Below are 240,510 nucleotides of genomic sequence, written 5' to 3'. Positions count from 1 at the left end.
AATTCACGGTTAAGCGGCTCGAACGTAGCACTACCCTCGAGGGGTGCTTTCTTCGAAGGGTTGTCGCTCGATGTATCGTCATATTTTTCGTGAAATTCCTTCTATTATTTCTCTGATAAAGATATCTTAACATCTCGGTAAAAAATATATATGTATATAATTAGTAGAACAAATGAAAATTGAATATCTGAAACTTTTAATTTTCCATCCATTCCCCTCGTAAATAATTTTAACGCCGCGTAATATACAGAGTGAGAAGAATTATTATTGACACTTTATCGTCGGGATGGTATCCTGGCCGAATACCTTTACGATTCAGAAATATATAGAAAAAGGAAAGAAGAGAAGAAACAAGGTCGAAATCGCAAATAAAGCAAAGTGGAAACGTTGGTGGGAATCGTAGGAGATCGAAGCGGAAAGGGTTGTTAGGCCACGATCGGGATACAAATCCCGAGCTATCCGCACGCTCTCCTCCTCCTCTCTATTACTTCCTCCTCTTCATCGCTCCTATTTCCTCCCTCTCTCTTTATCTTTTAATTAACCAACTGCGCCGGGGCGGAGCAGCTAAAGAGGATCCGCGATTTTCGAACGGGCTTTCACTACCGGCCGGAATAATCCATTTGGCCGAGCGAAAGGTTAAATAAGATTATCGCGTCAGGTTCTAACGGTGGCTGGGGACAAAAGAGAGACGGAAAGATCTCGTATTCCGCAATCCCTTTTCCAGTTTCAGGAGTAATTGATCGCGATCTCGCTTCCAATGTTCCCTTCTTTTCTCTCTATTCCCATTTTCTCGCCAGCAGAGGGACGTACGTTTGAAAATTGTATTATTCCCTTTTAACGACAAATTTTCCCTTCCGATTTTGGACAAGAGAAATTTTTGGTTGGACGAAAAGTTTCGGTCGAAACAAATTTTCGTTGATGGAAGAGTATTTCGTATTTATTCGACTAGAAAAGCTTTTTGGCGGAATTTGGAGGAGCTAAAATGGACGAGAGAGAGAGAGAGAGAAAGGGAAGATGGCCGATAGGGCGATTAATCTGTGCGTAAAGCGAAATTATCCTTTCCAGCCTCTTTCTTCCAGCCAAGAAGAAGGAACTTATGAACGTTCTCCCGGGGGATTATGGGGAAAACAATGAAGGCTGACTCGCCGTCTCCTCGTTTTCACGGAGTGACACCTTGTTCGCCGGGACTAATTACTTTCGGCTTAAAATCCTTAATTTGTTGCTGAAAGGCCGTCGACGGAGCCATCCCCGATAAAATCTTTCCACGGAGTTTCCTTCCGTCCCGATGAAAGACGTTTAAAAAGATCATTCTTTCGAGGGGGAAAATAGGCGGACGTCGCGTTTCAATTCCGACCAGCCGCCATTTTAAAATTAACCCACCGAGGAATAATTATTATTTTTTTCTTTTTTTTTTTCTTTTGAACCTCATCAACGATAGAATTTTCCCTTTGGAGTTTGCGTTTCGTTGTTTGACGTCAAAAATGATCGTTATTTCCTCGAAGCAGCTGAGATTATATTTTTTGTAATAGTTTGCAGTCTCGCTTTAAATGCATGAGAATTGGAATTATAAAGGCAATTATTTGCATAAACTCGGTTTGTGTATCGAGGAAGACAAAATTGCCTCCTTCCTCCGAAGAAGGAAGCATATAAAAGATGGGGCGCATTCGAACCCCTTTACGCGTAACCCCATCACGATTTTATTCATCGAAATGACTTAATTAAATTGCATGAATCGCTCGTTCGGTCTATATATCTCGTATAATTGTGCGATAAATTGTAATTAAATTAGGATTTTACAAATCGTAATTTACAAATGTTCATTCGAAATAATTCGTTACGCCATAATTCATTGCCGAATTTCGCGATTTTTGAAAATTCATTCTACGGGATTCTGTAATAAACAATTTTTTCTGCACCGATAATTCTCTTTCTAATATATATTTATATATTATATCGATGAAATAAATTATTTTTTTGCGTATTTAATTGATATTTTTAATTGCTCGCTTATTGCGTGGAATCAAACGTTGTAATTAAATGATTTGCTACAGCGTTACTCGAAATTATCTTCTTTCTTATCTTCCTTTCCCTTTCTTTCCTAACAGCAGAGCAACATTGATCTCTTTCCCATCTGTCAACTAACCAGAAAATTCTTTATGCGAATTATACGACGACTCCGGATTTATATTTCCAAAAGAAATAGGACGATCGTATGTATATCTATATATAAAACAGTGCGGTGATAATTCGATAAATGCAAATTATTTTGATTCATATCGTTTTTCTAACAAGCGTGATGAGACTTATGGATACGATGCTCGAGGAAGCTCGAGGAGGAGGTCACGAGGAGACGGGAGAAAAATACGGGTGGTGGAATTAGCCCCGAGTTGGCAACTTCTGGCGAGGAAGGTGGACTCGATATTGAATCACCGTCTGCACCCTTTCTCGTCTCATAACGGCGAAAAGGTCTACGAGGCAACAGATGTACCTGATACATATTCATATCGAAGCGGTCCACGATTCCGTGTTATTGTTACTGTTATTATTGTCAGGGATGGAGCCAGCCCGTCGTAATAGCTCGAAAAAGAACGTACGAGCTAAAGAGCTTGGGGTATTTGACCTCCGCTTAATTTCACCTCCTCCTCCGCCGATTATGGCTTGCCCGTAATGTTTCCTAACCTTCCAAGATCTCTTTTTAAAATTTTAAAAAGTTTGGAACAATTTTGAAATCTAGAATCTAACTTCTCCCCGAAACTGTTTCTGTTCATCAAAATTTGAGTAGCAGGACCGTTGAATTATTATTTTTTGACAGAATCGAGAATAATTAAAAACCCGAAAGAATAACAAAAACGGATTAGAAATTTCAGTTCGAGTAGTAATTGGAAAAATTCTGAAATCTATTCTTTTATGAATGGAACAAATGAGAAAACTTCTATTGAAGATCGAAATTAACTTCAAAAAAAAAAGAAAATCAAGAAGGAATCAATCTCAATCAATCTCTATCAAAAAAAAAAAAAAAGGAAAGGAAAATTTAAAAAAAAGTTTGCAAAATTCGGGGGACGAATCACAGTTCAAGACGGCCGTTTAACAAACTTGAGGTTAGCGAAATCAATCTAAGCGGACCGAGAAGGGTACGAAAGGGAAGCGAGGGATCGAAAGTTTGAATTTTCGAAGATGAAGGCAGACAGGCAGGTGGGCAGGCAGGGTTCGTGGAAACTTCTCTATAACGCGGTTGAATTAATGGCAATTAATGGCATCCGTGTTTACCGGCCGGCTGTACACAAGGGCCTGTTTGCATAGTCGCGACCGGAAGCACGTGTAAATTTCTCGTTTTCGGCCGAGATGAAGAGAGAGAGAGAGGGAGAAAAGGAAGAAAGGTCGATCGAGGGTTCTTCAAGCTCACCGCGCAAACATACCCCTAATGAATTGGTCGGTGTTCAAAAGCAGGAAAAAATCCAATTACCACGAGGCTGTCGCCTCCCTCCCATCCTTCGGATTCCTTCTGTAATCGACGCCTCTCTGACTTTTTCCACCCCATCTCAGAATCAGATCACTTTGCTTATTTGTCTACGTCCACGATCAATTTCTCGAGTGTCTCTTCTTCTTTCAGAACAATGAAACATTCTTTGGATTCTGTCCGAACACAGAATTCCCTTCTCCGTTCTCTTCTTTCTTCCTATCTCGAGTTCCATTCTTCCTGCCCTTGATAATTCATAAGGAACAAAAATATTGCGACTTATTATTAATAATTATCGTTAATGAGAAATACCTTCTTTCGCGGATCTCCTCTTTCCTTTCTTCTTTTCTTCTTCCTTCTCTTTCCTCCCCGAGAACGAGAAAAACATTTAACACGGATTTAACACGAACAATAACATCATTTGTAAATCTTTCCGTCCATCCAGATCGAAAGCGACACTCGATTAATCCGGATTAATGATAAACATAAAGATCGATACCGCCCACCCCGTTTTCGATCCGTTTAATCCTTTGATCTGCGCGATCTATTGCTCCCTCTCCTCTTCGTGCATGGACCTGCAATCGAGAATTAACGTTTCCCTCGTTCCCTCCTCTGAATTATTGCCACCGGTATCAGAAACCATCCTCCCCGGTAATGCGATTCCATCGAGAGAAATTACGCGGCGTGACGGCGAGAGGAGGGGATTCCCTTCTTCATAGAAACTCTTCATAGAGAGGGAAACGAAGAAGAAAGAATGGTGGATGACGGGCGGAGAGAAGACGAGTTATCTCGAGCGTGTCGCGCGGAGCCGAAAAGGCGAAAAACTCGGCGGCGTCCTCGCGATATCTATGAATTATGTATGGGGGTTGGTGAAAGTTTACCAGAGAATGTACACGAGATACTTCGTCGAAATCTATAGGATTCCATTGTATGGATTTTAATTAAACGCCATTCAATCTCTCGAGAATTAAAATTTAAAATAACAGGATATCGTTGCGAGAGAAATATTTTTTTTCGTGGAAATCTGAACAATTAATCTAACAATTAATCTTCTTTTTCAAAGGTAATAATCCTTGGAATGGAATCCGATTATTTACCTCATCTCTTTCGAGAGTGAAATATTTTTCATCGTATCGTTACTCGAGTCTCTTTTCGAGGAGACTGGTTAATCGTACGTTTTCGTGTTGAGAAGAATTGGATAAGGGACGATTTCACTTTCGATTTGGGAAAAGGGTCGACAAGTGGCGCCACGAGGGACTTTCACCGGTGTCAGTGTTACGCGGAGCAGGTGTCCAGGGCGGACACTCATTGCGAACGGAAAACCAGTGGAGCAGTGGGGGTGAGTGTATTTTGCGAAATGGGTGAAGTTGGAAAAACTCGGGTAAAAAATTGGGCGAGAGGCGGGGGACTGTTCTCGTCGAACACGGGCTCGAGCTTCCTCGTTATGGTTTATGAAACGTAAACAACACGGGGTGAAACGAGTGTTGTTGGAACGAGGGAGAAAGTGGGTTGGAATCGGTCGTTTTACAGCTCGAGCCTGTATTTATTACCGAGATACGAATACGAATACTCTCGATTCTTATTTTCTTTTTCCCGACTCGTCCAGGCTATTTCTGATAAATGTTTGTATGTCGTCACACCAGCCAACACCTGGTTGCTAGGAGTTGTTTGTCCAGACAACGATCTCGCTGATGATTCGTCGAACGATTAAACGAATTGGAGGAAAATCAATTCCATTACAGAGAGAATATTTGAAAAATTACGTTAAAGTAAATTATTATCGTGGTATTAATTAATACTAGAAGAATCGACGAAAAAACTTAACGCGACTGAATGCAAACTAGTAGAACCCAAACTTTTGGCCAGTAGTGTACGTGTATTAAAGTAGATCGAACGGATTTAAGCCCGGTTCGCACTTATTATAAATAACAATACCAGCTGGAATATAACTTTTAACGTATTACGTATCGAAGAAACAAGCCCGATTCATTCGCCTACAAAATTCCACCACGTTCGTTCCTTTTATAAGAAGCCACTTTTCAAGTTTACAAGCTCTGTCTGCCTAGGAAAAAAAAGAAAAAAAAAAAGGAAAAAGAAGAAAAAGAAAATAAAACTACGTTCGCAGACAGAATAAAACTTTCGCTTTTCGATCTATCGACACCTCTCCATCCAACCAGCTTGAACACCAACTGCAAAGTTCCATCAACGGGGAATCTTCTATCCGGTGTGCGCGCCTTGTTTTTTTTCCCTCCACGATTCCCGGGCGAGGAGGAATCGTCGTGACACGCGATAAGGGGACGTCGTCGTAGGCAAAGTGTTTCCCCGAGTCGAAGGGGAAGGAAAAGGGAGCGAGGAAGCGGGGAGGAGAGATTCGACGTCAGCAGATCGAAGCCTCGGTTTTTACGCGACGGGTGCACGAGTGTTGGAGGAGGGAAGGAGAGAGTGCTCGGCTGCATACAAGCCTCGAATAATATCCGAATATCGAAGGCGGAACACCGAAGGCGCGGTCGTAAACCGACGCGGATATGAATGCGGATGGCTCAATTTTCCGCGGCTGTCGCGCTAACATCCGAGACGTGACGGGCTTTGTCGGCGAATCTTTTTCGCCTCTGTCTCCTCCTGTATAAGCTCTCGGGTGCCATCGTGGAAACGGGGTGAAAATTATTGCCAGACGCTGGAACAGCGTCTAAGGATATTATTGGAGTTTGATGCGAGTTTACGAGAGCATCGTTTGAAACGAAACGATCGAGGGGGAAGAAGATTGCGACGATAATAAATTTTGCAATGTTTAAATTTAAGATTAGCGTTGGTCGATCGTTAATTTTTCTTTTCTTTTCTTTCCTCTATCGGAAAACAAAATATAATCCTCCATAATCTCATCCCATTATTATCGTCTCTCAACGATGGTTCGAATCACCTGGCGAGTCAAAATTCACCGTAAAACTTCCCTCTTTCCTTAGAAATAAAAACAGATCAACAAAAAAGAGAAGATCCTTTTCGAGGCAGTCCTGGCGGATATGGCTGAACCGAACCGGATGTTTTTTTCCAGGGGTGTTGCCGCGTCGTGAGACTTGGAGCAACTGTCCTCGCGACCGGGGGAGGATGTCGGATTCCGAGGATAGCGCGGAGAGTGTCCACGAGCTGGAAAACTCGGGGGCGCGCGAGGAAACGGTCGTCGCGCTGCCAAATCGGGAGGACACGAGCGGGGACAAGCTCGAGGAATTCGAGAAGCTGCTTCGAGCGATGCTACCTTCTCGCGCGGGCTCGCAGGAGGAGGAGGAAGAGGAGGAGGAGGAGCAGGAAGAGAACGAGAGCGAAAAGAAAATAGGTGCGTTCTTACTCAGAGAACACGTATTTCCCGCATTCCTCCTCTTTTTGCAGGTCGTTTGATGAAATACATTTGGACGAGAGATACGTTTACTTATTTTTTTTTTTTGTTCGAGAGAGAAAAGGCTGAGAAAAGGCATTAATGTACAAAGGACTCTCCCAAGGGCTAGCTCTCTGATCCCTTAACTCTCGTAAGGGCTGAAACAAAGCTGTGCCGCTCCAATTATCGTTCCATTTTTTCTTTTTCTTTTTTTTTTTTTCCTTCTCGGCTGAATAGCGGTAGTAAGCCGCGAAAAAGCATCCTCGAAAACGGAGGGCTACTTCAGAGTGATTCGACCTAAATTTATTTTACATATTTACCCTTTTTTGGGTTAAAATGTACGGGTGTTTAGATTTAGATATCTCAGATACAAAATCAACATTTATCTACTTTATTGAAAGTTACGTTTACACAAGTTTAACCTTTTTCGAGATGAATAAAACGAAGGAGTCAATAAAATCGGAAAAAGGATTCGATACATCATTTCCCTCCTAATTTATCGTTACCACGATTAAAAGGAGTAAAAAGAAAAATTCCTCTTCCATCGCGCGCATTATTTTTCGAAAAAATAAATCCCCTCCACCTTGAAAATCTCTCTATTTCCAGGGATATTTAGCCTTTTAGATAGGTAGATATACACGCGAGTTGGCGTTAAGAGGAGGACTCTTCGCATAGCTCAGCACATAGTCGACAGAGAGAGAGAGAGAGAGAGAAGGCTCGTCGAATCCCCCTGGCTCGGCGAAACACGTTCTCGCTCTTCTCTCGAACGAAGAGATGCAGTTTCGTTGTGGAAAAACTCAGGTAACCTGTTGAGAGTAGGCGAAAATGGAGGAGCTTGGGTTGCAGCTTAACGGAGAAATTTCCAGACGCTCGCCAACGGCGATTTCCAGGGAAAGTGGCTTGGCTGGCTCAGGGGGGTTTGTTGGTTGTTTGGTTGGTTTTTCGAGAGAAGAAAATTTCTCTGGCCCCGGGGATTAAGTTCCGCCTCGCGGATCGAGAAACGTCTCTCTCACCTCGCCTCCCCTTTCCCCCGCTTTCTATTCTTATTCGGCCGCTTTCACGGGTGCTGCTAGCAGCATGGCAACCAGATGGCGAAGCGCGAACTTTAATGATCTTTTTCGTGGCCAGGCGCAGCCTCCGGAAATTAGGCAGAGCCCTCCAGAGCTTTTGTATTCCTTCCTCGTCCCGGTCGTTGTCGTTGGTCGTGAAATTCGACGACTTGGGAACGGAGGGAGGGAAGATTTTTTTCTTTCTCTTCGAGAGCATATTTCCCTCCTCCTCTTTTTCCCTTGCTCTCAGAGAATAGTTTCTTCAGATAGTGTTCCGCCCTCGGGTTGGGAACTGATTAAAGAACCTTCAAGTTCATCGGATGCTCGCGTTTTTCAGGGTGGATCTCGAAAAGTCTCGAGTCTAAAATTGAGAACGATCCCTAGTTTAGTCTCGAAACTACTAATCGATCTCGAAACGCAACGGCAAATTCGAGAGTGAAAATCCGTTGTCTTCCGTTTTTCTTTCCCGTTTAATCGTGCTCGCTGGATCGTCGATTTGGGGAGAGAGCAAAGGTTCGATCCCTGGAGATCTCGAAGCGGCCGGACGAACATTAACTCCATCAAGGGAGGAGAAAAATTATTCGCCGGAAGAAGGCCGCGGGCGAAGTGTCTGGCTGCGGTGTACGCGGGCGGAATTAACGATCATCGCGAAAATCGAAAATATTAACTGGACGTGACAGCGTAGTAGCCTCCGGCCTCCGCAGTGGAATAGAACCTGATTCATCGGACACCCCTTCGCGTGCCAAAACAAAAAATAATTTTCTCTCCCCCTATCTAATCTAAAACGTCTTCGACGTCTTGGAAAGATAACCGGTCTGATTACGATACATCGAGCGGATTCAGGAGGAAACTGGGGGATGCGAACCGCAGCTGTTGCCAAATTCGCGGCGAGTTTCTCGACCCGATCCTAAATTTTCCCGGCGAGTTTCCCGTTGGAAAAGCGAAGCGCCGGTGTCCCACGCGTTCCAAATTAAACTCATAAAACGTGGGGGAGGGAGCGACAAACAAGCGTGTTCGTAGCTGGAAATTATACCTCGCGATATCAACCGTAAATTGTGGGAACACGATTCTGTGGATTCTTGATAACGAGCCGGAATACTCCCGCTGCTTTAATTACGGGCCGAGTCACCGTCAAGTTATTCTTCTTCCCGAAAGTTGGAAAGGAGCTCTCGACCTCGGCCGACAATCTTCCTCGGCTTGGAATGTTTTCAATACCGTTACAGGATTGATATACTCGCGTTTCGGGGTCGGTCGAAAGCTTCTTAAACCGTTGGAATCCGGTTTAGAGAGCAGGGGACAACCGTGGCCACCGTGGATCGGCCGATGAGAACTTTAATTAAACGTCCCCGCCGGAAACGTTTCCCTTCGCCGACGAGCGTGCTCGAGCGTGCATACCGCGCAATTTCCGCCGCGACGGTGTCAGGCCCCGCGCTCATGATTAAAATAATAAATTGCGGGGGGGGCCGCGTTTTCGGTGGGAATTAGCGGCGACGAGGCGCAGGCCTCGTACCTCGACGACCCGCAAACGGCGATACTTTGAATTATAAATGGCGACGAGGGCGTTGCCGTTTTGCTTGGTTCGATGTAAGGAAATTCTTGGGAGGGTGGGAGGGAAGATTTCGTTAGCTACGTTCCTTGGCCACGGGCCAATTCGATCTCACGGTCCGCCTCGTTCTCGACTGGAATTGCGCTATTAGATTTGCGAAAAAATCGTCATCCCTGCGACGACGCTCGGATTTCGAAGGAAGGGAGGGACAATCGAAAGTTATCTCGATCGAAAGCAACTTCTCTCTAAAATTATCTTTACGTTCCTTTTATGCGCTCGAATTTAGAATTCGATCTAGATAATAAACCGTGCATTATCGTCGAAGCTTCCAAGATCCTCTTTTTAACTTTCGATTCCTATGGGAAGATCGTTCGAACGTTATTTGATGAAGATTACGTTAGTGAAGAGTGGTATATCAGATAGAGAGTGACATCGTAATGTTCTCCAACTGCTGGAGAAAATTTCCTTCTTTAGATATTCGCCAGATGCGCTTCGCGATCTTCGAACCCCTTTTCTTCCTCGAAACTGTTCGATTAGAGTTCAATTGATAAGGAGGAAGGGAAAGAGGGAGACAGGATCGTTCTCGACTTTCACTCGTGTCTCTCGCTCCACGAAACTCCTCTCAATACCTTTCCTCGAGAAAAAATAACTTTATGCAGAACAAACTCTCCTCTTTTCTTCTCTTCTCATTCCTCCTTCTCTTCCCCCTCCTCCCTTCTTCAAGAATAGACTCGAGCCGGCGAAGGAAAACGCGTGGGAAGAGCGGAAAAACGGAAAGTTTCGCGGAGATGGATATCCGGCCGTTTCGGATACGCGGATCGTTTATCTCGATGTATAGCGAGCCAACTTCAGATAAGGATGACGAACGATCGTTGCCTCGTGGAACCGACAGGATTATCAATTTTTCCGAGTCAAAAGTTCATCGAATCTCCCCCTTCCCTCTTTCCTCCTCCAAATCGATCCTCCTCCTCCTCCTCCTCCTCGAGGATCGTTTTACACGATTTCCACGCGTGTTAGAAAACGCCGTTATATTCAAAGGGGAAGGGGATCGTATGCGACTCGGTGCGGCCGTCTTCTATCGTGAAACGAGGCACGCGTGAAAAATGACATCGGGTTGCGAAAAGCGGGCTAAATAAGAAATCCCGTTCCCTCCAGGAATAGCCGCGAGGCTCGCGGCGATCATCAATTTCGAGCGTGTCAGCGCGGAGGAAAAAAAAAAAAGAAGAAGAAGAAAGGGGAAAAAAAGGGACGAGGCGCGTCTCGAGAGCGTTCGACTTCCGTTCTCGCGAATCCGACAAACGGTCGCGATAAAGGAGGAAGCCGTGGATGACGAATGGCGAGGGGCCGGGACAAATTTCGCCTTGGGAAGGGAGTAGATAACATTCGAAATCATTAGCGGAGCTCGGTGCAAATTGTTTGGCCAGACTACCGCTCCAAGGCGGTAGTCCCTCTTTTTTCCGGCCTCGATAGGCCGTTTCGATCCGGGAGAGGCTCGAAGGAGAGGTGATTGATGATGAACCTACGGCTATGGGAGGAGGAGGGAGTAACCTCGCCCTCTCGAGCCGAGCATGAATTGATTAAGAGAATACTGTTGATTCTCGTTCGCCGCGCCGGGTTGGGGTGGATTGATCGGTCGGAAGGAGGATGACACAGTTTGATCGCGTATTAAGAGCTTCTTGGATCACCTGTTGAGGGATTATTCGATTCGAATAGAAGGGGTTTCAAATAGACTCGAAAACTATTAAAACTATCGATCCTGCTCCGCTCTCTTTCAACGTTTGAAAGCGCGTCACATCCGTCAAACGCAATTCCTTTTCGATGATACAACAATTCGATGATAGAGATAGATTCCAAATATCCCATTCATGTCTCGCCGACAAATGTTTGAATCAGAATAATTCGCACCAACGATATTGCACGAAGACGTAGATGAAATTCCGCGAGATCGTTGCCTCTTTTTCTCGTCGGTTGCTCCAACGGAGGAGAACAGTTGCGAAACGAAACGCGCACAGCCGTCCTCATCTCGCGCCAAATTTCTCAAAGTTATACGCGATGTATCCGAACCCAGGTTCAAATACGCTCGGAGTAGCGGAAAATCCGTCGGCTTTTGGGAAAACGGCTAATCCGTCGAGAGAAATTGGCTCTGACGTTCCGATCGGGAACACGAGCCTCTTCTCCACCTCCCCCTTGCCTTTTGTTCGGACAGATGTTCTCGCAAGCGTGCCCCATTTTCCCGATTTTAACGCAAGTTTTTTGTTGTTGTTGTTGTCGTAGTATCGTGCAGGGTGCAGGCGAATAATGGCTCGCCGATCGATAAGCTGATCAGAGGATTGAAACGAGCATCCCCCTCTTTTCCCAGACATTTTCGTTATCAAATCCCTGCGAGCGATTTCACTGGTCGGAATCCAAGGACAAACAGCTGCCGCATCGTCCTTCCTTTCCTATTTTTACATCGGCGCAATTTCCACGTTTTTTACGGGCGATCGATCGAACCGATCGACTGCTTGTCGCAACCGAGGCGAACGATCGAAAACAGCCTCGCACATCTTGCTGTTGTCTCGAACTATTTCGTTGGCAATTCTAATTCTAATTCACGATTTCACTCGCGATTCACTTCAAATTTTCTTGTTTCACGACTAAATAAATCGAGAGAGAAAGGAATCGTTCGTTTGACCGTTTGAAATAACGTCGAACGTTACGAACGACGAAGTTCGCGACGAATAACGTCCGTGGACGCGAAATTAAGACTAACCCATCCGGGTAAAAGTAAAATGGTACCTGCCAGTACGCGGGATCGCGTGCTATGTCAATAGTCTCCGCTAATATTCCGTGCACATCCCGTGACAATAGGAGGGCAAGGAGTGTAGGGGTCGTCGAAAAGACACAATCAGTTAATGCCAGGACGTCGTCGTTCGGTTGGGTTCAGTCGGTGCCTGGTCTCTTGACCTGCTTGCACAACGACGGCCACCACCGATGGAACGGTTGGCATTTTTACCCCGCCTCCCCCTTTTCACGTGGTCACGCCATTCTTTTGCATATTTATATTACGATCCTTCCCTGAATTATGCCAGAATCGCGCCATCCTCGCTCGGTCGCGTCGCCAGAGTTACGAGATCATAAACACTTGGTCGAAGAGAGGATATTGTACGCGTTTCGCTCCAAAGTTCGTATAATACACATCGTATTTCATTTTTCAAAGCAGAAATGGCCAGTCCCGACGGATCGTCGGATTTTCGATTGGAGTACATCGGCGCTTTCGTGCAGAAATCGTTGAAACTGAAACCGGAAAAATGGGGGAGATTACTGCTCACGGAGGAGTACAGGAACGCTGTGCACGATTTCCTCGATAATCCTCTTCCGGCCGCGCTTTTCGTCGCTTTGACGCCGAACGCGCAATTGGTGGCTTGCACCTCGTTTCCTGTGCCGTGTCAAAGGACCAAAGGTGAGAACGAAAAAAATTTTATATCTTGCCGAACGAGTAAATTATCGAAGATATTGATTCTAAATTACCATTTACCAGGCATTTACGCGGTGAAGGTAGAGCAGATGCCATTGCCCAAGGACGAGGAAGCTTGTTCGTCGATGCTGATTCTAGGCGACCTGTCCTCTCGGATCGTCGATCAATTAGCCACTTTGGTCGACAATGTCTTCGCTCCTCTGTTGAGCAAAGAGGAGAATCACAAGGATCTGCCTGACGTCGCGATCCAGGATATTTGTAGACACGTTCACTCCCTTCGCGGTACCTTGTACCAAGTCAATTTTCATTTTTTCCCCCTTCTTCGAAAGAGAATCTGCAGGGTGTTAATATATTCGCAGCTTTGGATTCTCGTAGGTCAAAGATCAAAGATTTACCATGCAAGATTGCAAAGGATCACGATATAAGATTCGAGAGTGAAATAATAAATATGTTAACGCTCTGTACGGTACGATGAGTTTCGAACGAGCGCGAATTTTTCATCTTCAAATACAGGTGAAAGGTCAGGTGAACGGTAGGACCGTCCTCCCAATGCCAGCCGGGATGGAGAAGGTGACGGAAGTGGAGAAGCTGGTGCGAGCGGATGGTCCCCAAGCCGTCGATCTGTATTTGAAGAGCGCGATCGAGGGTGTGGTGATAAAGTGGGCCTATTTGGTGAACGACGTTGTCACTCAGGAATCCAGCGCCGCCTTCGAGAATGGTCAAAATCCAACACCCGATGTCGAACTCGATTACTGGTCCACCAGACTGGCTAATTTAAGGTAGATATTAATTTTTAACGTTCACGTTAAAAGAAAAGAAAAAGAATATATATATAAAACAAGTTTCGAGTATTTGAAAGAAAATAACAAATATATTTGGACATACAATTGGCGTAGTTAATGGTCGTGTGGCGCTAGTGTCGCCTCATCGATACGTCAACGTTATAACGTTGTGAAAAGTAAAAGGAAATGCACACTCGTCAGGTACATTTACGACCAATTACAAGAGGATCGGGTAAAGAAAATGGCGAGCATTCTTGAAACAACGGACAGCGCTTATTTCCCATGTTTCCGCACCCTGTTCGACAACGTTGTGTCCTCGATGGCCGAGGCGAAGGAGATATCCCTGTATCTGTCTCCGTTGGCCAAATGTTTCAAAGCTGTGGAGGAGGTCGACTTCTCCGAGGCCAAGTCGTTAATGGCCACGCTGATACACTCGATCGGATTAGCCTGGTCGAAATCCACCTATTATCAAAGCTCCTCCAAGGTGATCATCATGCTTCGACAGATTTGCAACCTGTTGATACAAGAGGCACGCCGTTTCCTCGACCCGACCTCCATCTTCCAGAGTGACGTGGACGAGGCTGTTCAACGTGTGCAGATATGTCGAGGTTCGATCCCTTCATCTGTTTCTCTTTAGGACAAACGAAAGAAAATTATTTCTCGCAGATGTGTTGGAAGAATTTCGAAGGCAGTTCGAGTCGAGGAAAGACATGCCAGCGATGAAACCGCACGCGCCACCTTGGAGCTTCAATCCGAGCGCGGTTTTCACCCGTTTCGACGCCTTTCTCAGACGATTGAACGACATCGAGTGGTTGTTCAACACCGTGATGGAATTCTCCAAGTTGGAAAAAATAGAAATAGGCGGAATTCAAGGCGGTTCTCTAAGCGCGAGGATCACGAGCGTGTACAAGGAGTTCCAGAATCTGTTCGTCTCTTTCACGGTGCGCGCCAACGATGCCCTCGAGCCAGACGACCAATCGTTCACGGAGAATTGTGCCAAGTTCAACGAGTCGATCACGGACCTCGACAGCAAATTGGCGACCATACTTTGCCAAGCCTTCGACGATTGTGGAAATCTCGAGAGCATCTTCAAGGTATCCTCTTGTCGCGTGCGCGCGTCTGAGATGCTCGCGATTTTTCTTTCCTTTGTTCTTGCAGTTGATAAGTATCGCGGGAACGGTTCTGGACAGGCCGGTGATAAGCAAACAATTCACGAATCGTTACTCGAGGATCTTGGAGCTGTTGAACGTCGAGCTGACCGTGGTCGAGGTGCTGTTCAATCGCGGGACCAGGGGCGCTCTGATTAATCTTCCGCCCCTGGCCGCGGCCTTGACGTTCATCAACATGCTCAGGCAACGCATCGATCTCCCCGTTCAATCTTTCAAGGCCGTTCAACACCCGTGAGTTCGCGTCAACGAGATTCAGATATTCGGACCGATACAATTATTGCCCCGAATTGCAGAATAGTGTGGAGCGAGGAGGGTCTGCGTATAGAGAAACGTTACGAAAGATTGATCAAGATCTTCGACGACAAGGAGGCCGAATTGTTCGATGAATGGGCAGCGACCGTACCCGAAACGGTCGATATCGGCCTGAATCGCAATATTCTGTTCCGCGAGCCCGATTCCACGAACACGTTGGCGCTCAACTTCGATCCCGAGCTCCTAGGCGTGTTGAAGGAGGTGAACTACTTGAAGCAAATGTCCCGATCGGACATTCCAGAACATGCGATAAAGGTATCTCTCTTTAGTTATTCTGTATCCGCATTCACTTTTCGCATTCACGATTCGAAAGTGAAATTTTTGCTCACCTCTTTTCTCCTCAACCTATATCAAGGTGTCGGAAAACGTAGAAACGTTCCGCAAGTTCCGCGCGCTGTTGTGCGCGACGGTGTCCTCGTACAACAACATCCGCAAGACGAGCAGGCAGGTCGAGTTTCAGCTGATCGAGGAGGAGATAAATAGTATCGATTCGTTGGTGTCTCGCGGGGAGATGGAGCTGAGATGGAACTCGGACGGCGTCCTCGAGTACATGGTCGAGTTGGGCGAGTTGGTGGAGGGGTTGTGGGGGAGGATCAAATCGACCCAGACGAACGTGGAGAAGATGAAAGCTGCGCTGGACGCCTGGACGAGGACGCCTCTGATCGAGAGGAAGGAGCGTCGTAAGGACGCTTTATTGTCGTTCGAGGAGCGGCCGGAGAAAGTGTCGAGACGTTACGCCGAGGTGGAGAGGGCCGGCGAGCAGATTCGTTCGTTGCTCGAGGAGAATAGGCTGCTTTTTCAAGTTTCCGAGGAAATGGAGGAAGCCTGGCAGAGATACGTGGCCTACGTCGATGGGATCGTGATCGAGTCCCTTCGAAAGGCCGTGGGATGCTCGTTAGGTGAATGTTAGATGCCCTCGATACTCTCCTCGTTTGTTTTCTACTTCTTTCCAAAGATATTTAGAATTTAATTATGAAAATGACAAAATGCAAAAGTATAAATAAAATATTCGATTTTTTTTTAAAACAGACATTATCCTTTTATTAAAATTATATTTTTAAAATAAAATCAGAAATGAGGTAATACAATTATGTATATAGGATACTTGGTGGACAATATGGAGACGAATGGGCACACCGAGCCTTTGTTAGAGGCAAAATTGGAGCTCAGAGAACCGGATCTCTATTACGTGCCCTCGTTGGAGCCGGATGATCCGGATGGGCTCGATCAATTGGTATCGGCCCTATTGAACGACATCATCGGTATGGCCGCACTGGTGCCAAGATTGAAAAATAATTCTGTAGGATACGCCGAGGAATTGGAGGAGGATCTGGACATAAGAGGGATGAAAAATGAGATTATGAGCAACGTTGTAACAGCGATCGAGGAAGCCACGGAATTCTGTAACAATTTCGAAGGTACGACTTCTCATGAAACGAAATTGAACCGAAAGTTTCCACGTTTTCATGATTCTTTCGCCGTGTTATTTCATCAGGATACGCCTATCTCTGGTTGGACGATAGGGACACGGTGATGCAACAGTTCCTCGAGTACAGCCGACAATTGACGATGGAGGAAATGGAGATGGTGGCCGTGCAGGATCCCAAGGGGCCGACACGGTCACTGCCGAAAATGGAGCAATTCCGCGAGCAAATCGACCTTTACGAGGGCCTCTATCTCGAGATCGAGGAAATGGAACCGTCCAAAGTGTTTTGCGGCTGGTTCAGGGTAGACCTCAGACCCTTCAGACACTCGGTGCTGAACATGGTCTGCAAATGGTCGAGCATGTTCAAGAGACATCTGGTCGATCGCGTCACGACCAGCCTCTCGGATTTGGGATCGTTTATAAGGTGTTTCTTCTTTATTAAATTATAATAATAATCGAAGGGTGACGAGTTTACAAATTAACGAGTGGAAATGATGCTTTTTATTCGGTTCAGACGAGCGGACGAGGGTTTGCTTCAATCGATTCACCCAGGAGATTATGCCAGACTCGTCAGCGTGATGGGTTACCTTTTGCAAGTGAAGGAGAGGCAACCGACCACGGACGAGATGTTCCAGCCTCTGGAAGAGACGATCGAGTTGCTCAAATTTTACGATCAAGATATCCCCGAAGAGGTGAACGTTCTGCTCCAAGAATTGCCCGAGCAATGGGCCAATACGAAAAAATTGGCGCTTATGGTTAAACAACAAGTGGCTCCGTTACAAGCGGGTATGGACATTCGCATGATTACTTACCATTGTGCGTAAATTACATTTGACAATTTAAGAAAGGTAAGATGGTATCCAGGCGAGGTATCCAGGATACGAGGGCGAATCTCGGCCTTCGACACAACGATAACTCACTACAGAGAGGCGTTTCGACGTTACAATTTCTTCAGATACGAGTGTCAAAATCCTTACGAATTAATGGACGAAAGTCACAAGGAGATTTTAATGTTGGAACGGCAAATGAAGGATATCCAAGACTCTGCTTCCCTGTTCGAGGTGATGGTGTCAGAGTTCAAGGTGTTGAAACAATGCAGAAAAGAGTTGAAGATGTTGAAACAGCTCTGGGATTACGTGAACATAGTGAGAAGCTGCATAGAAGGATGGAAGACCACACCTTGGAGGAAAATCGATGTGGAGAACATGGACATCGAGTGCAAAAAGTTCGCCAAGGAAATACGAGGTAATTGGGGGATGGAGGATTTTTAACAGGGAGGATTAAAATTAAAGCGGGTTGAAATAATTAGCTCTGGACAAGGAAATGAGATCGTGGGACACTTTCGTTTCGTTGGAGGCAACTGTGAAGAATATGCTGACGTCCTTGAGAGCCGTGGCTGAACTGCAGAACCCGGCCATAAGGGAAAGGCATTGGAGACAATTGATGAACAGCACCAAGGTACCTGCAAGGTTGAAAGAAAGAAAGAAGAATAGAATTTTACGCGATTTTGAAAACGATTTAATAACATAATAACTTTTTGTACAACAAAATTGTCCATTTTTTCCATAAAGATCGTTATATTTTTTTTTGCGAGAATATTTTTATTAATTTTTTTTTAAAAAATTTGAACGAAATTTTTTAATTAGTCAAAGATTAAGATATTTCGATGGAAATGATCACCAACATGTTAGTTAATTAGTTGCACCGCTGTATATACGCTATCGGTGTTACAGAAATTGGGCAACATGACTCCAGAAATGACCGTAAGTCCACTGTAAATAACGTGCACTTAATTCTAAAATTAATTCGAGCACGAATTAGAACGATAAATTATCAATTAATATGCAATGCATGCGTCACGTACATCGTCCAATAATAATTTTCTATTATATTCTCATTGTATCGTTTCATCGCTGTATTCCATTCGTCAATAATAAATTCGATCTTGTGATTCGAGAAATGTTTAATTCTTCGCTTACACCTTGCTTCGTTTCTTTTTTTTTTTTTTTCAAACTCATTCATTCAACACTTCGAGCTTTCGAACGATAAAAGAAACGTGAATAGTCAACGAAGAGTGTGCTTAAGGTAAAATTCGTCATGGACGAGTCTACCACATTGGCCGATCTTCTCGAGCTGAATCTGCACGACTGCGAGGAAGAAGTGAAGAACATCGTTGATAAAGCCGTGAAGGAGATGTCAATGGAGAGATACATGAAGGAATTGAACGCCATCTGGTCGAAAATGGAGTTCGAAAAAGAAATTCACGCTCGAACCGGCGCCACCTTAATAAGAGCCAGCGAGGAACTGATCGAAACTCTGGAAGAAAACCAGGTAAAAACTTTCCAAATCCAAACGACAGACCCAATCCATATCGATACTCTTCTTCCACCATCTCCTCCGTACAGGTCCAGTTGCAAAATCTCATCACCTCCAAGTTCATAGCCCATTTTCTGGAAGAGGTGTCCAGTTGGCAGCGGAAGTTGAGCATCGCGGACCAAGTGACCACGATCTGGTTCGAGGTGCAACGAACTTGGACGCATCTGGAAAGTATCTTCACCTCGTCCGAGGATATACGCAGACAATTGCCCACGGATGCCGAGAGGTTCGACAGGATCGACAAGGAGTTCAAGCAAATGACGGAGGAACTAGGGAGGACGTTGAACGTAGTTGAAGCGACGAATAAAGATGGGCTTGCGGCCTCCCTGGACATCCTCGAAAAGGAATTGGTCCTCTGCGAGAAAGCGTTGGCCGAATACTTGGAGACGAAACGTTTGGCGTTCCCGAGGTTCTATTTCGTTTCGTCCAGCGATCTGTTGGACATCCTGTCGAATGGAAATCAGCCCGAGGTGGTGGCCAAGCATCTGACGAAACTGTTCGATTCCATGGCCCGATTGAAATTCGATGACGCGGCTGCTCCTTCGCCGAGACGCGTATCGGGTGAGTCGAAGAGATTCTTGGAAGAAAAAAAGAAATAGAATTGCTTTCTCGAAAAATTCCTCGCGTTCGTAATTTAAATTCGTGTTTTAGAACTTCCAGAGAATGGACTTTTACTTCTTTTTTCTTTTTTTTAATTAAACGATCCCGGAATTCCCGATCTTTACTCTCTTCCTTCACTCACACTGTTCTTGTTCGCGAAGGGATGTACGCGAAAGACGGGGAATACGTGGAATTCGCGAACTGCGAGATGAGCTGCGAAGGGGCGGTGGAAGCATGGTTGAACCGTTTGCAACGAGTGATGAGGATCACAATGAGGCACTACTTCGGCGAGGCGGTGGTAACGTACGAGGAAAAGGCTCGAGAGCAATGGTTGTTCGACTATCCGGCCCAAGTCTCCCTGTGCAGCACCCAAATATGGTGGACCACCGAGGTGAACATCGCGTTTTCGAGATTGGAGGAGGGGTACGACAATTCCTTGAAGGATTATCTGAAGAAACAGATCTCTCAATTGAGCATACTGATCACGCTGCTGATCGGAGAGCTGACGAAACAGGAGAGGCAGAAAGTGATGACCATCTGCACGATAGACGTGCATTCTAGAGACGTGGTGGCCAAGCTGGTGCAGTCCAAGGTGGAGACGTCGCAGGCGTTCCAATGGCAGAGTCAACTCCGCCACCGTTGGGACGAGAAGGAGAAGGATTGCTTCGCCAATATTTGCGACGCACAGTTTAAATACTCTCACGAATATCTGGGGAATACACCCAGGTTCGATGGTTTTCTTTCTCCTTTTGATAAATAAATCTTAATACACGCGTTAAGCCCATTCCACTAATTGCCTTCGACAATTTATTAAATTATGTTCATGGATACTTTTACTTAAATGTAGATCCATCATTATAGACTGAACATTGAATACTTAAATAAATTCTTAAATTATTGTAAATCGAATTCGAGAAGATCAGATTATACGTTTGTTCCTTACGCAGGTTGGTCATAACTCCACTGACAGACAGATGTTACATAACCCTGACTCAGTCCCTTCATTTGATCATGGGTGGCGGGCCGGCGGGTCCCGCCGGAACCGGAAAAACGGAGACTACCAAGGATCTGGGCAGAGCTCTGGGCATAATGGTGTACGTGTTCAACTGTTCGGAACAGATGGACTACAAATCGTGCGGCAATATATACAAAGGACTGGCGCAGACCGGCGCCTGGGGTTGTTTCGACGAGTTTAATCGGATCACGGTCGAGGTATTGTCGGTGGTCGCGGTGCAGGTGAAATCGATTCAGGATGCAATCAGACACAAGAAGGAGAGATTTAACTTCATGGGTGAGATTATCGGTTTGGAGGCAACGGTTGGTATATTTATCACGATGAATCCAGGGTACGCGGGGCGGACGGAATTGCCCGAGAATTTAAAAGCTCTGTTCCGGCCCTGCGCAATGGTGGTGCCCGATTTCGAGCTGATCTGCGAGATCATGCTCGTCGCGGAGGGATTCCAGGATGCGAAAATCCTCGCGAGAAAGTTCATCACCTTGTACACGTTGTGCAAAGAGCTGTTGTCGAAGCAGGACCACTACGATTGGGGATTGCGCGCGATAAAATCCGTTCTTGTGGTCGCCGGAAGTCTGAAGAGGGGAGATCCGGGAAGGCCAGAGGAGCAAGTGCTGATGAGAGCCCTTCGAGATTTCAATATTCCCAAAGTGATATCCGACGATCTGCCCGTGTTCATGGGCCTGATAGCCGATTTGTTCCCCGCGTTGGATGTCCCGCGGAAACGAGACGCCGAGTTCGAGAAGATGGTGAAGCAGGCCGCGGCGGATCTCTCGCTGCAGCCGGAGGATGGCTTCATTCTGAAAGTGGTCCAATTGGAGGAGCTGCTGGAGGTGAGGCATTCGGTTTTCATCGTGGGTATCGCGGGATCCGGCAAGACCCAGGTGTGGAAATCGTTGTTCAGAACGTATCAGAACATGAAGAGGAAGCCGGTGTACAACGACCTGAATCCGAAGGCAGTGACCAACGACGAATTGTTCGGGATAATCAATCCGGCGACCAGGGAGTGGAAGGACGGCCTGTTCTCGGTGATAATGAGAGAGCAGGCCAATCTGGGCGGTGAGAATCCAAAGTGGATCGTCCTGGACGGCGACATCGATCCTATGTGGATCGAGTCATTGAACACCGTAATGGACGACAACAAAGTTTTGACTTTGGCGAGCAACGAGAGGATAGCCCTGACCCCCGTTATGAGGCTGCTCTTTGAGATATCCAATTTGAGGACGGCCACGCCTGCCACCGTGTCCAGGGCGGGCATCCTCTACATAAATCCTCAAGATCTAGGCTGGAATCCTTACGTGACCAGCTGGGTCGAGAAAAGAACGTCCCCCATAGAGAGATCTAATTTGGTGATACTGTTCGACAAGTACATACCTCCCTGTTTGGAGACGTTGAGAAGCAGGTTTAAAAAGATTACCCCGATCGCGGATATGGCACACGTGGAGATGCTCTGCCATCTTCTTCACTGCCTCCTAAAACCGGAATTAACTTCCACCGACTTTTCGAAAGAGCACTACGAACTTTACTTCGTCTTTGCCGCCGTTTGGGCGTTCGGATCTTCCATGTTTCAAGATCAGTTGATCGACTACCGGCTAGAATTTAGCAAATGGTGGGTGAACGAGTTCAAGCAGATTAAATTCCCCTCCCAGGGGACCGTGTTCGATTATTACGTCGATTCCGAGACGAAGAGCTTCGTTTCGTGGATGCAACGTTTGCCGAAGTTCGAGTTGGATCCAGAAATGCCGCTCCAAGCTGTTCTCGTCTACACAGCGGAATCTATCAGAATCAGATACCTCTTGGACTTGCTGACGGCCGAGAAACATCCGGTGATGTTGGTCGGAACGGCCGGTTGCGGGAAAACCGTCCTCGTAGCCGAGAAACTCTCGCAATTGCCCGATAATTACTCGGTGTCTAATATTCCATTCAATTTCTACACCTCATCGGAGATGTTGCAAAAGATTTTGGAGAAATCGTTGGAGAAGAAGGCTGGCCGAAATTACGGCCCCCCCGGGAACAAGACTCTGGTTTACTTCATCGATGACATGAATATGCCCGAGGTGGACCTCTACGGGACCGTCCAACCGCACACTTTGATCCGCCAACATCTCGATTACGGCCACTGGTACGACAGAACGAAGCTCACCCTCAAGGATATTCACAATTGTCAATATATCGCTTGCATGAATCCCACGGCTGGATCGTTCACAATTAATCCCAGGTTGCAGAGACATTTCTCCGTATTCGCGGTCAGTTTTCCAAATATCGAGTCTCTAACAATTATTTATTCGTCCATTTTGAGGCAACATTTGTCCAACATCGAACACAGGTGAGATTTTCTATATTTATTTCCTATGTAACATTAAATTTAAAATCGACGCGAAAAAGATTAAATATCCTGCGATTAACAATCGCACACGTTTCAATTAGATTTCCCATTTGCGTGACCGAATTGTGCAACAACATCGTGCAAGCATCGATCCAGCTGCATCATCGCTGCGCTCAAATGTTCCTTCCGACGGCGGTCAAGTTCCACTACATCTTCAATCTTCGCGACTTATCGAACTGCTTCCAAGGATTATTGTTCAGCGGAAACGAGTGCCTCCAATCTTCTACGGACTTGATGAGACTCTGGTTTCACGAGACGCAAAGAGTTTACGGCGACAAGCTGATAGACGAGAAAGATATAGAGAGCTTCTCCAAACTGCAACTGGACATCCTGAAGAAGAACGTGGAGGAGATAGACGAGAGCGCCATTTTGGAGAAGCCCAACATCTACTGTCACTTCGCAGGCAAATATTTTCTCCATATTCGTTTATGATCGCTTCAAAATATTAATTAACTCGGTTAAAATGGCACATATCGGCACGCAATTTTTGACGATTACGTTTCCTTATTGAATAATTGCTTCATAACGCGATCGTGAAAAATCAATCGAGGAAACGATTTGAAGGCGGAGTCGGGGAGCCGAAGTACATGGCGGTGAAGGATTGGTCGACCCTGCACCGATTGTTATCAGAGGCGATGGTCAGTTACAACGATCTTGTGGCGGCGATGAAGCTGGTGCTGTTCGAGGACGCGATGATGCACGTGTGCCGGATAAACAGGATCCTGGAGTCGCCTAGGGGCAGCGCTCTCCTCGTCGGCGTAGGTGGTTCCGGCAAACAGAGTTTATCGCGATTGGCCGCGTTCATAAGCTCGCTGGAGGTGTTCCAAATCCAGTTGAAGAAGGGTTATGGGATCGCCGATATGAAGTCGGAGCTCGCCGCCCTATACAACAAGTCGGGATTGAAGAATCTCGGCATCGTGTTCCTGATGACCGACGCCCAAGTGGCGAACGAACAGTTCCTCGTCCTGATCAACGACATGCTCGCTTCTGGCGAGGTTCCAGACCTCTTTGCCGAGGACGAGATCGAGAATATAATAGCAGGTTGTTGGAAAAATACATCTCTTTATTGGATGCATATTTCATTCGCTTCTCCCCAAGGATCGAAACGTCCTATCTTTCTTATTCCTCGATCGATTCCTCGAGATGGAGGCGCGAAAGGCGATCGTATCCTCGAAGAATGCTCCGATTTCGATCCAAATTTATTTTCTTCCTCCCCCGCGAAGAGAAGAGTATTACGCGCAATTTTGCAGGGGTGCGTAACGAGGTGAAGGGCGCCGGTATGCTAGACACCCGCGAGAATTGTTGGAAGTTCTTCATCGACCGTGTTCGCCGCCAGCTTCGTACAGTTCTCTGCTTCTCCCCGGTCGGATCCACTTTAAGGATACGCTCGAGGAAATTCCCCGCCATAATAAATTGCACGGCGATAAACTGGTTCCACGAATGGCCGCAAGAAGCTTTGATGTCTGTGTCGAAGAGGTTTCTGCAGGAGTTGGACGAACTTCCGGAGACTTACAGGTAAGGAGAGTAGTAACATCGATCGATTTGCACCCACCCGAAACACGCATACCGGTTTGAATAGAGGGGTTGGTTCGGGGCTGAGCAATAAATAGAGGGATGGGTTGGACGCAGGGAGCCGGCAGCGAAATTTATGGCCCACGCTCACACGAGCGTGAACGCGGCGAGCAGGCATTATTTGGCCAGCGAGAGGAGATACAACTACACGACGCCGAAATCGTTCCTCGAGCAGATCAGTTTGTACACGAGGCTGTTGAAAACGAAGGCGAGCGAGCTTCGCGGCCGGGTGGCGAGGCTCGAGAATGGATTGGAGAAGCTTCGCTCGACGGCCGTGCAGGTGGATAAATTGAAGGAGAAGTTGGCGATGCAGGAGTTGGAGTTGCAGCAGAAGAACGAGGCGGCCGATACTCTGATCGCGATCGTCGGCGTCGAGACGGAGAAAGTGCAGAAGGAGAAGGCTATAGGTAAGAAGAAGAAGAAAAAAGAAATCTCTTTTCCAACGTATCGAGTCTTACTCCTCCTCGCGTTGTTGCCTCTCTTTCGTTCAGCCGACGAGGAGGAATCGAAGGTCGCCATAATAGCGGAGGAGGTATCGAAAAAGCAGAAGGACTGCGAGGTGGATTTGATGAAGGCAGAGCCTGCCCTGTTGGCCGCCCAAGAGGCCCTGAACACTCTGAACAAGGCGAATTTGACGGAATTGAAGTCGTTCGGCTCGCCACCGGGGGCAGTAACGAACGTAACTGCCGCCGTGATGGTCCTTCTGGCTCCGGCTGGCAAGATACCCAAGGACAGAAGCTGGAAATCCGCCAAGGTACTCGAAACAGGGTCACCATCACCCCCCTCTCCTCTATCTCCTCCCTTCTTTTATCGACCACTCGTCTCGTCCAGATCATGATGGCCAAGGTCGACACGTTCCTCGACTCTCTGATCAATTACGACAAGGAAAATATCCATCCGGAAGTGATCAAGGCGATCCAGCCTTATCTAAAGGACTCCGAATTCGAGCCGGAGTTCGTGAGATCGAAATCGGCGGCGGCTGCCGGCCTCTGCGCATGGGTGATCAACATCATCAAGTTCTACGAGGTGTTCTGCGACGTGGAGCCGAAGAGGAAGGCGTTGGCGCAGGCGAACGCGGAATTGGCCGCCGCGCAAGAGAAGCTGGCCGTGATCAAACGGAAAGTTGCGGTACGTGAATAATTAAATAACGCGCGGAGAGCGTTTCAGAGCGAGTAATGGTAGATGTGGTGGAAAACAGTCGTTGGAGGAGCAATTGGGGAAGTTGACGGCTGATTTCGAGCAAGCCACGTCCGAGAAGGTGAAGTGTCAAGAAGAAGCAGACGCGACGAACGCCACTATAGTTCTCGCCAACAGGCTGGTCGGTGGTTTGGCATCGGAGAATGTACGATGGGCGGACTCCGTGGCCACGTACGTTTCCAACTTATTTGAAAAGGATCGTTATCGGATCGTAGGATTCATTTAGATCAAAATAATAATAATAATATAATTACTATAACGAAAAAAGTTTCATGCAACAAGCGTCCACGTTGCCGGGCGACGTTCTTCTGGTCACGGCGTTCATATCCTACGTCGGTTGCTTCACCAAACAATTTCGCAACGATCTGTTGCACAAGCAATGGCTACCGTTCTTGCGCTGCGTAGAGCCTACCATTCCTATCACCGAGGGGTTGGATCCTTTGTCGTTATTGACGAACGACACTCGGATAGCCAAGTGGAATAACGAAGGATTGCCGAACGATAGAATGTCGACGGAAAACGCCACCATATTGACGAACTCCGATCGATGGCCCCTGATGATCGATCCTCAGGTACGGATCAACTGAGGAGGAAACGCGCGACATCGACATCGTTGTTCTTGTCTCTCTATCTCTCTCTCTCTCTTCCCAGCTCCAGGGTATCAAATGGATCAAACAGAGATACGGGGAGGAGCTTCGCGTGATCAGGTTGGGGCAGAAGGGCTACTTGGACGTGATCGAGCAATGCCTTGCGACCGGGTCGACCGTCCTCGTGGAGAACATCGGCGAAACGGTGGATCCCGTGTTGGATCCGCTGTTGGGCAGGAACTTGATCAAGAAAGGGCGGGCGATCAAGATCGGCGACAAGGAGGTCGAGTACAATCCTCTGTTCAGATTATTATTGCACACGAAGCTGGCTAATCCCCATTACAAGCCCGAGATGCAGGCCCAAACTACCCTGATTAATTTCACGGTAACGAGGGACGGCCTCGAGGATCAATTACTCGCCGAGGTGGTGAAGGCCGAGCGGCCGGATCTCGAGGAGTCGAAGGCCGAGCTCACCAGACAGCAGAACGATTTCAAGATCACGCTCAACAGTTTGGAAGATTCCCTGTTGTCGAGGTAACTCCCGACGCTTCTCCTTTTTTTCCCTATCGTCGAACGGGGGGGAAGATGGAGAAGAGACGTTCGAACGAAACAACGTGTGCGCACAGATTGTCGTCGGCTGGCAGCAACGTGTTGGAGGACACGTCGTTGGTGGAGAATCTCGAGACGACGAAGAGGACAGCGGCGGAAATCGAGTCGAAGGTGACGGAAGCCCGTGGCACGAGCCGTGAGATCGACGCAGCCAGGGAATTGTATCGACCGGCGGCGGCCAGGGCGTCTCTCCTCTATTTTATCTTGAACGATCTGAACACCATCAATCCAATCTATCAATTTTCCCTGAAAGCTTTCAGCGTGGTGTTTCAAAAAGCCATCTCGAGGGCGGACCCGGCCCCCGACGTGTCCGGGAGAGTGAAGAATCTGATCGAGTGCATCACCTACTCCGTGTTCATGTACACGAGCAGGGGCTTGTTCGAGTGCGACAAACTTATCTTCGCCTCGCAGATGGCGTTTCAGATACTGCTCGCGAGGAACGAGGTGACCGCCACCGAGTTGGATTTCCTCCTACGATTCCCCATCACCCCCCACCTCACCTCCCCCGTGGATTTCCTTTCCAACACCAGTTGGGGTGGAATCAGGAGTCTCGCCAATAGAGAAGAATTTCGGTAATCACAAAATATCTCTAGATAGAAAAATCGAAACGAAGGTTTCGTTATTTCGTGCGTGCATTCCTTTTCTTCCTTTTTCCACTCTCTCTTTCTCTTTCTCTTTGGCAAACAGCAATTTGGACAGAGACATAGAGACCTCGGCGAAGAGATGGAAAAAGTTGGTGGAATGCGAGTGCCCGGAGAGGGAGAAATTCCCGCAGGAATGGAAGAACAAGACGATTATACAACGTCTGTGCATGCTGAGGGCGTTGAGGCCCGATAGAATGACCTACGCGATCGCGGCGTTTATCGAGGAAAAGCTCGGCTCGAGATACGTGGAAGGCAGAACCGTCGAGTTCGCCAAATCTTTCGAGGAAACTAGCCCCTCCACCCCTATCTTCTTCATCCTTTCGCCCGGCGTGAATCCTCTCAAGGTAAATCAAGAAGCATCGTATCTTGTGACGCAGCAAGAAATTCTCATGAGCTGCAGGTGAATTTTTCAAATGGTTTTTTCTAAATCAGGACGTGGAGGATCTGGGACGTCGGATGGGTTACACGTTGGACAATCAAAATTTCCACAACGTGTCCCTGGGCCAGGGGCAGGAAACGGTCGCGGAGCAAGCCATGGACGTGGCCGCGAAAAATGGGCATTGGGTAATTTTGCAGAATATCCATCTCGTGAAGAAGTGGTTACCTTTATTGGAGAAAAAGTTGGAGGTAGCGGCGGACGGTTCCCACGAGAATTACAGGGTGTTTATGAGCGCCGAACCAGCCGGTACACCGGCAGGACACATCATCCCCCAAGTAATCGATTAATCGTTATTTCTCGTTCGTATGTGATAAAACAGATTAAGAGATTAGTGGAAAAATATATATATATATATATATAAACGAGAATGATACCTCAGGGGATCCTCGAGTCGTCCATCAAGATCACGAACGAGCCGCCCACGGGGATGCAGGCGAATCTTCACAAAGCTCTGGACAATTTCACCCAGGAAACGTTGGAGATGTGCAGCAAGGAGGCGGAGTTCAAGGTGATTCTATTTTCCCTTTGCTACTTCCACGCGGTGGTCGCGGAGCGGAGGAAATTCGGTCCTCAGGGTTGGAATAAGATCTACCCTTTCAACGTGGGCGATCTGCACATAAGCGTCAGCGTGCTGTACAATTATCTGGAGGCAACGTCCAAGGTGCCTTGGGAGGATTTGAGGTACGATGACCAAATTTTATTATTATAATAGGCGAGATTTGATTTGCAATTCGAATAAAATTCGAAGGTATCTTTTTGGAGAGATTATGTACGGAGGGCACATAACCGACGATTGGGACAGAAGGCTCTGCGTTTCTTACCTCGAAGAATTGATGCAGCCCGAATTGATCGATGGAGAATTGATGTTGGCACCAGGTAAGCGATTCATCTGCTCGTTCATCCTAATACAATACAATCCGAATGTAACACGAGTTGAAAATCATCGAAGGTTTCCCAGCGCCGCCCAACACGGATTTAGCCGGGTATCACGCGTACATAGACGAGGCGATGCCCCCAGAATCACCTTACCTGTACGGGTTGCATCCAAACGCGGAAATAGGCTTCTTGACCATGACCGCGGAAAATTTGTTCAGAACGGTGTTCGAGATGCAACCGAGGGACGCGGCCAGCTCCGGCAGTCAAACGGTGACCAGAGAGGAAAAGGTAATTTCGATCGTACGAGTGAGAGGAGAGGAGAGAAGAGATTATTTCGGATGGATGTTTGGGAAAAGGTGAAGCAAATGTTGGACGAAATAATGGAGAAACTTCCGGAGGAGTTCAACATGGTCGAGATAATGGGTAAAGTGGAAGAGAGGACGCCGTACGTGATCGTGGCTTTCCAAGAGTGCGAACGAATGAATCACTTGACCACAGAGATAAAACGATCGTTGCGCGAACTGGATTTAGGTCTGAAGGGTGAATTGACCATCACCTCGGACATGGAGGATCTGGAGAACGCCCTGTTCCTCGACCAAGTGCCCCTCGTATGGGCCAACAGGGCTTATCCATCTTTGTTGGGGCTCGCCGCTTGGTTCGTCGACCTGTTGTTAAGAATCCGAGAATTGGATACTTGGTCCACGGATTTCGTGGTAAGACGAGATAAGATTACGATTCTTATCTTCGATAATAATTTTGTTAGCTCAATCTTATCATTGCGACGATTCCAATTACGAAGAATTATATTTCACAATGATTATGTGCGACGATATAATTTATAAAAAAAAATTACTTGAGAATAATCTTATTTACAGACGATCGTGATATTATATACGATACCAAGTTATCGAATTTAGATATGGATACATATAATCAATTGAAAATATTCGTCGCGTTACGAATTGATTAAACTTATAAACTTAATATATAAAAAAAATATCGTTCCAGTTGCCACCATCGGTATGGTTAGCTGGATTCTTCAATCCTCAATCGTTACTTACGGCTATCATGCAGTCGACAGCGAGAAGACACGAACTTCCTCTCGATAAAATGTGTTTGCAATGCGACGTGACGAAGAAAAACAAAGAAGAGTTCACGTACGTGACTTTGAATCCCAGTACATTTACAGTGCAAATATTGATCGCCTTTTGTTTTTTTCTCTTTTTTTCCTCTTTTCTTTCCTTTTTCCCCGATAACTTAGAGCTGCACCCAGAGACGGCGCGTACATCCACGGGATCTTCATGGAAGGGGCACGATGGGAGGTGCAGTCGGGTATCATCGTCGATTCGAAGTCGAAGGAATTGTTTCCCCCCATGCCTGTGATCAACGTGAGGGCGATCACGCAGGACAAACAGGATCTGCGTAACATGTACGAGTGCCCCGTTTACAAAACGAGGACTCGAGGGCCCACTTACGTGTGGACGTTCAATCTGAAGACCAAAGACAAGCCCGCGAAATGGACATTGGCAGGCGTGGCTCTGCTCCTTCAAACTTAACGAAAACGTATCACCAAGGTATATATCGAGTATAAATCGAAAATAAATGTAATAAGGAACCAATTCTATTCCCATAATTATAAATCATTATTAAATCCTCGTCCATGATTCCAACGATGTCAATGAAATTTTACGTAGCGACAAATCGTGGATCGAACAGTTTTCTCAGAAACGTTGAATTAAAAAAAGATAAACGATCTGTAGATAGATAGATAGAGAAAAAAAGAAAAAGAAAAAATAGGTAATCGCGGGCGAGGAAGAGAAGAATAATTCGAGCGTAAATCTCGAAGGACCCATCGAACGGATATCACGGGGTTGGCTAATCGACCAGGAGTTAATAAACCGTAAGACGATGGAGAATCGAGATCCTCCTTCGTTCTTTCCTCCCTGTTCGAGAGAAAGAGAGAGAGAGAGAGGGAAATCCCGAAAGAGGAAGAAATTATCCGTCATTTGGACGGAAAACAAAAGCGATTTCCTTCTATCTCTTAAGGATCGATACCGAACGACCGAGAAACGTAACCGAACGTTGGTCAATTTAATATATAAACAGGGGAGGGAGGAGAGAGAAAGGGAGGGAGAAAAGAGGAAGAGAAGGGTCGAAGAGGAGAAGCGAGGTGAAAACGCATAGTGGATTTGGCCGCGCCTCGGGGACACGAAAGCTTTCAGATTGCGGCGCGGGGATCAAAATTGTATCGTGTTAGCGAAAGAAATTAGATTTCCCTCTCCGCGGGCGGGGCCGTAAAGAACACGATCTTTCAATGGAGAATGGAATCCTATCAAATATGCAGACGTTATTAGCCCTCGAAGGAGTAAGGAAAAATGTTTGCCCTCCAACTTTCGGGGTCGAGTTCTCCATCCCCCCGCCGCCCCTCCTCCTCCTCCCCTGTTTTTCGACAGGATTTCATCAGGATTTTTCTTCCAGGGCTCCCTTTAAGACAGAGGGACGAAACAAACTCTTGTTGATCAACCTCTGTTAAGTGACGCAGGCTCCCTTCGTCAAAATCGTGAATTCTTTAACGCGGCAAGTTCGCTTCGAAAGAGATTCTTCTTCCGAGATTAAAAGGATCAAAGTTTTGTTTTTCAAATAGGAAAGATTATCCATACGTTCATACTCGAGATTTATTATCGTTTATCACTTCATTTTCATTATATAAAAATATCTCTCGTTTAATCGCAATAATAAATATTTTTTATAATATATTTCTGTCATATTATATATCTGATATAGAAAAAAAAAATAAAATTTAATTAAAAGGTAGATAATAATTAGAATTAATTAAAAGGAATTGAATAGATATATCCGTTGAATTATATTTGTCACGATTATTATTTTAATTCGATAAGAGGAATTAGCCAGCTAAGAATAAAAAAGAAAATAAATCTTTCATGATGCACATAAGAGATCGATTAATACGGAAAGGATAAAAGTTGAACAATCGAGTTTCGTGCAAAGTCAACTCATGAATCGAAGGGAGATAGGAAAAAAGTGTCGGTCCCTTCGAGGGAGGCCGATGATTGGCTGCCAAACACCCTCCACGTGATTCTTGCCGATCGATTGGCCCCTTGTGCACCGGCTTCAATCACGGTTTTCATTAAGTCTCGCCGGGCAACGAGGGGGTGAAAGAGAAAGAGCGGATCGGATGTTTCATGCGTTAACCAAAGGAAATCCTTTCTAATATTTTCACTTTCTTTTCTTCTTTTTTTTTGGACTCGATCAATTGAAAAACTCGAAAATAATAATTAAATTCTTTTAGAAGGATTATAATTATAATTGTGCGTGTTAAAGTTTATTTACAATTAATAGATTCTGAGATTCTAGATTCTAGATTATTTACAAACAATTGATATCGATAGCAGTGCACGTTTGTTCACTTATCTATCTATCCTTTATCTTTTTTCATATATTCGAATTATTTTTTCACAAATATAACGAAAATAAACAAACAACTTCTCGTTACATTTACGACAAAAAGTGACGAGATTTTAAAGAAAGATGGACGAATCGAAAATTTGAGAATAAGAGAAACGATATATTGCAATGATTTCTTTTCTTTTTTTTTTTTGCAACGATTTTAAAACGGAATATCGTTGGAAATTGATTAGCTCGATGGGTTATTGCTCTCGCTACAAAACCGCAATTAATTTCCGGTTGAAACGTTTCCCGACGACAGCTTAACGAGGCAATTTAACATCGAGGCGAAACGATTACGCTACACACGAGCATCGAAGCGCATTTCGAAGGGTACATCTCGTGTATAATGAGGGATCGATACACGCTCGAATATAATAAGGAAGCAGAACTCGAGAAGAGTCCTCGAGAAGAGGACTCGGAGAAGAGGTCCTCTTTGTCAAAAAATTTTTGCCAACCGGTAATCCTCTAATTCCCTCGGAATGCTAATTTGGATCGAGCCTTTCGACTTTCAAATTTGATTGAAAATTCCGAATTTCAACCGTGCATGTAATCGATTCGTGTACACGTATCACTTATTGACGATCGGATCGTGTATATAAAACATTTTTCAAAATGATGTATCGTACCATTTCTTATCATATATTATCTTCTCTACGCATGTTTTTGTTTGATTGACAATGATTTTATAAGTTATTTTAGATAAAATAATAACAACAAAAAATTTTATTATTAATTGATATTGAAAGAAATTGCTAAATTAATGATTGATATCGAAAGTTTTTTCAGATATAAAAAAATATTGTAATGATTAAAGAACGAAGAGAATTTTTTATATAAATACAGTTACACGTGGATATTCGATAAATCATAAGAAACGTATATAACGTATATATTGTAATAAAATGATCTCGGGGAACAGGGATCCTAATTTACCATACTTAGGACAACGCAACGACACTGCTTACGTATGTACCCCACACAGTTTTGTCCAAGAAGGGTAATTCTTGCCACGGGTGAAATCATTAAATATGAGGCCGGTAGGAAGAGTTAACGACGCCTTTCGCCGTTCTAAAACGACGGCCCGGATTCATTTTTCATCGAGGACGTTGGAGCGGGCTCCTTCCCTTTAACCAGGTTAATCATTTTTAAAGAGGCGACCGCAGGTGTCCCCCTTGCTCGCGCGACCATTATATTAACCGGGGGGAGAAAGAGGGAGGAAGAGGGGAATAAGAGGAACGGAAGGAGAAAAGGTTTTCTCGCAGGCTGAGAATTAAATTTTCGGCGGGAGGGCGGCGGGGCAACGAAATAATGAAACGGTACGTGGCGGACGGGCTGGCACAATTTGCTTTGCATACGAGTGACATTTTTCACGTCTGTCAACAATCTGGCGCGATCTTGCTGCTTCTCCCCTCCCCTCCTCGAAATTATTAAAGAATCGCGTCTCTCTTCCGATTACCATCATCCTTCTTCCTCCGTGAAAAACGCGACCCTTTTTCCCCCCCTTCTCCTCGTCTTTCTTCCTTCGATGGAAAAAAGGGAGCGTTTCAGGGTCCGTTTGACAAATCGACGAAATCTTCCTCGAGTTCGTGGTTCGAAACGCTTCTTCGAAAGATCTTTTTTTCTTTAAACGTACACGTTTTATCGCTATTTAAATTTATTCGATACTCCCTCTTTAATCGCTTCCGCTTCTTTAGATTTATTTTTTTATTTCCGAATCCGTTATTTCTTTATTTCTTGAATTGAATTGGAAAAAGATCGAATGCTCGATCGTTTCATACTTAACAAAAGAGAAGAGAAGAATACAATATATTCGAAACAATATGGCATCTTTGATCTCCAGAGATAATACTTCGAAAGAAATGTGCAAGCAACTTTTCCTCGCATCCCCTACGAATTTCCTCGCTAATGTTGTGCCAACGGCAACCTTTTTTTCTTTCTTTCTTTCTTTTTCTTTCCTTTTTTTTTCTTCCCCTGTCGCATCTCGTCGCCACCATCCGCCACCGATAAATTCATCCCCCTTCGTCACCGCCTATCCCACGTTTCCCACCCCCGTGGCGCATATTAATCGTCGCGGGTGCACGCTTTCCACGCTTCCACAACTTTTTTGTCCGAATTTGCCGCATTGCAGATCGTCAAAGATCGCTTCCCTTTACGTTTCGATGGGATCGAATTACAAAAGACGGAAGATTGAAAAAGATCTCGACGACGGGACGAAATCTTGGCGATTAAGCGTAACTTATTTATAGGGTGTCGGCTGGGGGCTTTGCGAAATCAAAGGTGCGAAGCGGCTTGGCAGACGAGGCGGAATCGGAGGAAAATTAACGAAACATCCCCGAGAAAGGGGATGGAAGGGAAAAAGATGGATCCTCGTTCCGGGGGAGATAACTAGAGAGGCGGAGGGCCTTTGAGCGTCTCCGAGCTTCGGCTCAGCAGATCTGTAAACCAATCAGTGACGCCTCGCCGATACGGAAGGTTAAATCCACGTAACCGGATCGCCCGACTAAACTGCTTACTTGATTATGGCGTTAGTTAGCGCCCCGTGGCCTCTCTCCTCTCCTCCCTGCCCCTGTCGCGCACCAATCCCCCCTCCCCCGCTTTATTCCAATCACGTAGATCGATCCATTCAACGTGGACCGCTCACATTTGGGACACGTTCGCGCGGGGATGCTGATTTTTCCCGTTTCTACCAATCGATCAATTGCTTCGGATTCTTTGCATTTCTCCTTCCTTACCTGTTTAAGTAAGTAATTTTTGTCTCTTTCTCCATCTTTCATTCATCTTAAATTTCAAGCTTCTAGTTTAAGATAGAAGGGAAAAAAGATAAAAGGGAAGAAAATAAATCTATCGATGATCGTAGATAGCTGTTCATCGCATTTCTTCTTCTATTTCGTTCACAGAATTTTTTCTCATTAGAAATTTAAGGAGACTTGGAACGAGATGATAATGTTAAAGAGCGAAGGAAACGCAAGAGAAATTCGATTCGAATCTTAAGTTAATGATTAATAACAATTATTTGTAAACGTTCTGGATATTTCTTTCTAAATTTTTAAATTTTATATCATTTTTGATAAAGATAATATATTTTTTTATCAAGTATTAAGAATTAAGTATTTATACATTACAGTTTAGATATATAAGTAAAAATGATTTATTAATTTATGATTTATTATTGAGAGTATTAAGAACTTAACAAGCATTAAGAAGCAATTATTAAATTGAATATTAATAGATATATATATATTTATTAGAGATATTGGTAGAGATAAGCGAGAAATTATTTTTACTCGGTAAAAACGTAATATAATCGGAAAGAATACTTAATATTATAATTTCCTGCGTACGGTTGAAAATTATTTACGCTAATGGCAAACTCAAACATCGTAAAATGGGACGAGGATTTTCCCTGGAAAACAACGTACAGTTTCGATCGTAAAACTCACCGATCTCGGAGTTTCGGTTGGAAATAACCAATGACGCAACATTCTCCAACCGATTCGCTCGCTAATGTGCCACTGTTCTTTTTTTGCGAGGCGAGTTGAAGAGAGAGAGAGAGAGAGAGAGCTCGAAAAGAAGCGGCGTAAACACGAGATCTTGCCCGCCAGAGTCCAACATTCGAAGGGAAAAATATCGTTGGCTAATATTTGCGCTCAGACAGCGTCGTACCCGTGAAAGACTCATCTTTACGGAGAAACGTTAATGCGATTAAGTAGACACGTGTTTCATTTCCAAGCAGTCGTTAATAACTCAAGGGAACGTGACTAGAAAATTATATTAGGATTTTTTTTTACAGGCAAATCGTTCTTTTTTTCCTCTCGTCTCTCATTTATGAAAATTCTCTGTTGAAATTCTCTGTGAAAATTATTTTTAGTATTCTCTGGTATTCTCTGCTATTCTCTTTTATTGATTTTATTTTTTATCTAATCTTTTCTAAAAGATTTTTCAATACATTATTGATTTTTTATTAGATAATAATAAGATAATCTCTTATCTTAAAAAAAAAACAAGATAAGACGGAGAAAAATTAAGAAATTTTTAACATAACTGAATATAACTGCAAATAACTGGATATAAAATTATATTTTTATCTATTCACCCATTTATAGCTTTTGTTTCATATCGAGAGTCTTTTAAAATTTGACGGATCGAAAAGCGGCGAGGCAACCCTTCGCCTGGCCATTCTCTCTTCGTTTCAGGACGTTATCGCGACTCCCGCAGGGAACACATCCAGTCTCCCGAGATTATCCGTATTGGGGAGTGTCGAGACAATGGCTGGATTTTCGGCTCGCTTCTCTTTGTTCCTCCCTGGTCGGCGGGATGCGCGGATTCCGCGGCCGGATCGCAAGCGGCCCAAGGCACAAGTCCGATCGATCGTATGAATTTCTCACGGATGAAATATATAAATTCAATCTTTTCCAATTTTCTCGTTAAAAATAACATCTTTTTCTTTTCTTCGCATTATCGAAACATCATCATTAAGAAAAATTGTAATCGAAATTATAATTCATATCCAAAACAATACGTGTCTCATTTTCCCCGTTATTTATCTTAACGATAACCTAGTTACACAGATTTTAATCGAAAATTATCTCGGTGACTAGGTTACGAGAAGAGTCCAATCCGGGTTTAAACGAGAAGAGATTCGGTTATCTATCGATCGGAAGGTACTTCTTCTGTCCTTTCTCTCCCTTTTTCTTTTTTTTCCTTTTTTTTTTTTTCTAAGAGGATTCAGAGAACGTTAAGAGAATATTCACCCTCTGTAAAGTGGACCTCGTCCGCGCTGACGCGGGCGTTTGTTTGCAAGTGTGCGAATGATATCGATAGCCCGGACCGACTCAAAGGTCTAACCCGTGAGAAAAATGACATTCGTCGGCCAGAAGGAAGCACTCCTCCACTCGGCCCGATGGAGCGATTCCGTGGTGAAAAATTCGGAAAGCGCGGGCCGTGGCGCGTAAGTGGAGATACATCATGGACGGTGAAAAAAAGAAGAAAAAAAAAATTCGAAATGGAAATGAGGATGGAGGCTGGGTTCTCTCCGTCGATCAGCGAAACTGTGAGAAGAATTCACGATGTGCGGTGTTTGTTACGACAGGTATTTTTCACCGCTTCTCGTCTCGCTGTTTGCGACTCCTTTTTATGTCCGTTGCGTAAATTATTACTCTTACGTGTACGTAACTTATTAACTCTTCGTTTCTCTCTCTCGATTGTTTGTTATTCCTTGGAGGAAATTTGAAACAATTCGAGGCAAAATATTAAAAATACTGTTATTTTAACAAGCAAATATTATGTAAATATAATCGTTTCAAAAATCGACGAGATAATCTTTTGGAAATTCGAGTGATGAAAATTCGAGCGAAGTAAGACGAAATGTAAATTGCAATATAATGTCCAATTTTTCAAATTTTGATTCGCTCGCTCAAGGTTCATTTAAGCTCTGGAAAGCTCGTTCTTTCGAGTTTCGTTGAGATATTTTGATCGTAAAATGGATGGAAAGTATTTTCGAAAAAGTGGAAAAAAAGAAAAAGTTAAAAAATAGAAACTCGTCGTTCGATAAAATATACACACGTATGAATATTGATACAACGATATGCGGGAGATATGCAGGATGCAGGGAGTACAGTAGTCTGCTGCGTTTACAACTTTAGCCATCAGGGAGCCATCAGGCTGTTCATTATTATCCGACACAATCGAGGACAAGGAACACGTAGGATCGATCGTTTCTCGATTTCTCTGCAAGCTTGTTACACTAATTGCGAAATGAAAACCGAGAAGCTCGTTGAAGAGGGAACGGATCCTCGTCAGCGTTAATAGAAATCTCTGTCGCTTCTTTACCATCTCCTCCCCCTCTCTCTCCCTGCCAGAAACGTATTTATCTTACTCACGGCCGTTATTTCGTCCGAGATCCGACCATTCTGTCCGACAAGCCACCCAATCATTTTTCCGATCGATTTGCCGATCATTCGTACGAACGGACGCCCATTTCGTGAAATAGTCGGCGAGGGATCTTTCAGGGGAATAAAGGGAAGGAGGGAGGGAGGGAGGGAGGGGGAAAGGCCCGTGTAACGAGCCACTTGTGGGCTCAATGAAAATTTCCCTCCTCTCCATCATCGTGCGAATGATTCTTAAATCCCGCTTTAATTTTAAACGAGAATCAAATGTATGTTTAATTTAAAAAAAAGATAAAAGATTTTATTCGTTTATTCGATTCAATATTTTTTTTAATCTTTATTATAAATATTCGTGAATCGCATATTCCCGATGAAATATCTTATGATGTGATATCATAAGATAAAAATAATATCTTATTTATATTCGTCAATGCTTGGAATATGAAATATTTGAAAATATTTTATATATTTATATCACGTATAACACGCGACTGATCGATGATAATCGTGTTCCTAGCGAACCAGGATTAATTATAATTCAAAAAATATCAAACAGTTGAATATTAAATTATCCGTCGAGTTCTTCGAGACGATTAAAATTTGAAAAATTGAACATGTGTATATCGCAATCTGTCTCTTACTTTCCTTTCTCATCGCGAGAATTTCCATTTACCGGAACTGAATTCCACTTTCGATCATCCAAGAAAATTCTCTGGAATTACGGGAGAGAAAGAGTATCTCTCCCTCTCTCCTTGCGAGACGAAATGGTATTGGATCGAATAGCGAGAGTTTGCTCGCGAATGTTTATCCGCTCTTTTTCCCCTCCCTTTCCTCTCTTTCATTAATTAGTCCAGGATAAATACGAGCCGATTGAATGGCCTACTCTCCTTTACGCGAGACCCAGACCTTTCTCCCCTAGCCAAAAAGCGACGGGAAAAGCCCTTCAACCGGTATTTTCTAATCCATCGGAACAACCGCGGACTATTTGACTAGAAAGTATCCCCGTGAGCTTGATAATACCCGGGCTAACATTAAGGGCGAAGTTTCTTTTTCCTTTTTCTTTTTAGGCGAGGGCGTATTCTACATCCCCCGTATTCAGCGTTAAGCAAGCAAAACACACGCTTCAGATTTCTTTATGCTGTTCCATAAAGGAAAAAATCTTGTCTCGATTTCTTCTCGCTTCAGAACTGTCAACGTTGAGAGAAAATAACAACTTTATTATTCGAAAGTTGTACAGTTTCTTCACTTCAATCAAGCATCTACTTATCATCACAATTGTCAAAATATTCTTATTATTTAACAGAGCGATCAGAATTCATCGACAAAAGAAGCGGCAATGTAGTATAGAAACTGTATTCAGATTTATAAATTTCTCGGTTACATTTCCTCTTTCAGCATCTCTCTCATTCTCTCTTCTCGCTAACAAAATCATCACAATTAAGTAATTGATCACGTCACAATTAAATTTAACCCCGTGACATTCTCGCGTAACAAAACTAATAACAGACACGCAATGGAAAATCGCAGCAGCATCTGATCTTTGCCCATATGGCACCCCGAACAGTGTACACGTTTTACGACAAAGCCTTGTCCCCCGAGTAGGAAATCCTCCGCAAAGAGCGAATTATAGGTGGTGGAATTTCAGTGACATAATGTCACTTTGATCCACCAAAGTTGGTTCGACTGAATGGAATGGCCGAACAGAGGCGGAGAATGAACTCGACGATAATGTACGCAGTGCGTAAAACGGAATACGGCCCCCATTCTACCCTCTCGCTTCATCTCTCTATCCAGCGGAACAGAGACGCGGAAAACTTGACGCGGAGGGGTTGATCCGGCCGCGGCCATGTTGCTCGCCGCGGAAATTTCACAGTCGGACCCCTCGCCGATAACAGCTTGCACGACAAGTGAACTAACAAAGGGGAGTAATCTGCGTCGTTACAGCGCCGTGGAAACTCGCCCGCGGAATTTCTGCCACGGGATCCCTCCGTAAGCTCCGCTTCCTGTTCAAAGTTTTTTCCAGCTTTGCGGGATAAGAAGTTGGCGGAATGTATATGTGTGTATGTACGAGAGAAAGAGTAAAGTAGTAGAGAGAGCGAAAATTGCGCACAAAGTTGCGTGAAGAAGCGGAGAATTGTTCCTGTGCAAAGATCTATCGCTCGAAATTTTGGCAAAAACTTTCGAGTTTCGTGTTTTTTCAATCACCCTTAGAGATCAATCTAGACATCAGAGAAAAGTGAGAGGTACTTTAATCAATGAGCGCAGCTCGATCCTTTTATATATATATTCTCATCCCATCCCAAAAGGCTTCCTCTTTTCAAAAATCGGAAGAGACGATGAATCGAAGACTCAGACGCGTCCATCATCGATTCCTTTGACGGATGCAGCGAGAGAATCAAGGTCACACGAAAAACCGACGTGCACGTGGCAAGGGACGCATTTCCACGAGGATGTGATCGTGCAGATGGGGCGGTCGGATGCAGGGGTGAGCTCCGGCGGCCATGTCGGTTCCCAATTAAACAAATGCCCGCTGGAAACTCGAGCAACCCCTCGAGCCAACCTCCCTCCCTCCCTCTCTCTCTCTCCCTTCGCTCAACCGCAGAAGGGGAATCGGCGGAGCGCACGTGTCGAGCAGCATGCGAAATTCGAATCGAGGCTGGTCTGCTGCTGATGTGTACGGTTTACGTTCGAGCTATCTTCCGTCTTTCGACGAAGTGTGTATGTATATGTGTTGCTTGCTTATATGTGTTGCACGTTATATCGCTGCCACGATCTTTCGACACACGCGTATAATCGCGAGAGTGCGGTTGGAATTTTTGATTAACCGGTCTGTATCGATAGAGTTTCGCATTTACGACGGATCATTTCGTATTTTGCCCGAGGTTTGTAATAAAATTGGCCAATTAGCCTTCTTGATTTATGGTGAGAAAACGTAGAGTTATAAAGCTATATGCAGTTATAAATTTTCTTTTATAATTGTTCCTTCGTCTCTTGCAGAATCGAGTGTTTTCGATCACGCGAGGTGAATTCTTTAAATTTAGTTCAATCAAAGAAGAATCTTATTTTTATCTTTAAATTCAATAGGAAGAAGATTAAAGTATGTATCGTTTCTCGTTTGATTTTTATTGAGAAGCTTATTTGAAAGATTGTCACAAGATGAAAGAAAATAGTCGGAATTTTCATTTAAACATCTCGTGCAGATTGTCTCGGTCGGATCGATACAAGCGATGTTTGCGCAATATCTGCTGGCACAACAAAGATTGCTAATCGATTTGAAAGAATGCGAATAAACGATGATCTCTCCGCAAACAAATCGTGGCATAGTGGCATTTGATGAACAGTTGTTTCGCCAAATCCGAGAAAGCGAAACGCAAACATCGATCTATGACGCAGATAACCATCCTTCTTGCGGCGCATTCGAATCAAGGCTGGAAAACGAGAGATGCGATAAACTTTTACCTTTGATCTTGCACGGTAAAAATTAGATAATTCTTCGAAAATCGTGTCCGAATCCCGATTAAAACTCGTATGCCGACCAAAAGAGAATTAAAATAAACTGAATTTCCACTGAATTCCCTACTCTCGTCGAAAGAAATCCTCTTCTGAGAATATCGCGTCAGAAATTTTTGTTCAATTCACGAATATCGATATACCTCGGATTTCGACAAACGGAATCGTTTCGAAATAGATAATAAATTTGTTATTAGTTACAGAGAATGTTTACAAAGGATCGAATGAATATTTAATTGAGATCTAACCTATATATAATTTACATCGTAAATCTTTTGCAATCGAAATTCCACCGCGTCTAGAAATCTGATTTTTGATTTTCATCTCGTGTCTCGTTTTCCAGGGAAAAGGCGAATATAAATAGAAGGAAAACGAGAGGTTTCAGCACTTTCGACTTGCGAATTACATTACGAATCCAAATATTGGAGCGTCTCTAGCATGCTCGAGGCGAGTCAAACTGTTTGACTTTCCGATTGTTCTTGCGTTCGGTTTCGTGGTGCAAAGTCTGGCTAGTCAGCAGCCGGACAACGACTGCCTCCGCTAATCCAGAAAGCGGCTTAAGCAAACGCGAGGATCCCTTTGGGAATCTGGGCGCTGATCAGGAAACCCCGTCGAGAAGAAACGTCCATCGAAAATCCCTTATCTGAAAATACGTTATAGTTATATGGAATTACGTTCGATTGCGATATTCTACTGAAAACAATATTTTTAGAAGAATGAATAAAAAAAAAAAGATAATAATAAAATTAAAATTGTTATTGAATGCATCTATATGATTTTATTTATGATCGAATTGCATACAATGTTGATGAATGTTAAAAAAATATACGAATGCGTTAGCACGGTATTATCTACATTTTTTACAAGATATAATGGCAATGATGATTATGCGTCAAATTTTGTTTTCTCATCTTTCTATTAATTTATTAACAATTAATGAGAAAGAATTAGTTTCCAATCCAACTTTTAATTCGAATTCTTAAATTTTAAATAATTTTAAATTTTAGTTTGAAATATATGATATAATCATAAAGTTTTGGTGGTATGCGTGTCCATTTGCAGAGTTATTTATAATGCTAATAGTGAAAGCTAATAAATTCGAATGTACTTGGATCTGTTCAGTTTTAACGTTTCAATCTTTTATGGGAATGCAGACATGATTCGTGTTTCTGGCGTAGCCATCTTCGCAGTAACACCCAATAGTTGCATCTCTAAAAACAAAGAATCTCGTAATAACGCTTATTTTTTTTTTTTTTTGATTTTATATCGATCATGATCAAAACTCGCGATACTCTGGATAGAGGAAGATTGACTTAGAGTTGCGCAAGTGCGTTGACACATTGATTCACATGTCTTCGTAATTTGGAGCATTATTTTCCATTCAACTTTTGTCTTAATATATAAAGATACAATATTAAAAGTGTTTCCATTTGAAGAACCATTGAAAGGTAACATTAGATAATAAGACGATAAGCAAATAGGAGAATCTAAAAATAAAATTTTCTGTATTGTACGATTCAAAATTGTAAACGCGAATCAGCTGTTTTTTCTTTCCTAAACTGAAACTTTTTGAAACTTTAATTAAATTTTCCATTTTATACTTTTTTAAATTTGATATTATAATTCGTTTGAATGGTATTTCAAAATGAATTGCTATTGTTATATCGTATTAATATAATATTTTGTACGATGAGTTTGATCATGATGGATATTATTTTAAGAAACATTATTATTTCAAACTTCATTTCATTTTCAATTTATCATTTTTAAAAAGCTAAATTTCAATTGTACATTTTGAGAATAAAATTTAGAATTTTTCACCAAGCGAAATTAATCATTTTCAACGATTCAATTTATAAATTGACAAAATAAACCAATTACAGCAAAAACAAATAATAAAAAAAAACTCAAAAAAGTGAAAAGACGAAATATCAATCATTGTATCGATCAATATCACCATTTAATTATTTTCAATCAATACAAAAATCAATTACACTTCAAAATCTCATCTACCATCGATAAAAAAAATTTTTTAAGATCAAAGAATACAAAGATATATAAAATTTTAATTTTATTATAATGTTTTATCAACATATTAATCATATTTTTTTTTAATTTTATTGAGACCCTATTCTATTATCCTATATATTATCTTGCAATTATTATCCTCTCTATTATCTATTATCTTGCAAACAATGCTAATAATTCAGAATTATTGTTAATTATCTTGTTACTATAATCTTTTTTTCATACTTTTTCTATCGATGACTTAAAAATATTAATAATAATTAATGAAAATTAAGAATCATTCCATGAAACTGATATCATTTGGTAATGATAATCTATATAGTGACAAATGCTTAAAAATCTTCAATAAAAGAAATTTAAATCAAAAAACAGATATTACGATTTCTATTCCTTTGAATGCTTTTACGTTCTTACCCGTAATCTGCAAAAAAGTTGAATGTCATCCAACAACAAAATTCCTCTTTTAATAAAAACAATACGTTAGCAATTAATAAGCAATAAGATCTGTGATAAGGCAATTCGTACGATTTAAATTATTATATCGTAACTAGCGGAATCTAATTATCGTAATTTTTCGTAGGAAAATATTATAATCTTATTTAAATTGGACACGTATGATGCACGAAATTATTATTAATTTAGAAACACATAAATATAAGCAATAAATAAAAGGAAAAACAGATCTGAAAATAATTATTATTATAAATTATCTAGAAGAGCTAAGAAAAACTGATGCTTCTATTAATATAATTATTAACTTAACACGCACAACTTTGCGTCGGTGTCAAAGATTATCTCTGGACCGGAGGCCATTTCCTTCGCGGGAAATGGATCTATCCCGATATCGAGATCTCGTGGCGCGAGAAAAACTTGTTTAGAAAAATAAGTTGGCAGAATAGAGCAAGAATAGAGAACCGGCATTGTTCGAAATGAGAGGGACGGTGATTGGACGCGTTAATATCGGGTCAGTGTGTCAGAACGGGTCGTTCCGTGGGGGTAAAATGGTGGGCACAAAGGAGCCACGGCTTGCCTCCTCCTGCGATGTGACGTTGCACAGGGAGGGAGAGGGGAGAGGGGGTGAAGAGTGGGGTAAAGGACGAAGGGTGGCAAGGAAGAAGGGTAACTCGAGCACTTCCAATCGAGTTTCCCGCTGTCAGTGGCTGGTGGTCCCCGTTGACGTGGAACCGGCCTCTCTGCCCGTTTGCCAGCATCTCATGAAAACGCTAAATAGACGCCGGGAAGAAGCAGTATCGCCGGATAATGGCGAATTCATCGATTAAGTTAAATTGATACTTGCAACTTCTACGCCGATACCAATATCTCTTTATTTAGGATCGAGATAATGGATGTAAAACTAAAATTTTCAAATTTCAAGTTTTATCGTAGCATAAGATTTACGATAAATATATTTGGTTATGGTATATCGCTTGTGTTAAAGAAAATTAGGGATTACAATATTTCCGAAACGATAGAAAATCAAAGCGGGGAATGAAAAATTACGGAGATTGCATCAACGAAGAAACGTAGAAGCGAAAGATTAAAATTTTTACGTGTTTCACGACGTGATGAAATGAAATGGCATTTTTAAATCGGTACTTGAAGTATACTTGAAGATTGCGTTATCAGAGAATTATCGAGATTGAATGATTGTAGAAAATTACAAATGGTATTCCTAAGCTTTCGTCAATTTTCAGAGAAATGAGGTAGAAAGAAAAATAGAGAAGTAAGGTGGAACGAGGTAATAAATTTCATAAAGGGGGCGTTCGACTGCAGAAACGAATTATTATTCGAGAGGAGGGGTTGAACGTTATTCGAGGGAGGGAAGGAAACGTAGAAAGTCGATGCTGAGTGCTCAATAATAAATAGCATTTTGACTGTCGGATATTCGATTGTCGGGGAGGTCTCGTTGAATAAAACGTGGAAGAAAGAGGGATCCACGTAGCGCGACGAGGAGGAAAATTTTTGAACTCGTTGTCGGTCGAGACAATGAAATGGCATTTAAGGTAAAAGCAAACGCCGATACGAGAGAAAGAGAGAGAGAGAGAGAGAGAGACCCAGGATGCTGGATTGATCGCTGCGCTGACAAAGTGGAGACCCACGACTCTAAAATTTCCCAATCGAATCAGTCTTCGACCATCCACCTTTTCACCCCTTTCGAACCGCGCTAATTGCACAGCCTTGACAATGCCGTGCACGATTGATGGATCGATGCGAGAAGAATCGAATTGATCCTCTCGTCGAAATCGAGATAGTGAAAAAAATTCCTTTCAACGCTTATCTTGCGGAACAATTTTTTTTTCTTCGATCATTTCTTTTTTTCTTTTTATTCGTTTCTATTATTTATAGGTATTTGACGTTTCTTTTTGATTTTATAAATAATTATAATTATACACCTGTAAATTGACTATGATTGGTATAATTTAAGAAAATTGAAAACTTGTATTTTGTATAGGAAAACTTGAATTTCTCGATTTTTTCGTTTTCTTTTATTCTTCTAACGATGTTAATAATATCAATAATATTTTTTTTTACAATTATCAATTATAAAAAAAAATAATGTAATTAAGATGTGGAATTAATCTTGATTGATTCTATTTAATCATATCAATAATGCAATAATAGTAGAACAAAAAATCTTGTATTCGCTACAAGAAATTAAAAAGTGTTTATTCGTCTATTGAAATCAGATATTATAAATAAGGATAGAATAATAATGGATATTATTCTTATTTTGGAAAATATTATTTTATACGATTGTATTGTATATTGTAAATATTTTTCGATCTTAAATATTTATCTCTTGGATTACGTAATTTTAAGAAAAACGACCGTTTTCAGATAGCGTAACGATTTTTAACGAGTCTACAATCTAGACGGAAAGGTCGCGATCTCTGCCACAAGGCAAGATTTGTTGAAATTCGATTAATCGTGTTTGACGCTGTTAAAAATAACGAATAATAGGGTTACCTAGATAAATATTAAATAATTTACTTGATAGCTAAACACACAGTATAATTTTATTTCGATTATTTTCAATTTATAATATAAATAATGTTATCTGTTTTAATGTGAATATACATTTTAAATGTTCACCGATCATAATATCAAGATTAAAACAGGCACGATAATGAAACAACAATAAATATATTTCTTCAAATCGAATAATCATGAATTTTTGAATGAAGGATATCACTCATTCGAAACTCAACTCATTCTAATCTTGAATGTTTCACAATTATTTGATAATTAATTTCTCAATAACAATTATTTGACATAAATTACTAAAAACAAGAAAAATGATGTTAGAGTTTTAGTTTCATTGGTTATTTTGAGAAATGTCGGTTAACATTCCATATCAGATAGTTAATCATTCTTTTATGTTAATATATCACAACCTCAAGTAAACAATTCATGAGTTATTTTTTTAACTGGTAAAGATAAACGAACGAAAATAAATTTAAAAATTTGAAATTAACTTTCTCTTTACAATTATTTATTTACAATTACAATTCACAATTGTTATTCGATATTCGATAAATAACGACATTTATCTATCGATTGCAAGAATTATACAAATCCAATGCATTTGTTGACAATATTTAATTCAATTTCAATTTTTTTTAACAATTTTAAAAAATCTAAATTCGTTTTACACTTCAAGGTTTTACGTTTTATCGATTGTGATCCTTCAACGATCATTCCTTAAATTTTTTATAAAAAAAATCGGATAAGGCTAACTATTGATCATATGAGTAATACTCGTGTTACACTTAAAATATTCCTTAAATATTGCACGTGTATTTTAAGTCGATATCATTAGCGCGATACGAAATGGACAAGTAAAAATGATAAAGTAATAATAAATAAAAGCAACAATTTTCACAAGGCCGAACAAATCGAATATAAAGACCGGCCGTTTTTCACAAATTTCAAAAAGTAGTACTTTTATTATTTTCGCTCGAAAATTTTGACAGAAAATCCTGTTTCAAAAATGTCCCGTGCCGTACTCTTTGTTCTCCTTGTCGTTGCTTATATCTGTAGTAAGTACTTGCTTAACATCCAACGGAATATTCTGCATCTTTCAGATTTATCATCCGTTTCGTATCAATTTTTATTCTTTTTATTGTCCTTCATTTATTGCTCAATCGCAAACTTTGTGTTGTCTCGATGTATTTAGTAAGCAACGTGAACGCTTGTGGACAAAACGAACAATTTAAAGCATGCGGAGGTTGCGATCAAAGGTGTGGAGGTGAAAGAATCGAATGTCCCGAGGTTGGTGTCGCTCTATCTGTACACGTGCCGTGAAAATTCCGAAACCCGATTTCGTTCGATTTTTAAATATAAAAATGATCGTTTGTCAGGTATGTCAACCTAGCTGCGCTTGTATCAAAGGATTCGTAAGGAATGCCGCAAACAAATGCGTCTCACCTAAGCATTGTTAAGATCCTTTGCTACGAATTAATTAAAATAAATGCTATTCTTCAAATATAGGAGTGTTCGAAAAAAATAAAATGTAATTATTAAATGTGTAAATATGTTTTTATTTATTTCTTTTCTTTTCTTTTCTTTTTTTTTTTTATTCGCGTAATATTTTATTTGTCAGGCGAGGATGATATGTAAATTTGCAGTGATCCTCTTCGAAGATTTTTACGCGTACTCGCGACTTATCTTCAAAAGATATTAACTCGCGTTTATCGTGTTAAACGTGTATCGAGTACACGATAATATAACGTGTTGATTTCTTTCAATTCGTACGTACCTCGTACGATGAATAACAAATGAATTAACAAAGTGAATAAAGGCTTTGAAACGACAGTTTATTATTTATTTATATATATATATATATACATGTTTGTTTTGAATTAAAAAAGATAATACAGCAAAGCGAACGAATACAAAAAACAAAGAAAGCGAAAGAAAGCGAAGAGTGAATTCCAATTAAATGGGAATTTTAACAATTTTGTGGAAGGACACATGCCCCTTCACCATTTCTCAAGAATCCTTCCTGACACTGACAACCGATACGACATTGCTAAAAGAATAAAAGAAATAAAACGTAATCATTAATTAATTAAAAATTTTTACAAAGAAAAAAATGCGGTATTTTACAAACCATGGTACAAATACGCGTTTTTGGCTCGGCACATGTGGGTGCGCACGCCGATCCGCATGTATTGAACACTTCATTTGGACCACACTCCTCGCCAAATGAACCTTCAAAAACGCAAAGTCATCACGTTATTTATTATATATCACAATATATTCAATAAATCTGCACGGGATTATTTTTTCGTGAGTAAGAATTCTTCTTGACGGTCGATAAGATTTTTTCCCCTCCATTTATTTTTCTCGCACAAAAGAATTAAATTACTCGAATCTATCTCTAAAGATATATTTAGAGAATAAAAGTTATCTTTGAAAGTATTTTTATACAAATTGAGAGTTGATTATCCGAGAGATTATTGTCGATGCTATATTCAAATATTCATTTTTAAATATTAACTCGTTGAAATTATTCGATAAATTCATTGATCATTGCATCCAAAAACATCTAATTCTGTACTTTTATCGATAAGTGTAGAACGTATATAGCTACATGTATGAAGAACATTCAATAAAAAAAAAAAAATCGTAACTTTCAGAAAATTTGCAAAAATTTTCACTCTCAACTCGATATCAAAAACGTTACTTACTGGAGAAAATCGCCATAGCGACGAGCAAAATGAAGATGATTCGAGACATATTTGATTCGAGACTTTTTCGAACGACCAACGACTGAAACTACTTAACGTATCGAACTTCTCAGCTTTATATAGTGACCTTACGCCACGCTTGCACCAAGACAAATTTTTCTCCAACAACCGAATCGATCATCTTTTTTTTTTCTCATTCGCGGTGAGAAACCTAAAAATACTTAAAATAAATAAACCTAAATAAAATGTCAAAATAAATTAAAATAATTCGTCTATTCTCAATTCGATCGTTCGAATGAAAATTTACTCGATGTGAACGCCCCTTTACGAAACCTCGACCTCAGCTTCCTCCTCTCGTTGATCTACTACGTTTATCCTTTCCTACATATCTCCGTTTGTTATTACGTCATTCTCCGTTTCTTGATATCTGACTAGACGATGAAATATCGTTCGTAATGTTTTCATTTGCAAACGATCGATAGATTATCTTTGTATTTTCTCTTCTCGTTTCGACTCGATTACAATAATTATTTATCGTTTATTACGTGAAAATTTTAATTATGAAAATATTATTTATCATGAAAAAATATTGTTAACGTTTCAAAGGAATATCTTCTTTATGTTATAGTCTTTATGTCATTTTCGTCCGTTTAAATCAGTTTTCTTTACGATCGTCTTTTCTTCTTTTTGTTTTTGGAAAAAATTGTATGGAATAGAGTCGAAGAGAATAAAGTAAACGTTTACTCGATAGCTTCGATAAATATTAATAAAATTGATAAAGTCATACAAATTTGATGAAATATAAAATAAAAGATCAAAAAGATAAATTAAAAATCGTATTTATATTTTATCTAAATTTACACATACTTATATACTTAGTGATAATAAACTGATTAATTGATTAATTGATTAATCATCACAGATATTTAATCGATATATTTCGAATTGTATTTGAAAAATTTTCTAGATATTAAATTACGCACAAAGTAAAATTACACATCTAGTAACAATTGTCGATATTTGCGGAATATAAACACACTTTCCGTTATCAAAGGCCAACCTCTATGTACATCGTCTATTCTTCTTCTTCTGTAAACCTATCATAGTGGTTTCAATATTTTGAATTAATGTCGATTAAATTAGTCGAAAGATATAAATCAATGATTCTCAAGCGATATTCTATTGCGAATTCGTCTTGTATAGAAATAACTTGTTATTAATCTGTGATTACATTGGTATTAGATGATGCGATTTTTTTTTAATCTCTACAAATTCACGAGAAACAAAAGTTACGAATCGAAAAAGAGGAATTTGTTAAAAGAGAAAGAAAAAAATGTATGATATAGACATTGTTTATTTTTAATATTTAACAATATTGAATATTGAACTTTCTTGGACATATATTGCTTATTTCTATTCGGTTGGCGGTAATTATAATAATTATAATAATTCGATTAGATTATTTTGATAATTTTTTTATTAATTTGTTTAAAAGAAAATTGTTTAATTTTAAAATTAAAGAATTATATTAAATATTTTAAATGATAATATATTGAGATTAGAACAAAGAAATAAATGATAAAAATAAAATAATAATAATCTTACTTACCACCACATCTATCATATGATATATATATATATACCACTTATATAATGTGTGTGTACACATATCTTATATACATTTATATCGTACATTTTATATCTTTTATCTATCTTATATCCTTTCCTAAATAATAATCTAAAGAAAGAACAACGAATTAATATAAAAGCAAACTGCAACGACAAACTGCAACGATTAATATTTCATTAAGAACAGTTAGGTTCATTAAGAATAGTTACGTTCTTTTGACTGTTTAATTATAAAAATATATTTTTAATTAAATATTTTAAATTAATTGTTTAATTATAAAAATATATTATAAAAATATATTAATTATAAAAATAATAAAAATATATTTCTCGTTATTATGATTCGAATAATAACTATTTTTCTTTTATTAACAGTAATTAGTTACTGTAGTAAGTAGTATAACGTCTCTTATTTAAAATATTTTATTTCTTTTTTTATTTACTTTTTATTGAAGTACATTAGAATTTTAAATAATTTTATTATAATTAACTTTTAAGTAAAATTATAAATTCCCATGCCTTTTTCTTTTCAATATTTTCTTCCAAACGATTAATCTGCAGTTATTATTATTAGTGAATGGACAGTGTGTTTTTTCAAATTTTTAAAATATCGTTTCATTTTAATTTGTATCTCTTTTCGCGATAGTTTAAATAATATTTGATATTCTCTGTGATCGATAGGTGCATATCCTGATGGAAACGTGCAAAATGAAAAAGTGAAGTGTGGTCCCAATGAAGAATTCACAAATTGTGGTTCAGAATGTGTGGATACTTGTGAGAAACCGGCATCACCTGTTTGTAATCTGGTTAGTCTAAATTAAATCTAAATTAAGATTTTGACATTCTTAGATTTGTCACATGGGCTAATAATTAACATTTGTATCAACTTTTTTTGTTACAGAAATGTGTTATTGGGTGCCAATGTAAACCAGGTTTCGTAAGAAACAGAGAAAGCAAGTGTGTTTTGACACGTGATTGTTGAATTGACAAATGGCCAAGTATCATTAGATTATTTATATATATTTCTGTAATACTATAAAAAAAATTATAAAAAAAATGTACATATATGAATTGTATATATTTATAGATACATATAATCAAATAATTAATTAATTAATAATTTATTAATTAATTATAATTATATCAACTTTTGCCTTCGTTAATGATAATTAATGATCAGATTGAATGATAATTAGAAGATAGATTGCACAAGATCAATTTAAAAAAAAAAATCTTTAAAAAAAATATTATTTTATTAATATTAATAATAATATTAATAAAAACAGAATATTATTGTATTTTATTTTTGATATAAAATACGTAACACGTAAATATTTATCTCTATTTATTATATTATTAATTTATTATTTATTTATTACATATGAACGAGAAAAATAATTTTTTCTTTACATTATTTTTTTTATACTATATTACAGAAATATACTATAAGATAAAATGCTTATGAAAAAACTAAAAAAATTTTGTAACATTCAATTTTTGTTTAATTATTTATCAACGAATTTTTTGAGTATAAACACGTAAAAATAGAGAAAAAATAATTATATACAATTTTTAAAAAAAATTGCAATTTATTAACAATATTTTGTTAATTTGTACAGTTATTTTTTATATGCAAAAATTTATTATATATATCAAATAATTCATCAAATTATTAGAACTCGAAAAATTAAGAAAATCGTTAATTTCTTCGCAAATATCAACGATCACGCTATGTAAATATATAAGAACGCGCAAGGTTAATACACGCCAGTTTCCATCGAACCGTCGACGAGGTAACATCGAACGTAGAGTTTCGATACGATATATTATTAATTTTAATTATTGTAATTATTGTTTATTGTTTTATTGTTTTATTGCGCATTATTGTTTACGTTATACGTTAATACGTTATACGTTAATAAATATCAAAGAAATTTTATAAATCTTATCTCAAATCCGATTAAAACGTTTTCGCAACATTGCGAAATTAAATATTGACCTTTAAATCGATCGATCATTTTTGGGCAATATTTTTCGCTTATCTCATATTTCCAATAATTGTCAAAATTATCAAAATTACGAAACACGCGCAGTTGAATTATCAATTTTACAATTTGAAATGAATTACTGACTTGTTGTTTCATTTGTACACTTTCGATCAATAAGATAAATCTATTCTCGAAGAAACAAAATCTATTCTCGAAGAAAAGAAAGAAACAATCGCGAGATTTAAACGACATGTATATATAAATAAAATTAAATAAAGAGAATGTTTATTTTTTTCAAGAAGCAAAAGTTTACTTTTCACTAAAAATAACTACCAACGAAATTAAATAAATGCGATATCATCGAGGCTGTCAAAAATCTCATCGATAACAAGATTATATTCGAAATCGAACGGTTAATTTAACCAATCGTTCGACGGAACGAGACAAGGAACGATGGACGATAACAAGCAAGTTCGTTCGAATGCAGTCGCATTTATCAAGGTGGGGAGGCGGGTTAACATCGGATGGCGATTCTGTGAAACAGAAGTTATCTATTTGCCATGTGCAAAGGGTAAACAGTGTTTAATCGAAATCGCGTTGAATCTGTCCGCAAATGTGACTTTTCTCGCGTAACTAACGCCTCCGCAAACAAGCACATCGATCGAACAAGCCTCGATTACCGATTCCCCAAGAAACCTGTGAAAACACGTCGGTCCAATTAAAACTTACTACTACTCCCTATGGAACAAGGGATTCTCGATCGAGCCAAAAACGAACGTTACAACTTTTTAACAATCCTTGAAAATCATGTGGATAACATGCGCATAAATAATCGCGCTGTGATGTATACAAAAAAATCTCATCCCGTTATTTCTTCAGATTCTTTTCATCTTTTCCAATTATACACATAAACTGGATCTGCAAGAATTTAAAAGAATGCTTTTCCCTTTCAAAATTAACGCGTTCTCGATTTTTCGGGACACGTAAAGAATTATAGAGGAATGATCATAAAGAGATGCGACGAAATTTAAAACGGCAGGTGTATACTATGAAACGATATCGATATTTTATTAACACATAATATATATATATATATATATATAAGGCATCAACAGTGTTGACAGTATTCTCGATTCCTTGACCCAATAAATATTTATATATCATAGAAAAGAGGAAAATTGTTATCGAATTTTTTTCACGGAAATACGATCGATTCCAGACTTGTATGATCGATTTCATGAACAAGGGTTGTCGAAAAGTCTTTGGAGAGAGCCTTTGAGAGAAGCGAATCGTCGATGGGAGGAGGAGGCGAGGGTGAATCGAACCTAAATTCGTGGCATATTTCGATGGAAACCGAGTTTCCTTCCGGCTGGTTGATTCAATATGTTCCATCCGCGTAAAACGGAGCCCAGACGGAGCTATGGACAATACACTTTTCCCGAACGAATCCCGTGAACGCGAATGGAATATCGATTGTATCCGCGGAATGGAAGAGATATCAAAGGCAAAATTTTGTTTTCCTTGTTCGATAGACGTTCGATATCGGGATTAAGGTCGGACGATTATCGTCCCTTTTCCGCTTCTTCTTCTTCGATGGTATTAAGGAAGATGCGATATTGGAGGGGATCCTCGATGCGTTTCTCGAAGATATGTTTTGTTTTCCTCGCGAGAATCGGCCGATGATGGACACGGATAGATCAGGACGATTTTCAAATTAGAGCGCGTTTGAGGATATGCAGTTTTTTCACAGTTTGCCAATTATAATTACAAATAATTATCGATTAAGTTTTTTCTTTAAAAATAAGCGACGAAGCAATTATTAACGCATATTTGCCGAGTTGACAAAGGATCATCGTTGCGACGGATGAAAAATATTTGAAAGCACGTGCGAAGGGAAGGATGATAAAAATTTGGAAAATATCGATGGTGTTCCCTGTTTTGCGAGATACGGTGTCGCGATATAAAATATCTTTGGCCGAACGGTCCATTTACGGTCGAAAATTTAGTCGAACGGCGGTACATAAAATCTGAACGAACGGGACCCGTCGTGGGAAGCGATTTATGGAAATCGAAAGCCTCTTTAATGGAGACGTTACTAAATCTTTCCCTGGATGCTCTTCTATTCCGCATTCTCTTCTAAAAACGTATTAACATTTTTGAAATATTGGATCGATAAGCTTCGTTCAAAATTACGAGTCCTATCGATAATTCCGATTCATAATAAGTTCAGATCAGAGGGAAATAATTCGTTTGAAAAAAAGTAATAATAAGAGGATTCTGCGAAAAATGACGACAAACGATCAAATAAAAAAAGAGATTTGTCATCATCGGTAATCAAGAAGCATGAAATCATCACTTTTAATTTAATTATCCGCATTATCGTTCCCCAAACTTGACTCATTATTTACCATTTCAAGTTGGTTGACGAAAACGCCTAAGTAAAATCGATCCGGCGTACACGCGAGTCAAGCGGTTTACCGTCAAAAAATCGGTAAAGGAGATATCTTTAAGTATTGATCGAGAATTAAAATAGCAAAGAAAAATTTAAGAGAAACGTGAAAGAAACGTAGTCGTATGATATAAATAATTATTAAATTCTACAAATATATTATCTATGGGAATAATAATAAAGAGTTAAAGAAACAAGAAAAAAAAAAACAATGTAAAATTACTTCAAATGCACTTTCGCGTACGTATCACTCCGAATATGATACATATTATGATCGATAAGTCAATAAATCAATAAATTTTGTAATAAACAAGATAAAATAATATCTTAAATTAATATTTCCTAGAAAATAAGATTAGAAAATAATCTTTCCAGTACATTCATTAAAAATTATCCATATATCTAGAATCTTTAAAACAAACACGGATAAGTAATCGCATCGTGGATAAGTTGGTTGAAAACAAAGCGTACATATAAAAAACCGTGTGCAGAAAGGAATTTCGCGAAGCCCATTCCCTCTAATTCGTTGGAAGCCCCCGGCTAATACCAAAAATTGCTACTCCACCCTCGACTTCTCCTTCATTTTCCTCACGTGGATCGTCGTTTAATCGTCTCCTCCCTCGTGATCGATCCCCCCTCCCGACTCGAGGAAAGAATTCTCCGAACACGGTCGCCGGTTGGACAGATTCCTCTCCATTACGAAAATTACGGCTCGATACGAAATGCCATTTCGACATTTTCCTTTCGATCCTCGATACCCGCAAATTCATTTCTCGGGTGTAAAATTAATCCAGATACACCGAGATGGTCGGGAGAGAGGTTGGATTACCTGGATATGCACGGTGTAGAATATCAGGCACGCCTGTTTACGGTTGCCAGGGAAACACCGGTGTGCACCGGATCGACAAGGGGATTCTCTCTCGCGTGTCCATCCGTGAAGCTTGGATTCGCGCCACTCCTCCGCGTCGCCGTCGTGTGCAGCCTTTGAACGAATTAAAGCATTTGGGAAATTGGATTCCTGGCCGGCGCGGGAATGCCGGGTGTAGATTTGCCGATTGGCTTTCGCTTTTAGCGCTGCCCGTCCGAAAACTTCGCCCTTTCCGTCTTTCTTCCAATACGACGAAATTAATTGATAAAATTTTCTCTCCTCCTCCTCCTCTTTTCTTTTTCCTTTCTTTCGAGAGCAATCTCACGGTTGTAAAGATCATTTGTATTGGACGATTCTGGAGAATGAAAGTTCCACACCTGAAAGCGACGCGGGAATACCAAGAGAGCCAAATTTCAAGGCGCCTATTTATGGTTGCCTTGGAAACGTATGCGAGCACGAACCCCTTTCGCGAGTCCGGCAACCGCGATAACTGTCACCGTATTTTCGTGACGATACAAGGTAGAACGAGGGTCGTTAAGGATAATACGCGTGTACTAAATTTCACGACACGACGGACCGGAGATCGATTAAGCGGATATTTATTGAAGAAGATGGTGGAAGATGGGCGATATACGATGGGCGATAATTTTTAAAAACCGATTCTGCGAACACACAGATTTTTCAGAGAATCGATGAAGCGTTTAAATCAGTCCCATTTCTACTTTGGTCTTTGAATTTAAATCGAGAGACTCATCGAGACTCGGCGTAATAATTTGAATTAAATTCGAAAAGGAAGAAAAAAAGGAAAAAGCCTCGTGGAACGAGGAGATTGGCGTTTCAACTCGAAACGACGCATAGGAGGAGCGTTAAATGGTCGCAAAAGCGTGAAAATTGTGTTGGCTCCGCGGCCAAACTTTCGTCCTCCTCGAGGCGGACGATCTGGAACGTCGCGCCGATTAGATCCGGCCAATAAAGCCGGGACAGTTACGTCTCTAATAGCGCGCAATTTCGCTTTCGTTTAATTTCCAAAAACTGTTTCTACTAACTGTCGCACGATCGCCCGACGAGACCACGTTAATCCACGTTAATTATCCGTCAATCAGTCGATTACTTAGCTTCCGTTCTATTTATAAAACGAGAAAAATAACTGTTTTCCGCCAAAAATTTTAAAGTAATCAGAGTATATTCGTTTGCTCGTCGATTAATTTTGAGCGACTACTTTCAATTCAATCTCGAACTTAAAAATTTCAAAGTCTCTGCGACGCGCTTACATTAAAAAAAAAAAAAAGAAATACTGTTCAAATCAACATCGTTCGAATCCCTCGAATTCGGAGTTCGGTTTCGAATTTTACATGGAATCGTTGGCGCTCGAGAAGTTGGAACGAAAGAGAAAAAAAAAAGAAAAAGGCGGATGATAAATGGATAAAGATGGTATCGCGTCGCAGCAGAGCTCGTGACGCTGATCGATCGTAAAAATTGGCGATTCCGCTTAGGTTGTCGTTTCCTCTCCATGCGCATTACCCTTCTCGTTCGCATGCAACGCTCGAGTTCAAGCTCGTTCCACTTGGCATAAAATATCGGAATAGAGAAGTGTAGTGTTTACACCGTCGATCCTCTCCTCGACGAGATGCAATCGCGCGAGCACGTACCAGCACGTATTTCCACGCGACGCGAACCACGTGCATCCTTGAGCCGCTTCGAGGTTCGTGAACCTGCCTCTCCTGCGTGCGGATGGACGCGAGAGGATCGAGCGCGGGATCGAGCGGCCAAGCCTTTTTAAGAGAGTTATTCGTGAAAAAAGGAAAAGGAAAAAAAGTGTTACGCGAGATAAAGAAGGGTTGCTCTGTTATTCGGAGGGGAGGGTGAAAAAAAATGGGAGGATATCTATTTTCCAGCGGGGAAAAAAATGGGGAGAGATAAGGCGAGAAGATTTTGCCATAAGCTATAAATATAATTTGTTTATACGGGTCGAGGATGAAAATATGTCGGCGATGGAGACCGACGTACCTTGGGAAAATGATTCAAGATTTTATCGTTTCGGGTGAACGTACGATATGGATCTTTAATTGTTCGATATCGATATCGCGATAAACGCGATTCGTAATGGTTCTCGAACGATGGATCGTTTGGAGCAGCGAGTGAAACGCTAATTACTGGAAATTCACGAGCGCAAATTCGTGTTCGATCGAATCGTCCGTGTCTTGGATCCATCGGAGGATCGACGTTCGTCTCGAAGCCATTCGGTCGATTTATCGCTAAACAAGGAAGTCGACTCGGATCGCCGATCTGACATTTTCACAGCCTTTCACCGGGTCGCTACCGTCCAACGAGCGTTTGAAACGTTTCCATCCAGAATGGAGTCCAAGGACCGCCACGGTTCAACATCTCGTTGCGCAACGATACGCGTGTATCTACAGCGTCGTATTACCGTACCGGTCAATAATCCATCGCCTCTTCTCCCCGAGTTTATCGAGTTGGGGCAGAGCGAGGGAAGAGAAGAAGCTCGTGAAAGGAGAACGATCTTTTTTTCTTTCCTTTTCCTCTTCTCTTTCGCCCTCTTTTTTCCTCTCCTCTCGAGAACGCGTTCGCGAGTACGCCGTATGTATCCTTATTTGTAGCTCGTAGAACTCGACAGATCACGGATGCAAAACGCGAAATACGAGCGAGCGAATTTCATGCGCTCGTGATCACGAAGGCGGCGAGGAGTCGTGAGACCGGCAAGTCGTGAGAGGAGGAATTTCGCAAGCGGGAAAAGAAAAAGATTTTGGAGAGTTTCGAGAGGAGGGGGGAAAGGAAGAGCGCAATTTTGGGCAACGATTCGGGCCGGAAACCGCAGACAGCTGCGTGGGTACGCGACGGCAGAAGCGCGCGTACGAATCCGGCGACAGCCACTCACTTACTTGCGAAACAATGGACAACGATCGGAGGACGAGGAGGCGCGGTTCGCTGCCGGATTAAAGGTTCCTCGATGCGTCACGCGCCTCTTGGGCGCCGAGTTAATGCCGCCTTCCGAGTAAATTAATCAAGAGATCGTGCCTCGAGTCGGCCATTCGCTCTCCTTGCGGGCAAATTAGATATGTATAGGTTGGCGAAGATCTCGAGGCGAGAGAAGGCTTCGTAACTTGAATTAAAAAAAAAAAAGAATTCGAAATATTCACTATTTTCATCCTGCGTTATCCTATACGCCACTGTATCCTTACTTTTCTCTCTCTACTATCTTCCTTATTTATTCCACGTTGCACGCGTTGCGACTTAATAGGTATTTTGAGAATCGCGTCAAAGCCAAGAATCGACGCAACACTGGGGAAACGCGAGAAACTGGGAAACACGGTGGGCACCACGCTCGTAAATCCAACGATTTAACTTGGTCCGACGCTAGTTCCCTCGAGAGGCCCACCTCTTCCAACCCCTCGTCGTCCTTACTCTCTTCCAGTTTCATCCAGTGTTGGCCCGCTCTCTTCCTCTCTCTCTCTCTCTCCCGACTGTCCCGATGAACCAGTGAATCCGCGAGGAGGAGAGGGAGAATCGTCCCCCGTTAATGCCGAAGTAATGACTGGGGTGGCAACGTTGAAGAACCCTCCTGACGAGTCGCCATTGCCGCTGCTCGCTCACCTCCCGTCCCAGCCACCCCAATAGAGCTCTCGTGGGGTTGGACGACACACGCGTGTTCCAGGAACCCCGTGTCAATCATGGCCAGCGGGATCTGGGAGTAGGGGTAGGCTTGCTTGCTCTTGAAAAATAAAATCACCGCCCCGAAACTCGCGTCGAGCCATTCGCATGGAAATTTCGCCAACAGACCACGTTTCTTCCATCTTCGAATCGTAGATTCTTTCTTTTGCGATCGGTTAATCCAGATAACTCGATTTAATTTTTTTTTTTTTTTTTGGAGAAAAGGAAGAAGGAGCGGAATGGTAGAGTGGAAAGATTGCTTTTCACGGAATTTCGTTCGATGAATGAAAATAAAAATGGGAGGGTGTCGTTTCCACGTGTTGCTACTATTAGATCCGTAAATCGGATGGAACGGAATCGGGCGGAGCTATCGCGGTTTCGTCCTAACGGCGTATAATAACCGACCGAATGGACGATAACGAAATCCATAAAACGGGTTACGCCCGGTATCCTAGATTCCGGGAAGCGTTCCACCTGCTCCTCCCTTCCCTGCTCCTCTGTCCTCAACCCGGTATCCTATCTGTCTCGGCTAGCAGTTACGATCCTAATCGTAAACAACGGTATGGCCGATCGGTCGCCATTAAGTCGGCGCCCGAAGGGAGCGAAAGGGCCGGCCCTTTCGTTTCTCCTCTCCATTTCCTGTCGCTGGAAACTTTCGCCCTTGGGCGGCCACGTGATCGGCCGAAAACGAGGAACCGTTTACGCAGGTGGCCCGGTGGAAACGGCTCGTGCCCTCGCGTCCAAACGAACGGAACGATCGAATGGAAAATTACGACCGTGTTTCGACCAGTAGTCTTCCTCGAATCGAAACACATCTTCGCTTTCTTCGCGCGCTTCGTTCTTTGCTTGTCCAACAAGAATCGAAGAATTCGAAAAGTCGAATTTACGAAAGTAAAGTAAACGAAAGACGAAGCTGCGGCAACCTGTGGAATCGCCATGGTGGGTAAATAAATAAGGAGACGAGTCGAGAAATGGATCGACAAACGTGAGTAACGACGATTTGTATTCCGCGAGCGAAATGGGATAAAAATTTATCCTGTAATAAACGGAGAAGCCAGGTTTTCGTTAATAACACGGGAATTATAAGGATAATAGAAGAATTAATGGTCGGAAAGCGGCCCATCCAAGAAATCGGGAAGCAACGATGAGTCACCGACCTTCGTAAGAGACCATCTGGCCCGGAAATCGATTCCATCGATGCGATTGCTTCTACGCACTACCCTCTTTCTTCCTGGGTAGAAGTGATTCTCGATAATCCGCGTATGGAGAGACCTGAGGTACGCGACGGTCGATCGAACAAGTTAACGAATTGAACGGAGAAGTAACCTTCGTTACTCGCCGCCATCGTAATTTGTGGTCGGCTCTCTTTCCGGTCGGCGGCGCGAGCGCCACCTCGTCGAATCGTCCGCCAAAGATAAATGAAGGCTCGAATCGCGGAGGATCGAGACGATTTGTCCGTCCGGTTGATGAACTCCAGTCGATTACGCCAGGTTCGTTTGTTTAAATCTTCCATCCCTTCCATATTCGCGCCATCTTCTCTCTTCATCTTCCCTCCGCTGATCCAACCCCGGCCATCAATCTCGCGAGACGTTGACGACGTTTTCTCCCGCCTTTCGCCACACGGATCGCTCTATCTCGAATCCTCTCGCGAAAGGAGAGCTTATGACTTGTTCCTCGTCTCGTAACTCCTGCATCCAAACTTTTCCTTATAATATTCGAAAAGTTATACCCAACTTTGGGTATTTTTCTTTATAGTATAATGGATTCGTCAGTTTCACTCTTTCACATTTTCGTTCCACGTTTTCGACTTACCTCTTTTTAACTCTCGCGCTTATCTTTGATACAGAATCGATTCAGAAATATATATCATCACTCAGAGATTTCTTAACCTCGGCATTCTTCGGGTTCAAATCGGTGGAAAAATTGAAATAATACGGAGAGGCGCGTGCGTCTCGGAACTCGCGGCGTGCTGGGATCGCAATTCGGAACGCGGCGGGGAATAAATTCTCTTTGAACTCTCGCATCAGTCACTCGCGTCCCCCTTTCGTTCTCCTCTAATCCGCCTTTGCGAGATCGTTACATCCGTGGACGACTTTCAGCGAGCCGTGAGCCACGCTTTCGATTTCTAAGATTAATATCGTCGGAGAGACGCGAGTCGAGTTTTCCATTCGCGCCTCTTTTCAACGCAGGGCCCGAGAAGCCAGATGTCGTGCGTTCGTTTGAGAATTTCCTCACGGCGTTTTCCTTTCATCCGTACAGGATCGTTGAATCGGACGCGAGAAAGAAAGGGGATCGAAACGAGGGGAAGGGTTTTCTCCAAGCATTGATTCGAGGAGAATCGATCCGTGTTTCCGGATTGTTGTTCCTTCTTCCATAGGTAATCCTATTCGGATATAGAACGAGTGGATGGAATTAATTATTGATTATGGGAATGATAGAATCAATTAGAACGATTTCAATCGAAAAGATATCGCCTTTTATCCAAACTTATGCTTATTAAAATGCTCGAGTAATTTACTTGTTACAATTGATCCGCTGGTTGAACTACAATTATTTGAGATTATGTTTTGAATATTCTTAATTTCAACTATTAAATTTTGCAGTCTTCTTACGTATGAAAATTCGATTGAAAAGGAAGACAGGTTAAATTTCACTCTCTTCCTCTCCGATATTCCTATATTAAAAATCCGCTCGATTGATTACCTCCACCAAAAAGCAATATCAGATCGAAGATTCCCCGTATCCAAATTGATTGGCGCGTGATGCAGCTTGATCCGGGAGCGTGGAAAACGAGTTGTGAAAGGGAAGTGGACAGAAGAGAAAGAGGCTCGTTCCCAGATGACGGGATGGCTTTTCAATCTCGCCGGACTATATTTTTTTTTGTCCCGGGAATCCCGATGAAAAATCGCGAGCGCAACGATGATCGATGCGCTCGCTGATACACGGAGGAGAGAACAGAGGAGAAAAGGGAGAATCCGTGTGTGTATATGTATATATATTTTTTATATATATATTCTTGATGCGTTATCGGCTCGAAACGCAGCGACAGATCCACATCAAGATAATCACGACGATACGTCATACGGGAAAAGCTCACACACGGGAATGAGACACGGATATACAGGGATTTGGTTGGTATATACACCATACGGGTTCCATACGACTAGCTTCTCCATATTCCGTCGCCCTCCATCGCGATGGGTTTCTCATGGGGTGCAACAAAAATCAGGACTGGTTAAATTAGGCATCTGCCCGCGTTACACGAATCCTAGGACATTTGTCAAGGAGAGAAACCGGTTCTGCCTTGTGAAATTTATCAGAGGGAAACTAATGGACGTGATGGAAAATGAAAGGAAATTTGCGAACCCGTGAAAATATTCGAGGAGAGGATATCCAAGTGGATGGAAATAATAAATTTTAGATATATATATTCGAAAACGAAGAGATTAAAATTTCCACGTGTGTTTCGTAATTCAGCTCGATAGAATCGAATATTCCACATATATATATACTATACAATTTTCGACCATAATTTTACCCACGGCCACTAACGATCCTCGAGATAATAATCGGACCAAGCCAATCGTAAAGTAGCATCTGTTCCGCTTTGAAATATTTCCGCGGTTCCAACTTTTTTACGATCTTTTACGATCTTTCACCAAAAGGAGAGAGACGGTACACGTGCTCCGCCGAATTCGGCGCCACGTTTCCTCCCGGCTTTCGGAGGAACCGTGAAACAACCAAGGACGAGTGCAAAAGAGTAAGGGCAAAAAGAGAGAGAGGAAAAAAGAAGAAAAAGAAACGACCTGTTCCACGCCTTCGATTCCGGCTGCCGAACAAGCGGACTAGTTTCCGCCTAGCGCGAGGTTTGACCCACATACAGGAGCACGTGTGCGAATCCGCGTCTTCCCTTTTTATCCGGCCAGGAACGAATGTAAATCGTCGCTGGTGCACGCGCGTGTACGCGCGCGTGTTGGAGCGGCTTAACACGTAATAGGGGCCCTTTGGACGGAGAGAAGGAGAGAGACCTTGGGGCCCCGCATAGCGCGGCTAACTGGCTCTGCCTTCCAGCTGCCGCATAACACGCACCGCAACTTCGCCTCTCCCTTGCAAATTATCGCGACCTTGGATTCTTCACGGCCGACCAGGAACTGCACATGCGATCTTCTCCTATATATTCCACGGCCAACTTCGCTCCCTGGAATTTTAAATCCCCAGCTTTTTCTTCCGCCATTCCGATTTAAACCGACTTTTCGTGGGCTGCTATATTTTTTTCCACGTCATTTTATATCTCACAACTTCCCTACAAATTTGTTCTTTCGTGATTCATTCTCAAAAAAAGAAATAAGTAAAAGTAAAAATATGGTAAAGTTTCTTGGATTTCGTCGAGTCAATACAGATCAATATTCCATCGATGGTTGGCAATTTTTGCTTCTTCTCTCGAGGAATTAATTAAAACGAAAGTACAAAGGGGTGGCGACGAGCCGGGCCGAGCAAAGTGTTTTCGATGCGTCTTAGAGGCCCCTCGGGCTAGACGATGGGCCGAGATAGGCCGAGATATCGAGGGTACGGGAATTACGGGGCGACGAACGGTCCTCGAAAGGACCCCGGGGGCGTTGGATCGTTATTTTCACGGGAGCCGGTTGCTCAATGGCCGCGGTCCACGATATTACGAATCTGCTCTTAATCGGGATTCTGTCGACAAATCGGCGGACAACTTGGAGAAAAGCTCGGAGAAAAGTTAGAATAATAAGAATTCGATCGATCGAATATCGCGAAAAATCAAAGCCTTGGAGGAGCGTTTCTCGGATCGACAAAGCGAAATTTTAAACGAGGGAACTTCAAAGGAAATTACAGGGGAATAAGTTTAATAATAAGTGAGCAACACCCTTCTCCTTTCACCTTCGACATCCGAGATCATCAGCCGCAAGATGAATCTAAGAATCCTGGCGAGCGAGTAGCTCGATAGAGAGAGAGAAAGGTAAGGAGAAAGGTAGGTGTTGAAATGAGATCTCGCGAGACAGATGTTTCCCAGTGGAAATTGCTCGATTCCGGGTTGGCAGAAGGGTGCGAATCGTTCCGCGAGCTAATTCGCGACCGTCTGTCGCAGGTCATCCGATGGAAGAAGATGACGCGCGGTGCCGTGGCAATATTTGAAATTCAGATGCTCGGATTGTTTCGCTAAATCAAGAGAAATGTGGCCCCCGGTGAGTCTCAACGGCGAAATATCGCGTTTCTCAACCCAGCCCCGTCACCGCCCCTCTCGCGCCGAGTGCCACGTATGTTTACGGCTAAATCACTTTCGTCCTTCTTTCCCCGACACCTTTCATATCTTCCCCCCTTCCTCCTCCCCCTGTATCCTCGAACGACGCCATACACAGCCCAATGAAGTATAGAGAGGAAGAAAATTTCCGGCTCGAGTGGAACGTTCCCGATCGATTCGCCGATACGTTCGTTTTGGCACCGCGCGTGTAGTGCTATCCTTTTCGTTGCCAGCTCTCTCTCTCTCCGCTCTCACGACCGAGAGATACACTTTCTTGGAGGAAAAAAGTTTTTCTATTACGATAACAATGCTCGCTACGTAGATCCGCGTACCAGATAGCGATATTCACGGAACAGAAACCGAGAGAACGGGGGACCCGGAGTGAAGAATCGCCGATTTTAATGGCCCTTTATTACACCCGGCTGGCTCGTGCCCCGAGAAAGGAAAAATCAATACCAGAGACGTGCCGTTTAATCCGCCACTCGGTTTATCCGTGCACGTTTTACTCTCCCTGTTTTCGGACGATTCCGAATCTTTCGAATCATTAATACGTTCAACTACTCGTCGCGCTATTCGTCTGGAGATAGGTAAACGAATGCTCGAATCGTTAGAGATATCAGGTTTTTAGGACGAAATTTTTCAGGGATGATTCGAAGCGAGGAGCGTTCTCACAATCGGCGCAGCGTCCTCGTTTCGACTCGAGGACACGGCAATAATTCAGGCCCCGTTTTAGACGCGATCGGGGATGATTTAACGCGCATTGTACCACTGTTCGCACGTTGGATTTATGAGGATCGCTGTCCTGCAACCGGAACACCGGTAGCGGTCCCTGCCAAGCGTCGCAACTCCCATTATGCCATAACAATTTTTACGGGCGCATCTTTTTACAACTGACGAACGAAGGAAGAGAGAGAGAGAGAGAGAGAGGGGAGCAGCAGAGGGATAAGATTCTAGGGTCTACCTGCGCCCTATTGTACAGAAGTGGAGCAGTTCTCGAGTTCCTCCACTTTATTTCTTCCTCGTTCAATGGAGTACCGCAAAGGTCGTTCTATAGCGTTTTTGTCACGGCCCTCCGATCCTGAGTTGCTTCTGTCGAGAAATACGCAGTTGAAGAAATAATCAAATGGTCTCATCTCCGCGCCACAAATTCGAACTCATCTTTCGGAGATAAGTCGCTCCAGGGACGAGAGCAAGATATTTTTTTTCTCTTTCCAAATCCTTTCGTTTCCTGTTCGTTTCCAATCGCGCGCACGATATGGACGTTTATCGTACACGCGCTCTTTCACCACACTTCTGGTGCCCCATTTGCGGTCTCCCCTCCCCCTCTTCTCTCCCCCCGTCCGCTTTCTTTATAAGCTCGTACCACGGTTTTCGGCCATAAATATGCTACGCGCATTTCCAGGGGTGGGAGAGTTCCTCTTTGTTTGCTCCTGCTGGCAAACTTGGAAGCGGAGGGTGTTCCACGGGAGAGGAAACGAGCGGAGGAAATGGAGGACGACACCGGAGAGGGAGAGAGGGAGAGAGAAGGAAAGGAAACGGTCCGGGACAAAAGTGGGTCGTGAGAGGGCGAAGAGGACGTGGAGGAGCGGCGTCGTGGAGAAGGGAGAGGAGCGACTGTTGGAGAGGAAGGGAGGAAGATTCTTTTTCTAGCGCGACTCCCGGCCAAAATAGGCGGTCCTTGGAATCTAATTATTAGTACGTCGGTTGGAAACTCGGGATTATTTATGTCCGTTCTTTGTTCGACCGCGGCACGTCTCTGTTGGCTCGCGTACCTTGGAAGGAAAGAAGGGAATTTCGGGATGGGGGAAAAAAAGAAAATAAGAGTGGAAGAGGTGGAAGGCGCCGACGTCGAAACGATCGCGGTTGATCGTAAGTAACGACGGATGAAATTCCCAATCGACGTGGATCGTGAGTAAGAAGATCCCTCGGGACGGCTTTTTTCGCCGCATTCCATCGCGACGAGTTTGGCCTCTCCGACGATGTTTGGCCCCGGGAACGACGTTGGCTGCCGTTTTTGCCGTTCCATTAAAGCCGAAATTATGACGGCAACCGAGTTTACCGGGGCGTAACGCTTTCGTGAATTGGGAACAAAACAACCGAGCAGGGGACAACTGAGCGAACGGCTTAATAAAATACAAGCCTTTTAAAATTTAAATCAGCCGAACTAGCCCGAGATACCGGGGGATACCGCGCATCTGTGCCCTAGTATGTGGGTCAGGATCTCGATTTCCTGCTTTTACAGCTTGTTTACGTATATATATATATATGGTCGATTCGATTACCAAGAATGTTTCCGATTCAAAGTAAAATTTAAATTACTCGATCGTGATCGCGTAATCTTGCGATCATCATAAGCGATTTACATAAACCGCGTTACGTAAAGCCGTTATATAAAGAGTTCGTCGTTTTATATTTCGTCCCTCTTATCTAATCCACGAAACGAAATTTGTCGAACATTTACGGCTAAAGTACCGGTACAAGTATCATCCCCTGTAATCCACATAACGAGGGTACAGATGTGCCCTCGACCTTGTCGAATTTCGCTTACAAGGTTCATTCGCTTTCCTTCGCTTTCGCTGCTTATAAAGCAGTATTCGGTATTATAAATTCAGTGTTATAAAATCGTGGCATCGGTGGGTCGGCGTGCATTACGTGTTTAACGTATCCATCGAATCCCTGAGCCATCGAGCGCGATGACTATCAACGACATCTCACCGATCTTATTCGAATCCTTCGAAGGCAACGTACGAAATTTACGAAAGAAATGGTGTGAAATAATTGCAGGAAACAAGGATCCTCATTAGCGAGAATTCCAGATGGGGTGGTTGGCGAAAGTTTAAATCGAGCGAGGTATCCTGGGAATGGGTTCTCGGGCGTATTCACAGTGGATGCAGCCGGGGGCTGCACTTGGACCTGCACACGGTGCACACGCGGTGTATATCTGCCGTGTTCCGTACCGGTTTCCCCTGCACGGCCGTGTCACGGTGATGCGCAACGGGCCCCACGGAAAGGAGGCCGAGGAACCGGTAGCTGGCAAACAGCTAGTCCAGAAAACCGAGACCAGTGGCGTGCACGCATAAAGGCCCCGCTGAATTTCAATGGGTTTTGCGCGATGCCTTTATACTTGCCCCATTATTTCCTGGCCATAAAAAGCGCACATTCCGCTCTCCCGTATGCAACGCGGCTTAAAACACACGCGTCCCGTCGTAAATCACCCCTCTTGCGCGCAAACTCGCCTCTCTCTACCGCGCGCGCGCACACAAGCTGCCAGCCTTCGTTAGAACCCTCTCTTTCCTTCCCTTCCAACCGATTTCATTCGATAATTAGTAATCGCGAGTAGGTAGCAATTTATGATGGAATATGTTGCGTGAATAGAAGTACGAGCGCGGAAGGAAAGTGTAACGTTGCGAAGGAATAAGAAATTTTTCTATATTCTTTTTATTCGTTCGCGCACAGTGTCGCTTTCGTGGATTAGAAACGGAGCGGTCGAGAGTCTCTTGTCGAAAATGAAAAGAAAGAAGGAGAGAGAACGTTTTCGACAATCGAGGTGTAAAAATTTTCGGTACACATCCGGCAATTTATTCACCGATTCGTGAACCGTGTGGGAATCACGGGCGTGCAGTTAATGGGGAAACGGTTTTCGAGGGAAGTCGATCGGGGCGCTATTTGAGTTACCGTGGGAGGAACCTGCCGAGTCCCAAGTGGCTGACTAGGGAACGTATAAATAACGATGGCGGAAAGGTGGTGGCGTTTGAAATATCGTTGACGGTATAATTTCCCTCAGGGAAGCGACTTAAATCACAATGAGCGGGCCGATCATCTACATTTTATTAAAACCAGCTGACTCGACCCCCTCTGTCCACGACGCCGTGGAAATCGGGGAAGACACGCCACGCGTTCTTCGCACTGCGTTTCAAATATAAAACGACTCGGCGTCGCAGGATGGGCTCCCGTTCGGTGGCGCCTCCGCGCGATTACTCGACGAACCTTCACCGTCGTACTCGTTATCACGGCGCGCGCGCGTTATCGCGCGACTCGAAGCGCCGATCCTTTCGACCCAGCCAGCATTCTCACACCGACGAGATGAATATAACGACGAAATCACCGTTGCGAAAAGAAAGAGAATACGTGGAAAAGGACAAGCGCACCCTCGGCCATCCGATATTCGAAAATTCACGAACCGTGAAATCCGTGACGGCTGAAAGGCCAGGTTATCATTATGGGTAATAAAATTTAAAAGGAACATAGGCGAGTGTACTCGCGATCGATTTAACAAAGTACTGGTGGAAGGAAGGAAGAGAGGGAGAGGGGCGCAAAACCGAGTGGAGCCGAGCGGACTCGAGCGGCGAACGTGGTGGCGAGAGGGATGGAGGGTGGAGATGGTAGCGCTGCAGAAGGGGTAGCCTCTGCAGCGACGGAGGGTCGAGGGTGGGCGATGACGTCACGCAAGATGCAGCAGGGTGCAGCGATGCAAGGGGATGAAGCGAACTGGGTGGAACTGGGCCAGTGGGTCTCCGGCAGCCATCTGCGATTCGCTCACAGCTACTCGGTATCCCGCGACGGTATTTCGCACTTATCCGCGATCTCGCGATTCCCTCGTTTCGCGAAAATCGTGTTTCGCGTATCCGTTCCCTGCCACGTATCCACGAGTCCACGATCGTCGTTGTGAGTCAAAATTTTCTAAACGTAATCGTAACGTGATTGATCTTGGTGGCCGAACGATGCAACGCGAATACCTACGGTGCTGCGTGTACATACATAGAGGAATACAGTTTGGTGGATGTGTAACGCGTATATAACGATACGCGTATACGCACGTTAAAATTCAGTTTGAAAGAATGGATGACTAATGTTTGTTATGTAAACCGTGATTTCAACTTGTAACCAGCATCGCGGCCCAACTGCGCAGTAACCTCTCCCTTATTGAACGTTTCCACCACGGCTTCGTCACCGAGCTTTCACGTTTTTTTTCTTCCTTTTTTATCCCGATTTTATCGCCCACTACTCCTCTACCCCCTCCCTCCTTCTCTTGATTAAATTCTCCTAAGCGATTCGTCCCGAACGTTTAATAAAGCCTCCCCGCCTTCTCTTTTCTTTTTTCTTCTTTTTTTGTTTTTTTCCTCCCTTCTTTCTTTCCTCTTTTTCGTACCCGCACGTATACCACTTCTTTCTTTCTTTCTTTCTTTCTTTCTTCGCGTCTGCGGTATTTCTCGCATGCTAAGCGCAATTGCAACTCCCCCTTTTTATACATTCCACCTGCGATCCCTTTTGTTTGCCCGCCAGCCAACGCAAACTACCGATTATATCCTCGCTGCACAACCTGCCGGATTTACCGATTTACCGATTAACGCAACGATCAAAGTGATTAAATTCCTTTGAAACAAGTGAATCGATCCCGGCCCCTTGGATAACCTTTGGAATTATGGAAAATTTCACCGTGGGGAGAGACAGAGAGATAGAGAGGGAGAGGCGAGAAACATCTGCCCTCAACCAAGATAAGTCTCGCCAAGCACAGAGAATCATTTCACCCTTTCCGCGCGCCCTGTCGTTGCACCTGCGTGTACAAACGTTCGACGAGCCGTCGATGAAACCCGTTCGTTGTCGTTTCGCCGTTGAACAATCCACCCGTGAAATCCTCGCTTTCCCACCCCTGCATCCCTGCACTTTTAATCCCCTGCAATTCGCTCCGATTCGATCCAACTCCATCGAATTTCTACGCTTCCGATCGCGTTTCTGAATCTGCATCCTCGCTTTCGTTCGCTCGGATTAAAAAGGAGGGAGAGAAAGATACGCTGTTCCTCGAACAACACGGTTCGATGCGCGTGTTGGCTGCACTTTTCGGCGGTAGTCGCTAAAATCGGGTATAATTAACACGGGCGGGCTACCGGATGAATGTTAATCGAAGAGACCGGATCCTGAAGCCTCTCGCCTCTTTTGTTCTTCGTCCCGTGACCGGGAATTCTTCTTTTTTTTTTCGAGAGAGAGAGAGAAAGAGAGAGGGGAGGAAAGGTGGGGGGAAGCCAGGGATATCTGGCATCTGAGAACGGAAATTTTTGGCCAGGGTTGCTCGTTAATTTTTTTTCAACACCGCTCTAAATGACTCCTCCACCTGTGTTTTGAAACCACTCGTCCAAACTTCGTAACAAAGGCGAGTTATTATATATATATATACATATATATATATATATATATATATATATATATATACATATATATAAGATGTATATAAAGCTTGATAAAAATATCGTTTCATCGGTGATTTTTTTATTTGCTGAAAACTGCAAACACTATTTCTTCAACTTTCCATTATATCTGAAACGCAAGACGCGTCAAAGAGTTTTTCCCTTACTTATTTTTATTTTATCTATCTCCGATATCGCGAGATAACGGTTGATTTCGCGCGACGGTGATTGCATCCGTCGCTGGCCAACTTTTCCGCTCGTAAATAATTATCAGATCCGCGCCGCATGTAAATCATCTCTTTTCTTTTTTATTCCCGCAATCGCCGACCCGGTCGACCTTTGTTCTCTCGCTCCACCGGCTATTAATTCAACGGGGTAAAAGATAGATGGCCGGGAGGCATGTAATGGCGTGTCGACCTGGAATCTCTTCGATTCCGCGTAAACGGCCGCTCGTGTTTTCCGAAAAGACGCCGCAAAGCCGGTTTCCTCTCGCCGTTGTACATTTAGCCGGCCCGTGAATCACGATCGTCTCGAGTGAAAAAGAGGAAAAGTAAGCGGAGGATCAGAGTAGCTATCTCCCCTTTGAGACGAGGCTGTCTCACATGGACACGCCTATTCCGGATTTAGAATCATTTTAGTCACTCGGTATGCGAGAAACGCGACGAATGATTCACGCGCGTCTCATTTGCAATTCTCTCTCTCTCTCTTTTTTTCCTTTTTAACTCGTTCTGTTTCCGAGTATCGTTGCGACATTCGATGAAATGTTGCCCCGTGCATCTCGTTATGACGCAATGGAAATCGAGCAATAGGACGCGACACGTCATGGTCGATGGAGAGAATTTTATATTTCTCGATATTTCTCCAACAATTAACCTATCAAAAAAATAAACGTTTGCTTCCTTCGATATAATTTGGAGACCAGGTTTGTTTCGAAGAAATCGAATCGCAAATAATAATTAAGTTGATGTTAATTTAAAGCCAAGTGCAGATTGTTTGCGCGATGTTGTTCCACGGGGGGAAAAATTCTGACAAAACAGAGTACGATCGACGATCCTCCCATGCAACTTCGCGCCAATCTAATCGCTCTTTCCGCTGCCTCCTCGAGTTTATCGTCGTTGAATAGGTATTTATAAACGCGTACAACAAAAAAGAAAGGAGAAGAAAGAGAAAAAGAAGAAGATACACGAATAGGCGGTCGATATCGGCGCAAGGAAAACACGTTGTCGCCCCTTTGACGAACCTACCCGATCAAAATGATGAATGTCCGAGAGAGGCTTGTTTATTTTTCGCGGCGAGGCGCCTTCGCGCCGTCCAAGGCATGTGTTTTCTGCTCGAAGATAAGCAAATTAGCGATCGGAGAGAACTTTCTATTTATATGCGAGGAATGTTGTTAGAGAAACAGGCGGAAGAGCGTCGAATTCCTTCTTCCAATCGGTTTAAAATTAAAAGTGAAAATTCACGACTGATATTGTTATCGTCGAATATAATTTAATTCGACGTGTTCGTACTTTTCAACGACGATTACGCAAGGGATCTCGTAATCGTCTTCGCCAAATTCGCGCCTAACGTAAGAATAGAAATTACGTCCCTCTTCAAACTTTTTCTTCTTTTTTAATCTCAAATACCGCGAACAATCGTGACGTTGAATTTCTAAGATATATTCAAACGAATATTTCAAGGAGATCCTTTTCCCGCCTTCATTTTCAATCTCTCCCCATTAAAAACTCTCCTTCTTGACGCAAGATGAAAATTTCGTCTCCCTTTTTCTTTTTTTCTGCAAAGAAAGTTGTAAAAATTCGCACGGTTCAAGGATTAAGCCTGGTCAAAGCCATTACTCTCCGCGAAACGAGTTTGCTCTAGACGCCATTAACGTTGCATACCTCCTCGGGGCGACCTTGAGCCAATACATCGAGTCACATTTAACCGCGACACGGCCCGATGATAGTTGGCGGAATCTCGTTGGCGAACCATTGGTAATCGAGCCGACGGAAAATACCATCTCCGGATTTTCGACGACACTTTCGTCGGAGATTGTATCCCCTTTTACATTCTCGAGATATCGCGCGACATCAAAGAAACGCTGTTAAAGGCGTAGCCTTCCCCGATGTATCGGGGAATGTATTGTGAAATGGCGCGAAGGGCGTCCACGTGTATCGAGCGGCCTTTATAATCACCCTTCTATTGTGTGGGTGCGGTCACGGCAAGGAGGACAAAGCGAAGGTCAAACTCGTATACGTATACCGACGGGATGATGCAGTCCGTTGCTGCAGCAGCACCGTTGGCGAGCCGAAGGGAACCGAAAGTAGAGGGGGAGAGGGGGGGAGAGAGAGAAGGACAGAGCGAAGGAAAAGAAAAAAGAGGAGAGAGAGAGAAGAGAGGGGGGCGTGGAGGGAGGATTTGCACAGTTGGAACAAGCTACAACGCACAATGGAGGGAGACAGGCACGTGGAAGGGATTCAAATAAAAGAGGTGGAGGATGTAAAAAAGAGCATGCGTTGGAGCGAGTTGTTGCGCCCCAGTGGCGTAACATTCGATCCAGCTCGTGCTACAGTTACGATTATATCGAGAGATATCGATAATATCAAGATGCGTTAATATTAGATTTTTACATTGGAATCGTATGCAAAAGTCTCTTTCCCGCACGGCATCCGACACGCGCCAATGCTTCCGAATATAAATATCGCGTGAAATTCTAGAGAGAGTCAGAGAAAGAGAGGGGGAGACGGTAAATGGCAGGTGGAAATTATTGGCGCGTATGGAAAAAGGGAGGACGACGCTTTACGATCCCATCGGTCGTTCGAATTAGGTACTAAAAGGTTACGAGATGCCTCGGCTTTTCTTACGTGGAACGTATCTCGTGGAAGGTCGATAGGGCTCGAATAAGGGCTTTCTAATCGCGAATGACAGAATCTGTCGGTGTCGGTATGACGTCACGTCCGGCCGCGCGACACGGTATCCGCGATAAGAACGTGCTCGGAAGAAATTACAGTGTTTGCTCAACGTATCGTACACCATTTCGTCGGGGAGGAAAAAGGGAAAAAGATCATATGTTGACGATTGCACGAGACTTTTCCCGCTCGATCGATAAAGGAAACGTGGTTTATCGCGATTTTGGAAAATATTTTGTATCGCCTCCCTGCGAGATCATCGAGGGGAACAATATACGAGGATAATCGTATATCTCTTTTAACGTAACGCTAGGTTGCGTGTTTCAGCATTCAATAGATAAAATTTTGGGAATTTCGAACGGATATTTTCCATTCTGCATATTGCGTTAAAAAGAAATCACGTATAACAAATTTCAATGAGTGCACGCGCAAAAGATCCTCTTTGAAATTGAATGTCGATACTACTTTTTGATATAAATATTTTATAATGCAATTTCGCAACTTCGGAATTCTTTTTGATTTCTCGTTAAAATCAGAGTTATCAGGTTAATTGAATTTTTTTTCCAACTCGTAACGTAACGAGATACGATCAATTTCACGAATCAGTTTCATTTAACAAATACGTAGAATCTATATGTAATATATCTTACGTCATCTCCATAGTAACGAATTTCCAGATTTTCAGATCGCGATCGAAGTATAATAATAATCGTAACGTAAAATGTTGCAAGATTATTCTTCGTTTCGCATATATTTTGCATATTTTGTAATATATCCGCGATCAAACAGATCTTTGAATTAGACATTTGAAAATATATACGTATATATATATCCGCTTTCTCGTTGATATAAATAGCTCATAATATCTCCTTTGTATTTTTGTATCGCGTCAAAAGGCTGGTTCACCGATCGTGATAGGGATCGCAATAGCAGCTAGCATCGGGCGTAATAAATGATGCAAAAGTATGTAATACCGGCGGTATGAAACGAAAGTCATCGTTTCGTGTCGGATCGTTAATCATTACGTAATTAAGATAATATCGCGGGATTCCAGTAATATAACGCGTCTGTTTAATGTCTCTTAATTCCCCGTAACGATACGGGGATTCGATGAAAAGATTCGGAGGATGGAAAACAAATGGATCCGTGTCTGGCCGATTGTTCGTTCCGTTTCGGCATATGGCACGGAGAAACTCTTCTCACGAAAACACGGACTTTTTTTTTTGAATTGGTCGGCGCATGTGGCCGATGGAACTCTTCCGTGACGAGAAAAGATGCTACTTCCTTTCTTGTCTCCCTTAACGCCACTAACATCGTCACGTTATAAAAATGTGAGACGATGTTGTAAGATCTGAGAAGGCTCTGAATGCTTCGACAATTTTGTGTTGATAAATGGGGTAATTCGAGAGCTAAAACTCGAGGAAATCGAAGTTAAATTGGGGTTAGATATATATTTTTTAAATATCCGTATATGAGCACGAATCTATTTAAATCCACGTTAATAATGATCCAGAATCATTCTGTACATCGAATCTTCAAGATATACATAGGCATAACTATTTGACAAAATTAAACGAAACAAAAGGGTTTCGAATTCGAGAGGATTAAATTCGATGTAATCGAACGACGCTTTCGAAATTCGATTTACGAGCAACTTGAAAGCGATTCGTTTCCGTGCACGAAACGATCCGAAACCTGGAGCAACGGTAATGGCCCCGTGGTTTTATTCCAGCGGCGAATTGGCGGAGCGGAGACCATGAAAGAGAAAAGAAGACGACGACGACGAAGAAGAAGAAGAAGAAGAAGAAGAAGAAGAAGAAGGGAGAAGAGCAAAAAAAAGGCGCGTGATCGTTCGATATATTCGAAACGGCGTTTTCGTGATCCCCTTCTCCTCTCCTCAGCGACATGTTCGCCGATCCGCTCGCGCAACACACGATTCCGCTTTCGTGGCGCGGAGTTGCGCAACCACCCCTCGTGTTCCGTACAAGGAAATGACGAGATGGGATCGAGCGGCCAAGATTCACCGAATTTGGGATGTATAAATGGATCGTGTCCTTTCCTATGCGGGATCGCTCTATCCGATGACCCACTCTACGCCGGCGGATCGTTAGTCACGCCGACATTTCGAGCGATCAGCCTTCTTTTCTTCGTCCGCTTTCTCCCTCGACGAACGGCCCTCGATTGAGCCGTCTTTGTTCCATCGGTTTGCGCAACAGCCCGTGTGTAACATGGTCGAAAGGAACCATTCGATGTCTAATTATCTTTCGAGCGAAGGGAAAAATGTATAATCACTTCCTCTATATAATTTTCATAACGGATCGCTGTTTTATCGGTGTTTTTTTTTTCTTTTTTTTCAAATCTCAAGTTCGAGCCCGAAGAAGGAATTCTTTCACCGTTCGCACGTTGTACGACTATGATTTTCCTTTCGATACGATCAAGAATCAAAATTCTCGAACGAGTTGTTGAGATTGGAGAATTAGCAAGAATCGCGTGTAACAAACTGGATGAAAAGATTTATCATCGGATCGACGAGCTCTCATCTACATGGAACGAATAAGGCGACTTAAGAAGTGGTTATTCATTAGGGCGCAAGTAAGGAAGGTGGTTGAAAACTCGTTTTGGTCGCGAGCCGGAGTCTGGACATTGGCTAATGGTAAAGGCGGGTCTAACACGTTTCGAATCTTTTTCTTTCTTTTCGTTTGGTCGCGAACCGTCGGAGGCGTCGGAGGAGCGCATCTGTTGGAATCGAGTTTGAGCGATGAGACTAGATCTTGGCTTCGATTCAACGTCAATGACTGGTTTTCATGGTGCTTGAACTGGATTCTGTAGCCGACTGGGAGGCACTTCGAGCGGCTAGATCACGATCGATATCGCCGAAACTGGTAGCACTACGAGCAAAACGTGACCCCCCGAGAATAATCCTATTGATCAATTAAAACCGACTCGCTGCTAATTACCCGGCCCCCCGTTACGACTTTTCGTTTCGGTATGAATCATTGATGCCGACAACTGTATATCCTTTCATCCATGCCTCGATTAATTAGTACCCTTAATTCGAGCTAATTGATCTGCGAGAATGACTCTTAATTCCTTTCCAGACTCCGCCAATCAGACTCTTGAAATTTCGATCGTGAAAAACCATTTAACCATTTCAATTATAACGAGCGAAACAAACCGTAACTTTCTCTCCTCGATCGTTTCCTCGAAATAATCCGTCGGAATCGGAATAAAAGTTTTGGAGACCGTCTCGAAAATCCTCTGAAGACAAAGATAGTCGAGATCGTGGAAGAACGGCGGGGAAAAAGCGCGTGGTCGAAGAGGACGCGGATGGGAGCAGCGAGCGTTTGTCGCGCGCAGCCGCATCTGTCGCACCCTTTGCCACGTTAAAACGCGAGAGGAGGCGAGGAAGGGTCGTCTCTGTTGGTAGGTGGGCCAACCGTTATTTACATTCCACGTACGATGACGTCAATGCCGAAAAAAGGGTCCACGAGGAAGGGCCTGCGCATCAACGGTCCCCACAAAAGCGTTTCGCCTCCAAGGAGACTCTTTTCTCTCTCGAGGAGCCTCTCGAGAACGTTTCTCAAGGACGAAGACGAGACAGAGAAAGAGAGAGAGAGAGAAAGAGACGCCTCGGTTCGATGTACGCCTCGTAGTCGCTAATGCGATTAGCGTGCTTTTATCGTCGCGCTGGTGAGAGCACGCGAGCCCAACCGTTGTACAGAGAACGTGTACTCGTTGTGTCCGAGGACAAAAGGAACGACAAACCTTCTCCTTCCACGGTTTTTCATCCCCTGTTACGAATATATAGTGTCACAGTCAGCAGATGTTTCTATGAAAAACGATTCGAGAGTCGTTGGTAACTTGTCGCGATCGTAAAGCTTCCCAGAAAGCGGGCCCAACAGCCAGCACTCGTTGCTTTCGAGCTGGCCCGATAAAACAGGCGAATGGACGGTGATATCGAGATTTTCAGATGCTGCTCTTTCGAGAACAACTTCCGTGCGCGGAATTGGATCGTTTACGAGGAGGATAAAAATACCATCGAACAAATTTTATGCAAATCGGATAACAAAGGGGAATGTCTTTGCGTATAATTGTTGCTTACGTCGTTCAAATATCGCGTAACATTTCTTAATCTATTTCTTTGATATTTAATAATATGACTCATCGCGTAAAATTCTTCCTTGCTAATAATTAAGATATTCATTTTCGTTGGTGGTCGTTATGATCACACAATTGTTGTTGCAAAGAATATAGGAATTGTCCGATCTTCCTTCGAATATCGAAGTGTAAAGTTTGAAAGTATATCTAAAAGATTACTCTAAATCTGAGATACTATGCCATACATCGAATTATCGATAACGATATCGATAGTCACATTTCCTACTGCAGAGTCGAATGTGCGAATAAGAAGAGTATCGTCGCTCGTTATTTCAAGCTTCAAACTCGTTCAGACGTCTCGAGAAGGAACTAGACGTGATTTTTTCTCTGTTTTTTACGACTCGTTCACGAGAAATGTACGCATCCGATTTCGCAAGCCGGTTCTTCGATAAGTCGTGTAATCAGAGCCAAGCTGAATGGATGATTCTGTGTACATACCTCGGCATGGTATGCTGTTTATAAATGTCAGTTTTAAGCCTGTCGATGCGTGTCACGCGTGATGGTAAATCAGCGCGATAGGAGAGCCCCACATCAGGGGGTCTCATGAACGTTCTTTGTTGGAGCAACAAAAACGCGTGCCCTCGAATCGGTCGAAATCGGTTGTTTCGTTAAATCGGCGACACGCGTTCCGATTCATTGATCGAACCTATGTTTCGTACACGCGCGTGTATGTGTATGCGTGTCGTCGATATTTGACAATGCGGTTCGACGAATATTGGTTAATTTACATAATCAGACCACCGGTTCCATTTCTCTATTCCACGGTGAACAATGAAATCGTATTATCATTCATAAATAAATTGTAGGTCGTTCTCTGAATCATTGGTTACACTCTGGAATCGAATCTTGTTGAAAATTTAGATTCTATCGATAAACTCGCTAGAATAAATATTGATCCATCTGCCACATGGTGTCAGTTTTAGTGTGTAACAAAGTTTATATTGTTCGAGAATGACGATAATGTTACTGAATTCTGTTGCGAGAGATATTCTTCCGAGACCGAAAAATGATCACTGGTAAATCATTGTTCGTGAAATCTAAGTAGAATAACTAATAACATTTATAAAAATGTTTCGCGAAAAATACTACGTTAATACGTAACCTGGTTGTTTTTCAATAATATACAGGTACGTTTATTAAGTAACCGCAAAAATATCGAAACGTATCGTTTCCTCGAAAAAGGGCAATGAGACAATAAAACGATAAATTAACCAGGTACGAGTCGATACCTGAATGAGCGCAAGTAGTATAAGTTATCCGGCCTAGGTTCGCGGTAACTTAACCTAAGAAAAGAAATAGAGGGGCCGGAGAAAAAGGAAGGGGGAGCGAACGCAGAAAGGATTTGTTGGACGAGGGCAACGACCCATCGGCCTAGTTTTAAAATCCAAAACAAACCCGGTGGCCGGCGTCAATGGTCCTCTGCGAGCTCGGTTTTCGTGCGAACCGTACCACGCGTGCGCACCAGCGAACGACAAAGTTTCTCAACGAGGGAACCCCGCTGCGCTCCCCCACCCACTTCCACTCGATACGAAATGCGCGCGCACGCTTTTTACGAGCTCGTAAAACTTTGCGTTTTCTTTATCTACGCGGGACCGAAGCGTCGCTCAAACGATACGCGACCGATTGAAAAATTGCCGCGCGATTTAACGAGCGCAGCTGGAACACAAGCGTACAAGCTGTGCCGATGATCTTTGTTCTTCTTTTTCCCTCCCTTCTACTCTTCCATTTCGTGGAAAGAGGAAGGAACACGGTTACGTCTTGCCTTCTGTTTCGGAAAATTTATAACTGGCCTTTTACGACGAGCGTAAAAATACACCGGCCCGATATATAACTGTAACGCACTCGTACTAGATAATTTCTGGCAAGATTTTTTTTTACAGTTTCGAGGTAAAGGGATACGTTGCACGCGTTGTTTTCTCGCGATTCGTCCACGATTTCTCCCGATCGTACCGTTTAATAACGGTACTAACCGTCGTCCAAACACAACCAGCGAGATTATCCATATATTCCTCCTTTTGTTTTCAATTCGCGATTCTCGGCCGTAATAGCTCGGATATCGGCGGAGCAGCCGGTATCCATAAACTGAAAATAACGTAACTTTGTAAGTTATGACGTCACTGTTTTCATCGAACGCGCAAAGAAGCGAACCGACCACGTAGCCACGTGCTATATGAGAATCTCGAGGAAATCGTGTCGAGAACGATAAAACTCGTCGCACAATTCTCCAAAAATTAACGGCTTGATCGAAATAATACCCTCCGATACTTTCCACTGTTTCGGTGGAGCGTAATCGCGTTCCTGGAATAGCAATATGAAATCGTTGGCCAACCTGGAATCATTCCTGCCTCCGAAGAATTTCCTTTTCATAATTTATAGAAGGAAGAAAGCCATAGCGTGACGGCCGATACGCAACTTTCGCAAGCCGCTCGAATTTCAACGGCGCCCAAATATAAGGTTTCGGTTCAATCGATGTCCAATACGAAATTATATTTTCATACTACATACTCTACCCGATATAGAATATTCTCGTGCCACGCGTCGTCGGTTTCTTTGTGTCCTTCGCTGGCCAATCGCTATTCCAAAATCGTCGAGCGAGAAATCGATCGTCGAAGACGCGTCAAATCGCGATGGTGAGGGGAAAAAATCGATTCCGCCGGCTAGTAACATTGATTAGCTTCACCATCGAACCCCCTATCGGCTCCCGTAATGCTCATTATTGGCCGAAAGCTCGGTTCTCTGCGGTCAGTCATTAACGTAACGACTGTTACGTACGCCGATACCACCGTGTGTACCTGTCTGCTTCGCCTTTCAATCCGTTCCCTGAAGCCTGGTCGATACCGACCGAATACCGTCTGTTCTCTGCACGAACCGAACTGTTTCCACAGGTTGAAAACTTCGTATTTCTTTATACCCGTGTCTCTGCCACTTTGTTTCATATAAATTACGCTTCGGTATTGCCCCCTAATTGAATTAAAATTAAAACCGAAACTGCGATTGCTAAGAAATAACGAATAAAAAGTTGAAATTATCGAGAAAATATATCCAAAGAAATGAGATACAGGCAAATATCTGCTGAAGCTTAATTTTCTTTCAATCAATGTTCGTCAACATTTGATTTTGCGCAAACGATGGAACGAGCATCGACAACGAGCGCAACAAATAAAGAAGCGAGAAATATTCGTCGGGTACAAAAAAGTACGAAATGAAATCAGTCTGACGGTGCAAATTTTCCCGGCCAAACCCGGCGGAATATTGTGCATACAACGCTTTGTTTGCCGCATAATTGGTGTTTGCCCGACGTGGAAATTATCGAGGCCTGGCTGGGCCGAACCTTGGTATCGATTCGCAACGTGTCGATGGTAACGGCCTCACGGTCGGTCATTGTTCCGCAATTATTGTCCCTATCTAATCGGCGCTGGTAGCTAGAAATGGTCGTCGAGCGATTTCCGATATCTAATCGCGAAAGCTCGCGGCGTGATACGTGGGAGAGAAAGCGATTGCAGTGATTCGAGACGCGGCTCGACGCCGCCGTTCCTCCTTCCAGAAACTCTCCTGCCATCCTGCCTCCCGTCTGACACGTTAATTAGGCCTTAATGGTATCTTCTCGTTCTCGCAGAGCGAGCGGTTTAACGCGAACGAGCTCTATCAGCCGTGGCGAACACCACGTGGCTTATGTAAGCTTGGAAACCGTTCGAGAAAATGTTTCAACGCGATGCCGGCCAATATTCCTCGAACGTCGAATTACCTAGCAGGTTGGATAAGGACGATAGACGATAGAAGCTTCGAATGGAACGCGCGTTATTCGTTCGTTGATATGTACAGGGCGATACGAAAGTAGTACGAAATTGAAGGCTTGGTTCTTTGGGAAAATAGATATACATTTTTTTCGTAAGTAACCACGATTTTTTTTTTTTTAATATATAAATTGGACCAGAGAACTTTACTTGGTTCGTGAAAAGTCGATGAGATTTCGTGGAAGATTAAAATAATAATTTGTTATACGAAAGATCGGAACAAATTGTTCATGAAAAGTAAAAATTCGTTCGACGGATTTTTCTTTTTCTTTTTTCTTTTTTTTTCGCGATGACACAAAAGTGGGGAGGATCGAAAACTCCACGCCGAGAGACGAATAACTCTATCAATAATAAGCGTCGTAAATCGTCGCTGGCCCCACTTCTGACCCCTCAGAGAGATCTTAGAAAGTACTACTTCGATGACCGGTGTTATCGGTGATCGGCTGACACTTGGCTCTCTTTCACTCGTTGCACGAGAAGAATTGGCGTAGCCAGTTATCGGTCGAATTGTGTATAAGACCGTATCGTAAATCATCGTACCGCTAGATAAGATGGCAGATCACGTTTTTGGATTTTGCGGAGATCGAATATAGGCTTTGCCTCGTACATCGACCCGATTGCTTCGAGCTACGATACACCGGCCAGTGACTCTTTGAGTGGAGTTTTATCGAGACCATATACATTACAAGGTGTATTTAAAAATTAACGAGATCTTTCGAAATAGGTTTCTCCTTTTTTCAGAAACTTCATAAATAGGCGTTGCTTCTAATTTTGCCGGCGCAAAAAGGGAAAAAAGTCGCGTGGATTTAAATTAATTGGAATAATTTAAGCTAATGTGTAATCATATATCGAAGCAAATTTAATTGGTGGTAATAGCATACAATTTTATAAAAGTCAAGTGTTTTGTTATCGAATGAAAAATTGTGGAATAGAATACGTTTCGAATGGCAAAACGTTGGTATAACGTTGGATCGGTCTCATTACCTTTTAGACACGCCTCGTACACATCTGATCTCGTAAGTTGACACTAGGGCTTATCTATGTTTGTCGATGAAATTAAAGTATATCTGTTGATCCTAGAGATCGATAAGATACACGCGATCCAGAAAGTAGGTCCGACTGAATCCTCTGAAAAATAGTTTTCCGCTCCAGAGGAGGAAATCTTCTTTCTTTTTCTCTTTTTCTTTTTCTTCCTTCTTTTTTTTCTCTCGTAACCACGTAAGAGGCTCGTTTCCAAAGAAGCGACCGCGCGTTACGAGCGAATATTTTAATTAGCACTGGCTCACGGTGTCTGGATATGAGTGTAATTAAATTTACGCGGCGAGGCAAGGTGCACGGACGTTAGCATAAATCCGTTCGCTTAGCAATTAAGGCGACCGTTTTCTTCGGACTGGCGAAACAAATGTGTGCCGTGAATCACCGTTGTGCAATTAGCGTGTACGCGATGCGGTTATTGCTGGCGGCGCGCACGTGCACGCGAACGTATCCGATAAACGACTAAAGATGCGATTCCGTGCATCAAACACGCGATTACGTCGATCTGTTCGTGATCGTATCGTCAATCTGCGAGATTGATGATATAAAAAAAGGAAAACGCGCATTTTATCTATGTATAACGTATTTCTGTGTAACATTCCTACGATCACTCAATTATCGGGTTTCTATGGAAAATGGAATTTTTATGAGCACCGTTTGAAATCATCGTGTCGAGTGAAAGAGTGATTGGAATAAGAATTGGATAAAACTGCTTTTGTTACGTATTTCCTTTGTCTTTTTTCAATCTAATTATTCGGAATTCTATCTGTGCATTCGCAGGGAAAAGAAACACGTACAAGGAGAATAAAATATTGGACGCGCGAATAAAGGAGAAATTAAAAGGGGACGAATTTTATTCGCTATTATTCGTTCCACGGTGCATCACACCGGATTTTTAACGAGGAGGCACGCGTCCCTTTCTCGAACACGAATTCGAATCACGAAAAATACACAGGCAGACCCCCGAAGAAAACGTGCACGCGAACCGGTCAGAGTGAGTCGTCCCCGTTTCAATCGGATTTTATCCGAAGAGATTTAATCCCTGAAAGGAGGTTCGCGGTCAGAGATATCCCGGTTCAACTGGTTGAATAGCGGCAACGTGTCAGCCTGCAGATGCGCACAAAAGGATCCAGATTGGACACGTATCTTTTCGTCCGACCAGTTTTCGAATATAAAACCCGTGCACCGTTTTATATTATATAGAAGAGAACCAGAATCGGTAACAACAACAACAACAACAACAACAACAGTGTCTGGTCGGCCATGGCTTCGTCGATTGTCGATCTTGCCAACTACATTTATTTATTTCGAATCGATAATGCGTAACCCAGTTTCGATCTTTGGCTAAGCTCGTCGTCCAAGCTTCGCAGAAAACTTTGCACTAACTTAACTACACCGTATTTCGCTTCGGGCGGCGATGCATCGCCAAGAACCGTGCGTATGAAAATCGCGATTGCGGAGGGGGAGAAGTTGCCCAGATATCTCTTTTCACGAGCTAAAAATGACGATTCCCTGCGGAGAGAGAGAGGGATACCGCCTCTCGCCTATATTTAGACGATGATTACACCCCGCGAAATTTATATCATCGTTGTAACGTCACGATTCATAAAAATAAGCGAAAAAATATTTTCGATCCTACGCGTTGGCCTTATCGCGAAATTCGCATCGGGATTCTAATGCATCTCCTCCGCTTAAAGATTTTTTACTTGGCACGGATATTCACGGTATCTATTTAGATCGAAGACGATCCATTATTATCGATATCCTCTCGTAACGTTTCCCACGTGCACGTTTGGAAGATAGGAGGAAAAAACTTGCGATCGTTGGCTGGTAAACGGGATATGAACGAATGGAACGGTTGTTTCGAAAGTCTGGAGAGATAAGGCGGGGATAGATCGCGAATAATACAACGATCCAGGCAGAAATGCTCTCATAGATATACGACGGCATACCGACCGCGTATCGAGCCGCTGTGTTATCGTTCCGCTGATAGCTGGCACTAGACGCGAGTTACGTAACACTTAGGGTCAACGTATCCACTAGCTTTATGCAATTGCATGTCGCTACGCTATGAATAGCTCTTTGCCTAGTGATCGAAGCGAGCCGGCTTCGATCTGAACAAATTGCAACTGCCAAACTGCACTCTTCCTATTTTCGAAACGTCTTTAAACAGGATTCTTAAAGATCCGGATCTCGAAAGAATTTACAATGTTGTTAAAAAAGTCGGTGGTGCTTGATTTATCGTGTTAGTTTCTAAATGTCCGTGAACGAATACGACGAAACGAGTTACGAGCGTCTTTTTACTTATGGAATTTATGGATTTTTTTATAAAAAAAAAAAAAAAGAAAAGAGACTGTCGCGGTCAAAATCAAGATAAAGATTCTTTTCATTTTCTCATTCTTTCAACGATCAATTATCGCGTAACGTCGTCTATTGACAAGAACGGCTCTCAATTTAATTTTACTCGAATAATAATACGTCAATTTTCGTTCGTAGCATCGGATCCATCTCGACGAAAAATTGAATTTCGCGAAAAAAATCAAACTGGATATATTTATTACCGTTATTCTCGGACATAGAGTATCGCGAAACGTTAGAGCGGTTCGAAATTTCGAGTTTAATTTTACGATTTCGTGCACACGCGCCAGAATTCGTATAAATGAAACAAAGCAAATTCTGTGCTAACTTCATTATCATTCCTCTCTCGTGCGGTGCGCGCGGCAATTGCAAAAATCGGGAGGAAAGGGGAGAAGGTCGGGACGAGCAAGATTACGTAATAGCGGCTTTTACCGGGCCATTGTGAATCGCGTTTAACAGAAATTGAATGCGCCGTGGAAAGATTTCGTCTTTCGCCGGGCGAACAATGGCGCGAGGTGCACACAACGATCCCCGTTTCCCTTTGCACGCGGAATTCATAAATCATGAACATCGTATTTTTCCTACGATTCATCGTTTCGAGTACACGAGCCCTCGATTTCCCGTTCAGTGGTCAACGAGATTACAAATCGCGCTACACATGCATCGTGTTGCACAATGCGAATTCACATTGTAAATTGCACCTTTCGTAACGAAATTTTCCTGGTAAACTCGGGGAACAAGGTCCTTTGTGGAACGTTTACGGATTGTACCTACTAACGAGAAAGTAATTGCTCGTACGAGGCAATTTGTATCGCGGAATGAAATTAATTACATCGCTTAACTGATTGATATTCAGAGATACGTGGAGAATTCGAGCCGATTCCTCGATCTTCTGGCGGTATTTATTCGCGACAAGGCGTGGTTGCACGGTAGAGAAACGAACCTGTCCTTTCGGATCGTTGTTGTTGGAAAAAAATCACGTAACCACCTATCGCGGTTTCTTTTGGATAAATTACACCATCCTACTTGTTACCTCGTTCAGGTATCGAACAGTGATTGAACAACCTGGGTGATCTCTCCTCGACGACGATGATGACATAACGCCGAGACATCGAGAAACGTGACGTAAAGAAAAAAAAAAAAGAAAAAGAAATTACATTCGTTAGGAATCGACTACGCAAGCATCCACGATTTCACAGATCCTAAAGGGGCGCGTTTACTCTTTGAGCGGGAGGGTGCGTGACAAGTCCGAGAAACGGGGTGAACCGGCGAGAGAGAGAGAAAAAAATATCGTCAAGGGTACTGGTTCGAACTTGTTCCACGATCGACTCTGTAATTTTCGACCCTGACGAGACAGGATCGAGAACGGAGGCGCCAGGCTACATCGAGAAACGTGCGCTCGTTCCACGCACAAGAACGGTACGCGATAGTCGGTGGTGGTGAATTTTACGTGGCTGGAAACTTTATGAGCGAATACAACGACGACTGCAGAGAAAGAGAAAGAGAGAGAGAAAGAGAGAGGAACGAGTATGCAACGGGCATGCGCAGCTTGAAACCGAAAGTGCACGCCCACCCGAGCAATGCCGCCCCTGAACCTAGACCTACACCCCCGCTTTCCGACACCCCACGGTCAACCTGGTGCCCCCAACCTTCAAAACTCCCATCCACCTCCCGCCACCTCCGCCAAACTGCACCGGGACTTTGAATCTTTGCCTGAGCCAGCAAACCACCCCTTCCGTATTGCACCACGTAATATCTGCCGCACGTACAACCGTAGTACCGTTTCTTTTTCCTTCTTATTTCTTCTTCGAGCGGATGTAACAGATGTCGACACGGCGACTTTAAGCTAGTTAAAGAAGGCGCCGAGTAGGAAATTATTAATCTTCGTTACTCTTTTCTCGGAACAGTGACGCAGTGATGGAGAGGGGATCGCTTCGTTTTCGAACAAAAGAAATTTTTCTTCCGTTCCAATTGTCTCCTAACTTTGGATCTTCCGATTCTACGCCTTCCTTCCTATCCCCCTTCGCACAGTTTGGGTTTTTTAATCGCGCTTCTCCCCAGCGCTTCTCCGTGCGCGTCAACGAAACGGGATAGGCCGGGTTTCTTTCAGTGACATCTGGTTCTCCCTTGCAAACCCTCCCCCCTCGAATCGTATATACCGGCTAAAGCCTCATTCACGGTCACCGTCCTAGAAACCCGAAACGATCAAAACAACTTTTTCATGCGGGGTCCTCTCGAGGATGCTGGATTATCCTTTTTCGGATGCCTCGTGTTACCGGGATGGTACCCCTCCCTTCTTCGTACCAACCCAGGTTCACCCTATACCGTGTATAACCATGGCGAAATTCAACCACCGACTGGCCTGGATTCCCCGTTATTCTATGCCTCTTACCTCCGATATAATATTTACACGGATTCCATCTAAACACCGGGGATTCATTGTCACGAACGAATCGGATTCGCCTCTGATGTCGTGCGAATACACGGATAATCGAGAACCACGCTTTATTTATTACAGTCGGTCGTTTGTCACGTGAGAATCGTGGAATATGTGGTTGAGTTTCTTCGACACGGTTGTGGAATGTTTAAACAAAAAAAAAAAAAGAAAAAAAAAAATAAAAAGAAGAGAAAAAGAACGTGACGACTGTTTTGTATCTACTTGATGTTTACTTAGAACGTTGAGCTAATGGGCTTCACGTGTGTATATGATATATATATGTAGGACATATATATATGTATAGTTGAAAAAAATATTTGCACATCGTTATATTTATTAACATTTATATTAATAATATATTATAATAATAAATTAATTAATTAATCAAATTCAAGTTCATTCACTTCGTATCAATTAATATTATTTATATATTTTCATACGAATGAAATGTAGAAAAAAAAAATTATGTGCAAATATCTTTTATAAATGTTATTACGCGTATCTCTATGTATACCAGGAGAATCATATTTTATTTTTTACATGAGAATTCCCAGAGGTATGATCGATAAAATATAAATACATATCCTTCACGCGTAGCAAGGAGACAGAGTTAAGGATGGGTTGACGTTATTTTGATCAACAGGCGTTATTTATGGCTCACGTTGTTAGAGAATTGGGAGTTTCATGTTTCGTAACAGTTTTACGATCGCCGATAAAATTATGCAACGTAATCTAATACGTATCTCGTTTCGCTGGTGTCCCAGGAGCCAGATCGCCGCCGCATGCTTTTCACTCGCACGAGCACAGACGAGTTGATAGTCGAGGCAAAAATCGACTCTTTGTTATTGTGCGCCAAATAGCGGATTTCCATTCTCGACGTCGGTTCGTGAGAATAATCAAAAAATGATGACAAATTTCTTACGCTTGATCCTATAGATGAAATCAGGGTCACGTCGTTTTGTTAGTCGTTGATAATATCGATACTGAGAACTTTCGTTCGCAGCGATGATCTTTTTTATGATAGATATGTGTGTAGGTGTCGATAATGCTATAAACGTGCACACGCAAACACGTAAAGTGATAAAATTTGTCGTTGCAAATGTATTGTCATGATAATAACCTCTTCCCTTTCTTTTTTCTTTTTATTTCTCGCTATAATTCTTTTCCAAGACTTACAATGCAATCGATAAGACGAAATGTTAGGTTAACCACAATTACGGAATCAGGCGACAATTCACGACACGTTTCTATTACGATTTATTTTTGTATCGATTATTTCTTATTTGGCCTACCACCGAAAGAAATCTTTGCCATTAGTGACCTTCGTTGCAGATAAGTTGAATGTATACGATAAGAGAAAAGCACAACACAAGCCTATTATTATATCTGTGCGCTGTTTGTGCCTTGTCAGAAGAATTTCGATAACCAACACGAGAGAAAAAAAAGAGAAAATGATAGAGCGAATCGCGAGTAATGAAATGAGATATAAGGGGTTAGGATCTATTTATCAATAAACGTATTCATGATATTTTCAGATCGTGAATAGAATGAAGTAAACATGATGCTGTTTTTCGCGCGAATCAAGAGATGACTTCGATGAGTTATCGTCATTTGTTACGAATAATAATGCAATCGTTAATAATTATGATTTGTCAATCTTTGAACTAGCCACAAAAAATTAACGAATCTATATAATATATATATATATATATATTTTATACTTACATATACATATCATCGGCATCTGTCAATCTTGGTTAAAATGAAAAAATGGTTGAATTCTTTTTCAAAAATGAACAAAATGATTCGAAAACGATACTGAAAATATTCAAAATATGAATCAGATACGTAGTACATTTGAAACGATAACGGATTCGATTAAAATTCAATATGGCCGAATTAGTCTCTAAATGTACTTTCACTTGAATGTCGATGTCATAAACAACACAAACATATACACACAAACATAATCTTGAAAAACACTTACGATTACGTCACAAATGAATATTACTTGACATATCATCGAAATTTATGTCGCGATATTAAGATACGAACTGCGTAAAAAGCTCACGTTGCAAAAATACACAAATTGTCGCACAGGTTCAACTTGCGACGCAAAAAGAACGACGACCGTTTTCTCTAGAATTTCGATGTAATATACCCAAGGGCCAGAGACGTAAATATTTACACCTTGTGAAGCACAGAGCTGTTTCATACCCTGTGATCCCTCGAAGCAAAGGTACACACGACAAAAGTTACATTCGTGAAAAACGAACTGTGGTGAACGTAGTGTATACTGTCACCCGAGCACCATATTTACTGACCGCAAGAACACGCGATACATTTCGAAGAAACATTTTTAGAACGTTCTCTGTTCTTGGTCGAAAAATCTAGAAATATAAACGACTCTTACGAATTTTACGAATAACTTGAATATACGTAGAATATATTTGTTTATCATTGGTATGTTAATATACATATTTTGAATTATTGCTAATTAGAAATATATATGTGAAATTAAACATGTATACTCTACGTACAGTTACATCGCAAATAGTTAAAACGAACCGATAGAGAAACTCGCGAAAACTTTCAACGGTACACAGTACTCGACACTGAAAGGTTTTTTATGTGACACGATGTAACGAGATTGAAACGTTCCCATGTGTATTGGTCGATACGAAACCGTACCATAAAGGCATAAAAAAAAGAGGAGGAATTCAACACTATACTCGTTTCCTTGATTCACGATCGCCATTTCTAACTATGTTAATTCCACAAGTTTCCGTGTCTCTAGTGTTTCCTTTCAAATCGTTCAACCTGCTTTCTCTTTATGATGAAATTTGAATTTATTAAAAAAATGAATTTTTAATTTATAGAGCATTATCTCATTAAAATTTGTTCATAAGTTCAAAAGATACGTCGAAACCCTGTAGTGTCACACATATATTGCCTCTATGTACGCGCACACGCATATCGAGGATTATTCGCAAGCCTCCTCGCCGGCTTCGAAAAGTAAAACGCGCGCTCGTGTATGCAGCGCCGGTGTGAGTGTGAGCTGGATAGACATAACAGTCAGAGAAGGAAGGAAACATAGAGAGGTAGCGTGCGCCCGTCGGAGGGACGACAACGGCGCGCATCGATTGGCGCGCTAGCCGTGACCCCCACCATGCTGCTTTCGCTTTCACCCAATGGGGCCTCACTTTCGCGCTCGCCCGCCGCCGAGCCACGGCAGCCGGCACGCTGTCGTCGCCGGCGCTCAGTGACTTGTGCACCCTACGTGCGAGCAAGTGTTTTTCGTCGTGGACTCTCCGTGTGGCACGAGAAAAAAAGAAAAGAGAAGAAAGCGGAGCTTTGGTGTGCGTATGGCTTGGATCGTAGTCATCTCTTTCGTTTGAGTGAACTAACCAGGGAACGCGTCACGAAACTTCGATCGAAAATTGCGTTCCACGCTGCGCGCGCTTTGCGCCGGTGACCCTGACATTCGACGAACGAGAGCGGCTCGATATATTTGCCCGAACGTATCGGTTAGAGAATCATCATCGTTCAAAATTGTTAATTGAAAGTGTCCGATCTTTGTTGATTATATACACATTTTTTGTACGGATAATCATCGTTCGAAGAAACAAATCATCGAAAGACTTCACTGAATCTACCGCGACGTGGCGTCGCGGAACCACGCTGACCTTGACTTTGGTACACGAAACACATCACACCACAACTGAAGAAAATAGTTTTAGAAATCGAACCGCAGCCATTGTTTATAGTGATATAGTCTCAAGCTCGTGCCTGGAGTGACCGTTGTTTTTATACACCGTTCTTGTGTCGAAACAAACATCGAATAATAGTTTATTTGGGCATATTCAGCATTTTCAAATATCGCCAATTGACGCAGCGCGGTTTTCTCGTTATCGCCCGCCTTTTTTCTCAAGTACCAGACATATCCGCTGCGTGTCTCTGCAATTTACTACGCGCCACTTGGCGAAACATCGAACCAGTCATTGAATGGGTGTGTGTGTGACAACGCAGCAAAGACGCGGGAATTGTGTAAAGATGAAAGAATAGAAAATAACCGTACGTGAAGCGTTGTGCAACGAAGCAAGTCTCGTGATTGGTCGATTGTCTATACAGCTGTGTCATTTACCTAATTTCTCCGAGTTGTTTACCGACACAAGAAGACACATCGGTGTGTGGTTCACGGTGAACCAATTGCAAGAAACGGCGAAAAGCACAAGGGTGTGTTTGACACCGATCCGGGAAGAGGAAGTGATGGCACCACGGCGTCACGCAAACGGCCACGCTGGTGTATTGATGGAGAACGGTGGAGGAGGAGCCGGTGGCGGTGGTATACACGACACGATGGAGAACAACCTGCTAACACAGAATCAAACGACTCGTTGCTGTACGCCTACCGGTGAATGCCTCCGAGGCGATGCTTTAATTCGCTTAAACGCTCTACATGACACGGTCAAGGTGACGTGTAACAACGATAGTTGCCCGGTCGGTCAGTTTATGCATCGCGAGTGTTTCGACGCCTGGGAGCAGACCGTACTCACCTATTTGAAGAGTTGTGGACGCGCCCGTAGCTGGTCCGAACGACAGCGCCATCAAAATCTGTGGACGAAAAAGGGTTACGATCTCGCGTTCAAAGCGTGCGGTTGTCGATGCGGTCGTGGACATTTGAAGAAAGATTTGGATTGGATGCCACCGGGAACGGGGAACGCGCCTGGAAATCGACAAGATGAGAACGAAGCAAAGAAGAAGAAACGACGTAATCGGCAAAACACCAGGCCTACGTTAGCTGTTTCGGCCGGACCTCCGAGCCACGGCAATCACGTTTCGACGAATGGTCGTGGTACTACCGAAGCGCAGTTGATCGAATCTGGACGTGGAAGGGCTGGTTCCTTGTCATCTAGCACCGGTTCGAGCTCACCACCCGCAACCAGTGAACCCAGTGTTAGCCCTCTTCATCAACCGCAGGTTATGATGAAGAAGAAGAGCAAAGTTGATTTCTTTAGTGATCGAGCTCGGTGAGTCTTTACTTTTTTCTCGTATCTTTTTTCTCAGACGATTGGTTTTTGACGCGGTTAGGTTAGGATACTGGCTCCTTCTTGTAATTGGTAAATCAATTACAATTACTTACTTTTTGAATCTTATTTTATATGTTACATATACGTGTTATTTTATGGAAATGATATTCATTAATCGAAGGATTAAAGATTACATTTAATTAAATCCGCGTAATTCAAGTCGCGTTCAAAAATCGATTACATCTATATACATTATAATTCATAGGAAAAGTAACATCATCGAGTGTTTAGGTTAGATTTTGCTTCGAATCATAATGATCGACAAATTTAAATGCATGCACAAAATCGTACAATTTGTCGCGTTAATTATCTGTTTAATTTAGAAATTAATTTACGGAATATATGTAAAACGAAAATACGTAAAAAGTTTCGAAAGATACGATAACCCTGCAATTACGCGAATTTACGTGGTGAGGAAACAACGAAGTTTTTTGAATTCTTGATACCGGATCGAGGGATAGGAAGAAAAAGGAAGAAAAAGTGGCCGGCTTGTTACAAACAATAATTGGCCTGGCGGTCACGATACTGATGGCTTCCTGTGAGGTCCACTGGCCAACGTGTAAGAATACAATTATCGCGATCCCTTATCATAGTAGTCACGTTTCTCTCCCACGCAAACTTCTTTAGTCTTGTTGACTGCTTTCAGTGATGATAACAGGTTTCTTTTTGAATTATAGATCATGTTTAAAGATAATTAAGATTCTTTAAAGATAGTTAATCATTCTCTTCTTCGTACACGTTACATTCCACGTTAATAATAATGATGCTAAATCGAGAAAATAAATGTTTTTTTAGAAAAAAATATGTGACCTTGAAATACGTCCGCTACGTTTCGAGATAGATAAAATTGAAGTACCCTATATATCTTTACAGTAGCTTCCTGCTGTCATTTTTATACCTTTGAAAGAAGACAGAAATGATAAATGCGAGGGTAAGGGGATAGGATTTTCAAGGATTTTCGATATAGAGCTTTTGTCACGCTCTCGAAGGTGTCGTGTTAAAGTTCACCGCTAGGAATAAGGGGACGCAAGGGCAAGAGGAAGGGAAACATCGTATTTTCAGGGGGTTAAAGCGTACGGAAGCGTATTCCGTATGGAAAGCACATGCTTCCTTCTTTTATAGCGCGATTTTGAAGCTCGTATAAAAAAGGCGGTTCTAGAATATTTTCATTTCTTGAGGCGGTGAAGTTGTTTCGCGTTTGCGGTGTACATATATATATATATATATACAATATATATATATACACACGACTATAAATAATCGCGGTCGCGAAACGAAAGGAGAGAAAAACGATATTTCGCGAAATAGTTTCGTCGAAGGAGCCAGATGGTGGCCAAATGACGGGAAACGAGGTCCTCTCTTGTAATACTGGAAAAAAGAGGAAAAAGAGGACGCAAAATTTTCGAGATTCAGGGTGTTTGATCGTAAAATATAAGAGTGATTTCTCTCGTAACCGCGATTCAATCGATCGTAACATTTTAGCAACATCAAAGATTTTACAGACGACGGTATACAAATCTTTGATGTCATTACAATATTAGTCGGTCGGATCAAGGCTGAAGTAAAAGTTGGATAACTAATCGAGACGATGTACCGACATAAGTACCAAGTAGTCACAGTCGTCCCTACCAATCGAGATTCCCTTTGACACACCGCGTAACGAAGGATACGTTTATTTTAGCTCTCTCGACCCTCTTTCTCTTTCATTGACCGTCATTTTTTATGTTCGGTCAAGTACAAAGGAAATTCGAGCCTTGGACGAAGCCATATCCGGATTAAATTTCAATTTCACTATTTTATGAATGTTCGGCAGTTTGGTATATTAGTTCCTTTTGACTTTTGCGCAGTTATTCCACTTCGATGAAAATGATTTTTAAATATTTTCGAATGAGATTCTGAACAACTTTTCCGGTTTTCTTCTCGGATCCGAGAATAAATATAAAACAATTCTCGGACGGATCGAAATTTTACAATGGCCAATTGTATCTATTGTTACAACAATAAACACTGAGATATCGGGTGTTATTGTATCGGAGGGTTTGGTAACTTCTTTGCAATTTCATCTTCTTCGACTTTTATTGTTTTCGAAAATTTCTCTGCGTCATTCACGGCGAAATAATATTTAATTGAACGTTGTTACAATATTTACAAAAGACATTGTTACAAAAGAACTATTCTCTTTTGGACTCGCAGAAAAAGAAGCTCTACCACCTTGTTAGCTATATACGTGTAATCGCGTATCGACGGCGTAAAGTTTTCGGTACACGTCCGTTCGAGAACATCGGCGGCACTTTGAAACACGCGACACATTCGACCACGCAGAAATTCACGCATGAATTGAGGCGGTAATTCGATCCTCGTTCGCGTCTTTCAAAGGACCGACCGAAGATCTAAATCGTAGATAGCCGGCTTCGCTTCCAGCCTCTTTTTTTCTTTACCTTGTATTTCTTCCCTTTGTCGCTGCTGGTCTTGAAATGTGGACAAGGGAAAACAAAATGTTTAATCCTTCTTCCGCCATTCTTCTTCTTTTTCTCTCTATTTCGATATAAATATTATTTTCCACTTCGACAATAAGCCACGTTATATTATCGAAAGAGTGAAATTGAAAACCGTACGAACCGATGCATCGTCGTTGCAAAAATATTACGTATAGAGATAAGATGGGGGATCTTGGAAAGTGGGGAGAAAAATGTCCATATCCTCCTGTATCGGTACGGCGGATAAGGAAAGTCTTCTCTGGATGCTTGTTTGAAGGACGTGAATGTGAACATTGGAGGTCCGTTTTCTGGGACGCGTAGGTCGTTTATGTATAGGTTATATGGAGGTCATAGGTCGTTTCCTAGAGCTGTTCTGGCGAGGAGTGCAAGGATGGAAAGGGCGAGAAGCAAGATTACAAGAATGCCCCACCCTCGGTATACGCACACCGGACTATATATACTATATTTAGATCCGGTCTTGGAACCTGTCCTATTTCTGTTTATTTTCTACCGTTCGATGAACAGACCTTGTTGAAGTCTTCCCTCGTTCAACATATTGTGTATGTGTTAAACTTATATATATATATGTCCATGGATTTTTCTTTGTTAAATTTCTTTGATTGGATTCCTTGTTCGTTTTAATTCGTCACAGACTAGGAAATTCCCATCGACGCATTAAAATACTTATCCAAGATTGGAAATTTTTAGGATTCTCTTCTCATTTTCGCGGCAAATATAATTATTCGTGCGCTTCGTCGTTAATCGCAGGTTAACCTTCATTGCTGTAGTGCATCGTGGCAATCACAATCACGGCGTTCAACAATTCCTCCTATAACCTCGTTCGTGCTGCTGCGATGTCATCCGCGTGTTCCTACACAGGCCGATGTTTAACGCAAATTGCGGCAACGGTTCACGCTAACGTACTCCTGGGATCTGATAAACCCTTTATCTCCGACCCGATTCTCCATCGGGCAAATTATTTATTTTCACGATGTTATCGTTGATCTTATTCCGTTCCGTGAGGGTGTGCAGGAAGGTCAGAAATTCGTGCATCGTTGGATCCAGGGCCGCGCCGCCCCATCCCCTTTATCTCGATCGAGACGAGGCACGTATAATGCAAGAAGAAGAAGAAGAAGAAGAAAGGGGAGTAGTTGGTGAGGTTTTCGTTTCGAACGCGCCGATGCGAATCGCTCCGCCAGATATTTCGCAGTCTCTACGGTTCACGTGCATCGAAAGGAGAGTTTAGGCTCCTCTTCCTCACGATTTCTCCCTCCGCCGATGTGTGTAAGATGGAAGTGCAAGTAGTAGGCGCGTTGTATGGAACAAGCGACGCGAGTTGGTATTGGTCGCGATTGGATAGAGCGAGTATGGTGTATAGTGCGCCGAGAAGAAAGAGAGGATGGAGAAGAAGAGCGTGGAAGAAAGAATAGGCGAGGGGAGAGAGAAAGAGAGAGAGGGAGAGAGGAGAGAAGAGGGTGCTCGTAGCCTTGACCGTGGCCACCTCCTCAGGGCCAGCGAGCGAAGAGAGGAGCTTGACGCTCTAGCAGTCTCCAAGGCCAACTGCATGGAATCACGCCACCGCGATGTATTTAAACGGGCCGAACGCCGAGAATGTTGTTAAAAAGTCCCCTGCACAGCCTCTGCGCTCCTTCGTTCCCTCCGCGAGGGAAGAATCGTCATTGTTTTTCCTTGTTTTCGATGTTTTTGAAAGTTTCGAGAGAATTCCTTTCCGTGCAATTTTCTATTTCCAATTACGCCATTGTTACATATCGAGTTCGTGTTGGATTCCTTTTGCAAAATTGGAAAATTGATCATCGTTCTCGAATCGATTAATTATTTTACAACAAATATCAATGTAATCAATTTACTTTGAAAATAATCTAGAGTTGCAAGAAAATTCTGATTCTTATCATACGATATCATAAATATTATTAATTAATATCAATCTCTATTCTAAAAAGATACGGAAGATACGTACAGTAAAAGAAAAAAAAAAAGTATAAAATCGCGCTGGAAGAATTAAAAATTAAGAATCGGACTGATTTTTTATATCAAAGAGGATGCTGTGGAGATAGATAAGAAGGGGGCGTATTCGCAAATATTTTCTGCATATATTTTTTTCATGGAAGCGATTCGAATTTATGTCGGTCGTGATTCTTTTTTCATCCACGATCATCCTCTCCCCCCTTATGCCACGCATATAGAGACATTTTGGCGCCGCAACGCGACCTATAAATCCCGGTTTCGGTGAAGTGCGACGAGCCCAGGGGTTCGTCCTTCTCCCCCGTCGCGTTACTCGCGTTTTAACCGAAAATAAATAACGACCGAGAGTCGAATATTCTGCACCCGTTTCTATGATCGCTTCTCTCTCTCTCTCTCTCTCTCTTTCTCTCCCCTCGCAACTCGAATTCTTCGTTCTTCTCCATCCCTCGCATTTCGCATCGGAATTATTCGTAGCAGGGGTGGATTCACGCGATTCTCCTTATCCCGCTCTCCTGTTTTACGATCTCGTTAATCCATTCGCAGGATAGGGAATATATATGCGTGTATCGAGGAGATGGAACTTGAATGCTTTGCGGCCTCCTACGAATTATCGCTTTGAGAGATCAGACGGCTGATGGTTAGCAGGAAGTTCAAAGAGTCTGATGAGTAGCAGTGTGGGTTGTGGAGGAACTGCGCGGTGGTAAATAAAGGATGCACGCGAGTTAATGGAAATCAATGCGCGATTGAAAATTGTAATACGACTTGTTGATGATTAAAAACGGGGGAACGTACGTTTTTTATAAATAATAAAGACGGTTGGTTCTAAAATATAACGATATGGAGTTTGGCTAAGCGAGATATTGTATGAGGCTAAGAAAGACGATTTCGTAATTTTATCGTGCTCTCTCGTCTGACTCGTGAAAAATTCTTCTCGAATCGATTTATCGTTGGTTTTCGTGGATCTTGGAGATCTTAGGAAGATAGTACGAGATTTAGATATCCCTGATTGTCGGGTGTAAAAGCGTTAGGCTAAGGGCATTCGGAAAGAGGGATGGCGAACTCGAAGGAAGAATTATCGAATTTCCAGCGAGACGGTGAAATTCCGTGCGCGCCTCTCGGTTTAATTCAAAGTTCGAGAGGGCAATATTGTTGGTGGGATAGGAGATCCGTTTTCGGAGAAATTTCTCAAATTCTTTCGAACATTTCGTTTACTCGGGGAAAAAACTCGCCCATCCCTATAACTCTGCTGCTGTGCGGGGTCGAGGCGAGGAATTCCCTCTCCCATAATGTTGTCGACCGAACCTGTACACATTCACCTGAGAATTCTACGTTTCGCGATCTAAAATTGCAAAGGTTCCTCGAGATCGAGGTGTACACTTACAAGATAACGATAACGTTTTATATCTTGCGAGGAGGAGGCGACTCAAGTTTACAACTGCGTCAGATAAATAGAAATGAAAAGGGATTGCGTAGAAACGAATACAAAGATCGTCACATTTCTCGGCGCATATAAGATAATACAGGTGATCTTCAAACGACGTCGAGATAATTGATAAATACCTAAAATTCTAACCTTGGAAAAATTAGAAAAGTAACATCGCTACTTTTTCCAACTTTTTTTTTTTTTGGCACATCGATACGATAAGATTCTTATGCGAGTTGAATTGTTCAAAATCGTAATTTTCATTTAATTATATTTCTTTTTCTATTTAAACGTTCTTTGATTGTACGATAACAAATTTTAACTTCGATCCTCGACAAAAGCCACCCTACCCTGTAACGTAATTAAATCCGCATTGTTGGAAAAATTCGAATCCAACGAGCTTGGTGTCCCCAAAAGAGAGTTTCCATTAAATGAGAACAAATTTTTACGAGGTAATTATTAACGGATATTTATTACGTATAAATGGAAAGGGGAAGAGCCATAAACGTCGTCATCGCCAGTACGATTAAAAAGCAAAACGAAACGATGGTTTACGCGATTTTGGTATTCCTCTGGTGGGTACGTTTCAATTCTTTCGTTTTCCAAAGTATCGGCCCCGCTATTATTCTTTAATTGCGCGTTCTGTTCTCTCTCTCTCTCTCGTTCGCTCATAAAATGTGAAGGCGTAACGAGGTAAATTGTAGCCAGTGGCTGTCGAATTACACTCGCACGATCGCATTTAATCGCACGATAATTGGTAACGGGGAGCGAAGCTACGTATTAACGGTAGGCGGCGCCCCCTTCGAAAATGCACGCGCGTTTCTTCTCGCAACGAGAGAGGTTAGGGTTACGCTCGCGTGCGAACGTTACTTACAAGATGTTATATTTAACTATCCATCGGCAAAATATAGGCTTTTTAAAGTGTACACATATATTTTTCTCAAAGTTGTATAGAAGAACGATCTCTAATTGGAAAGAATGAAGCAAAGAATGAGTACGTAACTTGGAAATGAAAATTATTCCATGTTTCTATATCGCGTTAACGCATCTCTCGTACGGTATTTTAGAGAGGATAGTTTATGATTGGAAAGTACTTGATTAAGATAATAGATAATATATTTTATGTAAGGGAGAAGTGGTATCGTGATATAATGTGTGTTTTTATACGAAATAACTTTCATAAGAAAATTTTATTTATAACAGTTTGTTCTTCGTTAAGTGTAACACTCGTACTCGTAAGATATTTTTCATTGGATGAGCACGAGTGGTTGCACGGTAGTAAAAAGCCGCATTAAATTGGAAAACAAACGGGACGGCAACGGCTGCGTTGAAAAATTTCAATACCAGTCGATCCATAAAAATTCTATTTTTGGTTATCGCCGGCTCGATTAACCTTTCTCCCTTCGCAAATCGAATCGGGCAATTACGAAATGAATAACTCGTAACCGACGCGATATAATAATCGATCGAAACGTCGCAGTTGCCCGATATTCGTGTTAAAAATGCAGGAAAATTCGTTTGATCTTGGCGAGGAGACAGACGATATTGTTCCAATATCAAAATATCTAAGAAAATTCATCCGAGCAAAATATTCCAGTTATAAATATCATTCCTTTCCATTCTCGGAAAGGAAAACGCGAAATCCGAGTGTCTCTCGGGCCGGCGAAAAGCGAGAACGAGAAAACGTCGTCTCGCCCCGTCGTCTTTAAGATATCCTTGGGGCGGTTCGTCGGCCCGAAGGGTCTCGAGGTTCAGGGTCAATCCCCGAACTCGTCCTTCCTCTCTCTCTTTCTCTGATCCCTCTTCTTCTTTCGGCTTACTTCCACTATTACTTGGCGATTCCGCGTAATGACCGTGTTCCATCGCGGAACCACGCGACAGAAACGCTTCCGTTGGTCGGGCAGCACGCGACGAAACCCCTTCGGACGATGAATAATTGCTCGTACTCGTAGTACGGACGTAAGCAACCATGTCGACGTTCGGAATACACGATTACACCTGACACATCTCGTGAGCATCGACATTAATCCCCTCGTTGAATATTTATCAACCGTTATTTATCGACTATTTATTAACTATGAATGTATCGTACGTATGGTAATGGTAATGTAACGTATTTTCGTAGGTGCGATGACTATGTATGTTTTTCTTTTTTTTTTTTTTAGAAAACTTTCAGAAAATGAAGTTATTTACGGAACAAGTAATATCGACGAGAAAAAAGTCCAATTTTTCATTTTTGCGTCACTGTTGCCTTTGAAAAAAAATTTCTCATCTTTTCTTCTTTCGAATTCTAATCCCTTGTTTTAATTCGGCACAGGGGTCGTGTCGAGTCGTCGTGACGATTTTCTAAAATTCGCAATAAAGTGACGAGCGTCTCGAGAGTGTACATATTAAAAAGAATACGAGAAATTCCTCGCATTCTTCGCTCTTTCTTTATTCTCCGCGCCGGTGTGTAATTTCCAGTTAAGGCCTACGATTTTTCTCGAACGAAACACCGTCACGAACGGCGAAACTTTATAAAGGGACTTTAAACTTTATTATATCCTCGGCGGGGTTTCCTCGAACTTTAAAATTTCCACCCCCGCTCTCTCTCTCTCTCTCTCCCCCTTTCTCTCCCTCTCGCTCCTCGTATATCGCGGTTAATAATAACAGAACGACTTTATTATCGGCGCATTTTTAACCAGTCAATTTAGCCAACTTCCTATTTCCCTTCCACCGAGACGAAGTTCGTCCGAACAGAGAGAAAGAGAGAGAGAGATATTACGAGCTTAAACGCACTCGCATGATTCATCTTGTAATCAGCGGGTATGGTTAGCTATTTATAAAAATAAGCGGAGCGCAGTTATTACGATATCGGCCATGTTAAAATTAGCGAAATTTCGCGGCAGGCACGTTTTCGCATATTATTATTATTATTTTTTTCCTCTGCCGGCAATTAACGCGGTGGTATGGTAATGAAGGAATTTAATTTAGGACTTTCACCTCGAGGAAACGTTTCATTCCTCGACTTCGTTGCCTTTCTTCTGCCCCCTTCTCTTTTTTTTTTTTTCGAATAACTTGTATACAACCGCGGATGCGGTTGAATTCGCAGGCGCATTCGTAACGAGGTGTTTGTCAAATTTATGCAAATGAATCGGATCGTATAAAAGCCCCGGCGCAAAACAACGAAAGCGGCTTTTCTTCCACGTTGTTAACATTCACGAATGCCGGACTCGTTCTTTCTTTGCGCTTCTCCCTCTCTCTTTCTCTCTCTTTTTCATCCTAGTTGATCTTGTGAGGAACAGATCCAGTTTGGACGATTTAAAGGAAATCAAACTTGTTATGAAATTATTGGCTCGAGGTTAAAAAAAGAAATATGCTAATTATAATAAATGTATATGTTTTTTTGCACGGTGACTCAGTTGTTTTTTGAATGGATAACATTTTGTTTTAATCTTTAAGAGATCAATTATAATTTTCGCTTGATCTTACCTCATCGACTAAATTTTAATTACTGAACGATAATTCTTATCTTTAAGACACGATGCATCGTTCGCTCTTTTAAACAAACGTTATATAGACACCGTGTTATCGGTCTCTCGTATTACATTATTGATTTATTAAAAAAATATATAAAAAATATATATTCTTCTTTTCTTAAAGAAGAAAGAGAAAGACAGAGATCTAAAATTTTTCCTCTTTCATTTTATTTTGTGCGAAGCCGAACCAAACACATATTATACGCACGATTAAAAAAAGTAAGATCCTTAAAAAGATGGATCCTTTCTCCCTCCTTTTTTCTTGCCAAGATCTTCGAATTTCTCCTTTTCTCCCCATATTTTCGCAAGATAATTTTTCCCGCGATCGAACCGGAATTTTCAACGGCGACAAATCACGAGCAGATCGGTTGCGCGTACAGCGAACGCGATAAATACATAACCGGGGGTTCCCTCTCTCTTTCGATGCGGATTGTACGAGCCGGCCGAGTGTTTTATCGCGAAAATGTTTATCTGGCCTGCGCGAAAGCGAGGGGAACCGGTCGGACCGGTTCCATTGGCCGGCCACTTTCGGGAATCGGAAACAAATGTCGACCAGATATAGAAATCTGGCCGATTATAAGTCGGGGAGAGGGGTTGGGGATGGGATTTTTCGCCATGGGGAAATAATCGTTCGTTTCGGCTGTTGGGTGGGAAGGGGATTGGCGATTCCGCAGCGGGTTGATTGTAAAACAACCGAATCGAATCTTATCTCTGGAATTCGACAAACGAATGGCGGGGATTGCCGTGATAACGTGAAATATCGGTTGACGTAATTGTGTCCCGCAGATTATGCATACTACACCACGCCCCTTAATCGTACCACTTTTTTCCCCCTCCCCCCTTTTTTTATTCACCGGCTAATTTTAGCGCAAAGTTGTATCGGCTTGCGTTATTCTCGAGAAAAATATCTCTTTACGTACTAATTTAAATTTAAACGGGTACGAAAATCGGTGGAAATCGTTGAAAAATCGACACGTGTCTCGTTTATAACGATTCAAAAATAATGATCGATGTCACCTATTCAAGAATTACCATATTATTTACCTTTGAAGAAGAAGAAAAAGAAGAAGAAAAATAATAATAATAATCCTTGAAATAATACTCGTCTTTTATTCTCGTCACTTGGTTTCATCTCTCGGATTATTTTCGAATCCTCGGTCGTCGAGAGATATCTCCTCTGTGTGTCCACCTCTCTCTTTCTCCCTCTCTCTTTCTCTTTGTCGGGACGATGATTTCGAAGAAAATTTCTCGAGCATCGAAAAAAAAATTCCGCCGCGCGCGCTGCGTGCGTGGGCGACACGAGATCGCCTCTCGAAAACTAAACTTCGGTTACATCCGAAACAAGGGCGGGAAGAAAGGGGGGAGACGAGTTTTTCATGCTCGAATTGACATGGAGAATACAATAACGCGAGGAGGTATGCATATCTATCCTCTGGACGGGAATAGTCCAGCATCAAGGATTTGGTGGCGAAATTGACGAGTTCTTAAGGGAGGCTGGGTCGGTTCGGGGTGGTACACCGGGGAGGGGGTGGTTGGTCCTTCAAATTCCGCCGCTCTTTCCGCCGGAGATATATTCATACGTGGATAGGGAGAGATTGAAGCATTGTGTTAGCTCATATAGGCGGAGACGTGTCTAGGAATATTCTAACAGTGTCAGAGGCGAACAATGTCGAGGGTATAAATGCATAATGCTTCCCTGTCTACTCTGGATGAACCGAGAGAAGAAGAAGAGGTTCCAGGTAGCCGTGACAGTGAGCCAGGTTTAATTCGAGGGGCGCATTAATGATTTCGCTACATTTCTCTCCATTATTTATACACGAACGACGTGAACTTTGATTATATGGAAATAACGAAAACTACTTTTGACGAAGGTGTACGATTTGTGTTCAAAAAAAAAAATATATCGTTTAAAAGATGCTAATCAAATCAATTATCATATTCGATTTACACTCGATTTACAATGATGATAAGATTGCTTTCGTTTCGTTGATCTTTGAACATCGGTATCTCGATATCGAGCGATAAATCTGGATTGTGCAACATTGACTCGGTTCTCGAACATCGAAGAACGTCTAAAATTAAGATTCACAATTTTTGGAATCGAATCTATTAATTGGAAGAGATAGAAAGAAAATATATCTGGAAATTGAACTCGCATCGATTTTCACGGCTCGTGTTAAAAGCAGCAAGAAGAAATTCCAATTAAGAAAAAAAAAAGATATTAAAAATCTAGAAACCGGAATAACAGCTCGTTTTTCCACTATACACCAGAACGAGGAAGAAAAGCTAAAGATTTCCCGGATACTTCCGAAGGAACCACCACCATCACCACTCATTCAGCGACGCTCGGTTTCGACTGAATCTCTCGATGTGTTCTTTCTATTCACCATCGAGTTTTCGTGCAGCTTCTCTTTCTTTCTCTTCTCCTCGAATCGGCAATTTTTCCTCGGTCCAGACCACCAACGACTGCATAAGATAGGGATGAAAACGGATAAGGAAAAAGAAAAAAGGGAGGAAGAGCAGCAGCATTTGGCGAGGAGAAGAAGGAGTATACGGGAACAAAAACCGTGTCGTCTCACTCGTGCTTTATGCGTTACGAGCTGCATCAAGAATCCTTATTTACGCGTTCCCGTTATCCTCAGTTCCATCGTTGCGCCCGTTTTCCACGTTTCCCTTTTCTCTCCGCGCTTTCGGAGAGAACTTGGTCCCAGCAGAAAAGAAGAGAGGAAAGAAAGGTTCCCTCTCTCTCTCTCTACTTGGCTTATTTCTTTGCGAGTATCGCGCGCTGTATATCGCGCGTAGTCGAGTGTAAATTATTACGGGCCTGAGGGTGGTTTACTGCTAATTGGTTTGTTAACGTCGTGTTTACTCCTCTCGAGACGCCGATTTTTCTTCCTTTCCTCAGTGCCGTGCTCGCTTCGGTTCGAGGAGAGAAATTGCAAGGTTCTGTCGTTACTTGGCCTTCTTTACTTGCCTCTTCCTCGAGAATCAAACGACTCTAGGTCGGGTTTGGATGGCCGATTTCGTATAAAATAGCTTCGCCATTTCGTTTCGGCTATCCACCTTCGTCTCGATGGTTATTTTTTTTTTTTTTCAGTCTGTCAGAATGGCGTCAGAATCTTCTCCTTGGAGAAAAAGAGACAAGAGAGAGAGAATACATTAAAAGTCTAGAATTCGTCTAGAATCGTGATCGTGATATTTAATCGTATTTCGTGGACAGAGTATAAATGTATACCTTGAATCATGCGAAGCGAGAAAGAGAAGATAATTTGCTATGTTTGTTTCTTATTATTTATTGAAAAATTCGAATATCTCGACAACAAACGATGAGCTTATTGTTCGAAAAGGCACCAGAATTAACTTCCAGACGTGATATTTCATGGGAAAGAAAGAATCCGTTGAAGGATATTTTCACGCGAGCAGTTGGAACAATGCCCTGATGTATCCCGACCCGAAATACAAAATTCGTCCCCGACTTACGCAACCCGATTATGCGAGAGTTAGCGAAACGCGCGCGCGGTGGTGGTGGTAATAGCAGCAGTAGTAGTAATAGTAGTAGTATTAGTAGTAGGAACCATTACGAAACCGATCGACCGCCATCGACTTCGCGGCGCCGCGCTTGGATTTCGAATGGGCAATCCCCTACCGACCCACAAACCGTCCAGTCGCCAGGAATTTTTTAATTAGAGTCGATGGACAAAGGTTATATCTGCACCGTTGCGCGCCTCTCTCTTTTTCTCTCTCTCTCTCGTAACAACCTTTTCACGGTTACGCACACCGTTGGAATCCACGCGTTCGCTCGTTTCGATCGTCCCTAATCTTTTCTCTCCCCGCATTTGGCATTCAATTTTGAGCGAACGGAACCAAAGAAATTCTCGCGGAACGATAATAACATCGTATGATCACGGAGGGGATGAATATGACGCTATCCACGATAATAACATCTCAACTTACTTTTCTTCCTTCGAATTAGGATCGATTCGAATTTCTTATTCCCTGCTAGACAATCAACCCTATCTGGTCTCGTGGCAGACGCAGAAATGGTTTTATCGTCTCCAAAGATTTCGTCTCCTCCTCCCTGCTTTCGAATCTCTCGTTTAACTGCCGCGTTTCTCGCGACTCCCTTTAAGCCCAGCCCAGATTCGAATAAAGTTCCCTGCTCTCTGGAAACTCGAACCATTCTTCCTCCTCCTCCTCCTCCTCGATCGCTGGAGCGTGTCACACGCATAATCCAGAGAATTCGTGGAGGAAACTCGAAGCGGATTAACCGGTGGACGAGTTTCGAAACCGAGTAGTATAAGTCCGGTACGAGGCGCCTTTTGGTACGACCTCCACGGTCCTTCTGCCTCCTCCTCTTCCTCCTCCACGACACGCGTTTCGACTCCATTTTCGGTTTATTGGACACACAGGGATCCTGTGATATCCCTTCTTCTCCCAGTTTCTCTCTCGGCCCGGACGCGTTGGACCGAGTTTTAGAAACCAGTTTCTCAGCCTCCTCGAACGCTAACACCTCTTTTGGGATCCACTCGCGTGCAGAAATTGCTGCGGATCGTTATCGGAGAGGAGGAAGAGGAGAGGGAGGGGGAGATGGAAGGAACGAAACCGGGCGTTGCCGGTTTCGCCTCGCGGAGGCGGATAGGCGCGAATCGCTTTATTTCTTGTAATCAATTTCTTCTTCTTTCCTCCCTGATGAATTGGAAAATTCGACCCGTTCGCATTGAGAATCGAAAGAGGGAAAGTCCCCCGGATATTAGCGTTAGTTTCGAGGAAAATAAAAGGAAATACAAAACTTTTCTACGTATATATATATCGATGGCAAGTGTTGTGGACGTGTTATTACGCAGTTGTAGAAAAGTATCGAAAACTTTCGTTTCGTAAGACTAGTTTGAATTAACTTCTGATTAGATATACGTTTATCGAAAGATATATTTCATATTTATGCGGATCGAGCTATTGCCACTCTCACGCTGACTCTCTCTGACCCTCTAAAGATTATAAAATATCTAACAAACGGAAAAAGAAAAAATAGTCGTGCAAAATATTATATAGCGATAAGTAAACGGATTAAACGCTAATTGTCTCTTTTTATCTGTGTAATCGAGCAATTTTTACGTCTCTTTTTCCCTCGTTTATTTATCCGGTATTAAACATCGAAAGATACGGGGAGAATAGGTTTTATACACGGATAATAAATATTGAAGGCAAGGATATCGAAAAGGGTGTGTACACGCTGGAAGAAAGAGGGGAGGGAAGGGTGTATCGAGCAAACAGGGGGTCTCCGGTATAATTATTTGTAAACCTCGCCATTATATTCCCCGAAATACTTGTGTTTCCCGGGGCGTATTTGCCTTTCCTTCGAACCGTTATCGAGGAAACCGGGAAGGAGATGGTTTCTCGGTGCAGCCTCCGGAGAGGCAAATAAACCTCGTGTTGCGATTATCGACTGGGTTTTCCTCTTCTCTCTCCCAGAGCTCGGTTTACTCGCCCCTCTCGATTTCGGCCGCTCGATTCCTCGGCGACAAGTCGAGTCGCTCGCTCGAGTTGCACAAAGCGGTGTAGCGATTCGTCCACGCCTTCCTCCTCGTATCCCTTTTTGGCGAGAGGGAGGGTCCCCGATTCCTGAATCTGACACGTGAAATCGCACGCTTTTAAGCCGCGCGGCTCGAGGACACCGGCGACAGTGTCAAAGGCAGCTCCGCAGTGACAAAGGGTGTGGACAGAACTTAACGAAACACACTCGTGGGCAAAAGGCCCTTTCCTCCCCCTCCATTTCCTCTCTCCTTCCATTTCTGCCTCTATATTTACGCACGCACGTCCCCTCGCCACACGAACTCTCCTCTCCTCGCATCCTTGGGCTTTTCCATCCGTGGACACACGGATACTTCGGCTCTCGATGACTCGACGATAGGGAAGGGTTGATGAAACGCCGAGGAAGGACGACGAATCTTTCACGGGACACGGGATTATAATTTGAACGTTGTTGGGAATACACACTTGGACCCCAACTACTCCAGTAGAATAAACTTGGGCCGGTTTCCCTGCTCGTTTAAGATCGTTTGCACCTGATCGCTTTTCCAAGCTGTGTGAGAAAAGGGTATAATCTCTGCCGCTGGGGAAACGGGATTATCCTTTCTCGAATAATTTTCGTTCCTCACGTATACGTTTGATTTCTGTACGATTAATCGAAAGAGACGATCGTGTTCTTATTTCGAAATATTTGAAAATAAGTCGCGCGACTTTTCAAACTTTGAAATCGATCAAGTGATCGTTAAATTTACCCAAGCGAATCCCCAACCCCTTCTCTTTATTTTCCCTCGTTCATCTTATCCCATAAAACCGAATCAAGAGCACACTTTACAAATAACTATCGTGCAACGTTTCAATCGCACGCGACCAGCCAGTAGAAAGTCGTTTCCCTTGAATTTAAAATAGAATCGCGCGAGCGTGTCGCGCGTTTGATTCAGCCGATTGAAATTTGTTTGCTCGGCTAATATTATGCCGGATCGTTATCGTTCACGAGAGTTGTTTTCGAGTTGGCTTGTCGTCCGTTTATGAAATCGGTCGAGAACGATCCGCCTCCTCTCTCTCTGTCTGCTTTTGCCACCTATACGGCTGTTTACCTTCGAAACTCCGTCTTTTAATTAGCGACTCCGGACACTCGACTCCGGAATTAGCATACAATTAAAGTCAGAATGCGTGTATGCGGCATCACACGTGGTGAATCACGATTCTCGATTCGACGCACGTAACGTTGACCGGTGTCAGCCTCATCGATCCTCTCTTCCCTGCCAAACTTCTCTCTCTCTCTCTCTCTCTCTCTATTTCTATTTCTATTTCTCTCTAAGTTTTTTTGTTTTCTCGGTTTTTCGCCTTCTCCATTCCGCATACTTATGCCATCTATTAATAGGAAGCTTGGAATCGAGCGGAGGAAACCGGTCTTCGCGTACGTTATCGGCGGCATTCCTCGGGATCACATCCTCCTCCCGTCGTCCATTCCTCTCGAAAGTGTCGTCTAATTGCCCGACGCGTTGTATAAAGTGGAAAGAGTAAATTGAGATTCGTTGTTAACGATTTTATTTTCTTCGGAAATGGGAGATAAGGCGGAAAATAGATTGCACTTAAAGTAAACTCGATTGTCGTCCACTGTGCAAATGATTAATCTTGATCGTTACGATGGTATCGGAGGATGATGTAACGAATTGAAGTGTATTTATAGACGATATCGATCGATGATTAAGCGTGTACGCGTTACGTTCTTTTTCAAGATTCCGAAATTCCAACAGATATTCCGATGTCGTTTGCAATAACAGTACGACGCAAACGTGAGAGATCGTAAAATTAGTGGAACGTATCGAATGTCTACCGTTTTAAACGGATCTATTTGGACAGACAACAAAAAGATCCGAACTTCGTAATACACGAATCGTAACCTATACGATCCACGTTTGGCAAAATACATTTCGAGAATGTAATTTTCGAGATCGAACTTTGTTCTCGATTCTCAAGGTTGCTCAACTTTTCCAACCAACTAATTTTACTCTCGTATTATTCGCGGGTCAAGTTCGACTTGTCTTACTTTTACGCGATTTAAATTTGATCGTTTTCTCACTCGACGAAATTACAACGGTAATAAATTCGGCATCGAGTTGACTCGAACCGAGAGGTCAGGGTCCCCGTCGGAACTCGAATATCGATCGATATTTTCCGACTACGTACGCCCATTCGTAGTAACGACCACTTTCCACGGTTCACACGGTGCGGCAAAAAAAAAAAGAGAAAGAGAGAACGGCAGAGAAACGATAATCGGCGGCCGCTTGTTCGAACAGTTTCCACGGATCGGTCGGTTATGAGAGAAACTTGTAAAAGTGTGCGACACCTCGAGCCAATGGTCGGTGGTCATTGTGTCCGAGTTCCTTCGTACTTTCCATTATCGTCCGTTCGACTCATTAGCGCACACCTGCGAGAGAGCCGCTTTGGAAAAAATTCTCTCCAACCCGTTGGTTACTCACCTCTTCTCATTTTATATACCCATCCCGGGAGAGAGAGAGAGAGAGAGGAGCGTGTCGGGGACGGGCTTGGCGGAGGAAATTGAGGCGGGCAGCTGCAACCTTCTTGCGTAGCACGCTCACGTTCCTGCGTAAGTAATTCGTGAAGCGAATCCCGTCTGTCTCGTCTCTTCGGTCGCAACACGAGGACAATCGAAACGCCGATGATGACTCTTGGAGCCTCGCGCGATCGGTCTCCTTTGTAACTTTGTTGAAACGCTTTGCTATTCGATTACCGATGCGGATCGAGTTGTTTTTTCGCGGCGTGGAGAAATTGCGAATCCTTCGTTTACACGGAATGTAAGAATGTCGGGACGCTTTGTTTCTCTCCCTGTGCAATTATGCTACCGTTGGTCCGATAATTATTTTTAGAAACGGACAGTTTCGATATCTGTGGATGATCGATGCCGTTGTCCGCCAGCTCTCGCAGTTGGCTGACGCAAACTCCCTGTTATTATCGCGTTCCGGAATGATTCCTCTTTTGTCGATCGCTTATGTTGCGTCACGGATACCGATGATACGACACGCGTCACGTACAGACACGCCATCGTTTCTTCACCGCCATTGTCGCTTTCGTACGATATTATCGATCCGTGTATCGACAAGCTTATTATTTAAAAAAAAAAAAAAAGGGAAGAAAAACCGTAAGAAATCGTGGCAATGTTATTACGTAACCGAGAAGAGTATCGAGAATAATAAAGGGCATAATTTTCTCGAAAGGGAATCGTGTCATTTGGGTAAGTTACCTCGTGAGAAGAATTCGACGGGAGTGGATAAGTGGGATGACATTGAGGACAGAAACAGAAGAGCATCTGAGTCAGGAGGCTCTCTTATCGCGGCGAACTAACTGCGCAAAAATGCCTCGAGTGAAAAACATCGTTAATGCGACGATCAGCGGTAGCAAACTCTCTCCCTCTCTCTCTCTCTCTGTCCCTCTCCCCCTGCCGCGCGCGCGCGCGCCTATTTTTCACGATGCTGATTTCTACGCGAACATTCGTCCTTCCCCACTCCTCCTCCTTCCCTCGTTTCCTTCCCTCTTTCGAATCTTTTTTTCTATTTCGTTGATCTTCAACCTTCCTTTTCAAATAAGAAAAAAAAAAAAGCGCGGAGGCGCCTTAGAAACTGCGTAAACAGTACGTTTATATCGACTATAAACACGCGATAGGAGTGTGTGTGCGCGCGCGTCTGTGTACGCAGGTGTGTTGGATAGTCACGTGAGCCGGATAGTCGCGTGTCGGTATTCTCGCACGATACTGATAATACACTTCGTCCACGCTGCGAAGTGTGCTGTATGTAGTGGAACGTTGGTTACGTTGGAATGAAGTGCGCGACGCAAATAAAACACGTACACAATGTTGCATGGTGTGATGTAACAAGTGAAAACGATAAAAAAACAGCGAAACGAAATAGAAGCCGATTAACGCGATCTGCGCTGTTTAACGATTATAAACACTTATTTTCTTCTTCTTCTTCTTCTTCTTCTTCGCGACAGTCGGGGAGAATGAAATGTTAAACATTAGATCATTCAGGAAGTTGCGCGAATGAGTTACAATGTTTTGTCTTAATTGAAATAGCGCCTACAAGCTCGAATGATTTATTCCCGTTATTTAATTCAAGGACTGTCGGATTCCGCTTCGAAGCGAAGTAAATCGTGGTTGTTTTTTTCTTCTTCTTTTTTTTCCTCTTTTTTTTAAGTCGACATTTTGCTGCCATGTATAAATAGTTGTTTTTTTTAGAAGTAGATAGGATTATTTTCTTAGGCAGATTAGCACTTAGATCGAAGTTTGTTTTTTTCCGATAAATTTTTTTCCTCCTATTCCAAACGAGATAAAGCGTAATCTTGAAGATTTGTTGAAACGAGATACTCGCTCGCAAACGGATTGCAAAATATAACCTTTTTTTAACGTAACTTCGTTTCTTAACGTGAATCGACGAGTGACAAAGGTACGAGAAGAGATCTTGCAGAGTTGATTAAAATATCAAGGCAGTTCTCTTCACTTTCGATAGCTTTCGTTAATAGAGATTTCACAGCTTGTATCCTTTCTGTTTCGACACACTAATGTCAGCGAAATCGAATTTCGAAAAACCGCCGAAAGCGACACGATAGGCAAATAGGCTGATTGAAATTCCAAGGATAGGCCGTGGAGCGGCCTTCGAAAGCTTAACAAGCTGTGGCTGCAGCCCGGATACGTGTAACGCGTCCTTGCAGTGGCGCACCGGGTTCGCAAATCATTTTGCAAGACGCGTACGCGTCCTTGGTCCGCTCCTCTCACGGACTCGTACCCAGCCCACCTGGCGCTGCCCGTGCACAATTTTCAGACCCCTTCGTCTCGTTCCCTGGAAAATTATTTTCCCCGTTCGAACTTTCGTCGAATTTGAATTTTTGAATCGTTTCCAACTTTCGAAGAGGAGGAAAAAGTGACTCGATTTTTTAAAATACGCGATTTTTTTTTATAAATACCAGATATTTGCGTATCACGTTTCTAGACACAGGTGAACAAACATCGTTCGGATGTGATTAACATGTTGAATGTCAGCCGGGGTTACAGGTGGGTCGGCGATTGAATTTTCATTCATGCCAGATGGCTCTCTCATCGACGTAACCGTCGATGAAATTGATTGATTTTTAATTTATCGCGTAATTTTATTTTTGAATTAAAATTTTGAAAGATGACGAGCACATTACGAATCGATATACACGTTGGGAAAAAGTTACAATTGAATTTTTATAAGAGCGTTCGCTACCATGCGTTATATACGTTCTTTTTACGATTGTTTATTAATTTTCATGAATTTTTTCCTCTTTTTCATTCAAAGATCTTCTTTGATCGCATTCATTCATTATACTTTTATATCTTTTCATCTCTTCCGTATCCCGTAAAAACGAACGTTTTAAAATACAATTCTAATTCTTCTTTTTTTTTATTTCTTTTTTTTAACAAGATATATATATATATATATATATATATATATATATCTCGTATTCTATCACGTTAAAATAAGAACCAATATTCCGATGCTGCATGCAAGACGTGTCGTCACGGTTATATTTCACGCTTCTCAGGCTCAATTTCCACAAACGTTTTACAACTGTCTGAAAGCCGCCGACAAAATTACAAGGAACAGTTAGCGCGTTTCGACGAACCCGGCGTCTGATTAACCGACTCCTCGCGATAAATTACGAGAGAGGAACACCCCGTTTGACAGATAGATAAAAACCATGAACTCGCGCAATGTCACGATTCTATACTCTAATGGCGTGTACGGGGGATTATTTCTTTTCCCAGCTCGTCATTCATGCACCTCGTGGAATGGAACGAGGTGCGCCTGCCGCCGATTGTGAAACGCTTCCTAGAAATACAAACCGATTCGAGTACGAGTAACGCGCACGACTGATCCGTATTATCGCCGTACCGGTGTCCAATTGCAAAAACTGATTCACTCGAGCGCGTATTCGCGTAACGCGTGTCTCGTGTTACGAGATCCCGGATCGAAGAGGGGTCACTCGCATGCAACGCGTTCTGTAATCTCGAGACACTCGGTTCGAAGACCAAATATTCGAATTTTGTTCCATCGGAAACGACGAACGCGAGGAAGAAGAAGAAGAAGGACTCGAAGGGTGTCAAGGAAAAAATCTTTTCATCGACGAATAGATAAGATAACACTAACGCTTACGCGCAATAATTTGCAATTAAGAACTTTAGAATTTTATCATCGCGCGATTGTGTTAACGTTCCAAGGATCGACGGATAAGGATTTATAAATAAATGATACATACCTCGTCGTTCCCAAGATCGGTGCGCGAGATCATATCGTCGTTTTCGAAGCGATCATCCATGAATCCGCAGGATTCACGTGCTTATTTTTCTCGTCGAGGAAGATTGCTAATTATCCAATTAGAATTTCAAATTCCGCCCGAGCGATACCGCTTCGAGTATCGTCCAACGCTCACCCATCCGATTTGCCGTATACAGCAATCTTTCTCGCCACGGTTTTTCCGTTCTCCGCCGACGCTTCGTCGCGTTTTCCACGCCCACGCGACCGGCCGGCGAAAAATAGCACTTGGATTTCTTCTGCAAACTCGTTCTTCGATTCGGAAGTGACGGCCTTAACGAACGCGCGCCAAGGTTAGATAATGATTTTCCTCTGGCGATAGGGAACGAGCGGCAGTGTGCGCCCCGCGCTTCTGTCCAATCCGTTTTCGCGATAATATTCACGGCCGGTTTTGGAAACCGGTTTCTCTTCCCTCGAATAAATTGAACCGATCCTTTTTTTCTTTTTTAAACCATCGTCACGTATATGCATACGTATACGAGGCCAGAGATTTTTTAATGGGTCGCGAGCAATTTTTTTTTTCTTTTTTTAGGAATCAGCCTCTTCTTTTGCAGGAATTATTATAGCTCGTGATTAAAGGAGAAAGTAGCGAGTAGAGAATGTGGGGATCGTGACTGGAGATATCGGCATATGTATGTAAATTCTAGGAAAGAAATTTCGAAATTAATTAGAATACGTCACGTTTCTTCCATGGATCTTCGTCCATTATTAATTTTGATTTCGAAACTGTGACTCTTCGACGATACTTTTCCAGCTCCCCCCAAAAATGTCGGTCTTTCGATTCTTTCTTTGTTTATCAATTATATATATATATAAAAAAAATAGCACATTTCAGCGATGTTCCACTGTATATAATTGTCCATAATTTTGAAAGTTAATCACGACGATAGATTTTGTCGAAGAGCAAGGCAAGTTTCGATATTCGAGCTGGCTCGAAAATTACGCATAATTTGATCGTGTTAATTTTGTGGGAAACGAGCGCGCGACGCCTGGATTCGCGAAATAATCACTCTATCGATTAACGTTTCTCGTGGAAGATTGCGCAACCCGTGCGTTGTTAGTCATCGAACGGGAGATGGGTGGGAGGGGAGAGAGACGCGTAAGTGGCAGTGATTGAAAATAACTGGTCGCTTTTGTCGGTTCTCGCATCATGTAAATTAACGACAGAACCGAGACACGGCCCCTATTTGTTGTACAGAGATGGGCGCTTAGCCTTTTGCAATTGGATGTAAATATTGGTTTTCGAGCAACGATTATGCTTCGAGCTTCGTTACGCTCTGTTTGTATGCAAATCCAACCTGGGCTGGACTTGTGAACCACAACCTTTTTTGGAACGGTGAATTGTGTTCTCTCTCTCTCACTCTCTCGTTTCGAACGTGTTCTGCTTACCTCGCTCAAGTTAACTTAACACTAGAATTATAATACGTGTACGATTAAAACAGGATTATATCCGAGAAAAGATATTAATTTTGCGTAACAAGCGTGAAAATGATAAATTTGGAATTTGTTCCGTATATCTTTGTCGATTTTTCATGTTTTAAAATTTGTGCAAATTGCGAGGCTAAAAGATAACCATTACGGATCTATCTTCGTGATATAATTCCTCCATAATTCGTACGTGCGTATATATTATACGATATTTATCTAAAATTCTCAAATTATTCTTAAAAAAAAAAAAAAAAAGAGAAATAAATAAATAAGAAAAACGCGAATAAATATATAGATAAGAAAATACGTAGTAAAGAACGGAGATTCGCAAGCAATGTTATTCACGTAAATCGTATTCTCTCAAGATAAAATTTAATGCAAGCGTCTCCCATAATTCTTCCATTTGTTTTTTCTTTCTTTCTTCCTTTCTTTCTTTTTTTCTAATTAATCCGCGAGAACGCCAGCTTATCTTCGATCGCCCTTGTACTTCAAGGCGGCGGTTATATTTTTCTTCCGTAGCACCGTTTCCACGGTTCGGAGAATTCGGTCAATGCACGTCCTACGTCGCCTCTCTCGAAGCCGAGGAATGCACCGCCGTTGCATAATGCAGTCGCGATGATGTCTCCTCCCCTTCTCTCTCTCTCTCTCTCTACATCGTGCGCAGAATGCGCGATGCGATAACGACGACGACGGGTGTACTTTTCGGTGGACATTGGCAAAAAGTAAAGGGAGCGTCGTGTACTTGGGCCGGCGACAGAGGGACGACGTACTCACGTCGAAGTCTCGAGGCCAAGGTTAAGGTCGGACCCCCACCGTGCACACGATGCCAGCTCTGTGCGCCCGACTTCCCGTGCGCCGTCCGTGCTTCGTTTCTTTCGCCCCGTCTTCCTTCTATTCCGACGTAACTTCCTTTCACCGGCCGCCGCACACGATTTTTCTCTATCCGGCCTGGACGAGAAACAACAACTCGTTTCCATCTCGCTCTATCCGAGGATGTTTGCAATAAGGGGGAATTTAATTTTGAATATATACAAGGGGGATATTTACGGATATTTGGAAAATGGATTCTTGGAGGATCGAAAGTTTTTTTTACAGCGAGGTCGCGGTAAAGAGGACAACACGTCTCGTCAGTATTCGCGAATTCTACTTCGTACTTTCCTGACGCGTACTTTTTTCGAGCACTCGGGAACGGCTACTGGAAATTTACATCGTTTGGTGATTACATAGAATACGATAAAAAAGAGTCGTAAATTCTTATAATAATGTTCTCTAGAGACACGAAGATCCAAGTCCAAGAAAATCGAACTTCATACGGGCTTCATTCTCTATCTCTTCCCCAATTTCCTCCCCATTGATTTCATTTTCAAAGTAACGAAACTTGGCCCACGCAAGCCCCGGACAACACAAGTTCGCTCCTTTATACGGCAAGGTTCGCCAGCCAATGGAATCAGACGCGAGGGTCAGTCGAGCGTGAAACGCAGATACGTGCTCTGGCAAAACACGACGCGGGCCTCTCCTCTCGTTGTGCTCCTTGCGCGTGTCGAATCCACGATTCCGTATCCGCGGTATAGACGTTTCAAAAATTATCTGGCCGAGCGATTTCCTCCCCCTCTGCTGCCGCAGCTTTTTACGCGTCGATCGGTCGCGCGAGGAGGGTTGCTCGCTTCGAATTTTTCCTCCCATTCGGCCGGGTTCGCGAGCTTTTCTCTCTCTTCTCGGGGAACCCACACCGCGCTACGTGTCCTCCGCGAGCTCGTTTTCATCGGCTTGCGAGGATAAACGTACGAGCTCAAAAACCGACCGACCCCTCGCGCAACACGACACACCGAGGGTTATCAAGCGAAGGGAGGAAACCCGGGAATTATTATGTATCACGAGAGACGCGCGGGAACCCTGATTTTTTTTTTCCCTCCTCCCGTCAAGGATTTTAAAGGGATCATCCTCGCATCCGGGAGAAACTTTTTACGCGACGTGAATTTTTTTTGCGGGGAGGGATACCGTTTCCTTTGCCAAAATTCGCGTATTATTATTACGCGAAATGTATTATCGAGAAAATATTATTACTCACGAAAGAGAGCTTCTTTCTTTTTTCGTTTCGTCGAATAGAAGAGAATTATCCGTGATTTCATTGTTCGTATCTTGGGGAATCTCGGTGCTATGATGGAATAACGGGTATCTGAACAGGATAAGTAAAATCGGAATGGAATTAGATCGAATCTAACGCTGGCACGTTTTTGTTGCAGGCAAAGTTGCGGTGCGAATGGAATCTTTTCTCGCCGCCTGGACTTCAGCGCCTTCAACAGCCTGCCGCGCACTAAACTGAACTCGTATCACATAAAGGTAAGCGAGTCCACTCTTCGTTTCGAAATTGTGTGTACGTCCTGTGCGAGATATGTAAGAGGATATATTTTCCTCTTCGAGAATGCACGCGTTAAGACTCGGGGAGAGTTTGAGAACAGAAACAACCTCCCTAGAGAGGGCAAAGAGAGGAAAGGATTGCTTAAAGAGGAACCTTTTTATTCTCCCTTCGGTCCGAATTTCCCCCTCGTCATTCACATATTCCAAATATTTCTTCGTAACGTACGAATTGGCGTTCGTTCGACGCGAGTCGAGTTGTTGCAACTCGCACGCAACTGCGATCATTCCACCCTTGTTGTTGATAACGCCATATGCGTCACGTATCAGCCAACCCCCATCTCGCGCCAAATATTCTCTCACGCGAGCTTCGTTTCGCTTTCCACCCCATGACGAATCCTTGGGCTCGAGGTTGGCTCGTAACACTGTCGTCCTACCCCAAATACGCGAGGCAAAATCAATACGGCGGTTTCGTGCATTCGCGCCACCACCCCTCTCCTCGCGTGTTTCCTTTATTACGCCGGTATCTCCGCGCGTGCACACGCGAGATACGCTCGAGAGGGAGAGAGTCGTAGACCTCCTCCTCCTCGAAGGCCTCATCGATCCTTTTTAATCGCCCCTCGGGCGACGGTGTTGGGATAATACCGCGTTGCGGTAGGTCGATCGATGAACGAGATACGCCGCAAAATAACGTTTCGCAAGGAATTTACGATGATTCACGCGGATCTCTTGCGGAGCCAGGCTTGCCGCTTTTGATCGATCCACGCTTCCTCGAGTCTGATTAATTTTCCAATCGATCGAAATCGAGCGCCATCGTCGCTTTTATTTCCCTCGACGATCCTTTCTTCGTCCCGTAAATAAAAATAAAAACGAACGATTCCGTAACGATCTCCTCCCTCCCCTGCCGCCGACGCGGTCCCAGAACTCGCGTTTCCGCACCGTTTCGAACACAGCGTGGCGAATCGATTAAACGGATTACAAATAGATTAAATGACACGGTTACACGGTGGTGTAAATTGAACGGCCGATAAAACTGGGGAGGAGGCGGATGAAATTAATACGCGCCGGCGAGGAGGATTAATACCCGGTAATCGTCGAACGCGTGATTTATGTGCCGGAAAAACGGGCCCGGTCCAAAGGTATTTCGCGCTTGTTAGAGACCACCCCGTTTGCGTGTCCCTGTGCTTAATAGCCGGTCGCGCGTTTGCCTCCAACTTTCAAATTACCCACCATTTCGAGAGCTCTTTCGAGTACGTTTGAAAAAAGGAGGAAAGAACGGAAGAGGAAAGAAGAGAAAGAACGAGCTAGCAAAATAGCCGGGCGTGTTCGTCTTCCCCTCCTGTAAGTGGCGGCGAAACGAGCAACCATAACGGGCCACGGTATACACACACATATATATCTATATACACATTCACCCTTCTCGTGTTTTCGTTAGCCCAGGACCTGTGCGCTCCACCGAGGGTTACCGCCGAAAAACATCATCGACGTCGAGGAGAGAAAGGGTTAATTTGTGACTCGTCTACCCGTCGTTAGCATCCACGGTTTGAAAATTCCTGAATATTGTTGAGAACAGGGTGAACCGCGAGAGAAAGGCGGAGAGAAGGGAGGGAGCGTTGTGCGTATACTCTTTTGCGTCTGGCTTTTTCGCCATAACCTTTCATCGCTCAACTTTCTCTCTCTCTCTCTCTCTCTCGAGGAAGGTGGCCCATAAAAGACTCTCCTCCCCGGTTTCGCCTCTCCATCGTCCACCGCGGCCCCGTTATTTATTCCTTTTGCGAACGCAGGAAAAGGCGCGCACGCTTTATTAGAGGCAACAATGGACACGCGGTGCAACGCGAGTTTACAGCGCGCGGGATTCCTTTCATGCGCGCGAGGAGGGATTTCCCGCGTGAAAAGCTCGGTTTCAGCGTTTTAAGCGCTCGGTCGGTCGCGGGGCGCGCGAAAATAAAAGCGAGCAGCCAGTTTCCATGCGGCGAGTTCCCATTACTTCTCGCGGCCTATTGCGCGATAAGCCTCTCTCTTTTCGAACCCGCTCGCATTCTCGAATTCGTCTCTTGGCTTCCGCTCGAGCGTGTCTCGTCGAGGGAAGGGAAAATGGGGGGAGAGAGGATCGATTTTCTTTTTTTCTTTCGAGTTTCGCGTATGCAGCGAATCATCGGCCGAGAAGAGGGGAAAGGAAACGCTCCAACGAGCGCCACCACCCTCTGTTTCAGGTCCTGTCCTCCCTTGGCAACGTGTCGTCCACCTAACAACGCGAGTTTTTACGGATATCTTTCGATCCAATTCGATTCGAACGAGGCAAGAGCACGCTCGATATTCCAGTTGATTGGAAGTTGCTGCTTGGATATATCGTATTCTAGGAAGAGATTTTACCCTATCTTTTCCTGTATTCCGAAGGTTTACCTTGTATTGTGCGAGAGAGATATAACTCGAAGAGGAAAAAATATATCGAGGCTTCCTCTCGTAAAGATCGAATCGAATTCGCGAGTAAATTTTGAGAAAAGAGTGAATGGAAAATCGAAGTGAGGTGGAAACGAGGATATAGCGTGGCGAGGTGCAGTTTACTAGTTCGCTGCACTTTTAGATCGGGGTGTGGCTACACCTTCTCCTCTTTCTTCCCTTCTCTTCTCTCCTCTTCCTTTCGATCCACAAATACACAAATTCATCCGTCCGCGATTCCGGATATTTCGCAACCATCTTTACGCAGCTTTTTCCTGCTTAACCCAGCTGCCTTGATTTTCGTGTAAACATTTGGATTTCGCGTAACGAAGCGGAATTCCATTCCGATATCGTTGGAATATGATAATGGAACGCGGAAACTCGAGAAGAATTCAGGCATAAACGCATTATAGAAAAATGGGAGGAAAATACTCGGACTATTACTACTATCGTTACATATTATACCTCAGAAAGGCGAACGATCGGGAAACGAAGAGAAATTTGACCGAATACCTCGCCTCATATACGTTTTTACCGTCGCATAGGATCGTAGAGAGAAGGAGAGAATTTGGCCGAGCTCTCCTCGCTACGTTTCGAGAGTTGTGCACGCGCAGAATATTTTGTCGGAAGGTTAGAAGCGTTCTCGAGTTGGACGAGGAGGAGGAGGAGGAGCAGAAGCGACTGCCGGAGTTCCCTTCTGAATGGCACTCGTGACCGGGAGAGCGGAGATTAATTAAAAGGACGACGTCGAAAACCTTTTGCCCGCGGTTTAACCGCTTCCCGAGTAACTCTTTCTCCCTCGTCCCTTCTCTCTGCCAACTCTTCTCGTCCAACTTTTCCGCGGACGTCGATGGACATTGATTCCCGATGAGCTGACGCTGATGTACGACAGCGAGCTCAACCGGTCGAAGCTAATAGGAAACGCCAGCTGGGAGGATCGTACGGTGGATATCGATGTCACCGATCATTCTTGCCTCGTCTCGTTCCTTGCCTATATGCTCCAGCTCTCCTCACGGAGCTGGAGACCGAGTATAAGGAGAGATATCGGGAGAAGAGAGATATCGGAGTCGGGGTACTCTCCACTTTTTCCTTTTTGCCACGGAGATTCGACGGCTAATTGCAGTTTCGAGTTTCCCTTTTCTGCGATTTCGCCCTTCTCTCGAACGTTGGACGACGACGATAAACGGTCATAAATAAAAGGAGATTTATAATCCGGTATATTAAAAATATCTCACGTGGGAAATACGGTTTAATAAAAGTAGTTTCGATCGGGATTATCGTTTTCTTTATTCCAGAATTGAATTCGCGGAGCGAGGATAATTACGTTATACGGCTTATCGCCAATCTTGGAGGATTAAACTATATATTGGCCCGTGCATCTCTGGGCGTGCCAGCGCTCTCTCCAAGTCGGCGAATTTCCCCGTGCTCGTCGCAAGAACCGTGTGCTATTCCTGGGGTGGTGTGGTGGATAGTTTCTAAGTAATATAATCCTGTCGGCGTTGATTAAATTCAGAGGCGGAGCGAGGGAAACGATGGACGCGCAAGTTTGGCCGATTGAACTTCCCTTCGAGGACTTTCGTGGCTCTCTTTCCTAATTTCGTTACACCCCTGCGATACGCGCCTTCCCGATCCAATTCTAAATTTCTCCACTCGTCTCCTTGCCTTCTAACAACCCCTTCGAGACGTGTCTTGTCCTTAAGCAGCGGTGGAACTTCTCGAATTTCTTCAAGTTTCGAGCTTTTTCGATCGAATCGAAGGCAACGAAGGGCTCGTTGCGCGTTGGTAAATTTCGAACATTTCGTTGCCATCACGAGCGTATTTTTGCCGCAAGGAGGAACCGAGAACGTTCCGTTATTCGAGGGTGCAGCATTCTCTCTCTTGTTCTCCCTCCCTTTTCTTCTTTTCTCCTTTTCGCTCCCTGATGGGCACATTTTGTGCGTTAACCCTCGTTCCAGGCCCGTCGCGCACAATAGAGCTTTGCATTAAAGGTCATTAGCTTAAACGTTCGCCTTCCTGTTGCGCAACCCGCGCGCAATTCTCCAGCCCGCGAGCGAACGAGCGAGTATTTCAGACAGGAATAATTGTGCCGATGATTTTTCACAACTTCTACCTCCCTCCCTCTCTCTTTTCCCTTTATCACGAATTTCCATCCAGTATTAGATAGTTTCCGATGAAACTTTAACGAGAAGAAGGAAAGACAGTTCTCGAAGGGGTGGGAAGGAAGGAAGGAAGGAAGAAAGGAAGGCCGTGCGTGAGGCCGGACGGACTATTCTTGAAATTTCTCCCCGAACTGGGATAAGTCTCTCTCCTGGCTCCCTCGAGGCCGAGACCTACCTCAACCGGATCGATGCAAGATGGCCCGTGTGCTTTTCTCGTCTCCCACGTCACGAACACGACTATTTTTGGCCCTGAACTTGATGTACGTAAACGGGGCTACGTGATGCTTGTGTTCTCTTTGCGTGGTCGAGCCACGCAAAAAGGGAGAGGAAAGAGAAGAGGACGGACGACTGATCGATCGATCCAACTTTTTTTAATTAAAAGGTAAGAAGAGTTTGATAATGATCGGGATAGTAAAAATTGTCCTGTGTCGCGATATCATCGTATTATTACTTGGATGATGTAAAATAATTTTTGGAATGGGAACGAATGGTGATATATTTTAAATACCGAAGTGAGTCTCTCTCTCGTAATTGATTCTGCCAATAATCAAAAGGGGAATGACGAACGGCAGATGCACCGCTTTCTCCTCGTCTTTCTTCTTCTTCTCATCATCATCATCATCATCATCATCATCATCATCATCATCGTCGTCGTCGTCGTCGTCATGATGATGCAGACGAGCCGAGAGTGACCTTTCATCCTCCCTCGGAATTGCGAACGATAATTCGCAACTATTTTCTCCTTCCTTTTCTCGCTCGCCGTTAATCTCGAACGAGTCGAAATATCTCCCGATGATGCATCGTGCTCTCCAGACGTTTTTAAATTACCATAACTGTATCTCGTTCTCCTTTCCACTCCGTTTTTCACTGTCGAAAATTCGAGACAAACGCTGGATCGATATATTTAACGAAAAAGAATCCCCATCGTTGTTTCCTTCTCATCTCTTCTCTTCTCCTCGACGGAACGACGAGCAAAAAACAACGGAAGGAGAGACGATGATGGCCCAAAGAAAGAGAGAGGGGGCCACGTTATAATCGACAAATGTCGCTCTTCCTGCAGTTCCTAAAGAGAAAGAGAGAGAGAAAGAGAAATGAACAATTAACGATACGCTGGACGAAAATAATGGATGCTCGCCGCTTCCGTTTACGTGTATTCGTTTACGTTATATCGGTCGAAATGCGCTTTTTTACGAGACTCCCCTGTTGCTCGACCGGCTTTCTTCTCTCTCCTTAAACGGAAAATCGTCCCTTTCTCTCGGTCCCGCGACGACGAGTATCAGCCTCATCGAGCTCTCCTCGTTAAAATGTTCTCTCGACGATGATGGATCCATTTCTGAGACGCTCGGTCACGAAAGAATTCCCAGCCGATCGTTTAATTGACATCGGTGTCAATTTTCTCGTCTTGCGAACAGAAGCAAAACCAGAACCGATAAGATAACAGTTGATAATAGTTGATTGCATTGAATTCGCGATAAAAAAAAGAGAGAGGGGAGGGAAATCGGGGCGAAAAAACGAGCAGTATTATATTTCCAACCGGAAGAAACCGAAAATTGGACAATGGAAAAAATTTTTCGAAAGGGGAGGGAAAAAAAAAACTTGAGGTAATTATATCACGCTTCGGTTCGTATTCTCGTCGAACGACGTAATCATTTTGCGCTAGGTTCTCTCTCCGGCCTCGCGACACTCGATACATTGTTCGGTCACACAATCCTACCTGTTAGGCTGACACACACCGGATATTATAAAACTCGCGAGACGCATTCCCCGCGCGGTCTGTCTCCGAGCGGTTTCGCTTTTAATGGCTTCTTGGATTGCACTCTGCCCTATTTTTTTTCTTTTTCAAGAAATCGTACGATACATTCGTTGCAATCGATGGCGATAGATAGTGATGGTGGTGGATAGTAATGGATACATCTCGGGTTACACCAATTATCGAATTATCTTTGCCTCTTTCCTCGAATTTCAAAAAGCAAAATCCTCTCGCTCGCAACAGAAACGCAACAACGATCGAACCGTGTGAACGGGAACTCGTTCACGGAATTGCTAAACCACCGCGTTACAAAATCGAGGTTTTAATGGAATCGTTTGCGCGCCTCGAGTGTAAGAAAAAGAAAAGACGATCGATGAGCGGGATTTCATAATTTTCAATCAAGAGAGCAGTTTTCAATTTTCCTCCCTCGAGCCGCCTTTTCTTACGTCACGGGGAGAAAGTCAGGTTTCCCGCGCTGATATTCAATCTCTCTCTCTCAATCGTCCACATTATATCCCAGGGATCGAAGATTCTTTCCTATTTCCGCTCGAAGGCGCATAAATTCTTCATTTTTTTCTTCTTCTTCTTCGAGCCTCTATTTTTCTGCGGCAGCGAGAAAATGGAAATAAAATCCCGTTATGGAAATAGGAACGGAGAGGAGGCATTGGCTTGCTCGATGACCGTTCACGCTACCCTTTTCCACGGATACGATTGCTCTCTATGACTCGCCACGATTGTTTCCCGAGTATCTCGGATCTTCTCTTTTCACCCAAGTGTTCACATAACCTAATCGATCGTGTAACAGGATTTTCCATTTCGCTTAATAGACTTTCGGATCGCTTATATACTCTCGAGTGTAGATATCCCCAATCTACTTTTGATCATGAGTCAAAGCGCTAGAGGAGCAATTTAAAAAATACATATAATAAAAAATCGAGCGCGCTTTACGAAAGATCGTAATTGGACCCGTGTAGAAGAAATATTCTTCTCTGACCGCCCATTTCGAGTTTCTCCGTTTTCCCCGCGTTGGTGTTCCGTTGTAATTATCGAGGAACGGGAGGACCGAGCAGAAACGTATTATCACGAGACACACGTTTTCCCAGTCGGTTCTATTACTTTCCCTTTCTTCTCCTCCTCTTCCTCTTCCTCCCTATTCCCTTTGTCTCGGCGTCTTTGTCCGGACCGCCGGCTTTTTCCTCTGCACCGTGGTAGTTGTGCGCTCACCCCGTAGGAAGAGGGGAGTGTCCCGATAGAGAAATAGTCGGAATACGAGCAGGCGATTTGCTTCTTTCACGGTGATCGATCGATTTGTCCTCCGGTTTTTGCACTGAATTCTTCTTCGATTCGTGCTACTATATGCGCCCTCCAAGAAGTTACGCACGGTGTATACCTCGACGTCGGCCACGATTTATCACCTTCTTCTTCTTCTTCTTCTTTTTATTTTACCCGTGAAAGGTCCCTTATATTGGATCGATTATGAAAAATTCACAAGTATTTATCATCGACAAACAACGGAGAAGCTATCGTTGACTCTAATAATTATCCGAATCTTCGAGATTTGAATTTCGCGATACCTGTCCAAGCTCACCTTGGATGTTATCGAGCGGGATCCAATTTCTAATAACGCGCCGAGCGATCTCTTCCTCTCCTCTGATCGTCCCGGACCGCAGTTTTTCAAGCCCCCTGTTTTTCGAGGTTTCATTAACGGGCACCCGGGTTGAATTATTAACTGCAAACGTAATCGCCCACGGCACCAGGAATAGATTGATTGTTTGATAGCGGCGAGGCACAGCGATGTTGTTCCCATCGGGGAGGGATCCGATGAAGCGAGACGCCCGGCGTTCCTCCTTTCTCCCTTCGTTTCGAGAGACAGAGTGGAGTTCGGCCCGCCGCGAAAACTTTCTAGATTTATTACGCTATTATTTCGCCCGATAGCCCGGTAAGGAGGAACCTTTATGGCCAGGAGAGCCGAAATTTGCCTGCGGGAGGTCAATGTAACGATCACCAGTTTTCACTCGCCAGAGAGAGGAAAACGGGTCTCGTAGATGCGAGAACCATTTTTCAGTGATCGATTCTCTTTTTCCCGGAAACTGGCACGATGAATACGAAAACCGTGTTGGGATTCGCAATTTTGCGAAAGTTAGAAGCGTGGAAGATGAACGCATATGCACATTAGAATGTACATTAAAATACGATCGTTGTATTCAAAGTAAAACTTTTGGAAAATAGAGGAAGTCATTTTCTTTTTTTTCCATCTCGATATGTGAATTGGCTATCGAAATATAAAGAGTTAAAGTTTTCGTGGCGCAGAGATTTATGAATGGGCCCGCGACCCAGTGACCTACTATATCTTTTTTCCTGGAAACTACGCTCTTCCAAGAATCGGAACGTTGGTCTTCCATTGGTCCGGAGTTTGGGTCAGTGAGGTCCGAATAAACGACACAAGGATGGACGCAAGACGGTGTAATAAACGACTTCTCGTATCTCTAGAGCGAGAAAGTATTTTAAAGGGGGAGGATTCCGACATTTCCAACGATCGCGTCCATTCGTTGGCCAGAAATGATCTAAATTTTCGCTCCATTTCCACGGAGCGCAGGATGGAGTTTTGTCGGTGAACGACAATGCCGAGCTTAGAATTTCCAGTGTATGCATTGTCCGGAAGCGGGGGAGTGGCATCCTATTAAAGTCTTCCCCAAGATGAAGGTCGCCCATTCTCTCTCTCTGTCCACCCTCGCCCGAGTGCTCGAGATAGCCGAAAAGCATCCGGTGGGCCGTCCCAGGTACCGTTTCTCACCACCTCCTCCCTTCACTCGTATTTCCGCAGGCCGATATTCGTCCCTTCCGAACAACCGTCGGGACTTAAATTACTGCCACTCGCGAAATTAGATTCTAACCGTGTTACGACCAACGAACCGATTGTATTGGACGCGAGATTCAAGATGGAAGGCGCACACATAGTCGATATTTAGGGATTCGGCTGAAACTCGCCGCGGCGAGTTTTTCTTCACGAGAGAGGAGCGGATCGGGGTCTAAAACCGCTTGTCTCGATCGATCATCGCGCCCACAATAACGGTTTCCCTTCCCTTCAGTCCAAGTTTCGAGGTGAATAGACAGCATCGTCAGATTTTACGCAATTTCGCTAATCGCGGGAAACTCGCGTCGAAAGAAGAGTGGTGAGTAATGGATATCGGGTTGGGCGATGATCGCAAGGTCGGGAAAGGAGGCTCGTTATCGGTCGATGAATGTCAAGGGCAAAGGTTGTGGCGCCGCCGCAACGAGCAGCGGGTGTCAATGCTGGGTGGCAACCATCCACCAGGACACCATTAAATTTAGTTCCTCGGCTGTGCAGATACGCGCCATTATCGAACGATTTTTCCTCGAACCGTCCGTGTTTATTCTCCTCGACTCGACCCTCGATCGAGAATTTTTTCTTTCCCTCGAAAGTGGCAGCGTGTCGCTATCATATCGGGGTGAAAAGTTGCGACGACGAATCTCTCGACTCGTTTATCAACGAGATGTCGGCCCAACTGCCGAAGAAGGGGTCCGTCGTCGGACCACCCAAAGTAAGGTAAGGTAAGGTAAGGATCTCTGGAACGGTTGTAACGGCTAACCCTTTTGGTTATCGGATCGTGGATTGGGGTTGATGGCACGACGATCCTCCGTCGCCCCTCCATCCCCTCTGTGGACCCAGACATCGGATAATATCGGGCTGCGTGTGTGCGTACGCCTTGGACAGCGAACCCCTGGTGACATTAACGCAACCCCTGCCACTTTGAGTCTTGAATATCAACGACATTAGCCGCAACCCCTGGCGCAAGTCGATGGCCGAGGCCGGAATGCCAAAACCGTGTGGCCTCTCTCCGTTGGGGATGACGAGTGGATATATATATCCGAGCTTTGTTGTTGCTCCTTGCATCGAACATTATAACTCGGACCCGCGTTGAATACCAAACGAAACGATCGTTTCAGGATTACCGATCTCCAATCGGATCTTTGGCGAGCGTGTCGCGTGGGATAATCCTCGACGGTAGATCCTTGCCGTTAACCACGGATTACAACCAGGATGTACAAAGGAGCGCCATGGAGGGATACGCGTGTCTTCTCGGTGCAAGCAATGAACATGACGAATCTTGAAAGGGTGTCGAGGCTAAGGAAAGCTTAAGGAAACTGTTAACGCCATATATCTCTCGACGATCGAGGAATCGACTCTCCAAGTTTCGAGTGTTGTAAGAGGAGGAGGAAGCGTTTTTTGAGGATCTCGATAACTATCGTCCCTTGTCTGCGACTCTTTTTGCGTAATTTCGATTCGACGCGTGCCAATCCACGATGTCCGTCTTCTCCCTCGTTTCACCAATCTCCTGTCGCGAACTGTGCGAATTCGCTCGACTTGTCTCGCTCCTTCGGGATCAAATCTCAATTTCCCTGGGGAATATCCGCTGAATATCCCCTCCTCTGTGCCTTTCTTTCCTGCTCCATTTTTCGGCGTCCCACACCTTCGTCGCTCCTCCGGGATCGAGCAGCTTTTTCCTTTCCATTCTTTCTCCTTTTCCTCCTCCTCCTCCTCCTCCTCGTTTCCTTGGACGAAACGACAACGGAGATGGGAAAGATCGGAAGCAAGGTTTCTCTAGCACGTTTCGTCTGGAATGTCGCGCGTTGCATCGAATCGATTCTCGCGAGGCATCGATAGAGTCTACAACTTTCTCGAGACGTTGCGTTCGTTCGTGGTCGATCGTTAAGGAAACGACGGCCATTTCCTCGACGCGGTTCCGCGAGGATAGAAAGATCAAGACCTACGATCACCCCACGAGACGAGACGAGACGAGACGTCGAGACACACCGGCAAAGCAGGTCACCCTTGACGTGGAAGGGAAGAATGTTTCTCGAGAATCAAGCGGCAGCCAGGAGTGTCGGAAAGGCGAGCGAAAAGGGGTTGGTCACCCTCCTCGATCGAAGGGTGGCCTCTCCTCTTCCGCAACGCGTTCACGGCTCGTCTGGAAAATCTGGTAAAGTCGGCGACGACGACATCCACCCGTAAATGCGTCCCACCTTCGCCACGTTACACAAATTAGCCACCTTTATTCCGCCCTCTCCCCTTTAAGTCTACACCGTGCGCGGGAGGGGAAGGGGTGGTCGGAGGGTGGGAATCAATGGCGCAGCTGACGAACCTTTGGCTGCGCATGTGCGCAGACAATTCTATCGACCGTCGCTGCAGCACAGACACGGCCTACCCCTTCCAACCCCCTCCCTCTGCGGCCCAGCCTGATCCCTAGCAGAAACGGGGAAGGGAGTGGGGTTGTTTCTCGAAGATACGACGCGAGGCGGAGAGAAAGGAAGGAAGAAAAGGAAGGAAGGAAGGAAGGGGAGAGGAGGGGTTGTGGAGCACCGACTGCAACGCTCTCCCGCCGCCGCGGCCTTGACTTGGCTGACGTCGCCAACTTTCCCCGATGATCCAACGCCGCAGACGTCCCGGCGACTCTCCATCCACCCTCCTCCCCATCGCCGCCGTGCCAACCCCGTGATGCGCCTCTCTTTTCCTCCCCCGAATTCTTTCCTCCGGGAATGCACCGCTGGTTCTCGCATCCTACCATCGGGATCGTTCGTACGCCGGGTCCTCATAACCCATTTCGAACGGAGAGATCGAAATCGTGCTCTCGATCGCGAAAACGAAATGTTTTCGTATCTTTCTTTTTCTCTCTCTTCGCGTTGCTTATTCGTCACACGGTTCAACTTTGCTCTTATCGGTCGCGACGAGGTGTTCTTTCGCGGAGGAAACACATCCGTATTATTACCATATTCGCGCCACGGGACGACGCGGCCTTTTAAAGAGAGGATCTCGATCCGGGCTTTGCCGTATCCTCGCGTGTCGCGTTGCATCCCTTGGGTATTAATATCACGAGTATTGATACTCGGAGTCCTCGATAGGAGAGAGAGAAAGGGAGCAAGGGAAACGGTTTATTATCGAGTCGTGTGCCGTGAAAAATATCTCTGTCGTGGCGTGTGCGAATAGAAAGAGCGTGCGGGGGGAGAAAAGGGAAGAGACGTAGCGAGAAGCCCGTAACACGCGAGGCTAACAAACGAACGGGATTACGACGAAGCGGATTCCCAGGGGACGTGGAAATAGTCCGTTTGAAGTTGTTACCTCTGTGTCCAGGGAGATAGGTAAAGTCGTATCCGGAGAAAGTTTAAAGCCTGCCTCGATACGGACGACCGACTTTAAGATCCTTCCTTCCTTCCTTTTTTCTTTCTTTCTTTCTTTCTCTCTTCGTCGCTGCACGGCCTCTGTGGCCGCCATTCTCCACCCACGCAACCACCGTAATCGAGGGGTGTGGCAGCTCGAGAGTGTGGCGAGAGCGAACGTGTGTTTCGCGTCGGATCTTTTTTCCCAACTGGCCGTATCTTAAGTAATGACTTTCACGGCGAGCTCCATCCACCCCTCGCGCGGTGCCCAGACGTTGCTCTTCTTCCTTTTTTTCTTACGTCTCTCGTTCGACATCCGATTTTTTGCGAGTCGAGAATCATCTCGACTCGATTTCCGCCTTCCCTCTCGCAGAGTCGAGACAAATTAATCGATCCAACTTGACAAATTATCGTCGATCGGTCTCCTTCTCTTTGTTTTCCACGAGTTTCAACTTCCCTCTCCCCCTTTTCTCTCCTTCCACGTCTTCCTCGTTCCATCCTCGTAATCAGAAACGCAGCCCTCCGGAGCAATTTTACCCCTTTGTTGGTAAACGGCCGGGTCCAGTCCGAAAATCAGGCGACAACCCTCTCTCCCCCCTTCCAGTCCTTCCTCCCACGATCCCTCGTCGCCCACGCGAGCTTCTTCCACTCCGTTCGTCGCGGCTCAACGACGGTGGTTCTCGTCCTTTCCGTCATTCCCGACGCGGGCTGCCGGCGGAACGTCAACCATCAACCGCCAGACAATAGCGTGATTAGGGCACAATGTTCCCCCTTTCCCTCTCTCCCTCTCTCTCTCTCCACCCTTCGCGATTGCCAGCGGGCTGCGCGTCTCTTTCCGTGTTTCTCCCCGCCAAAGGATGCGTCGTGCACGCGGCCACAAAAGGACACGAACCTACGCCCTAACGTCACGAGGAGCATATCTTCTCTCCTTTCTCCCCAAAGAACCGGAAGCCATTGTGCTCCCGCTCTCTCTCTTCTGCCTGTTCACGTTGCCCCTTCACGGTTTGTCGTCGCCGTGTACCGAGGGAGTGTTGCACCGCACGCCTGGCGGGACGTCAACCGAGCATTAAGTTGATGTATGAGCTCCAGACCCGCGATGTCTGCCCGATAGGCCCCGTTTACCCTCTCTTCCTTCATCAACCAACTCCTTTTCGCGCCGCTCCTTTCTTCTTTTCCTCCAAGGGCCAACCCCCTCGCGTTCCCCTCTCGTTCGCTTCATCCAATGTTTCGGACATTTCTCGAGTTGCTTCCAATCTCTCCTTTGAACGGATCTTGGATGTTTTTGAATATGAAGGATAAAAGAGGGTGCAAGGGGGTGGTTGGTTCTCCGCGAATTTTGTTTCTTCGAGAGAGATTGATTAAAATTCCCTTCGCGAAGGGGTCGACGTAATTGGAAGCGTTTGCACGATTTGCGTCTATCCTATGATAGGCCGCCGCGTCGAACATCGCCTACATCAAGGGGATGTTTCGATCCTCCGCCTTCTCCGTGTTCCATCCCCGATCAGACGGAAGGTTAGCAGCTCTCTGTTAACGAATGGCGATTCTCACCGTTTCGATTTTTTTCTCTCGCATCGATACTTAATTTCTCCCTCTTAGAAGCTTTTGAAGCTCGCGAAAAAAGCGTAACGTTGCGTCGATTTTCAATAATAGATCAACAATGGAGAAATCTTTATATCTTTATATGTGTATATATATTACGATAGATGTACGTTGGTTCTTCAACTACGATTACGTAGTGGTGCACGTTAGTGTCGGAACGCGCTTGAGAATTTATAAATACGCCGCTAAAAATAATAATCCACTGTTCCTCCGTCGGTCATCGAATCATATTCGCCATTCGATTTCCATTCGTCTCTATCTCGCGAGGAGAGGAAGAGGAGAGAAAGGAAAATAGAAAGAAGCGTTTCGCGAATAAATAAAGCGGTGTGTATACACGTGCATGCAACGTGACCCGAGCGTGTATTATTCGTCCTCGAAGAGGCGAGATCGGGCCGAGCCAAGAGAAGAGGAGATCGTTGGCTTTTCTCGGGGCAAAGAACGGATGGATGGATGGTGGTCTTCTCAACCACCCGGGGGGGTTGCGTAACGCGAACTTCGGATGCCAACTTGGCACGAGTCGGGGAATAGGAAGAGGAAAGGTGCGCGAACAAGACAAGGTGGAATAGCATCGTGAAGAGGAGAGAAGAGGAGAGGAGAAAAGAAGCGCGAGAGAAGGAGGGGTGCGTTTTTTGCGCCTCGCCTCTCTCTCCCTTCCTCTCCCTCTCTTTTTCCTCCAAATCTCATCCTCGACTGAATTTCGGCTTTGCGTCGAAGTCGTTGCGAGAACGTTGCTCGCCGCTTCGTCTCGACGTTTCGATCCAACTTTTCTCTCGCCGTGGCTCGATGGATCAGCGGGAGAGGGGGAGAGGGGGAGGGTAACACTCGCGCGATCCCAACCCCTTGTACACCCTCGAAAATCTTGCGGTGGTCTCGATCTATCATCGTTGGAGAGAGCAGACGCCTCCGCAACGATTTTATCGGATCTCTTACCGGTTCTCTCCTATCGCGATTCCCGTGGCATACCGTAATGAAGATTTATAGGAGGCTTTACCGGGGATGGGATCATCGGGAGAGGAGGAGGATGGCTTATTGCCGTTTTGCCATGGGGAAAGTTTTCAAGGTTTAAGCACACCCGCGCCTCTTCTTCCTTCTTCCCCTTCCTTCCCTTACTCTTCGAGGACGGTGAACGTTCTCGAGGGGCGGGAGGGAGGAGAAGAGGGAGTGCAGGACAACACTGGGTATATTAAACTTTTTATAAAGAGGAGGAGGAGGAGGAGGGTATAAGAGGATTCCGTCATATTAAAATGCTCGTCGTCTCGGATACGCGGACGGGCCTCTTTGCCTCTTTCACCTGCTCCTCGAAACGAGAGGCACTCGTTGTTTGGACGTTTCTTATTGCCACGATGCGAATTTTGTCTCTGGTCAAATGTCGTTGGATCGGTCGACAAAGATTTGATCGAATTAAGAGTTTGGGGGTCAATTTGAAAGTTTACCAAAGAAGAAAAGGGGACCTTTTCGATATCGTGGGACGTTCTTTGCTCACCAATCTCGATCTCCGGAAACGTAGGTTCCGAAAAGAAAATGGAAAATTTACGAGGGCTGTCCCCGCGCGCGAGCTTTATCGTCGAGCGGTGAAACACGAGTCGCGGAAGCCGTGTTCACGATTAGATCTATCTCGCCATTGAATTTCACCCCCTCCCTCCCCTTTCATCCGCCTTTCGATCACGACCCACATAAATTTCCACTATCGGATGCCCAGCGGCGTACCCGACCTCGCCTAACTCACTGTCCACAAATTTCCTTCTCCTCTCTTCATATTTAAATTACGTCCTCGTCCTCGTAAGAAAACTGTTAGCGAACAACGCTCTGTACGTGTAATAACAGCGACAAGAAAATATCCGAGCCGAAGTAACCTTCGTGCGAATAAAACAGACTCTCTCTCTCTCTCTCTTCCCTCCTCCCTTTCCTTTTCTCCTCTCTTCTTCTCCACTATATACATATGTACATATATGTGTGTGTGTGAGTGCACAGATCCGCGCGTTAGATCGCGATCGATATCTTGGGCAGACATCTCGCGTGTACCGTGAGCTCGTTTCCTGGTGCGACCGTTGGTGGTCGATTGCTCGATAACGATCGCGCCGCTTTGTCCCTGCGGGGAGCGCGAGTTCGGTATCAGCGTGGAAGATAATCCGAACATCGAGGCGTAAGTCGCGCTTTAAGTCGCTTTTAATCGGCCTCTCTCTCTCTCTCTCACGGATAAGTCGTGAGAGGGATGTGGCGGCACGTAGAGAGAGAGAGAGAGAGGAGGAGGAGGAGGCCTCTAACCCCTCAACAGGGGGGAGACGAGTCGTTTACGGCCGCTTTACATGCAAACTGGGAGGAGGAACGAGAGGAACGGCCTCGCCTCGATTCGTCTTTAAGGCGTTAAGTAATTGCCGCGAGTGATCCCGGATATGGATGGGTTATCGTTATCGGAACGATCGTCGGTGTTCTTCACCCTCCCCCTCAGCTGGATCATGCCGGTTTTTGAATTGTTGGATTCTCTCTACGAAGATTAGAGAGATGAAAAAAGAAAATATTGTTTAATCCTCTTCAGTTTCCCGCACAGAGAAAGATGTACGTATCTTTTGAAATATTTTAACGTTTAGAGGGTTAGGGAATGTTTTATCCGAAGCGTATTACGTGTCGCGTGAAACGAGACGACGGTGTGAAAGATCGTGGTGACACGAAATGACACGAGGTACGAGCGTCGGTTTAAAGTTTGAATAAGGTTGGCGTGACACGAAAGGGAAGATGAACGAACGTTGAAACGCGCTCTTTCTCCGGGAAAGAAGTTGCCAAAGAACGGCGCCGAAAGCGACACCCGGCGTCAAAGAGGAAATGAAAAAGAGGAAAAAAAAAAAAGAAAAGAAAAGAAGAGGGGGATGGAGCACGCGTAGGATCCGTGGAAAACGGAGTCAGTGTGCGCACGGTCAAGTTGAAAAACGGCCCCTCGGTCTGGCTGGTTAATTCGAAAGAGGTCTCGGGCGTGTCGTCAGCCATCCGGTTGGGACCCTCGCGAGCCTCCTCTTAATCGCGGCGTTTTGTCGCTTTTGCACGGAGAAAAGGGTCGGCGGAGGGAGAGAGAGAGAGAGAAAGAGAGATCCAAGGAGACGGAATAACGGCCTCCAACAGTTTTATCGTGGTTTTTATCACTTATTTCTTCATTTGTTAATTCCCTCGTCGAGCTTCTTCCTCTTCTTCGCCTCGAATATCCTCGAATATTTGTTCGGGATAGGGTTAAAGCATCTCGCGTGTCCGCTCGGACAAACTTTGCGAGTGGAAAAGGGACGAGTTTATTTTTCAGGTGAATCGTCAGAGCGAATAGAAGCGGAGGGGAGAAAAGTTGTGTTGGAGAAAGCGTTGCTGGCTCAAAGGAGATGGTGGGCGCCCGCTAAAGGCAAAACCCGTGTTTCATGTTTCTGCAATCTTGCGTTTTCCGCGAAACAACCTTAAAAGGAACGGCCGCGTATCGCGATTGAACGTTGCGCGTAAACGCCACGACGACGCATCGACGAAACAGGATTTGTTTCCCCCGGCAAATGTTTGTGCACACGTTTTTCGAAGGTATCGCGGCGGAAGAATAAAGCTTTCGAGCTCGTATTCCTTTGAATATCTCCTTCTGTTTCTTTGTACACGCAGGATGGGTCAACAAGGAAAAAAAAAAGAAAATATCTCGTTATTCGATAAAAGGAAGGATTCTGGTTCGAAGAGGGAGGGGAGGAGTAAGCCGAGTAACTTGGCATCTCTCCACCTGATAAATAAAAATAAAACTTGGTATTTCGAGACTCGGCATTTCCACGTCCCCCTCCTCCCCCTCCTAGTTTGCATGGCGCCGTGATTCTTAGCTCATACGCGCCATTGTCATTTTCGAAGCGTGGTATAATATCCGTTTGATTCCGAATTAGGTGCTCGAGCTATTACTACTACTACTACTGCTACTACGTGTTTATTACGTGGCGACACGGCAAATTCTCACGCATCGTGTGTATTTTCAAATCGCGTGCCCGAGGCGGAAACATTGACGCAGGTCAGTTGGACGTGACGCGAATCAGGTGTCGCCTCGCTTGCCAAGAATTTCTTCGCGAGCTACAACTCGTCCTCGCGATTTTGTTTCGCGGCCAAGCTTTCTCGATATTGAATGAACTGCCGCCAAAGAGACTGGAATCCGTATGCGATTACGCCACCATCGACGTAGTTTTGCTCGCGCGTGAAATCCCGAGTTCATTTCTCTCGATAATTTTAACATTATCGAGTAATTATTGCTCGATTTTTGCGAGATCTCGCGAACGAATCGAGGATTATTATTATTATTACGAGAATAATAAGGATCGAAGCGAGGTAAAGCTATAAAGATAGGGGAATTTATTTTTGTGTTCCTAGTGTGTGTGTGACGCACTAGAGATTTGAGAATCTCTGCTTTAAAGCATAGTTGGTCGGGTAGTTTGGTCTTGGCTGGGAAACAGAAAGCGGATAAATGCAGCCCAAGAGTTGAGGTGTCTTGTAAATACGGTAGATGGAAGAATGTCATAAGATCGACAGTTGTAACGCGTGTCTCCTCAACAACGTCTCTACTCTTACTACTTACCAGGAGGAAACGTTCGAATTCGCATTGTTCCTTCGTAATTTTCATCACGTACGTACGTGTACGGAGAGACAAAAGCTCGAGTTTGAGTTATAAATCGGAGCTTACCTCGTTTCGAGTTTTAAGGTGAGCCATTAAGACCTCTGGCCGGCATTTGCATTTGTGACGACGCGCGTATTCTCGGCGAGAAAGAGAGGCCAGGCGCACCGTTAACGTGGCCGCGCGTAATAAATTCCATGGAATAAAGAAGGGCGATGGAGTCTCCTCCTGTCCCCCTGGTAAATACCGCGGGCCCATTAAAACTTTTCGCGTACTTAGGTCGGAATTTATTTCGACCTAGCCACGTGCACCCGGCCACGGCAACCGTTTTACGGCGCCAGCTCCTCCTCCCTGATCCGCGTTATATATCTCTTCTGAAATTGCCAACTTTTCAACGCACCACTTTCGCTCTTCTGTGCAGGAGATCCTTAAATCGAGTAACGATTTTACGCTTACGTACTCATAGAAAATTTCCTGTTCTTTCAACTCGAGAAGTTTCATGTTGGAATTTTTATTTCACGCGATATAGATAATAATCGCTATGCGCAAACGCAGTGAACGTTGAAAAGAAATAAAGGGAAATTTAGAGTTTAGCTCGAGTCCGTGGACGTAGATCCCGAATCTCCGGGGTCTACGCGCCTTTCGCCACGGAATTCTCTCGTATCCTCTTCATCGTCGCATCGCTTTCTTTTTTTTTGTCTTCGCTCAACGAAGTCTTATCTATTTCGATCGTAAAAAACACGCGGACGGTTTCGAAATTTCACTGTTTCGGAGAAATTCTCGTGTTTGGGAAGAGAAGAGGCCGACGAATTCTCGGTTCTCACTTGCTAGGATAAATTAGCAAGCGCCGTGGCTCCCCGGTTGCCGGACCGTGTTAAACGCGGTTCTCGAATTAGAATTCCCGTTTCGGTGCGGGCCAAAAAGGTGTTCGTGGGCGTTGAGATAGCTCGTCTCGAGCTCCTTCGTACAATTCTGACGTTTCTTCAACCTCTTTGCCAATACCTGCTGCGAACCGAGCTGGGAACAATCGGCCGCCCGGCATTGTTTTACACCTCGCGAATTTCGCCTATAAAATAATTAGCTTTGAGATCGGTTTGACGCAATCGCAACACATTATAGCACGGAAAAACCAGTATCTCGCGAGACAGTTTCTAACTCGAATCTAAATCGAGCCGTGTATTTTTTTCGTTACGGTCAATAATCGTGCCATGTGGATACATTTGTAAGCGAAATCAAGCTTACAGAACACGATCACGAGATAGAGCACGATTATCGCGACAGAGCTTGCGTGGATCTGTTCACCGCTATGGAGAGAGAGAGACAATTCGAAAATTGCAATGGATCCGTTTATAGAATAGAATTGTTTGTCACCTTCGAGTATCATCCCACGATTCGCAAGGATGCAACCGCGAAAAGAAGCAATCGTCATCCCGATTCTCTCGACCCGGCGTGCGCACGCTTCGAGAAAAATTAGCAACAACCGGAAAAGAGAGGCATAATCCTATTGTTTCCCGAGTTTCACGGAGAGAAAGAAGTAACAATGGAGGAATTAGCGGCGAGTTTGTTCGCTCGATTGTTGCCAGAGTTAAAAATTGTGCGCGCCTTTAAAGATAGAGACTGTTGGAGCGTTTAGGGCAGGAGTGTAGTGCCTGGTCGATACAGACAGACGGATACGCGATTTAAATAAAAATATTTGCGCGAATCGATAGAGGAATGATTAGAAATGAATCGAAAATGCTAGAGAATATCATTTAATTTCTTCGCGTAGTTTATTGTTATCGAAGTTTTCAGACATTTCTAATAATTCCGACGTGTTGCGAACGATGCGTTACGCAAGTATTAATTATCGAGACATCGATGTTTTTTTGAAGATATTGTTATCGATTTTTATACTCCAATTATCCAATGATCGTATCACTCGTATGTTATTTATACACTATGTTCGCTAATTATCTTCGTTAACGGGAAATTATCGGTATTTTGTTCATTTAATTTTTATTATTAGCTCAATGCGTCGAATTCTTAGGTAACAGGATTGTTGTGACACAAATTCAAGCATAAACAAACATCATTTAAGTAGATAACCTAATCTAAAAGAACAAAAGTATCATGGACGAATACTTGAAATTTTCCTTCCTTGTTTACAATTTTCCTATTCCGTACAATTTGTTAATTTAACAACCACGTTTAATTTTTCGAAAATACCAGTTTGTACAAATACCATTATAAAATTACCATATAAAATTGTTGGAAAACGGGGAGCGATGCACCGCTTGAATATATTTACACACACTTAGGCCTCGTTTGCATTTCATTGTCCGTTAATTTTTCGAAATTTTAAGCTCTTATCTAACCGTCAGATCTACGTCAACACTGGTTCTTACATCCAACAGTTTACTCGTTCGCGTTCATTATCACGTGGATGAGAGATCAAGAAAACAGTTTTCTTTTTGATCTATTGTTACGTAACAAGTGTTAGAAGGTGTACGATAAAAATATTCTTTATTTGTTTGTACAATTTGACGTTACCGAGTGATTTCTAAAGAATGTTGGGACATTTTGAGAGCGGTATGCAAGCCTTGGTCTTTTCGTCTCTCACAGTACCGTACGCGCATCGACAATCTCTCGTAATTTCCGAGTTGCACGGCTGAAATTTATTCGTAAGTTCAATTTTAAAACGCGAATCCTGCGACGATTGGATAATTCAGTTATTCCAGGACTTACAATCGGAGGGCAAAGTTCGGAATCCGAGTTTGGGTTGTTGCAACTTGCCTCGCACAATTTTCCACACACGTTCATTTCTTCGTTCTTTTCGCACTTTATATCTTTGCCCGCCACCTCGCAGTGTTCCTTGATATCTGTATATCGAGAAAAATCTTCATCTCGGATTTATAGGAAAAAAATTCATCGACAAATTTCGATTTGCAGAGAAATCGGAATACTCACGAACAAGAATCGTAACAATAAATATGCACACGATGTATCGTGACATGGCGACGTCTTTTTCTTCGAAAGCAGTATTTAGTTCAACTCTCCAACCTCTTCTAACGTCGAATCTTTCAAACACTCTCGATTTTTATACTCAACTTTCCGTGTTGCATCGCGTGTATTTTCTGGTATCGAATCGTGAAGATAGCATGCACGATACACGTACGATAAATATAAGGATTTGAAAATACTCGACTCATGCGATCGTTATTTATGTAATGTCTTACTTACTTATTCCGTATATTCAAATCAATGCAGAATTTATAGCGTTTCTCTTCTAGAGGATACTGGCAGATAGAAGACCGATTTAACATTTAAAGGGAAAGAGAAAAGAACGGAAAAGAAAGAGAAGAAAGGACAAGACGATATCTTTTTCCTTTTTTTTATTATTTTTTTTTTTTTTTTACAAATATTGGAAAACAAGTATTAAAAACTCTCTTTATTAGGTATTATAGTCTCTTTATTTGACACAAGACTTATTTTCTACTTGGACAGTGATAGCTATACGAGGATCTTCTATTTATCTTCTACTTTTCTGATATAGATAGGTATATATAGATTAACATTGTTGAATTCATTTTTCAGAACAAATCCCAGGTGGACATTCTGAAAGCGGTACACAATTATTATTTTCGTTTTTAATGGTGCCGTTAACGCATCGACAACCTCCTGTCGTAGACCATGTGCAAACCTAAAATAAGTTTATTCGTATCCCATTGTTATGTATAATGAACTTTGTAATGAATTTTGTGGCAAGATAGTATTAATATATCGAATACTTACAGGTCCTATACCTATAAAGGGGGGACATATTCCGTTTGGATTACAGCAAGTTGGTGGACAGAGACCTTCTCCGCATATGTTCGGTTTTTCATTGTGTCCGCATATTGGGACACCTTTCGCATCGATATCTGTACATAGAAAGCATCAAATTTGAAGTTAATTTTTGTAGAGTGTTGTAATAACTTCTTAACTGAACTTCTAAAAAGTTCAAGTCCAATTTTTATTATCTTGCAGTTGCAGGAAAATTTTGTTTATCTTACAAACAAGTGTAGTTTCTCGAAGTAATATTCACTATTTATAATAATTAATTTAATGCCTTTTTTTTATCGTTAACTGGAAGAATACTTACAAACGATGATAGCAACGAGAACGTAGACGGAAATGTATCGAAACATGATTATTCTTTTTCTTGTTTTCTGTTTCCTGAACTTGTTTCCGCTTCTAATGTCAAAATTCTGATGTTTTCGAATTTTTTAAACCGATGTATACACGTTATATACGTTAAATTATCTATCATCCTTGAAGACAATCGTTAAAAACAATATAATAACGAATAAAAATTCGATAAAAGTTTAACCTTGACTTGCGTAACAATTTTAAAACGATCGATTAAATAGGTCCAAATTAACTTGAAATTTTACCAATTCCTCGTGGTATTTTTATCGTCGAGCAATTTCCCCGACAATTTTCTTTGTATTTCGCGGAAATATCATTATCTTCTTATATCTTAAACATTCCAAAAATTGTTGTATCGATAATTTCGTATCGATACCGATCAACTTACATCGTTGTTTACTTTATTTCTCTACCACAAAAAATTGTCTCCAAATATCTCCTAATCTAATTTCAAGCATATTTTTACCAACGAAAAAACCAACGATCGTTATGTAAACACGTCATAACCTTTAAAATACGTTTGTTTTCGCATGCAAAATTGGAGAAAAAATTCAATTGACGAGCGGTTATACGAACGATTCGAATCGGGCTCCGATTTGGCGAGTCAGAATCTACACAGAGGACGGAGTTATGTAGCGCACTTGCATCGAGCGCATAAAATAATCAGTCAACGACCGCTTCTCGAGCTCCTAGGCTAGGCTAGCGCGCGCGCTGCTACTTTTGCGTCAGGGTCGACTCGGCTCGTGTCGTAACACCGTTGGGCTAGGTTAGTAATATCGTTCGAGCCGGCCGAGCTATTTACTAGCTCTATTCTTACGCGCCAGCCAACCAGCACGCGCCTGCTCACCGATACACACGCCACTAGATGCTCTTCCCCCTCCCCAGTCATCTACGACTATATATACATATGTATTATGTGTGGTGTGTGTGTGTGTGGTGTGTAGCTCGGCGACCGACTCTGTGATAAAGCAACGATACGTATCCCCTACGAGTCTATCGTTTATCCGTTTCACTACACGATGCGTAGATTCTGATTGGTGGATGGATCGTTGGTTTCTACTCTCGTTATCGCTCATAGGACGATCGCCTCTTCTGCCGCGACGTGTTGACCCCGACCTCGTCAACTCGTACTACCCGTCGAGTTGAAATTTTCCTTCCATTTCTGCAATTTCTTTCTCTTGGTATTTTTCATGTCCCCCCTCTTCTTATTTTTAAGTGAAAAATTATTTTGTTCTCCTTACATTCCGAGGAATGATCGCTGTTTCGAAGTGTGCGTCTCTCCCTCTAATTTTTCTAATTTAAATTAAAATCGAGCGAGAAAAAGGAATATCGAATGGCAGAAAAGAAAAGGAATCCGAGCTTTCCCATCGACCCAGAGATAGTAGTTCTCTATCTCGCGGGGGTATAAAGTTCACGGTTGAGCGTAACCCAGAAGCGCGTTGAACCGTGGAAAAAGGTCGCGTATTTGTGTCATTAAGAGAATCCGTTTCCTCTCTCCCCCGCGTTATCGCGACTCCACGAAGGTGTGGAGAGGACTGGTTTTTCCATTGCGCTAGGTTAGTGCGGCGATCTTCGACGAGGTTGTATCACACCTCGTCAACGATCAGGAAAGATATTATGCTAGCCCACGCGAATTGTCCCGCGCGATCCATTTGAGAAAACGGTGTCGTGTCACGTTATCTGTTACGTCACGTTCTTATGAACTTGCTCGCTCGCGCGCAATAAACCGGCTACGTGGCTACGCGCGCGCGCGCGCCCCCTCTACGTGATGGACCGTGGTCTCCCTTTATATATATATACACACATCCTCCTCATTCTCGTTCCGTGAATCATTGCGAGAGACCGGCTTTTCGTTCTTTTGCGCCGCAACCAACGCGTCGATTCGGCCTTGGCGAATAGAATGAATATCGAAGACGATCGGTTTGAATATCTGGCCGCGGGGATGCCGAGGATCGTTGCCTCGGTGAGTTTATGGAGTGCAAAATCGCCTCTCTCTTCTTCCCTCGTAGTTTGTATTCTTAGTTCGATTTCGAATCGAATGACCATTTTCAAATTGCGATTTATTCGATTTTCTAGGCTAGTGGATGCGAAGGAGAATCGGGAATGTTAAACGGATCGAAAAAGGGGGTTAAAGATATAACGCGGTGTGCTCGCGACATCCAGAAGCTCGTTAAAATAGGAGGCGGACGGTTCAATCGTTCTCCTTGTTAGCCAAATTGGATAACGAGTCTTTCGCGTCGAATAATTGGCCGATTCGTGGCGGAGAGGAGACTTCGTGTGTTCTCCTCTCGTGGAAGACAAATCAATTCTACTTCGCCGATGTAACTCGTCCTCCTTGCACTCGTCGTTCTTTCTATCGTTTCTTACGATCATCGCGAATAAGAGTCGTGCAAATTTCAATTTTTACGAAACTGCGTTTAAGGAGGGTCTATTTTAAAAATTTCGCATCGAGTGCGTTCCGTAGATGTCTCGTACAATGTTTTAATTTTCCAACGACTCGTCGATAAAACTCGACGGACTTTGCATCGCTGAATAACATTTCAACATTATTCTTTTTTTTTTATAGCTTGAAATATGTTAAATTCATAAGAATCGTAATATATGTGTACAATTTCTTGGATATTTTTGCATATCAAATGCGTTCCGTAGATTCTTACGTAACGTTTCGATTCTCCGCTAATAAAACCGCAGTTAGAGATAGACTCGGGCTGCAACTAACCTCACAACTTCCTCCACCTAATTTCTAATTCATAAAAATCACAATGCGTAAAATAAAATCTCCTTCGAATATTTCACGTCTTTCGATCGACACGCAAATTCCATAAATTTCCCCCCACACGAATCCACAGTCGCGGAACTCGACTTCTTCTTATCGGCGAATACTTTAAATTCATTACAAAAATCATTTCACAATATTTCATTCAACGTGTCAACGTTCTTCGAATCGAACACGCGTGTATTTGGACGCGTACGCGAGCTTCTCTTATCTTCCCCAAATCTCCAATTAAATTCACACGCACGGTAGTGTTCGGTAGCGAAAACAAACGTAGTTTTTCCCCCTCCCTCCATGCTCGAACGACCTCGTCGAAGCCCGTGCATCTACGATTCCCTCTACCATGCCACGAATGGAAACGTCCGCGCCGCGACGTGTAAACACTCGCGCTTCTGCGTCGTATCGGAAACGTTATAGCTCGACAATCGGGTTTTTCTTGGGCTAGGTTGTGCGCTATCGTCTGGCATCGACGCTTGTTTACCGTCTCGCGTCTATTCTCAGCGCCCGCTTGGCGCTGTTATCTCAAGCGCGTGTCTTCGCACGAGCGCTTGCAACTTCGTGAAGAGGCGATAACGCGCCTCCTCCGTGGACGCTCCCTCCCCCCTCTCCTCCTCCTAGACTCGAGGGGGGGAGAGTTATCTCGTTGTCGGAGATACGCGATAGGAATGCGTGTGCGCTCTCGATCCGCTCGATAAAGATGTGGAGCTCGATGGAATAATAGAGCTTTTTGAGATCCACTGGATATACTCGCCGGCTGGAATTTCACTACGTTCCGAACGAGCCGTAGAGTCGTACGCGTGGTTGGAATAATAGAGCGATGGAGGAATATCGTGGACGAGGAAAACGATATTCAAGGGGACTATTCTAACGTCTCGATCGAGGAGATTTTTAAAAACGCGGAGGTTTGCCCGTTACGCGAAACGCTTCGAAATAGATTATCGACGAATATCGATACGTGTCGTGGATATAATATTGTTAAGATATCGTAAAGCGATATTTTACGTACGGTGAAATCGAATCTCGAGATAAATACGAATAAATATATCTGTGGTGCGAGAGAGACAGAGATAATACGATTACGATCGACGAAGCGGAAATCGTTGGGAGGGAAAATTCGATACAAATCATGGTGATAGTCGTCCGCGTTTGAAAAACGAATTTTTTCGTTCGATATATGCGAAATATCAACAAAGATACTCGAACAGCACAAATCACGTTATCCAAGATAATTAGGCGTGCCTCTGGTGGACGAGCACGCGTCGATAAATAATCTCTCCCTTCGTGACGAGGCCGGGTCGAAAAGAAGGAACGAACGCCGGCGTCGTTTCTTAATGAGACGTCGACGCGTCACGTGTTTTCCCCGGTCGACCGACTGCTCCAGGGCTACGTAATGAACACGTATGCTCGGCCACGCTCGCGCTTTTCCCCTCGCTGCGTGCGGCGGAACTACGAGACGAGAAAGACAGAGCGAGAACGGTGTCGGTAGTGCAGTAAACTCGTGCCGGTGGATAAATATACGGTATTATGTAAGTTGTTTGCTGCCAGCCAAGGGAACGAGAAGGAGAGAGAGAGAGGGAGGGGAGGAGAGAAACGCAATACGCGCGAAGTGGTGCGTGTCTATCGGGTGTTCGCACAAATAAAAATTTAACCGATGAGATTTTTACACAAGATCGAGATAATGCGAAAGTTGGCGGGCGGGAATTTCGATGGAAAGTTATTTCGCGAAGAACTGTTTCTTGAGGGACTACAGATCCCTAGTCGGAATCACGGTTATCCTCCCAGTTATTCGAACTTGGATAATTTCGGTTGTGTCTCGGTATCCTATCTCGATTCATCCTAGACGGATCATGCATATTTGAGTCGTACGTACTTGGATCATTTATATTTCGTCAATTGAATTCTCCGACTTGATGTATTCGAACTCTACGATCGTCTGATCTCCACGTTTAAATATTTGAATTTGTTTCGTGTTCGAGTAGTGTGAAGCGTACTTGTAACTGAATTCTAGCCGAGTTATATATTAAACTAGTAATCCGAGCAACGTTACGCCAATTATACGAACGTTTGTTAGTCGTTAGTGGGAATAATAATGTATTCTGTTCTCGTCGAGTTGTGGAGCCATTTTTAATGATAGAGAGGAGGGGACGAGTATTTTTTCCGTCTGGCAAAATCTATACGCTAACACGCTATATTAATTTTTACGTAAAATGAAGCGAGAAGAGCAGACTTCGTACATAGAAGGAAGAATAATTTGAAAGATAAACTTGTGATATCTTTGCACAACAGAGTTTTAATCTGTAAAATCTCTTTTTCTTTAATCGATTCGGCTTTTTCACGTAAACATTGTGTGACAGTCGATCGATACCGAAAACGACTCGATGATTTTTCTCGAAGAAAAATTCTTCAGGAAAATTGATCGATGGAACAACGCCACATTCCGTTCCAATGAGTCGTTGTCTTGTCGGTGACTTTGAAAACGTGTTCTCCGAAAAAAAAAAAAGAAAAACGAAACAAAAAGAAAACATATCGTTAATCTTGCTTATTTTTTTTCTTTTGTGGAGATATCTACATGTTCACTTGCACGTACGCGATGAGATTACGTAATCGACGATGACTAACAACGAGGCGTTTTTCGAGAGACGTAGAAGTTTGCATACTTGGCTAATTTCGCGTTATTTAAATTTCTATTTCACGTTATTTCACATTTATCGAATAAAAATTGTCTCGCAAAGAGATAATATCCGTCGAGGCGTCGAGATGGAAAGACTTAATAAAAGATAAACAAATATTTTTTGTCCAACTGTTTCATTCTCGAGAAGTTGGGAACAAGTCTTCGCGGTAGTACAACTTCACTCGTAGTAGAACGAGAGCTTTATGATCTGGCCACGAACTCGAACGATTCCAACTGCAACCTTGCCCTACCCTGCAATCGGAGAATTCGATTTTCGATCGATTCTATTCGAAAGCAACCCTGTCAACGAGCGCGCACACCCTCGATACACCCTTTTCCCTCCACCGTCCTGCGGGGGCGCCCTCGTTAATCGTTGTTTCGTGCAATCTTTTCCCTATTGATCGAGAAGAAATGGCAGTCCTCTATTTCGCCGCATTGTCGAAACGAACGAAAGGAAAGGAAATTCTCGGAAGCCGTCGCAACGACGACGCGTCGACAGCTGCTAACACGCCGCGATTAATTCGATTGGAGAGGGGAAGGGGTGGAGTTTCCTCTCCACCCTTCTCCGTGCGCGAAGATTCGGCACAGAATGTCGTCGCTTGATTGCGTGCCAATGCCTCGCGATTTTCGGGTGTCGATTCTCCACCGGGAACGAATGAAGCGAAAGGAAGAGAGGAGGAGAATCGAAGGAAAGTATTTTTCTCCCTCTTCCCGCGGGAAGAATCGACGGAGGGGGATGTTCAAAGGGGACGGATTTCTTCTCTCGTTCGAGGAGCGCGCGACCCGAGCTTTCGACCAATTTCTCGCTCGTATTTTCGCGAATGGGCCACGATCTTCGTCGCAATTTTAACGAGTATCACGCGGCAACTTCTATCAATAAGAGCGCGGTATTGATTTTGTGAACAGGTTTCCTTAGATCTTCGTTTCTTTATCCACACTCGATTTTACTGTACAAAACTTCTAAGCTTTGAAACATTATATTAAACGTAACATTATCTATTCATATTATATATACGTGTTTCGGAGCTGGCTCATAAATACGATAGGAACGAGCTTTTCCATCTATATTCCCACCCTCCTGCTTTTATTTCGAAGAAAACGGGGATTTCTTCCTGGTAGACACACACACCTCTCCCTTGCGTTCCCACTGACCCTTGAAATCTCTGTTCCTTTTCGTCCGACAAATTGTTTCTTTGATCGTCGACCAACCTTGCCACCCCTCCCTCCAACGAAATTCCAACAAACTCGACACTATTTCTCCCTCGACGGCCTTGCCGATAAGCGAAATCGCGAATATTTTTCCTCGGAATTACACGGGCCTCGTTTCGCGGAAACGAGTCGCTCGGGAGGGAACACGTCATCGGTTGGGAATTATAAACGAAGTCACGCGAATTATCGCGATAGTGATGTGTATAGGAGCATAGGAGGCACCTGTTACACGCGGGAGGGGGGGACGAGGAGGAGGAGGAGACCCGGTGTTAAAATATTATTCTTGATCGCGCGTTAGCGATATTGGACGTGGAAGGTGGGCCCACGCTTTGCCGTCCGCGCTCGTCCGTGCTTCGGCTCACGTGTCGTTATTAATCAAGCGAATAGTCAAGCGGTAGTAGATTGGTGGGCAGGCGATACGAGGAAAAGTTTATAGGTTTTACGTAAGCTTTTGAGTCGTTGGAGGATATTTAGCCGCGGCGACTCGTCCCGTACGGTCAAATCGAATCGACGAAACGTGTCGGTTGGGTGGTGTTGTGATCGTGGGGAGAGAAACGGAGTGTGACGAATTCCAATCGAGATCCATAAGTATGAGCTTGCACGATAAGTGATTTTTCTTCGTAACCGTGATCGTATATCGTAGGTGAGAAAGAAAATTTCCTTCTTTTTTTATAATTACGTCTTTACACGAGTGTTATTATATCGATGGGCGATCCTTCTTTTTGTCGCGATTCTATACACACATATATATAGGTAAATGAATCGAGAAAAGAAATTTTTTTTTCAAAATATATTGCGATATATGTTGCTATTCAACAAATGGGATAGGAGATTATTCTTGGAAGGTTTTTTTTTTTAATCGTTTTGCAATATGATTTACCGTTATCGAAGTTTTTAAGGACTGTTCGTGGACATTGCTTTTAACATTGCGAGGATGGCACGCAAACGCCATTATTATTTCTGAGATAGCCTTGCTCGCATCGGCAACCTCCGGTCAACGACCACGTGCATTCCTGCGATAAATTAAATTACTTCAGAATCTTCGATCAAGTAATTGATTTAACGTAATATCTTTTCTTTTTCTTTGTAATGCTTACGATTCTCGGGCAAAATATACGATTTGGATGTGGAGCGTCGCAAGATGGCTCGCACAGCGATCCACATATGTATGGTTTTTCATTTTTTCCGCATCTTACATTTTCCTCGTTGTTTCGCGCGTCGACGTCTGTTTTCGTAAACATAAATAAAATCGCAATATTTTTCAAAGTTGAAATCGTCCAATTGGACTTTTGCGATCGTTAGAAAGCCAACGGTTCTGAATTATTTCGAATCGTTGCGAATACAAGTATTTAATTTATTTTATCTTGCGAATGTTTTTTTTTTTCGTTTATAACGAATTAATTAACATTTAAATAATGTCGTATTTTGTCATGCAATTACGGGAATTATAAAAAAACCATATAATACTTACAAACAGCGAGGAGTGTAGCAATAAGTATACACGTAAAGATGTAGCGGGACATTGGAATGTATTCTTCTTTCAAAGTCGTTTTCGCTTCTACTGTCGGAAGCTATCGAAATTCTTGTTTTTTATACTTCTTTTTCTTCTTCCACATGTTAAACACACATGTTTGTCCGCGTGAATATAAATTCTCGAAGATAACACGCGTGACAAATAACGATCTATCCATCTTGTGTCATTACCCATACGAGGTGTTGTCAAATAACTAAACTAGCTAATAAATATATATTTTCATTAACTCGAAATTACCGGTACTTTGTGTTTATTACTTCGTTGCCAGCTGTGTCAATTTTTCAGATAACGACTTTTGCTTCGTGCAAGAAAGAGCATCGAAGAGCATCGCGTTTCGTGGCAGGGAAGAGGAACAAATATTCTTAAACGATAAATCATTGAACAAATATTCTTCAAATTGATAAACAAAGAAAACAGAATATTTCATTTATTTGCAAATGAGATTATTTTATACCAGTTACACCTTTGTCAATGGGACGACACGTGTATAAACGTGTGTAGTTCTCTCTCTGTCTCTCCTTCTTCTTCAAGGGGGGAACCCTTCTTGAATTTTCGACACGTATAACGCGCTGTGTATACACGTAACCCTTTTGTTGTTCAGGATCGGAATACCTCGAAAACCTTTTGAAAACAGGATTTGTCTCGTTGTGCCGAGGGAGGGGGGAGGGAGTATAATCGAGTATAATCGAGGGAGGGAAATTTTAATGATGCGATTCAAAGTCGAAGCCTCTCTGCGAATTAGAAATATTCCTTTATCGGCCAATTTTCAACGAATCAATTTCACTTTAACCCTCGTGAAAGTCTTTGGTCAAACAATTGATCCACGAGAAAGCTTGTCGCGCCTTGTAACTTTCACGGAAACCTATTGACTTTAAATTTATCTAGAGATTTCACCATTTAACATGGTATATTCCTCGTAAGAAATATTATTTCTCCCATCTACGATCGCGATGTCATCTCGTAACTCGCTTAATACTCGCGGAATATTTGCTACCATCCATTTCTTCCAATTTATCCAAGACTTACTTTATTTGTTTACCCCAAAAAGAGGCCGAGGAAGAAGCCATCTCGAATCCGTTTATCGGAAAAGAATTTCGAGATATCGCCCTATTAAAATTCTCCTTATCAAAATTACTTATCACCGGGTTTTTAATTTCTACGAATTCCGCGGGGAATAAACATCTCTTTATCGAAAATCGTCAACAGAGAATTTTACACCTGTTCAACGATTTATCGCCCGAGACCCTCTCGAAACGAAATCCCTCTCGATCCTCGGCCCATCCCCGTGAAATAATAATCGCCGGTCAGGTAACGTTAGGTCCCTCGAATCCGGTAATCTTCTTAACGAAGAATCGTCCCTCCTTGGACGGAGCCTCTCCACGCTCGGATATCCAATAAGCGCACGGCCATCGTGTATATATTCTCCCGAGAGATGAGACTCGTGACCAAAAGCGCCTCGTGTCGCGAGATTGGCAAGAGAGAGAGAAAGAGAGAATAGAAATAAGAGTGAGGGGAGGAGGATGGATACAAGGGAGAGAAACAATCCCATTCGAAGAGCTTGTGGCTCTCGCTCGAGGGTTCGAAAAAGGTCCCGGATTGAGAACGAACGAGTGGCAGGTGCGTCTGTTTCTAGGATGAGGCCTGCTTTGGGGAGGGACCCTTAATACGGTATTTCATCGGTCATAATGCGTCCCCGCAGTATCTCGAACCCGCTCTTTGTCCAACCAAAAACCTGGTCGATGGATATCGACGTCTCCCTCTCTTTCTTTATCTCCTCGTTTTTCCCGCGTTCGTTCTTCCGCAAAAGTTCTTCTTCCTCTTCTTCTTCTTCTCCCTCTTTTCTTTTGCACGCGCGAAACAAAACCTGTTCCTTGGAGAAGGAGGAGGAAGAGAGGAAGATCGGTCTCTCTTTTCTTACTACGTCTTAGGAAGTCACGTTGCCTTAACCGGCGAGTGGAATTTTTTTCTTTTCTCTCTCTCTCTCTTTTCATTCGCAGCTTCTTTCAGATATATGGGTTACCGGAGAAAGTTTGACGAAGTTGCACGAATCGATATATATATATATACACATAGAAATCGTATCCTCGACTCGATGAAACGAATGGTTGGAGGGAGCACGAGTGTTTTGGCGGTCGAGAATCGTTCGATTAACGGGAAAGTTTTCGAAAATTGGAATTCTCGAACTCTGCAGTTCTTCTCGAGGCAAGAGGAGGAGGAGATCGACGAAGTAGGAAGGGATTCTTTCTGAAACTTTCTTTTTCTGGGACCCTTATCCTCCTCATCCTATGTCCCTCTCTCTCTCCCGTGGTGGCAAACTTCTCTCCGACGACGATCGTCCTCCCTCTGCCCGGCCTTTGTTCTCCACGTGATATTGCACGTCGTCGTCTAGACCCCGAGGGACAATGCGCGTTGCTATTTCGGTAAAACGCGACTGATTATTCGAGATACGCGAGCGGGCCGAATAATGCGCGAGAGCGAACAAAGCGACGTGACACTACCGATGCCGTAGGAATCGGGCTCGGGCTCATTATTAACGCCCGCTGCTATGCCATTGTGTCTCTCTCTCTCTCTTCCTCCCCTTCTTTTCACCTTCGCCTTGTTCTCTCTCGTTTTGTCACGTTTCGCGCAAACAACCCGGGGAAAATTGTCCACGTTTCTCAGACTCGTTGATAATTCGCCGCTGCGGTTACGTGGTGAAGGGAGAGGGGGTTGTTGTTGGTGGTGACCTTCGACGAGGATTTTTTTTTTTTCTTTTGAAGAATGCGAAGGAAAATTATTGGGGAGAGAGGGAAGGGTTAGAATATAAATCGAAAATTTAATTCGTTTTTCTATATAATAGGGATCCGGAATTTTGGTTCATCTTTGGTCGTCTAATTGTTTCGCGACTTCGATATTAATCAGAGTTAGTAATTTTCGTTCGAAGAGAAATAAAGAACGAGGGTATCTTAAGATTTTCTTTTTAGTGGGTTATAAGGTTGGAAGATATTTCTAGAAGCGAGTGTGAGACTGTTCTTCGTTAGAAAATTACGTAAGCACGGTTAGCAGATGCTTTGGAACGCAGGCCATTAGGCTTGGTAGAAAGGACCCTTATCCTCGTTTCGCAGGGTCATTTCATCGGCTGGAAAGGTATGCAAATTGTAAGAGAGGAAAAGGCCAGGTTTCGATTCCGAACGTCTGTGTTGTCCGAGACCCTCGAGCCTTCCTTTTTTCTTCTTCTTTTTCTTCTTTCTCTCTCTCTCCTCCCTTCTTCTTTTGCTTAAAGGTAATTCTGTTCGAGCTTTCCTTTTTCCTGGGCGACCGGTGGCCGCCTTCTCCCCTCTTCAACTTCGCTTGCCAAATTGAAAAAGCGCGACGAGGAACGATCGAACGTTCGCTAACATCATTTTGTGTTATGGTGATGAAAGAAGGAAAAACTAGAAGAGGCAGGGTAACAAATATTTATCCATTATGTTTTGTTTTTCTTTTCTTTTTTTTTCGATATAAATTTTAATCTCTCTCGCTTATGCAATATAGTCGATTACGATATAATTGTAATACGTAAATTTATGAACGTCTTGAAATTTTCAGTATCACAAAAATGATTAATATTTAATTGAAGAAAATTTATTTCAAAATCGCACGACATCTTCTCTATGCGCAAACTTTTATTATTCGAAATAATAAAGATTCATTACCGTGAAATTATATAAATAAATTTACACAAAGTTTCGCTCGTAATCATTAGTCATAATGAATCATATTCATAGACGATCGTTATTCATCTATGTGAGGAACGTTGTTGCCACGAAGAATAAACAGTTTTAATTACACCAACTGATAAAAAAAAACTAGGAAAAAAAAAAGTTTCCCGTTTGCAAAGTCACAAAGTCCATTAAAGTCGGCGTGAAGTCGTGTAAACATGAATTTCGATTAACCGAATGAAAAATGAGTTGAAAAATTGCAAGAATAAATTCACGAGAACCAAATTCTGCACAACATTCATCGTCGAAGATGAACGATCTTGATCTTGATCTTTCTAAAAAAATAAAAACGGTATTCCATTTTCCAAATCCTAAAGTTTCATTATACGTTTATTAAAAATCAAAATTACGAGAATTCAGAATAGAATACGTATAACCGATATACAAGCAGGAGAAACCAGAAGCAATTTTCCTTGAAACATTGACCAATCGGTGACCGAGCGATTTGATTTCTTTTTCTCCTGAAGCGAGGTTTCGAGGCCGAGACGAGAAACAAAAATCGATCGATCTGTCGATCGATCGGTTACGAGAACCTCCGAATTCCAGGGAGGACGAAGAAAAATAAGCAGAGCGAGAGAAGGGAGGAAGAAAATGTGTTTCTTTCGCCCATCCCGGCGTGTTTCTCCCTCCGTTATTTCTCGCCGATTCCCCGTTATTGACGGCGGTGGTCGCGTTAGAAAACTCGTACGAATTTAATGTACCATAACAGAAATATTGCAACCCCCATAGCCAACGACGATCTTTTGTGACGATCGTGTTGCCCGTACTCCGAACCTCTCTCTCTCTCTCTCTCTTTGAGGCCGCCCTTTTTACCTTTCCAGCCCGTTAACCATAATTCGCGCACCATGGTACACACGTCTCACACCTCTCCTCCCTCTTGGATACCACCGAGATATATCCGAGTAACGATTTAATATCGACGTTCGGCGAGGAATCAGTCGCGAGGATGATGGCGGTTCCCATCCATTCTCTGAGCTTTATCGTATTGGATCGTTCGGGGAATGTGTTATGGCCGACTTTGAATCGTATACTTTTTTTTTTCTTTTTTCCTTTCTTTTTAAAGGAACACGAGAGGAATAAGGTTTTTAAGGGCGGGAGGGGGACCAACTGGTGGCGCCCTTCGGCTGACATTGGATGCCTGTGACGCGATCTCGGCGACTTTTTATAGCGATATCTACAGGGTGTCCTAGGGGTGTGGAATAAGTGTTTGGAATAAGTCTATTTAGGGACGATATTGGTCCGGTGAAAAGATGAATTTCGAGAGGCATCGATTTCATTTTTACGCGGGTCGCTGAGAAAGCAACCCGGTCCAGGAGTAAATTTAAATTTCGCCTGCATCTCTCTTTCTTCGCTCGGAAGAGGGCGAAAGAAAACATCCCCTAGAGGCTGGAACTCTGTCGTATGCAAAAAAAAAAAAAGAAGAAAGAAAAACATCTGCTTCTAGCCAACTGTGAAGCACCATTGTTCAAAGTATCATCCTCATCTCCTTCGAATTCTCGCGTACGCTTCACACGTTTCTGAAAATAACGCAGCAACCATTGGATCTCTCCAAGATATTCCCTCCTTTTCTCCCTTCTTTTCTCGTTCCATCGTTGTAACGTCAAATACGGATTTAAGCAAAATTTATCACGCTAGATAGACTATTGATTTTCGACAATCGATCACGAAAACCAATGTGCAAGAAACGAGATCGAAAATGATCATGTGCGCCCATCGACGTGCAGGCTCGTTCCAGGTGAAACGAACGAGACCGGGGAACCGAATGGAAAGGATTTTTTTTCCCTCCCCCTCTCCGAACTGTATTTACCAGTTTCTCAGGATTTTCATTGGCAATGGGGAGAGAGGCTGGGATGTAAGCCGCCCTGTCAGGGGTCCTCGGCGTGTGAATCCGGCCAGCGGCCTTTCCACTCGCTCATTTTTGCCCTGCGTGTCGAAAAGGAAACGAGGAGAAGAGGAAAGTCGAAGGGAAAAAAGGAAACGAGGGGGGAGGGGGGCCTCCCTTAATGCCTCGCGGCAAAATTCGCTAAATGCTCGAGAGAGCAGCTGCCGTTGCCGATTCTCTCCCTTTTCTCCTCTCCTCCCCCCTCTTCCTTTCCTGTTTTTCCCCCTTCACGATGTTTGTCGCCTCTTCCACCTTGCCAACCCGGCGGTCCCGTTACACCGCCACCCCATTTCCGCGCCTCGAGAATCCACGCTCCGCACTTCCGCCGCCGTTGCCCCCTGTCCACGCCTTTCCCCGATTATTCCGCGACAAAGGAAGACAAAGCGGCGGAGAAATAAATACTCGCCAGGCCGGAAACAGCCACCAGGAGAGAGGGAGGGGCTCGGCTCTCCAACTTTCGATGACGTATTATTTTTTCCGATCTCCAACACACTCTTTCTTCTCCCTTTCTTCTCTCTGGATCTTTGACGAAAGATTTTGTCGCGATTTATGAGGTTTTCGTTGTTGCCTGCTTTTGTCGCATTCCCCCCTCGTGGCTTCTACGAACGAGCTTCTTCCATCTTTATTAACTTTTTGATTTTCAATTCTTTTTCCTTTTTTTTTTTTTTTTTGATATTGGTCTTGGTTTGGAGTGTTGGATTTAAAATTTCGTTGAATTTTTTCTTAATCTTTTAATTTCGTTACGAGTAGCTTTTGAAGGATACTCGAGAGTGCGACTTCTGATCCATTTGGATCTGGAGGATTTACGTGGTTTGACGAATTTCTGTGATGATTTCAACGATTCCTCGAATCGAATATTTATGATCTCAAGTTTAGATCTGCATCTATTCGTAATATAGAATATTACGGCAAATAGCGGGTGATCCAGTTGTTCGAATCTTTTGATTCAATTCTAATATTCCGTATTACCGTTTGAAAAAGGGTTCAACCGTTTAGAACGCCAATTCGAATTCTAAAAACATCGCCGCCGTTCCACTTTGCGTATCGGGTTTAAAGTCGTTGCATGAATCAGCAAGGCGAAACGAAGCCGCGCGCGAGTTTGAAAAGTGAGTCGGCTCGAGCGAATAGTAGACCCCCGCGATTAGCAAACATCGTCGAAGCGCGGAGCCAGTTCTCTCCCTATCTTATCGTCCAATAATGTGTTTCGAACGCGAAACCTAGTTTCCGCCGTGGAAAACTATTCCTCCAGCCATGGGAGAAACAATACTTCAAGCCTGTTCTATCTTATCGGCTCGTAAACCGCCGGTATGCGACAGCTATTCTGCATTTGCGTTTCGTGGCTGCAACTCGTGGTTGCCGTAATAATAATTTTCCATTCCATTCCGTAATTGGAAGAGGATACAAGGCGCGGTGTGCTTTATGCGGAAGATATAGATAAGGGGTATTTTTAAAATATTAATTATTAACGTGAAAGATAATTAGAATTGTTTCGTCTTTTCTTTTCCCTATTTATTTTTTTTGAAATTTCCCTTTAACCTCTTGTACTCGACGTAATTTTAAGCAGAAATTAATAGAATTAATAATATCACTCGCGTTGTTAGCTTTTTCTCAGCTAGTAAATTATTATCGTCAAGAGAATTTACCAGACTGGGGAATCGAGTATCGAATTTTAATCTTCCAAACTACTCCTCCACTTTGTCGGTTATCAAACTACACGGTGCTCGAAACAATGGAGCACGTGGCATTACGATACCTGTAAACCTATTTGAGAGAGTCCGCGTTGTATTGTACACACGCGCTTTGCCCAGGCCGCAAATCACGAATAACACAACGTTTGTTCTTTCTTGAGATAAACGTCGAGCGTGTTTCGTTAATGTTCGGCAAGGAAACGACACGTACGGGTTTTTAACACGAGCAGTGCTGTGGCAAACAAATCCGGGGACCAATTAACGCGATTATTGTTCGAACTCGAATCGTTCGGCTCGGATTCGAGTTGTTATTTCCACGGCCAAGTAGGGCAAGGCGATTTCCTTTCTCTCCGCTGCTGTGATGGCTCAGCTCGCTAATATTTGCCATCGAGAAGGGAAAGCTTTTCTCTTTAAAAAAAAAAAAAAAAATCTCTATCATTATCGCCTTTCTTATCTTTGGCATCCCATCTTCAATATGCTTCAATATGTGTAGAATATAATGGTGGAAAATAACGGATAATCGAGGATTGGGCAATTTGAAAGAATGAGAAAGGGTTTTGGGTATCCTTGTCCATAAGTATGCAAAACGCATAAGATGATTACGCGGATAATTTCTCTTCGCAACAGGTATATTTAAAATTCACTTTCAGAAATTATCGATTAATGATCGCGCGTAATGGTCTCTGAGCAATGATATTTTTCTTTTTTATCCGCTTATTTATGCGTATAAGCAAATAATCGCGAGCCCGCAAATTTTCAATGTTTTCATTTACTTTAAGTCGTCAAACCGTTCGATCCTCGTCGATTGACGGTTCGTTATTTTTACTATCGAAATTATCCACCGAGAATTTGCATCGATTTTTTCTATCAATTCTATAAAAGCGATTACGCAGTCGATTGTACACAACGGGAATCCTCGAACATTTTGCGTTCTTTGGAAATCCTCTTGCCTCGAAGGTTATGCAAATTTCAAGTTGCTTTCTTTGCAAATGGCGCGCGCGCTCAACCGCGCGTTTCCGCGGTTCATCGTGTTTTTCTTTTTTTCTTATTTACTCTTGCGTGGCATTCTTCCCTCTTGGAGAGAAGAATCGCGATTTACAATTCACGTAAATGGAACTATTACTCTCCACGCATTGAAAACTATCATTTTTCCCCGATATATTTTTCACGTCCACCCACACGCTCGTTACCCGTCGTACATCACTTTCTCGAGATCCGTTATTTATTTTTTGCACTTTCGAAAAACCAAGAGGGAAATTTATTCGCACAATTATTCCTTTCGATAATCGGGATCGTTCCATCATCTCGAACCGCAAATTTCCAACCCGTTACCACCGATCTATTGTTTCGATCCCGCCTCGATATCTCCACCTCTTTCTACACCTTCGAAGCTCGAAGCTCGTAAAAAAAAAAAAAGAAAAAAAATATCACGCGTGTGGAATTCGCCAAGATTTACGATACAGGCTCGTTTGCAAAAGTAGCTCGCGGTGACACGGTCGAACGAGGTTGGCGCGCGTTTGACAAATGGATCGAAATTACCAATTATCCCCGGCCGTTTCGTCGAGGCTTTGCTTTTGATAAAGAGCGCGGCGACTGGTTTCTCTCTGAAATCGAGCGTGAACGTTCGATCGTGATAATTCGAACGTGGACGGTGGCCGGTTTTTGCGCGCCACGCGTGTCGTGCACCACGCGCTGTTCTCGATCCTCCGCTCGAATCGATTCGCGGTTGCTCTCGTATCGTTCACGCGCCATCGACGTCACGGAGAACCGGTCGGGCGGGGGAGGAGGGGAACGGCGAGGAATGGATTTCGCATTTGCGTGTGGGCGTGCGTGCGTTGGTGCGCGCGCGTAGTGGTGGCCGAGCGTGAAAAGTAAATCAACATCGAGCACGCTCGGTCTACGAGGAGGCCATTGTGTCGTTATTATTGCCATTAGTTATTACATCTGGTACGCGTGTGCTCTTTGCTTACAACCTTTCCTTCCCCGCCGCGCGTGATGTATTCGTTTGTTCAACCCTTTCCAGCGTGGTTAGACATGGCATAAATAAACTCTCTCTCTCTCTACTCGCCTTTCTTTTTTTCAAAGATACCGGCCGAGAGAGCTCTTGTTGTTGTAACCATCGACTTTAACACTGTTCAAAATCGAGTACCTTGCTTCTTTCTTTCTTTCTTTCTTTCTTTCTCATATTAATCCAGCAAGCAGAGAGGTAATTTCGTGTTCGAGTATTTTTGAAAAGTTTTTTTCAATAGCTATATAACGCGAACTATATGAATTCTTGGTCGAATATTATCGGAGGGGTGGGAAAATTTGGTCGAAAAAGAGAATATTATTATTATTCATCCAACTAATTTGTCAACGTCGTTTTCTGTTGCAGGTAAAATCCACTGGCCGATCCAATGTCGCACATTTAGGAAACTGGTGGTAGGTAATCCCGCGCCCGAGAAACCAATGTCTCTCTTCCCCCTCCCAAAGCTCGACTCCAGGGGGAGAGGAATTTCCTGCGGTCCGGTGACTTTTATCGAGAACACCATTCCCGTCCGCCTTAACACCCCGTTGGGGAAGGAGCCGTGATTTATACGAGCTTGATCGGCCGTCCTAAGCCTCTCTCGTTAGAATCGATTGCGCCAAGGGGTGGACGTGCTCTCTCGCTCTCTCTTTCCCTCCCGAAACACAACCCATCACCACCCCCTCCTTCGGTCACGTCCCCCTGGAATTAGGTCGTCTCGACGTTTCGATCAGATTTCTGGAAACAATTGGTTGGTCGCGTGGCCGTTAAACTCGTCCGCAAACTTGGCCCCAAGAATTTCTTCCACCCCTGCGAAACAACTTCCCTTTAGAGCAAAACAACAACAGGAAAAAAGTTGCTTCTCTTCCAAGGAAATCTCTCTGCAATTATGCGCACCCTTCCTTTCCCTCAAATTTATCGCGATATTTGTGATGTTGGAGTTTTCTTTTTTCCTTTCTCCGCGTTACTCTCGAAGAAACTTGCCATCACTTTCAATCTCGATATTTCCTCTCGCTAAATCTAGAAATCGAAAAGCTTCTCTAGCCAAGGGTGCGAAGGGGAAGAACGAAAGGAGGAGAGAGGCTTGGCCGGCCGATTGGCACAAAGATCACACGCCACGATCATTAAACGTTCCATTCGCGCAGAGATTGGCTCGTTAGTGGCGCGTTCATCTCCGGAATCCGCGGCGGGAATAATAATGGAAGGTGGTGTGTAGTGGTAGTAGAGCCCCCGTCCAGAGGAGGGAGGGACGTGTATCGTCTCCTTAACGACGTATCCCTCGACCAACAACTCGAATCAACAATTTATTGTCCATCCCACGGAGGAGATCAATACCGGCACAGAGAAGACCTCGCTCACCCCTCTCACCCCATTCCCACGTTCAAATTGAAATCTATTCTCTCTCCCCCTCCCTTCTCCCTTCTCCTCCCCCCCTTTCGTCCTTTCCTCGCGCGTTGCCGTATCGTGCACGCGCGTTGTATGTCGGTTGATTGCCGGTTGTAGGGAACGTTCGATGCATACGCCGGCGTGGAACGATTGCGGGAGACAGCGGCAACGACCGACTTCAAGGTAGCTTAAGCCAGTCCACGGCTTATGTAAGCTGTTTCGAGGTCTGGGGGAGGATCTGTGCGCGCCTCGTTCGTCGGCCGGTACATGTAAATTATGTAGGACTTCTCGATTAAATGGATTCACGGCGGTATTAGCGGGATCAGTTTCCGGTTTCCTGGCTCGTCAGAGGTATGCGGGCTACTTTTGATCCGGGATTTTCATTATACGTGGCTTGATTTACACGCCAACTTTCGTCCACGATTTTCACCCGATTTCACGGTTTTGCGTGATTCGTCGTGCAAAATGCTTGGCACAAAGAGAGATGGTGTGGTGGCGAGAGCGGAAATTACGAATGGGGAAAAATTAGGATACGTGGAGATCGAGCAGCGAATTCGAAAGATGTTGGGAACGGATGCATCTATCATTGGAGGAAGGATAATTAAGCGACGTTGATTAGACGTTGGATCGATGAACGAGCCGAAGGTTCGTTGTAAATTACGCGATGACAAAGCGCGGCTTTGCCAGCGAGTCGCGCGATTAAAGCGTTTGCTCGATAAGTAACCGTTGGAACAGATGGAATATTCATTTGGAAAAGGGGGAAATCGTCGAGCCGTGACGGGCGATCGTAGCTCATTTCTATTCCTTGAATGAGTCTCGATGAATGGGTGCCGATATGTAACGTTCGATTAGCCTCGCGTCGAGATAGCTGGTGTACAGTCGACTCGTATTCCGATCGATTATTTGTTTCACCCGAAGTAATTGGGAAATTTGATTTACGTACACACGAACTACGTATAATAAAATTTAATACGGCAAAAGTTTTCCGTTTAATTTTCCATTAAAAATAAAATGGATGATACGTGTCGCTTCGTTACATTTTTCGCTCAAAATAAATAAATAAATTTACCTTTTTCTATCGAAACGAAACAATATTCAAAACGTTTTATGATACTTGCAATTTGAGCGAATATAGAAAAGAAATATAAATTTTTCCATGCTACGATTATCATTATCTTAATTTTATTTTCAAAAACTTTATGGGACGGGGAAAAAAAATTGAAAAGAAAAATACGACGTTCTCCGAAAGAAGAGATCTATCTATTTATTAAAAAAAAAAAAAAGATACGAATCGTTTAAATTTTCCATTAAAATATGTTGCCTGAACACGTACACAATTCTTGTAAACAGATTTTATTTAGTCCTCTCGAGCGTTGACGAATTTTTCCAAGGAAATCATATAAATATATATACACATATATCGATAACCGGAATAGTTGGCAACAAGTTTGCCAATACATATCGCGGCTCGTACACCGGCCAAACCGGAATATCTCGTTCCCGTTGCGACAACTTCCGTGACGAACTGAATTCGAAAGCTGAGGTGGCGGGAATGCAGCCCTCCCACTCGCCGCAGGAAACGAATTTCACGTACGTACAACGCGATGAATGCGCGTTGACGACGATTTATGCTTGGAGAGAGGATGTCGAACGATTTCTAAACGGCGCCCAGAATTCCGAATCTCGTAAATCATCCGTGCGCGAGATGATTCTGGCGGTGGAAGGGAACGTAAGTGGACAGACGATGGCGCGCAGAAATTCCGAGCTTATTTTATTCGCCCGCAAAATTAAAAATCATCGAATATCGAGTTAAATCGAACTGTTGCTTTGGACTTTCTTTTTTCCAATCTTATATCGTGAATATATTCGATATGTTGGTGTCGAGAGATTGAGCTCTTCGTTTCTAATTTATTTGCAATTATTTCGATACTTTCTTCTTTGATAGTTCTTACAAATAAGAAAGGAACGTATCTATTCTGGGAACAAGTTTGTCGAATCGATATTTTCGATGTCATCGCAACAACCGACTATCTTGTCGACTTCCTGTGTCGCGGTTCGTAGTGTTCCACGCTGTCAGCCACAATATTTATGCTCTTCGTAGTTAAGATATCTCATTCACCACATTTTCTCATCGAAGAATATATTAAAATATATTCAAAGTTTTATACATCCCTCGAGTTTTCGAAATACAATTAAAAAGCGTTCTTTGTCTCTCTTTGAAATCTAGAATTAGATTTCTATTTTTCGGTTTTCAACCGAGTACGTAACTTTAAATATTCCTTCCTCTAAAATATATCGCTCCTTTGGGAAACACTGTTGCAATAATTGACAGTTCCAACATTAAGAAATTTTCAGTTTCGATTAATTAATTTTTGTTCTTCGATCCCTAGAATCACTCTGTACACACCCCGCATACGCACCTATTGCTGACAATTCTATTGGTTGAAACGAAAAAAATCGGTCGATACCTTTATGCCCCCAGGCTGTTATTTTATTCTCGTTACCGCGATGCGAGAAAAAAATCGCTGCTCGCTACTAGAAACTCTCGAGGCGCCTCTCGGAGCCACCTTTCTTGCGAACGCGGGCAACGTATAATTAGACGCAATTGTCGAGTTCTCCTAGCTTGCGATCGGTTGTGATCTAATTGCCCGATGATGTACTTCGCTCGGGCGGATAATTTTCGAGCCGTGATTCGTTTCTGCAACCGTGTCGGGGGCACGACAGCGATGAAAGTGAGCGGCTACCTTCGCTCTTTTTTTATTCCCCCTTTATTTGCATTATTCTGGAATGCTTATGCAAATGTACAAAAAAAGAAAAGAATGCAAAGAAAATAACGAAGACATTTAATAATTGCATTTTGCGCGAACTCTCGCACTGTTCTCGAGCGTAATCGATGAAAATTTACGTTTAAAAAATTTGAGGAAGACAGGAAATTTTTGGGGGGCAATGGAAAAACGTTATGACAAAATTTCAGGGCGCGATGTGCAATTATCGGGAGCCTCGATCGATAAACCTTCAGAATTCCCCGTCTCTCTCATTTACCTATTCGTCTACCCATAGTTAGTCTTCCTGCAAACTTTTCGATCGAGCTCCGTCCAACTTTCGTACTCCGACCCTGCAACGGACATTTAAATGCAAATACACTTTTTACTTATATTTATATGCAAATTCGAGCGTTCCCCGGGGGACGGGGAGAGAGCCGAGAGACGCCACGCGAATGGAAACGGCGCGGAATTGAAAGGCGAGAAAAAGGCAATGGCTTCGTGATACCTTGCAATTACAGTCGCTTTGTCGTGGTGTTGGTTAGACGGTTACCAAACAGCGTAGAAAATCATAAGTTAATTCTTAGGTCGTTGGTAGGATACGTTAGATTAGAAAATAACCTTTCTAAAATTTAGAATCTCAACTAGATCTCTCACCGTGCTGCGACGAGATCGCAGTAATTAATAAACTATAAATCGTCCAGTTTCTTTTTACAATTTTCTTTTTAAAATTTGTTTCACGATTTCTGCTCTTCGAACGAACATGGCACGAAAAAAAGTATTTCGAAATTATGGAGAAAAATTCGAACGATTTCTCGAGTTAAAATTATCCTGAACGTTCGAGGATAACCAGAGGATCGATTTCTCTGGGAAGACGGTGCATCCTTCCGGCCGGGCAAAGACACGTCGTTTCGCGGATCCTCGATCGCACCAGTAGTTCGGTTATCGTTATCGGTTATCTAAAATTCTCTCCACGTTCCGTGCGTCGGAAGCAGGTTCTCGTGGCGCGGAGATAAAAGAAGCTGCCACGTTTCTTTATCTTTTCACCGATTTCCTCCACCGATGCGAAAGGAGATTCGTTGCGAGGAGGTCGTTTACTTGTCGTCGCACAATGCGAAAATACAAGGAGAAAGATTTTTTTCTCCACATTTTCATTTATCGGCGTAATTAAAATATTCAAATAGTTAACGTATTACAGTAATATCGCTTCGATAGAAAACAAACGGAAAGAAAACAAAAGAAAAAAAAAAGTCACGTATATTTATAAACGAATAAAAGTCGAAGTAATGATATTTCGCAAACTTGGCTCGAGCGTATATTCGATGAAACGGAAAATAAATAAATAAATAAATAAAAATAAAAATTGGAGAAACGATTCTCGATTCTCGCGGCGAAGGGAATCGTCGAGGCAGAGATCTCGGAATCGGCGACGCCGCCGAGGAGAGGAGGGGATATTTAAAATGTAGATGCACTCATTTAAATACCCCATCCGTATTCGCGATTTAATCGTTCCTTCCTCTCTCCTCCACCCTTTCTTCCTACACCTCTCCCTCCCTCCCTCCCCGCCATTATCCCCCGACAACGAGAGACTCTTCCTCGGAAAGAGGGAGACGGAGAAAGAAAGAAGAGGAGAGGAGGGCCTCTGTAATCCGAAAGTTGTCAGCCGCACATCGCGTATTTGCTCTAATGGAATTTGAATGTCGTTAGTCGAAGTAACCGGGCGTGAGGAAAGGGATCTTATCCCTATTACCGCCTCGATCCCCGTCGATTCCGCCCATCCTTGCGGATGGGCCGCCCAGGTATCGTTGGAAAAACTGTACATAGGTTTGGCGGACGAGAGGTTTATTAGAAGGGGCGTGCGAGGGAAAATCGTTTTCATCGCCTGTCTTCGAACTGTTTGATCTTTTGTTCCCCCCTCCTCCTTCCTATTTTCTACGTGCTCTCTTTTGTTCATCCAGGGGCGAAACGACTCGAGGGGGGAGAAAGGGAAGAGGCAGGAAGGAGAGAAGAGGGGCGGACGGAGATACCATGGCAACGCGACGATTGTTAGACGGAAATCCTTGATGAGAAGTAGATCCACGATATTATTTCCGACGGCGAGAAGTGCAACGAAGAAACGATTCGATCTCGATAGAAGAAGAAGGAAGGGGTGGTCAAACGAACGTAGCAGAGAATCGAAATTCGACTTGTGAAAAATGGCCGAGAAGCAAGAATTCAAGGTTCTCTTGCGAAGGAGATGGCCGCAGTATATTGGCGCGATCTCAGGTTCCTTGTCCATTTTCGTAAATCTCATCCCGTCGTCATCGCTTTTTTCGCTCGACGAGAATTTATTTCAATCCGAATCGTATCCATTGTAACCTATCAAAAAAAAAAAAAAAAAATCTTGGCGATATATCGTCGACGATTCCCTTGGATAGTGGCGAAGAATTTCAATTTTGGAACACGAAGATTGGAATTCTTGAAAATTCCCCATAAATCTTGTTCGCGAGTTTGGCAGAATTTTTTTTCTTTTTTTTTAAATTATCAACGTATCGCCAAGACTCTCTCGAGTTCTCCAAACCTTTCGATTATCATACACACGTATACATTCGAGCATTTCCTCCATCACGCATATAAACTCGAAATTCTCGATCCCCGTCATTATTTGGAATAAATTTCGCAGCGTGCATGGGTGGATTTTCGCTGGGTTGCGGTATCGGATGGAGCGCGCCATGCGTTGAACTTTTGAAAGAGGTGCACATGTACGACATATCCGCGATCGCCTTGATCGCCGCGATCTTCCCATTGGGTGCGGCTTGCGGGTTGCCAATTGTGCCGTTCCTGATCGACAAGATCGGTCGAAAGTGGTTGATGCTCTCTCTGATTCCGGCCTTCATCCTCGGCTGGGTTTTCATCATAATCGGTGTTTCCGTGTTCGCCCTTCTGGTCGTAGGAAGATTTCTCACTGGCGCCTGTGGTGGGATGTTTTGCGTCATAGTGCCCATGTACTCCGCGGAGATTTCGGAGAAACAAATCAGAGGTACGAGAAAATGATGGCGAGACGATTTTTTTTTTATTAAAGCCGAACGAGAAAGATAAAGAGATAAAAAGAGAAAAAAGATAAGTTAAGTTCGGCGAATCGTATGATTTTTAATGCTTTTGGAGCGATTAAAGATAAGGTATATCTTGTAAAAATTTATGGAAAAAATGATTGAAAATTTGGGAGAAATTGCTCGAGAAATCGTTGAAGATCATACGGATTGCGATATTTATCATTTTGTTCCCCCATAGTTGAAATGCAACTTTGTTATTCGATCAGGTACTTTGGGTATATTCTTCCAATTATTGCTCGTGATCGGAATCCTGTACGCCTACTGCTGCGGATATGCTAGAAACGTCGTTACCACGACAGGTCTTTGTTTAGTTGGTCCAATTCTGTTTGTTATAATGATGATCTTCATGCCTGAGAGTCCTATGTTTTACATGGTAAAGCGCAACGAGGAGGCTGCCAAAAAATCGATGAGATTCTTCCGAGGACCGGATTACGAAGATATCGACGATGAGCTCGCTATATTCAAAGTTAGTGTTCTATTTTACTTAATCTTCTCCATCTCTTCCCAGATACCACTGTCCCATCGTAGACAGTCTCTCTTATTATAACTTTTGTTCAACCATAATTCGATTGAATCAACCAACTTCGATCGAAAGTTTAAATAATAAAGAGATTCTTTCTCACTGATACTCCACTTCGAAACAACGGAAAGTATTACCCGCCATTGATTTGTTACAAAATATCGAAACCGTATTTTAAGTTTCTCGAGCAATCGAATTTAATTAACGCCAGGAACAAGTAGAGAAAAGCGCGCTTCAACAAGTGACGTTCGGCGCGTTCATGAAGAAAGCTGTGCTGAAGACGTTGGGGATCGCTTATGGGCTGATGTTCGCCCAACAATTCAGCGGTATCAACGCGATCATATTCTACAGCGAGACGATTTTCAAGCTGACCGGCGTCGATCTAGATCCCTTGATGCAGATGGTGGTGTTCGCGGTGGTCCAGGTGATCGCTTGCATCATAGCTGCTGCGCTGATCGACCAAGTTAGTTTTCCACAACTGAACCGAGTGAATGCTGCGCTTTGCTGCTCTTTTTCAGATTAACTCTTATTCGATACTTCGATACATATATGTATATTATTCAAAAATATTAACGTCATAGTGTGTGTCAAGAGTTAATTTCGCGCAGCGTACACTCGTCGAAACTTGAGTTTCGTAAAATAAATGGAACTCCGTTTTCGAAAACTGATTAATTTTTGTAGGTGGGCAGAAAAGTGCTCCTGGTAGTATCTTTTGCGGTGATGTGCATCTGCCTGATAGGTCTGGCCATATTTTTCATCATAAAAGAAACCAATCCCCCGGTAGCCGACACTCTATATTGGTTACCGCTCCTTTGCGCTTGCTTATACATCCTGTCCTTCTGCCTGGGTGCCGGTTAGTAGTAACGAAACAACAACCGATTTTTTTTCTCTCTTCTTTCCAGAATATTATATGCTAATTTTAAACGAATCTCTCTCTTATGCATTCAGCTGCCGCGGATAATCGTTTCACGTGGGGATGAGATATGGAACATAATCTGTATAAAACAGATATTTGATTGTAGCGTAACTACTCAAAGTAATTCCACGAAGCGATTCTCCGTGTCTCATCGCTAGTTTCGCATCCATTCCGAGCTGAACGTGTCTGTCAATTTTTTTTTTCTTTTTTTTACACAATGAGATTTATCTCGAAGCGTGTCTCGCGGCTACCGATGATCGAAGATCATTATTCGGATGATCGAAAGAGAGAAAAGAATGATGAACTTCATCGTGTCGCGAGTTCTCGCAAGGATCGACCGTCTTTTTAAGGAGTTAAAGTGGATCGATTCGTCGACGATTTCAACATCGATATAATGGTACGTTTCTCCGTGGAAATACAGGTCCTATACCGTGGGCCTATATGGGAGAGATCTTTCCTACCAAGTTAAAGGGGACCGCTTCCACGTCCGCAGCATTGTTCAACTGGATATTGGCGTTTATCGTCACCGTGTCGTTCTCGAGCGTGGTCGAGGCTGTCGGGATGGCACCTGTTTTCTTCTTCTTCGCGTTGATCTGCGCGTTGAGCGTGATTTTCGTGATCTTCCTTTTGGTCGAGACAAAAGGGAAAACGTTCACCGAGATACAGAGGGAGTTCGGTACCTTCGAAATCGAGGAATAAAAATATATACATATATATTTGAATAAAAATATATATCGAATATCTTTGTACGAGATCCAAGAGATTTATCGCTTTGTGAGCGAAAAAATATATAAAAGGGGGAAAAAAAAAATATATAAAGATAATATAAAAAATAATCATTGCCATTGTATAATGCCATTGTATAATGACGATGGAAATTTTTATTTTCTAAAAAAAAGAAAAAAAGAAAAAGAAAGAAAAAAAAAAGAATAAAAATTGCGCTATTGCGTGATAAAATTTTTTGTATTTATATTATGAATAGAAAATAAATGTAACTCTATTGAAAGAATTATTTATATCTTTTTCATATTATAACTAAATAAAATAAAAAACGAAAACAATTTGTAGCATTTGAGTATTTCCTAAAGAGAGCTATATTTCGTATTCGAATCGGGATTTATAAAATGATCATCCACGTCATCCACTGCGATTCCTCCCCCTGAGTGAGTTTCACTCATTAATGTTACGAATCAAAGTTAGAAGGATTAAAGTATCATCGAAGAATTCTTGCTCGACGAGCACGAAGCGAGCGATAAGCCAATACTGTGGAGGCCAAACTCTCGATGGACGGGCTAAACTTGAACTCGCTCGAGGACCACGCACTGCGTGATGCGTGTACAGAGTACGTACAGCATCGTGCACCATCGACGCGCATACGATGCTCGGTTCCAGCCTCCCCCTCAACCCTGCCCTTGCCACGGTTCTCGAGTCAACAATGATGCGCCTGTGGGGGCCATCATGCGCTCCGCCCATCTAAAATGAAAAATCACCGCGAGATTAGCGTGTGACGAGAAGTTATATTTATATATATATATATATATACATTCATACATACATATATATGCAAGCAGGGGCGGGGGAAGAGTCTGACCCCGTTCGAGCGAAAAAGCCCATGAACGCGTTCTTTCATGGACGTTGACCTGACGGGTTAATCGGGGAACATCGACCTATCGGCGATCAATGAGAGCCTGGTAATCGGTTCTCGATACAACACCACCACCTACAAAGCCTTTCTAGCTTCTTTCGAGAGTTGAATGACGCGATACAGGGGGAGATATACAATTTTCAGGAGGCTTCGGGCGCGTTCGATACATTCAGCGACGGGTAAAAGCGTAGCGCATAGCGTTGTTTCGCTTTCTTTCTGATCGATGTGCAGTATTCGATTTATCCGGCCGGATCGTTTTATAAGAAGATGTTATTCTATCTTCTCGGAAGAATTTAACATTGAATTGATTCGTCCCACGGGAGTAATAATAATAGCGGACCAAGATCGTTTTACCGTTTCGGTTTCGGTTTCGGTAAATGGCCGGAACGCTGAGGATGAAATATCTCTCCCCTCCCCCCTCCTCGATCCACAATGCATTTGTCATGCAGTTGGCGTCGCTCGGTAGGCGTTCGCTTTCATCGATTATGCATTCGAATTTATATTTATGAAGCGTAGTAGCTTCTCGTATCGGCGTTCTAATAATGGATGCTGCTATAAACCTCTCGTCAGGGTCGGCCGTTCCATGTCGACGTACCAGGAACGCTTGCATTACTCGGTAACGGAGAGACGGAGAGAGATAGAGGGAGGGGGAGAGAGAGAAAGCACGAAGAGTTGTCTTCAGGCCCCCGTATATATATTTTTCCTCTGTGTCGTACGTTTTGCGGATCCGAGCGTCTAACAAACGCTGTTTCTCCACGTGGCCGGATGTTTACGCGCGTCACGGCTCCTCGAGGGGACAGAGGAGGAGGAGGAGGAGGAGAAGAAAGAGGAGGAGGAGGAGAAGAAAGAGGAGGAGGAGGAGGAGGAACGAAATGGAATCGGTGTTCCCAATCGCGTGGCAACTTTAATTTTGTTTTTTTAATGGAGAGACCGCGATGTGTAGTCGAGTGCTTTGCATTCCTCGGTTATTATTGGATCGGTAATTGTTCTTGGCGTGAATTTTTCGAGATACATATATACGTAAAAAAATGCGAGGAATTGAAGATTCGTGAAAAATATTTATTTTTTTAAACGATATCTTCGATAGAGGGAACGTCAATTCGAAGAAGGTTAGTCCACCTGATAATTTTTTTTTTTAATTACGTACAATTGACGGATTGTGGATGTCGACAGATTTCAGAGGATCGGATATCGAGTGGGTTATTATCGGTTTGAAGAGTTGCCTTCGTCGCCGAATAAATTTGCCGGTGAAACCGAAAGTAATCGAGGAGGAGAAAGGCAGGCTCGTGCAAGAAACAGCCCCGGCGGGAGGTCAAGAGAGACCAGACGAGTTTTTCGCGCGCTCCGCCAAGAATCGGTCGTAGGTTCTTTCTTCGTGGGAAGAAGTTGACTTCTGGAAGCGACCAGTGGAAAAGAAAAATAGCACGGTGTTTGTTCCACGATCGCTGTTTGCCAGATTCTGTTTCCATTTTCTTCGCTTCTTCGCTTATCCTTGCATTCATTATCATCGTTAATTCCACTTTCGTCTGAGGGAATTGATAATATTCGATTCGATCGTTATATACGATACATTGGAATAATACGAAGAATTTTCATAATTAGCACTTCAACTCGTTACTGGAGGAAAGTACTTGAGAATCGACGCAAACAATCTTACTAATTTATCGGACGGAAATAATTGAATCACGATATAAGAGAAAATGGCGTATCCGATTTTTCCCCCCGACTCTTCCTCCGACACACTGGACCCGAATGCAGTTGGATATCGGTCGAAGAGAGAGCCAGTTTCGAAGTCTGTTGGTTCGTCTGTTGTATATTTCATGAACGGCGAGTTTCCATCCTCGTCGATGCTCGAAGAGAGAGGGACGATCGATCCAGAGATCCGCGCCGCTGACGCGGTACGAACCACGCACGATCCCGTCACTGGACCCGTTTTATTATACGTGACGCTCGCGTCTGCGAAAAATTGCGTTTTTTCACGGCGCACGGGGGCTTTACGGCCCGCGATAGGGGTGATTACGCCGCGACCCGTGTTTACCAAAAACCTTCCAAGCTTGTTCGCCACCCTTGCGTTTCCCCCGCATCAGCATCATCTTCGAGATTCTTTAAAAAACACGGAAAAAACACCGCACCATCCTTTCCTTCCTATTTGAAACTCCCTTTATCGTCGACGTGCAAAAATTTCCTAACTGAATACTAGCGGCAGTAGTAGTAATTCCAAGTATCGTATCGCGAAACGCGAAAAAACTTCTCCAACGAGAATCGATAATCCATATCTCGCAATGTATATTAATTTTCGAAGGCCGCGCGTCACGTGGGTCTCGTGATTTCCAAGCGACATCGACCAGACTCTCCATTCGCCTCCCAGTGTCACTCCATCGTTCTCCAACCTCGTTTACCTGTCTCTCCTCTCCTCTCCGCTTCGACCCACACGCGATCCACGCTTCAAGGTTTCCGCTCGCGGATCGCTCCGCAGACGGCTCTCTCTCCCCGCCTCTCTCCCCGTTTCCTCGCGATTGCACACTGCACCATTGCACCGTGGGGCCATTGGCCTCGGTATCGTCGTCGTTCCTCGGCGACACCGAGCTCGAGCCGAAAAGCGGCGCGCCAACAGACCGAGCTTTTTTGCGCGGCCCCCTCCCTCCCACTCGCTTTATCGCGAGGAGGCCGGACGCTGCTCGCCGAGCCGAACGAGGACGGGTCACCGTGTCGCGAGCCGATTTTTCTCTCGAACCTTCTCGATCCAGGAGAGGCAATCTTTTGTTGTTCAATTTGGGGAGGAGGGTAATTCTTCGAAATTGTGTGGAATAGAGAGACGCAAAGGGGGAGGAAAAGGGGAGTATGATCGTTTTACGGGAGGGGAGGATGTTAAAAACAAACGATATTCGAGGCTTCCTTTATATATTCGATAATTTCTCTTTTCGAATATTGCAACGAGATTATATAAATTATCGTAGCAAGAAAACTTTGGAAAAAATGGATATTTTATCTACACAGATAGACAGATATATATAACCGTCTTTATACCGTGGAAGCGACGTTTGTTGAATCGATATCGAGGATGTCGTTCGTTTCAAATCGACAGTTTTATCGTTTCCTGCGCCCCTCACACTTCTCACGCTTGCCAGCCAATGATGCTTACAACAACCTCTGTGCGAACCTCTCGCGCATCTTCAATAATTCTTTAATAATTTCTCCTAAAAAGAATACCCTGAAAAATTTCGATTAGTCAAGTTAATCGAGATCTTATCGATGCAATATTTTTTTCTAAAAATTACTTTCTCGGAATTTCGTTTAACACGCAAGCCTGTGCCGATTAATCGAGCGTGATTCGACCATTTCGATCAAACTTCCATCACCTGTCGCTAATAGAGTCGCAACCCTCTTCAAACCCTCCTCGAGCTTTCAAATTTAGCGAGAGCAAGGAAGAGAGAGAGAGAGATTAATTAATTTCCATCTGCTCGGATCTCTCTCTCTCTGTCCGGATCGCGAGATTCCCGTTTCCTGTGCCCGTTATCGCCCCTCCATAAATAACACAACCGCAGAAATAAACGCGCTATCGAGAAAAGACCACTGTCGCTCCACTCTCGATCGTGTATTAGTCCGCCCGCATGTAAATTGCCTTTTATATATGCCTCCCTATCTTTATATCTCGCCACGTCTGACTATTATCGCCAGTCTGTCCGCTATCTACTGCCGCTGCCTACAGAGTTAGAGCTGGATTTAGAAAGAGAGAGAAGAGCGAATTCGTAGGAGGTCGACGTGAATGGAGATGGCTGTTTTCGAGCGGTTTACACGGAATCCAGCCCCACGTGTTTGCATCGCGTGAAAGAAATCACTGTGCGGGAGGAGTGTCGCTTTATCGATGACAACTGCATTTCGGTTTAGTTTTCAAATAGGAAAATTTTAATTTTTCTTTTCATTCGGATCTTCCTTCGGATTTGAGGATTCCTGGAAGCCTGTCTTCGATTTTCTTTCCGTTCGAAAACTCGAAACTTTTTCTCATCGTTATATATATTTAATTACGATCAAAGATACTTTTCTCTCGTGTTGACGACAAAATTATTCTCCTCGTTATTTGAACTCGGCTAAGAATTTTCCACGTGAACGGTCACCGGATTACGCTCGTTAATCTTATTATCACGGTTTTAATCCAAAGTGCAATCAGCTTATCCAAATGCGGCGCGCGGCTGGAAGGACGAGGCGTAAAAATCGCCTCGTTTCTCTCCACCCGTTCCCGGTCAATCTTGCATCGTTAAAGGAGATCGGGTAACGTCACGGTGCGTATATTTCCGAGGCGACCCAGTTGCATAGCGAATGCAACGGTAGCGAACCGTTCGTGGGCCGTGGATCGTGTTCACGCGTGGGGGAGGGGGAGGGCAACCGTTGTCGCGCCGCGAAACTCGTAGCCCGCTTTCTCCGTTTATGCTCATCTCTTAGCGATACGATCGTTCTCTCGAATCCAAGACGAACTCGTTCGAATTCGTTTCGTTAATTCGTTGCTTCGAGAAACTTTCCTCTTTCCTTCCTGAATGTCCTCCTCGAATTCGGGAAATAAATTCTATTCTTAAAAATCTGCACGATGGAGTAATAAAAGAAATCGATCCTTTTTTCCTTCTTATTCGCTATCCTTCGAGAGTTGCGAAGATTCGAATCTTCTGTTGTAATTTTAAAAACGTTGGGGCTCGTCAAACGTTATCTCGTAAGGATGGATCCAGAAATCAAAGGAATTTTTGCCACGATAACGAGACGAGGATCGTTAACGGTGCCGCGCCGCGATCAGGGACACACACAGGTTTTAAATTGGCCGGATTTATTGCAGTGGTTTGTCTTTCTGTTAACGGAGGGGACCGGTTTTCTAAGCCGATAGAGCTCGGCAAAAAGGCACGATTAATGGCGGATCGGTATCAGCGGTATTCGATGTTCCGCTGTCCTCGATCGGAGATCGCGTGACGCTTTTATCCGAGAGAGAATGAAAAGTTGCTGGAAATTTTAACCTTTGGATCAGTGCTCCCGTCGCATTTTTCTTGCTCACTCGAGATAATTATATCATCGCTTTACAAAAATAACCAGCAATTTTATTTATTTCCATTAATTCAAAGTCGCTCAACCGTGCGACTCGAGGAATATTTTTTTTCTTGAAAGGACCCTGCTTCGAAACAAAGCAATCTCGCAAGAAAGAGCCTTATCAAAGATTCGAGCCACGTTACATCGCGAGGGATTAATCGTAGACGACGGATAATTATTCGTCGAGATAAACAAATAATTTTCACGGATATCCAAGCGATAATGAAACGAGTCTACTTACGGAGGGGGAGAGGGGAAAATACGAAAAGATCGTAAAGTATCCGCAGCAATAAAGCCTTCGGGCTTGCAGAAGAAACAGCCAGAGGGCTGCTTATTTTAAGAAATTAATTTGTCGAAGGACAAATTGCCTGTGGTACCTCGCCGAAGCGATACCAGGAGGGGAGGGAAAATGGAGAGGGGGTGAATTTAACCTCGACGATCTCTCTTTTCGTTCCACCCGCGAAAGGGGTGGAAATCTCGCGCTGGTGGGGGACGAAGCGGGGCGGGGACACACGAAACTTCGCCTCGGCTAATTTACGCGCTCGTAAATCTCGCGGCACAGCGTGGCGTGTAGCTGCTCGGCAAAATAATAACGATTCGTGAGAAGGAGAGAGAGAGAGGAGGAGGAAGAGAAGGAGGACCACCGCACCACCCTTGATCGATGCAACGAGGGTGAAAACTGTTTCAACGAGAAGTTTCCTTTTGTAATTCTCCGCTTTTTCAATCTTCTTTTGTTCACTGCTCGCGAAAGATTTACAGCCCCAACTTTTTCCTTAATCGAGTATTTAATTAGGGAGAGAGGGAGGTAAAAATAACTCGAGTTATTCAATCACGTACTTCGTTATAAGAGGGCCGGATCGATCGATCACGATCTTTCTAATTCGTTAGATCAAAAGTTTGCTAATTGTACGAATGGATTATTTCGAAATATAATTCGATATGATGTACACCACGAATCCGATCTCTAAAAGAAAACGAGCCCCTCGAACGCCGTTCCAAATTTTTTAACGATCACGAGGCGAACACGCACGGTTTCTCACATCTTTCGGAACATCCTTTTCCCCACGATAAACCAGGGACGTAATATTATTCGTATCGACGAGTGAACGAGAGAGGAGGCCGCCCCCTTTTCTCCCGAGGGTGGGGAATAACAGGCAGAGCCGCCCCGTTTCTTTTCCTTCCCTCTCGCTCGTCGCAATTAAAATGCAAATTCCTCGCATTCGCGAGGACGCGCGTACTGTGCCCTCCGCGGACGAAACAACGCGTCTCATCGACGGCGGGGGTGGAAAGTGGAGCGAATATTCGTAGCCCCCCCCCGGCCAAAGGATATGTAGCGGTCGGCGGAATAATTATTTGCATAATTCATCAGCGATATTCCAACTATATCTGAGGGGTAACGCTAGTTTGAGGAGGGGATGGAATTTGGAGATTGTTATATTTCTTTCGATTCTTCTTTCTCTCGAGGAGAAAGAAGTTAATCTTGATCCTCTCGGGTGGAAACGAGGGGAGGCGAGTTTGTCGTTGGGGGGGGAAGGAAGAAAAAGAACGTTTTAACCATCTCACGATTGATTTATCGTCGCGCTCTCATTTCGTTTCCACTCGAGGAGAGGGAAAGGCGCGTGGTGTTTTGAACGTTTCTGTCTTTTTCTCTTAGGAGCGACCGTGCGTTTGTATACACTCGGGAGTATTTATATAATGAAATTTGCGATTGATTTATCGCCGCGCTCGCGATATTACTCGGGCGAAAGACGAAGAGAGATTTCGCTTTTACTTTTGCACCGTCGCAAGAGAAATATTACGCGCATTGATTAATTATTGCGAATTCATTTTTTTGTTCAATATAAACTGCGTCTCAATCGTACCATGTCTTCAAATTCTACTCGGGATATCAAAAATTCCCCTCTCTCGTTCTCGATAGTTTATTGGATGGGAAAGAAATTTTCCATTCCGGCTCGTTCAAGATTTCGAAAACAAGAAAGAAATTTCGAGGCACAGTCGTCCCGCGCGAGACTTTGCCTCTCCTCTGTTCGAAGGAACTCGTGGAAGGAAAGCGAGTCGCGCGTTATTTATGCCTTTCTGCCTTTGTGGACACGGAACGACAGACCCTCCTTTTTGCCTTTCTTCGAGTCGCCTTCTCTTTCTCTCCTCCTCCTCCTCCTCGTCGAATCCTCGCGTCAAGAGGGAGGAAAAGTCGACGCTCGTCCAAAGTCTAATCGGTGACTAGCGTGTTCGCGCTCGGCTGGCTTCCTTCCTTCGGGACCCGCGGATCCATGTGGCAGAGCGCATTTCAACGTCCTGAATTCCGGATATAATGGCAGCGCGAAATCCCTCCACGCTGCTCGCTCGAGCGAACAACATTCTCTCTCGGTTTCCTGCTCGTGGACAGGAAAAATTTCTTGCGGTTCCTTCTTTCCACGTTAGATTAATGCCTGTTTTGAGACGTTTCGTACGCAATAATGGAATTTTATCCGTCCCCTTTTTGTCGCAATTCGATAAATGAATTGCGTTTGTAAATTTTCAGATCGAAATAGCAGCTCTTATAGGTGACATAAAATTTTATATTAAGTTCTTAATAAAGAGAAGAAAAGGAATTTGCCGCGCTCTTATTAATCGGATATCGGAGGAGGAAATCTAGCGTAAACAAAGAGCTCGAAAACGCGAAGAATCGAAGGAATCGGAAACGACGATTCTTATCTCGCTTTATTTTATTCTCCGAATCGAGAAAACTCGAGGAGCGGCAATTTTGGACAACATATCTCGAGATGGCGTTCTCTCCCCTCTTCCCCTCGCAGTAGAAGTGGAGAGAAAGAGAGGAGGGGGCCGGAATCGGTGATAAAGAGTCCGTGACGAGCGTGATCGTCGATACCGCTCGTAAGCACGCGAGCGTGCGTAACAACGCACGCTCTCTCCCATAGCTGGCGGGCTTTATGTGGCACAAGGATGCAGCTCGTCTGGGTCATTACTGTATCACGCTTCTTCGACCGTGTACTCTTTCTCCCCTTTCTCTTCTTTCTCTCTCTCTTTCGCGCCAGCAGATCGCTCTTTGGCCCGGCTTGTGCGATGCATAATAATCGCCACGACCGAACAGGGGGGAGGAGAGGGTGGCGAGGCGTGCGTGCGTGTACGGTGCAATTTTCGCCAGAAACCTCGAACCGTCCCAAGCCTCCTCGCCGAGAGATTTATACACGCGAAGCGTACGCGTGCATGGATCGAGTTTAATATTCCGTGGATTCGAGATTTCGCGTGCGGGGGGAGGGCTATTTTTATGCTGATGTTAGCGAAGACTCGGTGAAATTTACGCGTATTTAAACGCGTACGGATAAAAATAAGGGGATCATAATCCTGTCGGAATCCTTTCACCTCGAGAACTAGATGTACCTCAGGTTTGCTCGCCCAAAAATAGTCGGGCCCGAAATAATCATCAACGCCCGACGTTAGTCGACGCTCTGGTAAAATAGTCAAAGTGATTTCGAGATTAGTAGGCGAGCCCCACCGTTATTGGTCCAAACGTGGCCAATTTCCAATTTTTCCTTTCTCTTCCCGCTAATCAGATTCGCACCCTTCCGTTTCCACCCTCTCGAACCTCTTCTTCGCGCCAAATAAAAACATTACCATTCCTCGTTCCCCTCTCTCCACCCTTTCTTTCCTCGCGATCGAACGGGTTCACGAAGATAAACGATTTCCGGGAAAGGAGGAGGAGGAGGAGGAGGTTTGGTGGACGACGCCTCCACTGTGGTAGTACAGCGGTTGTGTGCGGGTGTCGCCCGAGGGCGTACGTAGAGCCTCGATAGTCTCTCGAAGCTGTGCCCCTGATAACGCGCGCGCGCTCTCAGGGTACACAATGGGTTTCATTGTGCGCCCGGCGAGCAAACAGTGGACAGCCTTTGGCGATAGCGCGCATTCCTCCTCCGAGTTATCGATGCGCGGGGCCCGCGAATTTGTTTTGTCTCTATCCAGAGAATTGCTCGTTCGTATTGTATTGAAAAGGAAAAAGAATTTCTGACGTATATAATTGCGCGTTGTGGATGCTTTATCCTTTCGGACGGGATTCGGTTTGTATTATGGACGTGTGTGAAAATTGAATTGTAAGCTTTAATCTGAAGTTTTTTTTTTTTTGCAGTAGTTTGGAAAAAGAGGTAGAATCTGGGAGAAGCGGATTTGTTTGTCTGATTTCCCTCGCGTTATTTTTATCTCGATTCTCGGAAAAGAATCGCAAACGTGATTAATTTTTCTTGTCGGGTATTTACGTAATGCAAAAAAAAAAAAAAAGAGAGAGATATTATCGTTCTTTAATGATACAGCCGTTATGTATCTCGCAATACTTTTTTTTTATATTATATATCTCTTTCTATTCCAAGCATCCGATAAAATCGATCGATAATCTCGAGAACTTGTTGGAGAAAACCGAAGATTTCTCGCAGCGAGTAAATCTGTTTTCCTTTTCATCTTTTTCCCGTTCTCCGTTTCCCAACGGTGGAATAATTTAAACAGATATCCCGAAATTAAACTGATACATCGGCCATCGTCAAAGATACTCCTCGCTATTTTCAACTCCCTGATTCGATGAATCACACGGAGAGATCCGCTTTAGAGGACCATTATCGTTTCCACTGTCATCCACCCCTGCGCCATAATTTATACGAACAACGTCTTGGTCTCTACCTCTCTCTCGAGAGAAGAATCACCATCTCTCAATCGTAAAAAAGAAAAAGAAAAAGAAAAAAACAACAAGAAAATAAAGTTTCCCCGATCTTTTCCCTCTTACATTATACGATACAATTTCGGTCGATCGTCGACTCTTCTTTCCACGAACCCTTAACGATTCCACGAGACGAGAAGACAAGCGTATCGACGAACGAAACCGCGGATTCGGGGAAGAGAAAGTTGGAACGTTAACGTTGAAAACGGGGAAAGGGAAAAGAAAAAAGAAAGAAAGGGAAGAAAAGACACGGAGTATGTTTCAACCGAACTTTTCTCAGACTTCTCTCCATCTCGTCCCTCCCCTCCCTCTTCCCCAGTTTCTTTTCTGCCCGAGCAGAAACGAAGAGGAGCAATAAATCTTGCAATAATCGCGGCTCGTGTCCCTCGTACACTCTCCTCCTCCAAGCTGGCTCTCTCGTTGCGGCAATGAACCGAATCAACTGCTCGAAACACCCCCGCAATTGCGCGCGAGACGAACGCGTTAATTCGCCGCGACGAGCCGCCTCGTGTCGACCTTTGGAACGGAGAAAAAAATATCGCCGCTCTTTTAATCTCTCAACACACGCACACGTTCTCTCACGTGCAGTGTCGTGCGAAGAGGAAGATTCGTTTCATGAAAGTGTGTTATTAAAGGCATGTATGCGCCGAGATGTCGAAACAGCTATCATTGGAAGATCATTTGTACGGATTAGGTAGATTAACAAGCTTGATATACGTGTATATATTACATATGTACATGTGTGTGGTGATTTAAGAAGTTTATATAATAGATGAGATAATACAAATTACACGAGATGGGAATGAGTCATCCTCATGAAAATTCATGCACGATTCCCTCTCGTTTCCAATTATTTGTAAATCTTTAAAAGATACGAAGGGATCGAATTTTCTATCGCAAATTCCAATGATAATAAAAGTTCGATAAATTATTAATTCGGATCGATTATCCTTCATCCGAATATTACTCGTTTTAATTTTAATTAATTGAAAAAACGTTTCTTCCTTCTTCCCCCGCGACCATTTCCACTACGTATTTACGCCCGACCACCGACAATTCCATTCCCCTCGCCGTCGAACGATCCGGACACGCGTCACTCGATGGCTTTCTGAAAAAAAATCGTCCTTCGGCGAACACTTGACCCTGCGCGTCCACTCGACTGGTCGTCCTGTAAAACTCGTCTCGAAAACTCACATTCACGCACTCGCGCGTACACACGATCGTCCTCCCTTCTACTAATTTATCCGATCCAAGGAAGAGAGTGGAGGAAAGAGATGTCTGGATCCTCGTCGGAAAGAAGAGAAAGGAGAAAAAAAAGAGAGAGAAGAAGCGAAGCGTAACACTTGGATGCCTCGGTTGGGTTTTAATTTATGCCTGGAAGCCTCCATTCATCCCGCGTAATTGCGAGTCGAGTTCGATAGGCGCACAATCGAGCGGCATTTGCACGCCTGTGCGCTGTTTGCACAGCTAGGCCAACACGGCCGAGTGTGTTCTCTCTCTCTCTCTCTCTGGCCGGAGCCAGGAAGGGACACACGAGGCTGTGTACTCGAGTGTGTACTCGACGGGACGCGTGAAGTGCATATTCTTTCGTCCGGCTGACTGTCCGTGCCGAGTCTCGAAGCATCGATCGTTAAAACCTGACGGTTCGCGCCTTCTAGCCGGGTGGCTTTCCTCGAGAGAGAGAGAGAAGGCCACACGTCTCCATCCGAGCAGCCTTTTGCGAATTTATTTCGCAACGACTCGGCGAGAAAGAGACGATGTAACGGGGAAATTGATTTAAGAATCGTGGCGACGAAATAGGAACTATTTTTTCGAATGTAATAAAAATTTGAAACCGAATTTGAATTGAAATTTGCGGATGATTTATTGCTTTTATTATCGCCTCGCGAATGTTATTCGGTGTGTAACTGCAAATCGCTTTGGAGCGTCGTCAATCGTAAACACGGAGATTACAAAAGAAAATTTATTTTTCGACTTTCGAAACGGACGATTTAATTGCCATTTAGAAGCGGCGTGTAATCATCGACGAGAAGCCAACTGTAAATAATAATATAATCGGTCGAATCGGGTCAACAGTTACAGTTACGGCACGTATAAATATACTTCTCTTAATTTACGTTTAATAATATTCGCGGCTCAATACGTACAACAGCGGCCGAGGAGGAAGGTTGGATAAAAGTTCGCGCGAGCTCGACGGAGCGTGGAATTTGACGCGTTTGCAACCTGCAATCTCGACCAATTAAAATTCCCGCCCCTCCGCTGCCCCAACAATGATTAAATAAACGAGGAAATCTTTCCTTTTTCGACACCGTCAACCTTAAGAATAAATCGAACGATAACGATACGTTTTGGGACAGAAATTACTTTCGAAACGGATCAAATTTTAATTATTCGTTATTTCTGGAAGGAAGGAAAGATGTTCGATTTTCGGAAGAGGAAAACGGTCATCTCCATTCTCCGGGGACGAAAATTCGTTGTGCTTCTCTGCCTCGTGTCGCCGATTACGGCCAATTCGACAGAAGAAAGAAAGAGGAAGGAATGGGGAGAGAGGGGCAGAATTCTCGTCCCACGTTTGCGTCGCGGGCAAAGAATCGTCGAGCAGAGTCGTGGATCCCCTCGTCACCCGTTATTGCCTAGTGAATTTAGCATCGTGCCTCGGGTAGTACCGTTGGCTATTTTTGCCGCTTGGCACTTAGTCAGATCCGCTTTCCCCTCCCCATTTCTCCTTCTCTCCTTGTTCTCATCGGTTCTCCTCTTCCTCGCCGGATCTTCGAAGAGAGGAAACGCTGGAATTCCGCGGGAAACGGGCGGCCTCGTACTCCCAGGAGCGTGAAACCGCGCGTGTGGTCTCCTCGCGAGCGCGAAACACAATTTATTCGTTTTTTTCTCTCATTCTCCCTGCCACCTCGATGAAATAATTCCTGGCTCCAACGATTAATTCTCTCTCGCACTTTCGTACATCCATCAAGTTAGCGTTATCGCGGTTTAAAGTCGATCCACGGAGCGATGGGTTTAAGTGGACGATCCGCATCCGAGGTCGAAACGAAGCGTGAACTGCAGCATTCGGCAGCGGCGTTGTTCCAGCCGTTAAACCCATCGCTCGATAGGCCGCTTGGATCGCGACCACACGCCTCGGACGGTCGGACCGTTTAATTATGCCCGTAAGATGTCCACGTATCTATTTCGTTTGGCGAAGAGAAATCGTGATAATGCGCGCGGTGTGTGACTCACGTGTTTCGAAAAGGGAACGAGCAGCGAAGAAGAAGAAGAAGCTGGCTCGGATCGTGGACGCGACCGGGTCATTGCCGTTCGTTTTACGAGCACACCGCAGTTGGGGAGCTTTATGAGCGCCCCTCTTATCGCCACGATTAACGTGACGACAAAATGTTTATTGTTCGACCGTTTCGCAAGCGTGAGAAGAAGTTATCTCTCTGCTGGAGTGTCGAAACGGGCGATCGATCGATCAGTCAGTCGCGGAAATCTCGTTGGAAATGAGATAAATACACCCACTGTTTCTTAAATTGTTCAATTATCAACGCGGGGCCGAATATCCATTCAAGAAGATTATATTTTTATCGGTAGTTGCTTACTGTAAGAGTGTTTAATTTAATTTTTTACCAAAATTTAACGAAGAGACGATTAAATTTAAAATATTATATATTTTACAAGAAAAAAATGATATATTGAAGAGCTTGTTTACGTTTGTAATATCTCTGTTTCTTCTCACTCGTCGAAGAGATCTCGTTGGAAAAATTTCATCATGCGCAGGAGAAGCAACCACGCCCACGATTAAAGCGTCAACGATTCCTTCCTCTTCGAGAACTCTTCAGAGCGAGTTGATCGACGACTTCGTCCTTCCAACGTATCCTGGCCATCTTCATCCGGTCCAAAGGGATTCGCAGGGGTTTCCTTGCCTTCCGAACGCGTGGCATCTCGCCCATTTTCTCTCTAATTTCTGACAAAGCGACGCTGGACTCCCTCTCTCCATTCCAGCTTCTCAGGATTTGCCGGTATCATCCGTCCAATTAACGGTAACTCTCTCCCCTTCTCTCTCCCCTTCTCTTCCTTTGGCCCTCCTTCCGCCATCGTTTTCGAGCCATTCGAACGGATCCAGTGACGCTGGATAGCAGGGATACACGAGGGTAATTCAATCTTTAGGATCGTGAGGGACGAGGCTTTGGTGGACTCGCCACCCTCCTCTCTTTTCTTCCTCCCATTTTCGACGGATTTGCGCGGACCTCGCCGCGAAATACGCGATTAATCGCAGGTCCCCTGCCCGTTGTGGATGCCGAATACCGTCGTGGACCTTCGGTTGACCCTTTGAATACCATTGGAATGGACAGGAGGGATGGAAATTTTGAGGTAGCTGGCTTGGAGAGGATTACTTATCGTTATTCCAGGATCCCTTTCGAAGTTAATATCGTCTCGAAGGAGATGGCTTCGATCTTTTCTTGGATCGGCGAATTCGAACGACGGCGGGGATTATTTGGAAATTAGTTGTCGAGCAAGGTACGGAAGACGGATTATAATAATAGGCAGTATTTCGTTAATTCGTCCTTTGAATATTCAACCGAGGATTTTGCTGTAAATAATCCCTTTTATTAGAGAGGAAAGGTGTTCGAGATTAATAATCCTCTCGTTCTTCTTCCAATTCGTGCAGCAAAGAAAATCGGAAATTAGAATTCGTGCGAGGAACGTTACGAGGGAATTAATAGAATGGGAGGAAAGACGTATAAATATGTCGCGAGAAAGAGCCTCCCCCCAAGACAAATACGAGGATAAAATGGACGGCGGAGTGGTTTCAGTCTGTATGTTCTCTCTCCCCTCTGTGGCTTAACGGATTTAATTAACAATCGCCATTTTTTTACGCGTCTGGATCCTCCTTTCCCCCCCTTTCTTCCCTTTCTTCTCGCCAGACCTCTGCTCATTTTCAAGTCCTTCTTTTTTCCTATCTTGCTTCGAAGCTTTCCGTGGAGGGGAGGGCGGTTTTTATCGCGATAATAAAACGGCGAGATTTAACTCTCGCGACACTTGAACATGCGCCGCGTTTTTATCCTGCGTTTTTCTTATTTTCCTTACGAACTTGAACTTTTGACGCGCTTGAAATTATTACACTCGGAGGTTTGTAACTTTGCGATGAATATTTCCCCTTTTTCTTTTTTCTTTCTTTTTTTTTTTTTTTTCGAGTGGTGCGTTTCGGTTTTCCGGCTGTAATTTTGACGGCTGTTGTAAGTGGATCTCGTTAGAACGATCGAGCATCAAAGAAACGATTGGAGTGTTGAGAGGAGAGGAGCCCTCTGAAACGCGTGCTTGAAAATCGTGGTTTAATTAAGCCACCATTCGCTTTTCAGAGGCAATCGTTTACGAGTGATTTTTGTAAAGGGCTACACGCGTGCCTCCTGTTCAAGAATATTACTGAATATAAGCTAATTTGTTTGCACTTACTTAATCTTACGTAAACAACGACAATTTAGATATTCAGTTACATTTGTATTTTCTTTTCCGATATATCAGTTTTCGAAAAATTAGCTGAATCGAGATTTAATCAACAACAATTGATCTCCTCCTTATTTTCGCGCGCAACGAAAAGACGAAAAACGAGGCGAAGAGTCAACGAACTCTGGAAATCTCGAAAAAGCGGCCGGACGCCGTGTTTCCTGCCCAACTCTCGAAATCTTTACCGTGCAACTGCGGAGCGAACCGCAAAACGTAGCGTGGTTTCGGGTCCAGACACCGTGACGCCGAAAACGCATTGCATTTCGTGCCTTCCCGAGATATTCCTCCTTCGTTTCTATCGGCATCGAGGGCTGCCTGCCCCCCCTTCTCCAGGAAACAAAAGGCGAACAAAAGGGCTCCTCGGTTTAACGGCGAGGGGGAGAGATGCGTGCGGATGTGCGTGATTCCAGGTTTCGTTCTCGCGCACTGTAATTTCTTCTCCAATCTTTTGTTTGGTCAAAGGATGTGTCCCTGGCAGGGGGAGGAGGCGGAAGAATCGGTTCCAGCTGTTGGGCATGCTCCATATTTTTATTTAATTACCGATTCGAGGGAAATGGAGTCTCTGGGTCACGTTAGAACTAAAATCCTTTTCACCAATGCTTTGTTAAACGAGCGAGAGAAAGGAAAAGAAGAAGCTCGATGTTGAAACGATCGAGAAGAGTTCTGATTAGGAAATGGAAGGAAAATTGGAATAGAGGAGTATAACGGATACAAGTTGAACTCTATAAACATAATAACGACGCACATTCGGAAAATCTACGATTTTTCTATTGTACCAGAAGCTATTCACATCAGCCTCGATCGACCGACTTATTCTCCCTTCGTTTCCATCCCCATCCACCATATTCCACCCCACCCCTCCCCGTTCCTTCTATTTCATATCATCATCTTACTACCGCAATACTCATCTTCCTCCAATCCCAGCCTCCAAATATCACCAAGTGAAATGAACGAGGGAAGCACCCTCGAAAGAGGGAACTCCGCCAAGTTCATTCTTTCTCCCATTCTGCTCATTCCTCGCGTTATCGGCCGCGTCAGAGCAACTTCCACAACAGAGACGGGTATTTTATATATATATATATATATTTGTATCGTCGCGCGTTTACAATATCATCGTCGAATTTAGTTTCTCGACGTATAACAGTCGCCAAGGAAAACCGGCGTCGGCGTCTGGAGATACTGTCACGTTTTCACTCGCTTGCTAGCAACTGTTCTCTCGTCTCGATTCGACGAAAGCGGTTCCGTTTTCCTCTCTTCCTTTCTCTCTTTCTCTCTCTCTCTCTCTTCTCCTTCCATCGTCTGTCCTGTCCAAGCACAGAGCGGAATTGTTCCAACGGTGGAACGTAGGGAACCCTGTTCCGCCGCCAGGAAATTGAATATCAACCGGCGACAGCTTTGTTTCGATAAAATTGTAACGAGACGTCGACACTGTCACCGGGATAAACGCGTCAATCTCGTTTGCCTCGCCTCTCTTCCTCCTATCGTTCGTTCGCCCAACGTTTTTCCTTGCCCGCCTCTTCCACCGCTTCTTTCCACCATGGAATTGTTCGATTATTCCTCGATCCCGTTTTTTAGAATCGGTTCGTTATTCCTTCGTTTACAGTTGTCTCGACTATTTTCTCTTCATTTTTAGCGGTTAGTTGAATTTTTTTTGCGGTTTCGGGGGGAAAAAAATTATTTCGAACAAAGCTTGCGTATATCCTTCTAACTAACAATCCATTTCAATTGAGATTACGTTATTTGGCCAATTGAAAGTATCGAAGATCTACCTCCAATAATTCTAATATCCCAACTGCTAATATTCTAATTCATCGAAACTTTAAATTTCTCTCTTTTAAATTTCCGTCGAGGAAAAGTTTTACCTCCGAGTGAAAACAATACCTGTACACCGCGTACGTGTTCCAAACCGTGATAATATAACTCGGAAGGTAAAAAAGAGTTGAAACGGAAAAAAGAACAAAAAAAAAAAAAAGGAAGCGGAGGCTGCTTTCTCGCGGGTTCCTCCACCTACCTCTTTCGTCGGATGTTCCGGGGCTCGCGCACGCATCATTGTGCGTTGCGTTTAATGCGTCGGCTCGGAACAGCTCATTGTGCATTATACGTGACATTGTGCGCGCTCGTTAACAATGCCAGGGTGTGGCTCTCTCTCTTCTCTCTCTCTTTTTCTCTCTCTTTCTTGCTCGATTTGACGGGCTCGATTTTTGCCCAAGCTTCCGACCAGACGCGTCTGACCACCTCCTTTCCCATTCTACTGCGCGCATTCCACTCCACACGTTTCGAATTGAACGCAACTCGACCGCGTTTGCGGTCAGCAATTTCCTCTTTCTCCTCTCCCCTTCTCGTCCGACCTAACCTTCCACGCGGACGTTGTCGTCGTGTCTGGGGATGGAATTAAGTTCAATATATCTGTTTATAAGTGGCAAGAGAAAGAAAGGTATTCGAATTTTAGAAATTAGAATCGTTACAATGGGTTTTTTAATTCATGAATGTACGTATATACAATCGAGTTTTCGAATCTGTTCGATTCAACTATATCTGGAAGTATATTCAAAGATTCGAATCCAGTCAAAATTCTATATCCCGCGAAGATATTCGGGATCCCATTGCTAAACATCTCGTCTTCCTTCTGCATGAATAAACGACAGTCTTGTTTCGCTTTGAAAACACGATTGTTTGCCACCCATATTTCGTTGTAAACTTGTAAGGATACGCAACACTGGATTAATTAATCGAAAATAATTGCGAAAACCGAGAGCCATCCAAAGCTTCCCTCATCCACCCTCTTTATTTCTTTCTTTCTTTTTTTTTTTTATTATTTGGCAAGCCCTTATCCCAGGACGGGTCTCTTCTCGATTCCCCTTTAATTTTATATTCTTCTCCTCTTAATTTTCCAGTAAATCTCCATCGTTCGTAAGCCCGTGCATGCCCGCTGAATTTTATTTCTCGCTCGCTGAGAAACTCTTTCTCAACCCTTTTCCCCACCCTCTCCCTGTTGTCGATATATTTATTATTCGCTACGCGGCTCCGTCCGTTTTCTTCTGGCGCGAAATTTAAAATGCAGATGGGCTGCTCGTTTAAGAAGCACACCGCCGCCTCTGCGTCCCGCCAATTAATTTCATTAGCCTCCTCCTTCTCCCTCTCCCCCTTCTTCTCGGCTCGTGCTTTCACCCCTTTCTCTCTCTTCCCCTCGTCCACGAAAGACGGAGAACGTTGAGCAAACGTTGCAGCCTAGTTTCGATCCAACGCACGGACAAGTCAATTTCCTGCCAACAATATATCTCCTTCTCTCTCCTTCCCCCTTCTCTAAATGGATTTTCATATTTCTCCCGGCCGAATCGACGTTGCAATTATTATTTTCACCGTTATAGCGTGTTATTCTTTGTCTCTCCTACTTCTTATCTTTCCTTGGACCAAGTGAAAGAGGAGGAGAGAGAGATATCACGATCGAGAGAATCTCACGAGAACTCTCCTTTTCTCCACGGATTCGAAGGATCCTTCGATACCTTGATAAATCTCGTAGTATACTACATCTCGTTACAGCTGGTAGCGATCTCTCGAAACCTTTTTAAGCCTTTAAGGTTTGAGATAGGGGTAACCGGTTTAATGAGAGGCCGAGAGAGAGAGGGTGGAGAAGTTTTCCAATCCATCGACAAAGGCCGGTGCGGCACGTTGAATTCGTAATTACCCCCGCGTCGAATTTCCGGTTCCCCTGGAACAGGCTCGGCTTCCAAGACCTTCTTCTTCTTCTTCTTCTTCTTCTTCTTCATCTTCCCTCCTTCTTCCTTTTAACGAACAAAGTTTCGACGGTTGGCCCGCGCTATTCATACCTGGGCCTCGGCTGAATGGCCCTTGCCGACCCACCCCTTCTCCCTCCGTCCACCCTTCGGGGTTGACTCGCATAAATTAAGCAAACTACATGTTTAAATGCAGAGCAGGGGGGAAAAAGGAGGAAGAAAAAAGAAGAAAGGGGGCAGAGAAGATGCGTTGAAAAGGAAGAGGATGTAAAAGGAGGGAGTTCTATTTGTTCTAAATATGCATGTCTCGCGAGCCGCGCGACGAGGGTGAAAATCAGCCCCGATATCCTCGTGTAAAATTGAGTCACGTATTCGAGCAGCCAATTCCGGAGAGTGTGATGGTGGTGGTGGTGATGCGCGAGCGACTGTCTCTCTGGAAATCGATATCGTCCTCGTCGATAGTTAACTCTAGCGTTTCAAACACTTTTCCCGGAGAAAGAGTTTTGTCTCTTCTTCTTTTTTTTTTGATTTTTTCGATCCGATTATGATAAATTGTTAACAAACGTTTTCTTCGTTTCGTTCGAGATTTATTTTCGAAATTGAAAAGTACACGTTCGCGATGCGTTTTTGATGCGTAACTTAGTGCGCCAAGTGTACACACACGAAAATTCTATCAGGAATCCTTATTTACATCGGTTCGTGTCGTCTGCATGAACCTCTCCTATATATAAGAGGATGGGGAGAATCCGCTTTTCGAATATTCACCGATGGATACCTGGAGAGTTTCCAACTCGGTTTCGTTTATAAACCGCTCCCGGAAACGAAGGAAGGCATCGAAATTCTGCTTGCCAACTCTTGGAACATCCGCGTTACTTATCCGACGGAGGGAGAGGTGGGAGGCGCTCCATCCTCCATACAACATGCCACTTCAATCGTTCCCCCGTACCTCGCGAAATTTCACGAAATTTCTCTCTTACGTTCCGCGTTGTAACCGCCCAACACGTTTCTCGGAGGATGGTGGTGAACCTTCCGCCAGGGTTTCGCGGAAGGGTTCATGCCCTCGACAACGGTGGATGTTGGAAAGGGGCCGAGAAAATGGAGGGAGGAGGAGGAGGGTATTCCATCGGGTTCTCAAGCTAAGGTTTTGGCATTGTCTCGACATCGGGTTTTACGAGGTGACGGAACCTGACGAGAAAGAGAGAGAGAGAGAGAGCGGGAAAGGGTTAGGACGAGGAAAAGCGTTCTTCCCGGGGAGAAGGAAGTTTACACCTAGCTGCTAATTTTACGAGGTTAGTTAACTCCTATAAGAAGCTTACGGGACGAGGCTTTTACACGGACTTGGTAATTTCATAATTTAAACGAGCTCTCTCTCCCTCTCTCTCTCTCTCTCTCTCTTGAAAACGAAAGCTTTTCTCCTCCTTCTTTTTTCCTCTTCGTTGTCGGTCACTTTGTTTTCCTTTTCTTTCGAGGGACACCTTTCAGACGCAGACTCCATCACCATTTTGTTCGCAATTTCTCTCGCGATTGTTCGTGAGATAATAGTTTCGATGATGGTCTCGAGCGTTTTTGTTTCTTCCATCTTTCGCGGGTAAAAATGGGAAAGAATATTTTTTTTTTTACCTCGAGTCAAATGGAGAATTTCACAGAAATCTTTAGGTTCGAGAAATTTTTTATTTATCTTAAAGAGGAAAGGCAAAAGGACAAAATTATCGTGGCGGATCGACGCCGCGAATTGGTCTTTTTAAAAAACGACCAATTCCTTCTCTGGATCCACCTTCGCTGCTCATTACACGTAACTCAGTTAATTCTCACGACGCGGTACGTCCCGGGCCGACTGCGAATTTCCATGCAAATTCATTGGGCGGGCGTGTTCGGCAGTAAAATTTTAGTGGCCTCGCCCCCCGCCCCCCTCCCCCGCTTGTCGCTCCAGGAAACTTTACAGACTCTCTCCGCGTTCCTTCAACTCTTCTTCTCTCCCTCCCAAAATTAACCGAGCCTCGTTCACCGCCCTATAAAACACGTTAAATCGAACTCGGATAATTTGCCAATATTTATCTTTCGCACCCCATCTTTCGCGTGGTTATACGATTATCGGCGAAACTCGCCGAGAAAAACAGAGCCGAGGAACGTCGGTTTATAAAATAAAACGCGTGTTAGAAAATTAAATTCTTAAATTAAGTTTTATTACTTGAATTCGTTCCTCCCCCCCCTTTTTTCCAATCGTAAAACAATTTTTAATACAATTAATACACTGTGGACAACGTGTTCCGTTTTCTTCACGTTCTGTCGTCGACCTTTTCTAGAAAGAAAGAAGGAGGAAACGAAAATCGCTAACCGATCGTTGCTCGACTCGAAAAATGGTTTTTGATCGCAGAGAAATTTTTTTTAACGAACAAAGATTTTGGAGGAACTAGAAAGTAGAAACTAGATAGTTCGGAAGTGGTGGTAGCGCGTTTGATGGCCCGGATATATATCGTTCGATCGGTCGAGTGGGGAGAAAGGAGGCGAAAGAAGGGAAGGGAAGCGAGTAATTTGCAAGGTGGTTTACAACTCTTAATCCTAGTTCTTTCACGGAGCCATTAGCTACTAACGAGGCATTGTCGACGCCCTTCCTCTCCACGGTGGACGGGGGCCGAAGAACTTTCCGAGACATTAGGGACACGAACCAACGATAAACTCGACGAATTATGCCGCGATTATGCAAAACGGGACGTCTATCGTCCGAAACTTTCCCCGATAGAGAATTCATCCTAACCTATACCACCTTTTACTCTCCTCTTTCCTTTATCTTTTAAGAGGCTAGGTATCGCTTGCTAATCGTTGCTTAAGAATTCCAACGAATATCTTAAAACTAAAATAGAAGAAATTAAGAATCGGGTATTTGAAAACGTTCTATAAAACGATAACAATAATCTCCACATTCGTCTTTTCCACTTTGAGATACGAGCAAACTTTTTGATGGTTTAAATACGATATTTAAATGGAATATTTTTTTTTATAACGAGTGGCAGCTGCTTATTGTAAAAGCTTAAACGCATGATTCAGCGCAATTTTTCTTTTACATTAATTTCAAAAACTTGCAAAAATATCCAAGTGGAGAAGATTTAATCCCGCGTATAAAATACAGGAGGGGTACATTATTCGATCAGCTGCCGAGGTGCTTGGCAACCGACTCACGATCCCTCCACCATTTCTCCTTCCCCCTTCCCTGGCATCTGCATCGTTCATAAACAGTTTTTATTTACGGGAACGTCAGTTTCGCGGTGCCCCAAGTAAGCCCATTCGCATGTAAATCGCTTCTTCCTCGCTTCTCCTTCGGCTCCGGGACACTCTCGCAGAGATATGCAAATATCGCTAATTACTGGTAGCGGCGGGATTACACGGTGCCCCTCTAATTCCTTCCTCGATTCTCTCTTCCCCTTCCGTATATATCCGCCGTTCGTTCCAAACCTCCTTCTTCACTTGGCGAAACGAGGAAAGAGGGAGGGAGAAGGAGAAGCTTTTCGACTTCGTTGGCACCTCTTCGCTGTCGCCTCGCGCCGCCTGAATGGCCGGGACGACGCTTACTTTCCTGCTGGATGATGCGCGGAACGGTGTGCCAGAATATTCCTCGAGTTTTGAATCTGGACACGAAGAAGCAGCCGGGCTAGAAATAAGTTGGAATAAATTTTCCGCGCGTGAAAGATATATCCTCCAACATATCGCATTATTAAATCCGTTGGAGCAAATCTTGTCGTTAAAAGTGATTCTTTCTCCCCTTCGATGAAAATTTCCAGAAAAATAAAAACACGCGCGCAATTTGAACATATACGTTAGAAATATCAAATGAAAATACGAACAGTTGAAATTACTTCTCCTCGCGTATATCAGAGCTCAACATCAGGTGTTAACAAGAGACGTACCGTGAACGACGCGCTAATAATACAATATACTTCCTTCCAGCTAACTACAAGATAACGTTCTACTCCATCCAATCCTCCTCCACACGAGACATCTTCCTGGCCCACCCCTCGAGGTCGTAGGTTGCCGCTGATAAGAGCGTTTGGAATTAAGTGGACGGCATCCACGCGTCGGCTTGCGACGCGTCGACCTTTTCCGCGTCCGAATTCGGGGGCGCGGGACGAGGTGGTTAACGGTCGTAAAGGAAAATTAGGGACGCCAGGATTAGCGATACGAGACAAAGCTGGTGTAGGTTTTCGGGGAAATGGAGTCTATTCATTCCCGGCCCGCGTTTGGGGTGCGTTTGGATCAACTCGGTGCTCCGGTGATAAAGGACCCAGGATTTGTGTCGGGATCGCGGCCGCTCCGTCTCTCCGAGCCCTTCGCTTGCGTCGTCGTTGCATTGTTTTCGCCTCCCTGCTTCTTCCCGCGTTGTAATTCAAACGAATTCCGCCTCGATCGGAAATCGAACGGTCGAGGGATGTGTTCCAGTCTTAATTACTTTTTTATCTTGTCTCGAGGAAATTAAAAGGATCTCCAATCCGTTTCATTTCTTTTTCACGGCGAAACACGGTGAACGTATGCAAGAAGAATTTCAGATTTTGTATGATATCATACGTTTTATCATTACGCGTTACAAAATGGATAAAATAAAATCAATATCTTGAATCGATATGCACACTTGCAATAAAACCTATGGGATATCGTATACGAAATTTTCGAAGAATCGTAGTTATCTACAATCTGCTACATCATCTGACCTTTCGAATTCGTCAAGTTGGCTCACGGTGGGTGAACTTGTGCAGCAGCTGGACTCACGCGTGGACTCTTAATTCCTGTACGATCGTATCGGTGGAGCCGTGCTACAAAAGGAGGAGGAGGGAAAGGCGTGTATCCAGCCATTGTTCCAGTGGTCCTGGCCATGGAACCGAGATCCGTGATAAACGACACGAGAAACGACGGACGTATGCTGCCCCCGTGTCCTCCCCGCGCGCCCCTTTTCCCTTCCCTCCCCTTCCCTCGATTCGCGCACGATCCGCCGAGGAGGAGATCCGTCCTATCTACCGGTTCGATCTTCCGGACACGTACACGCGTGTCCGTGGCCTCCTCCTGGTCCCGGCATAGACGGGGCACGTTATTACCAATGGCTGTAATGAAAGCTTGGCTCGTCCCGCCGCAGATGGGCTTATTCTTGGGACACGAGGTTATAGTCGCACGTTAGAATACGTTTCGTTAAGAATTATTCGTTCTACGTCGACATCTAATATTCTTTCTTAAGAGAAGTCACGAGGACTCGATCGATATGCCTTTATTTCAATAAAATTTTTGGAATAATTAAAAATAGAAGCTCGATGAAAGCTCGATAAGGGCAAGTAAAAATCCTAGGAGGATTAATCAGAGATTTTTTATTACTCGTTTCATCCTCGACAACGAAGAAACGTCGCTCGATTATTCGATATAGATAATATATAAACTATCGACTCTCTGCCCCTGCCTGCGTCGCAAACAAAATTTTCCTCGTTTGTCGTAAAGATAAACCTGTCCGTCCGTCCATCCATCATCTTCCCAAATCTCCACGGAGATGATGAAAATTATCGGACGAGCCGAGTCGAGCCGAAAAGCTCGGGGACACGCGAGCATTCTCTCGTGGCAAACAGGCCAATAATAACAACAACAACAATAATAATAATAATATCCAGAGTGGAGCAGTAAAACGGACCAGTTCTCCGGGACGCACGCGGACAAAGGGATATCCATCTGATAAAGCGCGCATGACGATCGTGCGGGATGTATCGAGCCATGGGGGTGATGGTAGGGGGGGGATTATTACCGAGCTATAATGAGAGGGTGGTGTATATATATATCGAAAGGACATTTTTAGATAAGAAGCTCTCTCCGTCTTGCGGTCAGGGTCCGCGTCGAATTACGAGGGGCCATTTTCATTACGCCTCCTCTCTCCCCCAACCCTCTTGGGATGGAAGCGGGCGGGCAAACAAGGCCGAGACGCCTCCTCCGGCCGAAAGATATTTCCCTTACGCACGAGCGGGTAAATGTGTTGGCAGTTGGTCCGCTATTTGGACGAAAGGGGTGGTTTTGGGAGAATTTCGAAAGGGGGAGAGGAGAAGGATTCGATTGTTTAATTCCGCGAGGGTGCGAGAGAAGTTGGGATCGAGCGGACCTCGCGTGCCTTTCGTGGATTCGATTCAGGAGATGATAGGCTCTTATTCTGGATGTCGTTTTCGTTGTGTGCGAATTAATTGTTGAAATTGATTGATTGATTGATGGTATTTTATATTCTTTGTATTTATCGGTATTAACAAGTTTAATTTTTCTAACGTTCACATCAATTTTTGTTTCAGGTAAGCTGAATCTCCGTGGAGGATTTATTATTGTCGACAAGTGAACGGGTAAAAATATTATTCTATTTTCAAAATCATCGAAGCAATACAGGTTATGGATGTGTTATACGTGAGATGGAAAAAAGAATTTCGAATCAAAATTTTTTTCTCGCGAGAAAACCATCCTTAGCCTAGTTTCACTAAACGAATTCTACACCGAACAACAACACTTTCCAAACACCACCACCGTTATTTCTTCGTAATTTTCCTTGGCCAACCACCAACTTCAAAAGTTTTTATTCCACCGCTCGATCCCCCAAGAGTATATCGAATTTACCGCGCGAAAGAACGCTTTTGTCCAATAGATTCCGAGAGTCCTCCATCGGCCGAGAATTAGCCCATAATCGTAATTTCGGCCTCGAAATTTATACGTCGGCGGTGAAAAAGGTCTGGAAATAATTCCCGTCGTCGCAGCCGACACGCGAATTAGCGTAAGCTCGCTTCCCGAGAACCGGAGGCGAGAGGAAACACCACCTCCTCCTCCTTCCTCCTCCCTTTCCCAGTATGCTCATCGTCGCAAGTCCTCAGCGTGGTGGTTGTCGCGCTCGAAACGAGATCCGCGCTCCAAAGACAGCTCGGTGAATCGGGATGGTGTCGGCTTTTATTAGCGCACACTCGGTTCACGGTATGAACGCGGCGAGCCGTTGCGAGTAAATCATCCACGGCCGGTTGGAAAGGCCCTTTGTGCTGTCACAGGACTGTTCGACGAGGCCCACGTGTGCTCTGCCTCTTCTTATCCGATTAGAGGCGGCGGTATGCGATGTTAATTCGGTTGATTCGTGGGATAAGCGGAGTGGCATAGTCGAGAATCGAAGGAGGGGAGAAAGAAAATTAGGATTCCAGTGGAAAGAGATTTTTTTTAATGGAGTTTACCCCATTTGAAACCGAGAAAATTTGTTTTGAAACGAGAATAAGAAAAAAGAGTGTCGAAATTTTGGATTGCGCAATTAAAAAAGGAAACGATATTTATTACCTTTATATTGGAAATATATATTTTTTCCAGAGATTTCGAGAGATAAATGGGGAATAAATGACCGAGCTTTCGACGATTCATCAACGTCTCTTTTTGTCCCGAGTCACGAAATTCTCTTCTCACGTGTGTGCGGTCCCCTATTACGAGAGAGGGAGACGGGTTTCACCGCGAAATCAGCACCGGGGACCGGTTGTTGGTTGTGCAATATGAACGTGGAGGATTGTAGAGGAGCGAGGAAAGCTGTGCAGCAAGGAGAAAAAAGGACGGAGACGAGCGCGGTGTCCGGTCAAGTCTCAGGGGGTGGTTGTCGTCCTTGTACCATATTACGATTCCGAATGTTTCTCCTGGCCTTTGCGAAACTTTTTTTTCTTCTTTTTCATCCTTTATTATCTCCGAGTATACATGTACAGCTCGATGCAAAAGTAACAATCTCTCGATTTCAGAATACCGCGCTCTTCACGACCCAACCTATTTTCCCGTTAATAACAAATATTGCAGAACGAACATCGTGGATTACGAATTATTACAAATTTCTCCAAATTTCTCAAAATTCTCCGGAACGACGCGATAATTAATTAACGCGTTTAAATAATTAAATATATTAACGAAGACGTACCAATTCGAAAATAGCAATTCTTCGAAAGAATTGATCTTCGCACTTGAACCGACCTGTACAACAACGAATGTCGACCGAATGTTCAAAAATCTAGACAGGAATTACGAAGAGGGAGGATAGAAAAAGATATTTCGTGCAAGGGCGAGACATTGTGTCCCCGAAGGGTGGAGGCGCGCCCCCGCGTATCGCGTTCCTCTGGTGGGTGTTGCGAGGCGAAATCTCCTCTTAATCGAGGTGTGATTTATAAGGAGTCCCGTCACGAGATTCGCCGCGACGATTGCCGATCTCGCGCAGCTGCGACCCGACTTCGTCCTAGGATTTATGCAATTATCGTTACATCATCGCTTCGCCAAAGAAACGAAGTTGCACGCACCTGCAATCTGGCAAGAGAGAAAGAGAGAGAGAGAGACTTGGAATTTTCTTCTATTTTTGCGTGTGTGCTAAATTCGAGTAAGAAATATTCTCTGTACGATGCAAAAGAATTTCGAAAAAAATCAACTTTCGTACTTGCGGAGATTCGTAGCGGACCAACGGAGTTTCCCTTCGAAATCCTTTCCCCCCGCTTAATAAATTTATATTTATTTACGAATCGATCGACGAAGGATCCAGAGACGAAGGCACGATTTCATAGTGTGTCTGGCAGTTCTTCAACGCGTCGCCGCGTATCTCGTTTCTAGTCAACGTGGGCGCCGGCTACGTGACTAATCAGTCCACGACCCTCGTCATCGGGTCGTTAACCTCTCTCTTTTTCTCCCTTCCTCTCTCTTTTTCTCTCGTTGAATATCGACACTCGCGTATCCTCTCCTTTTTCTTTTCCCTCGTCCTATGCCCTACTTTCGCCAATGTAGTAATATCCCTCTTCCAAATCTCTCTCTCTCTCTCTCTCTCTTTCTCTCCCTCTCCCAACCTCCCTCGTCAATCATCCTCCAAAAAAGAAGAGAGACAGAGGAGAAGACCCACTTTCTCAACCACCCGTGGCTTCACCGAATTTCCTCCCGCCCATCACCAGACTCTCCTCCTCCACTCTCGTGGAACAGAACCGCGGTTTCTGTTGGGCCCGGAATTCTGCCGCCATCCGAGAGAAGGCGGATCGATGGAAGAGGATCGGTAACAACGGGGCCTCGTAATTCGAGATAATACGCATCGGGAACACCGATATTCTGCCGGCTCGAGAAAGAAGAAAGCCGCGAGAGAAAGAGAGAGAGGGAGGGAAGTTTTCTCTCTGGCTAATAGACCTCTTCTTCGTCGAGGTCTCGCCCTCGTTTCGCTGCTCGTTCACGGGAGGAGGAACACGGTTCTCGGAGGTCTGTGACCTTAAAAGTTAACTCGACTGGTGTGCATCGGTCGCGATCGAGGAGGAGGAGGAGGAGGAGGAGGGGGCAGGTCGGTCAGGTGAGAGAAGTGATAGGTGAGACTGCGAAAGAGAGGGAGAGGGAGAGAGAGAGAGACAAGCTCGTTTATTTTATCGTGCGGGCAGACGCACACGAGCGGAGAGTACCGAGTATAACCACACCTAGCCGCCTGGTATAGATACGAGTCCGATCTGTCAGGTAGTCCGTGATACATGGGCATGTGCACATAATAATATCGTGTGACAGGCCGCAAGATAGCTGGCGTGGGTCGACAGACAGGGAGTGCCACTTCAAACCGCGTCTCGCCCTCTCTCTCTCTCTCTCTCTAGCTCTTTCTCTCTCTTTCGCTTTGTCTTTCGCGGGGATGACGGCCTTCTCCGTCTTTTCTTCTTCACACGGTGGTTGATAATCATCGGATAAACGTTGTTCCTCCTCGGGTTTTGTTTGGGGCTGATTAACTGGAGAAGGATTAACTGAAGAAAACGTATCGGTGCATAAGCTTTCGAGAGAAGAAATAATCTTTGGAAGATTAGATTGGACTTTTTCTTTTATTCTTCGTTTCTTCCATTATCCGTTGATAACGGATAAGATAATACTTCGTCAGAAATAATTTTAATTCTCTTTGCGATCATCATCGACAATCATCGTCGGGGGGAGAGAGCTTTGGATTTTGTTCCCAAAGGGGGTGGAAAATTTAAAATTCTTCTACTCTTCGAACAATATATAGATGTACAATTATAGCAGGTTTCCTCGAGTTTGGTTCGAAATGGGTTGCTCGAGACAGGTAGTAGTAGCAGGTTACTTGGAATTCTTCGTTCGGGGGTTTCTCCGGGGTGTGGAATGTTGTCAGGAGGGTTGAGGGATGTACCATTAGAAGGAGGCGAAGATTTCGTGAGATCCTCGAGGGTTTTGGGCGAGGCGAGGCGAGGATAACCGAGGGTCTGCGAATTCGAGGCGGTCGGAGATTGGAAACTCGAAGGATCTTCGAGAAGGACGAGGCCGAGGATACAAAGGGAATTCTAAATATCGTGCGATACGTGAAATCCCGATAAAGCCTCGTGTTAAAATTACGGAATTAGTTGGGAGAGACACGGCGAGAATCGGTTAATTTAAGAACGGTGTAAATGTTACTCGGAGGGGATACTGGATAATAAACGTCAACCCGTTAATTCGATCGAGTTAAGGACGATCGCTCGTTACCACTTTTTACGATCGCTCGTAATTTGGCCGGGCAATCCACCCACTGGAAACTCGTAAAATCGCTCTGGAAAATTTTCTTTGGTCAGTCCCGATAAAAGGACGATTTTATACGATAATCATCTTAGGAGCGTAATTGTAACACGAATTCTCGTTAAACTCGAAGAGAGAATACGCATTTATTCGTAAATCGAATAATTGAACGACACTGTTAAACTTTGTAACAAAATTAATAATTAGAGTTGCCGAATTGCACAATCTCGTGAAAAGGGGGAAAAAAGAGAAGAGAAGGAAAAAACGTGCAAACGGACAGGCGGATTAAAATTTTCGTCTGGCCGAACGTTATACACCTGCGCGGTTAAAGAAAAAAGAAAAAGAAATAATCGCGGGTCCGCAGCTGCATTTATTATCCTCGAGGTTTCTTCGTCACGCGATCGCGAGCAGTATCTAACTCCTCGAGCCACGGTTTAAGCCCAGCTATAATTTACGGGCTACACCGTGCCTCCGCAACGAGGTTGTCAGATAAATCTGCAAACCGTGAGTTCTCTCTCCACCAGCCTCGATCCGCGCGAGATCGCAGATCTCTCCACTTAACCGCCGCCAAATTAGTCAATATTCTATTTGCCAGTAGTAACGGATCGTACCTGGTCAGACCCTATCTGCCAATTCTCTATACACGCTACCGGGTATACCGTTTCCAATTGAAATACTACGCTTCCGTGTCCATTATCGGAGGTGTGAAACTCTCTCTTTCTCTCTTTGCTTTCTTTCTCGTACACTCCACGACGAAATCGTTGCCACTCGACGTTTTCTAATTTTAAAGCTCTTGGAAAGAGGGAAAGAAATCGTACGATTCGTAGATCAAATTAGATTTTACGGAGGAAGGTTGTTCGCATTATATTCTAGTGAGATCAACTAATCAAATTTGGATTTTAAGAAAAATCGTCGTTTTATTATTTCGTATTCGTCGTATTCACGTTTGGTATAATGTGAACTCTGATTAATTCCGATTGTTGTACATTATGAAGGATGGCAATAGTCTTCTTTGAGAAAAATCATCGGGGAATGTTGTCGAGGAGTGTGCTACACATTGTTCGAGGTTCGATTCGAAAATCGATACTTGAGAGCGGAGATCACGTTTCCTTCGACACGGTTATTGCATTCCTGTAAATTGGGTGGAGTTACATTCCTTGTTACAATTACGCCGTGTGTATTATCGTCAGGGACGCGTGGTAAACAGGAAATGGAAATTATAAAAGTTGCGATCGGCGCCTACGATCCGAAGAGATCTCCATTCGACCGTGGATTTTATATCGGCTCGATCGCCGCTTTCCAATCTCTGCGTTACTTTACACGAATAAAAAAAAAGCGAAACTGCGTCATCGATGCGAAAGTCTCGTTATTATTGATCGCTAGCAAATAATAATTAGTGATTAATTGACGAATAAGAACGTCGACGAGCACAAAAACCGATCATAAACATGATATATATATATACAGAATATAACAAAGTTGTGGAGGATTTCATCTTCGCATTATTCGTTTTCTGTTTCAAAAATTTTATTCGTACAGTGTTATTGCGATGAAGGAATCCATCCAATCATCAAAACAGGTTCTTCTCTTCTTTTACTCGGGAGGAGTAACAATTTTCTTCGACAATGTCCATTCCGTTCGAAGGTTTCCACGATACTGACAAGTGTTTCGAGTTTATTATAGCAGCCGCCTTGTTTTTGATCACTGGTCGACAACGTGCGTAACGAGCCCCTCCCCGGAGAGGTCGAGAGGCACGGCGACCGATTTTTCCCAACCGGGTAACGAGAGATCGGTCTGGAACTGGATCTGGTTCCACGATGGATCTCGCGACGATGAAAAAGGGTATCGAGAAGAGCGGGAAAGGAGAAGGAGAGGAGGAAAGAGAGGACCCGTCCAGAGACTACCAGGCCAAGAAGTCTCTCTTTTCCCCTCCAACGATCTCCATTTCCGATGCCCGGCTTTTCGCCTGGTTCTTCAGGTTTCTAGCTCTCGGGGGAACGAAAAAGCTGACCGGCGAGCGGCCGCGTTTCCTTTTTTCCGTCGAACGTCTTCGAGCGGTGGCTCGCTTTTAAGGGAGAATCTCCATCGATTCCTCGAACAACACCACCGACGAAACGTGTGTCCGTCTCGCTATCGATTCACCGACTCACCGATCGAAGAATGGACGAGCGAGAATTTCGAGGAGATTGAATTTGAAATTGAATTTACGTCTGGATCGTATCACGTTTATTCTCTTCGACCCATTCACGATCGATCGATCGTTTGAGAGAAATTTAAGAGAAATAATTAAAATCTTGTAGACAAATTTTCGAGATATTCGTGCGAAATAAGAGATTCGTTTCTTCTTCTTCTTCCAATATTATTATCCACTAGCTTTTGCGTAAATACTCTCGTAAAGATCTCGAGTATCGAGATCCACCGCAGAAACCGTTTAAAATCGCTGTTTACCAATGTCGTACAACGAGAAAGAGAGATATATAATACACGAGAATCGAGATCGATCGGAGCAAGACGAAGTCGAGACTGCTAGTAGTAGACTCGTAAAAACCAGTCGCGTTGGAAGTCGGGTACGGAGGTGGATATAGAAATGCCGGGCGCTTTTCCGCGAGCCACGCAGGGCATTCCATTAGCCGAGAGATCGGGGCCGGATAATAAATTAAAACGGGGCCTACGTGGCTCGGAACCGGTACTCATCGCCATCCCTCTCTTCTCTCTCTTTCTCTCTGTTAAACACTGTGTGCGTCCACCTATAGGTGGTTCAATTAAACGAGCAGGCGAGCGAAATCAATGCCGATCCAACTCCCCCTCCCGATCCTTCTCCACTCGCGTGTTCCACTCGCAGGAGAAACAAGCGTCCGGTGTCGTGTTCGCTTCCGTTGGAAAAAGGAGAAACGGGAGGTGTGATGGCGGTCCTTGCCAGTTGTTATTATTCAGCCACCTTTCCCTCTCTCTTGTATCCTGTCCCGATGGAGGATGATTCCTGTAAACGGGTCGAGCCTTCTGATAAAGCCGAGATAACCGCCTTGGAATCGTGTATCAGCTTGTACACCGGTGTGTACATTTTATTTTATTTTATTTAGAGGCGGGGAGGGAGAAGACTTCGTGGCGCCAAGAAGAAGTGTAGTAAAAGGTAGCGGTGAAGTAGTGATAGTTCAGCTTACTCCGAAGATGCGTGAAGTATATTATATATTTACGTGACGAAGATACATGGATATAAATGGATTTTTTATCGATTCGTTCGAATGGATAAATATGATTGGTAACGATTTCCAATTTTTTTTTCTTTTTTTTTTTATCTTAGAATTTCTATTCACACGAATAAACATTCGCAGTCCAGCTTAAGTAACTTCGATGACGTTTTGTAATGTATGTAACGTTTCAACGCGTAGTAGCTTCGACGTTTTATCGACCAACGATAAGTCGATCTAGCCGCTCAAATTATCGATTAATATTTAATCGAAGATCACACTCGCTTCTTTTATCATCTATAAGTGGACGCGATTTTTTTTCTCCTCGTCGAAAAACTGGATTTCTATCTTTCTATCGGACGGACAGTTGGAGCAATAGCGAGGAAAAAAAGGGGAAAAAAAAACTGGTCGAAGCCAATGTCTTCTGTGCCCTGTTCGATCGCGCTTCCGCGTAGAAACGTCACCTTTTCCACGCTCGTCAACCGTGGCGATGGTTCGGTTTATCGGGCAGCTGCTGCAAGATTGCACCTCCACTTCCGCCCGCAGATATATACCGACCGCTGGTAATCGTTACGGCCGGTTTTACGCGTGTCCGGTTTGTCTTGTTGTCCCTGATCGTCGCGAACCGTGTCCTTGCTCACAGCCATTACGCGAAATTTAACGTTGTCCGCGCGATTTATGACCCGTGAACGATATTCGCGGTTATCCTCTACCCTCCTCCTACGTGCGCTCGACTTGTTAAATTATTTCAAATTGTTTGTGTAGCTATATTATCGCTATATATAAATCTCTTGGAATTTTCCTAAAGTAATTCGTTTGTGACTGTAAATTTGCACAACGAGAAGTGTATTATTTATTATTCGCGATTCAGGAAATACGTGTAAGATGGTAAATAAATAAAATAGAATTTACAATAAAAGGAACAAATTGTCTATTGCACGTGGATTCATCGTGGATAAAAAGATCACATCGAAAGGATAAATCTATCATCAATATCAAAAATCAACTTGATTTAATTTTGCAACAATCCAATATTTACTCCTTTGGGAAGATATATTTTTCTAAATAATTCTAAATAATGTCCAAAAAAATTTCATTTCGTTTTCACTTCGATTCTCTCCAACCATTTTCTTATTTACTTTCTCAATTCTCAACTTTCCGATGAATTTACACTACAAAAAACACGTGTTAACCGTTAACAAATCACAAAAAAATCCAATTCTCTCCGAGCGGTTCTCTCGAATAGCTGGTACACGATACACGGAAACTTTGTCGCCGGTCGGTGGATCGTATAAGCTTTCCAGCAGCGACATTTCAAGGGGGTGCAATACATAAAGTACATAAAGGCGGACAATCGTTAAAGGCTGCTCGCCGCAGACTTTACGACGTTCCCGCGTCATAACTCACTGGGGGCCAATTATTGCGAGAACAATGGGTTTTTCTGCCGTTTGGCTATTACGGGAGGAGGAGGAGGAGGAGGAGGAGGACGGCGGACTCGCCGATGGTGGTGTAGCGTCACTCCTCCTTGTACAACGTTGCGCCGATATCGTTGCTCGTTGCGAGGGAACAAGGCGCGCTTGTTCAACTTTTCATCCAGTCGTCCACGTACCCCATCCCTCGTTTGCATGGTAAATGCGCGCGGATATATAATTGACAACCGGTGGCTGTCGCGAATTTCCTTCTCGTTTAAAAAGGAAAAGTCTCTCGATGCGTGCCGTGCGTGGTTGGACAAGTGATTCAACGCCGCCTACGCACTCGGCGGAATCGATGAATCCTTCGTTTGGTTGTTGAATTATATTGCTAAAATTTTTTGCAAAAGTCTATTCGGAAAGGAAACTTTTTGGAAGTTTCGAAGTGGAAAAAATGTCGAGGTTAAAAGTGCAAGATGACCAAAAAGGTGGTCGGTGATTATAGTAGCGAAATTTAGAGAGAAGCGTGAAATCATCGGAATTTTTAAAAATATTATCAATTTCTTCTGATGTTCGGTGATACGAAACGGTCCAAGAATCAAGCTGAAAACCGAGGAAGAATCGGAGGTTTCAAAGACGAGATAGTTTAAAATTCGTTCCGATATAATAGGCAAGTTCAATTGCGTTGGAGGCAGAGGTTGTTCATTGGAAGAGGGATTAAAGGCGTGACGGTTCCGTGAAATTTTTAATGGACGATGATTCCTTCAAACGAAACGCCGGGGGGGCGTAGTCTCAAACGCATCCTTCCTCCGTCCATTTAAAAATAACCTAACCCGCGACTCCAACACGTTACTATGAACTTTTGACGACGTTATGACTATGAACCCTCCCCTTCCCTCTGGTGTAACCACGGTTTCGAGAAACTCGAGATTCCAAAGAAAACGAGCGTGACTTACGAAAGGGAAAAATGATGAGAAAGATCGACTCGTAAAAAGAATTAGAAAACCGAGAAGAATCCACTTTAAATACCGTTCTCCAAAAATAGTCGTGGAAGCGATGGGTGAAAAATTGGTGAAATTGATCGACAGCGACTCTCCGATCCGAAGAATCCCATTAAAAAAAAAGAAACCTTTTGATTTAGACGCGGTGAAATCAAGTTCCTTTTCGAGTTGTCTCGCGTGTATCTCGCGATCGCGAGGGAAAGCAAGTAGGTGGAATGTGGCCAAGCACCATCGAGGGAAACTTTTAAATAGTGATCGAGCCTCGAGAACCGTCGAGGCCGTCGAAAGACGAGAAAAGAAGAGAAGAAGAGAAAGAGGGGAGGGGTTTTCTCTCGTCTGTCGGAGTTTAGCAGCCGAAGCGCTTGACTGAAGCGAATGATCTTCTCGCTGAAACAATCGAAACTTTCCCTCCTCGACTCAACTTTTAATTAATACCCAAGTTTTCGACTGCATAGGATGGAAAGAACGGAATGCAGCCTGCTCCCATTCTCGGCTATATTACAATAGCGAGGTGTCGGGAACAATTTCAAAGGAATTCAAAGTTCGCGCGTCGCCGTCCCAACTTCCGCCGCAAATAAGCACACCTCCGGAACATCGCAGACTCTCTCCCTGATCGAGTAGATGCAGATTTCCGATCGGTGATTTTCGATCAATCCAACATTATTGGAATAGGAACGATGAAAGGAAAAATTTTTTAAAGGAATTCAAATCTGTTTTCCGCGCTGTTGTTCTCGAACTTCGCGAAAAATAGTACAATTAAAATTCCTCGATGAAAAATAATTCGTAAAATTTTACTCCGAAACGTACACGCACTTTAAATGCTTTCGTTTCGTCTTTTCCACTCTTCGTATCGTTGATTTCTTTCTCCTATATACAATTTCACACGCGACGATGGGTTTCTTTTGCGCAGCCAAATGTTGGAGATAATCCTTGGCGATCGTAAATTCTCATTCGCCGATAAATATGGATCGGGGCAGTTTGGAATAAACCTTGGTCAAGCCGATACAGACCTCGGCGACGATAAAAATGGCCGCAGAATCTTTCTGCCCGGCGTATTTATACGCCGTATACGTATTTATACGTCGTATATCGCGGGACACGGTTCGAGGTGTGCCTGGATTTAGGGCTGTTATAAACAATCCACGGCCGCGAAGGTGTGTCGTAAAGCGGCAACAATCTCGGGGGTGGAGCTTCGATTCGCGGGAAGACCTTGCATCCGTGCCCCGTAAATCACACGATACGATACCTGTTATTTAAGTAGTTGTTGCAATCGAGATATTTGCTTGCCATATTTTTTTTTTCCCTCGATTAATGACTCGGTTTCCACGATTCCTTCGCAAATTGTTGACGATCATCTTCCAGTTAATTTTCGTAGTTCGATCTGTGGATTTTCGAAAAGATGGCAATTATTTTCAATTGAAATTATTCTCGTGGAAAATTTAATACACAGGGAGAAGGATTATAAATGGGATTGTTGATTTAAAAATCGTTTTAAAATAATTTCTTCTCCCATTCGAGTTCGATGGAGAATTTTACGTTCCAATATGGCGGAGGAGAGGAACAACTCGACGATTAATAAATCGTCTACCGTTCGAGAATCGTTTCTCCGACGGAGAAAAGACTACCCGTAGGCTTCTCGATCGAAATGAGTTTGATCGATTTAATCGGGATCGTGTAATTTATCCGTGGAAAGAAAGGAGGGTGTGCAGCTCGTGGCGAGACGTCACGTTGATCGAGTCGGCCACGGCGGGAGAGATCGGCGGTGTAACCGCAGCCCACGGAGAACAAGAGCGATGGCTGCCTATCTTTAGAACAACCCGCCGTAAAAATATTCTCAAGGATCTCCAAAGAACTCTCTCTCTCTCCCCTGGGGAGGAAACTGGCGGCAAGGTTGACTTTTACCCCGTGCCTCGTCCCAAATAGCCGTCTTAAGTGCTCACACGCGTTCAACCGACGTAAAAATCCACCTGAAATAAGATTACGACCGTGACTTTGTTTGAGATAGGTGCTATATCGAGATGTTACCAACGTTATTTTTACGAGATTTCTGCTCATCTCTTTGCTTATAAATTTCGAAACGCTTTTTCTTTTCGACACGCACCATCTGCAAGTTTATAAACGTTTAACGACGTTTATTGATGTAAATTTATTTTAGATAGATCGGATGGATATATGAAAAGAAACTTAACTGCCCGTTTACGTTCCACGCGGACAAATTACCCTCCGTCATTAATTGTCGTTATTCAAGCCCGAACGTATTATGATTTGCAAGCGCCGTTTTATACATGGACGGACGACAGATGTTCGACGACTTTTTCTTTGCTTCGGCGGAGAGGTGCGCGAACAGCAAGATGCAGAAAGATCGTAAATTATAGCAATCGTAAGCGATTGATGGGCCGGGGTGACACCGATTGATGCCCGCTTCTTTATCTTCTTCGCAGTCTCCCAGGACGTCGTTCCGTCATTCGAAACATTGGTGAGCAGTTGGAATAATTTTTTTATTATCTTTTGTCACATCTTATCAATTCTTTTATCGGAGATCCATCGAAATATTCAATTTTTACGATCCGCTCGTTTTATTGTCAAGAAGGGAAGGTTTGAATAAAACTTAATCGATACACATACAAACACGTACGTATACACAGACACAAGGCCATCGATAAGCATACTTAAAGAATTTCTAATACGTACACCATATCTGGCATATCCCATTGAATTAACATTCCTCGCCGCACATTATAAATCTCGTTGTCTACAATTTAGCATCGTCAATCAACCAGAAACCTCTTACTAGTGAGTCATAGGAAGTTTCCTCCTCCTCCCCCCCTCTCCCATTCCTCGAAGCCTCTCCAGCCAACGAACAACGAGGAGGCGACGTACATAAATATCGTGGCAGAAACACAAGAGGTTCCTTCGAGCTTATTACCATAATGGCTGCCTCTCCCCCTAGCTCTAGTCGAGGGATAATAGATCCCGAGGCGACCGATTCGGTTACCGAGAGAGAGAGCGTCGTCACGGCTCCGCGAATTCGCAATTTCGCGAGGGCACGCGCTGCATCCCCCACGGCACGCGCTTTTCGTATAAAATTACCCCGTCCTCCGTGCACGTTGTCCGCGGATGATGCATAGCTGCCGATGCGTGGATTTTAGCGCGTTTCCACCGCGATAATCCGATCGGTCAAAATCCGAAGCCGGACGAGTAATGGCGCTAATATTCTTTCCGCTTTCTCCCTAAAACCTCGGTGAATTATCGCTTTTGCCTGGGCCGCGTTTTCGATTTTATTCCACGCGTCGATCATCGAACGATTAATATTTGACTCAAGGATCGTTGTCTCGCGATCTTTCTAAAGCGGTTCGAAGCAAGCGTTACGTGTTGGAATGATACGGGGTCTACGCGTCTAAGGACACGGAATAACAGCAATAGAAGAATCGAGGGGAAGCCGTGGTGGAAAGCGTGTAGCCCCCGTTTCTCGGTTCGATGACGGTTTTCTATGACGCTCGTTCTAAATTTTTCAAATTATTTCCATTGAATAGGGAAACGAGGTAAGAAAGAGAGTATATGTACTGCGTTTTTATATTTGATATTTGAAAAATAAGAAAACACGCGTTTAACACGTGGTACTTGTTTTCCACTCGAATCTTCTCTTCGCGTTCGTCCGCTATATAGACAAAGAGGGGTAAAAAGCGGAGATACGATTTCAGAAGCAAATTTCTCGGTCTCCGATTCCCCGAGGCTTGCAAATGACAGACGTAGACGGCGTGTCTAGCCGGTGGCATTCAAATTTCAGCCGGAACCGCAGTATTTTTCTCTCCGACTCGTGTTCTCCTCCCGCTTCGTTTTACCCTACTTCCTCCTCTTCCTCCTCCTCCTTCTCTCGTGAGGACGAGAGAAAAAGAGAGAGAGAGAGAGGGTTGGCTCTCGTAGGTGCGAGCAGCTGCAAAAACACGAACAAGATATGGTGAGGTGGGGGATGATCGCGTGCCGGGGCTGGTTGGTGTACGGGGATGATAAAGAAGGTACAAACGACGGCAGAACGCCATTTCGCGAGGAAACGTACGACATTGGCTTTTATGCGCGCAATAATGCGAGAGCATCGGCTGTCAGTGCCGTGTTGCAGGAAACGCCGACCGTTTTCCTCTCCAAGATCGTTATTTTTCTCAATTTCGCGTTGGAGGAATAAGGTGGGAGAGGAGGAAGGGAGAGAAAGGAGCGGAGAAAGGAAAGGATCGTGGAGCTCGTTCGGCGCGCTTTATCGCTGTGGCATAGTTTTTTTATTTTCTTTTTTTTTCCAAGCTCGATGAAAGGATATGACACTAAGGAGAAAGAGGGAGGGGGAGGGCACATTACACGCGACGCGTATGAATTATTTCACTCGCCCTCTGTCCTTGTTTCCTCGTTGAATTCTCGTTCAATCGCGATAATGCGAGCAAGAGAGAAGAGAAAAGAGAATTTTACAGAAATTTTCGCGGGATCGATCGCGTCGAAGAGAAACGAGAGAAGGAAATTCGGAAGACAAGAAGGAAGACTCTCTCCGTCTCTCTCCTTTTCTCCTTCGAAGCTGAATCGAATACCTGAAAAAGACGGCTCGCCGTGGCTTTGTACAGATTAGCTGTGAATAATGCACGACGACACACCGCCGCGAGGAACTGTTTCGCGTCTTATTTCCCGGATGACGCGGGAGGAAAACAGACGGCGACGGCGTCGGGAGGAGGAGAGGAGGTGGGGGGATTGTGCAGGGTGTATAAAAAAGAGACGACGGAGGTCCTCCCCTTCCTTTGCCGCGTGGAGTACCTTTCGTTTAATCCGGTTGAGTGCGACAAATCTTTCTGTCCTTTCTCCCTATGCCTTCTGTCATCCTCCATCTTCCCCCTCCCCTTCGACTTTCTTCTTTCATTCCATTTTTCTTCCCTCTTTCGACGTTCCTTCTCCTTCTCCTTCTCCTTCTTCTCCTCTTCTTCTTAATCCATCATGCTCGATCTCTCCTTCCTCGTCTCGCCTCGGAATGTTCTCCGCTCAAATGAATATTTAATTCTTACTTATCCGCCGCGCGGAGGACGGTGTAAGCGCGAATAAATAAGCGAGAGAACAACGCGAGGAGGATGTATCTTAATGGTAATCCGCAGACGACGACATCTGCGCCTCTCCTTTTAAAAGTACAAGCGCGAGTTCTTTTTTTTTTTACAATTCTTGCCGTCCGTTAATTTTTCGCCGCGTATATTTACCTATCTGTTGTTGGTTGAGAAGAGAATCGCGAGACACCTGCGATTTCAACCTCGATTGTCCGCCACGCACGAGCGGAGTCGGCCAAGTTCTCGCCGTTCCTCTCGCGGAACAGGAAGTCGTCGGGGATGGGATTTTCGAGCAAACGCTCGATCACGTCTCGGGCGAATAACTTCTCCGTCTGTCGCGGACGAAGAAGTCTACGAGGGGGAGGAGGAGGATCGGTCGGTGGCTTTCTGCGTGCAGGCCATGCGCACGCGTACGTGCAGTGAATGGCATTGAGAGAAGTCTCTCTCTCTATCTATAGAGGCGTTAGATTAGAGTGCATTAGCCTCGCCGCGAGCCGATCGAGATATCTTTCGCTCCGTTTCGCGTACACGCACCGTCCTCACACCGGCTATATTTGTAACTAAGCGCGTTCCTCCGCGTCCTCCCCCCTTTCTCTCTCCCTCGACTTGTTATCGAGCTTGATAACCGCCTCTCCACGGATATAATATATCTGTGCGATTCGATCGAAGCGTGCAAAGAAGACCTTTCCTTTCGCTTATTTTCACGTTTGACTTTTACCACATTGTCCGTCTCTCTTTGGGTTTACGTGTACCGTATCGTAATTTATTACGTTACATGGATATCGCGTGCTGCAAGAGTCGGGTCGTGTCTGTGGCCTCCTTCGATAAATATAGATTCGAATCGGTCTATTACGACCGACTTTTGTCTAATCGAGCCGAAATCGAGTCGGATGGATCATAATTTCGAAGGATTTTCTTTCGAACGCGGTTACTTTCCTCGGATAAAAGTTGAGCGAATTTCTGAACGGTTCGAAAATTATCGGTATATACGACGAGTTCGCAGCGTTCAGAATTCGAACGAGCCTTTAAATGCCATCCGATTTCTCTCCCCGCAACGTTGTTGATTCGACAACAGTTTCTATCTCTCCACCGGAGATCTCAACGTTTTATTTGTCCTTTCAATATCGATCTTCCGACCGATAGACTTTCTCGAGAATCTAATTGGAGGAGGGCGATTAAATCGTGATCCGAAATTCTCGGCTCATCGTTCGTAACGTAACGAAGCGTTTTTCTTTTTTTTCTTTTTTCACGAGCGAACGAAGAGATAATTTCGATCTCTCTCTGTCGCTTTTACTCGCTGAATGGAAAATCGTGGAATCGACGAAGAGAGGGAAGAAGGGTCCCCTTTTCGCCCAGGGACACGCCCAGCAATCAGGAACCGATCTCTCGAGGAAATTATTGTGTCTGGGCCACCTGAACGCGAATCTCGTTACCCTATATTCCCCGGGATATAATGGGGTGAAAGGAGGTAAAAAGGGGTTGGTCCTTTAGTTGGAATTCTCTTTCGCAGAAAGGGGCGAGCGTCGCGCCCCTTCTTCCTTCTTCCTTTTTTCCTTTTCCTTTTTTCTCTTGCAAAGATATCCTCTGTGTTGTTAACCTTTTCCCATCCTCGTTTTCTTTTTCAAAAACACGAGTTTTTCAAGGGAACGCGATTTGAATGAGACGAGACTTCCCTTTTTCGAACGTTTGTCGCCAACGTTTCGTCATTTCGCGTGGAGAGAATCGAAGAAGGAAGAAAATGTTGATTGGATGTAACGCGTTAATGTACATCTGTAGGCGAACTCGGGAGGGGAGGCAATTTCATCCTTGCGTACAATCGGAAGAGGAGCTCTCTCTCTCCAAAGCCCCGGATACCTGAGGGTCTTATTAAGTATTAAAACGTATCCGCTGTCGGGTTCTCTCTTGTTTTCTGGTAAGACAAGTCGAGATTAAGTTCCCTCGTTCGGTTAAAAAGTTTCCTCGGCTGGCGCAGCTGCAGCGCGCGCTCCTCTCTCGATCCTCTCCACGGAATTTACATCTTCGTCCTTGCATGCCGCCCCGCCAGAGGGGAGAGGCCGATATTTCAACAGAAACGCGAAAAAGAAAATTAGATTCTTTCCTCCCTTCAACCAGTTTTTTTTTTAAGTAAAGTAGCACCCGAAAAACGAGAGGAAGGTCATAATTAATAAAATATCGAGTGTGGCAAAGCTTCTTATCCCGGGAGTGGCGGCGCTCTTAAACCCGTTCCAAAAGGCGGAGCGGGTTTTCCGCGCAAATCCGCCCGTTTTCGCGTCATTACCGGATTTTCATGGTGGCTGCGACCGTGGAAAGCCGTCTCAACGCCCCCTTTACTCCTCCCTTCTCGTATAATTCCGCACGGCTTTAAGGAGATGAACTCTCGCGCGACTCGAACGCGCCGTTTTCTTAAGCAGATAGCAGCTCTCCATCGCATTCTCACTCGTCGAAATTCTCAGCCTGAGAACCCAACTGCGCGTAGTTTCCGTGGATGTAGCGCGGATCTTGTCAATTATTCATACTCGTGTGTGTAGCACGGTCTTTACAATCGCGAATTGGAGAATGATTTTTATCGTTTTCCGGTGTCTTTATTCTTCGCTCCATGAACCAAACTTCCATGCTTCCAAACACGTTTTTATACGGTGTAATTTTGGTACAGGAAAATTTGCTACAGGTTTCATATCGCCCCCTCCGTTGCGAATTAGCTGAGCAAATATTTGAGGTTAAAACATTTGGGAAGGAAGATAGATAATTTGGATCGCGATTGTGTCCTTTTGTCAAACTTTTACAAACTTTATCGTTCGTAATTCCGAAGGGAAAACGTGGTGTATTTTTTGTTTTCAAATCGTGATATCGTATTTTCATATTCGAATTTGACATCATTTAATTTCGCGAAGTTTTCGAAGATACGCGTGGATACTTTATGGAAGTTTGAGAGGGCGAAAGGGAGGGGGAAGCATCCCCCTTTCCGTTGGAAAGGCGCCTTCTTACCGTTAATTTATTTATTCAATCTGCGGATGCTCGTTCGCGATATTTGACAGACGGGGAGAGAAGCTAACAGCCCCTGGTTACGCCGCGGATTTGTTCGTCGTCTCCCGTAGGAAATGAACGGGCGGGGGAGAAGAGCAATAACTGGTTTACGCCCGGAAAACGGGGCACCCGAACAATTCGTCCGCGTGCATTATTAATAATCCTGAATTTGGATTTATTGCCACCCATTGCCGAGGGGTTCTCGGAACAGGGGGGAGGGGACGATTCCTTTTTTCCTTCTCCCTCACCCTTCTCTCTCCGTGTTTATTCTCGTTCGCGGCCTCGCTTCCTCGCCACTTTCTTCGATAATTAATCGCCGCGAAATTAGGAAATTTGTCAAGAAACACCGGATATCGCGTTGCCGACGTGAAAATCAATTCTCCCTCGATTTTAAAACGGGGGAGAAATTTTTCTTCTCTCGTCTCAACTTTCATGTTCATCGTGAATCGCGTGAGAGGAATCCGAAACACTCATTTCTATCAAAATCGTTATCTTGAAATGGCGGATGCGCGATTAATCGGAGAAATCGAAAGTCGAAGGTGCTCGTCGCATCGACGCGAGTAAAGCTCGTGGTTAATCGATGAAAGTGTTATCTTAAACGGGCAATTAGAGCGCACGAGGGTTTAAACAACGTTTCCACGCCTCTTCGCATTATCGAGAGGCACGCGATATCTCGATACCAGACAACCCCTCGGTTAATAATTTTCCTTCCTTCGAGGATCGCGTGGAATGTCCACGCGATTACCGATCAAACCTGCCGAACTGTAATCTCTCCCCGATCCGATTCCTGCCTACTCTGGATCGAGTGGGGTTGCTTCGTTCATTTGTTTGCCGAGGGTAGCGATGATTAGCAAAAAAAAGAAAAAGAAAAAGAGGCGCGGCCTGGATGGCGTGCGAGGCGATGATTAAGAGATCGATTCTCGCGCAACAGTGTGTATATACAGATAGCTGCAATGCTCCAATTTATCCTCCAATTATGCTCGTGATCGAGGATCGTTAAAATTGCGGAACTCGTTAACTCGATACTTTTTAAGAAACCGCTCTCGTGGCTGAAACCTTGGAGCTCCTGGAGCTCTCTTTGGAGCGGGACACGCGCGTGCATGTCGGGAATGATTAACCTTGTAGCTCGAGGTGTGCGGTGTCGGGCAATTAGAACGATTGCTTTCGAGTCCTGTGGGATACGTGACCGATTTCCTTTATCACTTGGTCGTGAATTTAATTAGGAGAAAAAGAACGTTACGACTCAAATTTTTCTTTACCACGATGAGTGTTTATTTAAATTGTTTCGAAACCTGTCGAAAGAATATTTCGAGCGGAAGAGTTGAACGGTAAAAACTTTTTATTGGATGAACGAAAGTTTTGTTTATTCTTATAATATTTTCCAATTTCTTTGTTACTCGAAATGAAGTTTGATTCGGATTACGCGAACTCTGGGTAGCGATACCACTCAAATAAGGTGATGGATTTCTTCGAAGAATCTCTCGGTGATGCACGAAGGAAGCGCGGTTCGTTCAGGGGGGGAGTCGTCACGATGGCGGTTATCCTTTGCAAGGAAGCGAGCGGACTCCCCGCAGCGAGAGGAAGCTACGCACAACTCCGTGGACGACGTGGCGCGATAAATTTAACGAGGGGGGTCCTACTTTCCTCGGCCAACCCTTCGCAACAAGGCGCGGAGTAAGCGAAGGGCGGCGCGCATTCCGTGTATTCGACCTTTTCGCAAACGCAGCCGGAGCAAGAGGCCATCCTTAACCTCTTCGGCGACGCGTGGCTGATTTATAAGGACAAGAGAAACCCTTCGTTCTCCATTTCCTTGCCGCGTACTCGGGAGGGAAAAGACTCGGGCATGAATGCAGACATGTGTGGCAAAAATCTGTAGATTCTTTTAAGACTGCTGTAACTCTCGAATAATTCTTTTTCTTCCAAGATGGACGTGTCATTATGGAGTTGTGTATTATTATATTAGGATCATAAGATTTTTCGACGTTTTCGATTGTTGAAATTAACGATTGTGTCGAGTATTGTTACTCGTGAAATGGAAAATGTGTTGGAAGGGATGGATATATAAATTTCTTTATCATGGTTATGTGATACCTTGACTTTTATACGATACGAAAAATACCATATAAATTACACGCGAGCCTGTTTTGTACATGATATACTAGCGTACATTATACCAAGGCAAGGTTGTAAAATCAGTCGAACATTCAGGTTTACACGTTCCAGGTGTCTCTTCGTCGAAACCTGAGAAGATCCGAAACCTCAGCACAAAATGTGGCTTAGCCATGCGCTGCTCCATCCTCTTGTACTATTTTTCATCGTCCTTGCGCTCCCTTTTATTATAAAATCTTCTCCACAGTCCTTGCCACCGCTCCCCTTCTTCTCTTCTACTCACGCGAATACACGCGTATTTCTTTTCATTCTACCGTTCCTTCTTCCTCTCCTAAATCGTCTTTCGACCATCTAAGGCCAGTTTCGTTCGGGGGAGAATCGAATTTTCGAAATCGTGAATTTAATTCCGACGAGCGTGGTCGGAATAGAGACTCCTTCCCTCCAAAATTCTCCACGAATTCGAATCGTGGGGATTCGAAGGGGCACACAATGGGGTGGAAACTCGCACACCCCAAAAACGGGGACAGGCAACCGGTTTTTAATTTCTCCAACCGCTTTCACCGGCGATATATATCAATCAAGGGTTGTCGAGCCGATCGAAACCGTTGCACCACACGCGCCAAGTGGCCGTATCGCTTCTGTTTTTTGTTGCAATTTATCGTGACGCGTCCCCTGCTGGCCGAGACAAATGATTTTCATCGTTTGATGAATCGGTCGCGATAACCCGGCCGCGAACATCTGCGTTGGAACGTTCATTTTCACGCTTCGATTATTTCTGCTTTTTCTTTTTTTCCTTCTCCCCCTTTTCTTCGTTCAACTTTTCTCCTCCTATCATTCGTCGATCCATTCATTCCATTGTAACATATCACCGTTGAAAACCATATCAAAATGTCTTGGTATCGTAGTTTCTTTTTCTCCTTTTTTTCTTTTTTTTTTTGGAATAAGTTCGAAAGAGAAATTGTCGAGTTATTTCTCTCTTCGATAAAACCGAGTAAAAAGAAGGAAGAAATTCGACGCCTTGGATTCCTTTTACGCGGGATTCTTTCTCTCCCGAGAAAGGAGAAAAAGGTACGGTTTGTTGGATGGGAAGCCGGATTAATTTCGATTCTTCAATTAATGCGTGAGCGAGGGAGGAGAAAGAGGAGGAGGAGAGTATCATCGGCTTTTCAAAGCTTCTCTTTTGTCGTCAAATGAAACCGACCCTCCCTCTGCTTCCGTGTTCACGCAGACCAGTGAACCGGGAATCGAGATAATAATAAAATCGAAAAAGAGCCGTGCTCACTCCCTAATTTCGATCGACTCGACTGTTTTACCTCTCTGCTCTATCGAATCTGAATAAAATTTCGCTCTGAAAAAGCATATTTCCACCGTACAACCGTTGCACGCCCTAATCTCTTGATCTATCTCTTGATCTATCGTATTCAAATAAAAATGTGTATAAAAATCCTCCTTGCTCCGATCGATAAAGTGCATAAATTATCATATGTAACGTTCGAGTGGCGGTGGCGATGATCCTCGACGCGTATCTAGGGGACTGTTTCAATGACGCCAGTCATACACGACACCGTTATCCACCTCGAATATCGCGCAGGGTTCGCGCGTATAAAGGTTGTTGCCAGCCCTGTTTCCCCCCTCCTTCCTGCTTCCCTTTGTCGCGTGTCTCGCGATCGTACCCCGCGATATCCCGGGGCCACCCTTTTCGCGTGCATGAAAAATGCATTCCTTTATCTGGAATCGTTCACGTGTCGCATCGCCTCGTAATTAATTCCACCGACGCCTCTCGCCAGTTTAAACACAGAGGATACTCGATGAAATTCCAGAGAAAAGTTTCCATCCACCGTGAATCGAAATAAAATAACGAAGGAAGGAATCGTTTATATAGGATAATTGAATTTCGTTTCTCAATTTAAAACTTTTTTTTTTTTTTTTTTAATCGTCAGTTCGAAAGTTGAACCGCATCAGATGGAGGATCGAGGGATAATTCAAGTTACGATTTTCCCGCTTCAGATTTTCCATTAATGCTATTTGAAAATTGAGAGCGTGTGGAAGCGACGATGAATCGAAAGATAGGAAGAAAGAGTATTCTGCGGGGATTTGAGATATCTTCTGATTTTCTTTATTTTTCGAAGCATATTTGGCGCGCGATAAACCTCATCTTTTTCCGCCATTCTTCGGAGAGGCTCCAATTCGTGTTTATTTATCGAATCACCCTCGAGAATAAAGCCAAGTAAATATATATTCGTAAAAATTTAATAAATAACAAATAAGGCCGACAATCACCATTTATTTTCCTCTCCAAACACATAATACAATATTAATGATCCTTGCATCGGAACAAACAAGAAGGAAACCGGGTATCAGTATTTCACCCTCTTTCGAAAAACGAATAACGTTGCTCAGAGTCCTTCTATTACCCAAGATATCAAGAAACACAAGAGCCCCTCTCTTTCTCTCTCGTGTACGTCCATCAACCGCCACCTATCCCCGGAATTGAATTTGATCGAGCAACAAAGAACCCCTTATTCGACCCGTTTAAAATTCCTCCCTGTATTGGACGCGTTATCGGCCAGGAAGAATAGTTTTCCCAACCCCGACCTACTCTTCTCTACACACCACCCTCCCCCTCCCCCGATAAAATTTCGAGCAGCCAACGACACCGAGCGTCGTCTCTCTCTCCTCTATCGCTTGTCAATAATATTAGGGGCCGCAATTTCACTTGGAAGAAGTCCCTTCGCCCGTTGCTCGCCCGAGTTATCTCTCCCTTCTCTCCATTCTCCCCGCCCAACGAGACCTCTCTGCGTCTCCCTTCGATCTCTCCAACTCTCCGAGGGGGCGAAACTTGGCTAAGGAAGAGTGGAAATTTTGTGAGAGAGAGAAAGAGAGAGAGGAGGAGGAGGAGCATCGATTATTCTCGCGCGAGCAACACGAGCATCGCGAAGAGGAGGGAGAGAGGGTTTCTTTGTTCGATTCTCCTCGAAGGAGACAGTGGGTCACTTGCATCGGGATAAAGGATCCCCTCGAGCGCACGGGGAAACCTGACGGGGGGAGTATATAGAGTGGAAATGCCAAGATATTAATTAACATTAATATCTTGGCAACGAGGTGGAGGGAGAATGATGGGAGATGGAATTACTTTGGAGGGAGGGTCCGTTTCTATTATTTCGAACGGGATGACAAATAAGGAATAGTTAGTTTTTTAATAAGCTTGGAAGTAATTTTGAGGCAAGGTGTTCAGTTTCGTCGTGTAGGATATAATTATATCTTTAATCGTTGCTTTTATCTCGGCTCTTGAAGATTGAGTAATCACTTCTTTTTGAAAAATTGTTGAATAACCGTTGAATGGAGAATTGGCTCGCTATGATATCGTTGTATCATATCGGTTTATAGGAGGAAAGGGGGAGGAGGACACGTGTTGGACGGGCATTACCATTTTTTGATCCACACTCGAGTAAATTCCCTCCTCCCCCTAGGGAAATCGTAAGTGGTACGAAATACGCGACAACTCGTCGCCCATTCAGACCTAAAGCTACAATCTGTCCTCGAGAAGGAAAGTCGCGGCCGGGCCCTCCGCTCGGTCGTGAATGGCCGCGTTAAGCTTCTGTCGAAAGGACGGGGAGGAAGGAAGGAAGGGGGACGTACGTCTTCGGTACGGTTGTAACGCTTTTGTAGAGAGAGAATCGGGATCGATTATTTTCACGCGTGAAAGGGCACGAAACGACGGGGAGCGAAGAAACAGCTTTTCTTCCTTTTCGTGGGAGACAGTAGGTCAGTCAGTAGCTGATACAGACAAGTGGATAAAGGATCTCCTCCCACTACCCGATCCGGGAAAATGAAAAAGTTTTCGAGCGTGGCGATAAAAAGGAACAAAGGGAGAGAGAAGTAATAATAGTTTCGTTTTTCTTCCTTTTTTATAAAATTCCTCTTATTTCGTTTCCATTTTACAACGTTCAATTTAATTTTTACCAAATATTCCATGTGAATTAAATCGCGATTTCGAGTTGCTCAACTTGCTCTTCTCGTCTCTTCTTCCAACCGAGTGGCGCTTTTGTCCCTCCCGCTCGTAAATCTTTGCGCGGCTAGTCGTTCGAAGACGCTCGCGAACCCTTGATACACGCGTTAACTGCTCACGAACGATCCACCCACTCCGTTGCTGTATTTACGAGGATGAGAGAGCCGGCCTAGGGTATAAAGTTCTTCGGATTTTTCTCTCGCGACGATGACGACGGGGAAGACGACTCTCTTAATAAGCTCTCTTTGTGCCTCGCCGCTTGTGTTTTGTATACCTCGTTGCTCCGGGACCGTTTGTTATCCCAGTCGTTCCCCATCTCCCGCTCACGTTGTCCAGAGAGAAAGTTATAGACTGGCATCGCGTGAAAATTTGATGGCAGTTGGAAAAGAGAGATAAAGAAATTTCTGTGAAAGAAGTGGACGTTTTTCGATTGTTGCTGTTGGAGAAAAAGGAAGATCGATCGATTTTTTAATCGTATCGGATAGAATTGAAAGAAGCTGATAGTATTTTTCCCCCTCTTTTTACTAATTCTTTAAATAACGAAGAGTAATAATCATCTTATATTACGTATTTGAAAGATTCGCGACTAGAGAACTTGAGAAATTGCTTTTGCATCGGAGGGAATTAACTTAGGAGGATGGAAGCATAATGAAAGAGGATTAGGATGCTGTCGAGGGATAGGTCTCGATTGTACTCACATTGGACCGATAAACGTTAAAGATTTCCGACTCTAGCAGTTGTGCTCCATCGAGCTTTTGCGCGCCATCGTGCGGATATCCCATTGATCCCACTTTCTCACCACATAGTCACGATGGATTAAATCCAAACAAGTGGGCAGCTTGCTCGCCATCTACCAGTACGTGTAAACAACTTGTAAATCGGAAGGAACGGGAGGATTTAAGACGATCATCCCGATCGATCTTTTCTCTTTTCCTCCCTGCCCTGCACTCTTTCGTTTACGAAGCGAGCCACCGGACAAAAGCGGAAGCAAACCGAGGCCGATCGTAAGGAATTTTATGCTCGTCTATATAACCGAGCTTTATCGTCCCGGGACCTATGGCCGTTCGACCGAGCCGTTAAGGTCTAAATAAGATCGTCCTTGCAGGAGAGAGGAGTCTTCTTGACAAATCCCCGGGTAGTAAGTTTTACTCTCCACCGTTTTTCTCCGGATCTCTTCTCTCTTCTTACGTGTCCCTTCCCGTTTCGCGTTTCGAAATTGCCCTCTCTCCCTCCACGATCGGCGTAAAAAAAAAAGAAAAAGGAAAATCGCTCAGTATTTTCAATAACGCCCACCATCGTAATCTTTCTCGAGGTGGAAGGAGAAATTTTTTTATGTAATATAATGTAAAGTATCTTTCGTCGCTAGTTTTATCGCAAACGACATCTGGCAGTAATTGAAATAAAAATTTAGTTTATGTAGATTTAAGATTCTTCCTTTTCAAAAATAAGTTCCAACGACAATGAGACGACAAAAGAGGAAATTTGTCTCCCTTGTTGTGTCGAATCCCTATTATGAATGAAATAGTAGATCATAGATAAGATACGATATTCATCGAACGCTCTTCTCTCTTCGTTTTATTGCCTTATAAAATTTAGAGAAAGAGAATGGATCGTTTACGAGTTCGTCGACCTTCTCGTTTCCTCCACTTTATTATTTCAGATCGTGGAGCGTGCAGACGCGTGCGGCCCGATTTTTATATTTATTTGTACCGACCTGTATTATTGAATTCCGATAATCCTCGTCGCCGGCATCGTAATCCTCCCCTTCGTGCCGATCTACCTCTCCCCCCCTCCCTCAGACGATACGCCGCGATTTATATCCTCCACGATTTCCTCTCTCTTTCTCTCTTCTCCCTCCTCTCTTTTTTCTTTCACTTTCACCCTTAGCCTTTTAGTCGCGGCGACAAAATTATCCGCCAAGGGCGGCGACCTTCGACCACGAAGTCTTCCGGACTCGTCGACCTCGAATCGACTCGTTCACCGTCTGAAATCATTTTTCAATAATCGCCCTCCCTCCATTGTATCGGATATTTATTCGACGACGCTGCACGAGCGTGTTTCTTCTCTTTCCCCCCAGATATATTCTCGATATAATGTTAATTTCGTGTTCGGTATATAAGATAGGAGATGGAAAAAAGCAATTTCTCTTTGTTTCCTCCTTAAATTTATATATATTCATCTCCGATTATTATTTATATTATTATTATTATCTTCGTAAGGGAAGGAGAATCGAATTAAACACATCGTGGACGACGTTTACCCTCGGCGCAATTTCGGTTCCTCGCCTTCCTTTGTCACAGGAACATTCTCTCCCTTCTCTCCCCCGTTCTTTTTTTTTTCTTCTTTTCTCGAGAATCATAGAATGCTGAGGCGGCTCAGCGGCATTAAAAGCCTTGGCTGGCCATAGACATTAATTACGTATCTCAGGAAATTGTCTCTCGGCAAACAACCGAACGTTTTCCGCCGGAAGGGGGAAAGGGAGGGTAGTAAAAAAGAATCGCGCCGACGGAGGCACAATGTTGGCCTCTTCTCCTCCAGCGACCGACCAGCTAACCAGCAACCCAATCCCCTCTCGTCCTTCCTTTTTCCAGCTTTTCTATCCGTCCTCTCCGAACCTCTAATCGAACTCGTAAAAAAAAAGTTGAAGTGCTTCTCCCATGGATCGACCTACGATCGGTTTCCAGCTGCACCGAGAACGGATGGAAAAGTTACCAGAAGATCGATCCAATTTATTTATTCGAGATCGTTCAGGTCTCCTTCCTACTTCTCTGCGCGTTTGTGTTCCACGGATGGATAGGTGGATAGACTCGTGACGTTCGTGTGGTCCTTTCAGCCTTGATGGAGATATGTCGAGAGAGAGAGAGACTTGTGGCCTTTCTTTGCCTGGTCGAGTAAGTTAAAGCTTGGTGGACAGTTGAGCATCTTTTTCAGCTGCCTCTTCGAGATCTTTGTGCTCTTTCTGCTCATCTTTTCTGAGGAGAGGATGTTTCAACCACTCGATCAACCGTTTCGCGGTCTAGGGATGGATATATGGTCGCGCGTTTGTCGAGCTAGAGAGACGAGAAATATGGGCAAGGCAAAGAGGTTTAAAGAGAGGTATTAGCATGGACGCGGATGTGGACACGCGATATTCCAGATGCGCATGATTGTACGTATGCAATCATTCATATTCATTTATGGATATACAGATCGATGAAGGTGATTTTATTATCTGGAATCTCTCGCTTGTTTTTTTTAATAGTAAATTGAAAATTATTTTAGATGAAAATTGAATGGTTTCGAGTAGAGTGTATTTTGATGTTACTGATATTTTTGCACGTGGACGTGTAGGAGTTGTTGTATAAAGTTCGAGTTGTTTTTTTTTCTAAGAGAGTTATGTGTTGTTCGATATATTGGTAAATGTAGCACGTCATTCTCTATAAAAATCTATTGATTATTTATAGTGAAAAGTTATTATTTTAGGAGATATTTAATTATATTTAATTATCTATAAAAATCGACAAAGTCGAATTTTCGGCCAAAAATTTCGTTCATTCAAAAATTTCTCGAAATACCTCCTACCAACTTATGTTCTCCTAATACAAAATCAAATTTTTGGCCAAAATTTTGTTCATTCAAAAATTTCTCGAACGACCTCCTATCAACTTATGTTCTCCTAATATAAAATCTAAATTTTGATCAAAAACTGTACATAGAATTTTTGATAAAATTTTACGTTTGATCAAATTTTATGACTTTTTATTAGGAAAATATAATCTTCGAAGAGGTGGCTCGTGAAAAATTTTGGAAATAAATAATATACTTACCTTTATGCTTACCTTATACTTATCTTTTAATTACTTACCTGTTTAAGCTGGCATATTTTCAGGAACAAATCATTTTACTTACATCTAATTATAAATATTTCATGTACTTATCTGATTTATACTTACCTTTTACGTAGTTATCCCTTTATAATCTATCGTAAATCTTGCACCTGTAAAAGAAATACAAAAATATATATAAAATACGTATAATTTATATACAAGAAACAAATATATAATTTCTTTATAAATAATTCGTGTGTAAAATATATGAATCTTAATATGTGGACAAACAGATTTTATATTACACATCTAAAACAACATATAAAAAGAAAACACAAAAATACATCGATAGAAATCTATTCTTTACCTATGCCATGATGGGAAACCTTGTTGTCATCGCGTCGACGATAGGAACTATCCTCGGACGATGGGCAGAAAGCTTTTGCGCCTTCGTAGAGCAATTCGGTTGGCCATTCGGAGTGTAGGTGATCAAAAATATATCGTACACGCGAGGATCGCGAGCGTGCAAATAGATTTTTAATCGGAAATGGATCGTGGGAGAGGGCGACGACACGGAGATAAGCTTTATTTCGCAAGAATTTCTAAGGAGTTGTAATAGGAGCTCATGGGAATCAAGTTTTGGGAGATAAGGATCACGGAGTGTAATAAGGGATCGGACGAAGGACGTGGTGATCCTTGGTCGAGCTGGCTCCAGACTCGTATAGAGGATCCAGAGGATCTCTAATAAGGGTTCTTCGATGTATCCGGCGTGATCTCAATTTGGGAGTAGTAGGAATCTAGGAGTGGAAACCGGATTTGGCTTATCTCCTCGATAATTTGGGAGCGTTTCGTTTTTCATCCTTAAAGGACGAACGACATTACATACGGTTTTTTCTCTAACCTTTGTCTTATTTATTCTAAAATAATACACAAATATGCGAACTGTTTTACAATTTCGTCCGAGTATTCTCTTCTCGTAATAAATAAAAACCCTTTCCCTCGTGATCTCGTAACTTTTACACCGGATCCAAATGACTTTCTCTCTTCGTCTGGCCGTTATCTTCGTTCGCACGAGTCGCGAAAATGGTATAATTCCGCGTCGGTATTATCGATCCCCGCGACGATGCCGAGTCGGTGTCGAGCGAACCGGAAACGAGATTGCGCACGAAAACGCTTTTTATTCGGTTCATCGGGAGTGCCTTCTCGCGTTTTATGCCTTCATTCCACCTCCCCTTCCCCCCTCCCGCCCTCCAACGAATTTAATCGACCGTGTGCCTCTTTTTCTTCTTCACGTTCCTCCTCTCTAGTATCCAACGATTTTTCAAAGGCTCGTGACTCACCGACGATATTCATCGTGCTTTATCGCAGATGGAAGACGAGGGCAATCACGGGAACGATGACACCAGATGCTTCATCCTGTCCACTCTCGCGGCGCTTCAGTGGTCCAGAGTGTCCTGCGTCCTTTGTCGGGCGCCTATGCTCGTTTTCGACAGGTATCCATTGGTGGACGGCACTTTCTTCTTATCACCGAGACAGCACTCGTCCGCCTGTGCAGAGGTAATTTGAAAAATTTCACTCGTACTCACCCCGATCGCGAGACATCGAAGCGTTCCTCTTCGATTCGACTCTTCGCTTTTGCAATACGATCCTCGAAATCGAGAGAGCGAAGAGGGTGCGAACTTCTGCTCGATCGTTGTTCCAGGTTAAAGTGGAGGGTCGCACGCAGTTCTTGTCCGCTGTTTGTATGAGTTGCCTGGAGGGAAGTGGCGGCCAGCCTGTACGTTGTCGCTGCTGTACTCAACCCTGGGATGGATCCAGCTTGGTTCTTGGCACCATGTACAGCTACGATATCTTCGCTGCTATGCCCTGTTGCACCGAGAGACTCAAGGTAAAAACTCCCTCGTTTCACGATTCTCAAATCGATCGAGAACCTATCCCCCTTTTGTCGAAGAAATTATTGCGTCCAATTCCATTTTTCTCCTATCGAGGGTACCCGATATATCGATCGCAACCAACAATCCAACCAAACGAACCGACTTACTACCAAACAGATGGGATACGATGGTGAAACTGCGTGAAACTTAATCGTGAGAAAACGTGGTTTGTCTGTTACAGTGCAACAGCTGCCAGAAGCCGCTCATCTACCCGCACCAGCGGCTCAACTTCTACTCGGACTATAGCCGCGTGTTCGCGTGCCCGCATTGCCGTGCCGTCGACGCCCATTTCGTGAAACCGCTCTCGGTCTGCTTCACCCGCGACCAATTCCAGCTCTACAGCCAGTGGCCGTAACCATTAGGGAACTTAGCTAACCGGCGTCATCGAATCACTGCGACTGAACCGTGTCCCCTCTTCTTCGATCCACTCATCTCCCTGCTCCGGGCGACCTTGCTCTAGATCCTTCCAACGCATCGTTTTTTCATTCTTCTGATACGATTATATATATAAACACAAACACAAACACACACATACAATACACACACATATATATATATGTATATCATTACCGAGAAGAGATGATGGAGATGAAGAAGAAAAAGAAAGAAAAAAAAAGGAAGAAAAAAGTTTAAGCAGACGGAATGTTAAAGGAAGAAGCGTGAAAAGTATGGCTTCGGTACTCGTCACTTCACTTTCTACCATTCTGCGGAGAAAGATCATTTTCTTTCCCCCTCTTTAGTTTCGTTTATTTTCGTTTTTTTCTTTTCGATTCGATCGCGTTTCGATTTTGGAGCGGGAACGATTTCATGAAAATCGTGCATTTGATAAATTGATTCTCTGATGATTTTCGTTTCTTTTGAAGTTTGAATTGGGTAGAGCGACTCCCCTCCAACGAATGTCGGAACGTATTATTATTATTATTAGCTTTTTCCCCCGTGCTGTATTATGATTTAAGTATTATTGGATCTTGCCGATTATCCGCAGAGTGGGAAAGAGTGGACTGTCGAGTACCTGGCGCTCTTATAGAAAGCGTTTTAAGATTTTTCTTTTTTTCAATAGTAGGGTTTATATATGTTGATACTATGCAAGGGACGAATCGAGTGTATTCGATAGACGGACGCTTTGGATGGTTGGGCACGTGACGACGTATCCATCGATTTCAATGAAGTGTTAAACACGCTTGGCGGCAAATCTGGCCAAGGATCTATCATCAGTATTATTTATAAGAATGGGGAGAAGAGGTGTTTACATTTTTTATATCTTTTTTAAGTTCTTTCTGTTATTCTTTTTGTTTAAATTAGCAACGAAGAACTGATTCTTCGTTTTTACTTTTTTTTCGTTTTTTGTTCGTTTTTTTGTCATTTTCATTGTGTTCCATTCGGCGAAGAATCGATTTAGTCGAATTTAAATGCGAGTAAAATTCTTTAGGATGGCGTAAATGATAAAAAAAGGGATGTTTAGTCGTTCGTGTTCTAGAGGTTAAGAGAAATATTTGAGAAAATTAGGTTTATAAAAATAAAAAGGAAGGAAAGAAAAATCATCGAGGAATACGTCGATACGTGGTCAATTCGCGTGTAATCCGAAAAGTTTTTAATCGTCCCTCGCATTTTCTATATAGTCGAATTGCGTTAATCGAAGGGATAAAAGAAAGACGACGAATCGTGGATAAACATGAATCGAGATACGCAGAATTATAAAAATAAACAAAAAAAAAAGTAATAATGGTCAAACTTCCCTGTATATTAAGTAGGTATTGTGTTAAGGAAGATAAAAAGGAAAAAAAGGAAAAAAAAAAAGAGAAAAATAAGAAAAAAAATGACAAAAGGCGATTTCATACGAATAGGGGGGAGAAAAGATATGAGAACTATCGTTTGTTACTTAGATAATCGAACGTTGTTTTTTTTACATTTTATTAGTTTATACGTTTACGGCGGCCATGTTGATTTTGTTTAAGGATCTACAACTCATTCGAATGAGTTTCACGTTGATCGGCAGGACGCCCAGCGATCTTCCACCCTCGAGATCAATCTCCCTTACGATTATAATTTTTGAGAATAAAACTTTCGAATAAAACTCCTCTGGAAATATATATATATATATATTTTTCACGGGCAGATACTGTGTTTCGAGAATAATTATCTGAAAAACTAATTTTCTCTCGATGCAGCGTCCATCCGTGAAAAATAACCAGATAAATTCTCGATAGTTTTACCCTCAACTGTATCCACACTCTTATTCCTCGATCCCCGAAGTCCATCCCCCTCTTTTTTCTTTTTTCTTTTTTTCGTGAAACAGAGGACATTCGGTTTACCACACGAAAACGGGAAAAAACAAATCCTCGATTTACTTTCCTCTCGATCCCAGATCCCTTTTTCCACCCCATTTTCGTTTCAATTTCGCAGCAACGGCGTGTTCCAAGTTGGAAGTATACTCGAGGGTTGGTCGAAAGCCACGGGCGTCCGAAGAAGCCAGTGTAAATACGTAATTAAGCGGGAGAGGAATAAAGGGAGTAGTGGATGGCGGAAGGAACCGCAGGGTTCTTTTAAAAAGATGGTGGAAGAGTGGCGGAAGAGCGAGAGAGAAAGCACGGGTCGTGACGTTTCTCTCGTAAGGAAGATGGAGAATATGGGAATGGATTCTCGCGAGAGAAGAAAGAAAAGGATGAGAAGGAAAGAGAGAGAGAGAGAAAGAGAGAGAAGGAAAAGAAAAAAAAAGATCTTCGTTTTTTCTGGCGATGCTGGTCGTTGCTATCCATCAATAGCGGCCGTCCCACAAACAGAAGACCGCCCACCGTTTTCCCAAGGTAGTATAGTCGATCGTGTACCTTCTTTACGTTACTTCGATTTAAAAAAAAAAGTATACTTAATCCATTTGTACGCCGGGAAGTATATATATATATATATTTAGGAGATTTCTATAACGTGTAGAGGTTCTTTAGCGAGGACACGTGAACCCTGTTGCCTGATGCCTTTCGTGCAATGTCCTCTTGAGAATGAATCGAGAGAAAAAGAAGGAAGAAGAAGAAGAAGAAAAAGAAAAACAGTAAGAAGAAAAAAAAAAAGAAGAAGACGAAGGAAAAGGTTGTTTTCGTCTATTACGTGATTTTGTTTCCTTTCTTCGTTTGTTCGTGGAGGGTGTCACGACGGGCAAGGGGGTTCATTTTCACAACCGAGCGCACGCTATACGACGATTTAATCTACGAAGAATATTAGCGAGAGTGAGGCGTGTGAGCGGCGTGAATGCGAGCCAAAAGGGAGAGAAAGGGAGGAGTGAATAAATTGCCGAAGAGTTGTACGTATGTGTGTATGTGTGTGTGTGCGAGAGAAAGAACGAGAGACAGAGAAAAGGAGATCAAAAAGGAAAAAAGTAAAAAAAAAAGAAAAAAAGAAAAAAAAAAGAAAAAATTGAAGAAAAACAGAGGATATTCGTGTAGGAAGACCCGTTCTTGGTACACATATATACTTATTACATGTCCTATGTAAAACCTTTTTTTTTTTTTTTTTTCTAACAGCTCGAATAAAAACGAGCCGAAGAGTGCGTTAATAATCATCATCGTCATCCGATTTTTCACCGCGCTTTTCTCGTTCAGTTCCTTAGAGTTTCTTTTGATCGTGTCGCGAAGAAACCGTTTTTGCGTTCGAATAGATGAAAGAAAGAAAGAGAGAAAGAGAGGGAGAGAAAGGGAGAGAGAGAAAGAGAGAGAAAGAGAGACATGCAGGCAGAACAATATAGTAGAAAGAGAGAAAAAGAAATGGAGGAGAAGGAGGGATCGTCTCTCGTTAAGTTTTTCTCAGAGTGCCAAATAGGGGAGAGAAAGATAGAGAGAATGGAAGAGGGAGGCCGGGATAAAATGAAAAAAAAAAAAAAAAAAAGAAAAAAAAAGAAAAAACGAGAGAGAAAAGAAAAGATAATCGTCTATGATATTGTTTTTTTCGCGTATTATTTCACTTCTTCTGGGACACGGGACACGCGATTTTCTTAGCTTCCACGCTTTTCATCCGGTTAAATATCAAAAGATCAACGCGCGTTACGATAATCGCGTTATTAGAAATTAGGATTAATCTCGAAGCTGATCTGTGGTGGTTTATTATAATGTATAAACGATAATTATAATATACAAATATATATACATTCGTTTCGTATTTAGTTGTTTCGTGCCCGGTGATTCTTCTTGTATTATCGATAAATAATTGAAACGTTGCTCGCGTGTGCGATTCGTTCCCGGTTCAGTTAACGCGAGTTCGCGTTCGTGTGACGAAACGAATGGAAAAAAGGGGGAAAAAAAGGAAAAAAAGAGTGAGAGCGTGCGTGTGTGTGTTTGTGTGTAAGGGAGAGAGAGAAAGAGAGAGAGAGAGAAATAAATCCTCCCACGCCGCGCCACGAAGCGCGCGAGCGCGCCTATACTACTTTCTGTACTCCCTACCGTTTTCAATTTTTGCTACGTGGTTCGCGTCGTTGAACAGAATTTTGGGTGCCCCACGATGCGATGCGAATTAATCGGCTCACTTTCAGTTCCTAGTTTCGAGATCGATAGAGAGAAAGAGAAAGAAAGAGAGGAACACGAGGGAGAAGACGATCGCGCGTTCCTCTCGCGGGAGAAGTCGATCCGCGATCGCGACGCGCGCCCTCCCTTTTTCCCCCGATCGATCGATCGTCGATCCTCTCGCGATTTTTCGAAAAGTTATAGTTACCCGGTTTGAAATGCGCTTTTCGATTGCAAACAACGAATCGCAATTTCTTGGAATAAGGAGGAAGGGGGAGGGGGAATTTTTTGTAGAGACGCGCGAATAATATCGAACTAGGATCGAATCGATCTTACCTTAACGTATCCGAAAACTTATTTACACGCGGAGCATGTAATACCAGCTGCAACATTTGAATATTAGACGCACGAAATTCCAGCTTTTTGCAGATCGCGTCTCTCGTCTGCACTATTATCCCCAAAACACGGCGATCGATCGTCAAAGGGGAGCCGCGCGATACCTTCGAGGCACCTGAAAAATTCGATTTGTAAAGAAAAAAAAGAAAAGAAAAAAAAAACACGATTAGTCAGTTTCGTCGACGCGTCGGCGTACCTATATCCTAGGATCGTTTTTAAGGGAAATTTGCATCGAAGAAGCGTATAATATCCAGAGGAGATAAACGTCCTCCAATGGATCCGAGAGGGGCGATGGAAGGGTAGTGTACGAGAGCGCTTTTTAGTTTTTCTCTAAAAATGGGTGCGTCTCGACGCATAAACGGCGCACTCGCTCTTAGTAGTTGCTTAAGGCTAAACCTAATTAATAAACCTTTAAGGCTAAACCTTTTTTTTTTTTTTTTTTTCTTTATTCTCCGAAAGTAAAAGTAAAAGTAACGATTTTTCTAACCTTTTCCGCGCTCCGTGACGTTTGTTTTCGAGGAACGGGAGGCGGTTTCAGGTAGGGAGGAGACGATCCCAAATGTGTTCTTTCTCCTCGACTGCAATTTAATCCCTCTGTTGATGAATCTACCTCGATCCACGCGACTCCACGAGAGGAGAGCATTTTTCTGTTTTCCTTTTTTCGGCACGGGAACTTTATCCTTCTCGCGACCATTGCAATAATTATTCGAGAGGGAGAGGACACGCACGAAAATACGCCTCTGAAGCGTATCTTTTTTCTTTTCTTTTTTCGAATCCTCCCCCGCGATCCGTTTCTCGGTCCGGAGCGGATGATTTTTCTATATGTCGGTATTTTTTAATAAGGAGACGAAAAAAGGGTGAACACGCGTTTCGTATTTTCGAGACGAGGATCACGATCGAAGGTGTGTTGTTTCCCGAGTTTTCCTCCGAGGAGGAAAGGGGACGAGATTTCGAGATTCGAAATTATTCACTCCGAGGTCTCGTCGATTGTAATCGTGTCCGTGGATTCTTCTAACGATAATTAATAATCGAATATATGGCACGTTGAGGGGATGGGGTGTAAGGGTTGTATATGCGGTTATATAAGGGGATGGTACACGAGAAACGAAAGCGAAAGATTAGAAACGTAATAAGCGCGAAAGGAAGACATTTTTTCTTGTGGGGGGGTCTCGAGGATGGCTATATTAAACGAGGAAAGAGAGGTTAATGAGTGGTTGAACTATGAATAGAGTTTAGAATATAGTCATTATGGAAGAGGAGGAGGAGGAGGAGGAAGAGGAGGAGGAGTGACGAAGATGAGAGGTTTTGAAATCATCGATAAATATATACGTTTTATTGGAAAACAAAGGTTTTTCAGATTTTCTAGTTAAGGGAAACTTTCCTTCGTTTCGCACGTCGGCCAATTTGCTCGACGCCCAAAGAAGAATATCCTTGAATTTCGTTAAATATTTTAGAGACTCGGCTCTAACTCGGTTATCTCTCGACGTTCGTCGCCGCGGATTCTTCCTTCCTTCCTTTCTTTCAAGCGGCGGTAAATTGTTGATTTTTTTGTCAAGACCGAAAGAAAGGACGAGGGGATAACAAGGAGAGAAGGAAAACACGCGAAAATAAAGGAGAAACGAAAGGGAAGAAGAAAACGTGGTCGTCGAACGGGGTCGAGAATCGTGTTCTAGTGATAGGCTACCTTATCGTACTTGTGAACGCTCGACAAAGGAGGAATAGAGGAGGAAGAGAGAAAGAGGTAGCGTGAGAAACAGATGAGAAGAAGAAAAAGAAAAAGAAGAGGAAAAAGAGGAAGAAGAAGAAAAAGAAGAAGAAAAAGAAAAAGAAAATTTTATCCTGCAATTTATATATCGGTTGTTCTTCGATGCGTTCTTTTTCACGCGGACATTCACGTGGTTTAAAATGATCTAATAAGAAGATTGAAGTATATATAAATATATAAATATATTATATATGAAAATAAATATGAAAATATTATATTATATGAATCTACGTTTAAGAATCGGTTTTTTTTTGTCTCTTAGTGTGTAAGGTTCTCTTTACAGCTGTGCTAGACAACTATAGGTATATATACGACGACACATATATATATATATACACATATATATATATAAACGACATTAAAATTAACAGAATTCACATATTAATGTATAGAAAAATGAAATACCGCTGTACGAAGTATCTGCGTATCGATCGATAATACGAGCCTCGTACGGCTCATCTTAGGAATAAACAACTTGTATCTGTTTAGCGATTTAAAACTTCCATGTACAAGTTTTTTACATAGGGAAGAAGAGGCGAGACGAGTCGAACGATCGAGCGGCGATTCGTCGGACACGCGCGATAATCCTTTCGGCCTTTTCTCTTTCCGTTCTCTTCTCCTGGTGTGTCAGGAAGGAGGGCACAGCACAGAAAATGATATACAAAGTACGAGAGACAATAAGAGTACCTTATCCCGGATCGTCGGTAAAAATCGTCCATGATGTTTGGCTGAAAGGAAAGATCGATGAAAAAAATAAGACAAATTCTAAAAAGCAAATATTTGAATCGAAATTACGAAGAGAAATATGTATTTGCGAGGAGGAGGAATATCGTGCGTGTCCGATAGAAGGAAATTGCCGCGCGATCTTTCACTGTGTAATCTTTTTTTTTTTACGTTTGTGACACATACATATAAGTACATTGACACACTGTAATAACGCGCGCGCACGAACACACAGGGACAGCAGGTAGACACTGAATCGTATGTTACATACACGACACACAGGTGGTACACACGAAAGTCGATGTTCTTTCAGTAGTCGCGATTATACGAATAGCCGAGCCGCGTGGACCGTGATCAGAGCAGAGACGCGTCCGATCTTTTCTTACTATAGCGCTACTCCTCGTTTAACGTTTTATCGAGCACATCCGGCTCGCTCGTTAGTCCATTTTTTTATTTCACTTCCCTATCCACCCGAGTCGAGAGTTCTTCCGTGCGATCATTTATCCTTCTCTCCCTTATTATTTTTAACTCTTTGAACCCTTACATTTTACCCTTCTACTTGTTTAATCGACTCATCGATGCTTGTATACGAATAGATTAACATCTCGGTTCAATAATCAATGGTTTACGAGGATTCTTTTTATTTTCTTTTATTATCCTGATCCTAATCGATAAATATATATATATTGTTTTTACGTTAACGAATTCAAGGGATCGGTTGACGGGGAAGATCGAATCGCACGGAAGATATGGCGATAAGAAGAACGGATTTTTCTTTTCAACGATCATGTTCGTGGATCCATGCCTCTTTGAGTTGATCAGATTTTTTTTTTTTTAACAAATTATCTATCTTTTATGCGGAAAACACGTTACTCTTTATCAAGATTGCATTATCAAGTTTGTATTAACATTATAACGACGTCCAAGGAATATGATATGATAACTCGCGAGTTCGAGAATGCATATACGTATACTTACACGCTATCGTAGGTTTCTAGGGATTTTTTTTTAGCGCTTTGTTCCCAACCGCGCCAATTTCGAACTCGCGATTTCTTCTTCGATGAGATCGATAACGGTCCATCGAGCGGGGAATAAAATATGATTTTTCCTGTTTTTCTTTTCTTTTCTTTTCTTTTTTTCTTTCCTCGTCGATCCTGTTGTCCATCGAGCCGAAATCGCGCCACGGCTCGATATCTATGCGAAATGCGAATTGTAAATCTCTCGAGAGTTATTCTCTTGAGATCATTTAAATGGAGGAGGAAAGAATAATTCTTGAAAGCAACTCTGGAGAAATTTAACAAACCGAAAAATATTCGCATCCTTTTACCTTACCTTACCTTACCTTACACGTTGAAACACTAGGTTCGACATTGAATACGATATTCGTCGAGTTTTCAGTCGCGAGAATCGCGGGTACGTTTAATGAGGGTGATTCTTCTCGAAATTATATACATTGTAGGGAGGACGAATTTTTCGGAAACTACGAATAATACCTTAATACCTCAAGTTATTATTAAATTATTGGAAACACTGTGTGCTTTTTATCGTCCATCGTCGGTTGTGTAGTAGTAGGAAATTTTAGTAAAGGAGGATTCTCGGTGATCGTGCCCGCGGAGCCGCGCGCGTTTTTTCTCGTTTTCCAGCCCGGGTTATTTTCAGGCGCAGAGACGTGGAAACAGGGGTGTGAATGGGGGGAGCGGAACGAAAGAGAACGAGAGAGCGAAAGACGTGCAAGTACAGCGTTGCGAGCGCACCGAGAATGGTAGACAGAGTGCGAGGGAAGAAAGGGTTGCATGTTAAACGGAAAAAAAAGTAGATGAAAATAATAAGAAGAAGAAGAAGAAGAATTTAACCGAATCGCGCCACTTGTGCATCAACAAAATACGCGACTTTATCCAAAAGACGTACAAAGTGAGAAAGAGAAGAGTGAATGAGAGGGCTGCGAAGAGAGGATTATAAAGAGAGAGAAAGACGTGTATGATGCCATTGAACACGAACGTGGAACCGGAAGGGGAAATCAAATAGAGAGAGATGCTGGAAGAGAGAGAGAGAGAGAGAGAGAGAGAGAGAGATGGATGATTGGTGGCACATAATTCTTCCCAGTGGAAAAAAAGAAAAAAGAAAAAAGAAAAATCCTTTCGGTTTCGCGTGTGTCGAGTCCCGATTAAGTTTGACAGATTATAAATCTCACTCCCTCCCTTTTTGCAAATGCTGATTCAGAGGCCACTGTTTTTTCCACGCCCACACGATGACGAAGAGAGCGAGAGAGCGAGAGAGTGAGAGAGATAGAGAGAAAGAAAGAAAGAAAGAGTATTAGAGAAAATGAAGAAAAAAAAAAGAAGAAGAAGAAGAAAAGAGATTGATTATTTCCTTGTGAAGAATCTCCTTGTAATTTGATGCGTGTAATTTAAAATGTACATTGCCGAAAAAGAGAAAAAAAAGAAAAAAAAAAAAGAAAAAAATATGGTGTTGTTATAATATCTGAAACGTGTTACGAACGACGAAGAAATTTTATCGAAGTGCGCTACTGGAGAGCGATTTTGTTTTTTCTCGCGGACGGCGTTTACGTTGATCCTGTTTCGCGCCTTGTCTCTCGACATTATTTAATTATTCTACCGTTGATCCTTACGAGAAGAGAAAGTTTATTAATCGAGCGAGTAAAGTAGATTCGAGTTAAAGAGGGAGAAGGGATTGGAGAACAAAAGGAAAAAAGAAAATATAATAAAATAGGTTATAAGATCGAGCATAAAGAGGAAGTTTTTACTTTTGAAAAACAGGGAAAAAATGAATTTAAGAGAGAAAACCCCCCCTCTTTTGCCCAGTCACGGATGTGTGAAGAAGTAATATTATTATCGTCCCCGGTGAAAAAAGAAAGGAAAAGAAAAGGAAATGGAAATATAAGTTATATTCGGCGTGTTTTTTAGAGAGAAAAAGATTTTTATATCGAGGTTGATCGGGAGGCAAGGCTGACGATCGCCGACCACGCAAATAGTACACACACCGGCTGTCTTTCACACTCCAACAAGGAACCGGGCTCCCAGTTAATCGAGCAGGATCTACGATTTTATCAAGAACGGGACGAGGTGTCGTTTCAGATATAAGGGTGCAAAGTGTATATATCGGTGCCAAATCGCGTTGAAAGGGTTGCTGTTGAAAAAAATATCGTGAAAATATCAGTCTTTTTAAAGCTTCTACGAATTTCTCGAATTTACAAAGTCGAAATTTGCTCAACTACAAGAGAAAGAGAGAGAGAAATAATATCGAGCATTTTATTCTCTTTGGCCTTGTATCAAGAATATATCAAGAATAATTTCTAAGAGAAATCTACGAATATGAATATCAGAAGAAAAGAAAAAAAAAAAGAAACGAGATACGAGACACCTTGCAAGTTCACGAGTCCTGGGAGCCTGACCGTAATCGAATCGATTGGGGATAGGTTGGCTAAGGTACAAATGTACATAGGAACATAATGTTGTTATTTAACCTATAACACCTGTTCTCGTTTCGCTGCCTCTCGTGTTTCAAACTGAATAGAAAAAAAAAAAAAAAAGAGAGAAAAAATTACACCAATATATCAGAGAGATAGAGAGGAGATAGAGAGAAAAGGAAGAAATATATCAAAGATATAAGATAAAGAGAAGAAGAGAAGAGGAATAATCCGAAAAAAAAAATCGAAGGCGCAAAAAAGTTTGGACGAATTCAAAAGTTTATTGGAAGGACGAGAGGAAGCGGGGACGGATGATTGCAAAACAGAGAAAAGAGATAGAAACGAGCGAGGGAAGAAGTGGATAAAGCGAGTCGATATTCGCAGACGGAGGATCGATAAGTTAATCGACGTTATAGCTGCGCGTAGACAATTGGTTCACGGCTCTTTCCACCTACGTTCGGTTCGTCGTCGTCATCGTCGTCGTTGACCCCTCCGCCCTCCGTTTCGATTTATACTCTTTCACCCCTATCTATCGTTTTATTTCTCCACCATCGCTTGGATGGCCCGGTTTTTACGAGCCGTGATCCAATCGATCGAACGCTTCGGAAGGAGAGAAAGAGAGAAAGAGAGAGATAGTGGATGAGTCGAAGCGAGAGAAGAATTCTATGGAGAACGAAAGGTAGAGGGAAAATGTGTGTGTATGTGTGAGAAAGAGAGAGAGAGAGAGAAAGAGAGAAAGAAAGAATTACATGCAATGTACACGTACAGATACTACATAAACTCTCGTATACACGGCTTCTATTTACTCGTCGCGCACGATGGTTCAATTTTCGCTTTGTTCTTCATTTTTCCATTCTCTTATATGGTGTCTTCGTCTAATAGGATTAGTGATGGGCGTTCGATTTTTTAATCCTCTTGCGAGTGTTGCGTGCTTGCGATGCTGCCATCCAGTCGAGTGTCTTTTCGAACGCCTAAAAAAAGAAAAAAAAATAAAAAATAAAAAAGAATGGAGAAAGTTCTAACTCGTTCGAGAACCTCGAAGACATTAAAAAAAATATATGTATATATATATATATATATATCTGTTGTATATCTCTTCCTATTCTCGTTTGGAAAATTGGATGTATATGCGAAGATTTTCTCCATTTTTTTTCTGGAAAAGTTACAAGAATCGATAGATGGACACTCGATAGAAGGATGAGCGCGCTGCAAGAGACACGGCTGCAAAAGAGTTCGCTGGCAAGAAAGAGATGGAAGAGAAATTTGGATGAAGGAAAGATAAAATGGATGGACGCTTGTGCAACGATCGTAATTAAGCTTTCACAGCGGAGTGTTGTAATTAATCGTTAGTCGGTAGGCCGCCCCCGAAGAGTATCGGAACCCGTTTACAGGCAATTTCCTCAAGGGGTATAAACCAATGTGTCTGAATGGCGTGTGGATGTGCTATAATCACCTACTCCCTCCCCTACGTAACATTTAATCGCGTTATATTCTTGTGTGTGTGTATACCATATAATCGTTACGTATATATATATACATATATATACGTAAATATATATATATATGTATATACATATAATACATACCGTGTAATCGTGTGTATCGCTACCCCGTTCCCTTTTCTTAGTAATATTTTTCGTCTTCTGCCGTGTCTTTAGATGTAAAACTCTTCTCGGCAGAGTTCACGATTCTTCTAAATGAATGTAGAAAGAGAGAGAGAGAGTGTGAGAAAGAAAGAGAGAAAGAGAGAGAGAGACCTTCGAAAATTCCCTCGTGTCCATTTCCAAGTTGCTCGAATCGACGTCCTCGTAGACAATCTCATGCAATTTTTCCAATTAATCGTAGGTTTAGAGTCGCAATAAATTAGAATTCGAAAATGTCGAAAGGAACGTCGGGCAATCGGGGGAGAGAGGATGCGAGAGGAGATTTTTTTTTAAGGTGAGACGCGCACACTAATAAAGCTTTGTGCGCTAATATATTCGGTAAATACGATTTTTCCAACGTACGTATACGTCACGACACCTTGCGTCGTTAAGACTGCGACACTAATATTTTGTACTCGGTTGTAGGAGGAAGAGGAGGATGAAGGGGAGATATATCAGCGTGAAATCGACACCAATTTCAGCGACGTGTTTCTTTTTTTTTCTTCGTTTTTTCCTTTCTTTTTTCGCGTTTCGTTATTTACGCGCACGCGGATTGCCCGCGTGGATCCGAAGGGCGAGCTCGTTTCATGCGATAAACTCGGCGTTTTTTTTGTGAATTGAGGAAGAAGAATAAAAAAGTCGTCGTCGAATAAAAAAAACGATGGATAAAAAAGAAAAAAAAAAGTCGAAAGGGACAGAGAATCTTTCGCACGAAAACGATAAGCAATCTCCTTTTTTTATATCTACTAGAGAGAAAGAGAGGGAGAGAGAGAGAGAGAGAGAAAGAAAGAAAGAAAGAAAAATTGTAATAATTGTCGTGCTCTAAGTGTCACATTAGGGTAGTCTTTTTTATACGTGTTTTTTAAAAAATAAAAACGTCGAATCGGACAAGAAATGATATTCGCGGGTGATCGAGGGTGATTTTTGTAAACGATTTGATTAGAACGTAATTCGAAAATCGGGGCATTTTTATTCGGCTGTGTTTTATTAAGCGGGGGGGGAAATTACGAAAGGAAATTTTGAGAGAAAAGCAGAAAAAAAAGAAGAAGAAAAACAAAAAAAAAAGATAAATTCGCGTAGTATTCGGATAAGGCTTTCGAAATTTAGATGAATAATTTTTGTACCCTATTTTTTTAAGCGATCGCCGAGGCGATCAGGAAACGAGATCGGGCAAAAAGGGTCGTACGTTTTTAAAAAAAAAAAAATTGCGCTAGAAATTTAGCTCGTGTTAAGTTTAGTTATTTAAGCGTGTATAACCGCGTCGCGTAATGTAATTGGTAAAGCTGCCAAAAAGAAAGAAAGAGAGTGAGAAGAAACATTTTTTACGAACGAAAGAAGAGAAAGAGAGAGAGAAGAGATCGAGAAAACTTGTCGAGAAAAAAGAATGAAGATCTTTACGAAGAGAAGAAGAATCGCGCCACCGAGAGAAAGAAAGGGGATGAGATTGAATCCATTCGAGATCTTTCGAGGAAAATCGAAGGTGTTCGTCTCTCTGCACTAACCGTTTCCATCTATGCTCGAACTTTTTCAAATTCATTTATCGGGAATACACCTCTTCTCGAGGCTTAAAAGAGAGCTCGACACACCGGCGCTCCTCGAATTGGAAAAATAAATAACTCGCCGAATTAAAGTTTCGAAGAATCAAAGGATACGAGAGAAGAAGGATTAATGATATGTAGCATTATTGCATGGCGGAGAAAGAGGAAGAGAAGAAGTCGAATTCCGTGGAAAACGAGTACCATTCGCGAAGCCCGTGTTTTCTTCTAGTTATATAATTCTTCTAACGCGTGTTTAGCTTGTACTAATTAATTCGTTAATTAATGTCGATTGTAAAGTACGCAGAGGTGGAAAGAAGAAGAAGAAGGAGGAGGAGGAGGAGAAGAAGGAGACCGATCGGAGGGCATGACGGAAAAAGATAAGAAGATGGATCTGAAACCAGGAGAGGAAGAGAGAGAAAGAGAGAAAAGTGAGAAAGATGATGGCGAAGGAGATAAAAAAATGTTAAAAAAAAAGAGTAATAAGGAATCATAATAAAAAAAACACAAGCGTTCTTGTGCATTGCGAAAGCAAGAAAATAATCAATGCTGGTAGTGCGGACCAAACGGGACAACAGACAGAGGGTTGCTTTTTTTAAAGCAAGGAGAACAGGGAGGAGGAAAACGGGAATTAAAAAAAAAAAAATGGTACGCGAAGAACGAAGAATCGTCGAGGTATGGAAATGAAGAAAATAGAGAGGAGGGAAGAGGAGAGATGTGAGATTCGTAAAATTGCCGCTCCATCGGAAATCAACGTCTAGAAGACTCGTTCGTAGTGATTAAAAAAAAAAAAAAAAATTTGAAAACTTTTTTTCGCGAAGCGTGTGATTCTGTCGAACGATTTTCTAAAAATTTTAGGACTATGCGTTATACACATTTTAATTTTAATTTTTTTTTAATTTCTTCTTCTTCCATCTTTTCTCTCTTTCTTTTTTCTCTTCATTTCATTAATTGAAATTAAACTCATATGGCCAGTTTGGTTTGGACTATTGCAAAAATTTGCGAAAGCAATTTTTGGATTTTCAGCAGCAATTTTTAAGAGAAAATCATTCGAGAGAAGGACACGCCTTCCATACGATCATCCATGATTGGCTACGTGGTATTCGAAAGCGATACACCATTCTTAAGGTTTAAGGCTTAATATGAAATTCTTCTATCGGACTCGGTAGTGCGTTTGTCTGTCAGGGTAAGCTCGCTGTCTCGTTGACGGGAATATTTCTGTATCGGTTGTATTACGTGAAATCCATAAGGAAGCGCGCGTTCGTGCGAAAATTTCTTCCTCGAGAGTTTCAAGACGCTGTGCACACTGCACAATTTCTGTGCCGTTCATTTCGACTCGAATCTTGACGACGTTCGTGTCGTTTTTCTTTTTCTTCTCTTCAGTTTAAATCGAACGAATCGCGTGCCAAAAATTTGGAAAATTTTGAATGATCTTGAAAACGATTCCTCGAAATAAACTTTCGAGGGAGGAAGCAATCGTAACGACGTATCGATCAATCGATTTCCCTTTGAAGCGCATACGTAATGCAAAATATATATATATACATACATACATATATATATATACACGCAAGTAAAAACTATAATCGCTGCTAATTCGTTGTTTCGATCATAGAGATTCAACGAATAGGACTCGCTCCCTAGATCGCGCGCGTGTAAACTTCGATAAAATCGTAATCCTCTTGCAGAAAGAGGAAGAAAACGTGCAAGTTTTCAAGCGGCGAGGCTCGGGGTATATACATAAATTCGTAGGTTATCCTTTGCTAGTAGTCGTTAAATACTCGAAGCTATCATCTCCCAGTTTCTTCTTCGTGTAGCTTATGAATAGTCATAAAAACCTGGGCGCGCCCACGTCTCGATGAAATCGACCTATCCAAAAGAAAAAAAAAAAAAAAGAAGAAGAAGAAGAAAACAAACGAGTCCCTCGATAAATTCATGAATCACCGGTATCGAGTTACTTGATCGAAGCGAATTTCTACTTCGAAGATGGGGATGAGTGGAAGGAAAAATATGGAAAGTAAAAGAAAAAAAGAAAAGGACTTGAACGCGCCCCGGTGATTAGTGATCTCGAGTGAATGGCGAGTGAGTGCGAGAAATGAAAGGATCTCTACCCATCACTTTTGAAATTTGAAGCCCGCCAGAAGAATAAGAGTAAGAAGAAATATAAAGAAAATCTCGTAAAGATTTATAAGAGAGGAAAACGGTATATAGCAACTCCGAATCGTATTTCCGGAAGCCCTTGTTCGAATGAATTCTCGTTGGCCATCGCGTAGGCCAAGCAATAAGCTTTCCTTTCCGTTCCACCGCGTTTTTTTTTCGTTCGTCGACATAGGAGAACAGAGAAAGAAAGAAAGAAAGAGAGAATGAGAGAGAGAGAGAGAGAGGGAGAGAGAGTAGCGAGAAAAGAGAAAATGGAGACGAAACGATGAAGAAACGAACCGTTGC

General features: G+C 43.6%; 7 protein-coding genes and 3 long non-coding RNA genes across 20 annotated transcripts; 5 read left to right on the top strand and 5 right to left on the bottom strand.

Annotated features, from left to right (window-relative positions):
• Nucleotides 1-4,861: 4,861 nt before the first annotated feature.
• LOC107996250 (dynein beta chain, ciliary) lies at nt 4,862-30,485 on the top strand. Its single transcript, XM_062085760.1, has 37 exons — nt 4,862-6,785; nt 12,622-12,861; nt 12,940-13,172; nt 13,390-13,655; nt 13,860-14,266; nt 14,325-14,752; nt 14,817-15,058; nt 15,121-15,394; nt 15,495-16,038; nt 16,240-16,557; nt 16,635-16,989; nt 17,080-17,351; nt 17,430-17,810; nt 17,875-18,023; nt 18,299-18,328; nt 18,651-18,896; nt 18,971-19,502; nt 19,703-20,267; nt 20,489-22,882; nt 22,984-23,345; nt 23,507-23,983; nt 24,193-24,457; nt 24,572-24,921; nt 25,006-25,268; nt 25,346-25,642; nt 25,713-25,882; nt 25,980-26,283; nt 26,363-26,832; nt 26,925-27,479; nt 27,595-27,895; nt 27,984-28,265; nt 28,370-28,671; nt 28,739-28,866; nt 28,940-29,154; nt 29,223-29,579; nt 29,875-30,023; nt 30,128-30,485. The coding sequence occupies exons 1-37, from the start codon at nt 6,560-6,562 to the stop codon at nt 30,420-30,422; spliced, it is 13,644 nt and encodes a 4,547-aa protein (XP_061941744.1). The 5' UTR covers nt 4,862-6,559; the 3' UTR covers nt 30,423-30,485.
• LOC133667404 (uncharacterized) lies at nt 18,061-29,159 on the bottom strand. Of its 4 annotated transcripts, none has more exons than XR_009832875.1 (5): nt 29,020-29,159; nt 28,812-28,892; nt 28,156-28,600; nt 21,038-21,356; nt 18,061-19,518 (listed from the first exon to the last, which is right to left on the bottom strand). It is a non-coding gene; the product is annotated as an uncharacterized LOC133667404 (long non-coding RNA). The 4 variants fall into 4 exon arrangements; XR_009832876.1 differs by lacking the exon at nt 21,038-21,356 and having other exon boundaries at nt 18,061-18,337; nt 18,430-19,518; XR_009832873.1 differs by lacking the exon at nt 21,038-21,356.
• Nucleotides 30,486-37,437: 6,952 nt separating the features above from the next.
• LOC133667405 (uncharacterized) lies at nt 37,438-42,496 on the top strand. 2 transcript variants are annotated; one of them, XR_009832878.1, is made up of 3 exons: nt 37,438-41,141; nt 41,217-41,316; nt 41,420-42,496. It is a non-coding gene; the product is annotated as an uncharacterized LOC133667405 (long non-coding RNA). The 2 variants fall into 2 exon arrangements; XR_009832877.1 differs by having other exon boundaries at nt 37,438-41,316.
• LOC114577320 (uncharacterized) lies at nt 41,322-91,210 on the bottom strand. Of its 2 annotated transcripts, XR_003697314.2 has the most exons (4): nt 90,709-91,208; nt 90,156-90,558; nt 89,894-89,986; nt 41,322-42,372 (listed from the first exon to the last, which is right to left on the bottom strand). It is a non-coding gene; the product is annotated as an uncharacterized LOC114577320 (long non-coding RNA). The 2 variants fall into 2 exon arrangements; XR_009832879.1 differs by having other exon boundaries at nt 90,156-91,210.
• Nucleotides 44,748-48,290, top strand: LOC107996362 (cysteine-rich venom protein 6). The gene is made up of 3 exons (XM_017054386.3): nt 44,748-47,797; nt 47,935-48,029; nt 48,119-48,290. Exons 1-3 carry the CDS (start codon nt 47,749-47,751, stop codon nt 48,197-48,199), a joined length of 225 nt encoding a protein of 74 aa, XP_016909875.1. The 5' UTR covers nt 44,748-47,748; the 3' UTR covers nt 48,200-48,290.
• Nucleotides 48,554-49,589, bottom strand: LOC107996361 (chymotrypsin inhibitor). Its single transcript, XM_017054383.3, has 3 exons — nt 49,451-49,589; nt 48,871-48,971; nt 48,554-48,789 (listed from the first exon to the last, which is right to left on the bottom strand). Exons 1-3 carry the CDS (start codon nt 49,497-49,499, stop codon nt 48,709-48,711), a joined length of 231 nt encoding a protein of 76 aa, XP_016909872.1. The 5' UTR covers nt 49,500-49,589; the 3' UTR covers nt 48,554-48,708.
• Nucleotides 51,040-53,374, top strand: LOC107996360 (chymotrypsin inhibitor). Its single transcript, XM_017054382.2, has 3 exons — nt 51,040-51,469; nt 51,761-51,885; nt 51,981-53,374. The coding sequence occupies exons 1-3, from the start codon at nt 51,418-51,420 to the stop codon at nt 52,059-52,061; spliced, it is 258 nt and encodes an 85-aa protein (XP_016909871.1). The 5' UTR covers nt 51,040-51,417; the 3' UTR covers nt 52,062-53,374.
• A 176-nt stretch (nt 91,211-91,386) lies between the features above and the next one.
• LOC107997932 (headcase protein) lies at nt 91,387-234,234 on the top strand. 4 transcript variants are annotated; one of them, XM_062085754.1, is made up of 6 exons: nt 160,581-165,130; nt 165,528-165,884; nt 166,164-166,423; nt 166,689-166,940; nt 167,159-167,330; nt 167,815-168,454. In XM_062085754.1, exons 1-6 carry the CDS (start codon nt 165,061-165,063, stop codon nt 168,090-168,092), a joined length of 1,389 nt encoding a protein of 462 aa, XP_061941738.1. In that variant the 5' UTR covers nt 160,581-165,060; the 3' UTR covers nt 168,093-168,454. The 4 variants fall into 4 exon arrangements, with proteins under 4 accessions (XP_061941737.1, XP_061941739.1, XP_061941740.1 ...); XM_062085753.1 differs by lacking the exons at nt 160,581-165,130; nt 165,528-165,884; nt 166,164-166,423; ... (1 more) ...; nt 167,159-167,330; nt 167,815-168,454 and adding exons at nt 91,387-93,198; nt 118,210-118,306; nt 223,527-223,715; nt 223,861-224,046; nt 224,274-234,234; XM_062085756.1 differs by lacking the exons at nt 160,581-165,130; nt 165,528-165,884; nt 166,164-166,423; ... (1 more) ...; nt 167,159-167,330; nt 167,815-168,454 and adding exons at nt 112,003-113,253; nt 118,210-118,306; nt 223,527-223,715; nt 223,861-224,046; nt 224,274-234,234.
• On the bottom strand, nt 138,784-140,205 carry LOC107996291 (chymotrypsin inhibitor Ani s 6-like). Of its 2 annotated transcripts, XM_062085758.1 has the most exons (4): nt 139,995-140,205; nt 139,773-139,906; nt 139,578-139,695; nt 138,784-139,503 (listed from the first exon to the last, which is right to left on the bottom strand). In XM_062085758.1, the coding sequence occupies exons 1-3, from the start codon at nt 140,038-140,040 to the stop codon at nt 139,588-139,590; spliced, it is 288 nt and encodes a 95-aa protein (XP_061941742.1). In that variant the 5' UTR covers nt 140,041-140,205; the 3' UTR covers nt 138,784-139,503; nt 139,578-139,587. The 2 variants fall into 2 exon arrangements, with proteins under 2 accessions (XP_061941742.1, XP_016909749.1); XM_017054260.3 differs by having other exon boundaries at nt 139,027-139,695; nt 139,995-140,195.
• Nucleotides 140,475-149,495, bottom strand: LOC107996292 (venom serine protease inhibitor). 2 transcript variants are annotated; one of them, XM_062085757.1, is made up of 3 exons: nt 149,340-149,495; nt 140,820-140,947; nt 140,475-140,727 (listed from the first exon to the last, which is right to left on the bottom strand). In XM_062085757.1, exons 1-3 carry the CDS (start codon nt 149,389-149,391, stop codon nt 140,611-140,613), a joined length of 297 nt encoding a protein of 98 aa, XP_061941741.1. In that variant the 5' UTR covers nt 149,392-149,495; the 3' UTR covers nt 140,475-140,610. The 2 variants fall into 2 exon arrangements, with proteins under 2 accessions (XP_061941741.1, XP_016909750.2); XM_017054261.3 differs by lacking the exon at nt 149,340-149,495 and adding an exon at nt 141,169-148,511.
• Nucleotides 234,235-240,510: the final 6,276 nt, after the last annotated feature.

This window comes from Apis cerana, linkage group LG15 (genome assembly GCF_029169275.1).
Source record: "Apis cerana isolate GH-2021 linkage group LG15, AcerK_1.0, whole genome shotgun sequence".
Taxonomy (NCBI): Eukaryota; Metazoa; Arthropoda; class Insecta; order Hymenoptera; family Apidae; genus Apis; species Apis cerana.
The sequence above is the reverse complement of the archived record's forward strand: the minus strand, read 5'-3'. Positions and strand labels throughout refer to the sequence as shown.

What these genes read in the sequence shown, in the direction of transcription:
- LOC107996250 (XM_062085760.1), top strand. Translation starts at nt 6,560, where the DNA reads ATGTCGGATTCCGAGGATAGCGCGGAGAGTGTCCACGAGCTGGAAAAC. An exon ending in ACCAGACTGGCTAATTTAAG is followed by an intron (nt 13,656 to 13,859) that starts GTAGATATTAAT and finishes CACACTCGTCAG; the next exon opens with GTACATTTACGACCAATTAC. An exon ending in GAACTTCCGGAGACTTACAG is followed by an intron (nt 24,458 to 24,571) that starts GTAAGGAGAGTA and finishes GGTTGGACGCAG; the next exon opens with GGAGCCGGCAGCGAAATTTA.
- LOC107996362 (XM_017054386.3), top strand. Translation starts at nt 47,749, where the DNA reads ATGTCCCGTGCCGTACTCTTTGTTCTCCTTGTCGTTGCTTATATCTGT. An exon ending in TGTCGTTGCTTATATCTGTA is followed by an intron (nt 47,798 to 47,934) that starts GTAAGTACTTGC and finishes CGATGTATTTAG; the next exon opens with TAAGCAACGTGAACGCTTGT. An exon ending in AAAGAATCGAATGTCCCGAG is followed by an intron (nt 48,030 to 48,118) that starts GTTGGTGTCGCT and finishes ATCGTTTGTCAG; the next exon opens with GTATGTCAACCTAGCTGCGC.
- LOC107996361 (XM_017054383.3), bottom strand. Translation starts at nt 49,499, where the DNA reads ATGTCTCGAATCATCTTCATTTTGCTCGTCGCTATGGCGATTTTCTCC. An exon ending in CGCTATGGCGATTTTCTCCA is followed by an intron (nt 48,972 to 49,450) that starts GTAAGTAACGTT and finishes GCGTTTTTGAAG; the next exon opens with GTTCATTTGGCGAGGAGTGT. An exon ending in AAACGCGTATTTGTACCATG is followed by an intron (nt 48,790 to 48,870) that starts GTTTGTAAAATA and finishes TTATTCTTTTAG; the next exon opens with CAATGTCGTATCGGTTGTCA.
- LOC107996360 (XM_017054382.2), top strand. Translation starts at nt 51,418, where the DNA reads ATGATTCGAATAATAACTATTTTTCTTTTATTAACAGTAATTAGTTAC. An exon ending in AACAGTAATTAGTTACTGTA is followed by an intron (nt 51,470 to 51,760) that starts GTAAGTAGTATA and finishes TGTGATCGATAG; the next exon opens with GTGCATATCCTGATGGAAAC. An exon ending in CATCACCTGTTTGTAATCTG is followed by an intron (nt 51,886 to 51,980) that starts GTTAGTCTAAAT and finishes TTTTTGTTACAG; the next exon opens with AAATGTGTTATTGGGTGCCA.
- LOC107997932 (XM_062085753.1), top strand. Translation starts at nt 92,438, where the DNA reads ATGGCACCACGGCGTCACGCAAACGGCCACGCTGGTGTATTGATGGAG. An exon ending in TGAACTCGTATCACATAAAG is followed by an intron (nt 118,307 to 223,526) that starts GTAAGCGAGTCC and finishes GCTTTATCGCAG; the next exon opens with ATGGAAGACGAGGGCAATCA. An exon ending in GTTGCACCGAGAGACTCAAG is followed by an intron (nt 224,047 to 224,273) that starts GTAAAAACTCCC and finishes TGTCTGTTACAG; the next exon opens with TGCAACAGCTGCCAGAAGCC.
- LOC107996291 (XM_062085758.1), bottom strand. Translation starts at nt 140,040, where the DNA reads ATGTCACGATACATCGTGTGCATATTTATTGTTACGATTCTTGTTC. An exon ending in TATTGTTACGATTCTTGTTC is followed by an intron (nt 139,907 to 139,994) that starts GTGAGTATTCCG and finishes CTCGATATACAG; the next exon opens with ATATCAAGGAACACTGCGAG. An exon ending in CCGAACTTTGCCCTCCGATT is followed by an intron (nt 139,696 to 139,772) that starts GTAAGTCCTGGA and finishes AATAAATTTCAG; the next exon opens with CCGTGCAACTCGGAAATTAC.
- LOC107996292 (XM_062085757.1), bottom strand. Translation starts at nt 149,391, where the DNA reads ATGTCCCGCTACATCTTTACGTGTATACTTATTGCTACACTCCTCGCT. An exon ending in TGCTACACTCCTCGCTGTTT is followed by an intron (nt 140,948 to 149,339) that starts GTAAGTATTATA and finishes TTCTATGTACAG; the next exon opens with ATATCGATGCGAAAGGTGTC. An exon ending in CCTTTATAGGTATAGGACCT is followed by an intron (nt 140,728 to 140,819) that starts GTAAGTATTCGA and finishes AACTTATTTTAG; the next exon opens with GTTTGCACATGGTCTACGAC.